The sequence below is a fragment of the Cavia porcellus genome, unplaced genomic scaffold, assembly GCF_034190915.1.
Source record: "Cavia porcellus strain 051 isolate PalLab524CR breed Dunkin Hartley unplaced genomic scaffold, mCavPor4.1 scaffold_27, whole genome shotgun sequence".
Lineage (NCBI taxonomy): Eukaryota > Metazoa > Chordata > Mammalia > Rodentia > Caviidae > Cavia > Cavia porcellus.
The window spans coordinates 19,108,580-19,396,937 of NW_026947510.1; the positions used below are offsets into that span (position 1 = coordinate 19,108,580).

At 42.6% G+C, this 288,358-nt stretch overlaps 3 protein-coding genes, 1 non-coding gene and 1 pseudogene across 32 annotated transcripts in view; 2 read left to right on the forward strand and 3 right to left on the reverse strand.

Annotated features, from left to right (window-relative positions):
* Positions 1-456: 456 nt before the first annotated feature.
* On the reverse strand, positions 457-53,524 carry LOC100719747 (ATP-dependent zinc metalloprotease YME1L1). Of its 2 annotated transcripts, none has more exons than XM_063237982.1 (19): positions 53,327-53,524; positions 39,528-39,659; positions 28,621-28,783; positions 26,616-26,714; positions 22,025-22,134; positions 19,896-20,046; positions 19,310-19,393; positions 17,534-17,616; positions 13,677-13,767; positions 10,757-10,909; positions 9,945-10,077; positions 8,997-9,059; positions 7,977-8,089; positions 7,049-7,204; positions 5,183-5,334; positions 4,088-4,214; positions 3,910-3,983; positions 3,202-3,288; positions 457-843 (listed from the first exon to the last, which is right to left on the reverse strand). In XM_063237982.1, exons 1-19 carry the CDS (start codon positions 53,357-53,359, stop codon positions 700-702), a joined length of 2,148 nt encoding a protein of 715 aa, XP_063094052.1. In that variant the 5' UTR covers positions 53,360-53,524; the 3' UTR covers positions 457-699. The 2 variants fall into 2 exon arrangements, with proteins under 2 accessions (XP_063094052.1, XP_063094051.1); XM_063237981.1 differs by lacking the exon at positions 53,327-53,524 and adding an exon at positions 53,022-53,271.
* A 159-nt stretch (positions 53,525-53,683) lies between these two features.
* Positions 53,684-82,126, forward strand: LOC134473447 (serine/threonine-protein kinase greatwall-like; annotated as a pseudogene).
* LOC111753593 (small nucleolar RNA SNORA2/SNORA34 family) lies at positions 60,617-60,753 on the forward strand. The gene has a single exon (XR_002788371.1). It is a non-coding gene; the product is annotated as a small nucleolar RNA SNORA2/SNORA34 family (small nucleolar RNA).
* Positions 82,127-89,779: 7,653 nt separating the features above from the next.
* Tsen2 (tRNA splicing endonuclease subunit 2) lies at positions 89,780-176,534 on the reverse strand. Of its 17 annotated transcripts, XR_010043773.1 has the most exons (24): positions 176,138-176,374; positions 173,093-173,364; positions 171,610-171,691; positions 168,817-168,853; positions 165,544-166,015; positions 163,854-163,931; positions 161,805-161,855; positions 158,870-159,008; positions 151,384-151,420; positions 150,736-150,847; positions 149,723-149,812; positions 132,184-132,281; positions 131,758-131,816; positions 127,820-130,863; positions 126,064-126,155; positions 124,441-124,723; positions 116,342-116,476; positions 115,180-115,377; positions 114,207-114,312; positions 110,359-110,482; positions 109,390-109,657; positions 107,523-107,722; positions 101,745-101,926; positions 89,780-92,226 (listed from the first exon to the last, which is right to left on the reverse strand). XR_010043773.1 is itself a non-coding variant. In XM_003462735.5 (12 exons), exons 2-12 carry the CDS (start codon positions 173,279-173,281, stop codon positions 148,924-148,926), a joined length of 1,347 nt encoding a protein of 448 aa, XP_003462783.1. In that variant the 5' UTR covers positions 173,282-173,364; positions 176,138-176,374; the 3' UTR covers positions 133,699-148,923. The 17 variants fall into 17 exon arrangements, 1 of the variants encoding a protein (XP_003462783.1); XR_010043766.1 differs by having other exon boundaries at positions 124,441-129,171; positions 130,643-130,863; XR_010043774.1 differs by lacking the exon at positions 126,064-126,155.
* A 7,330-nt stretch (positions 176,535-183,864) lies between these two features.
* Pparg (peroxisome proliferator activated receptor gamma) overlaps positions 183,865-288,358 on the reverse strand; it is a 144,352-nt gene continuing 39,858 nt past the window's right edge. For 6 of the 12 annotated variants that reach the window (XM_063237987.1, XM_063237985.1, XM_063237983.1 and 3 more), the window contains 6 exons: positions 253,653-253,880; positions 251,939-252,108; positions 246,711-246,849; positions 235,641-235,840; positions 227,472-227,922; positions 211,378-211,827 (listed from right to left, as the gene is read on the reverse strand). In XM_063237987.1, the coding sequence (XP_063094057.1) occupies positions 211,580-211,827; positions 227,472-227,922; positions 235,641-235,840; positions 246,711-246,849; positions 251,939-252,108; positions 253,653-253,872 (1,428 nt within the window). In that variant the 5' untranslated portion in view covers positions 253,873-253,880 and the 3' untranslated portion in view covers positions 211,378-211,579. Of the gene's footprint in view, positions 184,125-184,674; positions 184,923-211,377; positions 211,828-217,765; positions 217,932-227,471; positions 227,923-235,640; positions 235,841-246,710; positions 246,850-251,938; positions 252,109-253,652; positions 253,881-271,729; positions 271,852-272,789; positions 272,934-288,358 lie in introns of those variants that run through there. The other 6 variants (XM_063237984.1, XR_010043763.1, XR_010043764.1 and 3 more) reach the window with 6 other exon arrangements.

Sequence of the window (288,358 nt, forward strand, 5' to 3'; positions counted from 1 at the left end):
TTAATTGCATCTTATTGATATTTTCATGATAGATATAGAAACAAGATTTATAGTCAATTGTGGTGGTATATGATTGTAATACCTGCTATTAGGACACTAAGGGAGAAGAATCACAGGTTCAGTGTCAGTTTGTGCAGCTAAGCAAGACTCTGTCTTAGAATAAAATTTTAAAAGGGCTGAGATGTAGCTAAGTGATACAGCACTAGCTCAGCATGCACCAGGCCTGGATTCAGTCAGTATCACCAACAGGAAGTGGGGGAGGATGGTTTACAAAAGCATCACTTCTTTATCAAAAGAAACATTACTATCACAAGATGAAAGGTCTCAAATAATCTTAAAACTGCAAATTTAAAATACTTACCAGGAGCTAAAGGCACAATTTTCATTCATAAACAGTAATCAACCACAAAGTCATTATTTACTTTCATCGTAATAACTGACCCGACATTTCTCAAATGAACTGCTTCCAATCCTGATAGTTCTTTATTTTTTAAAAATATATTTGTAGTACGTTGCTAATTTGCAAGAGATGGATCATGAGAATAAGCAAAATTAGATAAATGTGACAAAAGGTTGACAAAGTATTCACTCTTGAATTTATACCAAATCAAGAATGAGGAAGAAAGCACTGCAAAAGACTACTGCAATGATATTCATGTTCTTGCAAAAAAACCAGCAACATATCCATATCAAGAATTATCATCTCACTTCCAACTTTTTCCCCTCAAGAACAATTTGAATTTCTTTGGCATCCAAAGTCTCATAGGTCAATAAAGCTTCTGCTAGATTCTTATGCTCTTTTGCATGAGTTTTCAAGATATGTTTTGCTCTTTCATATGACTCCTGAAACAGAAAAGCAGATATGTAAATAGCAGAAAATGTAGGGGAAAAAAGAAAAAAATAGACAATGAGAAACCAAATAACTATACTGCTTTAGTGATCTATTCACCTAGTTTTTTAAAAAGCATTTAAAAGCTTGGTTCTAGAGTACAGATAATTTCAGAATAAACAGTATATGGAAAGTGTTTATAATAGGACTGAGAAAATGTTTCAGAAGAGTGTCTGCCTTTCTACAGCATTCTTTCTACTTGAGTAGCCAAAACCTGACTCTTTCCTGCCGAGATTGACTTGACTAAGCTCTCAAACACTATTATTTGCTCTTATCACAGACACTACTTGGCACTACTTTCAGAACATTATTAACATATCTTTGAGAAAGAAACCAAAGGACCTGCTGCCCTTCCAATCCCCTTCACTGTGCCACGTACCTTAATTACATTCTCATTCACTAAAGACAGGGACCCTTGGACACATTAGTTTTCCATTCCAGTCCTTCTCAAGGAATGGGCAACTTTAAAATCGAAGAGGAGTCTTCCAGTAACAAGCAGACGCACATACTTACTTTCAGGATGAAACCTTCACTAAGATGTTTCATATTCAACAGGTATTTTTTACACATTAGTGAAGGTTTATTCTCCATTGTCAAGCCAATGGCACAAACATACAGCAGAATGAGTGAGTTATTTATTAAGGAGGTTTAAATGCTCTCTTAACCATCATAAGATATCACAAAAACATCAATTCCACTGCAACAGTATCTACTGAACCCATTTATTTTTCATTTCTACGTTGCCCATCTTAAGCCAAGCATCCATAGGCCACAATACATACTAGCTGAATTCTCTGAATTTACTTGCATACATCTGTGGTGGTGAACTGATAGTCAAATGGGGGAACTCCCAGCTGAATTGAGTCAGCATGGTTCTGGACATGACTCACTTTGAGAATGGTATACAAGGAGAATGGTAGGGCAGGCTTTCAGCTGATTTTCCTTGGAAGAGCTTGCTGTTCTCTTTGGAGGGGTCTGGTCTTCACCTTCGCCTTGGGTATCAGATTTCGGCACAGCTTCTTCATCTTCCATCTCCAGCCCTCTGCCAACCACTGTGGCCTCTTTGGCTTTCAGTACCAACCCTTCAACCTCCCACTACAGACCCCTTGGTCTTCCACTGAGGATCCTTTGGCCTTCTTATGCAGACTCAGCCTCCTCACTGGACTTGTAAGGGATAGTGCCATGGACTTGAAGCCTTCGGGCCAGTACTTTGCATCTCCAAAGCAGACGATCTTTTGCACTCTTGTATATTTGACTCTAAGGATGGCTACTGGAGGCCAATCTTGTAAATTTTTATGTCCTGTATGTACAGTCTTTTGAGGAGCCTTGCCCCAGCCCTGTAAGCTCTTATAAGCACTAATACAAAATCCCTTTACCTAATCTAAATGCGGCAATGCAGTGAAAAGGTCCTTTGCCTTGTTTATTCTGCATTGTGAGCACATGCAACTGCAAGGCACAAACTGAATAAACAATACTACTAGCTACACACATATATCTCAGAACAGAAACAGACAGATTCAGTGAAAAGCAGCCCTCATTCTATCATCTCTTATAATTTTGTAGCTAACGTAGAACTGAATTCTATTCAGCCTACGATCAAACTAAAATAAGGACTCAATTCAAGAAAAGGGTTTCTTGATAATGTATTTAAATCATTCCTACAAAATACACTTATTTTTATAAGGGTGATGTTTCTACTCAACACAGAGCTTTGCCATCACATGGTTAATTTGTGGTGCTGGGGATCAAACCTAGGGCTTTAAACAAGCTAGACCTTGTCTCTGTTTTGCTTTGTTTGTTTTTGTTCTTCATCTGACACAGAGTCTCACTATGTAATAAGGTTTGCTTTGAACTTATGGCAGTCTCCTACTTTAGCCTGCTACAGGCTGGAATCACAGGCATGTGCCACCAATCCTGGTCCCTTATCATTTTGAAAGTACAGTAAGTCCCCAGCTTAACAAATATTTGAGCTGTGAATATTCACAGGTATGAATGAACCTCAAATTATGAACATTCATAGATGGTGAACAAATCAAGGAAGTAGCTTATGTGTCTTCCAGATACTGTCACAGTTGTGCTGCTGTATGCTCACTGTACAGTGTATCTGTAGCACAGTACAGTCAGAGACTTACTAAATATTTGTGTTTGGTTTTTTCATTGTATATTAGTGTAAGACTCACTTTGTCGGACACAAGCACAAATGTGACTTATAAAAGTCTTTCTGGAACAGAACATGTTCCTAAGTCAGGGACTTACTGTACCTAGTTAGGCACCTTATCTCTAAAAGAAGTTCAGACACATAATACTATTACCCTTAGAAGGATTCTTATTTCTTGTTCAATGGCTGATTGAGTTTCAGGACTCAGTTTCCCTGTGTCACTGTAAGTCATAACTCCAAGCTAAAATAAAAAAGAGTAGAGTAATTAAGCAGGAAAGAACAAAGTGCCAAAGAATTTAACAGAGAATGAACTAGCCTATATACTAAGTAACAAATACCATAGGAGATTAAGAACATAAAAATGTTTGTCAGGGCAAAGAAATTTTATCTTTCTTTTGAAACTATAAAAGACTAAAATCAAAATACTAAGGGTGCACAAGGTGGAAAAATTTTAAATCTTTTAATTCTGGACCTGATTGCATTCTTAGAAACCGTGGCTCCAAATCCAGAAATCCTTCATCTGAAGTATGGAAGTGATTGAGGGAGACACAGCAATAATGTGGAAATATGAAATATTTGTAAAAGATAAAGGGGCTCAGAAAGTAAGTTTTTAATGTGATATGAAAAGGCTAAATAATTTTGTTTTAACGTTTAGTTAACTCATGAAATAACAGTTACTATCTATATAATTCTGAAGCAGCTAAAAGAATGCTACACTTTGGCAAAATATTACAGCACTGTTTAGAACAAACAATCTCAACTGCATTTGGAACGTGACTGGAAAAAGTAAATATACCTCATAATCAGATTTCTAAAAGAGGCACTTGGTGTATCATCTGACGCAAGAAAACAAAAGTATTACCTTCTCACTCATTCCAAATTTGGTAACCATCCGCTTAGCTATTTTTGTTGCATTATCAAAATCACTGGAAGCACCTAAAATTTTTTTTAAAAAATTAAAAATACACCTCATTTTTTTTTACAAACAAAATTTAAATCAACAAACCCAATTTAAAGTAAAGCCATTATCGAATATCAACCTGTTGTAATATGGTCAGTTCCAAATATAAGCTCCTCTGCCACTCTTCCTCCCATACTAACATCCATTTGAGCAAGCAGCTGGGCTCTAGTTTCATTCCATCTGTCATTCTCAGGCAACAGTGACACCTAGACAATTGAAAAATAATCAGACAATAGCCAAAGAATTCACATAGAGTCCTGAAAGTAAAATCAGAATTACCATGTAACTCTCATCACAGATAGCATTTAGTATAATGCTGCAGAAAAGTGAAAAGATATTAACAGGTGACTAATGACAAAAGCATCAATTTTTTCTTTTTTAAGACAGGGTCTCACTATGCAGGTCAGGCCAACTTTCAACTCACTGTGTAGCCCAGGCTGGCCTCAAACTCACAGTGATCCTCTTTCCTCAGTATCCTGGGTGCTAGGATTATAAGCATGGGTCACCATGTCCAGCAAAAGCAGCAATTTAGACAGGAAAAAAAATTATGAATTTTAAAAGCAATAGGTAGATAATGCTTCAACAGGCCTATTTTGCTTTCAATTACATAAGAAATGTTTACAATGCAAAGCAGGGCACAGTGGCACACACCTGTAATCCCAGCACTTGAGAGGCCAAGGCAGGAAGATCACTTCGAGGTCATAGCCAGCCTGGGCTACAAAGTGAATTAAAGGCTAGCCGGAATTATATAGTGAAACGCTGCCTCAAAAAAAAACAAAAGTTTAAAATGTTTTAAACATTTTAATGTTTTTATATTTTAAATGTTTTAAAGATGTAAATAAAACTTCTACTAAATAAAAAAAATTAGAAAAGCTATAGACCTAGTCATTACAAAACATAATTTCTCTAACTAGTTGAACACTAAATTATTTAAGAGTTTGCACTCAGTTAAGCTTTCATAATATAAATATAAAACATCTGAAATACATTATGAAATATTCTTTATTAATAGAAAAACTTCACAAATGGCTCTGATTTCAAAAAGATTCATGAATTAAAAGAGAAGCTATCACTTTTTGAAAAGTAGCTTCACTGTAACTAATCAGCAATTTTTTCCATAAATTTCTGGAAAGCTCTATTAGAAAGCAAATAAAAGAAACCGTAACAATCTTACATGTCCAAGAGTTGGCCCTCGTGGCATGATTGTAGCTTTGTTGATAGGCATTGCATCTTTTGTGTAATATGCAATAATAGCATGACCAGATTCATGGTAAGCTGTAATGGTTTTGTTTTTGTTATCAATTTCCACACTTCTTCGTTCAGGGCCTACAAAGAAAATTTAAGTTATGTACTGCATAGAAAGTGTACTTAAAATAACATCTATTGTTTGGGGATTAATATAAAATAACAACAACAACGAAAACCCAAAACAAATCATTATCTTTAATTCTGAAAGTAATAACAGCGATAACTTCGTTGTCAAATAGTTCCAAGCTCGAACTCTGCACTACTCAAACAGCAAAGTTCAAAAAAATCTGCTTGGTGTTCATAATTTTGCTCAACAGTCAAACTGGAAATCTGACTTGAAAGAACTGGACAGGCTGAGAGTGAGTCACACATCACATCTTGCTGTACACATAAAGAGACATTGCTCCAGTCTCAGTTCTGGCATAGACAATATACAGTACTTATGTAATGTTTGGGCCTCAGAACCAACTACGTAGTTTTCTATTATTATAGGAAAAACATGTTCAGTTCTCGAACTTTGTATTGTTCAAATATGCATTTGGAACCAAATGAATTTGATAACCGATGCTGCAGAAAGGTGAAAGATGTTTACTAGGTAACTGTATTCCAAATATTTTAAACAGTGTGATATTTCAGAAATTAGTAAAATTCAATCTATGACATACAGAAATTAAAATATACTGTTAAAAGCAAATCAAACATTTTAAAACTATCAACTGGGGTGCAGATGGCCTGTGTGGTAAAACACTTGGCTAGCACATGAGAGTCTTGGGTTTAAACCCTAGCATCACAAAACAAAATAGCACACAAAGAAAAAAGAAACTATCACCTTATCCTTATAATAAGAAAAGGTAGGGGCTGGGGATTTAGCTCAGTGGCATAAGCACCTGCCTTGCAAGCAGGCAGTTGTGAGTTCGATCCTTGGTACCGATAAAAACGAAAAAAAAAAAAAAAAAAAAAAAAAGAGAGAGAAAAAAAAATAGTAAGAAAAGGTTAATTTTTCTTTCTAAAAAACAAACTTTCAGTTTATTGGAAGTCATAATCTGTTTTTTAAGCCAATCCAAGATTTAAAGTAAAGATTAAACAGCATAAAATTAACTAAATTTATCGGCAATGCTAGACAAGAGAAACTGTACAGGCAGCTTACCACAAACATCCTAAGTCATGTAAGCTATTAAAATAATTTGTTCTTTAAGGGATCAAACTGTAAAAAATACATAAATAAAATAAAATAGACCATATTGTGTTGCTGTTTTCAGGTACATATTTTCATGCTTCTGTAACCTTTCTTTTTTATTTTTGTAATGCTGGGTTATCAAATCCAGGGATTCACATACACTACTAAGTTACAACCCTCAGCCCTATCCATTTATTTGGTAGCCCTATCCTCCCTTAAGACAAAGTCTCACTATATAGTGCAGACTGGCCTTGAACTCACGGAAATTCTTGTGCCTCAGCCTACCAATTGCTGGGATTCAACATTTCTCTTTTCAATCAGGAAAAAAACAAAGCCTTTTAAGAAACAAAACAAATGTGCCACGCTGTAAAAAAGTCTATAGTGACAAGACAGGTATGATTAATGCCTGCTTTATTGTGTAATGAGAATTGTTTGACTCTCAAACTGAGAATATATGAAATGGTTTATTAACATTTCAATACTCACTGAAATTTTAGAGGAAGATTAAATTCAGTACAGTCTGAGAGATTAGCTGTCTACAAAAAATATTTACCAAAAAAAAATTAATTCCCAAACATCATGAAGAATATCGGACAAAAAAGAAAGAAAATCTACCCATTAGAATTTTATCCTTGGAAAACTCCAGTTCCTTCATGGTAACCATTTCTTTTCCATCAACAGCTGCCTTTAATGCGGCTTGGTTCACAAGATTCTCCAACTCTGCTCCAGAAAACCCAACAGTTCCTCGAGCAATGATTTCTGGATCAACAGCTATGTAAAAATAGAACACAATATTAACATCTAAAATAGCTAAATTGAAAGTACTTTACGAAGAATTTATATTTTAAAGAAAAAAGAACACAACTTTCTGTAGTATAGCAAAATATTCACCTTTAAAATCAGATTCAAGATAGGAGAAAGTGCCAAAATATACTATTAAAATTATAACTGGGAAAAAATTGTGAAAGTTCTAAATGTAACTAATTAGAAACTTCAAATACAACCTGACTGTTATCAGCCTAAGAATAAACTAAAACAACTGAGAATAAAGAAACATACAGACAACATTTGGTTCCTCAAATTTTACCTTGAAATAACAGTTTAGATATAAAAGCTCTCTTTTATTACAGGAAACACATTTAGCTTTATGGAATGTTTCACCTATCTCTGAAAACGCTGGCACCTTGATAGGTGCGTTTATATTTCAAGTGAACGCACAGTAGTTCCGTGTGTCTTGTTTTACATTTTGCTTTCTCCCTATCGGCCCCAAACTTACAACACAAATCCTTGTTTTGGAGCCTTTTAAATTATTTTGCATTGCACATTTGCATTTTAAAAAATTTATACACAAAAAATTTCCAAATGTATTTTGATATCCCAAAGAAAACTCCTCTAGAGTAAGAAATTGAAAATGACAACATTTGCTGGATACACACAAATTAAGAAATAGATTTTTTTAAATGAATAAATGAATGGGACTTTTAAGGCATTAGGTGAGGAATACAAAGAGAGATAATAACGTGTATTACAGAATCAGACTTACACTTATCAAACTTTATTTTATTCAGATACCATTTCAAAATTTCTGTTCGACCTCTGACATCTGGTCTTGGAACTGTAACTTGCATGTCAAAGCGGCCTGGACGAATTAAAGCACTAAAGGAAAAATGTAAAAACAAAATATAAATTAATAAGCTAACTATGCTTACACATAATAAACACAAGACTGAAACAACAGTCTCAATAAACAGAAGGTAGCTCGGCATGCTGGCACACGTCTATAAGGTCAGTTGCTCAGGTGACTAAGGAAGGAAAAATCATGAGGTTCAATGTGGGCTGAGCCATATAACAAGACTTCATGTTTTAAAAAAGGTAGATCAAAGGTTCATTTAGGTAGATGTGCAACCAAAAGTAGCATATAATTTCAATAACAAATATATGCGTGTAAATCATCCAAGGGCAGTACTTCTAGAGTGATACCACATGCTTGTAGTCTCAGCTGCTTGGGAGGATGAGATAGGAGGATTGCTGGAACCTGGGCATTCAAGACCAGCCAGGACAATAATGAAGAAAAAAACAATCTTTTAATAATTTTATTGAGAAGTATAATGATGAGGGGTGCACTTCAAACTAATTTTCAAATATTCTCATCCTCACAAAAAAGAAGTACCATTCCTACAGACAGTCACTCTCCTTTCCTCACAATTCTGTGGCATGCTCATCTTCTGTCTCTGTAGATCTGCTTATTTTTTTTATGGTACCATGGATTGAACTCATGACCGCATGCTTGCCAGACAGGCGCTTGTACCACTGAGCTAAATGCCCTGCCCAGATCTGCTTATTCTGAACATTTCATATAAATGCAATCATATAATGTCATCTTTTTTTTTGGCTGGGACGGGGGGTACCGGGGATCTAACTCATGACCTTGCACTTGCCTGGCAGGCGTATATGCCGCTGAGCTAAATCCCCAGCACTATAATGTCTTTTGTGATGGTTCTCTTCTCTTAGCATAAAGTAAAGCATATGATGTATTTTGCAAAAACTTTCTTTTAATACTTACTTGTCTAATGCTTCTGGAAAGTTTGTGGCTCCTATAATGATTACTCCTTCGTTGGGCTTAAAACTATTAAGGAAAAGAAAAGAGTATCCTTTTACTTACAATTGAAGCATATTACACATACAGCAATAATCTGCACAAAGCTCTTTCATCATTAATTTTATGTTAATTTTTTTTTTTTTTTTTTTTTGGTCCTGGGGATTGAACTCACGACCCTCGAGCTTGTCAGGCAAGCACTCATGCCACTGAGCTAAATCTCCAGGCCCCCCATCATTAATTTTAGTGAAAGGTCAGGAAGAGACTCATAATAAACCACACATCATCTGCGATCATGAATCTATCTGTTCTCCTTAGGCAACCATGACCTGATACAAAAAGCAGGTGCTGGGTGCCTGATTCATTTTTGAAAAAACTCCTAAACCAAGCCTATCTCTACTAATTTCAGTTACTACAGATACTGATGTAAAATAGAAGGGTCTCAAGTTCAAAATCAGTCTGGCCAAAATAAAATAAAACGCAAGAGGGTCCAATCTCCAGGATGCAGACCTCACAAAATTTTAAGACTATTTCCAAAAAGTCTCACCCACATGATTTTAAAGACATTTCTTTCAAAGCAACATCATTTCTTGCTTTTAAATGGTTAACAGTGATCTAAGTTTTAACACCAGCAGTACATCAAAGGCAGCTCAAAACTGCAAGAACAAAGGGGCAAAGCTGATACATAAAACACTCAATTGGTAATGGAAGTAATATGATACTGTGAGGAAAGCTCTCTATACCCATACCATTTTTATTATCAAATGCTTTATGAGACCAGGATGCATGAAATCACATTTACATATATCAAGTGCCGGGAGGGACCTATTATTTCAAACAATTTTAACGACAGGATGAATCCTAATTTTTAAAAAATAACAGTATATTTCACATACAAACAAAGACTCTTATTACCCATCCATTTCAGCAAGAAGTTGATTTATAGTCTGCCTTGAATACGGATGCATTGGAGACTCAATTCTCTTTCCCCCAACAGAATCTAATTCATCAATAAATATAACACAAGGAGCATTTGTTTTTGCTTCCCCTATGAAAACAGAAAGTATTCAAATAAGTTGAAAAAAATTAACTAAAAACCTTATAAATATTAAAATGCCTAAGACTGTTAAGAGTTAAAAACAGAAAAAAATCATAAGAAGAAAATTCACAAAAGATCATTTTTTACTAAGAATAGTAGTACGGGGAAAAATAAACCAAAGAGAATGATATAAAATAATAATAATTGACTATTATTGGCTATTCATTCTTCCTAATTGTACAAATCACTTTAGAGGCCAATAACTCCTAATTAAATATCATGAATAAAATGGGAAAAAAAAAACCCTAAGTTTTCAAAAGTCCCAGCCAGCCCTTTCATTGCGTTTTTTTTTTTTTTTTAAAAAGGCAGGGCAAACTGTTCTTCAGTTCACTTAAATAGCCCAGGCTGGCCTTGAACTCATGGCAACCCTCTTGTCTCAATTTTCCAAGTGCTGGGATTACAGGTGTGCACCATATCACCATATCACTTCTTAAAATGATCAGCCTATTAGAAAACTAGTAACAACTCTATATTAACTTATATATATTTAGTTATTTGAAACCAGAATCCCACAGTGCCTCTTTCTGCTGACTATCACGCACAACCAAGTAGCAAAAATAATTAAAAATCATTTTCCTCCTAAAATGAACAACATTTAACAATGCATAAAAAATACACCACAACATACTAAAAAGATTTCTGATTCGGCTGGCTCCCACACCCACAAACATTTCATCAAATTCTGATCCAGAAGCATAATAAAAAGGAACATCAGCTTCTCCTGCCACAGCTCTGGCAAGAAGTGTCTTTCCTGTTCCTGGTGGTCCCACTAAAAGAATTCCTAAAAGAAAAACAAAAGTGATTCAAATATGTTATTAAAAAATCCCCAGTAAGAACCTATAAAACAATTGACATAATTCGGAAGAAGCTCAAAGAATAGACATCATCAACATTTTCAAACCCAGGAAAACATTTGTCTCTGCTAATCATTCCCTTGAGGATCTCTATAATTAATTTCCCGCTGTCATTTAAATACTGTTTATATATCAGCAAGATACAAAAGATGTTTATATAAGACTATACAAGGAAAGTAGTATAAACACATTTATGCAGCAAAATAATATAAACCTACTCATAAATAAAATTTACATTAAAAGACAAACAACTAAATGTAATGCATGAATTTTGATACTTTTCCATAAAAAACAAATACTGGAGAGTATATTTTGAAAATCTAGTGTTTTCCTTGTGAAGGACAAATTAGGACAATGTCCTTACTCTTAAGTAGTCTTATACCCAAGCTATTATCTACAGCTTTCTTTCAAATGTTCAGGGGAGAAAGGCATACTATATGCATGTGTGCACACATGTGCACAAACATACACACACACACAGTAACATTAACAACTGCTGAATTTAGGTAAATAACCTATGCGAGAAGTTTTAAAAGTTTTCATAATAAGATGGAAAAGTACAATTCTCATTCATATCACAACTTGGTAAAAATACAGATTAAAAAATAAAGCTGTATTGATGCTGCACTGTAATATAAAAAATATTTTATAGGACAGCTTGAAAAGACTGAGGACTAAAAAACAAAAAGACTGAGGACTATCCTAGTTTTACCCATACTTAAATAGTTTGTATGATATTAATTTAAATCACATTAACTTCTTTTTTTTTTTTTTGTCTTTTCCATTTTTATCGGTACCGGGGATCGAACTCACGACCACCTGCTTGCAAGGCAGGTACTTATGCCGCTGAGCTAAATCCCCAGCTCCTAAATCACATTAACTTCTAGAGACTACATCTTAGTACCTAAGGATGTATCCACACATTTATAAAACACTCCCTGATTAGAAGAAGATAATTTGTTTTGGTTTTCTATGATGCTATAGCACAGACTTCATAAATATACCCTAATGTAGCAAAGGTTCATGCAAACATTCTTGTGTATTCCTGAATTCTCAATAGATATCAAGCAGTATAAAAGAAGAGAGTTTTGACAGCCAGACCCAAGCCTCTCTCTGTGAGTCAGAGACATCCACAGAATGCAGGGGGAAAGAACCAGGCCTCACCAAGAGGTGATCCCTGCTTGGAAACCAGTGCCATGTGCAGGCCACTACCAGAGTAGTGACAACCCAAACCTTTCTCTGTGAGTCAGCACCATTCATGGACTGTGGAGGGAGAGAACAAGACCACACTAGGAAGCAATCTCCATCTGGAAACTGTATCATTTTCACTGTTTTGTTGGGTTGGGTTTTGTTCTCTTTTGTATTGTTTGATAATGTTAAATCTGATGACATAAGCAGCTATTTAAGATAACAAGACATATTATGGTAGCAATTTTGGATTTACTATAGACTTGTTTTGAAGTCCTTTATTGCATTCATTGTTTTGTTTTTACTGTTTCTATTCCATTCAATTTTTACTAAGTCCAAAGGTATCTGCAGCTATTTTGAAGACAACAAAAGGCATTATGGTGACTATTTTTGATTTCATAAGATTCTGAAGTCCTGTCTCACTTATACTGGTTTATTTTGATTGATTTTATTGTTTTATTTTGGTTAATTTTATCCTCTTTAAAAAAGAGGGCTTCTAGAAATTCATTCTAGGAAAATAAACATGAAGGCAAAGACTATTAGGATGGTCATCACAGTGCTATTTTTAATAATAATAAATTGGAAACCATATTAAAATTCAATATAAATGATAACACATGCTATAATTTAGCAATTAATATTTCATAATTGTAAAAGTTATGAAAGACCCTCTTTTCTACCCACAAAAAGGATGAAGAGCTATCTCATATTAATAAAACTACAGGCTCTGTGCAATCCTTGACTGGATCTCAACACTGGGGGATGGAGGACAAGGATACTATTGGATAGTCCTTGAAGGATACTCTTGGAATGAATGCTGGCTATGAAATGTGAATTGGTAATTGTTTTTTATCCACAATAAATTTACTAATTTTAATAGTTATACTAGAATTATATAAAAGAATATCCTTACAGTATCTCTAATACAAGTACTATATTTAGGAGTAACGAAGTATTATGTCTACAACTGACTCTCAAATGGTTAAGTAAAGATAGGCATATAAAGAGAAAAAAACAGCACAGTACTAAGGGTGGGTTTCAGGTATGGAAAGAACAAACTTTTAGATTATTTTTGCAACTTAAAGCTCCAACACATAAAAAAATGTAAATTACTAAAAAAGGCTTATGGAAGGCTATATTAAAAAGCACTTTTTTTTTTTTATTTAAAGGAGAAAACAGACAGAATAAGGATACAAGTAATACAGAATTTCAAAAAAAACCAGTAAAAAATCACTAGTTAATAGATTACATAGTCATCTTAGAAATAGTTGTTCAAGTTACAGGATTAAAGCATACAAAGTGGACATTCAAACAGTGAGACTGCAAACAATTGTGTTCAATGAACCAACAAAAACTTAGTAATATGGTCATCTATCTTAACACAGAAAAGCACGTAGTTTTAAAAATAGTATTAACTAACTTCTAATCAGTTAGTCCCTAATAAAATTAAATTAAAAACATATTATTTAATGACATAAAATCATGTTAAGGGAAAAGTTACTCTACCTTTTGGAAGTTTTCCCCCAAGCACAGTAAATTTCTGTGGGTTTTTCAAAAATTCAACAACTTCCTGTAATTCTTGTTTAGCTTCCTCCACCTAAAGTAAGATAATTTGTCAAATATTTTAAATAATGCTTCTTGTTAGTAAATTACCAAGTTAGTAAATTAACAAAGCTTTAAACATCACAAGTTTACTTTGGTTACAGAATTAACTTGGCTTTCTCTTTATGTCAAGGAAAAAGTATACAAAAATGCTCCCGTATAAGCACTCAAAAGCTTCTTTCCTTTTCCTTGTTTCCAACTATACAATGTCTCCTAATCATGCCAACAAAAATGATTTGAAATTCTTACATTTCCTCAATAAACAAAAAGAACACGGGGCAGGGTTAAAAAGAAATTACCACAGCAAGCATGGCCAAAAGGCAAGTTGAGAACCTACAATTCTGGGTCATGATTAGTTTTTACCACTATTTGTGGGACATTTCCCACAAGAATTTACAGAAAACACTATGATTTGTTTGTTTGGTGTGGTTTGGTTTTGACAGAAGGTCTCACTCTGTAGTTCAGGCTGGCCTTGATCTCAATATGCAGCAAAGGCTGGCTTGGAAATTTGCAGTGATCTTTCTGCCTCAGCCTCCTGAGTGCTGGGACTACTTGGTGTCCACCACCATGCCTACCTAGAAAACATTACAACTGCTAGAGTCAGAAAGGTTTTTCTGGCTAGTTTTTGTTAAGCTTGGTAGGTCTTTGAAAGTTACTGATTCAATCCTTAAAATTTTTACTAAAACGTTCACAAAGTTAATCGTTAATAACAAAGCCTTGCTCACTCCAAAGCCCAAAAGAAATGCAAACATGTGTTCAACAAGATACATGTTTAAGAGTATTATTTATGCCAAACTACAAACAACCACATAAAAACCTAATACACAGTACTACAGTATTTGTACAATAGCATTACTGTGCCATGAAGATAAATTAACTACAATTCCAAATAACATGGCTGGATCTCAAAAGCATCACACTGAATGACAGAAGCCAAACCTGAAAGGGCACATTCTACAGGTATTACAACTATTTGAAAAAAAAAAAAAAAAAAAAAAAAAAAAAAAAAAAAAAAACCTCAGAAACAGGGGAAAACTAATGTAAAATATCAGGAATATGATTATACAGAGAGAGGAGGAAACAGTAAGTAGAAAAAAGCTAACAAGAGGCTCTGGAGGTCTGTTAATAATCTCCCTGTTTCTTCAGTTGGGCACTACTGACATAGGTGTGCTTTGTGTTGATTTGTGGTTTGGACACCTTTATGTGAACATGTCACATTTCAAAAAACTTATGCTTAAAATGTTCTGGCTGCATTATTAAAAGACTACATTTTTTCCCCACATAATGATCAGATGTAGTGGCACACACTTGAAATCTCAGCACTATGAAGATAAACAGGCATATGGTTTGCAAGAGTGTTAACTTTGTCTTTTTCTTCCTTAATTTCCTAACTGCATTTTTAGATTATGTAATTATTTTTCTGCTTTCCATACACAAACATACAAATTATTCTGCAATAAATTTCACCTATTGGCTGATTAAATTAAAAAGAGAGTATTTTTTTAAAAAAAGTATTCAAAGGCAGACACCTAGGAAAACAAGACTGATAAAAAAAAACTGGTCAAAAAAATCAGCCAGGTGTGCTGGTGCACTCCTGAAACCCCAGCAGAAGGCAGAAGGATTGCCTCAAGTTTGAGGTCAGCCTGCGCTCCACATTCCACATGGATATAATGCCAACATTAAAGTGAAAGAGTAAAATAAGAGAGTACTTACTTCTCAAATTCTCTTTCAATCTTTTTGGCAAAGTATTACCAGTGGAATATAAAACCTATTCAAGAAAATGGTGCTAAACACGATTAAAAAATGAATTATTTTAAGGAGCCCATATTAATTTGCACACGTGTGTGTGTGTGTGGTGATGGCACTAGGCCTTTCTAATTTCTTAAAAATTTGATTACTGTAGAAGGGATTAAACTCTACATTAAACTGAGAACATCCCAGCCCTTTTAATTTTTATTTTGAGACATGGGTTTGCTAAATTGCCCAGGGTATCTAATTTGTAACCCTTCTGACTCAGCCGCTGGGATTACATGCATGAACCACCACACCCAGCTAACAGCCCTTATTAAAATTCCACATCAGAGTTGGAAGCTGTAGATCATAAATTTCAATTTTTCTTATAGAAAGTTTCTCCCTAAACATTCCTTGAAAGGCAATTACTCAGTCTCTATCACTCATAAAATCAAATACATATCAGATTTATTAATAAAGCACAGTATAGAACTAAAGTTTCAGAATTTGCATTTGAAGAAAAAAATTAAAATCAGAAATATTTATGTTGACTGGTCTTTGATATAAATTTATGATCCAAATTTGAGTGGCTCCAAGTGTCATATTTCCTTAATCCACTCATTCTCCCATTGTCACAAAACTCCCTTTTTCAGAAATTACACATTGCTCTTCCATCCATATTCTCAGTCGATGATCCTGACTCTGGTTTCACAATCAGCTTCCACCTACTACATTACTAACACCCCACTTTATTTTCTGCTGATGAACATTCACAATTTAACACCTGTTATCACACTGAAATTGTTCATTATCAAGTACAACAATGACACACTGCTAAAAAGAAAGTCAATTATCACTGGAACCATCAACATCACCTCACACAGCTAGCTGGCCCATCTTCCCTGGTGAGGAAATATTTTTTTCTGGTTTATCCCCTCCCCTACTACTTCACAGACAGCTCCTCATTCCCTGCTCTTGATCCTTCCTCTGGCGTGTTAACCCGTGAGTACGCTAAAGTTTAGGTTTAGAACTCTTCTCTTTGCTAGGCGTACTCACTTCCTTGGTAATCTCATTTAAACACATAGAGTTCATATCTTAAATGTAAACTTCAGGATTTTTCATTTCAGTTTGAACTTTCCCCAAAATTCCTAAAAGATGTATTCAAGTGCATATTCAGTGCTCTCACCTCACATTTAACATTACTACAACTGAATTTCTTATCTTTATTCTGAATATTGCTTCCATCCACAGTCTAATTTTTTAATTTCAGAAATGGGAATTTTGTTCCTCTAACTGCTCTGCTCATACTTGTGGTCTTCTTGATCTGTATTTCTCTTATACTTTTAACTTCTAATCAGGGAATCCTACTGTACCTACCTTCAAGACCTAACTACATCTTACCAACTTCACTTTAATGTTTGTCTTAGCATCATCTCTTATCTGGATGACAGCAACAGGCTGTCATCTAACTTTGTACTTTCTAGACTTTAGAGGCTATGAACACAACAACTACACTGTTAAACCACACCATATCTTTGTTCAAAATTTTATGGAACCAATTTTCACAGACTAAAAGGCTGTGTTTATAATGGCTTCTAAGACATTATCCAAAGTGCTCCTACACAAATCCTTATCTCCTACTATCTTTTTACCTATTTAGTTCCATACTTAAACCTGAAAAACCTTATTTAAAGCTGGATGTGGTGGCACATGCCTGTCACCCCAGCACTTGGGATGCTGATGCAGGAAGATCACTGTGACCTCCAAGCTAGTTTGACCTATAAAGTGAGTTCAAGGCCAAGCTAAAATGCATAGTGAAACTATGTCTTAAAAAGACCAAGAAAAGGGGGACAACAAAAAACCTTATATAAAAACGCAGACCCTCTCCCTCTCTTCTTTAAACTGGTCCCCATAAAGATGCTAAGGTTGCTAGTTTTTTAAATTTATCTGTTTCAGAACAACTTTTAGAATCAAATGCTGTCCTTTGAGTATCAATTATATAATGTACAAAGAAGGCAAAGAAAACTTACTCCTTTAACGTGCTCAAAAGTGACATTTTTCATCTGAACAGGATCTACTGCAGAATCAAGCCCGGTAGTAGTCCGGAAGCGGACTAAATGGAAGAAAACAGATGTTAATATTTAACAGATTAACAAAATTTCAATCATCTTAATTTTTAGATGTAAGAAACCAAAGCCTCCAAAATTAAACATCGGAAAAAATCTCTGTTCACAAACACCGAAACAAAGTACAGAACAGAAAATAGGTCTTCTGATTTCTAGATCATGTTCAAATAGCAAGTGATTCACATTAAAGACATATATTTTTGTACTTTCCTTTAAAACCAAAAATTATTTTCCTGTTCTTGGACTAATAATAGAAAGCTTAAAATCAATGGTTATCAAATTTCAGTATGAATTTTTGAAAAACCACTTGAAAACTGTGTTAAAATGCAAATCTTCAAAACCGTGCTACACACTAATAGTTTGCAGATTTGAGAAAGAGCCCAGGAGGTTGCATTTTTAACAAGCACCTTCAATTATTCTGACACAACTGGTTACAGATCTACATTGTGAAATATATTGCCTTAAACACAGCATAAAAACCCGGTCCATTCATTTAATTAAAAGAAGGAAAGAAATGATTTCACTTTTTAAGTATTTTTCAATAATGACATCTTTAAGCATATGAGAGGAAGAGTTTGGTAGGATAAAATACTTCAAAGCTACCCTGAGCAACTGTTACAAAGTTTTTAAAAATTGCTCCCCGGGTCAAGTGGAACAGTTACAAATGAGTACAGTGATTTCTAATAACTTCATGAAACTAAAAGATTGCCATTAAGACATAGTGAAATTTAAAGGCAAAAGAAAGAAATGCTTGCTCGGTATGGTGGTACATGTGTGTAATTCCAACATTTTGGGAGGTTGAGGCAGGGCGATCTCAAGCTCAGGCCTACCTGGACAAATCAAGTGAGACTCTGTCTCACAGTAAAAAGGACTGTGGATACAGCTGAGTGCAGGTCTTGGGTTCAATTTCTTAGACAAAAACAAAAAAAATTTCTAACAGAAGAAATGCCTAACACAACAGGAACACACAAGTGGGAAAATACATATATAAAACAGTAATTCTAGAATGGACACTAACAGTTTGAGCCTTTTAATGAACTGTTTAAGGATCTTAAATAACTACAAAGAATGAACATATGGTAAAAACTGAATGATAGCTGAGAAAGTAATTAGAACCACCTACATGTGGTATTTATAACTGTATTTCAGAACTGCAAACTGAAAAGATACTGGATTCATCTGATTAAGAAAAAATTCAATTTATGGGCTTGTCTTTGAAGCACAAGACTGCCTTATATTGTTATTATAACATCCTACATGATGCTAAAATTTGATCATCCCACATGTATCATTTTCTAAAACCCTAGAAAACTAACCACTAGGAATGAAAGGTCTTGTAATGCAATCCACCAGCAGTTCCTTACCAGGTGCCACACCCACGAACCCCCAGAACCACAAGCTAAAATCAACCTCTTTCTTTTAGAAAAAGTACTCAATAGTCAGCCTTGGGTATTTCATCATTGAAACACAAAAAGCCTACATAATCTACAAACAGTGAAAAGGAAAAGAATACTTAAAGAAATAAAAAAGTTGCCGGGGATTTAGCTCAGGGACACACGTGCCTGCCTGGCAAGCACGGGGACATGAGTTTGATTCATTACCACAAAAAAAAAAAAAAAAAAAAAAAAGAAAGAAAGAAAGAAAAAAGTTAACATGGCAGATAAATAAAAGCATCCTTACCAGATAAAAATGGATTTTTTAAGAGTCCATAAATGCCAAACAGAAGCAGAACAAAAAGAATTAAACGAGTTCGCCTTAAAGAATCTGGAAGAGAGAGAGAAAGGCTTAAGCTGAATACCACCAATGAGATATTGCAGCTAAACAAAATGCAAGTATCAGGATACTGATAATTATACTTTTATAATGTGCAATTTTGGAAGCTAGCATTCTTGTGCACAGCCACAGCCTTTCAGCATCTTCTTCCTCAAAACTTCACGAAACCACATATGCTTTCTGTTCTTGACTTATCTCTTGAGAAAGTAAACTGCCAATATTTCTACTCAAACATAGTTTAACTTATAATGGAATACACCCATGTAAGAAGATGGATGAATTTTTGTTTTTTGAGACAGGATCCCACTATTTAATTGCAAGCTGGCCCTGAGCTCACTATGTAGCCCAGGCTGGTCTCAAACTCTTAGTTATCCTCCTGCTGCAGCCTCCTGAATGCTGGGAAACAGGATGAATGATTTCAGAAAAATCATTTGTAATAGTTTAAATGTAGGCCTATGACATCTTTTCAGTTATTTTTCTCAAATCAACTTACCATTGGTTTTTTGTGTTAATGTTTGAGCTTTCAGAAAACCCTCTGCAAAACCAGTTTTAAATGCATCTTGATGAGCTTCAGGTATGTTTTTCGTTTTCATGAGTTTGTCCAAACTCTCAACATCTGCTCCTCTGTCCCGCAAAAGAAACCCCTACATGCATGAAATAACACAACAGTATTTATTGGTCAACTGTACAGACAGGGATAATACTCATTTATGTCATCATCACCCACTAAAAATTAATTGCAAGTCTAAAATTTCATTTCTATTGCCAATGTGAAGAAATTAAGATTCAACATCAAATTAATCAACTGACCAGGATACTAATTCTAGATCCCACACGCACACAAATCAATTATTAACATAAAGAAAGTGTCATTACTCTGCACTACACTATACTGAAAACACTGCCACATAATGCTTAGGATTATAATGGTCTGATATTCACCGTACTTTATCTCTGCTGGAGGAAAAATTTCATTACCTTATTAAGATTAAAGTATTATTCTGCATGGCTAGGCGTAGTGGCATGCACCTGTAATCCCAGCACTCAGGAGACTGAGGCAGGAGGATCATTGTGAGTTCGAGGCTAGCCCGGACTACAAAGTGAGTTCAAGGCCAGCCTGAACTGCACAGCAAAACCCTGTCTCAAAAAGACAATAAAATAAGAAAATAAAATATTGCCCTGCACATACTAAGCCTAGTTCTAAAAATATAAAGATAATTAAGTCATTCTTCTTAAAGTTTCTAGCCCACTAGGAAAAAATATATAAATATTTTCTTAAAAAATGGTTTTGGCAGTGTGGAGCTTCCTTAAAAAACTAAGATTGGTGGGCCCATTCAACCCAGTTATTCCCCTTCTGGGTATCTTCCCAAAAAGAATTAAAAACATCATACCACAGAGATATATGTGCACCCATGTTTTATAGCAGCTAAGTTTATAATCGCCAGATCTTGGAAACAACCTAAATGGCCACTGACTGAGGAATGGATAAAAAACATGTGGTATTTTTATACAATAAAATATTACTCAGCCATAATTAATGATAAACTGGACATTTTTATAGGTAAATGGATATACCCTGAGAACATATTCATTAGTGTGACAAGCTGAAAGAAAAACATATATATGTGTATATGTATATAAAAATAGTTAAGACAGTTAGACTACTGATTTCGCTGAGTTCGCTGAAGAGAAAGATCTGTATTGGTATTGTTTGGACAACTGAACACAGATGTCTTGTACTCTGGGTGAATGATTTGGGGATGACAACGTACAATGTATGTACTATTACTACCTCTGACTGATGTGCTTTGAAATTTTTTTGTACTTTTATGTTTGAATAAATTGGATTTGAAAAAAATAAAGTGCAAAGAAAGAAAAAAGAAAAAAGATTTTGGTATCTAGTTATCGTAGCAAAAGAAATTCTATATACGGAAAACCACAAAGACCTTACAGAGAATGGACATAGTAACTATATAGAGGAAAAACATGACAGAGCCACGGAACAGCATTTAAGAACTGTGTGTAATTTGACACATCTTGCAGTCAAAAGCATGGGACAGGGAAAAGACTAAGTGGCATACCAGAAATGAGAACCAAAACAAATGGTCAGTAAAGGTTTGAAATGCCCTGTAAATCAGACTGAGTTGGGTCATCATTTTATTACTTAACATTTTTTTTTTTTAATCAGGGATTGAATTCATTACCTCACAGTTACCAAGCAGGCACTTGTGCCATTGAGCTATATCCCCAGCACTTGACTTTAGATTATTTTGTAAAGACTGATGGGTAGGTCTGGAGGTAAAAACAACATAGTAAGACTAGAAGGAAGAAGATTTTGACTGACCATAGTGTTACTAACTTTATTTATACAAGGTACACAAAAGCATTCATAGGTTGGTAGGAAAAATAAAAGCAGCTGTGTAATAAGCAAGTAGAGACAAGGCTCATACTTAGGGGAATTACAACAGGTATAATGATTACGTAAGTCATTCATTTCTTATTATCAGGAAATACCAAGAGAAAATTAATCAGTCAACAAAAGAAATAAAATATTATATGTCCTTGCTGTCTTAATAATTTGAAAATTATTCCTCTCTGAAATGTTAAAAAAGCTCTAATTACCTTCACAAAGGATGGTGCTACATTCTGTGTTTCTGCTACTCTTTCAGAGGTGGACTGCAGACGTCGTGTCCTCGATTTCAAAGTTTTAAAACCCCGAGACTGTATAAAAACTAAACAAAATAGTACCATTTACTTTGTAAGTTGCTAAAAGAAACTAAAATGCTTAATTAGGACTCTAAAAAGCTTATCAGTATGTCTTAGTTTATCTTGTTTTTTATATTTCTTTTGCCAAACACTTCAATAATACACTTTACATTTTTTCTATCAACCTTTTTTACAAACAAAAAAAGAACTTTAAATATTTTATTTCATGTTCATGGTAGAAGAGTAAATAGTTATTTCATAGTATAATTTAGAAAACAGGACCAAAAAACTGATAAGTTTTTTTCTGATCTTTTGTTTTCTTTCTTTTCTGGTACCAGGAATCACTCAAACTTTAATGCTTTTTCTAAAACATGTAGATCATTGAAAGGTAGCAAATCCAAAATTAATTTGGTATTTTCTTGGTAATTACAAAATATTTTAAAAACAAAAAAGTGTCAAAAATCAGTGTTTCCTAATTCTTCAAATCTTAATCCAACTTCTTTCCTTAATAGTATATACCTCAGAAGAGGACAGACAGTATATTCCATTTAAATGTCAGTTAACAGTTTTCTGTTTTATCTAACTACAACTTACTCAACCATTTTTCACTTATGGGCATTATTCTTTTATTATTATTTTCTTTTTGTTCCTTTGGTCTGAAGATTAAACCCAACATCTCACATATGCTAAGCACATGTTCTACCAACAAGCTACAGACTCATTACCTTTTTATTGCTAAAATCAACATTGTAGTGAACATTTTCATACATCCTTCAACACATGCAGAACAAATTACTAGAAGTGAAACACTAAGAAATTGCCTTTGAAGAAGCTGTTATTGTATGTGCCTAGTTATGAACAAGTGTGTTTTCTTCATACTCTCACCAATACTAGGTCATAAAACCTTTTTAATTTACATAAATTTGGCAAAAAAAAGAAAAAATTGGTATCTTAGAAACTCCAGATTAAAACTCTAAGAAAATTTTAAAAAGATCCTTTTGTATTTTTATTTACTATTTTTCTTAAGTGACCATTTATGTCCTTTGCACACTTCACATTTTTATTTCTTTGTAGACTATAGATGTTACAGGTAATAATCTTTTATAGTGCACATACATTTCATATATACAGTATGTATGGGTATATATTTAGAGAAATACACTGTAAACATGTTTTAATTATGTTTTTCAATTATATAACACAAGAATGTATATGTTAATGTAACCATACTTTTAAAATATGTAACGTTTTCTCTATTTTTGTCTTGAGTCCCCACTCTCAAACTAAGATTTTTATTTATTTATTGCATTCAAAACTTTAAAATCTGGAATTTATTTTTTGGTACAATATAAAATAAGAACTTATCTTTTTTCCCAAATGGATAGCCAGCTAACCTAACACATTTATTGATAACCTACCACTTGTTCACTGATTCAAACTCTTAATTTTTTTACATTATAGGCCAGTACCAGTTTAAATTCTGTAGTTTTACAGTTATTCATGATACTATTCTTTTGATTTCTACTGCTAAAAATTATGATTCCAAATTTCTACAAGTCTTTTAGAGATTTTACTAGACATATGCTAACTTTTTAAACTTTGACATGAATGGATACTGCTATAATGCCATGCTTTCCCATTCATTTGACATTCTCTTTTGTTTAGAGAATGTCTCTTAGTTCTTTTTGTCAGTAAAGCTTTACATGCACACATGTATATATGTATAAACATATATTTCTTGTCAGGATAAACATTGGATTTTGAACAAACTGTTACTAAAATCTGCTAAAAGAAAGCTGTTGTTTTCATGTATCTATTTGTATGAAAAAAAGTGAACTCACTATCTGAACACCCTTTGATTTTCTGGCAAATACTTGTATGTTCTACAAATTGAAACTTTGCTCCTTCCTTTAATGACTCAATTCTTTCATTAATCATAATGTTCAGAACTCCCAAATCCTGTCTAAAAACAAGGCACTAGCCATCTTGTTTCTCACACTGATGGCAACGTAAGAGATGTTAAGAAATTTTAAAAAGGGTCGGGGATTTGGCTGAGCGGAATAAGCATCTGCCTGGCAAGCACAGTCTTGAGTTCAATCCCCAGTACCGAAAAAAAAAAAAAAAAAGAAACTTTTAAAAGGTTTACCCTGTTTCTAACTTTTCTAAGAGTTTTCACAAAACACAGCAATTAAAATATATCACACAAAATCATAGCATTTTTCGTCTCCAATCAACATGAATTAACAGGTTTACTAGTGTAAAATTATATCTATATTCCTTGATCATTTTTTTTTAGCACAAGTCTAGACTTGGTTTTGTCAGATTTTACTTAGGATTTGGTATTTATTAAGAAACTGACATACTGCATTCTTTTTTCTGCTAATGATCAATTTTAGTAACAGCAGCAACTTTACAACCTAAATAGGGAAGACCGAGGTCTTGCCATGTTGCCCTAAGTAACCGTGAACTCATGGACTGAAGTGATGATCCAACCTCAGCTCCCATAGCAGCCTGGACCAAGGGCACATGCCATTGTGCCCAGCTTTTTACTGAACTTTTAGGGTTGGGACTATAGTTTAGCGGTAAAATGCTTTTCAGCATGGTGTCTCACTACGTACCCTAAGCAGGATACAATCATTCAATTTTTCTGCTTCAGACTACCTAGCAGCTAGTCATAAATACACATACTCACATATAAAGAAAATCTTTTAAACAACAGGAAATTTATCATTCTAGATAAACAATCTAATTATAAAATCATCTGAAGTACTCAGGAGGCTTAGGCAGAAGGATCACTGCGAGTTTGAGGGCAGCCTGGGGTACACAACTGAGTTTAAGGCCACCGTGCACTACATAGTGAGACCTTGTCTCAACAAACAAACAAAAATTACCTGAACTGTGGAGTAATAAAGTTTTAAAAAATTATTATTCTTCAATCAACAGTTATTATCCTACCTATTCTTGGGTCAGTTTTGTCAACTTACATCTAATTATTTCAACACATTTTTATTATTTCACATGGTTGAAGCATTGGTGGCACATGCCCAATAATCCCAGCACTCAGGAGGCTGAGACAGGAGGATCACCATGAGTTTGAGGCCAGCCTGGGCTACATAAGCAAGTTTAAGGCCAGCCTGCACAACACAGTAAGACCTTGTCTCAATCAAAACAAACAAACAAAAAAAAACATCAGCACAGCTGCATGCAGTGGTACATGCCTAGAATTCCATTTACTCAGCAGACTGGAGCAAAAAGACAAAGTGTGAAGCCAGCATGAGCCACTTAAACAAAATTCCATCTCAAGAATGGGCCAATCCTGGAGCAGATGTGGCTTAATTTTAGGCTACAATTGGCAAAAAACACATTGCAGTGAGGAGTAAATGTGAATGTGCATGTGTCTATGGGAACCTGTCTGGAAATTCCTGGACTGAGCACTGATGACAAACACAAATAGGTTGCTTCAGTCATGAATCACACACACAATTATAGTGTCATGCTCATTCACAGTAGTCTGTAATTTGTAGCTCACATACATTTACTACATAGTACTTTTGAATAAACCCATCTGCTGTGAGTACTGATCACTGCTATCTTGTTTAAAAACAGAAATGGAGATTCTTCACATTCCTATTTCGGCAATTTGGGACCGGGGAATTCAGCTCAGTGGCTCAAGCACTTGCCTGCTAAGTGTGAGGTCATGAGTTCAATCCCCCAGTACCAAAAATAAAAAAAGAAAAAAAAGAAATGGAAGAGAAGGAATAAGACTATTTTTGGCAATCTTTCAACTGTTTATAACCAAAGCTCACTCTTACTGACTCCAAGTCTAGAGGTTTTCCTGAGTTCTACTAGAATTAGAAACATACACATCTTTCATGACACATGATCCTAAATTCCATGAAGACGTCTTTTTCATTCATAACTATCACTATCACTTAACAACTATTGCTACTGCCTCGCAACCAGTTAATGAATGATGAATATTCCTCTTCTGAACACTTCCTACTCATTCAGAGTACCTGTCTGCCATCTCTCTCTTTCCCCTATCTTCAAATCATCTTTTACATTAAAAAAAATTTTGATGAATAACGAATAAAATTTGATCTTACTCTCAATTTATTTTCACATATTTTAATTTACTAAAACTCTTCTGGTGTTCCTCTAGACTTTTTATCTCCTTTTAATATTTTTTCTTTCATTTCAATGGGCTTTTGATGAGGGCTAGTAAACAAATTTTAGTCAATTATTGTGAAATAGTTGTAGATATATATCTAGGAGCTGGATTTACTATGATATTTGTCACCCACACACAAAATTTATACCTCCTATTATACATTTTCCTGATCTAAAATAACATAGAACTACCTAAACTGATAGATTTCAAACACTCTTTAAGTCCTACTGTCTATTGCAAATGAGTGGTCATAATCACTAGCATCATTAAAACAAATTTTAAAATGTTAAGTAACCTATTACATTTCTCAAAACAATTACAAGTGTTGCTTCATACCTGGCCAGCAATGAAGATCTGAACAAATTCTTTGAAGAGTTCTTGGATGTTGTCGAAACAAGCAAGTGGAACGTAAAGCACTAAACATATCTAAGTGACCTGGAGGGAAATTGTTAAAGGTAAGTTTCCAGCTTTTCCATACCAAAAACATAAAAATCACATGAAATATTAAGAATTTTTATCAACTGCTATGAAAAGTCACAATATTGGCTGGGGATTTAGCTCAGCGGCATAAGCGCCTGGCTTGCAAGCAGGCAGTCGTGAGTTCGATTCCCGGTACCGATAAAAAGGAAAAAGACAAAAAAAAAAAAAAAAAAAAAAAAAACCACAAAAAACCCCAGAAAAGTCACAATGTAAATTTCACAACTTTTGGTCTGTGATATGACCTTGCTTTCATAAAAGTATCTAAAGTATCATTAGTTTAAGAGCTCTTCATGTTACACTCAACACATTACTTTTACATCTGATATATAGCTATCATTCTAATCAATAGAGGTATGAGGTATAAATTCTAATCAACACAGGTATAAGGTATATATGTTCAAGTGAAAATTACCTTTAAAACATAAAGATAAGAAATTGCTCTTCAGTAGAGACAATTTCAAAAGCTTTAGTGATAAAAAAAGGCAAACCACAGCTATTGCTATCTTTCCCTTTTCAAGTTTTCATAACCAGTGAGTATGTAAACAGTTCCCTCCAAAGCTGTGAGCATGAATACAGTGATCCTTTCCAACTCCTCCTCTTAAGTAATGTCAACCCTTTCCTACTTTTTAGATGCTAGGGACTTGCTTTGTAGCCAATAAATAGTAGCTATTGTTGATATGTACCAATTAGAATTACATGCTGCAGATTAGAAGAGCAATAATAATATAAATACTAAAAAGTTTATCCTATTGAACACAACACAGAGCAAGCGTTTCAAGAGTTTTATATAAACAATAAAAGGGGGCTGTCAATCTGAGTCCCCAAGCTCAAAACTATTTTTCCTCTCACTCTTGTATTCTGTGTATCTTCATACTGCATGAAAGACCAAAGAAAAGAATTAGCAAATGAATTGTTTATGCAAAGTATAGCTTCGAATCAAATCATCAACTACTCAAACCTTTGAGGAAGCCCCAATATTCCTTATGTGCTATCCAAAAAGATCTTCTGGAAGCTAACCTGACAGACTGCAGTGTAAACCTACTTATTATGTCAGCGTGTTAAAAGCTTCAAAAAGATGCAGACATCTCATACAAAGAATATTTCTTTATCAATGTATTCTCACTAAGTTTAAATAAGGACAATAAAAAACACATTCTTCCCTGGTTGTGGTAGTGCACACCTGTAATCCCAGCACTTGGGAGGCTGAGGCAGAAAGATCATTGCAAATTTAAGACTAGTCTGGGCTACAAAGTGAGTTCAAGGCTAGCCTGAACTGCAGAGTGAGACCCACTCTAAAAAACAAATGAATAAATAAAACACCTTTTTCTAAATGTGATACAGTATAGTGCTTTAGATCCAGGAACAGAGTATCAACAATAAAAAAAAGTGATTTAAAGAAAATTTTGCTGAAATCCAAACAATTCACACTTAATTAAAAACACTGTTACAAGTCATGGTGGTGCACACTTTATAATCCCAGCACTATTGGGAGACAAGAGGATCCCAAGTTAGAGGCCAGTTTCACAACTAAATAAGTAAAATATATACATATAATATATAAACATATATACTACATATATATAAATGTGAATCTGTTTTAATAAATGTACCATGATTATGGAAAATGTCAAAATTAAAGGGAAGTAAGGTGCAGAGTATACAAAAACCCTTGACACTACCTTTAAAATTTTTCTGTAAATCTAACATTGTTTGAATATGAAAACTTAGCAGAAAAAGGAAAAAAAAAAAAAACCTTAAGAACCTGGTCCATAGTAAATGCTAATAAATGATTTCTAACTATTTTTTTTTAATAATACTTACATGGCTTAGTTTCATTAGAACCAAAAATATATAAACATACCATATTTATTTTCAAAGAAGGACTGTGCAGAGATATGAGATGTGTGCCAGTGCGAAGAAATACTTTTGCCTCTGTAAAATCCAGGAAGTAGATCTTCTACCAATTGGTCAATCTGTCCAACTTTTAATTCAGACAATCCAAGGTCCCTTAAATTAAGTGCAGGCTGTAAAAGATGAAGTTAACCAAACAGTAACATTATTGAGACACTTGAAGAGTATTTATGACCTGAAAAAATTTTTCAAATCGAAGACATTAATTTCTTAATATTTAAAATATAATTGATAAAAATACTAAGCTCCCCATCAACCAGAGAATGGATAAAAAAGATGTAGTCTTTCTATACAGTGGAGTGCTACTCAGCCATAAAGGACACATGAGATTTTTATAGGTAAATGGATACAACTTGAGACCACACTCATAAGTGAAATTAATCAAACATCATACTGGATCCCTTGCATAAGAAATCAAAAGAGTAAAATAAGGTCTAAAATATACAATAGATACTGTGAAATGGGAAGAAACTGTTCAAATGGAAAAAGAAAAAGGCTGGGGAAAGAGAAAGGATGAGAGGTAAAAGGGGAAAGATGCAAGTCAATTGTACTATTAAGATTCTCTTAGCTCATTTAAAAAAGGAACGTATGTGCTAATATTGGAGAAATTTTATACCCGTATCTTATACTTTGAGTAATTACTTTAAAGATAACACCATGTAATGTATTAACTATTCCTATTCTATTATTTTGCTACAAAATTAGGTTATTTTTTCTATAAAATAAAAATAACATATATCCTTAAGTTCTAGTTTCACTGAGGTCCTGTGAAGTTTGAAAAAGGCTGAAAAAGTACATCCCTAATGGTATTCTTAAATAAGAAAATGACATTTCAGTATGAATGAGGAAAAAATGTACCTTTTTATTTAAATCAGTATCATCATTGAACTAAGCATTATAATTCACAAATGAGGTTAAGTGTTTTATAGTTTCCCCTTCTTATCACTTAAGGTACTCTCACTTAGTGTTAATTCATCAACAATCAGCCAAACATTTATAATGACTGTGGATGCAGCTCAGTAATAGAGCACCTGCCTAGTGTCCTGTGATGAAAAAAAACAAGAGGAGGGTTGGGGGGTACGGATACAAAGGGAAAAGAAACTTAAAAGTTACTGTTTTTCTTTGTTATACTACTGAGAAATGAACCTAGTGCTTCCCATTGAGCTATGTTCCTAGCCCTTTTGTAATTTTTTGAGAGAGGGTCTCTACATCTTTAAACTGCCCAACTAAGCTTCAATTTGTGATTCTCCTGCCTCAGCCTCCCAGTATGCTGGTATCATTGGTGTGGCACCACCGCTGCCACGAAGTTTTACTTTGTTATGTTTTATTGTTACCATTCTAGAGTGGATGTTTGGGTAAGCAGTGCCTGATGAAAGCAAAGAAGTCATCACATAGCAAAGAAAGTAAGATCAGCTAGGGTGTTCAGCAATATGAAAGGTTTTGACATAACATGGTACTTTCCAAAGACAAATACAAGGACTAACGAGGTCCTGAAGGACATCAATCTGTGTTTCACACCATTAGTCTTATATTGCACCCAGGCTTCTAGTTACTTTTCAAGCACCAAAAATGCCCTTTAACATCAACTCACCAATTTCACTTGATAAAATAAAGATTTACCAATGAAGGATGGAAACAATGGTATTGTTTCTGGCAACAACAACAAAAAAGAAATAATACCTGTTGTAGTCAGGGGTTGTGCAGAAAACAATTAGAATCAGGACACGGAGTTTCTAATATTATTTCTGTGATGGTCACTCACAGTTAACACAAGAAAATGCAGGAAATCTATCCACGACACCAAAGACATAGAATATTTAGCCCAGGGCCCGAATTCCACAGCAATGTCTCACATGAGTCCAGATGAAAACCCAGAGCTCACGACAGTGTCTCCCAAGAGTCCAACTGGAAGAACATGGCGGATAGATAGCAGCAGCCTCGGAGGGTCTCTGAGAAACCGCACTTGAAATCTAGGAATGGTGCCGGGCAGGAAGCCCTAGGCAAGGGGGGAAATTCTTTGCCGACCCAGGAATGAACTAAATTAAGAGAAACCAACTGGAAACGTAATCCCAGTGATACAGCAGGAACAGATAAGGTCTCAGCATGGAAGCCAGGCCTCGCGTTACTGGAAACTGTGATTTGAATTACCTGCAGTAGCTGTTGCGTCCCTGGTCCCTGTCAGCACAGTGGGGAGAGAGGTGTGAAAGCTCAGAGAATGAGAAGCATCGGAAGGAGTTGGGAGCAGGACTGGCCGGGCGCCCTGCATCAACCTGCGGTGAGTGAGCAAATTGGGACCCTTCCATAGAGAAGGAGGCTTCAGCGGAGGACATACTCGGACTGGGCAGACTTCCCAGAACGAGATGCTGCACTGACTTCAGTCACATATCTCCCTCTCAAGCGGGATCGGTGGGGAGCGCCTGGCCTGCGAGATGCCGCTGGCTGAGACCCAACAGGCTAGCCCAACTCAGGTCCCAGTGCCTGGAGGTGCACGCTAGCGGTGAAGCCTTTGGTAGGTTGACCTGGAGGGGCGGGCCCGGCATAGACTGCCCAGGTCTGTGTCTCCCTGGTGCCATTGCAGTGGGCGGGAACACCTAGCCAACGCAATTCAAACAGATTGTGGCGGACAGGGAAGGAAGTTGGGCCTCCTATAAACGCTTAAATATAAGGAACAAAGAATATGGGAAGAGGGAGCAACAAGAAAGGGTCCTCGGCCCCCAATCCTGAGAAACATGCAATAGCACACACGGCACCAATAGACATAAAGCGCTATCTCCAGAGCCTCATAGACAAGTTCAGGAATGAAGTTATTAATGACCTGAAACAAGACATAAGCAGAATAGTTAGAGAAATGCTAAGCACTGCCCAAGAAAAAACAGATGGTACAATGGAAGAACAGAAAAAAAGGGGAGAATTGTCTGATGGAGAAAATAGAGAAAACATAGAATACATAAAACAGGTTCAAAGAGATTACCAGGAAACTAAAAACTATCGAAAACTGGCATAACAGCTTGAAAGAAACTAAGGATAGATTATCTGAACTGGAGGGCAGATTTGTAATATGGGAGCATGAAATGAAAAACTTCTTAAAAATAACAAAAAAACAAACAGCAACAATACAAAAACTAGAAGATGATAAGAGGATCTACAACTTAAGAATTAAGAACATAAGAGAAGAAGTGGGGATACAAACAAATGGACTACAAAAACTATTCACAGAAATAATCCAATAGAGTTTCCCTAATTTAGCAAATGGTAAAGATACTCAGATATATGAGGCATACAGGACTCCAGCCACCTACAACCCAAAAAGAGCTATACCCAAGCATATAATAGTCAAAATTCCAGAAATCCAATATAAGAGCAGAATATTAAAGGCCGTCAGAGACAAGAAACCGATCACTTACAAGGGAACACCCATCAGAATTATAGCAGACTTCTCGGCACAAACCATCAAATCAAGAAGAGTGTGGGGGGAAATAATTCAAGCTTTGAAAGATAATAACCTCCAGCCAAGATTGATATATCCTGCACAACTGTCCCTAGAAATTGATGGAAAAATAAGGTGCTTCCAGGTTAAAGAGGAACTAGAGGAATTTGCAACCACTAATTCAACTCTACAGAGAATACTGCAGGATAGTCTAAAAAAGGAAAATACCAAGATTCCAGAAATAGTGGCAGAGAGGCTACAATGAATGGAGCAGAAAACAAAATGAAGAAGACAAGCTGACAACAAACGACAGAAAAAGAGCTCAACAGAAATGAGGCAGAGAAGATAGGAAGGTAGAAACAGCTATTTTGGAGAAAACAAGACATCATAATAGCTAGTGCTGATTTAGTATCATCTTGTTTTGAAGTCCCATCAAATGTGTATTCTTCAGTCTCCATTGGTGTTAAAAGGTTGTATCTTATTGGATTTTATTATATATTATAATATAAGCAAAAACTTTTATAGACAAGGAGTTTATATAGAAATCATTGTTCATTTTCTGTTAATTGGTTCTAAATACCCTGCAATAATGTCATTCTCTTGAATGGTTTTATAGTGTCTTGATATGTTTGGTACTACAGTATAAGAAGTTATGCTCAAAGAATTCAAGAAGAGACACTATGGTAACTATTTTCATGTCAGGATATCTTGTGGTGAAACACTATTATGCCTAAATGGTTATGTTTTGACCTGTGCTGTTCTGTTGTTATGCCCTCTTTTATCTCAATCCCCTTTTTAAAAATTATTTACTTTTTTCTTTTTCTTTTTTAATTAAGGGAAAAATAAATAAAAAATAGCAGGATACAATATAGTAACCTACTTTGATTTCCTATTAACTTGATTTGAAATCCTGTATTGCCCTCACCATCTTGTTTTGACTGATTTTCCTCTATTCTGCTTTGCTTGATAGTACCAAGTTCAAAAGTATAGGCAAAACTGTGAAGACAATAAGAATCATTATGATGCCCATTCCGGTTGACTATTATTCTCTTTTAAAGTCCTGTAATGTCTCCAATGCTTTGGTTTAATTCTTTACTGTTTAGTTCAATTTTATTATAACTGCCAATTCTTCTTAAAATAGCAAGAGGCAGTATGGCAACCATTGTTGATCAACTTATATTTTGTTTTTACATTATTTATTATGTGCATCCTTTTGACTTGACTGACTCTGTTCTGATATGTCACATTTGGTTTTACTCTCTTCAAAAAAAGTAAATAAGACTTCCGGGAGAACATGGCGGACAGATAACAGCAACTATCGGAGCCTCTCTGAAAGACTCGGCTCAGAAGCCAGGAATGGTGTGGACTAAGGAGATATAAGCAGGTGGAGATATGCTCTGCTGACTCAGGAACGAAATGGGCTGAGAGAAACCAACTTGGAATGCAGTCCTGGTGCTAAAACAGGAACAGAAAAGCCTCGGTGTGGAGGCTGGACCCCACGCCATTGGAAGCCACGATTTGGGTTTCCCGCCGCGTGGCCGGCGACTGCATCTACAGCGGCTTGGCAAGGCGCGCGGAAGCTCTGAGAGCGGGAGTCTGCGAATGGAGTCGAAAACTGGACGGGCAGGGAGGCGTGCACTGACTTGTGGTGAGGTGAGTGAGAGAAACTGACACTCTACAACAGTTTGACTCCAGCGGAGGACTTTCTGGGCCCCGCAGTCCTGCGGGAGAAGGGCGCAGTGGCGACTCCAGCCACACATCCCCCTCTTGGGCGGGATTGGTGAAAAGTGCCTGGCCTGCGTGATGTTGCTGGCGGACCTGGTGGGCTGGCCCAATCCAGATCCCAGAGCCTGACGGTGGCCGGGAGGGGTGACCCCCGGGTAGGCTGCCTGATCTGCAACTTCCTGGTGTGCTGCGGTGGGTGGGAACACTTAACCAGAGCAATTTGATCAGGCTGTAGCTGACAGGGAGAGAAGCTGGGTCTCCTATATAAGCTTGAATATATAAGGAACAGAGAATATGGGAAGAGGCAGCAACAAGAAAGGCTCCTCGGCCCCCAATCCTGAGAAACAGGCAATAGCGGACACCGCACCAATAGACATAAAGCGCCATATAGAGAGCCTCATAGACCAATTCAGGAATGAAGTTATCAACGACCTGAAGCTAGAAGTATGCAGAATAGTTAGAGAAATGCTAAGCACCACCCAAGAAAAAACAGATGGTGGAATGGAAGAACAGAAAAAGAGGGGAGAATTGTTTGATGGAGAAAACAGAGAAAGCATAGAATACGTGAAGCAGGTTCAAAGGGACTACCAAGAAACTAAGAAGTCTATCGAAGACTGGCATAACAGCTTGAAAGAAACTAAGGACAGACTATCTGAACTGGAGGGCAGACTTGTAATATGGGAGAATGAAATGAAAAACTTCTTAAAAATAACAAAGAAACAAACAGCAATAATACAAAGACAGGAAGATGATAAGAGGAGCCATAACTTAAGGATTAAGAACATAAAAGAAGAAGTAGGGACACAAACAAGTGAACTACAAAAGCTACTCACAGAAATAATCCAGGAGAATTTTCCTAATTTAGCAAAAGGTAAAGATACTCAGATGTATGAGGCATACAGGACCCCAGCTACCTACAACCCAAACAGAGCAACACCCAGGCATATAATAAAAATTCCAGAAATTCAATACAAGAACAGAATATTAAAAGCTGTAAGAGACAAGAAACAGACCACTTACAAGGGAACACCCATCAGAATTACAGCAGATTTCTCTGCACAAACCATCAAATCACGAAGAGCGTGGGGGGAAATAATTCAAGCTTTGAAAGATAATAATCTCCAGCCAAGATTGAGATATCCTGCACAACTGTCCCTGGAAATTGATGGAAAAACAAGGTGCTTCCAGGATAAAGAGGAACTGGGGGAGTTTGCGGCCACCAATTCAACTCTACAGAGAGTATTGCAGGATATTCTAAAAAAAGAAAAATACAAAAACCCAGAAATAGTGGCGGGGAGGCCACAACGAATGGAGCAGAGAACAAAATGAAGAAGACAAACTGACAGCTGCTGACAGAAAAAGAGCTCAACAGAAATGAGGCAGAGAAGATTGGATGATACGAACAGCTATTTTGGAGAAAATGACATCTTAATAGGTAATACTGATTTAGTATCATCTTGTTTTGAAGTCTCATCTAGCTTTTGTTCTTCTGTTTCCAATGGTCTAAATAGGTTGTATCTTATTGGATTTTGTTATGTATGATAGTATAAGCAAAAACCTTTTAAAGACAAGGAGATTATACAGAAACCATTGTTCATTTTCTGTTAGTCGATTCTAAATACTCTGTAATGCTGTCATTCTCTTAAATGGTTTTACATTGTTTTGATATACTTAATGCTACAGTATACGAAGTTGTACTCAAGGATTTCAAGGAAAGAGACAATATGGTAACTACTTGTGGGTCGGGATTATCTGGTGGTGAAACACTCTTCTGCTTAAATGGTTATGTTTTGATCTGCGCTGTTTTGTTGTTATGCCCTCTTTTATCTCAATCTCCACTCCATTATTTACTTTTTTATCTTTATCCTTTTAATTAAAGCAAAAAAAATAGCAGGATATATTACAGTAACCCACTTTGACTTTCCATTACCTCGATTTAAAGCCCTGTATTACTCTCACCATCTGGTTTTTTACTGATGTTCCCCTATTCTGTTTTGCTGGATAGTATCAGGTTCGAAAATTTAGGTATCAGCTGTGAAGATAATGAGATTGATTATAACGCCTATTCTCGATGACTTTTATCTACTTTTGAAGACCTACAATGTCTCCAATGTTTTGGTTTTGTCGGTTTTATTCTTTACTGTTTTGTTCAATTGTATTATAACTAATGATATAGGCAATTCTATTAGAGATAGCAGGAGGCTTTATGGTAACCATTGTTGATCACCTTGTATCATGTTTTTACATTATCTATTATGTCCACCCTTTTGTCTTGACCGATTCTGTTCTGTTATGTCACACTTGGTTTTACTCTCTTCCAAAAAAGTAATAAGAACTGTGGGAGCAATGAAACCCAAAATGTGTAATAGTCATGGTACAAAAGAGAGGAAAAGAAAGTGCTCTAAACTATATAACTGCATGTATATTTAAGTGTATAAGATAGAAAATGATATCACAGAGTTTTATTGGATAATTGAACAGAACTGTTTGCAGTATCATTGATGGAATGTCCACTTTACAAGCTTTAAAAAAAAAAAGTAAATAAGAACTGTGGGAGTAATAAAACCCAAAATGTGTAATTGTCATTGTACAAAAGAAATGAAAAGAAAAGAAAGTGCTCTAAAGGTTGTAACTGCATATATGTTTAAGTGCATAAGATAGATAACCATATTACTGAGTGTTTTTTGGATCATTGAACAAAACTGTTTGCACTCTCACTGTCTGAAGGTCCACTTTATATGCTTCAGTTTTGGAACTTGAACAACTATTTCTAAGATGAGAATATGTAATCTATTAACTAGTGATTTATTACTGTTTATTTTTTAAATTTTGTATTACTTGTACCCTTTTTGTTTTTTTCCTTTTTCTCCTTAAAAAAAAAGAGTCCAACTGGAGGTCCAGAGCCCACAAGAAGGATTCACACCAGTCTCTTTTACAGATTTGTGCTGGGAAGGCCCAAAGGTCAGCGGTGGAAGCTAGAAGAAAATTCTATGCCAGCGGGGTAAAGGAGCTATGCTGGTAGGTTGAGGGTTCCACAATGGAGCCGAGAAGTCACACTCACAACAAAGACCAGGGCTGTCCTGAAAAGCACCACGGCCATCCTCAGCAACACAGAGGCCCTGAGCTCTTCTGACCATAAGCACAGTCCGGTACATGCCAGGAATCCAGCAAGACGAGTCCATCCTGGAGACCAAGTAGCACACGTCTTTCTCTCCGGAGCCAGGAAGCAATGCTCAATGTGAGGGCCAGAGGTTCTCCAGGAAAACCAATGGCTCAAACAGCAACATGTAGGAGAACCCACAATGCTTCAACACCTCAATGCCTCAACGCTTAGTTTCTCCTTTTCCACGTCTCTATTTATGCTGGCAACTTTCCTCAGATGGGACAGCTACACTCAACACCATGCTGATGTAATCCAGCTGGCGTTAAGTTGACCACCAGTTTTTAATCCATAACAATACCCAACATAAGACATCACACCAAGTTTATACTACAGTCATTAAAACTACTAAAAATGAGCTGGGTGACGGCCGGGTATGGTGGCTCACACCTATAATCACAGCACTTGGGAGGCTGAGGCAGGAGGATCATTGTGAGTTGAGATCAGCCTGGGCTACAATGTGAGCTCAGGGCCAGCCTGAACTGCATAGCAAGACCCTGTCTCAAAAAGACAAAAAAAAAAAAAAAAAAAGCTGGGTGCAGTAGCACATGCCTGTAACTCCAGGTGCTTAGGAAGTTGAGGCAGGAGACAACTGCTGGTTTGAGGCAAGCCTAGGCAACAAAGGCAAACCCCATCTCAAAAAAAAAAAAAAATCAATAAATAAAAATATAGAAAATACATAGCATAAACTATTTCATAGAGAGTTCTAAATGAACAAACAGGAATTCAAATCAACCTGTAAGGGCTAGGGGAGTAGTTTAGTGATAAAATGCTTTCCTAGCACAATCAAGGCCCTGGATTCAAACCTCGTGACACAAAAAACTTTAAAATTTTAAATATCAGCATGTACAGTCTAATTTAACTATCACCAAGTACAAAAAGATCAACAGACCTGAAAATAAATGTAAAATGTTAACAGCATTATCTCTGGAGAGTACAACCTCAGAGTAATTTTATTTCACCTACACTAATATTTTCCAAAATGTCTAGTGAGCGTAATTCTGCTGCATGTAGCATTTTTTTTTTTTTTTTTTTTTTTTGATACCAGGGATCCAACCCACGACCTTGTGCTTGCCAGGCAGCTGCTTATGCTGCCCAGCTGTACATAGCAATTTTGACATATGTAATACTCCTGATCTGCAATCTCCCTCCACTCTATTATCCCACTACACAACATGCAATATGTTATTTTGAGAGAAACACCACATTCATACAATTTTCATTTTACTACACTGATTTAACTACTCTATTTTATGAGTAGTTGTGTTTTGAGGATTTTGTTTTTTGAGATTAGGTCTCACTATGTAATCCAGGCTGGCATTCCATTGATGGCAATCTTCCTGCTTCGGCCTTCTGAGTGCTGGAATGGTAGGCATGCACCACCACACCACCCTGCACTTGGACTGTAATTTGAGTGAAGGGTGTCAGAACAGCAGAGAGACAATGGACTGCCTATAGAAAAACAATGTAAGGGGCTGGGGATTTAGCTCAGCAGCATAAGCGCCTGCCTTGCAAGCAGGCAGTCATGAGTTTGATCCCTGGTACCGATAAAAAAAAAAAAATAAAAAAGAAAAACAATGGTAAACAGGCAAATAGAAAAAAAAAGACAGTGTAAAGATGACAACCTTTTCATCTAATCACAATTTTTTTTCCAAGACAGGCCTTAAAAAGTACCTAGAATTCACTTTCTACTATTCCTCCACTGTCCTCTGCCAGAACTCCTGACTTCAGAATTAAAAGCATCAGGTTAAAGAGGCTGTTCAGAACCTCAACTATCATACTATCTTTTCTTTTCTTTTCTTTTTTTTTTTTTTTTTTGTCTTTTTCGTTTTTATTAGTACCAGGGATCTAACTCACACTTGCAAGGAAGGCACTTATGCCACTGAGCTAAATCCCCAGCCTCCATAGTATCTTTTCTTAAAAACATATTCTGGCGCCAGGGATTTGGCTCAGTGGTGCAGTGCTTGAAGCCTGAGGTCCTGAGTTCCATTCCCAGTACCCTCCTCTCCCCCTGAAATAGACCACATTCAGAGTTTGTAAGTAACTACCTTAATTGGAAACAGGAAGGTTCTTAGGTTCATAATTCCCCATATCCCAGAAATCACTGGATTTCTAATCATATGAATACTGAAAGTACAGTTTTCTACCTTGTGTATTTTACTTTCAAACACCTAGACTAAGCCAGATGTGGTGGCACACACCTGTAACCTGAACACTCAGGAGGCTGAGGCAGGAGGATTTCTGGGAGTTTGAGGCCAGCCTGGGCTACAAAGTGAATTCAAGGCCAGACTGAACTGCATAGCGAGACTGTATCTCCAAAAGAAAAGAAAAAAATTTTTAACAAAACCTAGATTAATCTACTCAAAGCTTCTGAGAGTTAGCAAATGATGTCTTACTATACTGACTTCCTTGAGACTTGGAAGGTAATAGTAGTGAGTTACTCATGAGCAATAGGTAGTGATAGCTGGCTGATATTTCAACAAACAATATTATAAATTATCGCATCAGAAAGACTTCCTCACACAACCAGGGTAAAAACTCTTACCTCACTGCCAGCAGCCTCATGCTCTGGAACTACATCTCGATGCTTGTTTGGAGAAACTGATGCACTGACTGAAACAGACACGGGTTTTGGTGAATGGAAGGCACTGATAAGATGACTGAGAGGAACTGTAACCTAGAAAAAAAGAAAAGTTTTAATTAAGTAGCATATGTTTTTAAATCTCCTTTGTGTTGTCAGAATTTAGGATATGTTGAAAGTTAAAACTATGGACCCCCAAGTGGCCTGGAGCTGCCTGCACTCTGCCTTGAGAGCCAAAAGCCCCCGGAGAGATCTCTATCCCCTTGGGCAGCCTGTGCACATCAGTTGGAGACTGGGAGGACTGTGCAGCGTCCCCCATCACTAGAGGATCCTCAGGAAGGTCCCTCTGGGTCTACTTGGGGTTCGCCCAATAACCCCAAGTGGCTGGAAGCCACCTGGTAAGGTATGTCTAAGGACCTACACTCAACTGGGGAAATTCCTACAGTAGAGATAGATGTTGTCAACCCAGGAAAACAACTGAGGGCTGGAGATTTAGCTCAGTGGCTTAAGTGCCTGCTTGGTAAACATGAGGTCATGAGTTCAATCCCCAGTACTTTAAAAAAAAAAAAGAGAGAAACAACTGAGACCTTGCCTTCAGCTTCCCTAAGGGAATATAGGAAAATCACAAAATGAAAGCGCAAAATGTAATCTCAACCTCCAGCCCATCCCAGGCAAGCCTAGGAGACATGGACATAGAAGAAAATGTAAGCCATACACCTGAAACTCGAAATAATAGCAAGTAAAGTAAAGAAATAACTCCAGAAAGCTATAAAGGAACTCAAATCAGAAATAATCTCCCAGGTAAAAGAAATGATGGCCACATCTAAAGAAGACATAGTTTAAAAATAGAGGAACCTGTACAAGGATGTAAACCTTCAATGAATATAAGAAACAAACAGAATGCATGAAACAGATTCAAAGAGATATCCAGAAAACCAAACTTCCATCAAAAGTTGGGAAAACCCCCTCAGTGAAAGTGAAGATAGACTTTCAGACTCCAAAGACAAAACTGCAGCTAGTGAACAGCAAAGGAAAGATCTTTTAAAAATAACAAGGAGTCAGGAAATAACAATTCAACAGCTACAAGATGATGCACAGAAAAACAACATAAGATTGATACATATAAACGAAAAAGGTGACAACACAAATGATATTAAAAGACTACTTATACAATAGCCGAAAATTTCCCAAATTGGAATGGAAACTGAACATACAGATAAAGTGAAGCATACAGCACTCCAAATAGTCAAAACCAAAATAAAACAATACCTAGACGTATAATAATCAACATCCGAAAAATTCCACATAAGAACAGAATATTAGAAGCTGTTAGAGGGCCCGCCCCTCCGCAGTGGGCTGGCCCAGCAGGCCTGGGTTGCCTGGAACTGCCTTCACTGGACCTGACCCTCAGCTGTGAAAATCTGAGAAGCCCTGGCAAGACCTAGGAACCTGGGACTGCCGCCACTGGGCCCATCCCTTACCTATGAACACCTGGGATGCCCCAGCACAACCTAATCACTTAGGACTACCACTGTGGGCCCACCCCTTAGGGAAACCACCCACCTCCTGGACCTAGTACTGCAGAGGATCTTTGGATCCAACCCCTTCTCCCAGAACTTTGGACTACAAGGAAGTACAGTGCTGGATGGATGGGAGACTCAGGAACCCCTTACCCAAACAGAAGACCTCAGCAGGCTCCAGTCAGTGTGGTGAGTATGCTCCTAAAATAGAGATCTGCAGAGGGTAAATAAGAGTAGAAGTGAAACTCCCTCCAACTATAAGACCTTGACAAACCTGGCAAGAGAGTGGGAATCCCCTCCTCCATACAGATAACATCAAACAGATTGAGGAGTGAGCCAATAAGACCTCCGCCAACTTGCAGAAAATTAAAAGAGCTTATGAGACCTCCAGTGACACAGTAGGGCCTCAGCTGACACAAATACTATAGGCAGGGAGAGCTGCTGACCTGCAACAACCTGAAGACATAGCAACAGCAGGAACCAAGAGTTGAACTACATCAATACTGCTAGGCTAGTTAGCCCAGAAAGAATATAGGACTCACCCAACAGGCCCTGTAGGAGGAATTCAGGTGACTGGCTCTCCTCTACATTGTCTTATCCAACAACTGGACAAACGACACCCACACTGACCCAAAGTAGGACCCAAAAACTCATACTATAGACAGTTGAAACTGTTCGGACTGAAAGACCAAATATTTATCCAAAAGGTAAAAATAACAAAACGAAAAGGCAAAGTGTAATCTCAAACATCTAGTCCATCAGGAGCAAGTCCACGCAACACTGAAATAGAGGACTATAAAAAAGTCATACACCAGGAACCTCTGAAAAGACAGCAAATGAAGCAAAGAAACAAATCTATGAGACTACAGAGGAAACCAAATTAGAAATAATGTCTTATGTAAAGACAGAAGTAACCTTAGTAAATAAATTGCTCAACATAGCTAGACAAGAAATAGACCAAAAAAAAAAAAAAAAAAAAAACAGGAGCTTGGGAAATTGATTGAAACTTTGAATGAACAATGCAGAAAACAAGCAGAATCCATGAAACAAATTCAAAGAGATAGCCAAGAAACAAAAACTATTGAAAGCGGGCAAAACCATTTAAATGAAGCTGAGGATAGAATTTCAAACCTGGAAGACAGGATCATAGATAGAGATCATAAAAAGGTAGAACTTAAAAAAACAAAGCAGCATGAAATGACAATCCAGCAGCTTCAAGATGATGCCAAGAGAAACAATATAAGCCTAATAGGCATCAGTGAAGATGCAGGATTGAATGCAAATGACGTAACTAAACTATTCACAGAATAGCAGAAAATTTCTCACAAATAGGGAAAAAATGTGATATAGAAATAAGTGAGGCATACAGAATGCCAAACAGTCACAATCAACATAAATCTACACCCAGACATATATCTCAGACATATAGCATAGAAAAAGGACACTAAAAAGCTGTTAAAGAAAGCCTATTAGAAATACGGCAGACTTTCCAGCACAAATTTTCAGGTTAAGACGAGCTTGGAGTGAGGTCCTGATGGGTTCACAGCTGAATTCTGCAAGAAATTTAGAGACGATTTGATGCCAATACTCCTTAAACTCTTCAATAAAATGGAAAAGGAAGCAATCCTCCCTAAATCATTCTTGGAGGCCAGTATTACTCTCATACCAAAACCAGAGAAAGACCCAACCAAAAAGGAGAGCTATAAGCCAATCTCACTAATGAACACTAATGCAAAGATTCTCAATAAAATACTGGCAAAGAGAATGCAGCAAGTTATCAAGATTATACAACACGACCAAGTGGGATTCATCTCAGGAATGCAGGGATGGTTTAACATACGCAAATAAATAAATGTAATACACATCAATAGAGCCAAAAACAAAAACCACATGGTCATCTCAATAGATGCAGAAAAATCTCCCAATAAAGTCCAATACATGTTCATAATAAAAACCCTTCAGAAACCCAGAATACATGGTGCCTACCAAACCTTAAAAAGGCCATCTATGACAAACCAACAGCCAACATTATACTAAATGGACAAAAACTGAAAGCTTCACACTAAAATCAGGAATAAGACATGGATGTCTACAACCACCACTCCTATTCAATATAGTTCTGGAAACACTAGCCAGAGCAATCAGACTAGAAAGAAATAAATAGAATAAAGATAGGAAAGGAAGAAGCTAAATTATCACTATTTGCAGATGACATGATACTCTATATAGAAGACCCCAAAAGTTCCATTAAAAGACTAATAAACAAATCAGCAGTGTACCTGGATACAAAGTCAATGCTCAAAAATCAACAGCATTCCTGTACACAAAAAGCCCAATTATGGAAATATCATCCTTCACAAAACATCTAAAAAAATGAAATACTTAGGAATCAACCTAACTAAGAATGTAATGCTGAAAGAATGTATATGCTGAAAATTATACCACACTAAAAAAAGAGATTGAAGAGGACATTAGAAAATGGAATGATATTCCTTGCTCTTGGCTAGAAGAATCAACATTGTGAAAATGGCCATACTCCCAAAACTCTTACACAGATTTAACGCAATTCCAATCAAAATACCAAGAGAAAACACGTCTAAAATTCATTTGGAAACAGAAGAAACCCAGAATTACAAAGGCAATTCTGGACAACAAAGGCAAGGCAGGAGGCATCTCAATTTCTGACTTGAAACTATACTACAAAGCCACAATGATAAAATCAGCATGGTACTGGCAAAGAAACAGACCTAAGGATCAATGGAACAGATTAAAAGATGTGAGCACAACCTCAAAGACACTCGGCCACCTGCTATTTGACAAAGGGGCTAAACATGTTCATTAGAAGAAGGATAGCCTCTTTAATAAATGGCGTTGGAAAAACTGGCTGTCTACATGCCCAAGACTTAAACTAGATCCATGCCTATCACCATGCACAAAACTAAAGTCTAAACGGATCAAAGACCTAAATGTTAAAATAGAAACACTAAATCTACTGGAAGACAAGGTAGGTAGAAGTCTTGGAGACATAGGGAGAATTCATGAACAACACGCAAACTGCACAGGAAACACTTCAAAAAAAATAACCAACAGAGTAAAAAGAAAAACCTACAGAATGGGAAAGAATTTTAGCCAACAACCCCTCAAAGGACTTATATCCAGAATGTATAAAGAACTGAAAAACATCAAGCCCCCAAAATTCAAAGATCCTCTCTAAAAATGGGCATTTGAGATGAACACACATTTCTCAGGTGAAGACATACAAATAGCAAATAATACACGAAGAAATGTTCACCATCACTGGTCATTTGAGAAATGCAAATTGAAACAACATTTACATTTCATATCACTCCGGAAAGAATAGCTGCCATCAAGAAATCAACTGATAACAAATGTTGGCAAGGCTGTGAGGGGAAAAGGAACACTGCTCCACTATTGGTAGGAGACTAGACTGGTGCAGCCACTATGGAAATCAGTATGGAGAATTCTCAGAAGACTAGGATTGGAAGTTCCATTCAATCAAGCTATTTCCCTCTTGGGTATTTTCCCAGAAAAACTGAAAAGGTCATATCACAGTGATATATGTGCATCCATATTCATAGCAGCACAATTTGTAATAGCTAAATCTTGGAAACAACCAAGATGCCCATCAACCACCGAGTGGATGAAAAAGATGTGGTATTTTTATGCAATGGAATATTACTCAGCTATAAAAAGGATGATGTTGAGGCCTTCATAGGCAAATGGAGACAACTTGGGGCTATCCTTATTAGTGAAATAAATAAGGATCATATTTATAAATATCACATTGTATCTCTAGTATAAAAAGTAATAAGAAATGTAGGAGTAATAAAACCCAAAATGTGTACTTGCGCTTATAAAACAGAGAGGAAAAGAAAGTGTTCCAAAGGATATAACTGCATGTATGTTTAAGTGTATAGGATTGATAACCATATTACTAAGTTTTTGTTGGATAGCTGAACAGAACTGTTTGCAGTCTCACTGTATGAATGCCCACTTTGTATGCTTTACTTTGTAACTTGAACAACTATTTCTAAGACAATATGTAATTATCAACTAGTGATTTCTGTTTATTTTTTAAAAATTATGTATTATCTACTTTTTCTGGTTTTTTTAATTAAAAAAAATAAAGTGTTGCTGATGATTCATGGGGGAAAAAAAACTGTTACAGAGAAGAGACAAATCACCTATAAAGGAAAGCCCAGCAAAAGCCCAGCAGACTTCTAAACACAAACAATGAAGTAAAGAAGAACACGGAATGAGGTATTTCAGATCCTAAAAAAAACTGACTTCTAACCCAGATTGATGTACCCTAAAAAACTGTCCTTCAAAACTGATGGAAAAATAAGATATTTCCATGACAAAGAACAGCTGAAGAACTTCATAACCACCAAACCAACTCTGCAAAGAATATTGAAAGATATTCTAGATAGACATAAAATATATAACTTCAAGTATGCCAACAAGAAAAAAAGCACTAAGCCTGGCAAACAAATAGAGGGTAAAAGTAAAGAATCAACAGCAGAACGATAACACAACAAAAATAAACCAATATATATATATATATATATATATATATATATATATATATACATACATATATATATCAGTTATAACCATTAATGCAAATGGACTCAAGTCACCAATTTAAAGAAATAGACTGGTGGAATGGATCAAGAAACAACATCCAATCATATCATGTACATCTAATCCAAATGGAAACTCATAGACTGTAAGTCAAAGGATGGAAAACAATACTTCATGCAACAGGAACTACCCACCAAAAAAAAGCAAGGGTAACTACTCTGTTTGCAGACAATGTGAACTTCAAATCAAGAATGATCAAAAGAAAAAGAAAATCACTACGTACTAGTTAGGAGAAAACTTCAAGTGGAAGAGATAACAATCTTAAACATCTATGCAACAAATTCGGGAGCACCCAGCTATATATAAACAAATATTAACAGAAATGAAAAATCAAATAAGCAATAACACAATTAGAATGGGAGACCTTAACACCCCCTGACAATAAGAAACAGATCAACTAGACAGAAAATCAACAAAGAAATAACAGAACCGAATCACATCTGTGAACAAATGCACTTAGTGGACGAGCACAGAGTATTCCATCCTGAAGATCAATGAAATAGATTGTAAGATAGAACTACAACTACACAAAACTCAGCCACCTTATCTTTGACAAAGGGGCCAAACACATTCACCAGAAGAAAGATAATGTCTTTAATAAGTGGTGCTAGAAAAACTGGCTCTCCATATGCCACAAACTAAAACTATACCCATGCCTAGCACCATGCATAAAACTAAAGTCAAAATGGATCAAAGATCTAAATATTAAAACAGAAACACTAAACATGCTGGATGACAAAGTAGTTGGAAATTTTGAAGACACAGGGACAGGCAAGAGAATTCATGAACAAAAATCAAACCACATGGGAAATACTTCCCAGAATCAATAACTGGAATTACGTCTTATTAAAAGTGTTTGCATGTCAAAATAAATCTCCAACAGAGTAAAAGGAAACTTAGAATTTTGAAAAAATCTTAATAAACTGTCTCGCAAAGGACTTCTACAACATATAAAGTATTTAAAAAATTCTTTATATGTCTAGAACATATAAAGAATTTTAAAAAATCAGACCCCTTGAAATTCAAAGACCCAATCAAAAAATGGGCATCTGAGATGAATACACACTTCGCAGATAAATAAATACAAATGGCAAATAAATACATGAAAACATGTTCAGCATCATTGGTCATTAGAGAAATGCAAATTAAAACCACACTGAGGTTCCATCTAACTCCAGAAAGAATGGCCAGGACAAAGAAAACCAACAACAAATGCTGGAGGGGCTGCAGAGAAAATGGAACACTTCTGCACTGTTGGTGGGGATGCAAACTGGTACAACCACTGTGGAAATCAATCTAGAGGTTTCTCAAAAAGCTAGGATTGGAAGTCCTATTTGACCCAGCTATTCCAATTTTGGGCATATTTCCAGAAGAAGTGAAAACATCCTATCACAATGATATATGTGCACCCATGTTTACAGCAGCACAATTTGTAATAGCCAGATCTTGGAAACAACCTAAGTGTTCATCAACAGGGGAATGGATAAAAAAGATGTGTCACTTTTATACAATGGAGTATTCCTCAGCTATAAAGAATGATCACATTAGGGCTGGGGATTTAGCTCAGTGGCATAAATGCCTGCCTTACACGCACATGGTCATGAACTTGATCCCCAGTACAAAAAAAAAAAGTGACCTCATTGAGACTTTTATAGGTAAATGGATGCAACCTGAGACCATACTCGGAAGTGAAATAAATCAAACTCACATGTGTAAATACCATATTGCCTCCCTAGTGTACAAAAGGTTAAGAATATATAAGATACAAAATCCTCAATAAATACTGTAAAAGGAGAATCCACTCAAAGGGGAAAAAACCACCCAGGGAAAAGGAGAAAAAAAAAAGGGAAAAGAAAAAACATATAAATTGTATAAATACACTTAAGATAGCTAAGATGATTGTGTTACGAATTCTATTAGTTTTGTAACAAAACAGTTAACATTCATAGGATTGGATCAACATTGCACGTTTTCGTCTGGTAATCCAAGGAACTCTTTTGAAGATTAATATGTACTGTTTTGTTTTAGGTTCTCACAACCTTGCGCTTACCAGGTAAGCACTTGAGCCATTGAGCTAAATCCTCGGCCCTTGAAGATTACTATGCAAAATAACAACCTTAGTGTCATGGTTTATGTCAGTGGCCCCAAGCCTCATGTAATTATGGATGTGACCAAGTCTAGCATTTATGACTAGTTTGTTGTCTAGCGCTTGATTCGTGGTGTTTCACCCATCCATGGGTGGAGCCAAGATACAAAGTATTGGCAGAATGAAGGTGTCTTTTTTGCTTTGGCTCTTGCTGTTTGTAGCAGCCATGAATGCCTGCCCCACCATGCTATGCTGCCTTGGAGCCAACTCCTTATGAACTGAAACTTCCAACCTTTCCTTCCCTAACTTTGGGCATCAGGTATTTTGTTTCAGCAAGGAGTAAAAGGTAACTAAGATACTTAGTTATGTTCCTACCACCTTGTTTAGAAGGTCATTGTTTTGGGCTCTTTGCTATTGTTGTCCTTTTTGTTTCCTGTTTCCTTAGTAATTTGTTTTTCCCTCTAACGCAGAAAGGACAGATGTACATGTAGAGGCTTATACATACCTAGAACTTTTTCTAAGCAGTTTACCAGCACTGATTGTATTATACGTGAAGGTCTAAACAGCTACTTTGAAGAAAAAGAGACATTATGGTAACAATGGCTGATTTCCTATTGTCATGCTGTGAAATCCAGTAATGTTTCTATTCTTTGTTTAGAGTGGTTTTAGTCTGTTTTGTATTATTTAATTTGAACATATATGAAGGTAGCGACAGTTTTTTGTTTTTTTTTTTTTTTTTTTTTTCGTTTTTATCGGTACCAGGGATTGAACTCATGACTGCCTGCTTGCAAGGCAGGCAGGCGCTTATGCCGCTGAGCTAAATCCCCAGCCCCGCGACAGTTATTTTGAAGAGAACAAGACACATTATGGAAGCCATTGCTGATTTTCCTATTGTCTGGTTTTGAAGGCCTGTAATGCTTTCATTATCCTGTTTTGATCACTTTTCTACTATTTTGTTTTGTATGAATTCACTGTGTATCAAGATAGACAACTAGCTGAATGCCAAGACTTTATGGTGGCCACTATTGTCTCCTGTTTTCTTTTTTGAAATCCTGTGTCACTTACATTGCTTTCTTCTGATCTGCTTTATTCTGTTTTGTTTTACCCTCTTAAAAAAAAAAAGTTAAAAATATGCTGAATAGTAAAACTGTATTTTGAGCTGGAGGTGGGGCACTGTGGTGGGGCACTTGCCTAGCACACTCCAGGCCCTGTGTTTGATCCCAGTACTATTCCTCCACAAGCATACAGGTTACATGTTAAAAACAACAAGCACTCATTTACTACTTTCAGGTTTATTAATTTTGATCTATGAATCAAAAGTATTATCATATACATGTAGTCCTTGAACCCTGAACTCATTATGTAGCCCAAACTGGCCTCTAACTCAAGATCCTCCTGGCCTCTACCTCCCAGGTGCTGGAATTACAGGAGTAATTCTAGCCACATCTGGCCCCTAGAAGTAATTTTTATTAATACTTTTTTTTGAGGAGGTGGTTTTGGGGACAGGGTCTCACTGTGTAGTGCAGACTGGCCTACAGTTCAGGCAGGCCTTGAACTCATAGAGATCCTCCTGCCTCACCCTCCCAAGTGCTGGGATTACAGACATGCACCACCATGCCCAACCAATATTATTCTTCAATAGCTGGGGAAATATACCATTAGAAGAATTGTAAAATATATGACACTGTCACAGAGTGAAATACTTCCCTAATATTAAAAAAAAAAGTTAACCATAAACACTCTCTGAATTCTATGCTTTTCCTTCCCAATCACCATCTTGTTCTAAATCCCCACCATCTACGTGTGAATTTCTGCAACTGTTCCAAAGTCACTGCTTCTGCCCTTATGTGGCTGCATATATTCCTAGTGCAGGATTAAAGAGACCATATTTAAACCAATCTGTTTGTATCACTCCTCTGCTCAAAACCCCACAACAGCTTCTCTTCTACTTCCAGAAAAAGCCAGTTCTAACAAATGTGACCCATCAAATCCTCTCTCTTTTCTTTGCTTCTTGCTCTTCCTGCAACACCAACAGGCTCCCCCAGGCCTCTGCACTGCCATTCAGAACACAACTTGCTCTCATTTTCCCTTCAGCTCACGTTCTAAAGTCCCCTACCCACCCTAGTATTTCAACAATCTTCTCCTAAAAGGTTATTTCCTACCCAGTTTCTCGGCTCTATTTATCTTCTTGACACTTTTCAGTAATACTTCACATATATTTACTTAATTATCTGTACACTATTATTAGCTGTCTGTCTGACATCATTAGTTATCTGACATTAACCACTGGGAGATGGCACCCAAACCACCCACAGGTTAGAGCTTAGTTCCACAACACTGCCCCGGGTTCAAATGTCTGCAATGATTCCCAGGCCAACCATGTCTGACCAACCAGTTATAAACAATCCTTTCCAGTTTGATTACTTGGCTCAAAGAACTCAGAAAAATACTACGTTTACCAGTCTACACTACAAAACAGAAATGAACAGCCAAATGAAAAGGTACATCAGGCAAACTATAAAACAATCTCTTGTACAAGGTTCCTGCTTCCAGCCACTCGCCATACCAGCTCCATCTCCTGGTGTAGGAGTTTCTAATGGAAGCTGGGCATGATGGTGCACACACCTGTAATTGCATCACTAGGAGGCTAAGGATGGAGCATCATGCTAACTTCAAGATCAGCCTGGACTACATAGTGAGTTCAAGATTAGCCTGAACTACACAGAGAGACTCTGTCTCAAAACAAAAATAGTTTCTAATACAGCTGAAACTCCAGCCTTGCCCTTCTTCCTCTCCAGGTATGAGAATGGAAGAACATTCCCTAGTTACTTAGTCTTTTTGGTTCCTAGTCCCATTCTGAGGCTATTTAAAGTTCAAGTCATCTCAATTTGCTTCAACACTGATGTGATCAACAAAAGATCATGAATTAGGAGTAATTCAAGTAACTGTAACAATTTTAGAAACTCTGTGCCAGGAAGACCACAGAGATTATGGAGAAACATTTTATTTTTATTTTACCAGTCTCCAACTAGAAAGTAAATTCCATGCAGAATAAGAATTTTTCTATATTGTAACATTTTTTCAATTTTATTCAATATTGTATCCCAGCAAAACAGAGCAATGTTTAAGAAACAATATTTGCATAACCGAGTAAGTTAAATGGGATCTAAAAACCATGTCTTGTAATGTTTTACTCATCTCATTTAATCGTCATAATAATCATAAAAATTAGTCACCATTATAATTTTCCTGTGATTTAAATATATTAAGAAGACTTTAAGACTTTTTTTTGGTCTTTTTGAGACAAGGTTTTACTATGCAGTCCAGGCTGTCCTTGAACTCACTTTGCAGCCCAGGCTGGCCTCAAGGCCAGCATGAACTGCACAGCAAGACCAGTTCTCCTAGCCTCTTGAGTGCTAGGACTACAAGCATGTGCCATCACATCCTGCTTTTAAAATCTTTAAGAAGAGTTATCACCGAAAGATTCTCCCTTCTTGCTCTGGTACTCTTCTACCATGTTGTCAGACGTTGGCACCTTAGTAACAGACTTCTTAGCTTCCAAAACTGGGAAGCAATAAATTTCTGCACATTACCTAAATTGCTTAGGCTAAGGTATTCTGCTGCTGATACAGACTAAGATACTTCTCATTTAACAGAGGAAGACTGTAGGAATGCAGGTAAAATTAGTGGCATATCTAGGGTCACACAGCTGGCATAAGAAAGAATTCTAACCCAGGGAATGCAACTGAAAATTCCAGTTAAAAGGCACCTCATCACACAGGCCTTCTTCAACCCCTGATATACTGCTATATAAACAAAACAAACTATCAGATGATCTTTTTAAAATTATAAATACCTATGTTACTATAGAAGAGAAAAAGTATAAAATTTATGGTAAAATATGTGTCTTTGGGTAATGAAAGCCCAGTCAAGATTGCCAAGAGGACACAAACTCACTTTGCCATCGCTATCAATACCACAAAGCACTAACTCTCCACGCAGCTGAGAGAGAAAACTGGGCACTCTTGATGTGAACAGGCCATGTCACACTTTTTCTCAAACAAATGCCAAGACTCCTCAAGACACTATCATCTCAGTACACAGCACCTTCTCCTCTGTATGCCAGATGATCAAACCAGAAACATCTGTCTCTCATGAAACTGTCTCTTTTCATAATCATTGCCACGAAGAGTAGGGCAAGATTCCTTTCTTGGATTCTTGCAATACCATCCTTAATTAACAGTTCCACTCTTGCCCTCTCATATTCCACATGGGAAGAAGTCGGAGTGATCTAGTAAAAATTGAAAATCTTGCCTGTGATCCTAACTACTAGGGAGGCTGAGGCAGGAGGATCATTCAAGTCTGAGACTATTTGGGCTACACTGTAAGCTCAAGGCCAGCATGAACTGCACAGCAAGACCAGTTCTCCGTAACTAATGGGCTTAAAATGAAGCAGAAACGCAAACTCTCTTAAGGCTTCTTGCAAATCTAATGCCTGACACTGCTACCTTTAATCACTAATGTTCCAGCGAAATTAGTCTTTTTTGTTCCTCCAATCTATAAAACTCTTTGCTCCCCGAGAATTTTCTGACACCCTGCTCTAAGTCTAAGATAACTGCTCATTGTCACTTAGTTCTTACTCCTCTTTACTTCATTGAACTAACTAATAAAAGATTCTACATTTGCTTTGTTCACCCACTACCCAACAAACACAACGTTTGCTATTATCCAGTCATTACTCTACTAGCATCACAGAGTTCTAAACAAAGAAACACAACCATACTCTTAAAGTTAAGGGTGTCAATTTAAACAACAAAATTTAAAGGGTTTCAAAAAATACCTGTCTGCTAATTGTGAGCACTTTCAAGAAAAAATGAAATCTATCAAAATGGTACCACCCAAAAAAGACTTTTGAAGTGAATTAAGAACAAAGCATTGTCACAAGTGATTATTCTTGGAAAAGGGTAATAGAGCGCTCCCAAAAATCATTTTTCCCTGCTTTTTTTTTTTTTGCTTTACAAAAAGATGGAGATGAAGCTGAATCAAAATTCAAAATGCGGGAAGTTTACTAATCTTTATGTTATTTCAAACCAAAAAGAGAAAAACTTAAGGTAGTTATTCAAATTACAGAATATTCGGTTTAAAATTCTACTGAAAAGGAAAAGAGTCGGAAACAAAGAACATTACCTGCTCCCTCTGTAAACAAGGCACAGCCATAGCCCCAACCCCCACTCCGGAAATCGTGATTGGGACAATGCTCGACGGATTCTCGGGCAGAAATCTCACGCGATCAACCCGGTAGGCCACGGTCCCCATCACGCTTATATCACGCCTCCGCCCCCAAATGCTTCGTTGGCAGCTTTCAGGCCCCACTCTCAGCTCTATCCACTTTCACCCGCAGAACTCGCGTGGGATTATCACTTCCCTCTTCGGTTCGCTTCAGAAACATATTCTACGAAAGCAACTGGAAACCGGCCACGGGCCGGGCTCACCTGAGGCTGCACCGTGCTCGACAGGGAAAACATGTCCTCCGGGCTTCAGCAACCCCTCTCGCCAGCCAAAACTGTCCTTCCGTCCTCGGCCCGGTAGGGAGGCGCTGCGCCCGTCCCTAAATCCTTTTTCTTCTTACCCAGCCCCTCTCCCTACCCAGCAACAAAAATGGCCGCCTCCCGCTACGGCTGCTACCACTGCAGGCTGCCCCGGAAGCCAACGCGCGGACGCAACATCACTTCCGGGGCACGGGCGCGCCGTGCGTCTGCAGGCGGCCCCGAGCTTTAGTGTTGGCAAGCAATGGGATCCCCAAGCCCCTCGGCTGTGTGTTTTCACTTTAAGGAAAGGGCTTCACCCTACTTCTCCTTTCTCAGACGTCCTCCAGCTTCCTTATCACATTCTCACCGTATTTCCTCGTCACAGCTGAGCCGCGAGCTAACAGCGTTTGGTTGCTACAATGTAGTGTACTCTTTTCCTCACGATAAATCGGAGGTTTCCCTGTAGGCCTTTGTCCGTTCACGTCAGGCGAATTCTATCCTGGAATATCACACTAGACTGGGTCAACGCGTCCTGCACGTCTAGCGTCTCCCTCTCCCGAGACTCGCACAGGGCGGCCAAGCTTTGGGGGACAGCCCAGCTGACGCGGGCGTCTCGCGGGGCGGGGCTGGCAGCCGCCGGGGAGGGGGAACTTCCGGCCCGGACGGATCCCGCAGTCGCGCAGCAATCGCATCATACAACCCGTGATTCGGGTCTCGGGGTCCCAGCTGCCCCACTCTTCTCCAACAACTGTCTGTGCCTCGTCCCTCATGACAAATGATGTCAGTGGGCGGTGGCGACCGCCCTCGAGAGGTCAGCGGCTTAGCCCGCACCTCGGCGCTCGCGGAATCGGCTCGCGCGGCTCTGGGGCGGCACGGGCGGGGCTGCCTTAGGTCGCGCGCGGCACCGCGGTGACGTCACTCTTGCGCGCGCAGTAGGCGTGGCCTTAATTTGAACGCAGTTGGCGGGAGCCGAGGCTGAGGGAGAGTCCAGGGCCTGTCCTGCGATGGAGCCCTCCGCCGGGAGCAAGGAGTATACAGAAGGCACGGCGACCGGGGAGTGGATGAATACAATCCCGGTTCCAAGACCACCCTCCATTGAAGAATTCACCATAGTGAAGCCCATTAGTCGTGGTGCCTTCGGGAAAGTGTATCTGGGGCAGAAAGGCGACAAGTTGTACGCAGTCAAGGTAGGAAGTGTGGGAAGAGGCGAGAAAGGGAGTTAGGTCCTTCCGTCTTCTTTTCTGCCCCCTGATTTGGGGGCCGCAGGGCTTGCTGAAGCCTGCAGAGCCGACTGTTTGTTTTGGGCTGGCCGCAGCAGTCGGTGAGGTGTCTGGCCTCTGCCCTGCCTTTCTCTCCGTATCTTAGGAATCATCCACTGCCCAGGGAAAATAGCAACACCTGACCATATTCGCCCGGTCCAGTGTTAACGAAGGAGGAAACTGCGGGCAAAGGAACTTTTGAAGCCGCTGCTCTTATTCATGTCTAACCCACAGCAGAGTGATATTTCTGAATCCAAAAAGTTTTAAGTAGTTGGTGGTTGTCGCTTGCTTCGGAATACAGATTGCTGAAATTTTTCTATCACAGCAAAATGATTAGTTTGTCGCACTGATTTGAAGTTTGACCTAACCAGGCGGGAGCTTCATTATTTTCTGATAACTTTATTCTAAAAATTTTAAACGTTAGTATTATCTATTCATTTCATGTATCTTCTGGACGCTTTTCACTAATTTGACCCTTACCAGGCTTAAGTTTAGGGTTTTCATTTAAGTTTGCAACACACGCTTGCTGGTTACATTTAATTCTATCCATTTGCAAATAAATCAGTATTTAAGCTGCTGTACAACCAAAGATCTCATTAAACAAGCTTCCTTTTTCTCTTCACATTTTCTATTGTGAAATCTGGAATGTGCTTTTATTTAAAGAGCAGGCTGAAATATGTCCTATGTCAATCTTTTCATCTTTGCAGCAGTGTATTTGAAGCTGTCTGTCCACTCTTTGTGTTTTATAGCCAGGAGTGATGGCACATGCCTATAATTGAAGCACTTGGGAGGCTGAGGCAGAAGGATCCTTGTGAGTTCAAGACCAGCCTCAATTACAAAAGTGATCTCAAGGCCAACCTGAACTGCACACAGCAACACTGACTCAAGAAAAGACCCCCCCCCCCAATGTGCTTTGTTACACAACTATACTGTAATGCCCAAATACTCTATAAGCATATATATATATATATATATATATATATGTATGTATTTATTTATTTATTGGTACCAGGGATCAAATTCATGACCCTCCTTGCACTTGCCAGGCAGGCACTTGTGCTGCTGAGCTAAATCCCTGGCCCAGTAAGCATATTTTTATTTCATGCTATTAAATTCTTTTTAATAGGTAATGGAATATCTTTTTGGTGGAGATGTCAAGTCTCTTCTTCATATATATGCTTATTTTGATGAAGAGATGGCTGTGAAGTATATTTCTGAAGTAGGGCTGGCTCTCAACTAACTTCATAGACATGAAATCATCCAGAGGTAAATCAAATTATGTGTTAAATGTTTGGATATCAAATATTTACTGTAACCATTTGCCCATATTTCCAGATTAAGGTTTAATAGTAACTCGTGTGAGTTTAGAAATTCTCTTACCTACTGTTTTGTCTCCCTGTGTTTGAAATTATGTTATTTTGAATATGAACATAATATTTCAGTGGAAAGATTTCAGTTCTTTTCCACTCTTTTGCCCTCATACAAAAGTTCCATACTGTGTAGTCCTAGCTGATTTACACTACTTTGTTCTGTGCAAAGAAAGGTTAAGTTACTCTGCTCTGTTAAAGCTTAATCTTACATTAACAGAAAAGAAGATACACAATTTTGAACTGGCTTGTGGATTATTTTATGTAATGTGATTTATTTTTCATGGAAAATATAACAATGTCACAGATAATCTAAAATTAAATCATTTAACATTTTGTGGATTCAGATGTACCAAAGAGCTTCTTTTGAAAGTTCTCCCATTGTTTGCAAAGCCACTAATAAATACATTTATTTTAGAGGAAATAAATAGAATTTGCCTCCTCTATAACTCTTTTTTTTTTCTCAGCTATTTTAATATTAAAACTAGATTTTCAGCTGGGCGTGGTGGTGCATGCCTGAAATCCCAGCACTTGGGAGGCTGAGGCAGGAGGATTGTTGCAAGTTCGAGACCAGCCTGCGCCACAAAGTGAGTTCAAGGCCCGACTGAACTGCACTGTGAAACCCTGTCTCCAAAACAAAACACCTAGATTTTCACTAGGCACAGTGGTGCATGCCTGTAATCTGAGCACTCAGGAGGTGCAGGCAGGAGGTTTGCTGTGAGTTCAAAACCAGCCTGAACTACATAGCAAGAACTTGTTACAAAAAAAAACAAAAAAAATTTTAAAAAATAAAACTAGTCTTTTCTTTAGTTATCTATTTGCCTTTTGTTTTATGTACAGGGATTTGACATCAGGCAATATACTGATTTTTAATGAGGGTCATATTAAATTGACAAATTTTGGTCTTTCCAAAGTGACTTTGAATAGAGGTAAGAAAAATACCAAATATGTACCTTTTTAATGGTCCTGCAACAATGAACAGCAGCAAGAAAAAAAAATTTTAGAGAATACATTTCACTAACTTACATTGTTATTTTTTTGTTTATACTAAATGAAATTCAATATTTATTTGTAGACTATATGTAAGTGCGTCATTTTTCCACTAAAAGTGTAAAATACTGTTTTACATGCTCAGTATTACATGTTTAGCATCCATGAGGCCTTGAGCTCGATCCCTAGCACAGATACTTAGGTAGATAATCAAAAATGGGAATGGCCACTATTAAATTTTCAGACTGTTGAAAATCCTTGGCTTTCAAGCAAGCACTTCCCCTTCCTGGTAAGCGGCGGCAGTGTGGCCCACTGCAGCACTTCCAGGGGGAGAACCAGCAGTGTCCCCTGAGATCCACGCCATGTTGGAACTTAGGACTCTGGGAAGCCAAACCAGCACCTCCCCTCCCTGGTAAGCGGAGGCAGGGTGGCAGACTGCAGCCCTTCCAGGGGGAGAACCAGCAGTGTCTTGTGAGATCCACGCCATGTTGGAACTTAGGACTCTGGGAAGCCAAGCCAGCACCTCCCCTCCCTGGTAAGCGGAGGCAGGGTGGCAGACTGCAGCCCTTCCAGGGGGAGGACCAGCAGTGTCTCCTGAGATCCACACCATGCTGGAACTGAGGATGCTGTGAAAACAAATGACATCCTGCCTCCCTGCTTAGCAATAGTGACCTACTGCTACATGGCCTAGAGTCAAATATCCCACTTCCCCTATCCTCCTCCTTCTCCCCCCCCCCCCATTAGCAAATGGAAACCAGAAATCTGAGCGTCTCCTGGGAGGTTGACCATAGCAAATAAGGGGGACTTCCGTCTACCATTTCTTTGAAGGCAAATATTTTTATTACTGTTTTGCTCTTTTCTGATTAATGGTACTGCTCTATTCAGTATTTTGTTTTGATAAGTTCTATAGTGTTCTATATTTCATCTCATTTTGATATACGTGATTGAAAGAACAACTATTATAAAGATAACAAAATATACTATGATACGTATTACTGTTATCCCGGTAACCTGCTGTGAAGTTCTGTACCAATTTCACTGTACGATTCTTAGTTGGCTTTATTCTGACTTGTTCTGTTGTATACTTTCAAAATAAAATAAAATAAAATAAAATCCTTGGCTTTTTAAAAAGAAACTTGTAATTTCTGTTCTTCTGAAGCAAAGCAACAGTAAAATTACTAAAATAAATATAATATGAAGATTCAATATCTAACAATTTATTCAAATATAAATGACTACCACTAAGACCTTAATAAAAGGGCAAAGATAAACAATTGATATATATGAATATATGGAAATATGGTCATTTTACTAGTAATAGTTAAAACAATGCAAATATAAAAATGAACCATTTTATAATAGTAAGCACTATCAAAAAGGAGTAATGATGATCCAATTAATGAAGCTACTTTTAAAAAAGCCAAATTGCTGTGCTCAAGTACACTGTAAATTAGTATAGTACTTCCTAAAGCAGATTTGCTAATATATTTTTTAAAAAAGTTTTAGGACCAGGGGTATAGCTCAGTGCCAAAGCATCTGCTTGGCAAGTGCAAAGTCATGAGTTCAATCCCTGGTACTATTAAAAAAAAAAAAAAAAGGTTTTAATTCTCTTGGCTCTTACATTTTGGAATTTAAGAAAGCAGTTCAAGGAACTGGGGATGTGGCCCAGTGAAGGAGTGCTTGCCTAACCTGTAATCCCTAGCACTGGGGGAAAAAAAGGGTTTCAAGAGCACACAATATATAGGAATATAGTGATTTCTTAGGAGAATTATATTTAATAGGTGGGAACTCTAAATTACCTAAGTTCATCATAGAAACATGGATTAATGATGGATTTTCAACTTGGAAACAAACTACGATATTCTCTACTAAGAAGCATGTAAGAGTGCGCTGGAGTATAGCTCACTGGTAGAGCACTGGTCTAGCATGCATGACACCCTGGGTTTGATCCTCAGCACAGAAAAAAAGAAAACATGGTAGAAAGAAAGAAAAGTGGGGTTTTAAAATTTTTTTTTGGTACCGGGGATTGAACTCATAACCTCACGCTTTCCAGGCAGGTGCTTGTGCCACTGAGCTGTATCTCCGACACTGTTTTTTTAAATAAATAAAATTAATCATATAAATTACAAACTCTGGAATTACAGCTATTTAAAAATTTATGTAGATCGATGATTCTTTATTTGGAAGTACAAGATTCAAACAGTTGTGAATACTTAAAGGTTTTCAAATCTGACCTGAGCTGATACAGGGATATCTGTAGTCTGTCTTCATCTCACTTCATGTGGCTATTTATTCATTTTGTCGCAGAAACAGTATTTGATTGCCAGTACTGTAAGAGACATCATTAGGGGAGCGCTATAACATACCATATATTTGCCACATTTGTTTTCTTAAGTTACTGAAAAATACCACAAATTGGGAAAAATCTGTATTAAAGTGATAATGATGAATTTAAAAATGTGTAACATAAAGACCTAAATTTTAGTTTTATTTATAAAATGTCCTTTTATTTTATTCTTATTCCTTCATCAAAATGAGATATAAATGAAGTTTGTTACATTCAAACTTTATCCTTTTTAAAGTCCATACAGACCATCAGACTGTTCTTGCCATTTTTGGTATCTAAGTAAAACATTATAGTATTAGGTGTTAGTGTTGAATTATTTGAAAGTATTATACACTGAAACATGCTAATTATATGAGTCAATTTCTATGTTAATCCACCCTTAAACATGTTAACATGAAGGGTCAGAATTTATATTATTCCTTACCAACTGCTTTTTAATAATTGATTTACCAAAAGTTATTTTCTTGCTAGTTACAAAGAATTTACTTTTAGTGACTGAGTAGTCTCTACAAATCTAATAAGATTCTGTGTTGGGAGCCGTGGCACTGTCAAGTCATCAGACGCGGTGATTGCGAGGCCTGTGGGAAAGTACAAAAGCCTGGGCTAGATTACCCCTCTCATCGAGCCCGCCTGTGTGGCACCTGTTTCTTATCACCCCACTAAGTTCCCGCCTCACAGGGTAGTCTGCCTAGCTATTAATCCTATATATAGCCAGTGCCTCCACCCCCGAGAGAGACTGAAGCACAAAAGGAGCCGCGGGGAGCGGACCGGTAGAGGCTTCGGGGGAGACTGAAGCACGGAAGGAGCCGCGGAGAGCGGACCGGTAGAGGCTTCGGGGCAGACTGTATAAGGAGAGAATAAAGAAAAGCCTGACCACCGCCAGACCTTGTCGTGTGTCTTTCCTGCCGGCCGGGAGCGGACATCGACAATTCTGTGTCATTTCACTTAATGATTTCAAATAGTGAATGTTTCTCCTTTGGTACGGTGGATTTGCTGCATATATTTATCCTATATGAGCCAGTTTTACAGATAAGGTTAGTAATGCAGAGAGACAGTCAAAGTTTAGAACAAATGATTTTTGACCAGGTGACAATTGAAAGCTTTTTAAACAGTCATATACTTTCCTTTGCACACATAGATATCAATATGATGGATATCCTTACAACACCATCTATGGCCAAACCTAAGCAAGATTATTTGAGAGCCCAGGACAAATATTATCGCTCATCAGTTCCTCCTTTTCACAACTATCCCTTTAAATTTAGAGTCTCCTTTAAAAAAATACAAGTTATTGGCCCTGAATCAAGGCCAGCAGCTTCCTGACGCTGTTGGTTTTAAGCAGGAGCCTAAAGAGATGTCTTTATACGATCTGTTGGCCATTTCAGAACTTGGGCAGTGAAATGGTCAATTCATTAGAAAGAAACAGCTTGAAGCACATCCCACCCCCAGCCCTGTGAGGAGCTGTGAGCATGGCAGGCTGTGGCGTCCCAGGAGCCATCAGCGTTTACTGGGACCCGTGCCATGCTGGGCCGAGACCCACCTGGAGGGCTGGGAAACCAAGCAACCTCTCACTCACGGCCTGTTTTGTTTTGTTGAACTTCCGTATACATGAAAGTATGGACAGCTATTTTGAAGAGAACGAGAGACACTAAGACAGCCATTAGTGACTTCCCTATTGTCTAGTTTGATCCAGACTTAAAACACCTTTCTCATTCTGTTCAGATCAGTTTTATGCTATGTTGTTTTATATGAATTCTCTGAATGTGAAGACATGGACAACTATTTGGAAGAAAACGAAATGTGTCCTATTTTGTTCTGTTTTGTTGTGTTTAATTTTACCCCCTTTAAAATAAAAACAATTAAAAAAAAATACAAGTCAATGTAAATGACACCGTGAGGTTGTGTTTTATTCTTCAGTCTAAGTGGTATGACAGCTTGTATATACTTAGCTGGTATTTTTGTGACATTAAATCTTCTAGCATTTGGTTTTTTTTCCCCCTCTCATTAATAGTTCACACCACTTGCAGAAAAAAACCACGACTCTGCAGACGTCCTTTCAATCCTATCACAAACACCACAGCTTTCTCAAGGATTAATTTGTCTCATGTCTATAGATCAAAAGAAGACTACACCTTATTCTAGCAAACTTCTAAAATCATGGGAGTATTGTGTCCCTTAGGAAAAAATTTTTTTTCAAATGTTAAAATATCTAATATCAACTCAATATTTTCTTTTTTATTTTAAAAAAATTTCAAAACACGATAATTAGGAAGTAACAATGGTTAATACATTGCAGATTGTTATACTTAAATTAGTTACTCACAGTACAAGATATTTGCATTTAATTGTCCAAACAATATTAGCACAAACTATTCCCAACTTAATATTTTAAAAATGCAAATATTGGGCCAGGGATATAGCTCAAAGGCACAGCACCTGCCTGGCAAGCGTGAGGTAATGAGTTTGATCCCTGGTACAAAAAAAAAAAACAAGTATTTCAATCATTTGTAGCATTGCTATGTTTCATTATGTAAATGCCATTTCTGACCAGGTTGGTGGCAGATTTGTAAATCAATAAAATGTCTAGCTAATATGATAACCTATAAAATTAGAATGATCATTGGTTAATTTCCCTATGTTGAGCCTATGGAAATCTTACACAGTATAATCAAGTTCCCACAGTGTTATGGGTCTCTATAAGCCTGCTTCCAAAAGATTTTATGGTAGCTTAAATTTAAAGACTCAGATATTTTTCCATTCAATAAAAGACATAGCAAGGCATAGAGGAGATTAAAACAGACAGTGAATCTGACAAGAGAGAATAGGGACAGATGCTAACTAGAATGTTTCTATGATGGCCAAACCGTATCCAGAAAGAGAAGCAAGAACTTTACTGCTTCCATTTAGCAAAAGGGGGCATCTCACACATAGACACGAGCATATCTACTAGCATGGACATATTCTGTGATATGTGAGAATGAGAAGTATGTGCAGTAGGAAAGGAAGTTTGGCTAAATATATTGGGAAGGCTCAAGTGTCATTACAGAGATACATAGCTCATAGAAAATGAGCTATCAGAAGTTCCAAAGTAGAAATGGTCTGATCACAAACAATCATTAAGGATGGGCTGGGGATTTAGCTCAGTGGCATAAACACTTGCTTGCAAGCGCAAGGCCATGAGTTCAATTCCTGGTACAAAAAAAAATCATTAAGGAATAGCTCATTAGCAAATATTCAATATGCACATGGCATTTGGTTAAGCATAAGTTCTCATGTTACTGGCAGAAGGCAGCTAAGCAGCTTGTTCATGACATCAAAGTCAGTATCCAGGGAGTTTCCAGAATTCCACTGAGAGAATTTGTGCAGTGAAAAGAAAATTGGATTATGTGGACTTTGAAACGCTCCTTTCAGCTTTAAAGTTCTAAGACTTCTTAGGTCAGAAATCTGTAAAACTAAGAATTTCCTTGAGATTGCCCCTCTGGTCTCAGATTTTGCCAGAGAGATATCAAGTATACCAAGAATAATTTGGAGCTGTCGAGGACTTGTTAAAAAATGTTTTCAAGGCTGACTGACAACTCTGATATTTAGAAATAGATAAGAATATATGAACACTTAAGTTTCCTTTTCAAAAAAAAAAGAATTTCCTTGAGATTGAGATCATGTTCAGTCTTTGGGGAAAAGAAAACAAGACATAGGTATCTGTTCATATATGTATAAAATCTTTACATACATTACATACATTACTGTAACTTGAGCAACAGCACAATTGTCAGCCCAGTGTGATAGCATGTGCCTCTGCTCTCGGCTACTTGGGAGGTTGAGGCAGGAGGACAGTAATTTCAAAGTCCATTTGGGCAATTTAAGAGACTTTATCTGAGAATTTGAAAAATTAAAAGGGTGCACGAGGTCGTGAGTTTGATCCCTGGCACAAAAAAGAAAAAAGGGACTAGGGCTGTAGCTCAGTACTTCCTAAGTTCAATTCCTGATACCACTACAAACAAAGGACACAGTTGTCGAGCAACAATTTTTAGCAATTTTTATATGTGATAAAGGAGCAAGTAATATGTAGATGGTGCTCCTTGTTAGCAATTGTATGACCACTTATTTGCTTTATCTAGTTCTGTTAAGAAAATTCTTTGTGTGGGGAATAGAATGTGTGTCGATGGTAGAGCACTTGCCTAGCACACTGAAGGCTCCAGGTTTGATCCTTGGCACTGCAAAACAAAACAAAACAAAACAAAAAAAGGATGCAGGGGAAGTTAAGTCACTGTAGATGTCTATAATCCATTCTTGTGAGCACATAAATTGTGCATTACAATAAAACTATGGTTTTATTTAGAAACAAGTTGAAATGAATAAATTTAGTTACATTCTAACCTTACTTTACATATGGGTAGAGCATATCAGTAATTCTTTATCTAGAATAGTTTCATGTTGGATTAGAAATAACTCAAAATTCATCCCTTCTAATCATTGTATAAATAAATTCTCTTTCCTGGTTTTTAACTAAATATATTAAGAAAATTTTCTTTTTTTTTTGAGAATTTCTTTTTGCTCTAAACTCTAGAGCAGTATTTGTATTTTTAACAATTTGTAAATCTATATATGAGAATCACAGCAAAAATTCTTGCCGCCATATTGTGGAGGACAGTATTTCACAGAAGTAGTTTTGAAATGTGATAAATAATCTGTAAATATTCAGGTTCACTAAAGAACTACAAAAGATGTGGCAGAGCTTTGATACTTTCTCCCCTCCCCAGGTCTTGAAACACTTGCTTCCAACCCGGGAATGCCCGTGAAATGTCTGACTTCTAATCTACTCCAGTCTAGGAAACGGCTGGCTACTTCTAGCACCAGCAGTCAGTCCCACACCTTCGTGTCCAGTGTGGAGTCAGAATGCCACAGCAGCCCCAGATGGGAAAAGCACTGCCAGGTTAGCTAGAGAGTTATTTTAACCAAACCAACTCTGTGTGCCAAATTCATGGCAAAAACACCATTCCTTTTAATATAAATCCCATAAGAAAATCAAATTGTGACATGAATAGCAGCCAAAGTATTACCAGAAATGCTTTTCTTCCCAGAGATGCTGTCAAGATTCTTTTGAAATACTTCATTTCTCATACAATTGTGAAATTTCCCTTGCTTGATATATGATGATTAAGTTACTATAGTAAATTGATAATAAAATTTGACTTAATTTGCTACTGTAACAGTCATTAGCTTGTTTAGTTTTTATCCCTACATCCTCCTATGATGTTTCTCACCTAATAGACTAGTAACTTTTCAGGAACAGTTTTTAAGTCACAAAGGTGATATAGTATGGGTGTTCTCTCAAAAGTGTCTATTTTAATGGAAACAAAGGCTCTGTGCCAGATGTGGTGGTACATGCCTGTAATCCTAGCTCTGACAGGCTGAGGCAAGAGGATCATCCTGGATTTGAAGCCAACCTGGGCTACATAGCAAGACTTTGTCTCAAAGAACAAAAAACAAAAACAAAGGTTTTATAAATAAGGAGGGGAAGGAGGATTGAAAGGAACCTCAGGAGGGGAATGGGGAAGAAAAAGAAGGAAGATATATCATGTACAGTTACGAATTTCCTATGATGAATGTTATCATATGTGTATCTGAAAGGTATCAATAAAATTAAAAAACACCAAAAAAAAAACCTGTTCAAAAAGAATGTTTATTCTGTAGCAATTGCTTACCAAATTAATTGATTTACTTATAATTGTACTTTTTTTGTTTTTGTTTTTGAGGCAAAATCTCATAGTGTCATTCGGGTTGGCCTTGAACTCAGTGATCCTACTGCCTCAGCCTCCAAAGTGCTTTACTTTTTGTATTGTGTTTGCCTCTTTTAAAAGTTAAATGAAGACTAACAAATACTAATGCAGATAGGAAGTAAAATGTAAAATAAGGTTTTCATAAAATGCTGATTAAATGTTGAATTAGAATAAACCTATTTGATAAAATTATTTGGATTATATTTACTACTTATTCTCAGTAATTGATTTTCTTCATTGTTGAATATGTATATTTTATGAACAGGGTCAAGTTAATTTAGATAAAGCAGAATGTCTTTTTTTTTCCTTTTCTATAGTCTGTGCTATAAATAGTATGCTACAGAATAAAGAGACTTTCTGTTGCCAATATTATTATTTTACCTCTTGTATTCTATAGGTATCCTGAACTACACAAGCCTTACCTTCTTCCATTTCTGAAGCTCTAAGGAATGCAATACTTTGAATATAATATAGCTTCTGAAATTATGATCAGAAAAGTGATAGTGTACCTTGAGGGACCCTCAGCTAACCTTGTTCTGGTTCTCAAATTCATTGTTTTTGGTACTTGCAAATCAGGGAGATATAATTTAGCACTTTTTTTGATTTTTGTTTTGTTCTCATAACCAAGTGCTCTTTCTTATTACTAAATAAGATTTTAAAGTTTGATTCTTATACATTAAAAATAAGTACTTTTAGTTATTGAAGATTCACTTTAATTGTGTAATTTTCAACAAATTCTGGTCACGCCACACCATTTTGCGATGTATAAGTACACAGGAGCTTCTTTAAGTACATATGAGCACCCAGAGAAAGTTGGCATTCAGTTTTCAAGGAAAGTATTTCATTATGATTTCTGCTAATTTTGGCTTTATTGTATGAGGTGGTGCACATTTACCATAACAATGTTTTTGCTGTACAATTTTTTACTAGATTTCATATCCTCTGCATTCTGCAATTCAAAACAGATACATTCATACTCACATTGAAGAACAAATGTGTGCGTGATGTAGCTTTAACCTCAATCATATTGCTTGCTAATTTTTCCTGTTTAATATCATGTATAAAAATATTAGTGGATAATTAGTTTAAATTTAGACCAGTAAGCTGGGTTTGGTGGCACACACCTGTAATCCCAGCACTTGGGAGGCTGAGGTGGAGGAACATTGCAAGTTTGAGATCAGCCTGGGCTACAAAGTAAACTCCAGGCCAGCCTGAACTCTGTATAGCAAAACTCTGTCTCAAAAAGACAATTAATTAATTAATTTTAGACCAATGTTTCATACAGAAGAATGTAAGCTTATATTGTAACTGTTTATATTGTTTTTTAGGGGCAACAAAGTGAGCTCTAGGCCAGACTGAACTCTGCATAGCAAGACCCTGTCTCAAAAAGACAATTAATTAATTAATTAATTAATTTTAGACTGGTGTTTCATACAGAAGAATGTAAGTTTATATTGTAATTGTTTATATTGTTTTTTTAATTCTCTATTGTCATCATTTTGTTCCATTTGGAAGTGGGAATAGGGAGAATAGTAATTTATGGGATTAGTTATCCTACCTAGGTGGGCAAAGCTTAGAAGATCTTTATATGAGATAAGCAGTATTTTTTTCTCCTTCTAGGAAAGGGATGAAGCTTTGGGCTGTACAACGATGAGCTGGAATGCAGTGGAAAAGCTATGTCCAAAATCTGCAAATGATGTCAGTATAAAAAGTTTCCATAGAAAGGATCTTGAGTTGTCCTTTTCTCTGATTCATAACAGCAGTGCCATTCTTGCCACTGGAGGATTTGTGTAAACCTTGCTTAAAAAATGCTTCTCTGAGGTGATGCAGGGCCCGGAGGAAGGGAAGCCTCAGCTGCCGAGAGGGAGCTTTTTAAGGATGGAGAAAAAATGGTAGATAGATAACAGCAGGCTACAGAGGTTCCTTGAGATAGTCAACTTAGATTCCAAAAATAATACAGTGTGGGGAGTCCCAAACAGAGGGAGATAGATCCTCCCAACCCAGGAACAAGCTGAGCTGAGAGAAACCAATTAAATATACAGTCCCAGAGCTACTATTGGAACAGCTAAAGTTTCATTGCAGTGCTGACACTCGCACAGCCGAGACTTACCGAGATACCTGAAAGCCCACTGCTGCTTCAACCCATAGGAGACACAATTGCACTGAGGATGGGAGTAGGCAAACAGAACAGAGCTGAGCTGGCAGGGAATCCTGCATCGACCTGCGGTGAGTGAAGAGAATAAAACCCTTCCATAGAAAAAGGGGCTCCAACAGATGACATTCTGGGACCCGGCCGACTGGTGAGAACAAAGAGCTACAGTGACTTCAGTCAGCTGCTCCCATCTCAAGCAGGATTGGTGGGGAGTGCTTGACCTGGGGCATGCCTCAACTGAGACCCAATAAGCTAGCCCAAACCAAGTCTCTATGCCTGGAGTGCACCTTAATGCAGTGAAGCCCTCAGCAGGTTCACTGACCTGGAGGGGAGGGCCCAGCATAGGCTGCCCCAGTCTGTACCTCCATAGTACACTGCAGTGGGTGGGAGCACCTAGTCAGCGCACTTCAGATGAACTGTAACCAACAAAGAACCTGGGGACTCCTATATACACCTGTATAGAAGGAACAAAAATATGAGAAGAGGAAGCAACAAGAAAGAATCTCTAGCCGCCACCCCTAAGAACATTGATTCAGGAAAGGTAAATTGAAGGAGATTGAGGATGGCAAACATGCAATATCAGACACAGCAGCAGTAAACATAAAGCTATATCTTCAGAACCTCATAAACGAGTTCAAAAGTGAAGTATTTAACAAAGTAAAGCAAGATATAAATAGAATAATAAAACAAATGCTAAGCACCTCTCAAGAAAAAAACAGATGGGGGGCTGGGGATTTAGCTCAGCGGCATAAGCATGTGCCTTGCAAGCAGGCAGTCGTGAGTTCAATCCCCGGTACCGATAAAAATGAAAAAGACAAAAAAAAAAAAAAAAAAAAAAAACAGATGGAAGAATGGAGGAACATAAAGGTGATAATTGTTTGATGAATAGAGAAAACATAGAATACGTGAAGGAGGTTCAAAGAGATTACCAGGAAATTAAAAACTCCATGGAAAGCTGGCAAAATTGCTTGAAAGAAACTAAGGATAGATTATCCAATCCAGAGGACAGGTTTGCAATGTGGGATCATGAAAGGAAAAATTTCTTAAAAATATCAAGGAAACAAGCAGTAATAATACAAAGGCTAGAAGACAATAAGATGATCTATAACTTAAGAATGAAGAATGTGAATGAAAAAGCAGGATACAAACAAAGGAACTGCAAAGGCTATTCACAGAAATAATTAAGGAAAACTTCCCAAACATAGGAAAAGGAAAAGATATTCAGATGTATGAGGCATACAGAACAGCCACCTACAACCAAAATAGAACTACACCCAGGCATATAATAATCAAGATCTCAGAAATCCAATATAAAAACAGAATATTAAAAGCTGTCAGAGACAAGAAACAGATTACTTACAAGGGAAGGTCCATCAGAATTACGGCAGCCTTCTTGGCACAAACCATCAAATTGAGAAGAGCGTGGAGCAAAGTGTTCCAAGCTCTGAAAGAAAATAACCTCCAGCCCAAATTGATGTACCCTGAAAAACTGTCCCTAGAAATTAATGGAGAAACAAGATGCTTCCAAGATAAAGAGGAACTGGGGGAACTCACAACCACCAATCCAACTCTACAGAGAATACTAGAGGACATTCTAAAGAGAGAGAAAAGTACCAGGATTTCAGGAACAGTGGCAGAGAGGCCCCAATGAACGGAGCAAAAAGCTAAACAAAGAAGACAAATAGATAACTAATGATGGAAAAAGAGCACAACAGAAATGAGGCAGAGAAGGTTGGATATAATTTCTAATATAGATGGCCTAGATACACTAAGGAAAAAAAGAATCGCAGGCAGAGTGGATCAAGAGGTAGGATCCACCAAGATGCTATTTATAGGACATATAATTAACCTGAAGAAGGGTATATGGTCCAAAAATCAAGTATGAGAAAACAGAACTCTATGTGATAGAGAACCAGAGAGTAATAGGGGCAACTGGACCAGTATTTATGGATAGGTTGGAAAGACAGACTTTAATAGGTAAAGAAATACACCTAGAGATCAAGCCCAGGAGTGGGAAAGTTCAGAAACACTTAGGTAAATAGCAGGTTGTCCCCCCAAAATAAAACCGAGAGTGTTGGGGAGACCAAAATATGCACAGTACACACTGGAGGAGTGAAAGGGGAGGTATAGTCTTAGAAAAGACAGCAGAAGATATTTCTAATAGTGTATCAGGAATTAAAACCCGTATTACTCGCACCATTCTGCTTAGATAGAACTTATTCCTTCCCAGTTTGTATACAAGCACTGGATCTGAGGACACAGACAACTATCTCAAAAATATCAGGATATAGCACAGTAATCATCTTTAATATCCTATTAACTTAATCTAGGTCCCTGTATAACTAATACTGTTATGATTGATCTTAATTAAATCTGATTTGTCTGATTGCTGTTTGTTATTGACAGATCCTATTCAAAACCTAAGGTTGATAGTATCAAGTCAGAGTATAGACAACTATACTGAAAATGACAGTGATTCACTATGCTACTCATTCTGGTTTGATTACTACCTGTTTTTGTAGTTCTACACTATTACAAAGTTGTATTTCTATTAATACTGTTATATACTGATATATTCAATTATACTTTATCCGATGATATAGCCAGTTCTACTGATGATAACAGTAACAGATGACAATATAGTAACCATGGTAGAACTCCTTGTACAGCAGTTTTATATGTCTTTTTAGTTTTAGGTGTCTATGGGAATATGTTTTGTTCTGTCCTGCTTTGTTCTGTTTCTCCCTCTAATACAGAAAGGATAGAAATACATGTTAAGACTCATGCTTGTGTAAAACCTATAAACAGTTTACGAGAACTGATCTTATGACATGTGATGAAATGAACAAATACTTTGAAGGAAAAAAAGGCACTACAGTACTCAGTGCTGATTCTGGAGTGTCATGATGTGAAATCCAGCAATATAATTATTCTTTGTTCAGAGTGATTTTAGTCTGCTTTGGTTTGTTTAATCTCAACATAAATGAAGATATGAATAAATGCATGTATGTTTAAGTGTATAGGATTGATAACTATATTATTAAGTTTTTATTAGATAGATGAACAGAACTATTTGCAGTCTCCCTGTTTGAATTCCCATTTATATGTTCCACTTTTGTATCTTGAACAATTATTTGTAAGAGAATAATATGTAAACATCAACTAGAGAATTTGTACTGTTTATTTTGTCCTTTGAAAGTATGTACTATTTCTACCCATTTTGTTTTGTTTTGTCTTTCTTTAAATAAAATTTTAAAAACAATTTTTAAAAATGCTTCCCTGAGGAGAAGTTTATAGGAAGCAAGAGACCTTGATGTAAATAATGGGAATACGGCCCGTGACACAGGACAGTCTGGTTCCCGGCAGTCAAATCAGTGGACCGTGAATTCTACTATTGCATCTGAAGAGCCTCTTGGGAAAAGAAGTTTAAAAAGAAATTTTGAATTTGTGGACTCTAGTCCTTGTCAGGAAATTATACAAAATTAAAAAATTGTGTAGATAATAACCAAAAAGATGATAGATTGTCATACAAATCAAAGTACAGGCTTAACAGCTAAAGTCCATGATCTTAAGTAATCAGTATATAGATGTCAGCAAAACGACTGTGCTAATAAGGAGAATGTTGCCCATTATTTTACTGATAAACACCAAAAAACTCATTTGTACCAGTAATAGCAAAAACCTCATGTGCGAACCAGATGAAGATTGTGAGAAGACTTAAAGGGTACTTAGATTCTAATTTTTATATTGTCATGATTCTAGAGTTCCTAGAAGTATCTGTAAGTTGAGAAATCCAGAGATGCCAGCAGACCACCAGGAGATAGGAGGACAGAGGGAAGCACACCTTGACTCAAGTCCCGACAAGACATGTACACCTAGCTTAGTGAAATAATTATTTAAAAACTAAACATATATATATATATATATATAAGAATTTTTTGATAATTACAGCATTGAGTCCATTTTCAAATCCTTGATCAAGGGTTTAAGTAGTGTATCTTTTATGCCTAGCTGCCTATGATCTAGCAGTTTTGTTTCAATAATTTATTTTCCCTGTAAAAGGAATGCAGATCTTCTGTCCTTAAACTCTTTTTGAATTAGCAGACCCCAAACCAGATCAGGTCTGGAACTTCATACCGAACTCCAAAGAGTGTGAGAAGAGGGGCAGCGCCAGCAGATGACGGGCGCATCCTAGGAACCCCAGACTACCTCGCACCTGAGCTGTTACTGAGCACAGCCCATGGTAAGCGGTGCCCGTCTTGGACTTTGAACAGCTACTGTCAGTGCACTGTCCTTTAAAGTAAAATTGTTTTGAGTTTCTTTAGTACTTAGATTATCTGAAGTATAAGAAAGTGGACATACAAAAGACTCTTTTCTCAGTTATACTGTAGGAAAAGAAAAAAGAGCTAGCTTTCATTCTCTGCATTTGGGTGAGACCAAACACTGAAGGCTGTGCAGCTGTTTATCTTTCGCCTCCAGTAGTTTTGTTTTCTCTGGTTTGGTCACAGTGATCTGCCTCCCACCCACTGTATCATTCATTCTAAACATTCTTCACGACTGGCCTACAGTGCTCGTGACTACATGGTAGACCTCACTTTTGTTCATTCTGCAAATCCTATTCCAGTTTATAATGCACCGAACAGCCAAACCAGGAATGAATCATCCTTCAGGATGGTACATCCACCTTCTTTTCCTTTCTCTCTCATAAGGATTTTCCTATGTTAAGCAAACTTCACCCATTCTCATACTGCTTTAGCAAAGTACCACAGCTGAGTGGGTCAATGCAATAAAAATGTCTTGTCGGGACTGGAGGCCAGCAGTGTGGAGTCAAGGTATGCTTCCCTCTGTCCTCCTGTCTCCTGGTGGTCTGCTGGCATCTCTGGATTTCTCGACTTACAGATGCATCATTTCAACTCTGCCTCTTTATATGGTTTTTCCTTGTGTGTCTGTCATCATTTGGCTTTTTATAAAGATAGAAGTTGTGTTGAGTAGCACCCTGCCCTAATCCAATTTAACTTCATATTAACCTAATTAATCTGCAAGCACTCTGTTTCCGAGTAAGGTCATTCTGAGGTAGTGAGTGTTATGCTTAAACAGGCTTTTTTCAGGGGCACAAATCAATCCGCGACATCAATTCCTTCTACATTTTTGTTTTTGCAGTACTGAGGACTGAACCCAGGAGCAGCTGAGATACAGCCCAATAGTTTTTTATTTTTTGAGACTGAGTCTCACGCAGGAGCCCTGGCAGGCCTCAAACTTGTAATCCTCTTGCTTCAGCCTCCTGAGTAGGTGCGATCATAGGCATGTGCCCCTGTGCCCACCTCCTACATCTTGATGCTTACTTTCTTTTTTTCCATTAGGTTCTTTGTTGATCATCTGTTTCATCCCTCCCATTACAACCCTCACATCCCTTCTATTTTTCTTTGTGGATTTTATCTCCATCCTGAAAGCAAATTTCCACTTCTGTCTTCCCTTTATTCCCTAACAACTCAAAGGTTGCCTCTTTTCTTCCCCTGATTATTTTTGTTCTGGCAATATGATTTTATCTTGACTAGTTGACTAAAACTTTCTAGTCACCAGAGTTACTATTGTCAGATCTCAGTTTCTTCTCAGTCTCACTCCTCTGACCTCTATTGATATTCTTCAGGTACTTCATTCTGTCTTCCAAGTATAGTCCTCCCTTTTTATCAGTGGGAGTTTGATGCCCTAAGACAGAAAAATCCCAGGGTGCTCAGGTTTCATATAAAAATGGCACAGTATTTCCATATAATCTATACATAGCCTCCCACATGCTTTAAAGCACCTCTATATTACTTATAGCATCTAATGCAAAGTAAATAAGTAGTTGTTATATATTTAGGGAACAATAATAAGAAAGGAGGCTGTTAAACCAATGAAATTTTTTCAAATATTTTCTGTTTGGTTGAATTTGTGGATGTGCAGCCTGATGAATACAGAGGGGTAAAAAGAAGTTCTTCACAATTCTGCCCTGTGCGTTTTTTCACTACACATATTATTCCCTCTTAATCACACATCATTCCCATCAAGATTCCAAATCCATCTCTACCCTGACTTTCCAGGCAACAGACACACAGCTAAACTGCTTCCTGTTATTCTGCCAATCTTTCAAATGTTCCAAGAAAAAACTGGACTTGTTATCTAGCTTGCTTTGTTTTGTTCCATATCTGTTCCATCATCTTCATAGTGACAGGCATCAGCCCTACATTCAGACATTTAAATCCAGTTAATTAGATCCCTGACGTATTTTTCACATCTGCTACTGTTCTCTATAACAAGTTTGTCTTTCTCTTTCATTATGTAATGGCCTTCTATCTGGTCTCCTCAGTGTCATTCTGTTGTGTGTCATTGCCACCAGATTTTCTTTCTGAAACAAAATAATAATTTTTTTCTATTTCTGTCCTTGGAAACTATGGTTCCTCCCTTCTAGCTGCTAAATAAAATCCTAATTATTGGACATGACATTTGATGTTCTGAGTTCTCATATTAGCCTCAGCTTTCAACAAATCTAAATTGTTACATGTCCTGTGTTCACCTATCTTTTTCTTTTTTTCTTTCTTTTTTCTCTTTAATGATGCTAAGTATTGAAATCTAGGCCTTCCCATTGATCTAAATCCCTACCCTTTTTTAAAATTTTTGTTTTGAGGCAGGGTCTTGCCAAGTTTCCCAGGCTGAGCTTGAACCTGTGACCCTCCAGCTTCAGCCTCCTAGTGAAGGGATTACTTACAAAGGTGTGCCACCATGTTCAGTTCCCATACTACTTCTTAATAAAATACACTTAATTACCGTCTTTGTTTATACATGTATTTTATGAGGTTAAGTAAAGCCAGTCTTTAGTCATCTTTCAATCAAATTTCTTCTCATAGTATCAAATCTTCAATAAAGTTTCTTTAATCAACTTCTTCTATACCACCTTATTAAAAGCCTTTCGAAATTAACATTATCCTGGGGCTGGGATATGATTCAGAGGTACAGCACATGCTTAGTATGTACAAGGCTCTGCGTCTGATCCTGGAACCATAAAAGCAAAGCCAATAAGTAGTTATTGTCTGTGTGTTGCAATTAGTTGTGATATACTTCTCCACTACAAAAGCATAAGAAAAAGAGAGTGTGAGTTTTCTGCCCTCAATATAACATTTCAGGATTTCTTGAAAGACTTATTGCTAATCATCCTGGGAGCACTGGAAATAGGCACATGCAGTATTCCCCATTCTTTATTAGCCAAGCAAGTAAATGTGATGTGCTCTCACAGGTTTTGGTACAGTGTCCCTTTGGCCAAGTCAAAGACTTGCCAGCCTGTTTCCTCTCTGTAATTAGCATTTCCTTAACCTTGGGTGCAGTATGAAAACGGGCTTCATACTTAAAGATTTCTTTTATAGAAGCTTAATGCTGTTTTAGTGGGACATAGCTACTGCAGCTAGACAACATGCTGTAGTCTCAATGGCAGCCTCCCAGGTGGCCTCTGTAGTCTTGCCCTTCAGCCATGCTGAGATTCTTTTAGTTTCTTGTTCATATTTTTGTTTCAGCTCTTTTAATATCATATTACAATTATCTGTTTGGTCTTTCCCAGAGTAGACTGTTTTCTCCTTGGGGAAAAAAGCCTTTAATCATCTTTGTATCCTTTGTGTCTAGTACTCTACCTAGTAATGGTGTGGGAATGAATTCATAATTTTATATATTATATCTAACTATTGTTTTCTTTTTTTTTATTTAAGGAGAAAAGAAAAGAAAAAAAACAGTGAAGGGGTACAAGTTATACAGATTTACAGAAGAAAAAAATGTGCAGTAGGAGGTCACTAGTTAATGGATTACATATTGCCATCTTAGAAATAATTGTTCAAGTCACAAAATTAAAGCTTGTAGAGTGGACATTCCAACAATGATACTGCAAACAGTTCTGTTCACTGATCCAATAAAACTCTGTGATATCATTTTCTATCTCATACATTTAAATATACATGCAGTTATATAGTTTAGAGCACTTTCTTTTCCTCTCTTTTGTACTGTGACTATTACACATTTTGGGTTTCATTGCTCCCACAGTTCTTATTGCTTTTTTGGAAGAGAGTAAAACCAAATGTGACATAACAAAACCGAATCGGTCAAGTCAAAAGGGTGGATATAATAGATAACATAAAAACATAATACAAGGTGATCAACAATGGTTACCATAATGGCTCCCGCTATTTCTAATAGAATTGCCTATATCATTAGTTGTAATACAATTGAACAAAACAGTATAGAATAAACCCGACAAAACCAAAACATTGGAGATATTGTAGGTCTTCAAAAGTAGATAAACGTCAACGAGAATGGGCGTTATAATGAATCTCATTATCTTCTCAGCTGATGCCTAAACTTTCGAACCTGATACTATCCAGCAAAACAGAATAGAGGAACCTGAGTCAAAAACAAGATGGTGAGAGTAATACAGGGCTTCAAATCGAGATAATAGAAAGTCATAGTGGGTTACTATATTATATCCTGCTATTTTTTCCCTTTAATTAAACGGATAAAAATAAAAAAGTAAATAATGGAGTGGAGATTGAGAAAAAAAAAGAGGGCATAACAGCGAAACAGGGCAGATCAAAACATAACCATTTAAGCAGAATAGTGTTTCACCACCAGATATTTCCGACCCAAAAGTAGTTACCATATTGACTCTTTCCTTGAAGTCCTTGAGTACAACTTCGTATACTGTAGCATTAAGTATATCAAAACAATGTAAAACCATTTAAGAGAATGACAGCATTATAGAGTATTTAGAATCGACTAACAGAAAATGAACAATGGTTTCTGTATAGTCTCCTTGTCTTTACAAGGTTTTTGCTTATACTATCGTACATAATAAAATCCAATAAGATACAACCTGTTTAGACCATTGGAGACAGAAGAACAAAAGCTAGATGAGACTTCAAAACAAGATGGTACTAAATCAGTATTACCTATTAAGATGTCATTTTCTCCAAAATAGCTGTTCCTATCATCCAATCATCTCTGTCTCATTTCTGTTGAGCTCTTTTTCTGTCAGCAGCTGTCAGTTTGTCTTCTTCATTTTGTTCTCTGCTCCATTCGTTGTAGCCTCCCCGCCACTATTTCTGGGTTCTTTGTATTTTTCTTTTTTTAGAATATCCTGCAATACTTTCTGTAGGGTTGAATTGGTGGTTGCAAATTCCCCCAGTTCCTCTTTATCCTGGAAGCACCTTGTTTTTCCATCAATTTCCAGGGACAGTTGTGCAGGATATCTCAATCTTGGCTGGAGATTATTATCTTTCAAAGCTTGAATTATTTCCCCCCACGCTCTTCGTGATTTGATGGTTTGTGCAGAGAAATCTGCTGTAATTTTGATGGGTGTTCCCTTGTAAGTAGTCTGTTTCTTGTCTCTTACAGCTTTTAATATTCTGTTCTTGTATTGAATTTCTGGAATTTTTATTATTATATGCCTGGGTGTTTCTCTGTTAGGGTTGTAGGTAGCTGGGGTCCTGTATGCCTCATACATCTGAGTATCTTTACCTTTTGCTAAATTAGGAAAATTCTCCTGGATTATTTCTGTGAGTAGCTTTTGTAGTTCACTTGTTTGTGTCCCTACTTCTTCTTTTATGTTCTTAATCCTTAAGTTATGGCTCCTCTTATCATCTTCTTGTCTTTGTATTATTGCTGTTTGTTTCTTTGTCATTTTTAAGAAGTTTTTCATTTCATTCTCCCATATTACAAGTCTGCCCTCCAGTTCAGATAGTCTGTCCTTAGTTTCTTTCAAGCTGTTATGCCAGTCTTCGATAGACTTCTTAATTTCTTGATAGTCCCTTTGAACCTGCTTCACATACTCAATGCTTTCTCTGTTTTCTCCATCAAGCAATTCTCCCCTCTTTTTCTGTTCTTCCATTCCACCATCTGTTTTTTCCTGGGTGGTGCTTAGCATTTCTCTAACTATTCTGCATACTTCTAGCTTCAGGTCGTTGATAACTTCATTCCTGAATTGGTCTATGAGGCTCTCTATATGGCGCTTAATGTATATTGGTGCGGTGTCCACTATTGCCTGTTTCTCAGGATTGGGGGCTGAGGAGCCTTTTTTGTTGCTTCCCTTCCCCATATTTTCTCTTCCTTGTAAAATGCAAACTTACAAAGGAAGCCCGGCTTCCCTGCCTGTCAGCCACAGCCTGGTCAAATTGCGCTGGCTAGTTGTTCCAGCCCACCGCTGCGCACCAGGGAGTCGCGGAGGAGGCAGCCTACGCGGGAGTCAGTCGCTCCTCCGGGCCACCGTCAGGCTCTGGGATCTGGGTTAGGCCACCCTAGGGAGTCCGCCAGCAGCGTCACTCAGGCCAGGCACTTTTCACCAATCCCGTCCGAGAGGGGAATGTGTGGCTGGAGTTGCCATGGCGCCCTGCTCCTACAGGACTGCCCGAGCCCAAAAAGACCTCCGCTGGAGTCAAACTGTGGTAGGGGCTCAGTTTTCTCGCTCACCTTGCCACCAGTCAGTTTTCGTGTACGCCTTCTTGTCCGTCCTGTTTTCGACTCCGTTCGCAGACTCCCGTTCCCAGAGCTTCTGTGCGTCTCTCCTTGCCGAGCCGCTTGTGGAGGCAGCCAGCCGCCGGGCGGCGGGAAACCCAAATCGCGGCGGGATACCCAAATCACGGTTTCCAATGGCGTGTAGTCGAGCCTCCACACCAAGCCTTTTCTGTTCCTATTTTAGCGCCAGGACTATATTTTAAGTTGGTTTCTCTCAGCCCAGTTCGTTCCTGAGTCAGCAGAGCATATCTCTACTGGTTCGTGACTCCTTAGTCCGCATCATTCCTGGCCTCTGAGCCGAGTCTTCCAGAGAGCCTTCGGTAGTTGCTGTTGTCTGTCCGCCATGTTCTCCTCCTCTAACTATTGTTTTCTTATATGCAGGATTTCTAACGTCAGGTCAGTAAACTCTGTAAGTCAAATGGCAAAGCACAGTAAGCCAAATAGTCAAAGTATCACTAGATCACATGGGATGTTTTTTCCTTTCAGCTCATTTATGAACTACAGAAATGAACTATACTCTGAGCAACAAAACTCAGAGACTGTTTTCTCTGTGAAAAGACATGTAGGCAGGTAGCACTTTTTAATGCTTAAAAGATATCATGAAAATAGTTTTTTTTAATGACAAGAAATACTTGACAAAAATACTAAAATTAGAAGTTGCAGAAAGGTTTGAATTTTCTAAATCTCTGAATTTCATTATCATTAGAAAATAGTTAGCAGCGTACGGTGGCACATGTCTATAACCCTGTCACTCTAAATCCAGTAAAATATGAGTTGGAGATGTAGCTCAGTGTGAAGGTTGAGTTCCATCCCTCATACCACATGAAAAGGAAGGAAAGAAGAAAAGAATATAATAATATCAGTATTTCCCTACCAATTTCAAGAAAGGATTTTAAATTTGAAACCTAGTAGTATAGAACAAGTTTGTTCTTTTTCTCTAGCCAATGATATATTATAAATGCTAAGACATACCACAATATGTGATCTTATTAGACTTTGACTTAATGGATATGTGTGACATATCTGTGGAAGAATCATGTATGTTTTAACATGAGTTGATATGGGCTGAGCTGGGGAAAGGGCTCTAATTTCTAGTCCAAGTAAAACAAAAATATATTTTTTCCTGATTTCTTCCTACTTTCCTGTTATTTGTCTACCTTATCTAATCCACTGGAATAATTCTTTCTCATTGCTGCTTAAGCGACCTACTAACTGAGTGGTCTGTATGTTTTTATAGTGATTACTCTTAAAGCCTACCAACTCTCAGCCTCTTATGGTCCTTAAATGGAAAGTGAGATTATCTGGCTTGCAGGCAAAAGGCACCCTAGATGCATGAGATCTTTTTTCCTAATGACAGACTCCACAGTGCTCTGCTACTTCTTTTAAAATGGTATGGTGACAGTGGCTTAACCATTATGAATTTTGTGCAGTAGTCTTCAAAAGAAAATGTATAGGCAAATTTAATACTACACTACAATCCTTATTTATTTATTTACTTATTTTTGATACCGGGGATCAAACTCACAATTGCACACTTGCAAGGTAGGTACTTACGCTGCTGAGCTAAATCCCTGGCCCTGCACTAGAATTCTTAATCTAAATTTATATTCAAGTTAACTGTTTTTGGACTAAAATTAATCTTTTCTTAGGAAATACTTTATAAAGAATTAAATAAAAATCTAAACCAGCTTATAGTTGTTATAAAGCTGGATATGGTAGTGCCTATAACCCCAGCACTTTGGGAAGCTGAGGCAGAAGGATCACAAATTTGATCCTATCTCAAAATTACAAAGGCTGGGGATGTAGCTTGGTGCAAAAGCCCTGGATTCAATCTATAATACCCACTCCCTCCCAAATATTATTAAAAGATTTTTTATAGCTAGGTGTAAGGCACACACCTGTGGTTCCAGCTACTCATGAGGCCGAGATGGGAGATGCCTTGACCCCCGGAGTTTGAAGCCAACACTGTAAGATCTCATCTTTAAAAAACAGAAATAAAAGAATACTTGTTATATAGCTGTTGCTCCAATAAAGATTTTTTTTTAGAAATCAGCCTTACCTATTTATGAAAACTTCTCTCCTAATTACCTCCTTTAGCCACAGTTTAAATCAGTGTTTTTTGCTTAACTCATTTTCCCTCTGTGTTCCTATGAAAGTCAATTCCAATGCTCTGTAATAGGGCATCCCCTAGTTATCAGGCTACCTTCTAATTAATACGAATGTTACCACTTCATCTCACACCTTGTGTGAAACAAGTGGAATGTGGAATAATCATCTAAATTAATAATTTCAAATAAAGGAGTAGTTTATTTTAGAAAAATGTCCTTTATGTTAGGTGCATTCTTTGGCCAGGGATGTAGTTCAGTGGCAGAATGCCTGCCTGGCAAGCACAAGGTCCTGAGTTCGATTTTCAGAATCAAAAAAAATGCATGCCTTCATTGTGGTGTAGGGTTTAGAACACATAAATTATCCAGAATACCAGAGGTTTTAATAATTGGAAATAAATGGTTGTAACATTTCTTTCTAGCTATGGTAACTGCTACTCTGAACTTCTTGGAAGATAAATAGGAAAATAATGAATATGTTGTATAAATGAAGGTAATTTAACATTTCTGTAACTTATAAAAACAGCCAGAAAAGCTTTAGGTAATGAGTGCCTTGATTATGTTCAAATGTCCATGTACTAATGATTCAGTTGATTGGATATTTGTAGAAAATGCATGCACACTTAGCAATCTAAGATTCCTCTGCAATCTAAGTCCTGCAGTAGACTGGTGGGCATGTGGAGTTTGTTTGAATTTCTAACAGGAAACATCACAGCAAGTAACCCAGAATATTCTGAAAAGAGGTGATCCTTTTTCTCCTACTAGAGCAGATTCAGTATTTCTGTGTAGTTAAACAGTGATTAACAGACTTATTTGTGCATTAGTATTTGTAGACATACCCTGGCCAGAAGGTGAAGAAAAGTTATCTGATAATGCTCGAGGTGCAGTAGAAATACTTTTAGCCATTGATGATACAAAGAGAGCTGGAATGAAAGGTAAGGTTTTGTGCTTAAACGCTTACCCTTGATTTGTTCCAGGTGGTGACTAGTAATAACAACATCAAGTTCTGGTACAATGGTACAGATAATATGACTGCTAAATGGTAAAAAAGGATAACTCAATTTATTTCTGCCCTCTAGATATACATGAATATATCTGTCTTTATTCCCTATTAAAATTAAGTGCAGGCAAGTTATAATATTCATATTCTAAATTAATTTTTTCATTTTGAAGGAGATACCAGAAACTGTCTTAGTCAGTGTCTTTGATTTGTCAGTGTCCTAACAAAATTAACGATCAAGGAATATAGGAAATCTGTTTTATGAAAGTCTTCTATAATTTCTTCTTTTTTGTGTGATACTACAGATTAAAAAATAAAAAATAAAACATTATCAGCTGGCACACACCTGTAATCCCAGCTGATGGGTAGAAGCAGGGCAGGAGGATCACAGGCTCAGGGCCAGCCTGAGCAGATTAGCAAAACCCTGCCTCAAAAGTGGGAAATAAAGTGGCTAAGGATACAACTCAGTGGTACAGCACCCCTGAGTTCAATCCCCAGCATAGATAGATAGATAGATAGATAGATAGATAGATAGATAGATAGATATAGAAGCATTGTCAGGATGTAGTACATATGTGGAAATTATAAAGTAAAGCATGATCAATATATGTGTAGACATCACTACAAAGGAGGGTGGAGCATAGGGAAGAAATCAAAAGCATCAAGGATGAGCTCCCTGCTAAAGTTACCTAGGACAACAGACAGAGCTAAAACTGTAGTGCTATAAACAGGTGATGAGGTGCGAAATGAGGACTACAGCATCAACTGGGTGAGACGAGTGGTAGGGAAGTTCTATCAGTGAGCAGGAAGTAAGACAAGTTCTCCCGAGTAGGGTGTGTGAGAAGATGCAGCTGCAGAGACAGACTTCCGGTAAGGCCAATCATTTATTCATTCATTTGAAAAATATGAACTGAGCACTTGGCTTGCCAGCTGAGACGCAGAATGACACAATGTGCAAGGTCTAATGGGGAGACAGACCTCAAACAAAGGTCAGCGGACCTGGGCAGCACATATGTGTGCCTGAAAGCAGTACCTAGCTAGTGTTGTCATAACACGCTTTTTTGTTTTATATTTTTCCTAAGAACTGAAATGTCATCCTCTCTTCAGTGATGTGGACTGGGAAAATCTGCAGCATCAGATTATGCCTTTCATACCCCAACCAGATAATGAAACAGACACATCATACTTTGAAGCCAGAAATAATACCCAGCACCTGACCGTCTCTGGATTTAGTCTATAGCATATAAATGTCCCTTCGGTTGAACCCTGTGTTATAGAATAAGCTCCATTAATTATTTACTCCTGTAGATGTAAGGGGGGATATTTTACCTGGATCAATGAGATTTTAATATAACAGCTTTCACAGAGGCAAAAGGTTATAAGGAATATAATCAGTAATTTCTCTTCCTCTCTGAACTGTATGTAAATCTTTAAAGCTCTTTTGACCATATTTATTTTGTTAAGTGCACTTTATGAAAAGTAAAGCATCAATAAAACTAGAATGACACTACTGCTATATAGACAGAGAGTCACAAGCTGGAGTTTCTGTTTCTCTGTTGATTTCAGTCCATCCTTCAGTTTGGTATTAAAACAACGAATGTACAATTCCATTTCAATTTAATTTACTTGCATAATATGCCTGCAAAAAAATGTCTCAAGGGTAAACACTTAAGGTAACGTCGTGTAACCCTGGAAATGTAGCTAGAAGGAATTCTCCGCTCCTTAGGGTAACTCCTTGGGGAATGAAGATTAAACAAAAGTACTAAAGTTTTAGCTTGCCTTACTAAACACAGTTTTACTGCCTTGACTGCTTTTGGTGTTTGCCCCTTCAATATCTATTTGTTTAAAGTAATACTGGAAAGGTGAAGTGTGAATACTGTAAGTAATTTTAATAGCTTTTTCACTTTTAATAGATGGGATGTTTTACATCTTATAATCATTTTCAACATTATCAAAACAGACATCCTTAAAAATAATGTACTTTTGCCTAGTAAATATAATTTACCAAATAAATTACCTGTCAACATCATTCTTTAAAAAAAAAACTAAAATTCAGCTCACACATCTTATCTTAAATTTATTAAGACTTCCAGTTTTAAACCTATAAAAAGGCAAAGTCCAAAGTTAAACATACCATAAAGTGAGTGTTCTGCTGCTACAATAACCTGTCAACTATGATTATTCCTTTTGCACATTGGTTTTAGTGGATTTACTCTCCATTACCATCCCAGAGCCCCATTACAGTGTGCTTCACAAAGACAATAAAGTGTCAAAGCATTTCAGTGAAGCCAGGTGTAGTGACACACCCTGCAATCTCAGCACTGAGGAGAGTGGGGCGGGAAGATTGCTTCATGTTCCAGGCCAGCCTGGGATATGTACTCAGTTCAAAGCTATGGTCAACTATATGAGACCTTACTTAAAATATAAATAAAACAGTGTTACAGTGAAAGATGTATCACTATAATCAGTGCTTTATAATTGAATTCATGGGTTAATGATTTTACTGAGCCTGTTTTAGTGATGCCTAGTTAGATTTAATAACCCCAGTCAGCTCCCATGTTTGTTATTGTTGTTGTTGTTGTTGTTTGAGACAGTGTCTCACCATGTAGTTCAGGCTGGCCTTAAGTTCCCTATGTTGCCCGGGCTGGCCTGAGACTCACAATGATCCTCTTGACTCAGCCTCTTGAGTGCTGGAATTATAGGCATATACCACCAGGCCCAGCTCCAGAATGTTGATAACAAGAATTTCACCTTCTCAATAAGACTTTGGTAGAATGTTCTATGGGAAATTTAATCACCCCAAGAGATCATGTAAGACATCTAAAGATTTAAAATATAATTTAAAATATATAAATATAAACATATATATGTAGTATATAAATATATATATCTGCGAAGAAGTAACATGACGTTCCTAACTTTAAATGGCTTTTCCAGAAAGCCCATTAGTCATTTCTAAGCCTTGCTCAGTCTTCAATCAGCTTTGTTCCCAAACTATTAAGAGGAAATCAAGTATTACTTGATACCTAAGGAAAATCTTAAAAAGAGCCAAAGCTGGGGGTGTTGCTCAGTGATACAGCATTTCCTTGGCATGTATCAGAGCCTGGGTTCAAGCCCTAGTGCCAGAAAGGGACAGAGTGGAAGAAAGGGAAGAAAAAGAGAGACCAAAACAGGAAAGTATACAAAAGCTTGTAATCCCAGCACTTGGGAGGCTGAGGCAAGGGGTCATTTTCAGTCTGAGACCAGCCTGGGCTATAAAGTGAGTTCAAGGCCAGCCTGAACTACATAGTGAAACCCTGTCTCAAAAAGTCAAATAATAATAATTATGATAATAATGCCAGACACTTTAAAAGGAAAAGCTCTTTTAAAAAAATTATGGCAACAAAGAAAAGATAAACAGAAGGGTTGAAAGTTGAAGAAAGTAGAATAAAAAGAGATGGAAACTAGGAGAGCAAAGATAAATGTGAGGTGCAGGTTTAGATCCAGTATCCAGGCAGAGTGAAGATGATTAAAAAGGAAATCAAGTCCATGTTCATCCTGCAGGACAAAAGTCTGCAGAGTGAAAGGACAAATGCCCAGCGTGGAAAAGGAGCCACAGTGAGGTGGACTGGTTACTGCTCCCAATCCACTCCTACCTGTTACGTCAATGCGCGATGTTCTCAAAGAGCAGTGGGGTCATCCCACGGCACATGGACCTGGTCATCTGATTTGTCCTGATCAATGGACGATTAGCTGACACGCATGCTGGTTCACGAACAAAGAGGAGAACCACGGAGACCTGAAGGCAGGTGGAGATCTAACCGCCAAGCGGGCTGAGTGCAGCACAGGTGCAGTTCACTCACACATTCACGAGCAGGGGAACCCTGCTTATACAGAAATGAGCTTCGCCGTCCCTTGTTACATAGCACTATTATTGCAGCAAATATCTTTCCTGTACACACCAAGGTACAAGTGAAATTTCAGACACTAGAATAGAGAAGATCCTGCAACGGTCAAAGGGAAAGGAAAAACTCTTTTTACAGCATTTGACATGTCTTCAAACTTCTCAACAGGTACAGCTGGAAATAAAAAGGCAGCAGCAAGTGAGGCGTGGTGGTTCCCACCTATAAACCCCACTCTCGAGGGAAGCTGAGGCAGGACGCTGAAGCCTGCCTGAGCTACACAGCAAGTTCCAGGACAGCCTGTCTCAAAGAGGGGGAGAAAACAGCAATATCTTCAAGCTTCTGAAAGGGAAGAATAAGATACTTGAGCACATGCAAAATCCCCAAAACTTGCCCCATGCCCTTTCTCAGAGACCAGTGATGGTGATCCTTTTAGAGACAAGTGCCCAAACTACAAACCAAAACCCACTGTTTATCATGAAGTACCAGCATCTTTTGTGTTAAAAACAAAAACAAACTGTCATAGACTCAGGAAATCATGTCCCTTCGAAAGAACTCCTGCAGATGGCGGTGAAGTGTGAGCCAGGCACGGGAGACAGCAAGTTCACAGCAGTCAACATCTCAAGCAGGCTGCAGACAAATGAAGTTGACCAACTGTGATACATCTGACGGTTTCATAGGATTTGTGTTTGGTTTTTGTGTTTTGGTTTGGTTTGGTTTGGTTTTTTTAGACAACCTCTCACTATGCCATACAGGCCGGCCTTGAACTCACTTCATAGCCTCAAACTCCCAGTAATCCTCCTGCCTCAGCTTCCTGAGTGCCAACATGCCTGGCAGGTTTGATGGATTTTCGAATAAATGGAAGTACTAGGAATTGAATTATTGATAAATATAAAGAAAACTATGCAAATGAAAAATAAGACAACTAATTTTAGCAATAATAAAAACATGTTCAGCAAAGGAAAAGTGACCATAGTTTAATACCTTATTCAGGTCAGAATAGTAGTGTGAAATGTGAACAGTGACCCAACCATAATTCAAAAGAAGTATGCTGGAGGCAATTGTCCACAGCTCTCTCGCATTTTCTGCATATGAGGCACTGACTGGCCTTTTTAAGCAGCTGTAATGTTTGTTACATAATGTGTCAACTTCAGGTCAAAGTTTAAGGGACAGAGCAAAGAACCAGGGTCCTTTGCAAACACCCTCATCCTGTGCCAGGGCGCCCGGGGAGGAGATGTGAGTGCTACACCTGCCCAAGGGCCATAGCCTGATTACAGTGTAAGGGAGGGAAAGGGGCTTGCTCTCCCCACCTTTTTGCTCTTGTTCCTTTGCTGTCTTCTGCCACCTGAAGTGTTGCCCCAGTTTGAAGCCTTGGAGCCAGCTGATTATGGACTGAAACCTCCTTCATTTTGTCTCAGCAGTGAGGAAAAGTAACCAAGACAGCAACCTTGCATGGTGCACAGCTTTAAAAGACACACACTGCCCTTGGGAGTGCATGGCAGGGCACTGATATCCTGTATAATGAAAATAATGTCTTTCAGGAGCACAGCCTTGCTACCTACTCGTCTGGGTTCATCTCCCATAGCATACCCCACAGCATGTGCAGTTGTCATCTAGCTACCCTTTGTCACACTGTGGGAACTGTCACAGGAGCTGGTACACTGGCTGCTGCCACTGTTAGGTGTAATGAACACTTCTTGCTTTCTGACCTGAGTCTTAGGCTTCTACTAGCAGCCCTGAAACTGGTATGCTAACTTGGTTTTGACAAACTGCATTTGAAAAGGTGAAGAAATGAAAAAGATAGATGTGAGCAGTGAATGTAACAACAAAAAAGTAACTGCATCTTTTGTTTTGGAAATGGGAAATAAACATAATTCCTGAAACAGAAAAAGCAAGAAAAAAATTCAAACATAGGTAAAACCTCAAAGGTTTTAAAAAGAACCCAAAATAATGAAAGTAGTGGCCTCGTGTGAAGTAAACCAATGCAAAATATTTTACAAAAGGGATATTATACAGCTGTATTATACTTACCTGTAGAAGGATCTGGCTTCTGTGTATAAAAAGAAATTTGTATGTACTTCTATACAAAGAGTGTCTGTCTCTTCACAGCATTTCCTAATCTCACAAAAGGGAGTTAGATGTCCTGTCCTACTTCTGTACAATATCGACAGTAAAATGACCAAAGTTTATCACTATTATCATGAGTTATTCACTAGGACAGGGAGCACCATTGAACCTATTTTAGACAAACAGCCTTATAAGGTATTATCTCAGTTTTATAAGGGGGGGAATAATTTAAATTACTTCTCATTCTGCAATTAGAAAGTGTCAAAACCTGCCAGCAAGCGTGAAGTCCTGAGTTCAATTCCCCATACCAAAACAAAAACAAAAATAAAGTATCAAATCCAGAATTGAAGCCCAATCAGACTGGCTCCAGAATTGCAAACAGGCACAACAATCAAGAACTTCCTCTGCTAGTCAGGGCTATCGCGGGTGGTGTCAGCTGCTTTCAGACAACAAACTTGTAACCCATGGAAAGGAGTTAAATGGATCAAGGGACTGACATTCCTCCCGGCTCCTTACTCACTCTTCAAGTTGTCTGCTACATTTCTAAGCATTGGCCTTTTTAAATGATACTCCAAGATAGCAAGAGACTTGGCCCTCAGAACCTCTAGGACAATATAACCTCATCCTGCTAAAGAAAATGCAAACACAATGTAATACAACATGCCCATCACACTGATAGCACCAACTGCTGACAAGATATGGAGCAACAGAAACTCCACTGACTGCTAGGGGGAATGCAAAAAGGTAGATGCTTTGGAAGACAGTTGGGCAATTTCTTTCAAAACAAAGCATACTCAGAATAAATTCAGCAATTTTATTCCTTGGTTTACCCAGATGAGTTGAAAACATGCCCACACAATAATGTGCACACAGTTATTTACTACAGCTTTATCCATAACTCCAAAACAAATCAAGATGTCCTTCAAGAGAAAAGGGGATTAACTATAATGCATCCTTACAATGAAATTGTATCTAGTACCAAAAAAAAAAAAAAAAAAAAGGGAGCCAGGCATGGTAGTACATATCTGTAATCTCAGCACTCAGGAGGCTGAGGCAGGAGGATTGCCATGAGTCTGAAGTCAGCCTGGGCTGCCCAGTGAGTTCAGGATCAGCCTCAACTACCTAGCAAGATCCTATTTTTTTAAAAAAGGTCAGACATGGTGATGCACACCTGCAATCCTAGCACTCAGGAGGCTGAGCCAGGAGGACTGCCAAGATAGACTACACAGTGAGACTTTGTCTCAAAAGACAAACCAATTGAGCAACTACTTTAAAGATAGAAATATGTAATTATTAACCATTGACATTCTCCTATTAGCTTGTTTTTGAAATTCTTTTCATCTTTAAAATAAAAAAAACAGAAACAAAGAGACTCTTGTGCCATGAAAAACATGAAGAAGCTTACATACCTGAGTGAAAGCTGCCAGCCTGAAAAGGCTACCTAGTGTATGACTGCAAACAGTAGAGGTGACATTCTAGAACTCGTGAGAAGGAAAGTCATGGCTGCCAGGTGTTTAGCAGAGAAGGACACTCAGGGCTTTGATAAAAGATGTTTGGGGCAATGAAACTGCTGTGTAATGTTGCATGGAGAAATGGTATGGTGTTACTACTTGTTACTGTTAGTGTGTTGATTATGTACCAATGATGAAATAATAGGGATTCATATAAACTGATCTTGACTCTAAAAGCCATGCTATTGCATATAATTTAATAAAAGTCAGAAGTAGGGTGAAATTTAACTCTGTTATTTAGTTGAGAATATTAGTTATCCAGTCAGAGTCTTAGCTTTAACTCTTATGCCAAATAAATAGGTTACCACAGCCTCTGAGTGATCCTTCAAACATTCAGTTTGAATACGTAACATTGGTCTTAGGTGCACTTGGTGAGTTTTCTGTTTTAATGCATAGGTAATTCGGAGAGTCTACAGATACTGGTAAAAGTGATATTAGGTATTCGTAACATGTGAGATGCCATATGTATTGGAAATCCAAGTGCAGTGGCTTGAGTGAACAAATGTTTTTCTCATGTGCAAGAAGTCTGGGGTTGGTGCGGTCCTTCACAGTGTAAGCCTTAGGAACTTAGGCTCCTCTTGTTTTCTGTCTGACCACACTTAGTGTTGTGCAGCTTTCCTCCTCCTGCCTGCAGGGTGGCTGCTGTACATCTGTGTCCGCTGTACAGGAATGTGGAGAGTGAATGGCAGAAAGTAATTCCAGAGGTGTTTTTCTGTCTGATGAGATCAAGAAGCCTTCAGCTTTCTTGAGAATCTCACTTAGGAGACTCCTCCTCAATCTCAGAGTAGAAATGGGCTCATCTTTGTCTGTAAAAACAGTTAAAAGGCTGGGCACGGTGGCATCCACAGTCTCGGCACTCGGGGAAACCAGTGCAGGAGAATCACAGGTTCAAGCCCGGTCTGGAGAATTTAGTGACTTAGTGAGACCCTGCCTCAAAACGGACAATAAAAAATCATTTCACCTTATATTTTTGCTTGTTCGTTTTGTGTTTTGAGACAGGGTCTCACTGTGTGTTCTACACTGATCTCGAAGCTGCCCTGATCTTTCTGCCTCAGCCTGAGTGCTGCTGGGTGACAGGTGTGCACCACCACACGCGACTCTACAGGAAGAATTTTGTAACGCAGTCTTGCCCATCTCTGGTTGGGAAAGCTGTGTCTCTTGGCCATGAATGCTCCAGAGCTTTTCTCTGTTCATTTTTTCCCTTCTGCTTTTCCTAATCGTACCAGATTTTATTAACTGGAAAAGGGTGGCTCCTTTGCCTATTTAAAAACAGAGTAGGCGTGCTCGCTAGTAGACCACTTGCCTGCAGGTAAGGCCCTGGATTTGGCTGCTAGCAGCACCACACACACACACACACACACACACACACACACTCCTAATTGAAAAAACCTTTCTACTTCTATGAGCCCAATATATGTAAAAATGTAAAATAGCTACTTTTTAAAAAAAATTTTATTTAAAAGGAAAAAGAGAAAAAACAAAACAAAGTGGTGTAAGGGTACAAGTAAAACAGAACTACAAAAAAAAAAAGTAACAAAATCACCAGTTAATAGATTACACATTATCATTTTAGAGATAGTTGCTCAAGTCACAGTATCAAAGCATACAAAGTGAACATTCAAACAGAGAGACTGCAAACAGTTGTGTTCAATGATCCAACCAAAAACATTAATATGGTCAGCTATTTAACACCCCTAAACACACTTGCAGTTGTATCCTTTAGAGAACTTTTTTTCCCTCTCCCTTATTCATTACAATAAAATTTACACATTTTGGGTTTTATTACTCCTTAGTTCTTATTTTTTTTTTGGAAGAGAATAAAGTAAAATATGGCAAAACAAAGCTGTCAGTCAAAACCAAGGATAGACATAGCACATGATGTAAAAACAGAGTACAAGGTTATCAACAATGGTTACCATAATGTCTCTTGTTTGCTTAAAAAGAATTGTCTATCTCATTAGGTATTATAAAGTTGAACAAAACAGTAGAGAACAAGACCAATAAAACTTAAACATTGTAAACATTACAAGACTTCTAAAGGAGATAATAGTCAAACCAGAGTGGGCATCTTAGTGAATCTTTTTGCCTTCAAAGTAGTTGCCTATACTCTCAAACTTGATACTATCATACAGAATGGAACAGAGTCTAATCAGTCAAAACAAGATAGTGGGAGTATTACAGGACTTCAAAACAAGTTAATAGGAAATCAAAAAAAGTTACTATAATATATCCTACTAATTTTTTTTATTTTTCCCCTTAATTAAAAAAAACCATAAAAAATAACTAAATAATTTTTTAATGAATAAGGGAGAGATTGAGATAAAAGAGGACATAACAACATAACAATACAGGTCAAAGCATGACTGTTTCAGCAATCTAGTGCTTCACCACCAAATAACCCGACTTAATAGTAGTCACCATAGTGTCTGAAATATTTTTTCCTTGAAATATTTGAATATAACTTTATTTACTATAGCTTCAAATATTTCCATATCAAGAAGCCCAGAATAAAGCCTTTCTAATTAATAAGTGAAAACTTTATAAGGCTTCAAGGCCACATAATGGGGAATCATGATTACCACATACTTTTATATATTTGAATCATTACTTACATTAGGGAAACTATTCGGTATTCACACATGCGAGATTGATTTATTTCACTTATGAGTATGGTCTCAAGCTGCGTAAAATAGCTAGTTTTGTAGGTCAAATCAGATCGGAGTGGTCACTGTTACTTTTAAATTCTGCTCAGCACCCTTCCTTGGTTCTGCCACCAGTGCCCTCCCCAGTTCCTTCCCGTTTTCCTTCGGGGAACTTTTCCTTCTCCAGAGGTGATTCTGGAACTCCCAGCTGTGTCCATTCCCACTGAGGCCACACAGCGAGCATGTGACTCGATGCAGCCAGGCTTGCTTCTCCTGAGCACAGTGATGACGCCGCGGGTGGGCACAGGTCCATGGGTGAGGCAGGCAGAGTTAGCCCGAGTTTATTTAGGGAGGCAGGGGACCGCAGATTTTCGGGCGCCGCTTTTCTCTTTTCGGTGTACTACTCAGTATAGCCTACTTTTTAGGGCTCTTCTCGGGTCACAGCTAAATTGGATAGAACACACGTAGAGTTCCCAGTGCCCCACCCTCCCTCCATACAACCTGTCCAACTCTCTCCCAGGTGACTTCAGAGTTGGACTCTACGTGTCCTACAAAACTAGCTATTTTACGCAGCTTGAGACCATACTCATAAGTGAAATAAATCAATCTCGCATGTGTGAATACCGAATAGTTTTAATGTTGTCTAAAAAGCTAAAAAAAAAAAAAAAAAAAAAAGATAATTGACTGGTAATAAACAGAAACAAAAAAACAGAAAAACAAATGTGTTCAGAATTTGACAGTATTAGATCAGTAAACCTTTACTGCAAAATGTTTCCATTAAAATGACATTATATTCTAAAAAGGGGAGGACAAACTGGAGCCCTTTGTCATCCCAAGTTTATATAATGGTAAAAAGTCAGTGTTGACCATATATAAAATATATTTGCCTATAAAAATAAAAATTAAAAAGGGCTGTAATTCTCAGTCCCATCTGGACTAGAAGCCATCAGCGTTCAGAATTGCTGGACTCCTCTTCCTCACCCACCTTTTTTCTAAGGACTCTCAGGGCCTTATTAGTTGAGATTGATTATTCAAGTATCAGAAATATTAGTCCTCAAAATGTTACCCCTGTGTAATGCAAAAATTATACATGTATATATGTACACAAACCGAACTACTGGACAACAGAAAAGAAATGTAATTAAGATTTTCTTGTGCGCTCCAAATCCATTTCATTCTGAGATCATCCAGGCCCAGCAGTCTTCTTGAGCAAAACATCATTTTCTTCAGTTCAGTTTTCTTAAAAAAAGTAAAACCCAATTCTGAGTATAAATACAATTTGAATATGCAACACATTCATACCAGAGAATTCTCTGGATGATTCATAATACCATTCAAATTGTTCCTTGTGGAATTATTTTACCTGCCCAGTAGGAAACAGGTAATTACAGGTGCTGAAATTATTGAACAGTGTTTAATTTAATGTTGGGGATTGAACCCAGAGTCTTACAGTTCTACTGATGAGGTAAAACCTCCAGCGCTCCAGCAGTAGGGTTTATTATTTTGTTTTGTTTGTTGTATTTGTAGTACTAGGGATACTGAACCCAAGGCTTCTATACTAACCTATGGCCCCCAGCCCTTTTTTAATTTTTTATTCTGAGACACAGTCTTACTAAATTTCCTAGATCAGGCTCAAACTTGTGATTTCTCCTGCCTCAGTCTCCTAAGGTACTGGATTACAGATATGCACCATCACATACAGATTGTTTTTAATAAATAATTTAAATCTGTATTCCTCTTTTGTATCTTCTAAACTCTCATCAATTTCTAACTGGTTACTATAGAACTAAGATTTGGAGGGGATTAACATACAGTGTTATCAAAACAAAAAAGTTGTGAAATAAAAAAATCTTAATTTACTTATTTGTTTAATCAACACATATCATATAGCTAATATTTTCCAGACATTGTGCAAGGCACCAAGGATTCAAAGATAAATAAAGCAGCCTCTTAACCCTCAAAAGACTTGGTTTAATTACAGGGAAGGTGGTGATAAATAACCAAAAAGCTGAGTATACATATTATGAAGGTTTTAATGACAGCACAGTGAATGAGCTACCAGAAAAGGGAGGCTCATTAGCATAAACACAGCAATCACAAAGGATCTGACTTCTGTGAACTCTTTGTTCCTCTGCTGTAAAATCTCTAAACCTTACCCAGCACCAAGATGCCAAAATTGAAATGCGCTCATTAAAGATTCATCCCTCTGTGCAAAATATTCTTATGCAACCCCTTTTGGAGGAGTGGTATTTTAAGTAATCTGATCGTTCTTTATGCAAGGCAGAAATCCACTTATGTACACCTGCTTGGCATGAATGCCCCTTGAAATAATGAGATCACTTTTCACCTAACAGGAGGAGATAGATCCCCACAGCAGAAAAAACACAGGCCCTGGAGGTTGGGGGAGGGGGGTACTAGGATTGAACTCAGAACCTCATGCTTGCCAGGCAGGCCCAGGGCTGCTGAGTTATATCCCTGCCCACAGGCCCTGGAGGCCTGAAATGGTTAACGAAGATGAAGACACATGGCAATGGTTCTAAAGACAGAGCACCTGAGTGAGGTCCTAGCAGAAATCCCAGCTGCTGAACAGAGTGCTGAGAGGCTGATAAGGGAGTGTAGTTTGTTTATACAAGGCTCTTGCAGATTTCATTACAATCTTTTAATGTAACAAAATAACTATGAATCATTACCTTCAGAATTTTAGGATTTTTTTCAGGCTCTGAATGAGACCTTTCTCTAGGGGTGGGGTGTGTGTGTGTGTGTGTGTGTGTGTGTGTGTGTGTGTGTGTGTAAACACGTAGTTAACTTGCAAAATGGAGAGTAGAGTGTCATCTGGGAAGAAAAGTGACAGAAAACAACAGAAAAAGGAATAGGAACTAATTCTACCGCTGCCCCCAGCCAGAGCTCTCTATGCTGGCTGTGGGCTGAGATTCTTTTCTTTCCTCAGGACCTTTGACCAGTTTTTTGTATCAGAATTTCCTGCCCTACAGGCAAAAGAAAATTTCCTCCACCCCCGACCCCCACTCCTCACTCCCGTCAGTTTTTATTTATTATCCCTGGGCTGTGATAGGTTTTTTGGCCCAGTTAGCGAGACAGAAAAATATAAAGTAAAAGTGGCTTTTATTTTAAGGATGCGGAGAGAAACTCTGTCTGCCGGGATATGGCTTTCTCTGTCAGACACATGGTGTGGGGCATACATATAGCTTTGGTCTGGGGTGGTACCTCCAGGGGCATTGCTGATGCCGGCAGCTGATTGGAACTCTTTTCAAGCCACATATAAATTGCCTAGGGGTGGGGAAAATGACCTCATTCATTGGTCATTGGTCCCCCCTCTCACTGATGTAGTGTCCTGCCTAGGGCAAAATCCTTTCAGGCTGGAAGCTCAGGGTCCCCAAGAGAGTTACATTATAGTGAAGTATGAATCTGAGCAGGCTCAGAAAGAAACAGCGTTAGAAACATTGTCCTCAAAGTAATAATTTAAAAGAGCAAAGCAAGGAGGCCCACACCTGGGCCCTCAGCACTGTGGGGGGTTAAGGCAGGAGTGTCGCTGCGTGAGACCTGTGCCCGTGGGAAGTGGCACGGAGTCACAACGTAAATAAATCACACCGTAGACCAGGTTGATGGCACTTACCCAACTTTAAATATGTCTCCTACCCTCTTATATAGGTAGGGCTGAGACCCGGATAGGGGCAGAGCCTAGATGACCCAGGAAGTTTGAGGGCAGCTCTTGGCGATGGGGCCTGATCAGGGCAGCATCTGGCAGGGCGATTCACTCGGTCTGCCGAGGACATTCCAGGGTCCGAGTCAGCTCAGATCCTCTCCTCTGCCAGAGCCCTTAACCAAACCTCCAGACCTTTCCTCACCATACAGGAGGATCACAAGGTCCTGCCCAGCCTGTTGTTTTGTTTGAGGAGCAGACCTAGCATGCTATAAGTAGCTACACTACACCCTAAAGTCTAGTTTTGACTTTTTTGGGGGGACAGGGTCCCCACAATCAAACTCAGGACCTTGTGCTTGCCAGGAAGGCCTTGTGGTGCTGAGCTACACCCACAGCAGAGCCTGTTTTGAGTACAAATTCTACAAATGACTGTATCACATACAATGTTTTTATGACCCTACTTGCAGGATTGAGCAGTGTAAGAAACCTTTATATTTATTGTTCTATGCTAGAAAAAAAATCAAACAGCAAATCCCAATCAGAGTTTCTCTTAATTCCCTTCCACTAGTTTCCTTTCTCTTAATTCCAAACTGCTCTCTAGGCTTCATTTCCTTACTTTCACATTAAAGATTGTGCCAGATTAAAATACACCCTCCAGGCTAACATTTAGTTTCTTACCAAACAAGGCCCCACCCCCAAATCAGTTCATCTGCCACATACATAATCAAACAGTGTGTTACAACACTATTCCTCATTAACACCTCGCTGGACAGTATTAAATAAACTGCCATGTAGAACACACAAACATTTAACATACAGTGAAAGTTCAATAGGTTTAGTAACACTGTAGAAATTAAAGTCTGTGAACTGCAAGGGACACTTAGAGGGCAAACAACTTTGTTTAACAAGAAATGTTAAAAGTAATAATTTTATTTTTTAATTTTTTTATTTTAAAGAGAATAAAACAAAGGAGAACAGAACTAAGCAAATCAGAACAGAACAATGTAAGCAACACAGAGCACTTCACAAGAAGACAACCGGACATCAGCTGTAGCTATCATAATGTCTCTTTTCTTTAAAATAGTTGAACATACCTTCATACACAACAATATCAAACATAACAATACAGTATAAAACTATTCAAAAGAATGAAAGCATTACAGGACTTCAAGACTAAATAACAGGAAATGAACAATGGCTACTATAATATCTCATTTTCCTCAAAAAATTTGTACCAGCACACATAATAAAAATCAAATATATCACAATAGGATAGAATCAATCAAAAGAGAAGAACAAAAGCATGATAGGACTTCAAAACAAGATGATAGCAAATCAGCAATGGCTACCACAATGTCTTGTTTTCTTCAAAATATCTATTCATACTGTCACACATAAGAAAATCAAACAAAACAGAATAAAACCAATCAAATGAATGAAAGCATTATAAGACTTTAAAGCAATATAATAGGAAATCGAGACTTCTGGGAGAACATGGCGGATAGATAGCAGCAGCTATGGAGGCTCTCTGAGATACCCCGCGTAAAATCCAGGAATGGTGCAGTCCCAGGAGTCCTAAGCAAGGGGAGATACACCTTGCTGACCCAGGAATGAACTAAGCTAAGAGAAACCAACTGGAAATCCAATCCTGGTGCTACAACAGGAACAGATAAAATCTCAGCACGGGAAGCTAGAACCTGTGCCACTGGAAGCTGCGATTTGAATTTCCTGCTGCCGCTGCTGCGTCCAAATCTGCAGGGCAGGGAGAGAGACGTGCGAAAACTCTGAGAGCGGGAATCTGTGAACAGAGTTGAGAGCAGGACTAGCAGGGAGCCCTATATTGACTTGCGGTGAGTGAGCAGAATGGGGACTCTTTCACAGAGTAGGAGGCTCCAGCAAAGGACATACTGGGACTGGGCAGACTTGCTGGAACAGGACGCTGCAGTGACATTAGGCGCGTATTTCCCTCTCAAGCGGGATTGGTAGGCAGTGCCTGTCCTGCGTGATGCCGCTGACTAAGACCCAGTAGGCTAGCCCAAACCAGGTCCCAAGGTCTGTGTCTCCCCAGTACACTGCAGTGGGGGGGAACAGAGGCTGCCGAGGTCTGTGTCTCCCCAGTACACTGCAGTGGGGGGGAACACCTAGTGGGCACAATTCAAACAAACTCTAACCGACAAAGAGAAAAAAATTGGGCCTCCTACATTCGCTTGTATGAAAGGAACAAAAAATATGGGAAGAGGAAGCAACAAGAAAGGGTCCTCGGTCCCCAATCCTGAGGACACTGATCCAGGAAAGGGAAATGCAAAGGAAGACAGAAAACATGCAATATCAGACACAGCACCAATAGACATAAAGTGATATCTCCAGAGCCTCATAGACGAGTTTAAAAATGAAGTATTTAATGAAATAAAGCAAGATATAAGTAGAATAGTTAGAGAAATGCTAAGCACCACCCAAGAAAAAACAGATGGTGGAATGGAAGAACAGAAAAAAATGGGGAGAATTATTTGATGGAGAAAATAGAGAAAACATAGAATATGTGAAGCAGGTTCAAAGAGATTACCAGGAAACTAAAAACTCTATTGAAAGCTGGCATAACAGCTTGAAAGAAACTAAGGACAGATTATCTGAATTGGAGGGCAGATTTATAATATGGGAGCATGAAATGAAAAACTTCTTAAAAATAACAAAAAAACAAACAGCAATAATACAAAGGCTAGAAGATGATAAGAGGATCTATAATTTAAGAATTAAGAACATAAAAGAAGAAGTAGGGACACAAACAAATGTACTACAAAAGCTATTCACAGAAATAATCCAAGAGAATTTCCCTAATTTAGCCAAAGGTAAAAATACTCAGATGTATGAGGCATACAGGACCCCAGCCACCTACAACCCAAACAGAGCTACACCCAGGCATATAAGAGTCAAAATTCCAGAAATCCAATATAAAAACAGAATACTAAAAGCCGTCAGAGACAAGAAACAGATCACTTACAAGGGAACGCATCAGAATTACAGCAGACTTCTCGGCACAAACCATCAAATCATGAAGAGCATGAGGGGAAATAATTCAAGCTTTGAAAGATAATAACCTCCAGCCAAGATTGATATATCCTGCACAACTGTCCCTAGAAATTGATGGAAAAACAGGGTGCTTCCAGGATAAAGAGGAACTAGGGGAATTTGCAACCACCAATTCAACTCTACAGAGAATACTGCAGGATATTGTTTGTTTGTTTGTTTGTTTGTTTCCTTTTTATTGGTACCAGGGATTGAACTCATGACTGCCTGCTTGCAAGGCAGGCGCTTATGCCACTGAGCTAAATCCCCAGCCCCTAGGATATTCTAAAAAAGGAAAATACCAAGACTTCAGAAACAGTGGCAGAGAGGCCACAATGAATGGAGCAGAAAGTGAAATGAAGAAGACAAACTGACAACAAACAACAGAAAAAGAGCTCAACAGAAATGAGGCAGAGAAGGTTGGATGGTAGGAACAGCCATTTTGGAGAAAACAAGATATCATAATAGCTAGTGCTGATTTAGTATCATCTTGCTTTGAAGTCCCATCAAGCTTTTATTCTTCTGTCTCCATCGGTCTTAACAGGTTGTATCTTATTGGATTTTATTATATGTGATAATATAAACAAAAACTTTTATAGACAAGGAAATAATACAGAAACCATTGTTCATTTTCTGTTAGTTGGTTCTAAATACCCTGTAATACTGTCATTCTCTTGAATGGTTTTACATTGTCTTGATATGTTTGGTGCTACAGTATACGAAGTTATACTCAAAGATTTCAAAGAGACACTATGGTACCTACTTTTATGTCAGGATATCTTGTGGTAAAACACTATTTTGCTTAAATGGTTATGCTTTGGTTTATTGTTATGCCCTCTTTTATCTCAATCTCCTTTTTAGAAAATTATTTACTTTTTATTTTTATCTTTTTAATTAAGGGAAAAATAAAAAAGCAGGATACATTATAGTAACCCATTTTGATTTCCTATTAACTTGATTTGAAACCCTGTATAGCCCTCACCATCTTGCTTTGACTGATTTTCCTCTATTCTGCTTTGCTTGATAGTATCAAGTTTGAAAGTATAGGCAAAACTGTGAAGACAATAAGATTCATTATGACGCCCATTCCGGTTGACTATTATCTTCTTTTAAAGTCCTGTAATGTCTCCAATGTTTTGGTTTTATTCTTTACTGTTTTGTTCAATTTTATTATAACTGATGATATAAGCAATTCTTTTTAAGATAGCAAGAGGCAGTATAGTAACCACTGTTGATCACCTAGTATTTTGTTTTTACATTATCTATTATGTCCATCCTTTTGATTTGACTGACTCTGTTCTGTTATGGCACATTTGGTTTTACTGTCTTCAAAAAAAAGTAATAAGAACTGTGGGAGTAATAAAACCCAAAATGTGTAATTGTCATTGTACAAAAGAAAGGAAAAGGAAGTGCTCTAAAGAATATAATTGCAGGGGCTGGGGATTTAGCTCAGCGGCATAAGTACCTGCCTTGCAAGCAGGCAGTCGTGAGTTCGATCCCTGGTACCAATAAAAACGAAAAAGACAAAAAAAAAAAAAAAAAAAAAGAATATAATTGCATATATATTTAAGTGTATAAGATAGATAACCATATTACTGAGTTGGATCATTGAACAAAACTGTTTCCAGTCTCACTGTTTGAAAGTCCACTTTATATGCTTTAATTTTGTAACTTGAGCAACTATTTCTAAGATAACAATATGTAATCTATTAAATAGTGATTTTCTACTGTTTATGTTTTCTGAAATTCTGTATAACTTGTACCCTTTTTCTATTTTTCTTTCTCCTTAAATAAAAAAAATTAAAAAAAAATAATAGGAAACCATGATTACCATAATACATCCCATTATATTCAAAATAGCTGCCCCTACCATCCAAAGGGTAATATCTAACAAAACAAGACAGAACAAAGGGGCTGGGAGTTTACCTCAGTGGCCTAAGTGTCTCCCTGGAAAACTCAAGGTTGTGAGTTCAATCCTCAGCACAAAAAACAAAAAAAACAAACAAACAAAAAAAAAAAACCACAGAATGAAGCTAAACCTAAAAAAATTGTGTAAACAATACAAAAATTTAAGACAAGACAAAGTTGAGAGTAGTTTCCACCTTTCCCTCCAAGATATTTCCTCCCCTTTGCACTTACATAAACTATTTTGCTTTTGGATCCCATGAACTCCTTGTTTCTTGTGCTAGTGTTCACACATATGAGTTCCAACTGTTTCAGCCATGAATATGATCTCCAGTTGTGTCCATTTACTTACAGGAGCCTTGAGATTATTCTACTTTATAGCTGGGTAGCTTTCCACTGCATGAAAATATCATATATTTCTTGTCCATTCTGCAGTTGATAGGCAAGTTACTCTTGTTTTTTTTTTTGGTCTCCTGTCACATGGAACAATCTTTCATTTTCAGTCTATGAATTTCCTTCCCAGTTAGATGAGTTTCTTGTACACAGTATATCGATGGATCTTGTTTCTTGATCCACTCTCCCTGTATTTCTTTTTATTGCTGACCTAAGGCCATCTACATTAATGGTTACAACCAGCATACATTGGTTTGTCTCTGCCCTGCTATCCTCCTGTTGTTGGTCCTCCACTTTTCCCCTTCATTCAATTTCCTGTCTTGTTTGGCGATCCTCCTCTGCTGCTGTTCCTGGAACCATGACCATCTTTATCTCTCTCTAAATATCCTTTAGCACTCTCTGTAGGGTTGGTTTGGTAGTCATGAATTCCTTCAGTTGTTCTTTATCATGGAAGTATCTTATTTTTCCATCAATTTTGAAAGATAGTTTTGTGGATACATCAATCTGGGTTGGAAGTTGTTTTCTTTCAGAGTTTGAAACACTCCATTCCAAATTCTTCTTGACTTGACAGTTTGTGTTGATAAGTCTGCTATGATTCTGATTTTCCTTTATAGGTGATCTGTCTCTTTTCTCTAATAGCTTTTAATATTCTTTTATTGTGCTGAATTTCTGGGAATAGAAATTTCTGGGTAATTTGATTATTTGTCTGGGTATAGATTTACTTTGGTTATGGCTAGTTGGAGCCCTATATGCCTCAGTTATCTGCATACCAAATCCATTTCCCATGTTTTGGAAGTTTTCTTCTATTATGTCTGTGAATATCCTTTATTTGTGTTGACCCCTGCGTCTTCATCTACACCTATCACTCTTAAGTTGTGCTTCTTTGTATCATCTTGCAGCCATTGAGTTGTTATTTCCTGATTCCATGTTATTTTTAATAGATCTTTCTTTTCATGATCACTAGCTGCAATACTATCTTCAAGGTTTGAAAGTCTATCCTCAGTCTCTTTCAAGCAGTTTTGTCAGCTTTCAATTGAATTTTTAATTTCCTAGATCTCTCTTTGAATCTGTTTCATGCATTGTAATTCCTTTCTCCATTCATTCAAGGTTTCCATCATTTTCCTATGCTCCTTTTTTGTCTATGTCTTTTTTTTAGACCTGTTGAACAATTCTTTTGGTATGTTTCTGATTTCTTCTTTTACCTGAGACTTTATTTCTGATTTGACTGCTTTTACCATCTCATGAAGTTGTTTCCTTACTTTAGTTGCTATGCTCTCAGAGATTTCAGGTGTGTGACTTCCAGTTTCTTCCATGACTGTATCTGCCAGGCTTATTGTGTGTGGACTAGAGGTCTCAGTTTGCCTTTTGCTCCTCCATCTCGACATTCTCCTGGATTCCTCCCAACAAGCTGGTTGTGGGGCCCCAGGCACTTCCTGCATTGGCTCCCTAGGCAGTGTAGGGGGATGGGACAGGCACCTGGGATCCTCTAATTACAGATTTACAGGGAGACAGAAGAGGTAGAGTGGGCTTCTCCAGACATATGCAGCTACACGGGGGCTTCACTGATGATCAGGGGTGCATGTAGTTGGGGCTGCTTCTCTCAGCCTGTGTGTCTACACTGGGACTCCCACAATGATGGCAGACACACAAGAGTGTGTTTGTCTGATTCTGCCAGTGTGATGGCTACTTGAGGGAAAAAAAGGCCTCCAAAGGTGGTCTACAGATGCACAGGGCTTACCTGGCTGTGGGTTCCTGCTCCCACTGGCTACCTGCAGGAAGAAGCCTTCTGGTGTCAGCTTCCTGAAGGGGAAGGTGGATCTGCTGGTTCTCTCTGCCCACGCTGGCTGTCTGCAGGATGTGGCCTTTTGGTGACAGTGCACAGCAGCGAGAGGTGGATCTGTCTGTCTCCCTCAACCTGCACTGGGTACATAGAAGAAAGGGCCTTCTGGTGGTGGCATTCAGCAGGCAGAGCCAATCTCCTGGTTCTCTCAGCCTGTGCTGGGCACACAGAGGAAAGGTCCTTCCATTGGCAGCACCCTGCAGGCAGAGGCAGATCTCCTGGTTCTCTTGACCTGCATTGGGCATGCAGAGGAAAGGGCCTTCCATTGGTGGCATCTGACAGGCAGAGGCAGATCTCTTGGTTCTCTCAGCCTGTGCTGGGTGTACAGAGTGAAAGGTTTTTGCTTGAGTATAAATTATTGTACATTCATGGTGGTGGTCTAACATGGCAGAAGGCCAAAATAGGAACTTTCTGCTTCTTCTTCAGCCCTAACTGCAACTCCCCTTCCTGTTTGCACGCACAGAGAATTCTAATTGGTTCCTCTCACGTCATCAATATCTGCCCCATGTGCCACTTCAATCAGAGGTCATATAACCCTCTGCCTCTCTCTATCTGGTTGAAGGAGACAGCCCAGCTGCCATGGGTCATGTGCTCCTTTCCATATCCTCAGCTCAATAAACCTGTTCATTTTGTACTTTTACTTCTCTATTGTGCTAGAATACTCTTAACACACAGGAAAGGGCCTTCAAAAATAATGCTTTTAGAAACACTGCAACTTTCTGTGACCTCTGAGACAGAGATTCATGCACTCACTCACTCACTCACGTGGGACAGCATCTTGCTCCTGCCCCAGGCTGCCCTTCAGCTCACGCCGGCCTCAAACTCGTCATCCTCCTGCTTCCATGCTCAGATGACGGGCAGGCATCATCACACCCAGCTTGTCTGTCTTTTTCATCTTTAGTGAAACGATAAACTGCTTCTGCCCTCAGCATAAGATAAACCATTAATCTAATTGTAGAGGTTTTTGTCTTATGGTGAACTTCTCTACCCCCTACCTCCTACTTTTCTATAAAGGAAAACACAAAAAGGAGTTTTGAGGGCTTGTGGGTACAGCTCAGTGGTAAAGCTCTTGCCTAGTATGTGGGCTCCAGTTTTAATCCCGAGCACTGCAAAAAAGGAAGAAGGGCTTTCAGATACACTGCAAAACATGTAAGCCCCTGCCTCTAATGTACTGTGCCTACGACTGAAGCCCAGCACTCATACATATTGAGGAAAGGTATTTGCTTTTTTCTTTCAATTACCAGGAATATTAGAATTTAAAACACAGAACAGCACTACACTCAACTATCCCAAGAAAAATTTAAAATATGTGAAAGAAAAGAAGGAATTTATACTATAGTCTGTATCTCAACTAATATTATCCATATACAAATAGATTAAAACACGGTAAATATTACTAAGAAAGTAACTTATGCTTCCAAAATGCTAATTTTTTTCAATTTGGCAGATGCAGCCCAAGAAAATGTACAGAAAACTTAAGTAGTAATTTATAAACATAAGCTTCTTTAACATAACCAATGAACACTTGTAACGATTCACCTAAGATTATGTGCACTTCAGTGTATCTATGTAAAACATCTACTGTAATTCCAACTTTTAAAAAATTTTTCTTTGGGGGCTGGGGATTTAGCTCAGCGGCATGAGCGCCTGCTTTGTAAGCAGGCAGTCGTGAGTTCGATCCCTGGTACCGATAAAAATGAAAAAGACAAAAAAAAATTTCTTTGGTAAAGGAAAAAGGTACCTGTAAATATTTAAACTTGTAGATGTTTCTTAATGTGTTCACTGAAGAAAATTTATCATTAACCTATTAAATATTGCATGTATAAACTTAAAATCACAAACAGTAACTTTAAAATATAAAACCAGTAATAAATCTAACTCCTGTTATGCTACATCTCAGAGCACAATTCAAGAAGAAGACTTGAAAGAAAAAGTACTTCAAACAAATAAATATAAAACAAGTATTTAGTAAAATTTACAATTCATTTGTAATGTTATAAAATGCTAGATCTCATAAAATCTTAATGTATTTTAAAAGAAAATTTTTTACTTGCAAGGACTGATTACTGGATGCAATGTTGATAATTTTGCCTATAAATAGAAATGAAAGTAACTGGCCCTTCCAGGGCGAGAACCACCAGTGTCTCCTGAGATCCATGCCATGTTGGAACTTAGGATGCTGGGAAACCAAGCAACCAGCCTGCCTCCCTGCTAAGCAATAGTGAACCTACAGGTGCACGGCTTAGAGTCAAACATCCCACTTCTCCATCCCTCCTTCCCCTGTCCCCCTGTTAGCAAATAGGAATCAGAAATCTGAGCATCTCCTGGGAGGTTGACCATAGCAAATAAGGGGGACTTCCTTCTACCACCTCTTTGAAGGCAAATATTTTTATTACTGTTTTGCTTTATTCTGATTAATGGTACTGCTCTATTCAATATTTTGTTTTGAGAAGTTCTATAATGTTCTATATTTCATTTTATTTTGATATACATGATTGAAAGAACAACTATTATAAAGATAATGAAATATACTATGATACTTATTACTGTTATCCCGCTAACCTGCTGAGAAGTTCTGTACCAATTTCACTACATGGTCTCAGTTGGCTTTATTCTGTCTTGTTCTGTTGTATTTTACTACTTTCAAAATAAAAAAAAATTTTTTTGATAAAAAAAGAAATGAAAGTAACTTAGCCTTAACAAGATGAAAACAGAATAATTTCCTATTTCCTACCTGTAAACAGGTAAAACTCTTGGGTGCATGAGAGTTACTCTTGGCTTATTCTGTTTTTCTGCTAAGCTTGTCTTATCTTGAGCCCATAATGATCAATGGACAAAGTCTCTAAAACTGTGAGCCAAATAATTACTTTTGGCACTTCATATTTTAAAAATATTATACCAAAATATCAACATTAAATCTCAAATCCATTTAAGCTTTGACTTCTTGTATAGTTATTAAATTACCTACTCAATCTTTAACTCTTTAGCCTCCATATAAACCATCAACGTAAAAACACAGTTGAGAACTGCAGCCTTGATAATTAAAATAAAAACTGTACAACAATATTCAAAGATTGGCTTTTGCAATTCATGACAATGTATAGCAAAAAACATATATGATAGATAGGAGAAATGAACTGCTGGTATTATGGGTTATTAAAGAAGTTCTGTATGGTGGCACATGCCTGTAACACCAGCACTCAGTAGGCAGAGGCAGGAGGATACCCACAAGTTCAAGGCCAGCCTGGGCTACACAGTAAGTTCAAGGGTAGCATAGTGAGACTACACAGTGAGACCCTGTCTCTAAAAGTAAAAAAAAAAAAAAAAAAAAAAAAAAAATTACATTTTAGAATCAGTATCCACTAAGCAGAAAAATTTAGGACATTATGATTCCAATTTGGCTGATTTCAAAGATGAATTCCCTTAGAGAAAAGACACATCAGAGGAAGGAAGGCTTGCCAACAATTCTAAACTGAGTGGCCAAGGAAGGCTCAATATTGTGACTTGGGAAACAGCCTTCGGTACAGAAGTAATATCGAGTTCGAAGCATGTTACAGGGGCACAGTGGTGACACAGAGAAGGAGGGGAGGCAAGCTGAAGAGGCGGGCTTTTAAATTTCTTTGTTACAAGTAATGTGCCGTCCAGGAGCTCCACCGAGTGCAGCTTAGAGTGAAACTAAGTGAGATGCTTCTTGGGCTGGGGATTTAGCTCAGTGGCATAAGCGCCTGCCTTGCAAGCAGGCAGTCATGAGTTCGATCCCCGGTACCAATTAAAAAAAAAAAAAAAAAAAAGAGATGCTTCTGAGGGCTGCATTAGCCCTTACAGATCACTGAGGTGTAGAACAGTACGTTACAGTTCCTGTGCACTCGAGCTGAAATGCTCCAAGGGCCAAAAGAATGGAGACAAGGTAATGAATAGGTTGCTAGTTGTAATTCTGCTTTGCAGAAGTAATATTCAGTCAGAAATTTATTTACTGCACTCGTCCAGAATAAATGTAGTAAAGGGTAGATTCACAAAATTTGGGCTGTCCAATGACACCTCAGTTGGTATGGTTTTGAATGGAACTCAAGGTGGCCAAACTTCAATGTGACAGAGGTAACTACCCCTTCTGCATTAAAGCAACAACTAGCAAATGCTGGGGATAAATGAAAACTACTGAATGGAATTGTATGTGCATCTTTTTCTAAGGAATAAATGATCTGGGATAGCAAGGGAAGATTTCTTGTTAGTAACCAGCACTCCAGCACAATTTTTAAATTTTGTTTATTTTTCAACTATTTAAAATGTTTTTGCCAGACATGGTGGCACATGTCTGTAATCACAGGACTAGGAAGGCTGAGGCAGGAGGACTGCTGTGTGTTCAAGGCCAGCCTAGGATATACAGTGAGTTCATGGCCAGCCTGAACAAACAGCAAGACCCTGTCTCACAAAAAATACATAAAGTGATTTTGCGATGCTGGAGATTGAACCTGGGACCTTCTCAATGAGCCACATACATCTTCAGCCCTTTTTATTTTGGGCTAATGCTTCATGAAGTGGTTAAATGGCCCAGGCTGAGCTGAAACTTGTAAGCCTGCCTCAGCCTGCCAGAGTCCTGGACAGGCATACACCACAACACCTGGTTTTAACTTAAGTTTGTTTTGGCTTTAAAGATACGTACCCATAAAAACAAGTAGCTTGTATATCGCTTCTACTTATATAGAAATCTTTTCATCATTTCATCCCACTGTTAGTACTACAGATTACTGGGTTTGTTTGTTTGTTTGTTTTGCTACAGTTTACACATGCTAGGCAAGCACTGCACCATTTAGCGACACTCCCAGCCTCTTCCCAACTTTGTTTTTCCTTCTGAAAGGAAAAATTCCATGTAATACAGATTGAGCACCCTAACCTGAACACCCAATATCCAAAGCACTCCAAAGCTCTGCAGAAACATTGAGTGCCAGTATGACACTCCACAGTTTAACAGGTTTTACAATTCTGGAGTATTTCTGATTTCAAATTTCTAGTTGGTCAACTGGAAAAGTCTGTGGAAATATTCCAAAATCTAAAATACTTCTGGTCCCAAACATTTTGAACAGAAATGCTCAGTCTGTAGTAACCACTGCCAATCAAATAAGCTGACCTATCTCTTCCTGGGAGCCTTGTTTCCTTTTCTGAGTCCCTTCCGCTGGCGACAGCTCCCTGGCTTTATTCCAATGGAATGGCAATCCATCACAGCCCAGAGATCACTAGCCTAGGATACAGGACCACTGGGCTCTGCATAAGGGTATGCAACTAACTAAATTGCCTTTTCTTTTTTCTTGTTTTGTTTTGAAAGACTTGGGATTGAACCTAGGATCTTGTTCTGAGCTGCATCTCCAACTCTTTTTAGTTTTTATTTTGGGGCAGGGTTTCCCTAAAGTACCCAAGCTGGACTCAAACTTGCAATCTTGCTGCCACAGCTTCACAGCGTGCTAGGATTCCAAGCCTGTGCCACCATGCCAAGCTCTTGATTGGTCTTTTCTAAAACAGTATTTTAAAAGAAGTCCTTTTGAAGTTTTTAAAACAAGCACTAGAATTTGTGAAAGCTTTGTGGAAATTTGTGCCCTGTGTAAATCTGATCAATAGAGATTACATACTACCTTACAGGGTTCGCAAATGGTCAAAGAGGGTGAGGCAAAGGTGGCTGCTGACCTGCGAAGCAGTGAGTGTTTCCAGCTTATGAAGCCTCTGCAGGACGTTCTGCATGTCCTCTTGCAGTCGCATGAGCACAAGAGCAATCTGCTCACTGAGGCTGCCTCGGGAGCCCCTGTCTGAGCCCCAGCGCTCACCATCACCTCCACTGCCCACCTGTTGGCCCTTCGTCTCCTCACTCAGATGTGGCATCCTGTGCCCTGTTGGAAGAGAGTAAAAAAGTCAATTTGATTCATGTGTTCTAATTATTTTCCTGTTATCTCTTTGAGGTCTAACCTCAATGTAGAATAGAAGCTACTAGGAAATATATAAAATAAGTTTTTAGCTGGGCACATGCCTATAATCCCAGCATTTGGGAGGCTGAGGCAGGAGGACTGCCACAAGTCTGAGGCCAGTTGTGGCTACACAGTGAGTTCAAGGCCGGCCCAAACTACATTGTGAGACCCTGTCTCAAAAAACTTTTAGGATTAAAGGATTATTATATAAACTATGTATATGGATGCATTCATAAAATTTTTTTCTAAGATTTCATACAGAGCATGCTAGTACATGTTTGTATATACATAATTCACAAATAATATGGATATTCACTGATGTGCTAAAAATTTCTTTATAAGAAGGTAACAATGCCAGCTGTGGTAGGGCTCACCTATAATCCCAGTGCTGGGGAGGTTGAGGCCAGAGGCTCACCATGAGTTTGAGGTCAACCTGGGCATATAATGAGTTCAAGGCCAGCCTGTGCTACATAGAGAGACTCTCTTTCTAAATAATAATAATAATTTTAAAAGGTAACAAGACTAAAAAGAAAATTACAGAAGGCGTGGCTTGGCATTCAGTGCTTAGCATCCCAGTGTTCTGGGAGGCTGAAGGAGGAGGACCACAGATTTAATCCCAGCATGGGCAAGTCAGCAATTCAGTAAGATCCAGACTCAGAAGGTAAAAACTGAAAAGAGAAAATAAAAAGGACTGGAATGTAGCACTGTATAAAAGTGCTGGGACCCTAATATTATAAAAATTTTTTTCTTTTTCTTTTTTTTTTTTATTTTTCAGTGCTGAAGATTAAATCCAGGGTCTCATGTATGCTAAGCATACCAGACCATGGACAGTAACTTGTTTAATAGCCTTAACTATTTTTTCCTCTTAATTCTTTTTTTTACAGTATCTATTAAATTCTCACCAGAAATAATAAAAATGAATATATTAATTTTGTCTCTCACTCTATTACTTGATCATATTGAGCTTTTTTCCTTTCCCACTGTTGAGACTGAACAGAAGGCATCTGCAGTGAGCCGCATCCCCCAACCCCTTCTTTAAACTTTATTTTTTATTTTGAGACAGCACCTTGCTAAGTTGCCCAGCAGGGCCTTGAACTTCTGGACCTACTGCCTCAGCCTGAGCGCTGTAATAGGGATTATAGGTGTGAGTCATCATGTCTGGTGATTACTATTACATTTATCCTTATATTGTTAAATGTTCTTTCATTCTTATTTTTGACTTATTAGCTTTAAATAATCTCTTTGGACCTACGCAAGGAAATGTGTAAAAGATTCATTCAAATTTTACCTATAAAGGGAAAAGGGAATAAAAGTCACAGTTGGAGGGAGCAAGAGAACAGAAATATGATCACCTCCGCAACTTCCATGAAAGATTAAGAAACAGGAATCTTTTCCCTTCAGAGAACACGCTACTACATGCGTGGAGTCAAAGCAGAGAACTAGACACAGAGAAACTTGTCATGTAAGGATGACGTAACTTTACAGACAGCCTGCACACACTGACAGTTCTGGGGACTCTGCCATGGAGAACTCAGCCACTGTGCTACTTCCCGAAATCAGCCCTCATGGTAACGACTACTGGTAACACTGACCTCTCGCTCTTCTGACATGAGAGAACCCCTCGCTTTCTCCACCTCGCTTCCCATGCTGTGGGGCACCACTGTCACTTCTGCCGTCTTCTCCTCCGTGCTTTACTTCACCTCTTCCTTCGACTGCCACCACCTGCAGAGTGCCAGTGTTGCCGTTCCCAGGTGGTCCTTGAACATCTTCAGGAAAACAGGAATTTTCCAAGGGCTTGTTAGGATCACCACTCAGGAAATATTGAAATGGTCCGGTATTTGATATAAAACTGTCTGGAGACTACAAATTTAAAATAATATTTGGTCAAAAACTGTAAGTTACATACCACAAAGTTCTCATGGTAATAGAAATACTGTGCCTTCATGATATTATTAGCAATACTCAAGCCAAGCGTGGTGGCACATGTCCTTAATCCCAGCACTTGGGAGGCTGAGGCAGCAGTATCATTGCAAGTTCAAGACTATCCTGGGCTACAAAGTGAGCTAAGGGTTATCCTGAACTGCATAGCAAGACCCTGTCCAAAAAGACAAAAAAAAAAAAAAGAAAGAAAGAAAGAAAGAAAGAATGAAATATTCTTTTTCTAAAAAAATGTCTTGAGTTCATATTCAGCTTCCTATATGCAAGAAAGAAATGATATACAAGATTATTTTGTCCATGCATGAAGAATTGAGACATTTTGGCAGTGAACTGTTCTCAAAAGTCAATCATTTATCAAAGAAACAGGTACATCCCTATAAGATATGATCAAATAAATACATTGAATGTTTAAAGAATTTTTAAAACTTTATTACAGGGGCTGGGGATTTAGCTCAGCGGCATAAGCGCCTGCCTTGCAAGCAGGCAGTCGTGAGTTTGATCCCTGGTACCGATAAAAATGAAAAAGACAAAAACAAAAACAAAACAAAACAAAAAAAAACCTTTATTACAGTAAAAGTCACTTTGTCATTTTTCCACAATATTCCCCATCGCTAGAAACACACCTCCCATCACGCTTGGACTTCCTGCGTCAGTCCCTGGAGAACATTTTTGTGTCTTTGGTGGCTCCGTCATGGCTGCCTCAGTTCCTCAATCAGTTCAAAGCACTGATCTTCCATGTCATTCTGACTTTAGGGAACAGCCATCAGTTGCATGGTGCCAGACCCAATGAACAAGGCAGAGGAAAACACTGTAATGTTTTTATTTGAAACAAATTGCTGTAAACATTACATCAACAATGATCATTAAATTTGGTAAATATTTTTTAAATTCAGTACAGTAAAAGACAAAGTTTCATTAATTCCCCTAAAAAACATTCCCTTCACTTTGAACTTGGCAAAGTTTTTTTATTTTTACTTTTTAAATTACTTACTGTATTTTTTATCACTATTTATGATGTTCATTTTATTTTATTTTATTTTAGTTGCTACAGAAAATTCTAGGAATACTATGATGAAAGAGGTATGACTCTTGCTTGCAAGAAGCCAGTGAAGATTACTACAATATCACGTGATAAATTTGATGAGAAAGATAAACTACAGGACCTCAAAGGAGGGGTACCTAACCCATACTGGGGTGGGAAGAAGACTGGCCAGGAAGTCTTTGAAGAAATGACAGAAACTATCACTTGAAGAACAAAGGAGAATAATCCAAGTCAAAGGCATCATAGTAATGATGGCATGAATGAAATACTTGAGACACTGTGTGATTTGAGAACTTTTAAGAGGAAGGAATCAACGTGACTTAGACACTGAATGTGAGGAATACAAGTGTCTTGGGACAAGGTTTGTGACACTCATCAAGCTGAGAAATTCTGATGGAAAGGAGGTTTCAGAGAAACAGAAAGAGACAGTAGTAGTTACAGGTAGGTTAAACATGAGATTCCTAGGAATGTCTAGATGAACACCTGGCATTCTGAAGAGAAATATTGGATTTATCGCTTTTGGAGTCCTCAGCCTGTGATGGTTAAAGCCAAGGAAGCAGTAACTAGGGTTCTTTTCCTAAAGAGCATTAAATTGAATGAGTCGGGGCTGGGGATTTAGCTCAGTGGCATAAGCACCTGCCTTGCAAGCAGGAGGTCATGAGTTCCCTGGTACCGATAAAAAATAAATAAATAAATAAATTGAATGAGTCAACAGAAAAAGAGTAACTCAAGAAGAGGCCTACAGGAAACCTAAGAGGTTGGGGGAAAAAAACTATCACAAAAGAAAGCGTTGAAAGATTGGTACAATGGCATGTTTTCAAGAAAATGTGTTGGCATGTACGGCAGAACTCTGACTACAGTAAATGGATACAATAAATACAGACAACAGAAGGCCTGCTCATACAGTGAAGGACAGAAGTAAAATAATAGAGGGTATCACCAAGTTAAGTGAATATTTTCTTTCAAAGATGGAAGGGCTGTGAATATGTGCATAGCTTGAGAAGAAGTGGAAGAGAAACAATGGTTGGGGATGGTACAGAGAGGGTAGAAAAAGAGAAAGCCCAAAGGAGCAGGAGGATATGGGCAATGCAGAGAAACTGGCCTTAAATGAGAAGACCCTGTTACCCTATAAGGTGGGAAAGAATGAATAGAGAGCTTGTAGTAAATTAAAGACTAAGGATTAGGCCAGGTGTGGTGGTGCACACCTGTAATCCCAGCACTCTGGAGGCTAAAGCAGGAGGATTGCTTTAAGTTGGAGGCCAGCCTGGGCTATACAGTAAATTCAAGGCCAGCCTGGACTACACAGTGAAACTGTCTCAAAACAAAATAAAAATAAACAGTAATTTACTGAGGTGAGGCCCTAGTATGTGGTCCTATGTAGGCATAGTGGTGCACACCTGTAATCCCAGCACTAAGAGACTAAAACAGGAGGATCACAACTTTGAGTTCAGTCAGGACAATTTAGTGAAACCCTGTCTCAAAAACTAAAAAGAGGGGAAGGCTGGGTACAGAGCTCAATGTGAAGGTTCCGGGTTCAATCCCCAGTAACATTTAAAAAATTAAAATAAGAAAAGAAAGAAAGCACATAGCCCTCTGTCACCTCAGGGCTTCAGTGAGACCCGTGGTGTAACACAGTGCCGCTAGACCAGGAAGCCTACAGGAAGGACAGAAACCAGAGCAGTATGAATGGCAACAAGGGGGGAAAGATCACTGTGCTCAACAGCGCCCGAATATCCTGAAAATAGTTTCAGTATTTACTTTTTTAAAATAGTGACTTATTACAGATCATCTGTCTTGAGTAAAAAAACTGACAGTAATATGATAAAATAATAATAAAGATTTTAAGTATCTTCGTAGAGGGCTAAATATCTCAGTGAATAAGATCATGACATGAAGTCTGAGGACACAATAATAGCTGTTTAGAATGAGATTTCCTTCTGGAAGAGACACCCATCTGGTGTGAAGGCTGTGTCAGCATTAATGCACTGCACGGGAAGACAGTGTCTTCTGGGCCACCTGGACAGACAGACAAGGGTGCTAGAGACACAGAGGGCACTGCTTAACACACACGAGGGACAGCGAAAGTCAGGCGAGCAAAGACCTAACAGGAGAAAGGTGATCACCAACGTCAGCTGGGCAGTGAAAGCCCAGCTGGACAAAGCCCCCGAAGGCTCTCAGCCAGCCACAGATTTATGCAGAACACAGGAGCAAACCCACAACTAAGGGCCCAGACAATTATCGAGATGAACAGCTCTTTTCACCAACATTTGGTTTTTGAGACAGAGTCTCACTGTGCAGTCCAGACTGGGCTTGAGTTTGTAATCCTCCTGCTGCTGCTTTCTGAGTATTGGAATTAGAGGCATGTGCCACCATGCCTGGCCAAAAACTATTTTGAAAGAGAAAATAAGGGATTTGAATTTTTATCATTTTCTGTTTTTGCTTCCACTAATTTTGTTCATTCTCTGTTTGGCCTCCTTGTCACCATTTTTACCATGTCAGCCAGGCATGGTGGCACACATCTGTAATCCTAGCACTCGGGACATTGAGAGAGAAGGCTCACTGCCAAGTAGATGCCAGCCTGGGCTACAAAGTGACTTCAAGGCCAATTTGAACTGCAGAGTGAAACCCTATCTCAAAAAGCAAAAAAAAGAATTTTTAAAGTGGCATAGTGGCGGGCACACACCTGTAATCCCAGCAGTTGGGAGGCTGAGGCTGAGTTTGAGGTTGGCCTGAGCTACATCATGAGTTCAAGACCAGCTTGGACTTTGTAGGGAAACCCCATGTCAAAAAAAAAAAAAAAAAAAAAGGGAAAAAGATAAAACATTAAATGATTGTTGTAGAGGCAAGAGCTACAAGATTTTCTGTAAGACACACTGAATCTGCATTAGAACAGAGTGAAGGGAAGAGTGGGGGAAACATGTGTAAAAATGCTGAAAATACAGTTTTCAGAACCATCTTCACTGTTATCAGAAAAAGCAAGTAAAAAAAAAAAAACCTCATGGGCCTTTTATAGTTTTTTTTTTCAAATTTCTCTTCCAGTATTAAATCTTAATTAATTTAAATCTGAAGATTATTTTCATAAAAATTTTAGTCTGATGGATTAGTCAGTGTGAAGAAAAGACTGCTTCAAAATTGTTCAATTTTCTTCATTAACCAGTGTTAAACACATTGATTCTCATCTCATCTCTTCAGGTTTCTAATAAATTAATTTTTAAAATTAACTATAATAGAGTACTTTAAATGATTATTCTTTGAAAATTCTAGTATATATATTTTAATTCACTAAAATAAAAATATGCACATTTGACTGTTTTAGAGGTATGTTTTCAAAGTGATGAACAGTGTGTACATCTGCTATTAACAGAAGCTATGTGCTGAATTTTGGTATACCACTTTGAAAACTTGCCAATCAAAAAATGTCGTTTTTACCTCTTTTTGTCCAAAGTGCTCCATACAATCACAGTAAACTTCACTGTTGAATCACTTGTCAAATGCAGAATCCCTGAAACATCTTCAACATGATCATCATTTATATCTAAATATGAACAAATATCCAGGTAATGTAAGCATATTCTATTAGAAAATACACTTATTTATTCTATTTTCAAAATGTATCAGCTCTATATTATGTTCATACTGAAATGCAAATTTGATTCATGAAGTCATACTTTAACTTACCAAAACTTTCAATTTAGTTGATAGTTTTTATTTGAAAGGATAAAAACATATTTTGTCAGCCTGGGGATATAGCTCAGCAGCTAGCAGCTGCCTGGCAAGCGCGAGGTCATGAGTTTGATCCCCAGTATCAAAAACAAAACAAAACAAAAACATTTTGTCATTTAAGTCTATGAAGACACCGTCCTGGCAAAAATCCCAGGAAACCTAGTAACCTAGTAAGAGAAAACACACTACGAGTTAGGACCACCCTAGACATGAGGTGTACCCTGCGAGTTTGGGTGTCACACTAAGAGATGATGCTTCTGCACTTGCTCGCAGCTACATTAATAATTTCACACACGTGTAGGCTCACTCCAAGAGTCAGAGGCCATGAAAAAGCTCTAACGTACCTAGACGATTAGAAAACAAAGGCCACATAAAATCAGGAGTCAAGAGAAACAATCAAGAATAAATCAAGAATAATCAAGAATAAATAATCAAAGATTTTATTTAAAACATCATGTGGTAACACAAAAAGTCTCATGAAAAACATAAAAGTTTTATGTCATAACTTTTGTCCTAACTTACTGTCTTTCAATAATACACACCCTTACTTTTAAGCTCTAAAATACTATTTTAAAATATTTTAAAATTCTAAACTATTCCTGAATATCCTAAAATTATTAAACAGTATTATAGGAAAAAGATAGGAAAAAGGCCAGGCAAAGAAGTATGCGGCCCGTACCTTGGGGAAGGTGGACAGCAATGTTTCCAGTTCCCTCCAAGCCCTGATCTCCAGGTTTTCCTTCTTCAGCACTTCTACCATTCAGGGAAGAAGTGGCCTGAATGTCACCTTGTATATCCTGAATAAAGCTGTCTTTATCATAACCATTAGTGATGATTTCCAAGTTCTTATGCTCTCCTAATTTCATCATTTTCTTATCTGTTAAGAAACATCGAAGTCATAAAAATTCATAGTAGGTCAAATTCTGCACACTATGTGCTAATATCCTCTAGTCATTCCTCAAGCTACCATAATTTCTTGGTAGGTTTTCTGTTTGGGTCAGAGAGAAGGGGTGATCCTTGAAAAGATATTTATTATATACTGAGTTCACCCAAAATCTGTGTTGGCTTTTAGAACTGCTTCCGTAGATCTCTTGAGATCTTTACTCTCTCAGATCCTGGACAGGCAAACTGTTACAGAGAAGGGATCTAGCACGGCAAAAGGTTGTACAAAGTTGATAACAAGACAGCTCCTTATAGACTGGAAAGTGAAGGCGCACCAAGGTGCACGGTTTGCTTTAGAGTCTAACTCCCTTCTCTAAGTCCCTGAGTCACTGGCAGTCCCACTAACAGGACTCCCAGCCCACAGAACCCCATGATTCCAGGGTTCCCTCTTCATGAAAATGCACTACAGGCGGCAGCACAGTGCTTGCCTACCATGTGTGAGACCTTGGGTTGGATCCTCAGTACCACAAGACGAAGCAATGAGACGCATTTATGCCTGTATTCTTATTCTTTGGACTCCATTTTATTTTTCATAATTGAAAGTCTAACTTGTTTCCAGTCCTTGCTTACATATGCATATTCAGATTGCAAATAATACCTTAAAATGCCACATGTCCAAAAAAACAGTACTGCCTGTCCTGGGCAGCATTTCATGCACTACATTTGGGGGGTGGGCTAGTCTCGTCAGCCCTCAGTCAATAGTTTTCATTTACACATATGATCAGTCATCCCTCCTCTCTGTGGCCAAGGCATTCTGGTCCACACCAACCCCGCGTATAGAGACAAGAGCCCACATCCCCCCACATGCACTCATCTGACACACAACCAACCAGCCCAAACCCTTCACATCTTCTTACCTAACTTAGTGTGAAATCGCTAACTCACTGCCTAAAACTCACCATCATCGCTTGGCTCTGCTCCCTTCTCTCCCTCCTGAGCCTCTTCCTCCTCCGACTCGGCTCCACTGTCACTGCTTTCTGCTTTCCCATTAACGGCTTTGGCATTCAGAGTAGGAGTAAGAACATCACCCAGATCTAAAACATGAAATGACCATGCAATCACTAATGTGCTCACAGAAAATAATGCTGCAGTTTACAAATAGCTAGCAAAATACCTTTGAGTTAAACTATTAGAATGTTATATATAATTAATAGTACTGTCTCTTTACATACATAAAAACAAACTTTCAATTATCAATTTATAATACAAAGGGGTATTATAACTACCCTTTTATAATACCACTTTATAAATATTATAAATACCCCTTTATAATAAATATTAATTATAAAATAAAGTTATTTTAAATCTTTCTAAATAAGAAAATGGATAAATTCCTTTTAAATTAACATTAATCAGAGCCATGTTGGAACTTAGGGTGCTGAGCAAGAAAGCAACATGCCTCACTTCCAGGCAAGCAGCCATGGCACAAGTGAGTGGTGGGCAACTGGGGGCCAGAGTTCTGAGTATCTCTTGGGAGGATGACCATAGGCAACATAGCAAATAGGGGGGATTTCTTTCTGTCTTCTCTTTGAAGGCCAATATGTTTTCACTGGCTTTGCTCTGATTGTTTTGCTCTATTCAATATTCTGTTTTGATAGGTTTTATAAAGTTCTGTTTTTGGTTTGATTTTGCTATACCTCATTGAATGGACAACTATTGTGAAGAAAACCAGATATACTATGATAGCTATTATTGTTATCCCAGTATCCTGTTCTGTACCAATTTCACTGCATTGTCTTGATAGGCTTTATTCTGCCTTGGTCAGTTGTATTTTACTACCTTTTAAAAAAATTCTGTACTAGATTAATTAATTAACTAACATTAATTAAAATAGTAAAGATATGAGCCAGGCATGGTGGTACATGCATGAATCCCAGTAATAAAGAGACTAGGCACAAGGATCAGAAGTTTGAGGCCAGTCTGAACTGCATAGCAGGAACCGTGACTCAAAAATGAAATTTAGGGCTCGGGATAAAAGAAATTTAAAAATACAGGAAAAAATATAAAGACCTTCATACATAGTAAATGAAGATATGCCTGCTAACCTGCTGAAAACATAAAATATTTAGTCTTACTAACAATCTCATCAATATCATACTTGAACTCCATTTTTAAAAAAATTTAACCCTGTATTATCACAAAGATTTCAGATACACAATTTAACATTTTTCCTTTTTGTTTTCATACTGTTGTAACACCGCCCCCCAAACAAGACCCCCTGAGATGAAAAACAGGGCAAGACAACGACGTCTTTTTAAAAGTAGCGCTTTTATTTTAGCTGGCCCAGTGACATAGTGCAGATGGAATTTGCAAAGCTGTGCAACTGAGTTAGAATTCTGACTGATTTTTATAGTTCATTTATGATTAGCTCATTGATCATTAAGTACATAGTGATAAAAAACAGAAACAAGGTGGGCCTTTGTTCCCCTTTGCTTGAGGTCAGAGGCATTTCACAGTGGGTGGTTAGCCAATGTGTAGTCCTTGGTCTGCCAATTCCAGGAACATTTGTCTTTCATAAAGGGAACAATGGTTGACACAGCATCATTTGTCTCTTAAGGGGAACAAAAGTTGACGCAGCAAACAGGTTAACTGGGGAGGGGGGAAATGACGCATACAGAACAGCATGATGATGTATGTGGTCAGTTAATTTATAACTAATTTAAAACAATGTGGTCGGTGCTCTAGGTACATGGTCACTAGGGCATAAGCAAAGAGCATAACAGTACCATGACTCAAACTCAGGACCCTGCACTTTCCAGGCAGGCCCTTGTGCCACTGAGGTATAACTCCAGCTCTTTTTGGGTCTTTTTGAGACAGGGTTTTGCTTTGCAGTTCAGGCTGACCTTGATCTCACTTTGTATCAAGACTGGCCTCAAACTCATAGAAATTCTCCTGAGTGCTGGGATTATAGGTGTGTACTACCATGCCCAGCTAACAATTTAGCATTTTATTTGTTTACTTAATTACTTATTCATTTATTAGAGACAGAATCTCACTATGTAGTTCAGGCTAGCTTTGATCTCACTATGTAGTCAAAACTGGTTTTGCACTGTTGAAAATCCTCCTACTTCAGCCTCTAGTGCTGGGATTACAGGTGTATACCGTCACACCTGGCATGTCTTTATGATGTTTGATTTTTCTTTTCTGAGACAAGGTCTCACTATGTAGTTCAGGATAGTTTCAAATTCAAGGCAATCCTCTTGCCTCAGCCTCCCAAATGCTGAGATTATAGGTGTGTGCCACTATGGCCTGCAATACTAAATTTTAAAGTATCAGCTAATGTGATTTATACATAAAGAAGCAACTGTTGAAATGGTAGTTATACCTTAAATGTAAATACACCAGAGCTTCTCAATCTATACTATCCCTATCAATCACTTCAGAGCTCATCAGGAGATCTAAAGTCATCTAAGATTCTATACTTCCAGGAAGCTCTTTCTAAAATACTAAAGACCTCCTTGTCCAGGTGTGGGGGTGCACTCCTATAATCCCAGCAATCAAGAGGGTAAGGCAGGAGGATCATCATAATTTCAAGGCCAGTCTGGGTTATGTATTGAGACTATATCTCAAATCCCCCTCCTCTCCAAACAACAAAACAAAACAAAATAAAACCAATACCAAAGATCTCCTAAAAACACCAAAAGGAGTAGTTTCCCTTCATACTGTATAAGGCTTTATTTTCATTTGTCAAATACATTTCACATGCTTTTCTGCATCTAAAACATGTTAAGTTCTAGAATACCCATAGATATTGAGCATGAAGGCCTACATTCTTATTTACATCTGTTTAGCTAATGGAACAGAATACTAGTTCCATTCTTTTCTATTAGAGAATCATGGCAGTATTGTAGTTTGTTTCTGATATGCTGGGAATCAAACCTGTGACCTTGTACATGCTAAGCAAATGCTCTGCCTTTGCGTCCTCCCAGCCCCTGAGTACTGTATTATGTACTGATTTTGTGTGTGCATGTGTTGAGCTCAGGCTTAAACCTTAGGCCTTGTGCATGCTATGTGCACAGTAGCAGTTTTTTGTTTTGCTTTATTTTTAGTTTACTAGTACTTGTGTTACATTCCTTGTGGGGATGACAACCAGAAAAGGCATGAATAACATCAATTAAAACAAAAAGCAAGCTAGGCATGGTGGCACATGCCTGCAGTCCTGGCACTTGGGAACTTGGAATGCTGAGGCAGGACAACAGAAATGGTTGGAGACTGGGCTGGGCTACATTGTGAGTTCAAGAGTAGCTACAAAGTGAGACCCTGCCTCAAAAATACATAAATAAGTAAATCTCATCAGCAATGAACATCTTCAACAAAATGTACCAGGAATTCCCTCCCCTCTAGCCCTCAGCAAATTAAGGTTTCTAAAACAACCAGTTGATAGAAAAAAGCATTACAAGCACCTGGGAGGCTGAGGCAGAAGTAATGTTGCATGTTCAAGAACAGCCTGGGCTACAAAGTGAGCCCAAGGCCAGCCTGAATTGCATAATAAGACTCTGTCTCAAAAAGACAAAAAAAGGGGCTGGGGATTTAGCTCAGTGGCATAAGCATCTGCCTTGAAAGCAGGCGATGGTTGTGAGTTCGATCTCGGGTTAAAAAAAAAAAAAAAAGACGAAGAAGACAGACGAACAAGACAGACGAAGAAAAACTGGAAAAGCTAAGAATACAAGAGAATGTACCTCTACTAGCATCTGTATGTAAAAGACTCCTAAGAGGGTGAGCACAGAGCTGGAAGCCGGCAGTCCCAGCCATTCAGGAGGGATGAGAACTGCGCCCAGCAAGGGATCTGGCCCAGGATCTGAGGCCAGACTGGGCAACATAGTAAGATCATCTTCAGACACACAAATGAACAACCCATCTAAATTACGGCCCAACAATGTAAGAACCATTATCTTCTCTTGATTGTTGTGGTTTGAATTTTTTTCTCTCTGAAATAAAATGGATTTGGGAAAAAAATAAAATAAGGCCAAGGACAAGGTTGTCTGCTCTTGCCATCTGTCATGGTTTAGATCTAAAATGTTCCCCAGAGCCTCACGTGTTTGGAAGGGTCCTGGGTAGCAGGGTTCAGTATTCATCCGAGGGTTAATGCACTGTGGACCCAAAGCCCACTGTGCTCTAGAAAGTCGGTCCTGGGCGGAGGAGGTGGGCGTGACCTGGAGGCACTTTTCTCCTGGCTCCTGCTTCTGTCTCTGCTTCCCCGCTGTCCTGAGTTGAGCAGTTTTCCCCTCCCACCCCTGCTGCCACTTTGCCAGATCTGCCTTGGAGTTAACCAAGCATGAAACCATGACTCAAAATAAACCTCTTCTCCTTCAAGTTCTGAGCGCAGTGCACTCTGTCCCAGAGATGGGAAAGTGGCTGATATGCCATGCTAATGCTACATTCCAAGTTCTAGCCAGGGACGCTGGGCAATGGGAAAATAAGAGGCATTCAGACAACAAAGGACAAAATAAAATGATCTGTTTAAAGATGGCACACAGAAAACCCTACAGAAGCTACAGAAAAACTATTAGAATAGACAGCTCAATGTCCTAGAAGGCAGGAGAAAATACACACCGCAGTTTTACAAACTAATAGTGAAATGAAAATGAAATTGGACAACAATTCAATTTACAGTAGTATCAAAAGGATAAAATATTTTGGAATACACTTAAAAGACATCAAACATATTGCAAATGACAAAACACTATGCAAAAAAACTGAAGATCTGAAAAATGGAAAGACATCAGGTTCACAGTTGTTGAGATGGTAATACTCCCCAAAATGACCTACAAATTCCTTGCAATTCCCATGAAAATCCCAGCTAACGTTTACATAAAATGGACATTCTAAAAATTGTAAAAACAAAATGATTCCACTATCAAGAACAACCAAAACATAAAGGAATGGAGAACATGAAGCAGCTCTTTCTGGACATCCTAGAGGTAGATGGTCTGTCCAGTTTCTTTGCTGCTCAGGCTTCTTCTTACATGTAGAAGAAAGGGAAGCCACCTACACTCTGTTTCTAACGGAGAGCCTCTCATGTGGCCTGACCTCAGGACCATATATGTGCACTCTCCTTTTATCCAATCAAACTGACTAGCAGACATGGGATGGCGCTTCTGCCTCACACTAGCATGGTAATAAAGGAGTTTATGGGGAAAAAATAAAGAATGACCAAAACAATCTGGAAAAGAACAAAATTATAGTACTTGAACTTTTAACTTCTTTTTTTCTGTCTTTTTGAGACAGGGTTTCAAAATGTAGTTCAGGCTTACCTTGAGCTAACTTTGTAGCCCAGGCTGGTCTCAAACTCACAATGATGCTCCTACCTCAGCCTTCCAAGTGCTGGGATTACAGATGTGAGCCACCATACCTCGCTCATATGTCTAGTTTCAATTTACTGTATTATATTGTGAAAGACTAAATGAAACTAATACATCTGTTCTGCTGGGCCTAAACACTACCTTTAATAAGGTGTTTTGTTTGTTTAAAAAAAAGTCAAGATTGCAAACTGGTTTGACATTAGGCAGTTCTTGTAAGATTATAAATATCTGTAATTCTACTTCTAGTATTGTTTTCTATGGATATACTTCCATGAATATAAAATGGCACTATACATGTAGTTACTCTCAGCAGCAGTTTTTTGAAGACCAACAACAGAAAATGATCTACATGTCCAAAGAATGGCTCAGGTTAAATAAACCATTCTTAACTTACAACTCTTAGACCCAGACATTTTGAAATCCCAAATCTTCTAATTCTGCAAAAGTGATATGGTATATAATAACTCCAACAGAGACATAGGAAGCTCTCATTAAAAAGTTAGTAATAAGATTTTTGCAGAAAAAGGTGAATAGTTTTATATTACTCATTTATTTATTTAGTTTTTGAGACAGGGTCTTGCTATGCCATTCAGGCTGGCCTTAAACTCACTCTGTAGCCCAGGCTGGCCTCACACTTGTGGCAACCCTCTTGCCTCAGCCTCCCAAGTGCTGGGATTACAGGATGCACCACACTTGGCTTTGAAAAATATTAAATGACAAAAAAAAATCAACCTACCCTCACATTACTTCAGATTATGCTTTGTCCACAGGATTAGTTCATGTCAGTTTTGGGGACTATTAAATCACAGATAAGTAGCTGGGTACCTGCTAAGTTCTTATTACTGTTACTTACTCTTCCTTGTTTTATACTTGTTCAAGTACCTGCCTTTGGCCAGCGCACTAGACTAAAGCAGGTGCATATTTGTTCCCCTCTGCATTCTAATATGCCTAACACAGGAAACATTTCACTTCTGTTTTCTTAAGTGAAAAAGCACATAGCACAAAGAGGATTATTTGGGTTTTTTTAACGGATTATTTGTTAATATTTGACTCCTCTAAGAAAATGAGATATAAAAAGTTGTGGTACTTAGCCAGTATTTGTTGCACATGGTTTATTACCATGACCGACATAAACTACAAGCCTTTTATTATAGTACAGGAAAATTAGAGCTCTAAAATACTGAAAAATTTCTGTTAGTTATTAAAAGGTACCTTAATGCCAGGCTAACTTTTAATTAATGTATGTATGATTTTCATTTACATTTACCTCTGTGGTCTTAGATGATTATCTAAAAAATTTTTTTGTTTGGAGATAAAGTCTCACTTTGTAGTACAGGCTGGCCTTGAACTCATGGCAATCCTCCTGCTTCAGCCTAATAAATGTTGGGATTACTTAAAAAATGAAAGGAGCAAAAATTTTCCATTTTATTTAACTCCTGTTAGTAAGCAAAACATAACTCTTTTAGATTGTTTACTGAGGAAAATGACAAAAAAAGTTGTGAATTCACTGATTCTTTATCTTTCTATATTAAGAGGTAAACTATATTGTCAATATCCATTTTAAAATTTGGTACAAAATCATTCAATCCATTGCTAATATATAAAGTGCAACAGAAAATAATTCATTGAAACAAAATTATGGTGTAGATATGGTGCCTGCGTACAATTCCAGCGCTCCAAACACTCAGCTAGGAAGAGGATAATGAGGGCAGGGGACATAGGTCAGTGGCACAGCACCTCCCTGGCAAGTGCAAGGTCCTGAGTTCAATTCCAGGAACCAAAAAAAAAGGAAGAAGAAGAAGCAGACAAACAGTTCAAAAGTGGCATAGGTTACATAGCAAGATTTTGCCTCAAAATAATTTTAAAAACAGGATAAAAATCAAAACAAAAAGTTATAATTTTGTATAAGCTAAATGAAGTACCTGATATGTTTTAGCAATAATATTTAAAGGTTGAAAAGTTTAAGGGTTTATTGTATTTTGGAATTTCAATGCATTTGCTTGGAATGAAAATTCTTAGAATGGATTTCATTATTCCTATCTTCTATTTTTATTTTTTTATTTTGAAGAGAGTAAAAGGTAAAACCAAAGAAAATAAAACAGAATAAAACCAATCAAAACAAACCACGTAAGTGACACAGGAATTCAAAACATTACAAAATCAAGAATAGTTACCATAATGCCTCGTCTTCAAAATAGCTGTAGATACCTTCAGATATAGGAAAAATCAAACAGAACAGAATAGAATAGAAACAATAAAAACAAAATAATGAATGCAATAAAGGACTTCCAAAGAAGACAACAGTAAACCCAAAATAGCTACCATAATATATCTTGCTATCTTTGAAATAGCTACTTATGCCATGAGATGTAACAAAATCAAACAAAAAAAGAGAGAATAAAATCCAATGTAACCAAATAATAAAAGACTTCAAAGCAAATTGCCACCACCCTCAGAAGGAGATTCCCCCCTAGATGCCTCTGAACAGATGATCGGACCCACTGGCCCTAGACCGGCAAGGTTTGTTGAAACACCAAAACACCATAAGCATTAAATTGCATTTCACTTCAATAGCTATCACCACAGCCTGTTTCTCCAGATCTGCTGATCGGTGGCTTATAGGGGTGGGAGTTGACAGGGAGGGGAGGGGAGCGGGGGTGGGGATAGGGACTGGTTCTTCTTGCTTGCCAGCCCACCTGCCAGAAGCAGTTGGGATCTGGCTATCCCCCTGCCAGAATGGTCACTGCATGGTGCCAGTTCGCAGCGGGTGGCTTCTTGGTGAATCCTTGTTCTCTGCCCGTACTGTCCATGAATGGCTCTGACTCATGGGGAGAAGCTTGGGTCTAGCTGTCCCCACTCCAGCAGCTGCCTGCACATGGCTCTGGTTCACAGGGGGCTTGCTTCTCCGTGAGCCTTGTTGTCTCCCCTGTAGTCCATGAATCCCTATTTTCTAATATTTAGAGATTTTCTCCAGTCAAACTGGCGTGTGAAAGTAAAAATAAAAATTAGATATATAAATATTAATGCATGCATAATAAATTGCTAGCTAAATTTAAAATAGGTGAAAGAATCTAACCTGAGGTTAAGTTACAACTCCTTCCACTCTTTTTGTTTTCTACAGTTTCATAAATTGGACCCATTGATAGGATTTTCGGTGTGGTAAGAGAGAGAATACAAAGTTAAAATGGCCTTTATTCTAAGAACACAGAAACTCCATGACTGCTGGGGCTCTGGCTTTGTCTGCCAGAAACATGGTGTCGGGGGGCATACACATAGCTTTTGACTGGGGTGGTGCTTAAAGGTGGCATTGCTGATGTGCGAGTAGCTGACTGGGCCTTTTTTGGCACCATAGGTAAGCTGTATAGGGGTGGGGAAAGTGACCTCAAGGTAAATGTCCCTTGCTCCCACCTCTCACTGCCATAATGTCCTATCTAGGGCAAAATCCTTTCATTCCCATCTTTTTATTGTTAGGAAAAGAGCGAAGTTTTTTTTCTCTCTTTTTACTTCCTGATGATAGGGGGCATTGTATTCAGATTTAGGAAGGTTGATGGGATGACAATTGATACCCATGCAGAAGCTGGTGCCAGGTGTTTTAGCCAGGACAACTTTATCATTGGTGAATGCCCACACCTTAGACTGGAAAAACAATGAGACAAGTTGCTATGAGGATGCAGGTCACTATCATATTTAAGGACCCAGGTGAGGTAGAAGGAAAGGTGCCTTTGATTTAAATATGCCATTCCATCAGGGCCATGGTGGTAGAATTCTGAAAAATAAGTGTAGGGTTAGGAGGAGTGAAGTTATGAGAGTTGATTATTCCCTCATCTGAAAGGGTAACAGTTAAGAGTGTAGGTAGGTAGGGCTTGTCTCTGGTCCAGGAGTTGAGCTGGAAAGAATAAGAGGGGTGGAGATGGCCATGGCTGTGTCACTATAAGGAAGGAAAGAGCCTAGGCTTTCAGAGATCTCACGTTTGACTAAACAGCTGAGGGCAGAGAGAACTAAGACAGTTGTCATGTAGAACAACATGAAGATCTTACACATAATGTGGGAGTCTTTAGGAAACAATGTTAAAAGTCCTGCTGTAAAAAAGATAATTAATTAATAGAATATAAGGAAATAGGAACCAAATTGGATAACAAACATGGCTTAGCCTGACAGTTGTGGCTGTGAGGCCTTGGTGAGGCAGAGATGAGTGGGCCATAGGATGGTTAGATTTAGGGCTGGGAGCACACCACTTGAGTGATGTGGAACCAGGATGGCAGTCTAGCAACTGTGACCACTGTTGGGGTTGCCAAAAAGACAGGTAGGGGCCGTTCCACCTTGGTTGTAGTCCTTGCGATGATTTCCTGTAACAGGACTTCAGTTACTATATCAGCAGTCTCCCTGGTTGTAGGAAAGGCTTTTATCTATCCTGAAAAAGTACAAACAAAAGATGGGAAGATATTTGAGAGTTTTGTGGCCAGGCATGTGTGTAAAATCTACCTGCCAGTCCTGACCAGGGTTGTGCCTGAGAAATTGATGAATAGGAAAGGAAGGGGGACTACTTTGAAGGCAATAAGATTCACTAAGATGCCCATTCTGGTTTGACTATTGTCTCCTTTGGAAGTCCTGTAATGTTTACAATGTCTAAGTTTTATTGGTCTTGTTCTCTACTGTTCTGTCCAACTTTATACTTTGACAAATCTTTTTAAGGAAACAAGAGACAACGTTGATAACCATTGTTAATAACCGTGTACTCTGTTCTACATCATGTGCTATGTCTATCCTTGGTTTTGACTGACAGCTTTGTTCTGCCATATTTGACTTTATTCTCCCCCACCCCAAAAGTAATAAGAACTAAGGAGTAATAAAATCCAAAATGTGTAAATTTTGTTGTAAAAAGAGAGGAAGGGGAAAAAAAAAAAGAGCTCTAACGGATATAACAGCAAGTGTGTATAGGGGTGTTGAATAGCTGACTATATTAATGTTTTTGGATCATTGAACACAGCTGTTTGCAGTCTCTCTGTTTGAATGTCTACTTTGTATTCTTTGATACTGTGATTTGAGCAACTATTTCCAAGACGATAATATGTAATCTATTAACAGGTGATTTCTTACTGTTATGTTTTGTTTTTTTTTGTAGTTCTGTATTATATGTAACCTTACACTGCTTTGTTTTGTTTTGTGTTTTTCTCTTTTTCCTCTTAAATAAAAAAATAAAAAAAAAAGGAAAGGAAGGGGGTGGTATGTGTCCCTGAGGAGAGGTTTTACTATAGAGATGACAGGTGTAAGTTGTAGAGACCTCAGAGTGCCTGGGTCAGTATGCATAAACACAAAGGATTAAAAAAGGCATTTTTAAGATCTATGACTATAGGGCTGGGAATTTAGCTCAGCGGTATAAGCGCCTGCCTTGCAAGCAGGTGGTCGTGAGTTCAATCCCCGGTACCGATAAAAAGGAAAAAAAAAAAAAAAAAAGATCTATGACTATAAAGTGAGGGGTTGAGGGAGGAATATGAGAGAGCATGGTATAAGGGTTTGGTACCACTGGGTGGATTGGAGTAACAGCACTATTGATTACCCTAAGGTCCTGTACTAGAGGGTAAGACCTATCAGGCTTGAGTATGGGAAGAATGAGAGTCTTATAGCGTGAATGGGCAGGTTTAAGAAAGCCACGTAGCGGGGCTGGGGATTTAGCTCAGCAGCATAAGCACCTGCCTTGCAAGCAGGCGGTCGTGAGTTCGATCCCCGGTACCGATAAAAACGAAAAAGACAAAAAAAAAAAAAAAAAAAAAAAAAAAAAAAGCCACGTAGCTATGGGATATTGAGGAACACAAGGAAAAATTGAAGGATCCCTGAGATGAATTAAAATAGGCATGGCATGGGTAGTGAGGTGGGATTGGAGGTATCTCAAATTATAAGATCAACCATAGAAGAAGCGAGTCTGGAATCTGCATGGAATAGGCCCTGTCTGCAAATGCCATGTAGGTTGGCCCTCAACACCTCCTATAGAGACTAAGGACTTGATATAGTGGCCTGAAAACTCAGGAAGAATACTATATATGGCCTCTATGTCCACAAGTATAGAGAATGTCTTACCTGAGCCTTCCAGTGGGACTTGGGGCTCTGTGAAGGACACCTTAAAGGGGGCTGTGGATCCTGAGCCCTGTCAGTCTTCAGTAGCAAGTCTGAGCAGATCAGTCAGTGATCAATCTGGCAGTGATGGAGTCTCCCGTGAGAGCAAGGATTTAGACGATGGCTTACCCATTCTTTGGTGGCTAGCATAGTCACTCTTCCAGTGGCCCTTGAGATTGCAATAGGGGTAAGGCCCCAAAGGAATGCTATGATTGGGACACTCTCTTGCCCAATGTCCTTCTTTGCTGCACTTGAAGCATGCAGGAGAGGCTCAGGCAGCTCCACCTGTGTCAGTTTACCTGTCTCAGAGCTCCAAGTGTCACTGCTAAAAGATGAGATTGTTATTTTTTCTTTTGATTTTTATCTCTGTTGTTGAAAACATGAAAAGCCATTATTAAGAAGGTCGCCCTGTGGGGTTTGAGGGCCAAGTTTAGCCTTTTGTCTTGGAATCTGGTCCACAGTGGAAGGTATCTGTCTCCTCCACAGTCACAAGACATCTGGTTTTTATCTTGGGTAGGTATACAGCTTTAAGTCTAAAGAAGACAGGGGCAAAGGATCAATTACATATGCAGGAGCCAAATAATATAATTAACAGGGTATTTATGATTATAGTTTTAGTAATGGCTTTTCGTAAGGAGGATAAAGTCCAGGGAATTTTAAAAACTGATATGTCATTTATTTGTCATATGCACATTTAGGTTTTACAATTGTATAAGTACCTCTTATGCTGTTAGAATGTCTAATGCCATCTAATTTTTGGAGGATGGCCTGTTTTATTAATTTTACATTTTTATTTAGGAGAGAGATCAGCTACAGTGTCATTTAATGCCAGTTGAGTATAGCTAATTATGGACCCAATATGCCTCGCACCTGCTGGTTGAGGAGGTCTGATCCAGGGCTGGTGAGTGGACTGGGAAAGGCTCAGACCTGGCCCCTGCCCCAGCCTCAGTCCCAGTGCTGGTCTCATTGCTCTGTAGGCCCCTGTATTATATAACTTTTTTCCTGGAAAAGATCTGGTGGACCCAGCAAAAGGAATCTAAAAGGAATTTATAACTATCTCTTAGTTTTAGTTGTTGAACATCCAGAAGATTGATAACAGTACAGTACAGTAGTACAGGCAGTAAGCTTAACATAGAACATTAAATGGCTATTAAGCATGGGTGTTTTAACATTTGAGCACTGAAGAAATTTGTGACATTGTTTGAACAGCTCACTATTTAAGCATCTCTAAGCATTACATAAATTTTTGTTTAAAAATTATTATTTGACTGGTAAGCTCATGTTGATGCGATCTGAATCTCCTGGCTGGTCTGGATCTGAAAGAAAACAGTAGTCATCATAAACAATCCCAATTTTATATTTGAAGGCATGAATATACCATCAGATCAGCACAATGAATTGTCTTAGTCATATGAATGTTAGTTGAAGTGTCTCCCATAAGGCTATGGAGGTTATTGGGGTCTCCAATTAATGAACAAGAGCTAGTTAAAGTTACCAGGTGGCCACTTTCTTATTTGTCAATTGGAGTCCTATCCAATGTCTCCTCACCCCAAGGGATTTTGTTTAACCAATTTTAGCACCATTTTGACCAGCTGGCAACCCAGGTGGAAGCATATTCTTTAAATCTATAACCCAAATAAACCTTGATTAAATGATCTGAAAATATAAAAGGGGAGGAAAAATTGTTGGCTCAAATAAAAAGAAACAGCTGTTTACAGAGCAGGCAAGTGGACAGATAACAAATAAATGGACTGACAAATGTTATAAATTTAGAGTGTACTCAAATATATTTGGCCAATTTGAACTATAATAAACAGACTAGTGTGAACCTTCTTGTAGATCAATTAATAGAGATCTCTTGAAATAAGAATAGCAGAAAAGGAACCTAATTTATGGCTAATCTGAGATAGCTCAGAAAGTTAAAAAGGAACATAATATTTTGGGACCAGCCTGTTCCCAAAGCAGTAGAGATCCGTCCGGCAGGTATGTGTGGGCAATCAACATGGATGCTGGCAACCATCTGGCCTGCCAGAAGGCTGGAGTGCCGAGTATAGTGAGCTGGCAGAGAAAATGGCGACGCAGCAGAAGGAGACAAAGAACCCTCAGATGGGACAGAGGGCTCGGGCGGGAGGGATTGAGAAATTGGAGACTGGGGAAAGAAGCAAGGGGAAGGATTAGAGATCCTAGTGGGTGAAGGGGGAGGAGAGGACAACGCAGGGGTTTCAGTCTTTGGCTGAAAAAGCTGTGGGGTTTGGTATGAGAGATACAGGGAGAAGCTGTAAAGACAGGAACCACACCCTAAATGTGGGGAGGGGGACAGATCTTGGTAGAGCAGAGTGAGCCAGAAGTATTTGGGCCATCACAGAAGACAGAGTGAGAGAAAGATGCATTCTTAAAAGTGAAAAAGGCCTAACGATGAAGGGTTTCTGCCAACTTGTTGCCACTGTGACAAAAGCATAAAAGATCAGCTTTTTGGTTTTTGGTAGCCTTTTAGAGGCCAAGAGCACCAAGGTTATGAACCCGGCACCCCAGAGGTGTGGTTTATGGGGTACAGGAAGCGGTCCCCATGACTGAATTATAAGTGAGCTGAGAGAACAACTTCACCTCTGGAAGTAAGAGCTGTAGCTCCCCCCAAGGAAGGTGGAAGCTGTGTTGGATCAACACATAACAAAAAGATCGTCACCTATTTTGAAAGTGTGACATGGAATGTCCCAACACTCATTCTCTTCAGCCTGGTCACTGAGGAGCCCGGGGCGGGGCCCCAGTGAGCAAAAATGTCAGTCTCACCTGAGCCGTGCAGCCTGAGGAGCGTGAAAACTGCTATCCCTGTCCGGGATGGCAGGGTGGGTTTTCTGTCGCAAGCTTGCTAAGAAATGGAAACAAGAGTGCTGGTAGCCTGGAGCTGAGCGCACCTCTCATTTCTGTGACTTCTTACTGAGGACTGCAAAGGATTCTTCCACATCCTCAAGCATCGCAATGGAGACAGTGGCTCACGTTGGGTAGAACCTCTATGGGTACAGACAGTATGGCAAAGCATTCAGTATGCATTTCAGTATGCTGAAAATAAATCCTATCTATCTATGTAAGCAATTTGCTATGTTTTCAGCTATAGTAGTAGCTTTTGTGTATATAAACGAATTTGCTCTGTAGAAAAACTCTATATGAGAAATGAGTAAGTGGATTTGTTGATAAATTCTCACTTTCTAAACATAAAATATCCACACTGGGGAAAAAACTATGAACACGAGGAATGTAGAAAAATTTCCACAACCAGAGAGATTGTGAATGAACTACTATGTGAATGAACTCCCTGTGTGTAGTAATTCTACGCATTTGAACAATGGTGGATAGCATTTCGTGCACAAAAATCCATTCAAATAGAGGAATCATGTACTGTGTGTTCAGGCTATATGGAAAATATTTGCTGTAGTGTTTCCCTTTTGCAAGCAAATGATTCCCCTCACAGTGGAGAGTAACTGCACATAAGAAGTATTTGGCAAATTTGTGCTGACAGAGGTGCTAACCTTATGTGAGGAATGTCATACTAAGCCTATGTATGCAATGTGGGAATACATTTGGTATTCATGGTTGTTATCCAATATGTGAAAATAATCATAATTAAGTAAAATTATACATATATAAGTGACTTTGGTAATACTTTGAAAATTACTCATGTAGAAGGGACATGTAAAAATAATATAAAATTATTGCTCTAAATATATGTTCACAGATACTTTTTGAAAACTCCCTCAAACAGTTATCCTAAAATGTTGTTTCTTTTTTTATAAATCACACATAAATGTTTGATCTCTTTTTGTAGTCTTAATAGAAAATACAGTCTTTAAAGAAAAAAAAAGAAATGGAAACAAACAAACAAACAAAACCCTCGGATGGCAGCTCACCTATGTGGAGTGAGGAAGGTGGCTGTTGCATGTGGATTAGCGGTGGCAAGCAAACACTCCTGGAGGAAGAAGAGGTGGCTCTCAGGCAGGGGGACTCAAACTGGGAGGGATTCCCAGAAGCCCCTCACTCTGCCTTCCTGGTTGGGAAACCAAATGATAGGATTTTCAGTGTGGTGAAAGAGAGAATATAAAGTAAAAATGGCTATTATTCTAAGAACACAGAGAGAAACTCCATGACCACTGGGGGTCAGGCTTTCTCTGCCAGAAACATGGTGTGGGGGGGTATACATATAGCTTTTGACTGTGGTGGTGATTAAAGGTGGCATTGCTGATGTGTGAGTAGCTGACTGAGACTCTATTCGAGCCACAGGTAAGTTGTATAGGGGCGGGGAAAGTGACCTCAAGGTAAATGTCCCTTGGTCCCACCTCTCACTGCCATAATGTCCTATCTAGTGCAAAATCTTTTCATCCATGACATGTAGCAATTCTTCACTCTTCTCTGTTGTCTGCATTGTTTCAATAATCTGTAATCAAAAGAAACAAATACTGTGAAATCAAACTATCAAACTATTAATTTGATCTATATTATACAAAATCTGTTTCAAATTTATCAATAATTGAAGTTCACCAATCGACTTCTTAGAATATTTACATTAATTACATATTTATTGTTTGTATGTTCCTAAAAAAGTTTCAAGTACATTCCAGATTGAGTATTTGCATTTTGAAGACTTTTTTTCCATCGTTTTTGAGACAAGGTTTCACTGTGCAGTTCAGGCTTGGCTTGAACTCACTGGGGCCCAGGACGGCCTCAAACTCACACCAATTCTCCTCCCTTCACCTCTGGAGTGCTGGGATTACAGGCGTGTGCCACCGCACCGGTTCAGTTTAAAGAGTGTTAAATGGCTAGTTTGAATCTTTAAAACTCACAGCAGCCCTGGGCTCCCTCCTCGTTCTCTCTGCTTCACTCTTGTAACTGCCTCTCGTACATAAAATACACGAACTCAGTGAAGAAGGGAGGCCCTTACCTCACTTTGTTCTTGCTGTTTTTGCAGTGTCCAGAACATAGAAGGCACTTAGTAAACCACTTATTTTATTTTTTTTTTCAAATCCATTTTATTTCAAGGAGAAAAACAAACAAAAAAACTAAAACTAAATTTCAAAATATGTCAATCAGGGGCAACAATGGTACACACATTATACACTATCATCTCCAAACCATTCACCTGGAGCACAAGACATCTGCATTCAATTTTCCGAACAGTACTAGCACAAATCTTTCTCTTTAGTGAACTCAGAGAAATCAGTAAACTATCTTAGTTTTTTAATATACATACACACACACACACACACACACATACCTATGTTGTGTCATTCAGCTTCTCACACTAGTGAGACAATAGGATATTTACACGTGTGTATTTATTTCACTTATGAATATGGTCTCAAATTGTATTTATTTACCTATAAAAAGCCTATAGTTTATCATTCTTTATGGCTGAGTAGTACTCCTTTGTATAAAAATACATTTAGGTTGTTTTCCATTATCTAGCTATTACAAATTGTGCTACTATAAAGATGGGTGCACATATATCACTGTGGTATAATATTTTTAATTTTTTGGGAAGATACTCAGAAGAGGAATAGCTGGGTCAAATGAGACCTCTAGTTCTAGTTTTCTGAGGAATCTCCACACTGATTTCCCCAGTGGTTGCACCAGTCTGCATTCCCATGAACAGGAAAAGGGTTCCTTTTTCCCCACAGCCTCTCCAGCATTTGATATTGTTTGATTTCTTGATAATAGTCATTCTTTCCACTGAGGTGGAATCTCAGTGTTGTTTTAATTTGCATCTCTCATATGACCAAATGATGGTGAACACTTTTTTACATATTTATTTCTTCATCTGAGAAGTGAACCACCTAGTTTAAAACCCTCAAACATTCTTGTTCAAACATGGTTTTATTTCTAAAATGAATACAAATTACATCATCAGTCATCTACAATGATTAGCAACTCTGACATGATTCTCAGCTGAGATCACGTCCATCAACACCACCACAGTGTCTCATGTCCTTGGAGGAAAGTCAAGAGAGAGACTATATAGAATGCATTATGCTAACAATTGGTTTGAGTGATTATACTTTACAGCTAACAGTAAGTTATCTAAGTGCTGCTCTTATCAATGGACAGGAGTGAACAAAGGGTTTAGCTCACACAATTTCTTTTTGCTGAAGGAAATACCTGTTACAAGGCTGAGATCATAAAGGGACAATTTTATAACTTTATGCTACATATATTTAATTGGTAATATATTTGGATTCTAGTTATAATTCTGAGAATTAGAGTCAAGACAACAACTGAAATCATGGGCTAATATTTATTTTAATCCTCATTTCATACCTCCTTTGGGCTTCCTCTATTTTAGTTATCTTTCATTTAAACCACAGCCCCCTCAAAAAACACTTTCTCAAATTTGTCCTGACTAGAGCTGGAGAATTCAGTCTTTTGGTTTCTCATGCATTGTAAGGTAAGAGAATGAACTATGAATTGGTAGAACTTAGTAAGTAAAGTACTATCCTGCACTAACCACAGAATAAACCACAATTTTCATAAACTAGAATTTCAGTAAGTGGTACAGAAAGAAAAAAAACCAGCCATCACAAGACACAGAAAACTTTGGAAACTCTGTTTGAAGAAGAAACTTCAAAAATCAGCAATTAAAAAAATGATTTTTAGCCCTTGCAAAAATTCTCCTGTTGACAGCAATTCTTAAATGTAAGAAATGACACACATATGTATAGGCACACAAGACACAGAGACACACAGACAACTAAATATAGGTGAGCCTTAGTCTAGTAATTTCTGCTTATCCTTGGAGATTTTTTTTTTCTTTTTGGTAGGACTGTGAACTGAACCCAGGGCCTCAAACATGGTAGGCAAGCACTCTACCACTGAGCTACAACCCCCTCCCCAACCCTCCTCATACCTCCTCAGGTTTTATTTTTAATTTTTTTTTTTTTTTTTGTCTTTTTCCTTTTTATCGGTACAGGGGATCGAACTCACGACTGCCTGCTTTCAATGCAGGCGCTTATGCCGCTGAGCTAAATCCCCAGCCCCTCTCAGGTTTTATTTCTGAAAAAACATTTTTGGTGGTATTGGGCATTCAGGATGGCCTATCACTAAACTACATCAATACCTTTTTTATTTTTAGAGTCTTGCAAAGTTGTCCAAGCTGGCCTTGAACTTGTTACGCTGTCTCAGTTCCCAGAATAACTGGGATTTCAAGTCTATGCCAAAACACCCAGTTTAAAATTTTAAGGCAATTAAATTAATTCAACACATCATAACTCATTCAAATGAAGAATGTTTTAACCCAAATATTTACCAATACATAAACTCTAGAACTGTATTCAAAGCACAGTAATTTTCTGTATTTATTCAATGCTTTCCTTGAGACATCGTTTTGAAATAATAAGAATATACTGGAACTGTACATGTGTCTTATTAAAGCAAAGACTAAGTGCTTCAGGTTTGTGGGGTTTGTCTAAGAAGAACACAGCTTCTAAAGCCATCCAACTTCCAGTGCTCTACTGTTCGTTCAATAATCTTAGCAATCACTAATTCAGGGTCCAAGGTGTTTCTGACCTTTTGAGGAATATCCAAGCATTAATCCTGAGTATACTGTGCTCACTATTCTACTCTAGAAGCTGGCTCCTGACTTCTCCCTCAACCTCCTACAGATGGCTGTAAAGAGTCAACCCTCAAAACACAAGTCAGCCCTTGGCACTCAGAGAAACACAATGTGCTGGCCGAGGCTCGCTCTCACTTTCAGTTCTGTCCTTCATGAGCCCCTATTACAGTCAGTATCCCGCCCTTTCAGAAATCCTGACACAATCAGTCTGGGCCGTCCTGGGCCATCTGTGCTGGTGCTTCCACGTGCAGCATGCTGAGCACAGTACACAATCCCTAAATTCCAGAGATACACGCACGTGTGTTAGTCAAGTGTCGGCTTGATACTCCAGAAATCGCCACAAGATAATGTGCAAAGTTTATATAAAACATTAAGATTTACACTCCACTATGATTATGAATCCAAACAAACTTTATTTGAAGAAATGTGGGTATTTCCTTCAAAGCCTAATAACAACTTTAAGAAGAAAAGAATGGGGAAGGTGGATCCCTAGGAGCCAGGAAAGATCAGAAAAAGTTAAGAGACAAAACATAACACATTTTAAAAAGAGAGAGAGAGAGGGCAAACTGAACTTTCTGCCCAGCTGCTGACCTGAGAGGGGAATCAACTCTACACACACAGTGAAAGCAGCTGACTCCGAGGCCTCCAGGGAGAAACACACCCACGGAACACCGCCGTGGATAAACCCATGTACCACCACAGCTGGTGTGTGACTCTGTCCGAGACCAAGGTGCCCTGGAGAGGGTGCTTGGCCTACTGCCATTTTAGGGAGAGGCCAACTGAACCTGAGACCTAAGAGCAGCTGAGGGCTGGCTTCCTCTCAGGTCTCCCAGTATCAAAATCCCAGTGACCCTATGGGAGAAAGGACAATCACATCTTCAGAGTCAGAGAGCTGCGGGCAAACAGGTAAGAGGCACCCAGAGTGCTGTAGGCTGAATAACTCAGGTCTCAACCCAACAACATCAGCCTGATCTTCTGTGGAGTTGAGAGCACCAAAACTGGTATCCACCCTAGTCCTGCTGCAGGCTTGCTGGGATTAGCCAGAATGGATCAGGGCTCTGTCTGACTCTTGATCCATTGTCTACCAGTGACAGCAAAGACATACCCTGAATTGGACCCTTCCCTAGAAGAAAAATCTCAGGCTTGAAATCACAGAAAAATATGCTTGTCATTATAGTTTTCATTTTATTTTCTCTTTTATTTTTTGTTTTTGGACACAAGGTCTATGTAGTTCAGAACTATGTAGTTAACCTTGAACTCACTACATAACCCAGGCTGACCTCAAACTCTTGGCATGGCAGTCCTCCTGCATCAGCCTCTGGAGTGCTGGGCTTACAGGTGTATATCACCACACCCAGCAAAAAAGTCATTTTTTTCCTTTGCTTCCCCCCTTGATTTCATTTTTTCATGAGTAAATATTATTTTTAGTTTGTTTTGTTCTTGTTTTTGTAGTCCTTCTTTCTTTATCTTTTTTACCAGTTTTCCAAAGCTTTGGTAATCTTCTATTGACCTTCTTCTAATCTATTTCTGTATTTTTTTCTCTTATCCCTTTTTAAACTTTTTCCTCAGAGTAAACTTACTCTATTGAGCAGATATTTCCTATATACAATTTTCTGATTTTAGATTTTCTTAGTTATAAAATCTTGTACTGATAAAGATGGCAAATTAATAGTTATCACAGCTTGTCATTTTCTAGACTGTAACCAAGTAGTACATGTAGTACTTCTGATCAATTGTTCTTAGTACACCTACCCTGGGATTGACTGGGGGTTGCAGACAATACCATAGTCCACCATCAAAGAAATGGGTGCTAGGCCAAATGGGCAGCATCTTCTCATCCCTAATAAACTGAAGAGGTAAGACCTTCAAACAATTTAAAAGTAAGCTATTCATTTCCTAAGAAGGTCTTGATACTAATGATAAACCTACTTATCATAAACAATTTACAAGCATCAATGCAGAAAACATTTTTAAAAGAAACAAAATGAGAAAATGCCAAAGCAAAATATAATCCCAGATCTCCAGCTCCCATAGGGCAAATCCAGGAGGTATTGAAGTAAAAGAAATCAAAAGGGTCCTAGCTGACCTTTCTGAAATGCAGCAGCAGAAGTAACAAAGTAAATGAATGAGTGTCTAGAAAAAAATCAGAAATAATTCCACAGATAACCAAAGAGATGACAACCATAAGGATGGCTAGTGAATCTAGAGCAGGTAGATACAAAAAGTACAAGAGCTTAGGAAATCTAGAAGACAGGACTGCAGTTAGTAATTTACATTTACTCCGTTCAGGGCCAAATCCCACACTGGGAGAGTATTTTCTGCATACAGTTTTCTGGATTGTTTTAGATTTTGTTATCTGACTACAAGTTATATAACATGGTTAAAGGTGGTAAGTTAATAGTTACCAGTTTATCATTTTCTAGGCTGCACTGGATGCTATTGCTATTACTGATTTTCCTATTTCATCTAAGGTGACAGTTATTCTTTGTATGCTAAGACCTAAATTGCCTGAGGGTCATAAGCAATAGCATAGGACAGAGTCAAAGAACCAGAGGCTAGGCTAAATAGGCAGCAACATCTCGCCTCTAATAAATTAAAGAGGCAGAACTCTGCAGTACTCAAAACCCAGAACTCAGCTACACCTGGAAGACATCCCTGAGAAGTAGTCATTTCCTAAGGGTTCTCAATACTAATAACAAAACTACCTACCATAAACCATTTATAAACATCAATACAGAACTTAAACTAAAAAAAAAAGAGAGAGGACTTGGAAACAAGATAAAACCCCCAACTGCCAGCTTGCCAAAGGCAAATCCAAGGGGCAATGAGATTGAACCACTCAAAAGCCACCCATCTACACTCTCTGCAGTGGAAACGGTCGAAGTAACAAAGCACATGAGTGAAGCTCTAGAAAAAAATATCAAATCAATTTCTCAGATAACCAGAGATGATGACCATAATGAAAGACATAATTAACACGCTATAGCAAACAGAAACACTGAAACAATAGCCAGGCTCTGGAGGCAGATTTAATGTCAGATGGGCACTGACAAGGAATCAATCCTTATAAAAATGTCAGGCTACACAGGCCCAGGAAGGGAGGTTTTAATGGAGCTGGTTGCAAAGGGAAAGTACGGAGGCAGAATATTTGGCTGTCTTTGATTGTTCTTATAATATGCATCACAGTGACCAGCTACACATCACAGTGACCAGATGTTTCTAGAAGACACTAGTAACAGGAACTGAAGTAAACTAGAGGCTGCCCGGACAACTAACAGACTGGCTGGGGGACATTTTCTGCTACCAGCAAATTTAGAGTAGATACAGATTTTTTAAAATAGAAGATCTTAGAAAAATGATGGAAATTATGAATGCTCAGCATTGGAAAGAAATAAAATCCATGAAATGGATACTTAAAAGATTAAAATCTATTCAAAGTATACACAGCAGACTTAACCAATGTGAGGACAGAATACCATATATAGGACAGAGGTTTGTAGTTAGTGTTCCTGAAAAGAAAAATTTCTTAAAAATAGCAAGGGGCCATGAAAAATCAATCCAAAAGCTGTTAGATAATGCAAAGAATGTAAGATTGATCAGAGTGAATGAAAAATCGCAAGAGATAGCACAAAGGACATAAGAAACCTGCTCACAGAATATGAAATTTTCAAAGCATGGACAAAGAACTTGATATACAGATGAGTAAAATATATAGAACTCCAATTGGCCATGATCAAAGAAATCTATACCCAAAGCACATAATAGTGAAGATTTCAGAAATTCAACACAAAAAATATTAAAAGCTGTTAGAAAAAAGAATACAAATCACATATAAAGGAAAGCCCATCAGAATCACAGCAAACTTCTCAACACAAATTCTTAAGTCAGAGAGAGCTTGGAGTGAAGTATTTTAAGCCCCAAAAGAAAGCAACCACCAACCCAAATTGATGTACAAAACTATGTTTCAAAACTGATGAAGAAATGAGATACTTCCATGAAAAAGAACGCCTAAAGAAATTCATGAACACCAAAGCAGCACTCCAAAATTTCTAAAGGATATTAGAGGAAAAGGTAACGAAGACTATAATTTCACAAACCCCAACAGAATAAATCTACCAAGTAAGACAAACAATTAAATAGAGGGGAAAGAAAGAGAATGAACAACAGAAAAATATGGCTGGGGGTTTACTTCAGTGGCATAAGCGCCTGCCTAGCAAGTATGATCCCCAGTACCAAAAAAAAAAAAAAAAAAAAAAAAAAAAAAAGGGAAAATAAGGATAAGTCAGTATCAGTCATAACCACCAATGTAAATGGTCTCAATTCACAAATCAAAAGAAACAGACTGCCAGAATGGATCAACAAACAAGATCTAACAATGTGCTGCATAGAAAAAAACATGTTTAACAAGAAAAAATTTCAGACTAAAGTAAAAGGATGGAAAACAATACTCCATGTGACAAAAATTCAGAAAAAAGCAGGGATAGCTATTCTATTCACAGAGAAAGTTGATTTCAAGAAAAAAGTGATCAGAAGAGACCAAAAATGTTACTACATATTATTAAGAAAGCAAATCAAAAGAAAGGGATAACAGTCATAAATATATATGCACCAAATACCAGTGTAACCAGCTATAAAAAACAAACATTAATGGATATGAAAAATCAGATATGCACTAGTATAATTGTGATGGGGACCTCAATGCCCTTTTGTTACAAAAAGATCCACTAGACAAAACAAACAAACAAACAAATAAAGACATATCAGCTGGACAAAATCTTTGAAAACATGGACCTAGTAGAGAACTATAGTGTTCTACCCTGGCAAACAACAGAATACACAGTCTTCTCAGCTCCCCATGGGATGATCTCCAAAATAGACCACATACCAGCTCACAGAACATGCTTAAATAAATACAAATGAATTTAAATTATCCCATGCATATTATCAGGTCACAGTGCAGTGAAGTTGGAAATCAATCATAAAAGAAACTAGAAAAACTATATAAACATTTGGAAATCAAATAAGACCTTTCTGAATAACTAATGGATCACAGATGAAATTAAAGAAGAAATTAGACAGTTTCTAAAATTAAATGACAAAAACATACAGGGTAAAAGAATAAAATTAAATGATAATGCCAATATGACACAATGTAACATAGGATGCAACAGCCTTACAAGAGAACCTTATGTTTAAAAAAGGAAAGAAAAGATTTAAATCCATGCAATTTGGAATGAAAAGTAAAAAAATCACAACAATCTTAGAGAAATTCAGATCATCAATACCTACTTCAAGAACTTGTACTTTAAAGTTTTTTTTTTTTTTTTTTTTTTTTTTTTTTTTTTTTTTTTTTGCTACTGGGGCTTGAACTCACGATCTTGCACTTGCCAGGCAGGCCCTGTGCTGCTGAGAGATGTCCCTGGCCCAAGAACCCATACTTTAATATGATGGCAAACCCAGAAGAAAAGAATAGTTTTCTGGATACATATGAATTTCTGAAGTTGAGTTGAGAAGATATAAAAATTCTAAATAACCCATTATCAGTCAATGAAATTAAAGAATTAAAAGCCTACCAACAAGGAAAAGCCCAGGTTTTCATAAATTCACTGCTGAATTCTACAAGAAAGTTAGAGAAGATCTAAGGCCACTATGCCTCAAACTCTTTAATGAAATAAAAAGGGAAACAATATTCACAAACTCTTTCAGGGAAATAATTACTCTGATACCAAAACTAGAGAATGATCCAACCAAAAAACAGAACTACAGGTCAATCTCCTTAATGAACACAGATGCAAAAATCCTTAACAAGATATTGCCAAACAGAATGCAGCAAATCATCAAGAATTTTATACAATATGATCAAGTAATATTCGTAACAGCAATGCAGAGATGGTTCAACATACATTAACAGAACCAAGGACAAAACCACATTATCAACTCAATAGATGCAGAAAAAGCATTTGACAAAGTCAAATTCATGATAGAAAAACACTACAGAAAAATAGGTGTCTTTATCTCAATGATAAAAGATGTGTATGACAAACCAACAACCAACATCATACTAAAATGGTTGAAAATTGAAGGTTTTCATTCTAAAATTAGGAACAAGATAAGGACGTCCATTATCACCACTCGTATTCAATATAGTTCTGGAAACATTAGCTAGAGCAATTAGACAGAAAAAAAGGAATAAGGATCGCAGAGGAAAAAGTTACCATTATTTGTGGATGACATGATACTCTACATAGAAGGCCCCCAAAACGCTACCAAGATTTCTAAATTTAATAACCAAATTCAGTAGCATAGCTGGATACAAAGCCAACACTCAAAAATTAACTGCATTCCCGTACATAAATAACAAACTGAGAAATTAAAGAAACCGTATCTTTCACAATAGTATCAAAAAAAGGGGGAAAGAAACAAGAAAAAACAACAGACAGATTTAGGAATCAATCTGGTGAAGGAAATAAAAGAGCTTTCCATTGAAAACTGCAGTACTGCCAGTCGTGGAGGTACACGCCTGTAAGAGCTTAGGAAGTTGAGGCAGGAGGATCCCAGGAGCTGAGGCCAGTTCAAGTTACAAAGTCAGTTTAAGGCAGCCTGAACGGTATAGCGAGTCCTATTTCAAGAAGAAATGAAAAAAGCTGCAGTCTGAAAAAGGAGGCCAAAGAGGTTATCATAAGACGGAAAACTCTTGTTCTTGATGCACCAATATAGTGAAAATGATCACACTTCTATGTCTCTCACCATGCACCAAACTAAAATAGAAATGGATCAAAGTTCTAAAAATTAAAACAGAAACAATCTTCTGGAAGATAATAGGAAAACTTACAAATAGGTGTAGGCAAAGATTTTATGAACAAAAACCCATACTACAAAGAATCAACAACTGGAGTGTCATCTTGCTAAAAAGCTTTTTACACAACAAAAGAAATCACCAATAGTGTGAAAAGAACCTACAGAATGGGAAAATTTTCTTAGCAGCTGTTCCTTAAAGAACTAATATGTGTAATATGTTAAACTCAAAAATAAGATCCTCCTAATTCAAGACTCAACCCAAAAATGGGTATCTGAAATGAATAGGCACTTCACAAATGAAAAAGTACAAACAGCAAATAAGTAAGTGAAAAATGTTCAGTATCACTGGCCATTTGAGAAATGCAAATTAAAACCTCTCACTGAAAAAGGAGGCCATCAATGGCTGCTATCAAAAAACTCAGTAACAAATGATGATGAGGCTGTAGGGAAAGATGAACACTTATCCAATGCAGATGGAACATGTTGGTAAAACCAGTATGAAAATCAGTAAGGAGATTCCTCAAAACACTAAAACAAGAGGTTCTATTGACCCAGGTGTTTCCTTTCCAGTATTTTCCTGAGTTAAAAGCATCATACCACTATAGGCACATCATACCAATATATGCACACCCATGTTTCTAGCACCAGAATTTGTAATAGCTAAATCTTGGAAACAGCCCAGATGCCCATCAATCAATGAATGGATACAGAAGATACAGTTCTTATATGCAACGGAATACTATACTGTCATTAAGGATAGACTTGAGACCTTTTTAGGTAAATGGGTGTACCTTGAGAATATAATTTTAAATGAAATAAATCAGAGCCACAAGTTTAAACATTGCATTGCTTTTGTTGTGTGAAAAACTCAAAGGGTAAATAATGACCAAAATGGATAGTAGACACTGGGAAGTAAAAATGTTCAAATGGGAAGTGGAACAAGAGACTGGGTGAGGGGAGGAAGGGAATAAACCATTAAAAAAGATATAAAATGGAAAATAATAGAAACAAAGTTTTCTAAAGGAGAAAGGGAAGAAAGGAGGGAAGAGGAATGAAAAAAATTGTTAAATTATGTACAGGTACAAGTTCCTTCTGAGGCATGGGATCAGTATGTATGTCAAACATGTATCAATAAAATTCATCTTTGGGACTTAAGAATATGGCAGCTTGATACGTAGCTGGGAGGAGAGCCTCTCTGGGAAAAACAGCTCAGACGCTGGAATTTGACAACATGGAGAGGGCCAGATGAGGGGAGGGGATTCAGGAGGAAACTGAAGGAAAAAGAAAAACAGGAAGAGGAAGGAACACTGTGAGTGGAGGGCTGGAGCCGGACACGCTCACTGGTTCCGTGCTGTGCTGGGTGCACCGTGGAGTTGGACGATTCAAGGTCATGCTGAAGCCGCAGCCGCCATTAACAGGAGTTGGTGAGCACGGGCCCTGGGTGGGAGGACGCGGCACAGCATGGAGTGGAGCCAAGGTAAAGAACTGCATTAATTCTCAGTGGAAATTGGCTCCCGTGGCAGGTGTGGCCTGCTGGAAGACATACTGGAATTGGGCAGAACAAAGCCTGAGCCCGGAGCTGCAGTTGCATCAGTCAGCTGCCCCTGGCCCAGAGAGGACTAATGGGACCTACTTAGGCTGGGTCATGCCCCTGGCTGGGACCCAATAGCTAGGGGGGAAACTGTCCTGACCCAGTGACGTCCACAAAGCACAGGCTAAGTTGCTGAAGGCACTTGCCAGTTGACTGGCTCAGAGAAGAGGGCTTAGCCCACAGTCCCTGTGTGCACCTCAGATAACAGCAAACTGGAGAGGGCAGCAAGCCCCCAGTCAGCACGCTTCAGAAAAACTGTAAGCAATACAGAGAGGGCCTGAGATCTCTACCACACACCTGCCTAAAAGAAACCAGAAACACGATGATAGAAATAAGAAAAAACCTCCAGTGGCTGACCCTGGGAAAGTAAGCCCAGGAGAGGTAAATACAGAAGAGAACCAGTGCAGTAATCATGCAATGTTGGCCACAACATCCGCAGACATGAAGAAATACCTTCATGACCTCATAGACCAAATTAAAACTGAAATTTTAACCCAAGTGAGGCAAGATATTAAAAGATTAATAAAAGAAATGCTAAGCCCCTCTTAAGAAGATACAGACAGAAGAAGGGAGGAACCCAGAAAAGGAAAAAGAAACCTTTGGTGAAGAATATAAATAAAAGTCTAGAATACATGAAACGGATCCAAAGAGATTACCAGGAAATTGAAAAAATCCATTGAAAGCTGGCAAAATGCCCTGACAGAAAATAAAGTTAGCTTTTCAAAATTTGAAGATAGATTTGCAATGTGTGATTGTGAAAGAAAAGACCTCTTAAAAATAAAAAGGAACCAGGAAGTAACAAATCAAAGGTTAGAAGACAAGAAGATCTCTAACTTAAGAATAAAAAATGTGAGTGAAGAAGCAGGAGTAACCACAAATGAATTACCAAGGCTATTCACAGAAATAATTAAGGAAAACTTCCCAAGCATAGGAAAAAGAAATGATATCCAAATAAATGAGGCACACAGAACTCCAACCAACCACAACCAAAACAGATCTACACCCAGTCATATAATAATTAAGATCCCAGAAATCTGCAAGAACAGAATATTAAAAGTGGTCAGAGAAAAGCAGATCACCTATAAAGGAAAATTCATCAAAATAACAGACTTCTCAACACAAACTACCAAATCAAGAAGAACCTGGGAGGAAGTAGTTCAAGCCCTAAAAGAAAATAACCTCTAACCCAGATTGATGTACCCTGAAAAACTCTCTCTCAAAATTAATGGAGAAACAAGATGTTTCCAAGACAAGGAGGAACTGTGGGAGTTCATGGCCACCAATCCAACTCTATAAAAAATACTGAAGGACATTCTAGACAGAGAGAGAAAAAAATACCAGGATGCCACCAACAGTGGCAGAGAGGCCTCAATGAACGGGGCAGACAGTGGAATGAAGGAGTAAAGTAGACAAATAATAGCAGAAAAATAGAATAGCAGAGATGAGGCAGAGAAGGTGGGTTATAATCTCTAATATAGGTAGCCTTGTACGTTAACAAAAAGAAACACAGGCAAAGTAGATCAGGAGATAGGATCCATTGAGATGCTCTGAATAGGAAATATATTCAACCTGAAAGAGGGTTAATAAACTGAGAGTCAAAGATGAGAAAACGATGCTCTATGTGACAGGGAACCAGAGAGAAACAGGGACAGCTCGTCCAGCAGCTGCAGATAGGCTGGAAAGTCATGACACTTTTGTGCAGTGGAGAACTACTCAGCTAGGAGGAAGGAAAATCTTGTGGCTTTAGTAAATAAAGGAATACAGCTCAAGATCAAGCTCAGGGGTAAAAAGGTTCAGCGCCAGATAAATAATGGGTTGCCCCCCTAATCTAAAAACTAAAGGAACTAGTGGGACCCAAAATATACAAAGCACCGAGAAAGCGAAAGTTGAGGAACTGCCTAAAAAAGGAAGGCAGAGGACATTGTTAATAGTGTATCAGGCTTTAAAAGCCACATTGGTCTTATCACTGTTTAGTTTGATTTTATTCTGTTTCAGTCCGTCTACTCATACTAGATTTGAGGGCACAGACAGCTATCCCAAAAATAGTACGCTATATTATAACTATCCTTAATTGCCTATTAACTTAAACGAAGGCCCTGTGTTACTTACATTGTTTTTACTATGACTGATCTTATCAGAAGCTGGTTTGTTAGACTGCTGTTTTGTCTTGACTGATTTTATTTGAATTTGATATGCTTGACAATATCAAGTCTAAGAGTAGAGGTAACTACTCTGAAGATGTAATAAGATACCCATTCTGGTTTGATTATTAACTGGTTTTGAAGTCCTATAATGTCTCCAATGTTGTGTTTTTATTAAAATTGCTATGTAAGGCTATGTTCAATTGTATTGTCTGACAATGTAGATAATTCTATTAAAAATAACAAGAGAAAGCATAGTAACTACTGTAGATCACCTAATATTGGTCTTTTTCATTTCATGTTTTTCTAGGAATTTGTTTTGTTGGCTTGTTTTGATCTGTTTTTCCTTATAATATAGAAAGGATAGATATCCATGTAGAGATTCACACATGTGGATAATTTCTAAACAGTTTACAGGAACAGATTATATAGTACATGATGTAATGAAGAGATACTCTGAAGAGACACTAAGATACCCCATGCTATTTCTGTAGCATTATAATATAAAAGCTAGCAATACTATTATTCACTGTTCAGAGCAATTGTCTAGTCTCTTATGTTCAATTTCAGCCTACATAAAGATATGGACAGCTACTTGGAAGAGAATGAGACCTTATGGCGGTCATTATTGACTTCCCCAACGTCAGGTCTTGCAGACCTAAAAGCCTTCATCATCCTGTTATGACTAGATTAGTTCTATAATGTTCAGTATATATTCACTGTGTGTGAAGATGGGGACAACTATGAGGAAGAAAACGAGAGACAATATGACAGACAGTGAAGATCTCCAGTGGACTTGCTTTGAAATCCATGTTTCTTGAAGTTGTTTCCTTATGATCTGTTGTTCTGTTTAATCTTACTCACTTTAAAACAAAAAAAAGAAAATTCATTTTTGAAAAAAACTTTAACATTTCTGATGGTGCCACAGAAACTTTCATTGAGGGGAATGGGGAAAAAATTAAGTTATATTACGTGTAAGGACAAATTTCTTACGAGGCATGTGATCATTATGTACGTCAAATGTGTACCAAAAAAATTCACTGTTAAAAAAAGGCTTAACATTATTGATGGTGGCTTAGAATCTTCCATTTAGCTAACCCACATTGTCCCATACTTTGACCAAGTATCTACCATGACTGAATTTTTAAGTAGTCATCACCTGGCCATGGATCTTTAATGTTGCTGCTTTTCTTTCATGATTTACATTAGGGAACTACATGGTCTAAAGAGTCAAGTAGTAATTCATCTCATCTTTAACTTTCATTTGTATAATTCTTTGCATACTGACTAGAAATATTTTACAATGTACTCATAAAGTTTGAATTAATGAATGTGTGCATTTTACATAAAAAAATTCAAGAAATTTGTAGTACAATTTTTATGATTAGACCTCATAAGTCTGGAGAGATATTTCTGCATTGTAAGACCAATTAAAACTGGAAACCTGAGGTCTTTAAATAAAACCTTAAACAAAAACCTTAAAATGAAGTGATTTGACACTATTTTAACAATTGTTCTGTACAGTACCCTCAACTTCCTGAGACTGGGGTGGTAGGATGAGACAGCCAGGAGGAAGGTGAATTTCGGGGTTTGGTTTCCTGCCTGCTCTCTGTCACTCTGAGTTCTTAACTTCTCCCAGCTCAGCTTCTCAAATTCTAAAATGGGGACACAGCTAGATGCAGTGGCTGAGGTGGAAGGATCACAAATTCAAGCCCAGCTTGGGCAACCTGGTGAGACTTTGTCTCTAAAGGAGAAAGAAAAAGGGCTGGGGGTATAGATCACTGTGAAGGTCTTGGGTTCAAGCCCCACTCCTGCTAAATAAACAAACAGGAAGTTCAGAGCCTATGTCTTTGCTAATCGATAACTACTAGTGCTTAGATGAGTGGGTTACCCTGACGAGACTGTACTAAGACACAGTGAGATACATTGCTGTCTTGGGGTGTCAGAGAAGAGATCCAACACCCTGTGTGAGTTCTTTCCTCACAGCCTACAAATACATGCCATACTGTGGTAATTTTTATTTCTTCTCTCCTTGGGTAGGGACACTGTTGATGAATTTTTAAAAGAACTGCAGTAGGTGTCCCAAGTCACACATATAAGGAAATGCAATGAAAATTACAGACAACATTTCTTTAGAAATATTATGTCCCAAAGATGCTTCCAATGCTTGGTATGTATCGATTTACCATTTTCCTCACAGGATGTCTCTAGCACTCAGTGTGACCACGTGGGGTTGACAGATGAGATGATGAGATCAGTGTCACATGCTTCCCAGGCCCGGCACCCCGACTATAGGGTCCACTCTTGTCAAACTTGCTATTAGGATATCAAGGATACGTGATCTCACGGTAAAGCAGTCACAGAATAAAGAGACCTCTGAGGTACCGTAACTCTGTGAAGTCCTTGGAAAAGCTGAGACACATGGTATGTTTTTCACTTGAAGTAATGGGAACATGGGCTCTGGTGATCCTGAAATCTGTTCTCTGATGCCCTCTATGGAACAGATGAGATGTGGAGAGCAAGAGACACCAGTGTACAAAGGTGCTTTCTGAACTGTAAAGTGCTGTCCCGTCTCCAGATAAACAATGAGAGCAGACCTCCCTGTTACAGGGGAGTCCTATGAGCAGCTGGGTGATCACCTCCAGCGTCTGGATGAGGACAGGGTCAGAAAGCTTGGGCTCAGTTGCAGGCTTGGACCCGCTTGAGGACAGAATCTGTAGTCCAGCACAGGCCTCTGCAGGGATGGAGCCCAGGGCCTTGTGCATGCCAGGCACATACTCTGAGTTCCACCGCTGACTACTACAATTATCTTTTACAACAGGACTGGTTTCCTGGTGCTGAGAGCATCATGCCCTTTCAAATGATGAATGACTGATCCCAGTGGAAGGACTTTTCATCCCACCCTGAACCTTGATGGTGGATTGACAGGCCCGAGGCTAGATCACTATAGCTCGTCTTGGTTGCTTCTTTCCCGTGAAGACACCCACCGACTGAGAATCACCTCCTGCAACCCAGCAAAACACAGAGGTGACTGCATGCCCAACAAGGAAGCGAAGAAATATGCAAAGCACTGGTACCACAGCTCTGCTTTACAAACAGCTGCTGGCCGCTGAGCTGGTGGTCTTGCCATTCCTGGGACAGGAGGTCCCGTAACAGTGGAACCCTACTGTGTGAACAATACCCACCACCAGTGCTGCACAGATGCTTGTTATAGAGGCCACTGAGGACTGAACCCAGCGCCTTGCACTGAACCTTTTATTGCATCCCAGACCTTTTAATCCTTCAGGGCCTAGGGATCCATTTCTGAGGTGCCCTTAACAATGGAACACAATGAAATGTGTTCATTTCAAATTGTTGTTCCTTGAATATTTCTAGATAACATGTACAAATTTCATGCAAAATTCAGAAAATTTCAATCCTTGGCATAAATGGGTTAATTCTGAGACTGAGTCTCATTTAGCTGCCCAGGCCAGCTCAAATTTGTGACCCTCCTGTCTCAACCTCCCAGTAGCAGGGATTACAGGCATGCAAAGATTTTTAAGACTGAACTGGCCTCAGTCCTGTGCTGGCTCAGCCTGGGGAAGGTCGTGGTTTCCATTCTCAGCACAGGAAAAAAACAGTGTTCAAGGGGGAGGAGCCAAGAGAACAGCTCTCCACTTCTTGGCACCACAGGCTCCATTCCAGAGGACACCGTGCAGTGCTTGGGCCATCAAGACACGTTAGTATGATCAGGAGGGACCCACCTGAACCTTAATTCTCCTCAGACATTCTGGGGACTCCATGTCTTCATCTGTCATGGTAGATGGTTTAATCAAGTAGCACAGCATAAGTTCCTGTTGGGGAGGAAAAAGCATTTCCATATCCCACAGTGACAGCACAAACACAGGTGGTGAGCCAGGACACATCTGTCCCCATTGTCTCCTGCTATGACCTGGAGAGCTGGTGCAGAGGTCACTGGAGCATGTCGGGTTTCCCCTGGGAACCTGAAGCCCGTGCCTGGCTTTTCCACTAAGGAGCTGCCACTCAGCAGTCACTGCCAGGGCCAGAGGTACAGTCAGGCAGACACTGAATATGAACAGTGCAGATCTCTACTGCCCTGCAGCCTCAGCCTCCCATTCACCTGCCAACACTGCCAGCAGTGGGGCAGGTGGTCACAGACTGTCAGTTTGCAAACATGGGCGGTAGAAGTCACTGGGGATGGACCTTGTGCAGGCCAAGCAGGTGCTCTGGTCCAGAGTGACATTCCCAGCCCAAAGCTGGAGTTAGTGATCGTCTTAGTATAAGACGAAACTTCTTTCCTGTTTTTGCTAGAAGAGAACAGGAGGCCAGAGGGGCCATGGTCTGGTGTTAGCCACCTGGTGTCTCTCAGGATGAGACAACAGGGTGGCCAAGTGCTGAGCAGTGCATTCCAGTCCCTCTCTCTCTCTTTCAAAGATCTGCAAACTCAGAAAAAACTGCCGCCAACGTTTCAGTTCTTTTGTGAATGTGTAAGTGATGACACACTGTAAGACGAAGCAGCCCATGGAACAGTGACAGCCCAAGGAAGGTGACACCTGTCAGATGCCACAGGACCTGGTGCCGTGCTCCTTAAGAAGAGAGTGAGCAAAGACCAAAATAGAATGATACAGTCCAGTAAATGAGGGGTGCATAAGAGCCCAAGTCTTTCAGCACTTCATGGGCAAAAACATCATTCTATTACAATTTAAAAAAAAGTGCTGCTTCTGTGGCACTCGGAAACCAGGTTTCTGTGGGTTACCTTGGAGACGTTGCCTGAAACTCTGCTAAGCGTTGCCAGCGACTTCCAAGTGAACGGTCTACGGAGGGGGCCCGTGAAGCGCTCATCCACGAGCTCCACAATGACAGAATAGCTGCAAAACACAGGCTGGCTTTGAGCACAAGGCTGAGAGTGAACTCACATCAGATCTTAAATGTACTACATTGGAGCTGAGAAAACACTAATCAAAATCCACAGCAAGGTATAGAACTGCAGGCTGATTTTACACTCGCTTTTACACACACACACACACACACACACACACACACACACAGTTTTTCCTCAATCTGTGAGACTAAAATACCCAGTGATGTCAAAATAAACAATTACCACACAGCGTGACCCCATATTTTAACACAAAAACACACACTGCCATCACCTAATCTGTCTAGACTGTAACAATGTCAGTTTGAGACATGCACTTTCCTTTTTCTGCAGGGCAGGGGATGGTATGCAGGGCCTCACAGTTATGTACTCCGCCATAAGCTGAGCACCAACATTTAACATTCATTCCTATCACAGCCAAGAGGAACATAGCTTTTAACTGTTTCCACAGTGCTGAAAACTGAATTGGAGGCCAGAAATTTCCTTGTATCCTTTAATTCCCTAGGTTTCATAATTAGGCCAAACCTTGCATGGTAGAATGGAGGGCCTTTCCGATACAGCACTGCAAAGAAGAAAAGAAAATGTGTAACTTTTAACTCTAGCATGCAAACCCAACTCCCCACCTCAAGCTCCCCCTGAGCATCACCCCACCGCAGGTGACTCCTGTCTTGCCTCTTATCTTACCCCACACAGGGTAAGAGCATGAGATTCCAAGAGTGTGGTGTCCACACACTGTCTACCAATACTGGCTGCTCACTTCAAACCAAGTGACTTTAAAGTGCCCAAGTGGCCACCCTGGCCGGGTGTCAGGGCCAGAGATAAGACGAAAGCCTATTTCTAAGAAGTTCAGTGTCATGCATAGATTTAAGGAATTCAAAGTCAAGTGGCATTAAAAAAACAAAAGGCCACCAGACATGGTAATGCACATCTGTAATCCCAGCACTCAAGAGGCTGAAGCAGGAGGATTATTGTGAATTCCAGGCCAGTCTGGGCTATATATTTGTGTTCAAGGCCAACTAGAATACATAGCAAGACCTTGTCTCAAAAACTTTTCTAAAAAGTCATTATAACTACTCCCTCTAGCCAGGAATATGTGTGTCCTGCTCTTAAGGCCCAGGCAGAGGTGTGGTCAATTATCTTTGGGGGCAAGAGGGGCTCAGCAAGGGTTTTGGGGCTGGGGCCTCTGCCACTGCCATATGGCAGAGTCTTCTGATAGTTAACTGCCCATTCAATCTGAGTGAGAAAGCCTAGTTGACTGGATTGGCACAGTTCTGGGAGTGACAGGAGATCCACACTGGACGTGAGTGGCACCAGCCAACAGGTAGGTAGAAGGGAAAGAAAGGCTTGCTGTTCTTCAGTCTCTACTGTGCCTACGAGTCATTTCCTGGCTTCTAGCACAGTCCCTTGGGCCTCCCGATACGAATTTGCATGGGCTCTGCAGTGAGCTCTAGGCCTTCCACCTTGGATCCTTGGGTTCTAGAGCATGCAGACACCCTTTTGCGCCCTTCGACATCTGACTCTGGGTGGCCACTGTAAGTCCACCCTGTAAACCCTGATACATTTATATATCTTCCTTCACATGTTAGTCCTCCAGTGAGCACTAATTATACACAGACCAGCTATTCACCAAATCCACTACTGTTTCCTCCTGGGCCCGGGGCCAGAGCACAACTCTACTCCCAAGCAGTCAGACAGGGTGGCCGATGGGTACTACTTCTGGGTTGGGTCCTGAATCCCTTCTAGATGAAGCCTGTGCTGGCCCTTTGTGAAGTGACCTTGGACTCTGCTGGAGACCAGGAGCCACGGGGAAGAGATCTGTGGTCCTGAAGTACCATTTGGTGCTGATGCTTGCCATTGCTAATCCCCCTGCCCTGGAATTGACGAGTGATTCTGGCCATGGGAATCACTATCAGGGCTGCACAGGTCCACCTGCCAGCTCTCAGCTGTTCCCTCATGCTAAAACCAAGCAGGCAGGTTCATGGAAGTTACTTTTTTTTTTTCAAGGAAGTTTCATTTGTCTCAAGAAACTGACAGACTTTCCCTTTTTGGTCAGATGAGTCATGTAGATGATTAGCTGTCCTTCAGGGTCAGGCAAACAACATGAAGCTCAAAGCACGGTGGGGGTACCCCACAGCAAGCACAGCACTCCTTTTGTATTAGCACACCCACCTCCTGTTGTGCCGCTAGTGTGTTTCCCATGGTTATATTTCCTTTCATTCCTGTTTCCCATCTAAGCTGTATTTAAAGTATCCAGAAAATTAGCTCAAAATCACTGTGGCCAGCAAATACTGTACATGCAAACAATTCTCAGCTTCCTGAGATTGGGGTGGTGGAGGCAGATGGTAAGGAAGAAGGTGGATTTCAGGTTTTGGTTCCTGCCTAATTGCTGCCACTCCAAGTTCTTAACTTCTCCCATCTCAGCTTCAAAATTCTAAAATGAAGACAGTCATGTACAGTGGTTGAGGAAAGAGAATCGAAAATTGAAACCCTTCCTGGGCAACTTGGTGAGACCTTGTCTCCAAAAAAAAAGGGCTGGGGATGTAGCTCAGGGCAAAGGTCCTGGGTTCAATTCCCAGGGCTGCTAAGTAAATAAACATTATAGGAAGTTCTGAGCATAATCTTGGCCTCAGAGAGAGATTAAGGCCCCTTTCAGCAGTACCAAGACCATCTGACCATGTCCATTTCCTACAAAACACAAGAGCATGAAGGTCAAAGTATTTGAATGCTGTCTGGAAAATGGTAAGTACTCAATATGACAAGAACTCAGAGGCAAAGATGAACTTGCTTCGCAAAAATCCCTCCTATGTAACAGATGAACGCTTCAGAAGATGGACAATTACTGGGTATTCCACAGTAAGGTCTGAGAGCTCAGAGAGTGGCCAGGAGTGCTGAGCAGGCAAGCACTTTGGTTCTATTCCCCATTGCCACGCCCTCTGCAAAATTTAAATTTAAATTTAAAAAATAAAATAAAAATAAAGACTCAAAGAATGGGGCTGGGGAAGAGTGGGACTAGGAGTGTAATGTGCTTGTTGAGCCATTGCCCAGCACACACGATGCCCAGGCTCCACTCCATGGCCATGTTAAAGAAACAAAAATGAGGGGAGAAAAATCTCACACTTGTTTTCAGATGAAAGCTCACACAGGAGTGAAGGGACCAGGAGTAATGATGCCACAGTTCACTCAAACGCCCATGGGGTGCCCGGGAGCTAGATATTCACAGCACCATGCTACAGATAATGTGTTAACTGCAAAAGAGAAAATGTAACTTTACAGCAGATATCTGACAGTGGTCATCTTACGTCAGGGTCTTGAGCAGGACTATCTCTTGCCATAGCTCTCCTGACGTTAAGTATTACGGGTTATGCCTTCATGTCCCTGCAAAGTCTCTTGTAGTTTTAGGTAGTACTTTTTGGAGGTGACTGAATGTAGGGTATGTGAAAGTTGACTGAGTGTGATACTGGGTTAGCTCAGTAATTGGTTTTGCATTGTTCTAGATGTGGGTAAAAAGCTCACCCTGCGTGTGTGTGGCCACCACTGAAAAGGTGGGTAGCCTAGATGAGATGAAAGGGAAACGAAGGCTGCCGCTGCTTGCTGCCTCCTGCCTGCCAGGCTATGAACTGTTTCTCCTTTGTGAGGCCCCTCTGCCATGCCACCCTGTCTTGGAGTCAGCCAACCATGGGCTGAAAATTCTACAAACGAAGCCAAAATAAACCTTTCCTCCTTTAACTTTGGATGTCAGATATTCTGTCTTAGCAATGAGAAAAATAATTAGGACATATAATAAGTAAATGTCACCTACATGTGCAGAAGGGTTGATGTGGAGGGGGACATTCAGCCTTATGTAGAATGCAGTCCTTCCCATACAGTGATTCCAAAAGTCTCAATGTGATGAAAAATAAACCAGCAGGTACAGGAACCATTTTAAAAAAGAAACTTTCAGAGACTACAGAGCATTAACTGGTGGCCCCCAAAAGATATGACCATGTCTTAATCTCTGGGACTTACAAATGTGACACTACTTGGGAAACGATCTTGGGTTAGGGTTAGGGTTAGGGTTAGTATGAGGGTGGGCCCAGATACAATGGCAATCAGACCACTGTGGCCAGTGCTGTTCCAGCAACACAGTTTGACAAGCTTTACCCAACAGAAGAGACTTGGGATAAAGTACAACTTTCATAATGGCCTTTTATCACGAGTCCTTACTGCAGTGAGAAAAGGACTGTTTGGCAGGCCTGATTTGGGCTGGGAGATTTAGCTCAGCGGCTCTAGTGCTTGCCTGGTTAGCATGAAGTCCTGAGTTTGATCCCTGGCACCCCCCTCCCCCCCAAAAAAAAAGAAAGAAAAAAGAAAAGAGGGCTTGATTTGGGCTTAATTTAGCTTGGCCTAACCCTAACCCACTACTGCCCTGAATACTGAATATAAATACGAAGTAGTTCTGGGGAGCAGCCTCTGCCCAGGGCCCTGTGTGCTCACCTGTCTTTCTCCTACGACCTCACACTTGCCAGGCAGGCACTTAAGTAGCTGAGCTAAATCTCCAGCCCAACGTTTTTTTGAGCCGGGTCTGTTGTGTATCCCAGGCTGGCCAGACTCAAACCTACTATCTTTCTGCCTTGGCCTCTAAATGCTAGGATTACAGGCATGCACCATGGTGCCCAACTCTTCCTTACCTGTCTTGGGCTGTGCAGTCCCTTAAGTTCCTCTTTGCATTTGTTGGTTTGGCACCCTGCAAGCATGAGCCCTAACCCAGGGTCCAGCCTCCTGCAGTCCCCGGAAATGATCCAGGGCTGGTAACCCTTCCCCCTCAGAAGCGTGAGGAGCAGAGTACCCAGCACACAGTACCACACCCCAGCACTGGGAGGACTGAGATCAGGACTGTGCAGCAGGATGGTACCCACACATAGTGAGGACAGTCACGGGTGACAGCTGTGACTGGGGTACCACTGCACATACTTTTGCCTGGCAGATAAAGCATCTGAGGCCCATAGTGTGGGGCTGACCAAAATCACAGGGCTCAGGACTGCCAGGAGGAGGGCTGCAGGGGGCTTTCCAGGGCAGCTGGCTCTTTGTATCATGGAAGTTCCAAAAGTCTACTGTCACTTTTCTACGGTCAGGGAGCAAACAAGAGGAAAAGCCTGGGCTGGAGCTACAGCTTCTCCACACATTTCCCCGCCTGACTGCACGAGTGCGGATCCACCTCCACCCTCCCTCCCACTCCAGACACCCCTTCCTTTTCTTTCTTTTCCTTTCCTTCCTTCCTTTCTTGTTTTAAGCACTAGGATTGAACCCAGGGCTTTTACAGAGTTACGATGCCAGCACTTTAAAGAATTTTTAAATGACTTTTTCTTGTTTATTTTAGTGCTTGCTACAGGACTCTGGGTTATGTACCCAGAGAACTGAAAGGTCTCCTCCAAAAACCGCCTTCTTTCTCCCTTACATTGGTACATCCTGCTGTTTTGCTGAGTCCTGGATTCAGTGTCTGGCTGTCCTGCTTGTTTCCCAGTTCCACAGCTTCAGTTAATCCTGGTATTAACCATCATTCTCTGAGCTGCACGCCAGCACAGAGTTTCCCAGAAAGCCTGCCTCTGTTCTTATTTCATAAATGTTAATCTTGGGTTGCTGACTCTCAACTGTCTACACTACACTAAACATGTTTCCTTTAGAGATAATATGGATTAGTGTTCTAGGAATGTATAAAAATTCACGTTAGAATTAATTTCAAATTAAAGTTCAAAGCACAAGTCGTTTAAACTGTACACTATCAACTTCTTTTACAAGCTACTCCCTCTTATCAGCTCGTTACTAACGAAACTGGGGAAACTAAGGAAGATTTTTTTTTCTATAACAGAAACAGGGAGGAATGTTGGGGCACAATTATACTTCAATCTCTGTGTCTTTTTTTTTTTGGTACCAGAAACTGAACTCCAACCTCATGCTTGTCAGGCGCTGTGCCACTGAGCTATATCTCTGGCTGGGGCATAATTTTAATGTAAGAACACATTTATTTATTTAGGTACCAGGAATCAAACTCATGATCTTGCGTTTGCCAAGGAGGCACTTAGGCCACTGAGCTATGTACCTGGCCCAAGAACAAATTTATAAAAGAGTAAGCTTCAAGGTATTTCACGATCAATTAGAGGTCTCTGATCAAGTTTCTACTCTACTTTGTCAAATTCAATTGACCCTGACAGTGTCTAAAGCCCAGCTGCGTATCTCTGACGTACCTTAAGGTACCCAGGGCTACTCAAGGAAACCCTGTAAAGGGCTCCTCCCTGGAATGTTATGTATTATGATAATGCATTTAACTATGCTCACTCTATAAGGGCTTTCGCCCTTTGTTTCCTGGAGGTTTTTTTTTTTTTTGTGGTTTCTAGATTCTTTTTCTTTTATTTAAAGAGAAAAAAGAAAGGACATCAAAAAAAAAAAAGGCAGTAAAAGGGTACAAATAATACAGTATTTCAAGGGGCTGGGGATTTAGCTCAGCGGCGTAAGCGCCTGCCTTGCAAGCAGGCAGTCGTGAGTTCGATCCCTGGTACCGATAAAAAGGAAAAAGACAAAAAAAAAAAAAAATACAGTATTTCAAGAAAACAAAAATATACAGTAAGAAATCACCAGTTAATAGGTTACACATTATTTTCCCAGGAAGTTGTCCAAATTACAAAATTAAGGCATATAAAGTAGACATTCATACAGTGAAATTGGAGACAGTTCCGTTCAATGATCCAACAAAAGCTCAGTAATATGGTTTTCCATCCTACACACTTGAAGTACCCGTGGTTATATCCTTTAGTCCACCTTCTTTTCCTCTCTTTTTTACAGTAACAATTAGACTTTTTGGATTTTATTACTCCCACGGTTCTTATTACTTTTTTTGAAGCAAATAAAACCAAATGTGACTAAGCAAAACAGAGTCAGAACAGAAGGGAGGGCATAGCACATGATGCAAAAATAGAATACCAGGTGATCAAAAGTGGTTATCATTGTGCTTCTTGCTATTTTTAAATTGAGTTGTCTATATCATCAGGTATAATAGAACTGATCAAAACAGTACAGAACAAGACCAATAAAACCTACACTGAAGACCTTGCAGGACTTCAAAAAAAGGGTAATAGTCAAACCATAATGGGCATCATAGTACATCTTATTGCCTTCAAAGTGATTGCCTATGCCCTCAAACTTGATACTATCAAACAAAATAGAATACAGAATAATCAGACAGAACAAGAGGGGGAGAGCAATACTGGGGTTCAAATCAGGTTAACAGGAAAACCAAGAAAGTTACTATAATATGTCCCGCTATTTTTAATTTAGTTTTCCCTTAATTAAAAAAATGAGAGAAAATAGATTAATTTAAAAAGGGGGGGGGAGATTGAGATTAAGAGAGGACACTGTAACAGAACAACGCAGGGCAGAACCGAACCATTCAAGCATCATTGTGTTTCACCACCAGGTAATCTAACATAATAGTAGTCGCCATAGTGCTTGATGTTACAGCATACGAAGTTACACTCAAATAATTCAAGGAAAGAGGCACTATTCCTGGAGTATTTTTACATTACAATAAATGTCTCCCTTGTTTCAACAAATTTGTTCAAGACTAGCATCCTGTCAAAATATGGCTCAATGCATATAGCCAATTATGTAACATTTTGTCACTTGCTTTGTACTTTCCACTTCTAAATTCTATATAAACTAAACTCTTTGTCAACTCAGGGGTGTTGCCTTTGAGGAATTAATCTCCCAACAATCTGCTGGTGTGAAGATCCAGCAGTCCACCAGCATAAAGATTAAAAAAATCTGTCATCTTAAAAAAAATTTTTTTTTTTAGATTTTCAGACAGGGTCTCTAAGTTACCCAGGATATGCTCAAACTTACAATCCTCCTGCCTCAGTCTCCCAGAGTGCTCAAGTGCCTTAGATCCTTACGTAAGCCAGGGCAAATCAGCACAAGCACATCCACTGCTTTCCCTGGTAACACGCATGGTCCTGCACCCACCCCACGAAGGGATACTCACGCAGATCTGTCCCATACTTGAGCCCTGCCTTGGGCACCCAGCCCTTGCTCCGGAAGTAGTGGTAAGCCCCGTAGGTTGTCCTGAATGTAGGTCGAATTGCGGTGAATACCTGCCAGAGCTTTCGGATCGTCAGGGGTTCCTAAAGTTATTTAAAAGAAAGAGGTGCTGTTTATGCATAATCTGTTTCCCTCTGCTAGGGACCAGTATCTGTTGGTGTGGCTCCTCAGCAGCAGCAGTGGCAGTGGGGCAAATGCAGGGCCCTCCTGGGACACCCAGACTGGGCCGTCCAGTGTGGCAGGCACTACCCTCACATGGCTCATCAAACAAGTGCTGTGAGTGTAACACACACAGGAGTCCAACCGGAGGGAGAGTAGAGAAAGAATGCAAACTGTGGATATGTTGGGTTACATGAGCTATGTATTATTGTTACTAAAAGTAATGTCACTTGCTTTTAAAATATTAACCAAGTAGGTTTTTTTCCTTTTTTTTTTTTTTTTGAGGCAGTCTCACTATATCTTGATCTTGAGGCAATCTTCCTGTCTCAGCCTGTTAGTGCTATATTATAAAACTGTATACACTACACCGCTCACCTGTGTTTTTCTTTTTAAATGTAATGTGGTTACCAGGAAAACAGAAAATGACTCATTGGCCTCCACCTGAGGCATCCACTGGGGATCTGGGGCACGCAGAAAGACAGATATAGAAGCTGGGGTGCAGCTCAGTGGTGAATCACATGCTTAAGCATGCCCAGGCTCTGGTTCCACCCCAGCACTAGAGAAGGAAAAAAAGAGAGTAACGTCCTTCATGAGTAGGACCAGGAGGAGAGCCAGAAAGTACACCCGAGGCCAGAAAGTAGCTTGGGCAGCATGCTCAAGTATAACTGACACAGCTGACAGAACAGGGCAGCTGGGGACAGTGTACTCCAAGGAGCCAGGACCCAGTGCAACGCGAAACTGGGTGAGATGAGCTTTGCCCCCATTCAGCAAAGAACTGACTTCAGCTGGGCTCTGGCTCTGCTGCTAACTGCGATGTGCTTGGTTTGGCTGGGCTCAAGGTTTTTTTTTTTTTAATTTTTTTTGTCTTTTTTTCATTTTTATCGGTACCGGGGACCGAACTCCCGACTGGCTGCTTGCAAGGCAGGTACTTATGCCACTGAGCTAAATCCCCAGCCCCTGGGCTCAAGGTTTTAACCCCATGGGTGCAGCTCAGAGACAGAGCAGTGCTCAGCACATGTGCGTAGCTGGGCTCCAGCCCCAGCACCACAGCAACAAAACCCACCAGTATAAGTGCAAGCTTGCTGCCATGTTTCCTTTTCCTTTCTTTTGTGTTTCTTATATGAAAGCCCCACATGTGAGCATTGACTCCTCTAACAAGGACAAGGCAGGATTCCAGCCTGGAGAGCCTGGTGTCTCCAGATGGTGAGGACTCTTCAGCTACAGCACCTGGAAGAGCCCAGCGGCAGCCCATAAAAGGGGGTTGTGCAACTAAGAGCAACCAACACAGAGGAAAAGAAGTCAATCAATGTGCTTCCAAACCACTAAATATGCACGCAAATAAAACATGAGATGAAACATTGGCTGGAAAGGTAGCCCATACCTGTATTCTTAGCTATGTAGGAGGCTGAGTCAGGACGATTGCAAGTTTAAGGCCATCATGGGCCACACAGTGAGACCCTGCCTCAAAATAAAATACACAGTGCTGGGGACATAGCTGAGTGATAGAACACTTGCTTAGCATGTGGAAGGCCCCAGGAAAGAGAGAGACACAGACAGAGACAGACAGACAGACAGAGATAGAGAGACCAAGACAGAGAGAGTAAGACAGAGAAAGAAAACAATCACAATTAGACAAATGATAAATTTATGTTAAGACCAGACAAAAATACTTTCTCTGTCTTATTAAGCATTCTGCTTATCATTCTATTTTACCAATTTATTCTGAAGCGGTATTATGGTTTGAAATTGCAAAAGCACAGCGAGTGTCCAGCGTAGACTCCCCTCTGCCCAGTCCCTAGCCTTGGGTGCTGTCTATGTGGTTGTCTTTCTTCTGTGCATGGTGGCCACAGTATGAAAGCACACCAGATGCAGGAGATTCTAACCAGAGTAGTGAGTGGCTTTGGATGACTCATCTTCTCTAAGCCGGTTACTTTGGTGTAAAATTCTTACCAAGTGGAGGCAGGACAGGAAACAGTGTGTGAAAGGGAACTGACACATCTGGTAAACACCTGTAGCTTTTGTTTTTTGCAGGGCTGGGAAAGGAACCCAGGGCCTCACACATTTGGGCAAATGTTGTGCCACTGAGCTATGTCCCTAGCACTTTTGTATTTTATTTTGAGGCAAGGTGTCACTGTGTAGCCTCTGATGGCTTTAAACTTTTAATCCTCCTGTCTCAGCATACCCCCTCTTTGTTTTGAGACTAAGTCTCAGTAAGTTGTGCGGAATTGCTGAATTTGGAATCCTCCTGTCTCAGCCTCCTAAGGTGTTGAGATTACAGGAATTGCCGCCACGCCCAGCTCCGTTAATTCAGTGTTGTTTGGACACAGATTTCCTGGTCTGTGTATAAGACACTGTGCTTTTCTTGGTCTACAAGAGTGAAACTCAGTCTAAAATGGTTAAAGCTGGCTTTTGCCTGCATATTCCCAGTTCAGAACCTGAAGTTAAAACTTAAAGAGAAAAAAACTTCAACTCCTATTTAATTTAGCAGAAACAAGCACATCTGAATTACAGCAATATGGACTAGCCAGGTGTGCTGGCTGTAACCCCTGTGCTCAGCAGTCAGGAAGGAGGTCAAGACCACCCTGGGCTACAGTGAGTTCAACATCAGCCTGAACTACATGAGACCCTGTCTCACAACACAAAACAAACGTACTATGGAAATCAGTGAACCTACTGTGAACATCAGAGAAGGGGAGCTACCCTTACATAAAACATCTTACCTTCTTGTAGTAGATACTCAGACACCCCAACGCATAGACCAGGAAGAAGGCCTAAAAATGGAGCCAGTAGAAAACAACCATTAGCAATTGGCAGCATTCTCAAGAGACCACTGCAGATCCCATTCTCTTCCTGTCAGATACAAACTGATATCCTTAAGTCACTATCCAATCGGTCATACGGCCTGCTTTTGTCATGGAAACTGTTGCTTCGAACTGCATCATGCACACACTCCCCTGGGGGCAGCATGTGAGATGGTGGCCTTACGTGGATAAAGCTGCTCTTAAGTGCAACTAAAAAGAGCTTTCTCATCAACTCTGGAAAGGCGCCAGACTTGGGTCACAGTGGAATCCTGATCTGTCCAGGTCACAGGCTCCAAAGACTGCACTGCAGGAGGTAGTAACTGAATGGGAACACCTAGTAAAAAGTCACTTATTTAACTTTATTTTTGGTGAGGGGATGAGCCTAGGGTCTCATACATGTGAAGTCCATGTGCTACTGCTAAGCTGCACCCCTAGCTCTGATATTTCTCTTTCAACCTAAGTATTTTAGAAGACATGGGATTAAATTCATAATTGACACAGATTCTGTTTCTCGATTTTGCTACAGCCACCTTACACCGGACAGGAAGGACCTCCCGTGCACAGTGCTGTCCCCTATCCAGGTGTCCTATGGCTCTGCTCTGCAGGAAGAGGCTGCACACAAAGAGCCCAGGACCCACAGGCCACCTTGGCGTGTGCTCAGGATGTGGCAGGCTGCATGTGTGTGGCATCCCTCGTGGTAAACACAGGGCCACATGCAACTGCCCAGGACTTGTAATGTGGCTGGTATGAATGAGAAACAGAATTCTGAATTACATTCAAATTTAATTACTTTAAATTGGAATAGCCCACCCATGACTAGCAGCTGCCGTGTTTCATGGTCAACAGCGATGCAGTAAATGTGGCCAAACATGCCTTTCCACGCTAAGTCTACGCAGTGTTGCCGGCCTCTGCAAGGAAGGGAGTACAAGCTGGGAGGTGGGGCACGAAGATACCACACTGCCTGTGCACCCGGCCTTGAGGCCCACCTGGGACCTGTGAGTGTCCAGACCTTCAAAAGCAGAAGGGGCTTTCTGGGTGCAGCACAGACTTAAGCAGGAAAGGCAGGGCTGAGTGCACCAATACCTGATCGAGAGGCCTTGCCGGTCTGAGTAGTGGTACTTACAACCAGGCATCTTAGGGAAGGAGGCTCAGCTAAAGTGCAACTACCACACTGTGGTGAAAAATGTGCCACCTAAGTGATGTGATAGCAGGAGACACAGACCTGCTTGCTCAGTGAGAGTCAGACCCATTAGAGCTTGTCAAGCTCCATCAGGAGACTAAACAACACCAAGGTACATGTTTTACTTACCATTTTGGAGACAGTGTCAGTAAGCTGACCAGGCTGAGCTGCTTGGATTATAGCACTGCGGCACTATACGTGGTGAGTTATACACCTTACTTTTTTGCAGAGCTGGGGTAGAACCCAGGACCTTGTGCATATCAGGCACGTGCTACACCACTAAGCTGTATCTCCAGCCTTGGTTTGTCTACGTTAACCAGGTGAACTGATGGTGTGTGAACTGTATCTCTGAAGAGCTGTCTGGTTTTTAAAGGCTAGTGCGAATGAGCGCGATCCTATTCAGCCAATCTGAAAACTTAGCGAAAAGGGAAGTACTAAGATGAGTCCCTCTAAATGCTCTGTGGAATGGCCCAGTGCCACTCCCCAGAACATACGCTTTCTTGTAGTGTTCCAATGTGGAATCAGGGTCTCTCATGTGCTGGGCAAGCGCTCACCAATGAGCATCCCAGCCCTAACGCAGAGCTGAGGACTGAGGGGAAATGGTGGAGGAATGAAATTTAGGCAGCTTCCATACACAACGCCTGCAGGGCTTTCAGTGCTTAACTGCGACATCCAGTGACTCCAAAATAAGACACAGGGTGAGGTGGGTTCGTGTCCGATGAGGACAGTGCTGCACCTCCTGGAACTGAAGTAACACAATGGAGATGAATTCCTAAATGAAAATGTACCTCTTCCAGGCTGAGCTGCAGATACTCAAAGATCCTGTAGGGGTTTCTTCTGCATATTAATCTCTTTCTTTGCACCAACTGAAGAGATAGAAATAAAATCAAACACAACAGAATACACAGATGCACTACAAGCCACGTGGAAGAGACTGCCTCTGAAAACAAATACTTTCATGTTGAGTGTGGCAGTGCAGGTCTGTACTCCCAGCACTTGGGAAGCTGCAGCAGGAGGATCACAAGTTGAAGGTCTGCCTGAACTACAAAGTGAGGCCCTGTCTCAAAAACAAACACTCTCTCCCCCACAAAAAATAAAAACAAACTAAAACCCAAAACTACTTTCTTATAAATTCCTAAGTTTCACTAGCCATTGGATAAATAAAAAAATCTCATTTTTTATAACTTATGTGCAGAAAGCTTTGATTTTTTCCTCACTTTTAACATTTTTTCCCCATGCATTTTTCGTGCAGTTGCACGCATGGGGGTGAATCTGTTTTTACCCTTAAGCATGTCTACTCTTAACAAGCCTTCGTAAGTGTCATTCTTTCTCGCTGTGCTCAGGGTTATGTGCAATGCCACTGCCATTCTGCAGTTTTCTGTCTTGCTTTAGTTTGAGTCTGAGAAAGTTAATGTTATCTACTCCCCACCCCCGCTGTAGTGGAAAGGGTGCCCACACTGCTGTGTTCCTGAGTCTCACCGGACCTGCTGTGGAAAGGGGACCGGGGTTCCCTACCGCCACCTATAGGCCATAGAGGGCTCTACAGGCAGGGTTTCAGAGCTGCACCTTGTCCTGAGGACACTGCTGTTCCTGCCCAGCACATCTATGATATATGAGGTATGATCCAAACAGTGAGTGTGTACCTTTTAGAAATTTATCACAATAAAAGGCTCACTGCCATGAATTCTGCTGAAAACACCCCCTTGTTTCGGGCACTCTTTCCCCACCATTTCTGCCACTCTGCCGTAGCTCTGGAAGTCCTTCCATGTCTATGAAAATAAGATGGATGTTACGGCTGAGCGCCACCCAATGGAAAGGTGGGCTCACAAAACCATTCTGGTGTGTCCTGTCTGCCTCACTCACCAGACCTGGCACTGTGGACTTCTGGCTGTTCCCCAAGGCTAAAGTGATCAAGAAAGATGAATGTTTTGAATCATTTAAAGACACTGAAGCAGCCACAACAGGACAACTGAAGACATTTGAGAAAGAGGACTTTGAGAACTGCTCCACAAAGTGGTGAGGGTGACGCGCTCAGTGTGTTCAATGCAATGTTTGGAGGGAGAGTAGAGGCAAGGACCTCATTGTGTAGTTTCAGCTGGCCTTTACTACGTAGCCCAGGCTGCTCTGGAACTTGCAGCAACCATCTTGCCTCAGTCTCCTACATGCTGGGACTATAGGTATGTGCCACCACATCCAGCACAATGTGTGTCTTCTAGTAATAAATTTTTTAAAAAATTTAAATATTCCCTGTGTTTGTTAATCACATTTCAGGTTTAACTTATAAATGAAGCTCAGTGAGAGATTAAAAATAGGTAATAGTAATAAAGGAGAACAATTCTAACAATACATTGTGATAAAAGTGACACTCTTGAAAAAGCGTGTTATCTTCGAAGCAGTCGGGGCAGAGGACACTTCCGGGCCGTGGGCACTGAAGCCACGGAAACAGAGTAGTGAGGGGGCCAGACCCTTCCTCTTTACCTCCTCCTCCAGGGTGTCCTCCCTCTCGCTCCTGGTTGCCTCCTCCTCCACCAGCACGAACTCCGGGCCGGACTCCCTCTCTCCAGCATGGAGGACACTGGGTAGCAGGCTGCTGGCTGCAGGTTGAAGGCCACACTGCGGGCTGAGTGCATCCTGTGCACAGCTGGGAACCCAGGGAGTAGGTGTGAGGTCCTCTCCCACGTGATCCCTGAAGACGGCTGCAGCCACTGGGTCAGGCCCGGAGCCCATGTCGGCCTCTCCTGTCTCCTGTGCAGTGCCAGAGGCTCCATCCATCCCAGGAAGCCCCGCTGTTCCTGCCAAGAGTCCAGCCTGAAGCTGCCCCTCTGTACTGCTCCCTTCGCTGGGACACTGGACTGGCTTCGTGTACTCCTCCAGGATGCTGCGTGCAGTGCTCTCATCCTGACCCTGTCTGCGCAGGAAATCTGTGGCCCATGCCAGACGACGCTGATACCTGCAGATGGAAACACTGCCAGCCACCAGGGCCAAAGAGAGCAGAGCACAGAGACTAGCAGGGGCTGAGCAGCTGCTTACAGCAGTCAGAGCCGCCAGCAGCTGACAGGACTGTGTTTGTGTCTTCTGGCTCTAGGAGGAAGCCCCAGCCCTTCACACTGAACTATATCCCCAGCCTTTTTGAGTCAGGGTCTCACTCAGTTGCTGAGTTACCCAGGTTAGGGTGGGACTTGCAATCTTGCCTCAGCCTCCCAGAGTGCTGGGATTACAGGCACACACCATCACACTTGGCAAAACTTACAGAATTTAAAACCAAGAGAGGCAGGTAAATACAGAGAGAAAATGACCATCTTCTATCAGGATTCATTTGGTTTTATTTTCAAGTTTGGAGATTACAATGTTTCTGATGTTTAATCCATAATATCAAGACCCGTTGCACAGCAATGCAGAGCAAAATGAGAATTTTGGTAAGTATTTTTCACAGCACCTAATAACTTCTTCACTGGATACAGAAAGAAATAATAGCCTTTTCCCCAGAACAACTTTCAGAGTGTATTTTCATGAGAAAACATACAGGAACTTTTTCAGTCTTGAAGGCAACACCTAAATACTTCCCAAGTTACAAAAAAAACAGCCCTTTCTCCCTTCACCCTCCCATGCATTCCTGCCGCTACTGTCCCAGGATCTTCATAGCTACTTACTACTTATCAAAAACAAAAACGAAAGAAACAAAAGAAAACAAAGGGATAGACGCCCAAGGCTCTGCTGGTTCCTGGTCTGAGGCTACTGTGTGGGGCTTGGGGACCTGTAAGTGGCTGCTGACAGTGCATCCACAGAGCACCCATGACATCTGCAGTGTCACTTGCTCATGAGACAGATGCCTGACTCCTTATCTGTGTGCAGGTCACTGTTGTGATGCATAGTGCACATGATCTCCCGGGGAAATCGGCTCTGTATGCTTAGGAGACTGGCAGGCTCTTCACCTGAGCCATTGGAATCCCCGAGTCCACACCCTATCATCTCACACAGACACGAGTGTGTCCACACATACGGGGAACTGAATCTCAAAGGTCTTTTTTTTTTTTTTCCCCCCGATACTGGGGACTGAATCCAAGGCTCTCACACTGAGCAACAACTCTGAACTTTTTAACAATTTTAATTCTTTGAGACATGGTCTAAGTCATTAAGTTGATCAGGCTGGTGCTAAACTTCTGACCGGTCTCAGCCTCCCTGAGTGCTGGGATTACAGCATGTGCTTGAATCTGAAAGACTGAAATGTAGATAGGAACGTGGTATCTGTCTGTAATCTCAGCTGCTTGGGAGGCTGAGGCAAGAGGATCCTAAGTTTGAGGCCAGCCTGGGCAAATTAGTTAGACCTTGTCTCAAAATAATAAAGGAGTGGGGGCAAAGCTCAGTGGTGGAGCACCTGGCAAGCCTGTGCAAGACCTTGGTTCCACCCCCAGGAGCCTCTCCACAATGCACAGAAGACTGATCCCTTACAAGGTTACTCCCATAGCTGAGCTGCAGTGACTCTGGGACCACACATGCTCTGCATCCAGCCCTGATTTAAGTCACCTACTACTGTGTGACAAGCAAATGACTTCACTTCCCTGTGTTTTGATTGCCCCATCCAAGAAATGGGTCACCTCCCACTAGCCCCCCACAGGAACCTGGTGCGGGCCTCTCGGTGTCAGTGGGGAAAGCGAGGCTGTCCACAAACTGGAGGTGGTTCCTAGCTGCGCCAGGTCACAGGTGTGTAGGGATGAGAACCTCAACGGGAGGAAGGCAAAGACCTAGAGTGAACCTGTTTATCAGAACCACAGCCTTGATTCTGGCGCCTTCCTGGGTCTACAAAGCTCTGCTACGTGAACCCCAGGTCTTTATTAACGTGGTTCCTTTTAGTGGGAAGGGGCCCACAACCTTCAACAAGTCTCTGTTTCCCTTTCATGTGGGGGATGGAGCCAGGGGCCTCGTGTGTGCCAAGTGAGTGGTCACCCAGAGCTGCAGCTGCAGCTCCATCCACTGCCCAGACTGGAAAGACCTGAAAGAACCCTGCACCCACAGCTGGTCAGCAGTCCAGCACTTGTCTAGCATATCTGAGACCCTAGATTCTAAGCCAGCACTACACCTACCCCACAGAAAGAACAAGAAACAAAAAGGTGTGGTACAAGATACTCACACTGGGGCCCCACTGGTGCATCTCCAGACCAGAGTCCACTCTACTTCCCAGGCTGGGCTGTAGCCACTAGCTGGCCGCTGGCCACTGGCACCCGGCTGCCAGACTCTGCTGGTGTGTGCCGGAAGCAGGATGAACACTGAACAAGGGGCCACGAATGGAGACCCATTGTGGGGACACTGAGGTTGGGGTGATGGTAGGGACCACCACATGTGGCTGCAGAGGAAGAAGGTCTGGTCCTTGTGTCCCCAGAATGGACCATTGCACTAAGCTCGTAAGGGACAGGGAGCACAAGGCCAGAGCAGCGGCCAGGGATAGGGTTTGGGAAACCCTCACTGACCCCCGTGGAGCACGGAAGGAGGGTAAACTGGCCTCCTGATGCCCATTACTCCATGCTGATGCCTACTTCCAAAGCAGCCTGGCTGGCAAAGGGTTCAGCTTAGGGCGACCTAAAACCTGAATGTATTCAAATAGAATTTGATCCACATTCAACTCAGAAGCATCCTGAACAATGTGTCTAATGCCAGAAAGAAAGAGAAGGTGGGCTGTAGACAGGAAAGACCGCCCAAAGATGCATCCACCAGAAGTGCGATTTTCAGCCACAGCTGAAATCGGCTGTGACCTACCTCTCTGACATGATGATGGGCATGTTGGTCTCCACATCTGTAATGGCAAAGGAGCTCCATTAGTTCCAGATGTGTTTCCCCTAAGAGGGAAAGTTACCCACTAACAATCAAGGAAGGGGAGAACTCAGGTCCCAAAGTCACAGCCTGGGAGGTGAGGCTTGGGTTAATGTTCAAAGCAGATGGATTCTGGGGTATTTTATTAGGCACCATTTTTCTGTCAGAGAAAATGGAAAAAAAGTCTATCCCACTAAGTCTGAGGAAGTATTGGTTTCAGTTACTCAAAGAGTTTCTCCCTAAGAGATTATGCAACCCAACCTGACATGCTTGTTTGGGTATCTTATTTCTATTTAAAAAAAAACAAAAAAAAAAACACTACTTTTTAAAATCTAATTTTATTTTGTAATTATTACTATATTGTACCTTTACAAAGTTCCAGACTTAAATCTGTATGGTCTCACTTCTTCCCATCCTATTTCATTCCTCCCTAGAGACATTTTAAAATGATGGTTTAGCTGAGCATGGTGGTAAATGCCTGTAACCCCTGCATTTTAGGAGGCTGAGGCAGGAGGATAGAAAATTTCAGTGCAGGCTGTCTCACAAAATATTAAAAAAATAAACAAAAATAAAAAGCGAGGGGGGTGGGGGATTATAGCTCAGTGCAAAAGCACCATGGGTTTAATCTCAAGTACTGAAAAAAATTATGTTTTCTTGTTCCATTTTTATTTTTGATTAAATTTATTTTTAATCTCATATATGAAAGTACATAGTAATGGAGTAACATGATATTTCCATACCTGTATACATAGTGTAAATCAGGTTATACACACTTAACTCCTTAAATCATTTTTTGTGGCAGTATTGGTACTGATCTAGGCCCTGGCTAAGTTCCCAGCTGGCCTTGAACTTACAAATCTCCTGCAGATTTGTAAGTGGCACTACAGATATGTGCCACTGTATGAGGCAAATTCTTTCACTTTAAAAACCACAATAAGCACATATTTACACACCCTTCTTCCTAGATACAGCACGGCACGCAGAGCCCGTCGCCTTCCTGCCTGTGCCCTGCGCGGCGCCCTTCTGCTGGCGTCAGGTCGCACCCAGCCTCTGAACTTCACAAACAGTGCTGTCAGGAGCAGCCTTCCACTACTTCCTGTCCTGTTTTGGCCAGTACATCTTGAAGACCCATTCCAGGAAGTTAGGGTGCCAGTTAAAAACAAAGCATGTGACGGGCAACTGCACAGCCCCAGGCACTATGAAGCTGGACCTTCACCCCTGCAAAAACCTCTCAAAGGGAAAGAAGACCAAATGCAAGGAGCTGAACCCGTAACACTCAGAAGAAACAGGGGAAAGCCTGGGTTTGACACTGGTTTATTAAAAACAGTACCAAAAGCACAAGCAACAACAGACAAAACAGATAAACCAGACTTAATTAAAATTTAAGTCTTAGCTGGGTACGGTGGTACACACTTGTCATCCAGCTATTCAGAATGCTAAGGCCAAAGCAAGAGGATGGCAAGTCTGGGGCCAAGCTGAACAACTTAGCAAGACCCTATCTCAATAAAAACAAAAACGAACTACAACAGAAACTTAACCACTTAAGACCTGTTTTAGGGGGCACAGGGCAACACACAGAATCAGACCCAGGGCTCATACTTGGTAGCTGAATGCTCTGCACTGAGCTCCCAGCCCAAGATGATTAGTATTTAGAAAGTAAGCAAGCAGAGGTTGGCAAGGATGTAGAGAAACCGGAAGCCTTGCGGCACAGCTGATGGCGGGGTACAACGATGCAGACCTTGTGGTAAACAAGTTGTTCCTTAAGAAGTGAAACACAGCCATGTGCGATGGTGCACAGCTGTGATCCCAGCACTTGGGAGGCTGAGAAAGCAGATCATGAGTTTGAGGCCTGCTCGTCTCAAAAATAAAACAAAACAAAAAAAGCAAAAATAGTTAAAAGTTAAATGTGGGGGGCTGGGGCAGAGTGATAGAGTGCTTGCCTAGTATTCAAGAGTTCCTGGGTTTACAAAATAAGTTAAACAGCACAACCATATGACTTAATAATTCCACTTCTGGGTACACACGAAAAAGAAATGAAAAGAGAGACTCACAACAGGTATCTGGAGGCCAATGACCACAACATTATTTACAACAGCCAAGATGTATAAACAACCTCAGTGTCTAGTAGCAGGTGCATGGATAAACAAAATGTGGCTGTCTGACCACACGCTGGAATATTATTGAGTCATGAAAAGGAATGAAGTTCTGATATTGCCATGGCACAGATGAACCTTAAAAACACTATGCTAAGCAAAAGACGCCAGACACAAAAGGACAAATATTGCATGAGTCCTCTTATATAGAAAATATCGAGAAAAAGAAACTCATAAAAGTTACCAGGGACTGAGGGGATAGGAATGGGGGAAAAGGAAACAGGGAATGATACATGGTTTTGTGGACACTGCCAGATTCCCTTCTGGAGGGGAACACCACTGACTCCCACCGGCAACACATGAAAGTGCATTTCCCAGGGCCCCAGCATGGGACCTGTTACACTTCTGCACTTCCCTGCAGAACTGGGAACTCCTCTTGACAATGAATACTTTCTTATAATAAAATCTCTTAAAAACCTTATCTAATTATATCTTAACCAGATGAAACTGATGCTTTTAATTTTCCCTGTTTTCAATGGTGCCAGAAATGGAAATTTCCAACGTACCCATTACCACTCTGCACCTTACTGAGGTGAGATCCCAAAGTCTACTGGGCCAGAAAGCACTGAGGAGAGCATGCATTTACCTTTCCATTTTGCAACCAGCTGCGAGTCCGAGATGGAAAAGTTTGGACGGCTTCTTGAGAGAGTGCCTTTTCCAAAATAACCCTTCCGGGAAGAGAGGAAGGAATTAGTTTGTAGTTAGACACACCTCCCAGAAACAGCGGAATGCAACTGCTGGGGTCACAAGTGGCTCATCTCGCTCTTCTTGGCTGTCCATGATTATTCATGATTTCTGTTTTCTGTGACTCTGCCCTCTAGAGGAGCAAAGGAAGTTTGCAGTGTGCCTCACTGACCTGACTCTGGTCTGGGTCTGACACACAGAGGACACAGGTGGCGGGGACAGAGACTGCTGTTTGCCTGTGGATCGGGAACACTGTGTGCCTGAGAGACACGCTGCCCAGGCCCTCTGCACCCCAGAACTGAAGTGCTCTCCCTTGGGGCTGATCCCAAAAGCAACATGTAGTTACCCATGCTATTTTTGTTTGTCACCAGGTGTTCAGCCTTGCACTAAATTCCAGCCCCAACCCTTTAAAAATTCTTTAGAGACAGTATCTCACAGACTGGTCTCAATCTTGTGATCCTCCTGTCTGGGCCTCAGAAAACTAAAATTAAAATAAAAACCCTTCACCCTCCATGTAGATCTAACAGCCAGAATATACAAAGTGCATGGCATTTATAAAGACTGTTGCTTGACAGGGAGTACAAATGAAGACCTCGATGTTGAGCCATGGAGAGTCAAGGTCTGTGCTCACCCTCAGAGGCAGGGTGCCTCTACCTACTCCTGTAGTCTCTGGAGAGGGCACAAGGAAGGTGACCCGAGGCCGCTCGCTGTGTGCCTCAGGCTGTGAGCGGAAGCTGGGACCCAGTTCGATAGGCACGCTGTGGCAAAGGGACCGTCCTAACACTGGCTCATGGAGTCAGGGGCGTAACTTGGTGTCACAGTGCCAGATCCTTGGTTTACTTCCCCAAAACCCAATATTAAAACTGCACAGTTGTGGTGCTTGCACCCTCTCTAAATTTAAGGTAACCACTGCATTGTGCATGGACAGAGGACAAGCTTTATCGTTGTAAATCAGATCTCAATCAAGCTGTTTTTTAAATACCCCTAGTGCTAAATGAGCTTCAAGGCAAAGGAATGAGCGAGCTACCAACCTCAACCCAGGCCGTCATTACTAGAAAACAGTAAAAAACAGACCTTGCCCCCATCTAAGATGCCCTTCGCCGGAGAGAACAGTAAGAAGTGGGCGCTCAGAAGTCTCAGCTGACCTGTCCGGGAGCACGAACGAACCTGGAGGAATGTGATGGTGGACAGGGGATGCTCTGGTTCCAAAGCACATTTCTGTAAGTGGCACCTTTGCACTGCTTTTAATCACTGCAGTGCAGGCTGGGGTACAGTGGCTCCCACACAGCCCACTACTCCCACAACATGCAGCTTCAGGCACCTGATGCCAAGTGCGCAGGACCAAGCTGGCAGGGCTGGGGGAGTGGGGTGCTGCTGACACTTACTTTCCCATATAGCTGCTCCATGTCCGCTGGGCTCCTCACAATCACATGATTGTTGATCATCTCAGCACGGAATATTCTGAATTCCTTCTGAGGACCCAGGTCCCGGCCAAACAGGATCGGCAGAGGAGACTCATAGCTCTCATACACTCTTCTTTTCCTCTTTGGTGCATGGAACACAGCTTCTGCCATCCCTCAAGGGCAAGCGCTCTTCAAAGAAACAGCTACCCATACACTGATCGTTTACATGCAGTCTTGGAAAGGGCTGCTGCAGTCTGTGGGGAAAACAGGATCTTTACAAAATCGTTACCCAGAAGAAGGGGAGTCACAACAACATGCTGTACAAGCACATCACTGAGAGCATCTCAGGCCCACAGCCCCCAGCGAGGTGGGCGCCGTATTTCCCTGGAAAAAGGACACTGATGCCAAGGGACGAGTCCCAACCTGCAGCAAGAGGTCTCCAGGGAGCAAGTGGCCCTGGATCCCTGCCTGCCGGGACTTTGTCCCTGGATTCACTCAGCCAACCATGTTTCTTGAGGACTTTTAGGGCTCCTTGTAGTCATAGGATGTAAGATGAAGCCAAGTTAGCAAATTAAATCTAGCAAACGCTCTGCACTCCAAAAAGGCCTTGAATACATCCAAAACATTGGATCCATCACTCCCAGGATCAAATTCAATGGGTAGGGTCAGCGTTGGCCTTATGGGGAAATTTGATTTGGTTCTCATCCAATTGGTTTACACCCAGAATCATGGAAGAATTAAGTTTGTAACCTGAGGGACTAGTGTACTCATAACTAGGTATCTATGATCGAAACCTTTCTTAATATGTTAATCATTTCTTTATAAAACTTGTTTATTTGTTAGAGTTCTTCAGAAAAGAGAACCAACAGAATGTGTACAGTTGGTCCCTTACATGTAGGCTCTATATCCGGAGGTTCAACAATGGGGAGACGATATGCAGAAAAACTGCTTCCATGATAGTTATATACAGACATTTTCCCCTTTTCCTTATTCCCAAAACTTTACTGTGTAACAATATTCGCAGAGCACTTGCATCACCTTAGGTAGAGGACTCTGAAATGATAACACATGTACATGGAGAAGAGGCTGTGTGCAAGTACTGTGCCATTTTACACAGGGGCATGAACACCCTTACACCTGGGTATCAGTGGTTAAGTCTTAGAACCAATTCATCTGCGGATCAAGGGACAACTGTTCTCCAGCTCAAGTGTATGAGAGGAAATCATCCTTGTCGGGGCTGGGGATTTAGCTCAGTGGCATAAGCACCTGCCTTGCAAGCAGGCAGTCGTGAGTTCGATCCCTGGTACCCATAAAAAGGAAAAAGACAAAAAAAAAAAAAAATCATCCTTGTCACCCCATTAGAGGTGGCATTAGAGATGGCATTAGAGAACAGCGTAGCAAGTTCTTGAAATGCCAAACACTGAGCTACGGCAGGACCCTGCAATTTCGCTCCTTGGCACAGTTCATGGAAAAGTTTGTACCTGACTGCTCACAGCTGGTGATATTCAGCCACAAATGGATTCCACTCAACTATCCACCACAAGTGGATAGTTGATCAACAAAACCACACAACGGAACCTTACTCAGCCACCAAAAAGGCGTAAGCTCTGATACACTTTACAACAGAGACTTGAAAGCACTATGCTGAGTGAACATTCCAGATACAAAGACCACTGATGGGCTGGGGATTTAGCTCAGCGGCATAAGCACCTGCCTTGCAAGCAGGCGGTCGTGAGTTCGATTCCCGGTACCGATAAAAATGAAAAAGACAAAAAAAAAAAAAAAAAAAAAAAGACCACTGATGAGATCGCCAACATGAAACATTCAGAACAGGCAAATGTGCAGAGCTGGGCGTTGCCGGAACGGGAGAAAATGGGAGTGACTGTTAACAGACACAGGGTTTATTTTGGGGCTGAAGAAAATGTTCTAAAATTAGATTGCAGCGAAGGTGACAGCCATGTAATTCTGTGAATCCTACTGAATTGTACGTTTTAAAAATGATATTTTACGGAAAGATACATCTTGAGATGATATAAAGCTATTATTTTAAACAATTCGTAAAGAGGAAAAGCATCTTCCAGGCTCTATACTGCAAGAAAGGCATTATACTGTCTCAAAAAGTAAAAAAGGCCAGGGAATGTAGCTCAGTGTGATGGCCCTGGGTTCAACCCTCAGTACTGTAAGTAATCAATTATATTAATTATATTTATTTTTAATATTATATTTATATTAATTTTATTTATTACTATAATTTTCTTTTTTTTAAAGAATGACTTCATAAATACCAACATCAGCTTTCTGGAGACGATCGAAAGGAACTGTCTCACAAAGCAGTTCCCTTTCCAGGAGAGTAAAACTCAACAGAGAAAGCTTCATAAGTCTTTCATGCTGAGCCTGGTGTGGTGTGCACACCTGTAATCCCAGCATGAGGCAGAGGCAGGAGGATCTCAGCGAGGCCTCAACCAGCTGGTGCTACATAGTGAATTCAAGGCCACCTTGACTACACAGCGACATCCTGTCTCAAGGAAAAGGAAACAAAAGGAAAAAGACTGACTTCTTGCTGAAGCTGGAAGGCAAAGCAGAAAAGAAAGGCTGCCCCTAAGGCCCTTCGCATCTGCGCTCAGTGCCTTGACAGCAGAAGAGGGGACCGCGAACCAAATGAAATCTCATCACAGGCAGGTAAGAACTCCAGACCCCGAGTGCCACCTGAGCTCGGGTGCCCGATGACAATGACTATCTGTACCTCACAGAGGCCAAAAGTGAGACAGTGCGGGATGGCAAGGCCTAAGGAAGCCGGGAAATCGATGCTCAGGAGAGGCTCTGTGGGTAGTCAGGGATCTGGACGCGGGCTGGGTGTGTGGCTCTCAATGCTGGAGATCACACGCGGGGCTCCGCCCACGAGCTGCATCCCAGCCCACACACCGAAGACTATGGCGCCCCGGGGCGCACGCGCCTGCAGGTCGGCATTTTCCCCGTCCCCAAAGTGGGCCCGCCTAGCTCTGAAACGCGTGCCGTCCGCATATTTACCTAGCCGCTCTTGGATGCTCTCCGTGCGGGCTCGTGGCAGACACTCGGGCCAGGAGGCCACACGCCTCCCCCAGCCAAGCCAGCCACCTGTCCCCGGAGCCTCCTCCGCAGCCCCAGCTCCGGGAGACGCGAGCCCTTCCCCGCCAACCCTGTGGCAAGGGGGTCGTCTGGAGACCCGCGCCTACCGTGCAAGCCCCAGTCCTATCCGACCCCGGCCTGGCCCCTCCGCGCTCTAGACCTCACCTGACTGAGCCCACGCGCTTGCTGTTACCCGGCAACGCCACACCGGCTGCCGTCAAGCAGCGAGGCCGCAAAACTAGCTCAGTGCGCAGCCGCAAGCGCGAGGGACGCCCGGCCGGGTCTTCTGGAGTGCGCCTGCGCAAGGCTCCCTGGCGGGCTTGGCGTGTGTGCTGGTTCTCCTCCGGCTGGGAGGCAGAGCAGGTTTGTCCTGGCTTCACTACGGGGACGGTTCTCGGTTACTCCTCGTAAGACTCCTTTTGCAAGATGAGAAGCGAAACTACCTGTCCTGTGTCGCATAGTCACGTGGGTGGTGGAGTAAGTGGGGATGCCACCGGCCTGCATTCAAAGACATCTGGGGACCTTGACCTCAGCCTGTGCCGTGTGACCCGGACCTGGGAACCTGCGGTGCAAAAGGCTGTGCTGCAAGGAGCATACAAGGGCGCCTCCTCCCGAGACCCTGCCCAAACCCGGGTGTGGAATCTCAGCTCAGTCCCCACCACCACTCCCACTGGCTGTGTGAGTCATTCGGGAACCCAGAGGACTCCAGAATATTGTGCCTTCCACCTAGAAGAGGATGGCTGAGACTTGAGTGACAGGAAGTGTGACAGCCCCCTAGGCCCTGGTGGACTAGAGCAGCCCTGACAGGGAGGCTACAGGAGCCTTTCCAAGTGGGCAGGAGGCAAAAGGTCACAAGGAGGGCGATAGGGACTGCTGGGTGGGGCCTTCTCCAACCTTCCTTGCCCCTGGGCCTTTGCACGCCCTGTGCCTGTGCTGCTGTCCTTTCTGGTTGTCTTTCAGGTGCCGCCTCAGAGTTCACCCGTGCTGGGCCACCTGCTTGAGTGACTGGCTTCTGCGTTCTGCATTATCTGGCACAGTCTGTGTTGACCCAGTTTCCTGCTGTTTCTCAAGGGTCTGTGAGCTCTTGGGAGAACAAGATCACAGTGTGGCGCTCACGGAGTGCTTAACCCGTGTGGGCCTTCACTGCTGGTCCGGGAAGCACAAGCTTCAGAAAAGCAAAATCCAAGAGTTCTTCCCCCTCTCCCTCTTCTGTCTGTCTGTCTGTCTGTCTGTGTCTCTCACTCTCTCTGACTTCCCTTGTGGGACTGAAGCCAGGGCCTTCACAGTGAGCTAAATCCCCAGCCCCTTTTTTACTTTATTTTGAGATGGTCTTTCTAAATTGCCCAGGCAGGACTCGAATATAGGATCCTCCTGCCTCAGCTTCCAGACTACTGGGGTTACCTGTGTGCTCCCCACATTCAAACAGCCCGTTTCTCATTGCTCCAACGAAGTATGCAGAGCTGGGAAACGTGATAGCGGCTTGTTTAGGTCACCGTGCTGAAGATTCAAGGGCAAAACGTTCACATGGCCTGATCTTCTACATGGTGCATGGGAGGCCCCTTGAGAGACAGAGTGAGCAGTTAAGGGGTTGTACTCTCCTGCTACTGCTCTTGAGAGCCCAGAGGACGCTAGGGTTCCCTTCCGCAGGCAGCGCCCCCTGCTGGCCACCCTCAAAGCACACCCAACCCAGTTGGTGAGAGTGGATGGGCCAGCTGCAGGCAGTGCTGTGCCCAGGCAAGCCAACGTCAGAAGTAAGGGCTGGCTGGGCACCTCTGTTCTGAAATGCTTGGGGCCAGAAATATTTTAGATTTTGGAATCTTTGCAAATACAAGATGAAGTATTTTGGGAATGCCAACCTGGTCTATGCTTGGAATTCATTTCTTTTGCCCACATCTCCTCCATACACACAGCCAGAAATAGTATTTTCAGGCCCTGCATTTTGAGTGTGACCCATCACAGGAGTGCAAGTGTAGAATTTATCTCTGATTTTGGAGCAGTTGTGGCTTTCAGGTTAGACAAGCAGCCCACACTGGGTTTTGCGCTAAAGGGCTTTAACAACACAAGGGTCTCAGAGGTAGTCCATTTGGCTTCCTCATTTATCTGAACTCAGACACTAGCAAGGTAACTGTAAGTCTGAATGGGCTGAGATAGAGCCCGGCTTCCTACTGACTGTCAAGGCATCACCCTGAGCCCTCTCCCCACAGACAGGCCAGAGGAAATGTCAGCAAACGGAAAGTTCTTCCCAAGACTTTCTCTTGTGTCTGCATTGCAAACCTTTGGTTACGATCATTTTTGAATACACAGGAAAACAAGGAAAGTACTCTTATAAATAACCATTTGCACAACCTTTGGTCTTTGGTATCTTGTTTCTTTGACACTCTCCAAGTACACATTTTTATTTCCAAACTGGAGTAGTTACAGTTTTGAGACAGGGACTCACTGTGTTGCCCAAGATGGTCTCAAATTCTTGGACTTTGGGTGAACTCCTGCCTCAGCCTCCTGAGTAGCTGGAGCTATAGGCACAAGCCACACTAAAGTATTTTCAAATACTTTAGTCCCAGGTGTGGTGGCACATGCCTGTAATCCCAGTTTTTGAGAGACTGAGGCAAGAGGATTAACAATTCAAAGAACAGCCTGGGCTACATAATGAATTCAAGGCCAGCCTGCACTAAGACCCTGTCTCAAAACAAGCAAAGCCCGAATAAAGCACTCCAGAAACAAGTGTCACAGAAAATTCCCCGTAGTTCTTTGAGTGTATTTCCAGTAGACGGGCTTAGCTAGTACATATGTGTACAGCGATGTGTGTGGCAGAATCGAATAGTTGATTCTCATTGTTTGAGACAGTCCTCCCCTAAAGTTGCTGAATCAAAAACAAGCAAACACAGCTCTGCTGCTCCCAGAGACAACAGGGGCTGGGTTCCTGGGTATCTCTGATGGAAGCATTTCCATCACCTGATCAATGCAGGGCCTTGTTCTCCAGGTTTCTATTTAAAGCTGTCTTATATAACATCAATTGTTGATTCATTAACGTGGAACTCCTGGCCAACAGCTCAGCAACTGTCACCCGAGGGCAGCTTATTTAACCCCCAACCTTCCTCCAGAGAGGCATAGCCCCTGGGCAGCCCTTATCGCCCAGCGTGGATCCTCAAAAAACAGCTCAGTCACTAGCAAAAGCACCGAGTGGGTGGCCAGGATGGCAGTCCATAAAGTGCACTTGTTTATGTTTGGAATGAGACAAGAAGGGGGCGTGCACTGGGTGACTAGGGTTCTTGGCCAAGCTGGCCTGTGTATGCGAAGGTCTACAACTGTCAGGCACTGGCTCTGAGGTCACATGTAATTTTTTGTGAGGGGATGAATTGCAAATAAAGAATCTGAGAAGAGAAAGTATGGAACCTATTTATCCAGTTACAATACTGAGATCTCTAAAGGGGACACTTGTCCTTCACGCTGTTTGTCTGTGACACGAGACACAGAACCACTGCGTAATATGCAGGATGCTTTAAGAAAAAGTTGTTTGGGTTGGGGATGCGGCTCAGTGGTGGAACTCTTGCCTTGCATGCACAAGGTTCTGAGCTCAATCCCCAGCACCACAAAAAGAAAGGTTTAGCTCAGCAGCATACGCGCCTACCTTGCAAGCAGGCAGTTGTGAGTTCGATCCCCGGTACTGATAAAAAGGAAAAAGACAAAAAAAAAAAAAAAAAAAAAAAAAAAGAAAGAAAGAAAGAAAAGAAAAAGTTGTTTTCCAGGCATGCTGGTGCACTTGTGGAATCCCAGCACGTGGGAGGCTGAGACAGGAGGATCTCAGAGTTCAAGGTTACAGTAAGACCCTATCCAATAAAAAAAAGTTCATTTGAAATCCAGGTTTTCCTGGGTATCCTTTTCCTTTCCTGTTCTTTGCAGTGCTGAGATGAGTGCAGTGCTTCGTCTGTGTCTCTGTATTGGTATGTGTCACCCTACTGTCAGTTTACTGAGTGTTTACCAAGTGTTTACCGGGTGCCAGCGACCGTGCATCCACTGTCCCCTCCCCATAACAGGCTTGTGAGACTGTGTCCTTGCTTCTCCCTGGATGAGCCACCTTGCTTGCCCATAATTTCTTGGGCAATAGTGGAGGCCAGGGAGGGCCTCAATCTGAGGACTCCTAGGCTTGGGTTCCCTGTAATCCATCATGCTGGACTCAGGAGAGGACCTTGCATTCCATGTGGAAATAGAAAAATGACCGACAGCATCAGGAGGGGTGCAGGGCCTGAGGGCTTCCCATCAGCTGAGCCTGGAAGGTGGAGACAGGAAAGGTGGCATGGGCCACTTGTCACCCATTGGCAAAGCTGGGCTCTGAGGTTCTGCAGCGGGGAGGAGCAGGCCAGCCAGGCAGGGCAGGCGGTCAAGCCTGATAAGGCTCCTTAGATGGGCCCAATCTGCAGGAGTTCATTCAGGCTTGGCTTCTGGACTTTACCCCTCAGACAATGGGGAGCCACAGGCTTTTCTGAGCAGGGCTGGGCTGTTGCCCCACTGATTTCCCAAGACAGGCTGAGCCGTGCAGTACCTGAGAGAGGCCACCAGAAGGAGACATTTCAGCAGATTGGACCCAGGCTCCTGGACACTGCTTTTTGGATTGAAAAGGAGGACAGGGTCCCCAGGAAGCACTTAAAGCCAGCATTTTCGAACACAAATAAAGCACAAAGCCTGCGGGACAAAGAGATCAGGGACATCGTCCTGCTCAGCCACTGCAGAGACTTAGGTACTGCCCCAGCTCAGAGGGCGTGCAGGAGAAGGCAGAGTGGGGTCACACTGTCCCATGCACACCAGAGCAGAAGCCCCATCAGCTCCTGGGTCACTGGCATGGAAACTGTGGATCTGAGGAGACATGGACCAGGCTGTGGGGCAAGGAGACACCACATGCTGAGAGGTGGGTCTCCTGAGTCCCCGCGCTGTTCGGGCTCAGAACCCTGTGCAAGGGCTGGGCGCCGTCTCTGGACCCAGCTGTGCTGGGGAGACAGCCCACTCCCTACCGGGGTGCCCACCAAGGGGCCTGGTTCCAAGGATGCTGGCTCCATACAGTCTTCTGGAGAAACTTGGGCAAGTATTCCGAAACAGACACTTAGCAAAGGATTTTTATTTAATCAAATCCTATTTTAAAAAAAAAGGAAAACGACCTGAATGTCCCTGCCTGAAGGATAGACATATAGAACGTGAGGTAGGACAGCCCCACGGGGGAATACTATACGGCAGCTGAAAGGAATGCATTTGGCCATATGGTGGCACATGCCGGGGATCCCAGGTACATAGGAGGCTAAGGCAGGATGATTCCCAAATTGGAGGTCATTCTTGGCAATTACTGAGACCCTGACTCAAAATAAAATAAAAAGATTTGGGGGAGGACCCAGGGAGGTAGCTCAGAGCTCCCTAGATTCAATTCCTCATATGAAAAAAAAGGGATAAAATTTAAAAACTAATGAAGTCAAGGTGCACATGTTGTATGAATCATACAACACCATGTGTGTAGTTTAAAATATGTAAGCGCCTGCCTGGCAAGCATGAGGTCATGAGTTCGATCCCTGGTACATCCCCAAAATAAGAATCAAATAAAATACAAAATACCAGGTATTCGATGTACATATAGCTATGTTAAATTATTTTAAAGACCTCAGAAGTCGGAGCACGTAAACTGTCAGTTCTCTCTGGGACTTTGGTAGTAGATAAGGAGGCCTCAGCATTATATCTCTCCTGCTTTATTTCTTAAATAAACCGGAAGCTGTGTGAATATAGGTGACACTTACATTCTTTTCTCTTGGTGCTGGGGCTGGAATGCAGGGCCTTTGCACGGAGCTGCACTCTGGCCCTCTTTTTGGTTGACATAGGGGCTCACGAAGTCATTAAGTTGCCAGTTGGGTCTCGAACCTGAGATCCTTCTGCCTCAGCCTCCCACAGTGTTAGCATGGCAGCTGTGTGGCACCCACTGGCCTTGGACACCTTTCCATGAGTATTCTTGGTGGCTTTGCCTACTCTCCAAGTGGAAATCAAGGGTGATTCTCACCGAGGTCTTTTCTGTCCCCCGGGCAGGGGTGACCGGCATGTGAAATTGAGCCAACACTCTTCTCTCCTAAACTCCTGTCGCCTACAGGATCGGGAGGCTGCCAGGCATGTCACGCACTGCACAGTGATGCGTGCTCAGTGACAGCTGTGTGTGCCAGCAGCTGCCGGCTGTGCTGTGCTGGGTGTGCATGCGACAGGTACAGGTGCCCCTCGCTGGCACCTGGAAGGCCTCCTTCCCAGCACAGCCACCGTCGCTGAGCCTTATGTCGCTCTGCCTCCCTCGTCCCTCCTCCTTCCTATCTGTCCCTTTATACAAATTGCATGAGGTGCATGTGTCTTTTTGCTTTCTTTTTCTCTTGTTTCTGTTTTTGTCTTTCCACTTGCTGTGCAGTGCAGGCCGGCCTTGGACTCACTGTGTAGCCCAGGCTGACTTGAACTCACAGCAGCCCTCTTGCCTCTGCCTTCAAGTGCTGGGATTGCAGGCATGTACCACCACTCCTGGCAGAGCACCTTACTTTTCTGGACTGATTTTCCCACTCTTCTATCCCTGATTACATCTCTTATAGTAAATGCTTTTATTCTTCCCATTTAAAAGATGAGGAAAGTGACAGAGAAGTTAAGTAGTTTACCCGGGTAACGCAGGCCTAAAATGGCAGAGGTAGATTTAAACCGGTCCTGCAGCCACCAGGCCCTTTGTCAGGACTGACGCTGTGTTGCTGTGCTGTGTTTTAGTGTCTCCTCTCTTATCCTAAAAAGTAGACCAACGGGCTCCCGAGATCCGGCCATGATGGAACTTAGGCAGCTTATTCGCTTGCCTTCTTTGTAAACGCCCATGGCGCGGACCAGGAAGAGAACCAGCGGCTCCAGTGAGCCTACCGGGCTAAGAATTAAGCACCACCCCCATAGCAATTGGGAATAGACGTCTCAGCATCTCTTGCAAGGATGGCTATATGCAATATAGCAAATATGGGGGATTTCCTTCTGTCTTCTGTTTGAAGGCAAAGGTTGTTTTCACTGTTTTGATTTGTTGTTTGTTTTGCTCTATTCAACACTCTGTTTCAATTGGTTTTATACGTTCTGTTTTTGGTTTGATTTCGCTATACCTAATTCACTGGAAATCTATTGTGAAGATAACGAGCTATTCCATAGTACCTATTAGTACCATCCCAGGATCCTACTGTGAAGTTCTGTACCAGTGTCACTGCATTGTCTCGATTGGCTTTGTTCTGTTGTAGTTTTACTACCTTCAAAATAAAATTTTTTTTAAAAAGTAGACCAACGGAACCTTTTGTGTTTTATTTTTCTCTCATCTCTTTGTGGCAGAACCACATGAAGTCTCCTTGGTTCCGAGTTGCTTTTGTCTTGTATGATCCGGTTTCCTGGGAGCTGAAGAAGCTCCATTGGGTCCCAGAAGGAGAGACCTGGCCAGCCTGAAACCAGCTTTCCCTCATCAAATGTCAAAAGGCTTGAATTCCAGGCAAACCAGGAATAATGTCCCAGTCATCAAATTTGAAATCAAACTTCAGTAAGACATGTATTTGCTGCCAGAAAGCAAATAGCTTTTTCTTTTCTTTCTCATTTTTTTTTAGCCCAAACAAAACATCCTCTTATGAAATATGTCTAATTTGCAATATTTACTTTCCCTTTATTTAATAACAGGAAAGGCTTTGCCGGACTTTTGTTGATTTTTGCATTTCTTATTAAAATCCTTAAGGGGGTTTTGGGGGAACTTAATCAGCAAAAAGGAGGAGGAAAAAATCTCATCTGCATTCCACAGGACTCATTAACGGAGGAAGCGGCTGTTTGTCTAGAAGCATTGTCTGGTGGGCAGGCACTCTGTCCCCGGCTCCTTGTGCAACGTCCCTTTCCACACAGCATCCTGAAAGGAAAAGGTCTTCATAACAACTCACTGAGCAATGTAGACAACCTCCCATTTTCGAGGCCCAGAGAGGTAAAGTGACTCGCTAAAGGTCACACAGCTGGATAAGAGCCCAAGGTGACAATGCTGTGAATTTCACTTGTGGTTCCACCAGTGTGACAATTCCTGGCATGAACTCCCTTAAAGTTCTCCCTCTCAGGAGTGTGGTCCCAGAGTGAGACCTCTGTTAGCTTTGGGGCCCTTGCATTTCTGTTTCTGTTCTAATGTAAATACTTATCCGTGTGGGCGTCACGTTGCTACCCAGGCCTGGGCACCCGGGCTTGGGCTAGGGCCCAGGTCACTGCTGCAGCGTGGCATTGCGATGCCACCCTTCCCCGGACACAGAGGTTGCGGGAGCTGGGATCTGTGTGCCAGGCCTGGGAGGCCAGGGAGCCCCTGCCCACTGGGCTTCTGGCCAGCATGAGGCTGTGCGTCAGGGAGAGCTGAGGTCGTCCAGGCCACAAAGGCTCTGCTGGCCTAGCAGGGGGGATGCTGTGGAAGAGACACTCACATGGAAGGCTGTTCTGAGGCTCTGAAAAGCCCACTTAGCAGATGTCGGAGCCAGTGCAGAGGTGTTGGCCAAGTCGGGGGCCCTTCTAGAATGAGGGGACTGGGGACACACAGTCAGTTCAGGGTCACCAGGCAGGAGCCAGGAGTGGTGGTCTGTACCTTGAGTCCCAGCACTTGGGAGGCTGAGGCGGGAGGTTAGCTTGAGTCCAAGAGTTCAAGGCCAGCTTGCATAACACAGGAAGACCCTGTCTGGAGAGAGATGGACATGGAGAGGCGAGGATGGAGGAAAACAAAACCAGCCAAGAACAGTAGGAGCTAAGTGGTGTTCTTGGGAATTCAGGTCCTATCCTGAGGGTGAGGGGACACCAGGTAGGGCTGAAGGGGGTCCAGAAGACCCTGCTGGAGGCCTAGGACAGAAGCAGGAGGAGTCAAGTGTGCTAACCTGCCACCCTGACTCTTCTGCCCCTGCTCCTGGACCCACCTCGGAGCCCCCCCCCAACCCCCAGATGCCCCAACCCCCACTCTGCTCCTGGAACTCGGCTCCGAGGTTGTGATCCGCCTTTGCAGACTGTCTCCAGGACTGCCAGCCTTGAGGCAGTCAGAGCACCGAGAGCTGAGGTGGGGCCGAGCCCTCAGGAGCCTGGAGCCATCGTCCTGACAGGGCCTTCCTGGTGTGGCAGGCCCCCCTCCACAGCCACCTTGTCCCAAGCGGACTCCTAGCTGTGCAGCAGGAGGTGGCACTGGGGCTCAAGCAGAGGAGCCAGGAAGAAGCACAAGGCCAAGGGCAGGGATGCAGATGACAGTGTGGCCGGGTCCCCAAGGGGGAAATGCATGCTAGGGAAAGGAGGGGCAGATACAGAGGCAGGGGAAGCCGGGGACCAGGAGCCCCAGCCCGGATATGCCCCGCCACGCCCTGCCTCGCCCTGATTCCAATCTGACGTTGGGTGGCAGCAGCGCAGCCCAAGGGAGCCATGTGTGCGCGGGGACACAGCGCCGGTCCCCTTGGCAGCCACACGTGCCCTTGTGAATTAGTAGATTAGGAACAGACAACTCACAGAGAAGTAGCAGGATGACTAAGAATCCACCCACGAAAGAGTAAGTGTAAGAGTCCCGTTCATCTTCAGCAGTACTCGGAGAAAGCTACCTTCCAACCAAACCCAGATGGAGTGCAGCCAGCAGCCAAAGAGAAAGCGTTCTCTTTTTAAACGGACCCATGCTGCTAGGAGGTCTCTGAGCAGGGGCGGGGCTCCCGGGCTGCTCTTGGGTAGGAGGTCAGGGCCAGCTGCGGTGGGCCTGTCGGTGTCAGCCTGCAGGTTCTCCACATCCCTCCTTTCTGCGGTGCTGACTTGGAACCCGGGTCCTTGCGCGTGTCAGGCAAGCACCCTCCCCTAAGCTACACCCCAACCCTGCTGCTGCTGGAGTTTCTCCAGCTTCTAGAGAAGGCAAAGGGGGCTCCCCCGGAGGAGCACTGTTCCCCACAGGTGACCCTGCAAGGTGGGGGCAGAGACCCCTCCTCCCTGAACCAGGGGTGGAGAAGAACCAGCTCCTGTCACCTCTTCCTCTAGCCCTGCGACTCTTCCTGACAGCTGCCCACTTGTCCGACTGTGGAGACCAGGTTAGGAGCTCTTGGGAGGCCCAGGAACAGCCTGGGACCCTGCCACCTTGTCTGACTGATGGGGCGTGCACTCCACAGGGTAGTTTTAAAAAGTCTCACTGTGCTGGGGCAGTGGTGCACACCTGCAATGCCAGGACTTAGCAAGACTATCTCAAAAGATAAAAAAGGGCTGGGGACATAGCTTAGTGTACAGCCCTGGTTCAAATCCCATTACTCGCACCCCCCACACACACATCCCACGGATTTAGTTCAACAGTGCTGCCAAGATTGAGAACCAGAAAACTATTAGAAAAATGGAAAATAAGCAACACAGGACAAGGTGGTGCCTTAAGAGCACCATAGGAGGCTCTCAAAAGGCAGCTTCCAGGGCAAGAGCGATCGCCTATCTCTCCCTTTCCCTGGTTCTTCTAAAAAATTGAGATGAAACTTATACATACTGCCAGGATCCTCTGTACACATGTTGTGAAATGGTCAACTCAGGTTAGGAAGGTCACCTGGCATCCCAAACTTCTATCACCCCTAGGTGCCTATCTGTTGGCTGTGATTCATTTACTCGGTGTCAGGGGTCAAACCCTGGACTCACAGGTGCTAGGCAAGTGTTCTACCACCGAGCTGCTCCCAGGCCCTCTGCTAGCAGTTTTATAGTGGATGGCCTTGTCCTTTAGTTCTCCCTATAAAATAAAGACTGTCATGGGATGTGTGTCAAACTCCTATCATCCCAGCATCTGGGAGGCTGAGACAGGAGAACTTAGCAAAAACCTCAAAATTAAAAAGAAAAAAGTAAGAAGGTGCCCAAAGATTAAAACCAAACATCCTCCATGCTGCCACGGTGGAAGGGCTCCCCACCGCAGTAAGGGTCCCCACCGCAGTGACAGCCGTCAGCCAGGCTCAGTCCCCATGGTACTGGCTCCCGAGGCCCTGGACCACCACAGCACGAGACCCAGCTGAAACCGGCAGAGCCGCCACCTGACTTTTCTGGGACCGGGACGCGGGAAGCCTTGTCCTGTGTAAGCAGCAGTTGTGGACCCATGAGTGACCCAGCCCAGGAACCACAGCCCTGCACCCCCACCCAGAACCCATCTCTTCCCTTCTTCAATGTTTACTTTTTATTAGTGCATGTTTGCAGCACGCAGTGATCACATCCCTTGTGCGCCGTGCCTGACACATCTCCACTCCTTTCCTATCCCTCCCCTTCCCTGCGTCTCTCGATCCCTTTCTCATTGGAGGGACTCTATCTCCCTACTTCCCATTATCTTTTGTTTGGCTCTTTATTTGTTCTTTGGGTTTCCCACACACGAGAAGCCATGTGATGGTGAAGCTTGTGCGTCTGATTTATTTCATTCACCACTATAGTCTCAAGCTGCTTCCATTTTCCTACAGAAGACTCAAGATGCCCTTCTTTATGGCTGACTAGCACTCCACCGTGTACGAAGACCACATTTTCTTCGCTCATTCATCTGTGGATGGACAGACAGGCTGCTATAAACACAGGTGTGGCGCATCACTGTATATGCCGTCGTTAACTGTTTTGGGAAGACACCTGGAAGGGCAATCACTGGATTAAATGGAATTTCTAGTTTCAGTTTCTGAGGACTCTCCACACTGATCCCCACAGTGGTTGCACCAGGTTACACTCCCACCAACAGTGTGGATGGAGTCCTTTTCCCTGCAGCCTCGCCAGCATTTGTTATTGGATTTCTTGATGGGGGCCATTCTTTCTGGAGTGAGGTGGAATTTCAGCATTGTTTTAATTTCTCCAGTGGTGAGAGATTCTGGACATTTTCTCATGTATTTATTGGCTGTTTGTACTTCTTCTGGGAAGCGTCCATTCATTTCATTTGCCCACTTTTCCTCAGGTCTTTTATTCTGAGGCATCTAATCTTTGAGTTCTTCACATAGTCTAGATAGCAGTCCCCTGCTGGGGACAGCCTCGGTGTCTTTTCCCACGCTGCAGGTAGTCTCTTCACTTTGTTGGTGATTCGCTTTGCTGTCAGAAGCTTTTTAATTTGGTATGATCCCATTTGTTCATCCTTGGGGCTTCTCGGGCTGAGGACTGACCAGCTCCTTGTACGTTCAGAGTGGGCCCTTCCTCTAACAGCCCCAGGCCCTGCACCTCCTCCCTGAGAGGCTGGGACTATGGCTGCTCACTCCTGGGAGCAGATCGCCGGCTTCCTAAGCACTTGGGCACTGTTACATTTGGCCACTGTGTGGGGGACACAGGTAATGCTGAGCTGACCCCTGCCCTTCCATAGGCAGGGACGCCTCGGTGGGGGGGGGGGCGGAATCTGGCAGGGATCTGCTCCTTCCCTTCAGTCCAAGAGGCCGGCTCCTCCTCTGCCCTCCAGGGGCCAGCCAGGTGCCATGCTGTGTGAACAGGGCTGGGTCTTACCTATCACAGTCTGAGGAAGGACCACAGGGGTGCTGGGTGGGGACTTTCTTAGTCTGGCTCGCCAGGAAGGAGTCCAGTTCAGGCCCAGTGGAGTTCGGAGGAGAAAGGAATTTGTAAATCTGATTTACCAATCCCCACTCAATCCTTGTAATTCCCACTTTAAATGAATGACACCATCCTGTGACCTGGATGATAGGGCCACCCAGGATGTATTCGAGGATCAGGGTGGCAGAGTGCTGGGGACAGTCCTATTGGTGACACCCACTGATGACGAGCGATGCTCACGAATGTCAGGGCTCCAGTGCCCCACACTTAGAGCCGTGGGGACATGACCTCCTGGCACACAGCCTGCTCATCTATGATGCAGGTGACACAAAGTGTCCCCGGAACCCTGGCTGCAATGGGTATGCCCTAAGGCCAGCAACCATGACCCTGGTCCTTGGCAAGGACAAGCTTTTTTTTGGGACCAATGACAAGAAGTTTAACAATGAGTTTACCTAACAAGGTGACTGACACCTCACTTGTTCGCTTGAGGGCAGCCCAACAGGAAGTGGAGGAAGAATGCATAGGGGAGTCCGGGGTCCCCATGCCCAGCAACTGTGGGATTTCTTGTTTTCTGTTTTGTTTTGTTTTGTTTTGTACTGGGGATCGAACTCACCATTCAGTTTTTGATGGTGCTGGGGATCAAATCTGGGGCCTCACAGTGCCAGGCCAGCGCTCACCCTTGTCCACACCTCATGTACTGTTGGTCCCCACTAAAACCAAGCCCTTGCCAAGACGTCAGCCCACTTGTCAGGAGGATGTCAGTCCTCCGAGTTCAATGGGCAGAAGCCCCATCTTCCCACCACCCTCACTCCCATCAGTGTTCATCTCTCCAGAATCCCCACTCTGCCGGAGGGGAGGCCTTGTCTGCCTCCGCCCCTTCCCACTGGGCGTGGTCCATACCTGCTGCACCCCATCCAGCTGGAGCCCAGGGGCACAGCCCCACCCCCACCCTTGTGGGGTGGTGTTGACCTCACCTCGTGGCAGGAGCAGATGGCACTTTAGCCACCCTTGTCAAGTAGGTCTGGGCCCCTGGGTGACAAGAGGGCGCTTGGGGCAGAGGGATTGTGTTAGACTCCATATCCTGAGGGCTAGCTGAGGGAAACAGCGCTCACCTTTGTCACCAGTGTCCCCACCTGCATGCAAGTGTGACACAGCAGGCTGGGCGGGTGTAGAGCAGCAGACCCATAGGGCCCCCACAGCCTGAGACACTTGGTCACGTACTCCTCATGGCGCTGCCAGGGTCTCTGCCCTGCAGGCTTCAGCAACTGGTGACCATGGGAACCAGGCTCACTCTGGAGCATTACTGGTGATCTCCTTTTCTCTCTTAAAAATTTTTCTTCAGGCATGTACTACCATGCCTGATTTATGTTTTGTTTCGAGACAGGATCTCAGCTGTGTAATTTCCTGCCTCGGCCTTCCAAGTACTGGAAGTACGGCAGGTGGCACCACACTTGGGCCCGTCACTATTTCTTTATTCATTTATTACCCGCACTGACCTGTACTTCACAGACCAATGGCGGCTTTCAGTACTTTCAGGATTTTCTCTTGTTTTTGAGACAGAGTCTCACATTACACAGTTTGGGATGGCTTTGAACACAGCCCAAACTTGCCTTGAACTTGCAGGCTCCCTCCTGTTCATCCTGCTGAGCCCTGAATTTACAGGCACACACCACCGTGCCTGACTAGGGCGTCGCCAGAGCTTTCAGCCCTCACTGCCATCAACCACAGAGCATTTTCAGCAGCCGCAGAGCCCACCCCGATGGACTCTTTCCTCTGGCCTCAGGTAACCTTGATCTGCCCTCTGCCTCTGGATTTGCCCGTTTCAGACATTTCCTATCACTGGGTGCTGCAGCATATGACCTTGTGACCACGGCTCTGCCTCAGCACGCTTGGGGGCTTCCCCCACGTGGCACGTGGCACGTGGCACGTGGCACGTGGCATGGCGTCACCTCTTCCATGGCTGATGAATACTGCAGTGCGTGGCCAGATCCCACTCCTCTTTGCGCTCACTTGTCAGGGGCTGGACTGGTGATCTGCACTTTCTAGGCGACAGCAGATAATGGGACTTGGACGCTCATGCACCAGCCTCTGCGTGGATGGACGTGCATTTCCCCTTCCTCTTTACAGTTTCTCGGAGGGCAGGCCACACTGGCATGGGTCTCATGTCACTGTGCTCACGGACATCACTGGGGTCTGACGGCTCCGCTGGCTGGTCCTTGTCCCTCGTCCACCTGTTGCCCTCTGAGCTGCTGAATCTCCAGTGACCTCTGCATCCCACACAGACGAAGAGCAGCCAGGGCCAACCTGATGGTCTGTGTCTGCCGAGCCAGGAGCAGAGGAGGACAGAGGTGACAGTGACTCTGGGACCAGAAAGGTGAGACCTCTGTGTCCTGAGCCACTGGTCTTCAACTCCCTCTCATTGGCCTCCCCTGGCTCCTAGGGACCGGGCAGTCTTCCCAGCAGACTGCCCAGCAGAGCCTGGGTCCGGCAGCCTGGGGTCCATGTCCTCCTCTGCGACCTGCTCGCTGCCCAGCTGTGCCTGATCCAGGCTGTGGGGTGGCTCTGCTGCCGCCCCACAGCTCCCCCTGCTCCCCTCCTATGCTAAATAGAGAGATCATTTAGGAGGTAGCTCCTTGGCTTACAAAACAGCTTCCTGGAAGGAATTCAACCCTTATGCATTAAAACCTCTTAAAATGAGTCCAGGGATATAGCTCAGTGGCACAGTGCCTGCCTGCAAGAGCAAGATCTTGAGTTCGATTTCTGATATAAGAAAATAAAAAACCGTCTTAAGACCTTAAAATGCTGGAATGCTTGGACTGTCAGGCAGACAAATGAGTTACTGAAACCACAGGAAAGGCTGGCGCACTGAGGACACCTGGAAAATATGACACTGTCACAAAGTCTCACACAGAGATGCTGCAAACAGCTAGCACTTGGGGAGGGAATGTTCTAAAGGCAGTGAGGATATTCTGTGTTTGTTTGTTTGAGACAGGGTCTCACTACGTAGCCCACGCCGGCCTCTATTATGTGGCAATCCTCCTGCCTCAGCCTCCTGAGTGTTGGCATTGTAGTCTTGTGCCACTTCGTCTGGCTAAAGATATTTTATTTATTTATTTATTTATTTATTTATTTATTTATTTTATGGTACTGGGAATCAAACTCAGGACCTTGTGTTTTCCAGGAAGGCACTGTGCCCACTGATTTATATCTGTGGACCTAAAGGTATTTATAAAATGGCATAGTGCTTGCCTAGAATATGAAAAGCTCAGACTTCTATCCCCAGCAACGAACAAAAAGATGTGTGGAAAAACGGTCTGAAACTGCCTGAAGACAAAGCTCCAGACAGAAGTCCTTGGCCCTAGGACACCATGGTCTCCTCGGGTCCTCCAAGACCAGTGCCTGTTGTGCCACACAAACCTGGGGCAGACATCTGGAGAGTGCCAGTCAGAAAGGTAAGCAGGAGGCACCAAGCCGTGACACCACAGCAGCTGCAGGAAATGCAAGGTTGACAGAAATGGTGACAAGAGGCCTGTGGGCACAGCTGAGGAGCTGGGCTGAGCCGAAAGCAAGGCATGGAGGGCAGGGCTGGGTGCCACAGTGGGAGGTTGGAGACAGGCACCTAGGAATGGGTGCTAGCTGGCGGCACTTCCTGGGGACACTGGAGTCTGCTTCGAAGAGTGGTTCTTGCCTGACCCTACAACCAGTGATCCGCGCCCCGCCTGTGACCATGAGTGCCGGGCTCTGTATGGATGCCCTGTCCTTGCCCTGAGTCCCCATAGCTACAGGTGACCTGGAGGTGGGTCCCCGATGATGCAGGGATGCAGACCCACCTCTGAGGAGGCCTGGGGCCCCAGGAGCTCCAGGACAGAGCTGCTGAGACCAGATGTGGACCTCCGCACTCAGGCCAGGACTTGCTCTTCTTTCTTTAAAGAAATCATTTTTCTCTTTTTGACAAATGGTGCAACCTGGCAGCTGAGGAAGTCACCCCTCCTCTCTGTGGCACCCACTTCCTCTTGGTGGGATGGGAAGCCTGCTGTCTCCTACAGCCAGGTCCCCAAGTCTGTGTAGCAGAGGAGTCCACGTGAGTCAGGCCATCCCAGTTTCCTGTGAGAACTTGATTTCCCTGTACTGTCTGGACCTATGTCTGAGCTCATACACCTATTGCCCCACCACGCCCACCACACAGACACCCAGGTGAGGTACGGGGCTCCAGGTGGCAGGCCAGGGTTGTCCCTAACCCTGTGGTTGCGGAGAGGATGGGGACCACCTTCTTAGCCTGGTCTCCAGCCTGTGGAGTGCTGGCTCTCTACACAGTTCAGGCTAGCCTTGAACTCTCAGTGATTCTCCAGCCTCAACCTCCCAAGGGCTGGGACCACAGGCTTGTGTACCATGCCTGGAAAAGCAAGATCTTTGGAGATAGCTGGTCCTGAGTTCAAATCCTGATGCTGCCTCTAGTGAGCCAGGCTTGAGCATGGCCAGAGGCAGGTGGATAGTGGCCGCCATAGCCCCCAAGTTCTCATTAATACAACTTGGAGTCAGGTTTTGCAAAGGAAATGCTTTGTGGCAATGCGTCTCTCGGTTGGCCTGCACCACCATCAGAGTCCCTCGTCCTCCGATTGTCCCTCAGGGGCCTTTCAGTCAGCCCCCTGGGCTGCTCGACAGAGAGGACATTGCCCTGGTGCTGAGAGATGACCGACTACTCTAAGAGCTCAGCCAGAAGTTTTCAAAGAGGAAGAAAGAAGTTAGAGCTGGGTGTGGTAGCGCACACCTGTCATCCCAGTGCTCAGGAGGCTGAGGCAGGAGAATGACCAGGAGCTAGAGGCCAGCCTGGTCTACACAGCAAGTCCCTGTCTCAAAACCCAAAAAAGGAAGAATAAACATGCCCACCCCAGTCTTCCTGGCTTCCCAACGGCAGCTTCTCCCGCACTCCCAGCCTGCATCCTGTGGACTCAGGCTGGGCCCACGCATACCCTACATCATCCCCACATCCTTTCAAACGCCAGCTTGTCTTCTGCTGCTGTGGAACATTCTGGTGGCAGAGAACATTGGCTCTTCATCCTGTCAGCTCAGACTTGGCCTTTGTTTTTACCAGCCTGAAGGTTGGTCACTGTGCGTGCAGTGTGACTGACAGGGGTTCCTCAGCAAGAGCACAGTGCCCACCTCTGGCAGCCAAGTCTAGGGTGGGTCCTTCCTACACTCACTTACTCAACAAATGCTGGGAGTGTAGAGGAGAGACTCCACCCGCAGGCATCCTTCTAGATGTGCAGGGGCAGAGGTGAAATGAGTGGAGCTCCCACTCCAGGAGGTCAGAGAACAACGCAGAGGGTGGCCCGGGTGGGCCCTGCTCCATAAAGCATTGTTCCCAGCTCCACAAGGGGTAATGTATGGACCCTGAAACCTGCCCACTGGACTGGCTACTTCATGGAAACATTGGAGCTCTAGCGGTGCCACCTCTCCAGGTTTTAGGGTTCCTTCTCCACTGAGCCTCCCTGCTTAGGACTGAGAAAAGCAAAAATGAGCCAGGTGCTGCAACAAATGCCCTTCATGCCAGTTACTCAGGAGGCTGAGACAGGAAAACCACATGTTCAAGCCTAACCTGGACAACTTAGTGACTTAGCAAAATTCTACCTCAAAATACAAAATAAAAAGGACTAGGGATATACCTCTGTGCAAAGGCCCTGAGTTTCATCCCCAGACCCACAAAAGAAGAAGGAGAAAGAGAAAAGTAAAACCACAGAGCTGAGGTGTGGGTTGACTGGCATGTGCAAGGCCCTGGGTTCAATCCCAGGACCCCTCAGTACAAAAACCAAGCAGCAGAGACACAGTCTCAATCAGTGATCCTGCAGATAAAGAAACCGAGTCCTACAAGGATGAGGGGAACTGCCAGACGTGGTGGTGATTCCTGACTTGGCAGCGTGAGTTCACATCGTGGCTCCTCTGTGGCCAGGGCCTGTGGCTTAACCTCACAGGCCTCAGTTTCCCTGTGGCCTGATGTGAGGATCCCCGAGGACCACAGGTTGGGGCCCAAGTCAGGGCGCAATGTGTGAAGCAGCACATGGGCTCTTTGCCACATCTCCGTCCCCCCACTCTCTGCTCCGTGTGCCCTCAGAAACTTGGAAGTGGGAAGCAGTGACTCAACAGCCACCAGCAGGCAATAGGGACAGTCAGCTCTGGAAGAGGGCGGCGATGGAGCAACTGGCCTTGCTCAAGAAGGCTGTGCCGCGTCCCTCCTGCCACTGGGTTGCCAACTGGCCTGCCGCACAGGGTTTCCTCAGTGTCCCTGGGGGTCGCCTGGCTCCACAGGACCGGGCAGGGTGGGGACGCCTGTGATGAAGCCACCTGCTGTGCCCTGACCACCGAGAACGTAAGCACCTACTGTGTGCCGGCCCTGCAGAGCTCAGCAGTGACTGAGACCAAGACCCTGCTGTGGAGGGGCCATTGCGAGTCTCCAGGCAGCGGGTGGTGACTTGGGGCACGGATTGAACCCCCAGACAGCAACTTAGAGAGGACGCAGAACCTGGGGCTCAGGGCTTAGAGCGATGTCCTAACCCCTCGCCAGGCCCCAGGGCAGGGCAGCACCTCCTGCCCCTGGGACCAGAGCCAGCTTCCTCCCTGTCCTTCCACAGCGAGGCCATGAGTAGGTGGGGACAATGAAGAGGCCACTCTCACTTCAGTCAGCCAAAACTCCCACCTGTGGGACACCCTGCCTCCTGCCACCTGTCACATGCAGCCTCAGATGCAGAGATGCTGCCAGCCTGGCCTCCCAGCTATCCCCAGAGCCATTGGTGCAGAGTTTCAGCGATGCTTGGGCTGAGGTGCGCTGGGGGTCCAGTGCTGTAGGGGTGAATGGTCTGGGTTGTGATTCCTTCCCAGGGCAAAACCCTCAGCTCAGGGCCAGTGCCATGGCTGCCTGGCCTGGCCACCTCCAGGCTCACACAGCCCTGGCTCATGCCCACCCAAGGATTTGTGTGGCCATCTCGAAACGCCTGAGGCTGAGTCACCTGTGAGGAACAGGAGTCCAAGTGACTCATGGCTCTGCAGCCTGCGAAGCCCGAGATTTCGAGGTTGATCTGGTGAGGGCCTGCCGCAGGGTCATGTCATGGCAGAAGATGACACTCAAGGAGAGACATGGAGAGGGAGGAGGGGAGGAGAGGGAGAAGGGAGGAGAAGGAAAGAAGGAGGAAGATGAAGATGGAGAAGGAGGAGGAGGGAGTAGGAGAGGAGGAAGAAGAGGAGGAGGGAAACAAAGAAAGAGGAAGAGGCAGATGTGGAAGGAAAAGTGGAGGAGGAGGAAGTGAAGGAGGAAGAGGAAGAAAAGCAGAGGATGCGGGGACAAGGCGGCAGAGTCCTCCTAGCCTGGTCAGCTCTTGAAGCTGCCACCTCGCTGCCTTGGGCACAGGGTCCCAGAGGACTCAGGGATACCCTCACCGTGGCACCACCACTGCACCCCTCTGGGGAGCTGAGCTCCTAGACCCTGAGGCTGGGGAGCCCCAGAGAGGAGCTGGGGGCCACGAGGAGGACGGTGTGGAGGGTGGGGAGCGCAGGTGGACCTGCTCAGCACACGGCCTGTGGGCTTGGTGATGTTGGACTTGTGCTCATGAGCAGGAGCGGGGAGAGAGGCAGGAAGAGGCACAGAGCGGGTCTCCGCTCCCCACATGGGTTTCCCCCAGCAGCCCCCCAGCACCCAACCCCAAGCCTGTGCTCAGAGTCCACAGGGCTGGGCTGGGCAGAGCAGGAACAGAGAGCAGGCTGTCAAGGGCCTGTGAAGGGCATAGAAGCCCACGGGTCTGGGGACCACGGTGAGGACTCTGTCCCCTCTGTCCCACCCTCAGGGGCAGAGCCGCCACCGGTTAGAGCCCCAGCAGGTGCAGCTGCAGAAGGGGCGCTAGAGAGCGTCATTATTTTGAGGCAGTGGGGCCTGCACCTGGGGCCTTTGTCCGTGAGCTACATCCCTAGTCCTCTTCCTCCTTCATTTACGATTTTTTAAACTTTGACACAGGGTCTCACTCAGTGACTAAGTTGCCCATGCTGCCTGGAGTTGTGATCCTCCCACCTCAGCCTCCCAGAGTGCTGGATGGCAGGCCTGTGCCACCACCCAGGAATGATTTCCCATCATCAACGTTTTTAAGAGGATGAATCAGGTTTTCCAATATCATCTGGAGTTTTAAAAAGTATAGAAACGTCTGTGGGCTGGGGGTTAACTCAGTGGCATAAGCGCCTGCCTGGCAAGTATGAGGTTGTGAGTTCAATCCCTGGTAACCACCCTCCCCCCGCAAAAATAGAAACATCTGTATCTGCTTGGACAAAAAGGTGGGTGAGTTCTAACAGCGCCTAGCTCTCTACGGCCAGATAGGAGCGGATTCTTTATCTCGTTTCTAGTTTCTCACTTCACATTCCGAAATGAATCCACTTGGAACCAACAGTTTTTTCTACAATCAAATAAAAAAACAAACGAAGTGTTTTTAGAAGGTGACAAGGCAGCTTCCCTGCCAGCCAGAGCCCCAGGCTGAGCAGCAGGAGCAGGAGGGGTTGGGGCCAGAGTGAGGTGAACCAGGTGCCCAGTGCAGAGCTGGAGGGCACAGGAGGGTGCCCAGGAGACTCATGAAAGCTGGGCCTGGATCCTTCCTGGCCTCCTGAATGTGACAAAGGCCCAGGGCTTTGGGTGACACAACATGAGGACATGGTGGCAGGGACTAGTGGAATCAAGGACGGCTTCTCGGAGTTGGTGACACTTGTGTTGGGCTTGCTGGAGTTTGCCAGGCTCTGTGTGAGGCACAGACATAGATTTGTAGGACAGTGACTGAAAACTCAGTTTGGATCCTGAATGTCACCAAATGTCACCTGTAGGGAGGACGAATGGGAAGACAGGAAGCCACTGGGGCACGGCCTTGGGGGGATATTGGAACTCTGCCCCTTCCTGGCTTTCTCCTCAGTGCCGGCTACATATGCTGAGCAGGCCCAGCGCTCCACTGTGATTGCTGCTCCCCACAGGCCCAAAGCAAGGAGATGGAGTGACCATAGATCGAGGTCCTGAATCTCAGAGCCAGCGTAACCCTTTCCTGCTCAAAAGTGGATGGTTTCAGGGACTTCGTTACAACAACAGCTGGCTGACACAGTGACTACCGGGGGCCTAGACTCATGTGGGACTCAGGTCTCAGACATAGTGCCCCAGATGCTTGAATTTCAGGACCACCGTATGACCTGACTAAACCCCTGCGAGGTGTTCATGCTCTCAATTTAGCTGCTCTACACCGTGCACGCCTGTACTTCATGATGGTGTGGCATGCTGGTAGATACACACAATTTTACCTGTGGGCCAAAACATAAAATGCTACAAAAGGCCATCAGAGCGGGTGGGATATGATCCCAGCACTTAGGAAGCCGTGACAGGAGGAGCACGTTGCATCTAGGACCAGCCTGGGCTGCACTGTGATTTCAAGTTCAGCCTGAACTACCGATCAAGACCTGGTCTCAGAAAATAAAACAAAACATCCCAGCAGGTGGGCAGGTATCAGCCAAGGCTTCCCATGCACCCTCAGAGGTGGCCTTGTGGGACAGTCCTGGCGATTGTCCTCAGATTGACCCTTACCTTAGCCTAGGCCACTCAGGCGCCAAGTAACAGGCCAGGACTCGAGGAACTGACCACACCGTTTAACCCTGGGCTGGTCTACAGAGGGCGGCTGAGGCGACCACAAAGAAATGCCAGCCAGTGGGGCTCCAAGCCCCTGGGGCCAGTGGGAGCTGCTGTGGAGAAGGCACTCAGTGACTCTGAGACTTGGGTGAGTCCTGCCCCACTCTGGCCTCAGTTTCCCTGTCTGTAAAGTGAGTGGTGATCTTCTTGTCCATCTCAGGCGAGCTGGGAGCACAGGACTTGGAGTACGCCTAGTGCCCTGCTCTGTAGCTGCCACACCACTGTGTTCTGCTTGTACCCTGGGACCTGGTACTGTTTACCAGGCCTCTGATGGCAGACCCTTAACCCATCTCATTGCACAACGTGGATCCCGGTCAAAGGAGCCTTTGCACCAGAGCTAGGTCCCCTGGGTCCCCGTGGCCTTATCCTGAGATGCTGAGCTCCCAGCATGTGGTAATACTGCCTCCCATGTGGGGCCACCTCCCTGTGCCTGTGTAGGGATTACTAAACAGGACCAGGGAGCTCATGCCAGGGCCAGGACAGCCAGGTCCCATGCCCCAGCCACCAGTCCTGCCACCCCTGCCACCTGTTCCCTTCACCCAGAGAGACCTGTGGGGATCTGGGCCCCACAATCTAGTATCACCACAGCGGGGATAGCTCATCCCCTCTCTGAGCCACAGGGCTGTCCTCTGTACCCAGGCCACTCGAGGATATTGTGGGGTGCAGGCTCTAGCCAAAGGGGTACTGGGTACTGCCAATGTCCCAGCGGTCTGGGGGAGCCCTTTTCTGCCTGGACTTCGGGTTTCACACCAGGCATAAGACCGATGGTCTCTGGTGATCTTTGTAGCTCTCGGTATACTCTGCCTGTGCAGAGCTGAGGTGCACGTTGGGTGGTGTTGGCCACCCAGCAGGGTCAGCTCAGTGTCCCTGGCCATGGGGCTGGAGGCCCTGGGCCACAGCAGCGAGGCCCAAAACTGCCTAACACAGCCAGGGCAGGAGGAGCACCCCCTTGAAGTCCCACTGGGACGCAGCTCTTCCCTGGCTGCCACGGACACATCAGCCTTCCCTGGGCCACTTTTAGCTAGCTGGGCCTCTTTGGCTGGCACTGACCTCTCCTTATTTGATCTCTGTATTAACTCAAAAACTAGAACATGCTCTGTGGGGAAGGACTGGGTCTGTGTGCCTACCGTTGGGTTTCAGCTGACTGCCACCCTGAAGCGCTAATGCCCACACATGCCAGGTGTTGATGACACTGGGGTAGTGGCCCACCTCCAACATGGCCTGCTGGATGTCCCCATGCATACATTTGTGTGCATAGCTGTCCACTGCAATCTTGTAGAAATGACAAACAGGACTTCTGGCCTAGGTCAGAGGAGGCTTTGCAGCCTCTGCCCCGCTCTTCCAGGTTTTTGCTTTGGGACTCAAGCCCCTCACACTGGCAGAAGCCACCCTTGGAGCTGCACCACAGCCACCTGGTCCCTTGATACCACTCTAGGGGAGGGAGCTGCCCTTGGCGGGGACCCATGCAGGGAGGTCTGCACTGCCATGTCACACAGTCCCCTGGGCAGACACTGGGACGGCAGCAGAGGAGACAGATTCTCTCCCAGATCCAGAGGCCATGTCCGAGATGTAGACAGCAGGCTGCCTCCGGAGAGGCCGCTCCATGAATGGCAGATGGCCTGGACACATGCTGGTGACCAGCATTTCATCCTCCTGGGGTAAGGACGCTTGGCCTTTGGGCTCATGATCATCTCCACGGCCTCACTGCACCTAACTGCCTCCTTGAAGATCCTGCCTCTAATCTGCTCATGCTGGGAATTCGAGCAGATGCCAGCACACAGCTGCACACGTGAGCTGTCTTGGTGGAGACCCTGCAGCCCAGTACAACCTTCAGATGATGCAGATGGTACAGATGGTGCAGATGGTGCAGATGGTGCAGATGGTGCAGATGGTGCAAATAGTGCAATCTTGTTTTCTCTTTTTCCCTTCCTCCCTCCTTCCTTCCTTCTTTCTTTGAGACAAGGTCTTACTATGTTGCCAGGTTGGTTTTGAACTCTTGGACCAAAATGATCCTCCTGTCTCAGCCTCCCAGGCAGCCCAGACCATCAGAACAGGTTGCCACCATGCCCAGTGCCAGCTCAGTTTTTGCTACAGCCTCATGAGACATTCGGAGACAAATCTGCCTGGGCAGACTCTGTGTGAGGTGGAGTGTCTGTGGCAGCCCCCTCGGCCCAAGTTAACCCTGTGAGGGCACTAGAGTCAAGTCCTGGCCTACGGCATGGGAAATGACTCTTAAACAATCTGGGGTGTTTTTACTGAGACAGCACCATTTTCTCCTCCTTCCCTGTCTCCCTCTCGACTGCCTCCTCCCATCTCCCACCCACTGCGTCAAATCCCTGTCTCAGGCTCTGCCCCAGATGTTCCTATCCTAAGACTGATGGGATCAGATTCCGGGGCCACCCTAGGCTGTCACTTTTCTGGAAGTTCCCTCTGATTCTTGGGCCACCTCACAGCTTTCATGGCTTCCCTGCTTGCTTTGCATCCACAGTGTCCTGTTGTCTGGTTTCTGGCTTTGGTGAGAGGAACGTGCCCAGGAGCAAGAGGGGAGGGCAGAGGGGCTGGGCTTCGCTGGCTCCTTCCTGGGGCTCCTGATCCACTGTCCTCTCCTCACAGCTGCGACCCTGTCCATGTCCTGGTGACTCTGTCACTGTGAGTGGCTTCAGGTTCTGCTCTACCCTGTGACCTCCCCACTTCCTGCCCATCCTTGGGCAATAGTTCCTTTAGTAACCGCTCTTCAAATTCCCCAACTCGAGTGTGCTGCCGTTCCCTAGAGGTGTCCTGACACAACGCCATACGCACACCACGCCCTACTGTGGAGGGAACAGACTCATTTCTCTTGGGGGGCTGTCGGGGTTGTCAGTGACTGCTCCTCCAGAAACCATGTCCTTCCTCAGGTGGCAGCCCAGGCAGTGCTTGGAGCAGCTTCTCATCCCCAGTGTGGGAAGCAGGGCCTCTGGGATAGCAAGTGACTCACGGATAAGCCCATTGGCTCTTTGCATTCCCTAGGTACAGTGATTGGCAGATAGTATACTAGGTGACCCTGACTGGCCCAATCAGTTTGAAGTTTGGAGATTGACAGGTGCTGCCTGCAGAGCCCAGCAGTATCTGATCTGGGACAGCATAACCCTGCTGGTCTTTTGGGGCTGAGGTATAGTGTGGGAAAGACGCTTCCTTTCTGCTCTGAGAATTTAAAAAACTCTGGTCTCTGGGAAAATCACCCAGGAATGCTGTGGTCCCATAGCCCCCTTTTCAAAAGGGGCACAGTAACTGGTGACTCAGGAGGAGACCTTGGATTGGAAGTTTATCAAAGCTGCAGAGATGCCCAGCACCTCTGCCAGCAGCCACATGGCCACAATCTGGCTTTTGCCGCTTACGAGAAGTGGCCTGGAATGAAGGTGTCCCTGACCATGTGCCCATGTGGACACCAGAGCTGTGCGTCTGGCCATCACACTGCTCTGTGCGGAGGCCAATGCCCCAGAGGCCCTTCCTTGCCCCTACACACGCCATAGCTGCTGCTGGCCGAGCGGGCCTCTCCTCTGCACCCCTCAGGATCTCATCTGAGTGTGTCAGCACCACCTGGCTCTGGCTGGTGACTGCTGCTCTCAGGTGACTACCCTGCACCAGGATCTGATATGCAGCAGGTGTTCAGCAAATTCTCAGTGGCTGCAGAGGGGGAAATGTGGGCGAGTGAGGGAGGTGGCAATTGGGCAGGGTCCGAAGCCCTGGAGCCCAGATGAGACAGCGGGCTACTTGGTACCTGGGGAGACCAGGGACAAAGATGGCTGCCAGGAAGGGGCCGCTGCCACACAAGGCCACACTGGGCAGGAGGCTGGTCCCCACCCTGGGCCCGTGGGATTGCGTGACTCCTGGGACTCCAGGGCCCAGGGTGGGGACCGAGCAAACGCCATTAGTCCTATCAGTGATCAGGAGGTGCAGATAGGGAAGTTTGAGGAGGCCTAGGCGGCTCTGCCCAACTGTAAAGAGGCGTGATTGAGGCGGGTCACAGGGAGGTGGCGGTGATTAAGGGGAGCTGAGTCCCGCTCACTTCCTGCCTGGCAGGTTGCGGTGACAGAGGAAGCCGAAGATGGGGATTAGTCATAGTATACATGCTTCTTGCTGAGCCCATAAAACCTGGCAGTTGTCTGGGGACCCTCGGGCAGGGCCTGTTTCCCTGGGGAAGGAAAGGGCCCCCAAATGGGGCCAACTCAGGTCAGACAGGTGGTAGAATGCAGCCCTGGGCAGTGACGGTAACCAGGGCCCCTGGTTACTACTTAGAGCTCTGCAAGTGCTTCCCCTCCAGCACCTCACCTGGCTCCCCACAAACACACCCTCTGTTACCTGCATCCTAGATCTGGGGCCTCAGACCTGCAACAGGGATAAGGGGAAGGGGCAAGTGGAGTTTTGGAGCAGGGGCCTGAGGGTGCCCAGAAAATCTGGGTTTTGGCTCTGGTTCAGCCAGGATGGGCGGGGAAAGGTTGGGATTTTGTTGGTTGGGAATGGAAAGGTCCTTGGGGACAAGAGATTTAGGAGGGAAAAGACTGTGCCCTTAGCCACAAGCTGCCTGAGCCCTGCTTCCCTGTAATAAAACTCTCAAAAGGAGAGGTTGGAAGCTCTGTGACTTTTCCTTGAGTGGCCAGAGTAGCTGCATGGAAGTATGGGGACTCCTCTCTTGGGGCCCTATTCCAGGTGATCCTTGACTCTGCCACATAGAAGAACAGTCACTGTCCTTGAATTCAGAAGACCTGAGTCTATATCCCAGCCCTGGTACACACTATCCGCCATGACATGATACTTTTATCTCTGAGGGCCTCTGTCTATAAGAAACAAGATGACAATGTGCTCACCCAGGGAAGGCTGGGAGAACTAGGGTCCAATTTATTCTATTTCTCCAGCAGTTGTGGCATGGGGATGGCAGCTGGTAAATATTCAGGGAGCCCACACCAGGTCAGAGAGGAGTGGAGACAGTCACAGCTCCTGTGGCCTCCACGGCGCAATGGTGCTAGAGGGAGATTTGGTTTTCTGCAGCACCCCTGGGAAGGCAGGTGACTTGCAGGTCCCCTTTTCTATCCCCACACTGTGGCAGTCATCGCCTCCTCCCACGGCTCCCACAGCTCTCCTCCAGCCCACCTGTCCTCTTTGGGCTCTGACACAGTGCTGCCCTTCAAGGGCCTCAAAACTGGAACTCACTTCTGTTCCAGCAGAACAAGCCCGCCCCAGCAAAGGGCCAGCGCTTGGCCCACAACGCTTGCCACCCACGTCATGCTTGTTCCTTCTGTCCCCACCATCCAGGTCTCTTTCCACACCACCACTGCCTCTGGTCTACAGGGCTTCATGGTCACCCAGCTTCCCGTCAGGCTGTTTCCTGGAGAGGTCGCAGAGTGACTATGTCATGTGCCACTTCCTGCCACTTCCGTTTAGACTTCAGGTGTCCCACAAAGGTACAAGGATCGTCCCACTCAGCACATATGATGATGAAAAGACAAGTAGACGACACCAACCAAATGGGAGCATAAGCGCTTTCCTACTTCTCTTGTCCTCTCCTCGGTGACTGCAGAGGAGGCTGTGATTGCCCAGTCGTGAGAGCAGAAGCCAGGCCAGCGTTCTGGTTGCTCAGGCCCTGCAGCCAAGATGGTGGAGCTGGGAGCTGGATGCCCATGTGCCCCAAGTCTTTCCACTCCTGCACCAGTCAGGCAGTGCAGCGGCTGCCAGCTATGTGTTTATCTGGGTTCCTTGGTGGCATGAGTCATGCCAGCCTTATCTGTGTGTCCCTAGAGCATGAAGTGAGTGGGAACAGACAGTGCCAGTGAGCAGTGCTCACAGGAGCCCGTCTTCCCTCCTCTCCTCTCCGGGTGACCAGGGGTGACCTCTTTCCTGTTTCTGGCTCTCCCCTGGGCCCCACTGCAGCCAGATTTGCTTTATCTCGGCTGGGTAGGGAACAAGGTCATGGGACTCAGAGTTGGACCATAGCTGTGTGACGTTGGGCAGGTGACTTCTTTCCTCTGGAGTCTCAAGGTGGGGTGCACAGCCCGTTTCTTAGGGGTGACTAAAGGACAAATGTAACCTTCTGTCTTTGAAGTCTTGGGGTGAGTAGAATTTCATGAAGTGATTTAACTTTAAAGTGATATTTTAAGCACTGATATAAAAGATCTCTCTCTATCTGGATTCTATATAGATAGAGTCAACCAACCTTGCATCAAGTATTGAGGGGGTACTGTGTCACACTGGGGGCACTGGAACCCATCTCATGGCCAACACGGTGACAGTGCCATCTGCACTGTCATCAAGACCTCCCCTGGCGGGGGTGAGTGCCACACTCTGCACCCATTGGCCCATGTGTGTTCTGGCCGGGAAGGGTTGGACCAATGGGCCACATGATGGACAGGACAGGGAGTCAGGTCCCCATCCCAGGCTCCTGCAGCACCCCAGGCTGTCTCTTCAAGAACTTCCTCTTCTATGTATACCTGGATATGTTAGGTGAGCCTTGGAGTGGCCCGTGGTCCCTGGTCCCTTAAGACGATGGCCATGCCTTGCCTTGGTCCCCATGCTCAGCCATCTCCTTTTTTGTACTTCTGTCACCTGCTGGGCTTGAGACTCAAGGTCACCCAGAAGGCCATGTATGGAAAAAACTCTCATGCAGTCCTGGAAGTGCAGGGACAAGAGACAGCAGGAAAGCCCTGGTGAGCACACTGAGGGAGGAGGCAGTTCCTGAAATGTCTCCACCAAGTACGTGTCCCGCCAACAGCCCTGGAGGCCTCACCAGGGGACAGGGCATGCTGCCCACTGCCATGTACAGGGGAGAACCGTTGATAACATGCAGGCTCCTCCGAGGCCCCTGGCTCCATCTCTTCTGGCAGCTCTGGGCAGCCAAGGACCCCGGGCCAGCACGGATAGCCGCTGATTCAGCAGCTGGCTGGGATGCAGACAGACAGGCCATAGGGCCGGTGGGGAGCCTTGGAGCCCCAAGCCCATGTTGGCCTGGTCTCAGGCCCATAATGAGCATTGGCTGCTCCTTGGCCTGGCCTGGCCTCTGGTAGGCAGCCAAGGAGCATTTCTGCTTTCCAGCCTCTCCAGGAGGGCTCGAGGTCATGCCCTGTCAGCACTATATGGCCAGGAGGAGAAACTGAGGCTCAGACAAAGCAGTTTCCTGGGGCCCTCTGCAAAGCACTGTTGGATCCCAGGCCAACACCAGACAGCTGTTCCCAGGGGAGCAGTCTTGCACTTCCTTTTCTGGTCCAGGGTGCTGATCATGTGTCCTCAGGGCAGGATAAGAGGCAGGAGGATTTGTCATTAGAAGAGTTCCAAGCCAGGAGAGGTGGTATCCACCAGTCATCCCACTACTTAGGAGGCTGAGGCAGGAGAATCACAAACAAACCGAACACAGAGTTTCATTTTGATGGGACTCTGGGCACTTCTCTAGATGTGGCCTCTGGTTCCCAGGGCAGCCCTTCGTGACAGGAACTAGGGGCTTCTCTAATGAGATGTACAAACTGAGGCCCAGACACCAGACAGCCGGGCGAGGTAGTGGGCCTGGAACATGACTGAGCTGAAAGGCAGATTTCAATCTTTCTTGTCCCAAAGCTCATGGTCTGCCAGCTCAGCAAGACTAAGGTCTCTGCTTCCCCCTGAGACAGCATGGCATCCAGGGAGAGCTCTCGATGGGGACTCAGGGAGCTGTGTGAAGCCTGGGCCTGTTTGCCTCTGTGCGACCTTGGGACAGGTGCCTGGACTGCCTGCTCTGAGAGGAGCCACTATGGGGCATCCCTGTGCTCCTGGTGAATGAACGAATCCCACCTAACTGGGGGGCCAGGTACTGTGCCCCCAGAGGAAGGTGGCCTGCCAAGGCCTTGCCCCATGTAAGGTCAGTGTCGAGCCTCAGTCACCGTGAGGATTCAGTGCACGCATCATTGCTTCCGAGGTTGTGGCAACATGGCCCAGAACCACAGGTTCTCGCCCTTACTCAAGACCCCTGGGACGCTGTGGGGGACCAGCCCAGGGCACTGAAGGGAGCCTGGAGATGACACCCTCCTGGGAACCCCAAGGTGGAGCTATTTACATAGCTTTACACAGCCCCAGTGGGACCAGAAAGAGCCCAGCCCGCACTCCACAGACTTGAGTTAGCGATTTTCCTCTTCTTTCTAACTCTTCTGGAAATGTGAGCTATGTAATATCTGTCTAAAAATAAGTCACAAGCCACAGCATATGTCACAAGAGGAAAGACTCACAGTTTTTGGAGAAAATGTTTTCGTGGCTTTATCCTGACCATTTGTTCTGAATCAGAGCACAGCAGCACCCCTTCCAATGTTTTTCTCCTAACGCGTGTGTGGAATGGGCCAAAATCTTTTGAAAGAGACTCTCCTGCTCTCTCTTCTTTCTCTTCCTCTCCCTTTCCTATCCCTGTGGTCTCTCTCTCTCTCTCTCCCTTCCCCATATCTAAGCCCTAAAAAATTTTTTTTTTAAAAGACAGGGTCCCACTAACTTCCGTAGACTGGTCTCCAACTGTGACGCTCTTGTCTCAGCCTCCTGAGTGGCTGGGATTACAGGTGCACAGCATGCCTGGCTTTTTTTTTTTTTTTTTTTTGGTGCTATAGAAGGAATTCAAGGCCCTTCCTATGCTAAGCAAGTGCTTTGCCACAGAGCTGCACCCCCGCTGGTGAAGGGCACTTTAACAACAGCAGAGTGGCCTGTGGTCATAAGTGGCCTGTGGTCATCACCAGCTGACCCTGAGATGAGCCAGGAAACTGCACAGAGTGTTTTATAGCCATTATTGCATTTAATCCCAGCAACCCTATGACTCGGCATGGCTGTCCTGGTTCATATAAGCGGGCAATTCAGGTCTACAGAGGCTCAGAGGTTGGCTGGAGCCAGGGCCTATGGAGCCAGCGAGTCTTAGCCCAAGTCAGCGTGACTGCAGTCCAGCCACATCAAATGCACAACAAGATGGACACAGCCACACACTTCCCCACGCCAGGACGCGACTCCCTTCTAGGCCCTTGGTCCCCACTGCAGGCATCCACACTGCTTGTGGGTTCACAGGTGTGGAGGCCTTGGGTGGTGTCAGTGTGTGATAAATGCCTTTGAGTACATCAATCTGTGACTTCCTAGGACCTTATAGGATTTCTCTGACACTCAAGGTGCTCACTTGTCTCCTCAAATAAGTTCAGCTGGCTTCTTTGTTTCTTTTTGTTGTTGTCATTTCCTTGAGGCTCTTGATATGAGGTTCAGGGTAGACTTGAACTCACTGTGTAGCCCAGATGGCCTCAAATTTGGAGTGATTCTCCTGCCTCAGCCTTCTGAGTTCTGGGACTACAGGCGTGCGCCACCATACCTGGTGCTTCACGCTGACTTCTGTGAATTCTTAGTTTTGTACTTTCTTCTTCCTCCAACCCCATTTTCACTGCTAGAACCCAGGGCCTCAGCCACACTAGGCAAGTGCCCCAGGGAGAAAGGCTGGGACTTTCTAGAGCAGGAGGTAGGACAGCAGGTTTTGAGATGGGACTGGAAATGATCTTGAGGTGTGTGGAAGAGGAGGCTGAGGGAGGTGGGACATCTGCCTGGAACCTAGGTCTGGGCTCCTGGGGTCCTGGGCACTGGGGAGCACACGGAGGGCAGTGCCAGGCCCAGGTCAAAGCCCAGAAGTGGATTAGAGGGACCAGAGTGAGTCACCAGCCTCAGGGTGCAGGAATGAGTTGTGGCAGGTGTGAGCCCACAGTAGAGCCTCCCAAGCTGCTGGTCACCTGGAGTGGCAGAGAGAGGTGGTGAGGCCTTGGTTGGAGCCTGGCTTGGGAAGTGCTATTTCTAGCATGATTCTAATGCTCTTCTCTTGGCCATGTTACCTGGTCCCAAGCATCTCTGCGAGCCATCCAAGATGGAGCCTGCCACACTGATGCCCACATGCCAGCCCTCGCTTCCTCTCCAGGAGTACCCATGGCCTCCGTGAGTGGTCCTGGGGTCTCCAGCCACTATCACCTCCACTGAGTAACTGTAGTACCCATCTGCAGCCTGGGTCTCCTCAGGAGGGCAGGTCCCCTCCCTGGCCCCACAGGCAGATGCAACTGAGGTTGGACAGTGTTTTAAACTCTAGCATCCTACTGTTTTAATTTCTGAGACAGAATCTATGTTGCCCAGGCTGGCTTCAGATTTCTGGGATCAAGTGATCCTCCTGCCTCAGCCTCCTAAGTAGTGGGATCACAGGTGTGTGCCACCATGCCAGGCTTCCGCACTCAGAGTCACTCCAGGTTTTGACGGTGGCTGGAGAAATCAGGTGTGCAGATGCAGCCTTTTCCTTGGGTCCCCTGTTGTCTCTGTGCCTGAGCAAGGAGCCACGGGAGGCTGCGGCGAGGGCTTACACGGATGCCTCAAAATTCTTTTTTGCCTTCTGACCGAGGTTTCTTTCTGTCCCCTTGTGGTGACCACAGCCCCTGAGCATGCTGAGTGCGAGAGGTACTATGAATAACTCGGTACACATTTGCTGGTTGACTTGCGAGTCACCCTGGGGGAGCGGGAGCCAGAGGCTGAATATAATGTGTTGTAAAATATTTAGTGAATGCTTTTCCAAGCCACAGGGAAAAAGTCTGAGAGATGGGAATTTGAGAGTTGCCAGGATTTAAAAGCTAATTTAACACTAAGCTTTGGTGCCAAAGAGCTGAGCAACGCCCCCCACTCCCGCCTGTGTAATGTGGAAAGGGCTAAACCCGCCAGGAGCCCTGTTGGGAACTGAAGGGCTTTTTGTTTGAGGATCTTGTAAACAAGGAATCCCCTGGTCCCCTGCCTTGCCACTGCCTGCATGTTCTCTTTCCCAACCAGGGCTTGCCGAGGAGCCTGAAGATGTCTCCAGATACCCCAGCACAGAGAAAAACCCCCCACGATGGGCTGCATTTGTCACTTTCCTTCCAGATGTTTGCATGTCACTTAGACAAAGGCTCAGGTCTCTGGCCCCAGTGTGGCTTGGCTGTTATCTGCCTTCTGAGGACTTGAGCTCCTGGGCACGCTGAAGAGGGTTACAGACTCTGTAGTCTCAGGGCTGGGCTGGAATGTGAGTCTGTACCCCAACCACAGCCAGTGGACTCTTAAGTAAAAGGGTGAAAGGATCTTTCTCGATGTTTGGGCTTGAAAGCCCCAGCTTCAGAGCCGTGTTCTCGCAGATATAGAAACCTACGGAGAAGTGAGCTGAGGGAGATAACTTAGGTTGAGGGAACCATTATCCTGGAGAAGAGCTATGGCCAGGGCAGGTGACAGAGACCACCCAGCAGGGTGCCGGCCTGGGCTGTGGCTCTGTGGTGAACATGTGGGCCTCACACGCCAGGCCTGGGTCACCCCCAGCACCAAACACAAACAGACACATGGTAGCTTCCTGGGTCATCAGTGCTCTGTGGCTTTAATCAGTGAATCTGCTAACTGTGCCAACAAGTCCCCTGCCTGGTAGGCTCCAGACGTAATGGGTCCCTACAAGTCTCAGGTGTGCAGAGGAGGGACTTCCAGGAGGTGACTGGGTCACAGAGCTCCATGTCAGCAGGGGATTAACGTGCCGATGGAAGCATGACGTGAGGGCATTACTGCGGTGAGGCAGGGGAACTTGGGCAGTTGGTGGCACTGAGCTGGGGCAGTGGGTCTGTGAGCTGTGAGCTTGAGGCTTCATCTGGTCCTCAGCCTCTTAACTCTGGCTTCCTTGAGGTGAGTGGCCCTCCTCTGCCACAGCCTTCCTTCATGACATCTCCCCGGCACAGCTCTAAAAGCCATGATGCCACCTTACCACAGACTGGGCCCTCTGAAACCGTGAGCCACAGCAAACCTCCTCCTCTGAGTTGCTCTTTGCAGGCATTGGGCCACAGTGACAGAAAGCTGCTGAACACACCACTGTCAGGGACTGCAGGATCTATTTGCTGGGGAGGCACGCACACATATGCCATGAGTGTGAGCCTTTTGATGCTGAAAGCAAGAGACCTCTGCACAAACTGTCCCAAGGGACTGACAGAAATAACAGCAACTCACCAGGAACCAGGAGGTAGCTGGTCTCCCTTTCGCTCTTTGGTTTTTGTTCCTAATTTGCTTTTATAGAATGTCTTCACCACTCTCCACCTATTTCCAGCCTGACCCAATCCCTGCTTCATGGAGTCTTAGGCATACACGCCACTATTCAATCTGCATTGCTCTTTATCTCTGCGGAGCAATCACCACGCCCAAGAGCCTGAGTCCCTCAGTGGACTTGTGGTCACTACGGTGTTAACATTTGTCTCAAGAAAGCTTACACTCTCTCCTCCATTCAGCTATAAGGTGTTTTTGGCAGCTGCCAGATCGTAAGACACCTCTTGCCCCCTAGAATTTCTAGCTGCATCAGTGTCCGGCGAATGCTTGCCCTGCAAACAGGTGGTTTTGCAACTGTGGATTCAACCAGCTGACCAGGGCCAGGCATCTGAAAAGATGACGTCTCCATACTGAACACATGCAGGCTTTGCTTCTGCTTGTCCTCACTCTCTCACCGACACAGCCCAACAACGGTGGGCTCTGCATTCAAAGCGTTAGCTGTTCTAAGTAACGGAGAGCAGGGTTCACAGTGTATGGCAGGTGGGACTAGGTCACGTAAGACAGCATTTTCTATAAGGGCTGCAGCTCATGGTTTTGGCACTTCTGGAAGTCCCTGTGTGTCTAGAAGGCGCTGGTGCAGGTGGGCAAACTTAGTCAGGACTGCGGAGAAGGAAGACCCAGTCCTTGGCAGGCTAGGGGCTTGCCTCCATCCGGGACAAGAACCAAACCTGTGCTTTGGGCAGCCCTGGGGCGGAAGCCCCTCTCCCCTGCTGGCCACAGCTATGAAGGCAGATGGGGACCTGAGGCTGTAAAATGAGAAAGTGTTTGGCAGAGAAAATGGTTTATCAGCCATTTCATTCACATTTTAAACAGAAGGAAGAAAAGAAGGAAGAAAGTGCTGGGGGAGGAGGGGAGGCCAGGAAAATCCACAGAGGACACGAACTAGTCTTCAAATACTGTTAGCAATTTTATAACACGATAATTTTTAATATTAAAAGTAAATTGTAAATGTATCTTTATAAACAATATGCATAAAATAGATCATATTCTAAAACATTTTTTAAAATGCTTTTTTGTTCACAGTAAATGTCGCCGGCATCCATGTCCCTGGGATCTAGTGCAATGGGCAGCAGGGCGTGGCCCCACTAGTACAGGTCCTTGTAGATCTCTTGCAGCAGTGGGGGCAGGCTCATGTCCGTCTCCGTCTTCCTGATCACCTGCAGCAGCTGCACATGCTCTGTGACGATCTGCCTGAGGTCCGTCATCTTCTGCAGCACCTTGGCAAACAGCTGTGAGGACTCGGGGTGGTTGAGCTTGAGCTGGAGCTCCAGGGCTTGCAGCAGGTTGTCCTGAATGTCCTCGATGGGCTTCACGTTCAGCAGGCCCGGGCGGTCTGCGGGGTGGAGAGACAGGGCAGGGTCGGTGTGGGCAGCGCTGTGTGGGAACTGAACTCAGCCCTCTCGAGGTGGGGCCCTGTGGGCTCCCTGCGTACAGCCTGGAGGGAGGGCAAGTGCACAGGGGCAGGGACTGAGGACGGCATGGCAGCTATAGCCACGGGAGCTCCTTCTGGGGCCATGCTGGTCCCCACCAGGACTAATCTGTATGTCCCTTGAGATGGCTCACAGGATCCTGTCCCCAAACTTAGGCCAATCCCTTCTCTCCAGAAAGCCCCTCTCCAGCATCTCCTTCTGGATCTGACCGATGGCTTCTACCTACTTCCTGCCATCACTTCAGATACACCTGTTTGTGTGTTTTGTTTTGTTTTGAATACAGACTGGCCTTCAACTCACAGTGTTCCTCCTGCCTCAGCCTCCTGAGTGCTGGGATTACAGGCAAGTGCCACCATACCTGCTGCTAAATACACCTTTTTGGCTTACCATGTTATCTTTTTTGTCACATGATAAACACAGTTTTAAAATAATGTTACAGATGGTTTTGGTAGCACAGGCCTATAATTCCAGCACTTTAGAGGCTGAGGCATGACGGTCACTGAGAGGCTGAGGTCAGCCTGGGTCTCATAGTGAGATCAAGTCTGGAACAAACAATAAAGAGGATTTAAAAAAATAAAGTCCCATTCCACATTGGAAGGATTTCTTCTGTGTGCAGAGCTTGCAGGAAATACACATCAATTCTTCTTTACTCTTGTTGGGTTCTAGTGGGCAAAGGGGGAGTCTAAGTTACTTTGAAGCTGATTGTTTTTCTTCCTGTAGCTCTTGTTAGGTCAACCCTTAAATGCTTAGTTTCTACTGTGAGTGACTCTTCATTTTCTAATATAGCCCTGTTGTTTAAAACGTTAAACCTAGTCCAACTTTTTGAACTCTTGTAACTTTAGTTTTTAGGCTTAAAACTTTACTTTTCTGGATGGAAAATTATATCTAATAATGATTAATGGACTAATTTTTCTTTTCTTGTGTTTATGATTCTGATTTCCTTTTATAGCCATACTGTGTTGGCTGAAGCTTCTAATATGATACTAAATAAATGTGGTTAGAAGAGACTAAAAAAAAAAATCAAATACTTGAGTTTGAATTTAAGGGTGCCCTACCGCTGAGCTACACACCCAACCCTTTCTGGTTTTTTGTTTGTGACAGTCTCAGTTGCCCAGGCTGACCTTGAGCTTGTGATGCTCTTCTCTCCGCCTCCCCAATAGCTGGGAGTTGAGGCACACACCACCTCAGCCAGTCAGACATCCTTGATTTACTCCTAACTTTGAAGGAAATGCTTTTAAAGCCTTACCTCTAAGTAGGATGTTTGCTGTAGACTATGATGAATATGTTTTGCTCTTGGTTGTTCAAGAATTTTAAAGTTCTAAATTTGTTTGAGTCAAGAATGTTGGCTGAATTTTATCAGAAGCTTTAAAATCTCTCTATCTTAAGAGATAAGCTATCTAAAGGGATATCCTTTTATCTAGACCTAGCACAGTGAATGATAGGACAGACTTGCTCACACCCTTGCACAAGTTTGCTAAGGTTTTATGTGGGGATTTTATACCCGTGGGGGACTCTGGGCCCTGAGTGTTATTTTTGGTGCCACCTGCCTGCCTCAGTGCTGGGCAGATGTTTCCATGTTGTACGTATGCTCCCTCTAGCTTCTGGGAATTCTTCACAAGACCTGACCCTGGCGATAAATCTTCACTAGCTTTAATTCTCCTGCCATAGTTTTTCCTCTGTCAGACCTTCTACCATGTACAAAGATCTTAGTAATTGATACTGAGATAAAGTTGGACATGATACTCCTTCCGAATCTGGACTCGCATGTTTATGCTCCTCCAAATCCTTTCCATTGTGCATTCTCTCCTTTAAAACTCTGATCTGGCAAACGTTTATCTATTTCTTCCTTCTTTTAAAACCAGTGTTTTTTGGCTTTATTAAATTTTATTTTTAAAAAATCGTATTTTGCCTAACTTACCTAGTTTTGTTAAGCTTTTTTGCAGGTTTGCTGTGTTCTCCCTTCCAGGTCCCCCTGGTGGGGGGGCGGAAGGACGCCCTCAGTGCCCTCCTCTAGGTCCTTTGCAGCTGATCTAAGTGTGGGCTTTGGATCTTGTTCGCTGACCTGGGTTTAGAATGTAAGGTTTCTCCTAAGGCTTCTGGATGCCAGGCCCATGCACCACACCCAGCCTGCTTGTCCCAGAGTCTTCCCTGAGTTGCAAACATTTACCCTTGGAGGCTCTTCACAAGCAGTGTTTTGTTTTGTTTTTGTTTTTGTTTTCTGAGACAGAGTCTCTCTATGTAGCCACGGCTGGCTTTAAACTTATGGCAATCCTCCTGCCTCAGCCTCTGACTGCTGGGATTTCAGGGGTGCGTCACCACACCCAGGTAACTCTGTTAATCACCTCCTCCCCTTCACTGTGAGTTTCACTTTCTAGTGCCGCAGGAGCTGCTCCTAACCAGCCCATTGCCTCAGTTTCTCTTACCCCCAGCCACTGTATGGTACTTCCATTGCATCACCTGAGATGTCCTGCGTCTCTGGGGACCCCCTGCCTATGCAGACTGTGTCCCTGCTGCCAGAAACCTCTAACCATCCCCTCTCAGTGCTTCCCCTTCTCCGCATAAAATAGACTGGTTCTATCCCCTTGCTGCCTCTTTTTTCTGGGCCCTGTAGCACCCTACTGATACCCAGTCACTGCCCTGCCAGGGTGCACATGTGGGACGATGTTCTCTCCCTTCTGCACAGCTCATCACATCATCTTCAAATGAACCCCGAGTTCATCCTTATGGGGCGGGGTGAGGCTTCACCTCACCTTGGCCCCCACAAGGTCTGCCCCTAACTCTGAAGCCAGGAGATGTCCCAAGGCAGAGCCTGTCCCTGCTGGCCCAACTCAGAGGCTCACAATATTTCCTGGTGTCACAGCTAAGGGCTGAGAGGGCTGTGCTGGCCAACAAACCTGGCTCACAACGTGCCCGTCTACATGGGGTTAAGTCCAGGGCAGGGTCCCCACACTGGTGCTGTGTCGCAAGCTCCCAGTACTTTCCCATTATCCATGGAGAAGGGACCTTGAGGGAACAAAGCAGAATGCAGGGGTCTCCAGGAGGCCTTTCCAGGACTCAAAAGTCTCCTAAATCAGTTTTCTTATCTTTTCTTTCATTATTGAAGAAAACTTGTCTCTGGCTTGATTTTTTTCCCCTTAAACTTCTCTAACACATCCCAATGATCAGATAAAGCATAACTTACAGAAATTAAAGTTTCAGCATTTAATTTTGGAGTCACCAGCAAAAACCTCTCTGATTTTGAAAAGGAAACAAATGATTTGGCCCTGGCTGGAGAAGCTGGCTCCAGGAGGACTGTACCTTTCTCTTGATTGCTACCAGGTAATGAAAACCACCGGCACCGGGGAAGCAAGTTCTACAAAGCGTCTTTGGCTGTGCAGTTGCATATAGGTAAGGCCCTGTGCGTTCACGTGCTTCAGGTGCTAGGTACAGCAGAGACAGGTGCTGAGCCTGCAGCTTTGGGTGGGACCCAGCCCTCTCCCCTGTCTCCTTCCTTGGGGCCAGGAGTTTGGCTGAGGAGGTGGGGCTAACAGGGTAGGCCTCCTCTACCACACAGCCAAAGCCGCAAAGCTGCAAGGGGCTCTGCTGGGAACACTTGGCCTGCTGGAGGTGGAATGAGTCCTCCTGCAGGGGGTTCTGGCCTGCATTTTAAACCCCTCTTTACAACTGAGTAAGTGTATGCTGTCTAGTGACAAGTTAGATGGTTTACTGCCTCCCCTACTGTTCCCTGATGAGGTGACTGAGCCTCTGTCGGGGGGTAAAGAGGCCCAGAGTCCCCCGCTAGGAACTCAGAGCACAGATTCAGTCCTTTCTCTGCACACTACATGCGCGGGACTCAAATTCCTAAATCAAATCTGAAATCTCTAATTCAAAAGATCTAAGATTTGCTTGCATTTCTAATTCCCTCCAGGACCTAATTCACATAATCTAACTGGGGAAATAAACTCAAAAATCGAATTAGAAAGTATAGCAACAAGCTTGCACATGAAACTGGGAACAACTGGCTAATTTAAAAACAAAACCAAAGCCAGCCTCCTCTCTGGTCTTAAGCAAGGCCTAGCTCTGGAGTCTAGGCAAAGGTGACTGTTTGGGCCCTCGGGGGCTCCAGGGCTAAGTCACTGAAGGGGATACTCAAGAGTACCCTAGTCCTGGCCCAGGGCCTGCTGGTACCCTCCCCAGACCCTCAGGCAGGACCTCCACATCCTCTGGGCCCTGTGGAGGAGGGGAAGCAGGCCAGGCCCCAGGGGAATGGGCTGCTGACTCATGCCGTCCTGAGGGCTGGGCTTAATTACACCCGGAGCGCCTCCCCAGGCTGGCCAGACTTGGGAAAGAAGCCTTTCCGGTCTCTCTCCACGCAGTCCTGGAACTGATTAGAGCACTGTTGCTGAGGCCAGATCCACAGTGCTTCCACAGTACCAGACCTGGATCCTTGGTTTTGGAGAGACCTTCTCTGGCCCCCCACGCTTGGCCACTCGGGCAGGGTGTAAGCCCAGGCTCAGGGACGACCAGGGGACCACAGATGTCTACCTAGGGTGCCACCGTCTATGCCTCTTCCCTGATGTGCTCTGACAGACTTTTCTGCAAAGGGCTATGCTTGGAAGCTCAGGGAAAAGTGTCCATGGACAGGGCAGTTGTGCATGAATCCAGAAGGGACAGAGAACAGAAGGCTCAGGACAAAGCACTGTGGGAGGCAGAGCTTCTGGGGGCTTGGTGTAGTACTATTCAACTCTTTTTTTGTGTGTGTGGGACAGAGTCTCACTATATAGTCCAGGCTGGCTTTAAACTCACTATATGGCCAGGTTGAGGCTGGCCTTAAACTTGTGGCAACCTTCCTGCCTTAGCTTCCCAAGTATTGGGATTATAGGCATGCCCCACCACACCTGGGTCATTCAGCTTCCTTTGACACTTCTTCCTTCCTGTCCTCCATTGCTCCCCAAGTTCACAGCCAGGTCCCAGACTTGACTAAGTCTTGTCTCCACTTCCTTCCTGTGTACCTTTGGACAAATCATCTACTCCTCCTGGGACCTGGCTTTGTTTTTAAGACCACATTTCTTTAGTAAGGCCTGGTGAGAGGGCACCAGGCAAAGGGACAGGTAAGATTATTCTCTGTGCTTGTCCCAACTGAGGCAGGGCCACAGGGATAGATGGGGTGGGTGGCTTCAAAACCACCAAGTCATGGACAGGGAAAGTTTCTGAGATATTTGTGACAAGAGCGAGGATTTGGAAGCAAAAGAAAACAATTCCCCAAGCAGACCCAAGTTCCGGGGTTGGGCACATTCTCATTCCTACACCGAGTGTGTGCACTGGATGGCTGGAGGATGGATGGCTGGTGCCTAACTCTGTGACTTCCTGGGAGAGACCTGGCTTCAGGTGCTGGGGTCCTTCTGGAATGCAGCCACCAGCATGGCAGCAGACAGTGGCGAGATGGGGACTCACACAGTGATGGGCAGCACGGCCGGCACCACAGCCGTCCCTGCGGCAGGACACAGAATGAAGTGTCTGGGTGCTTGGTGGCAGGAAATGGGCACTGGCGCCGATGCCAGTGCATCCTTGATGCTGGCTACATCATGGGGAGGTTAAATGTAAATTAACGTGCAGTGTAGGCACCGTCAGTGGAGATTCTGATTTATTTGATCCAGGTGTCACTTTCAAGATTGTTTTATTTTAGGAGATGAGGTCTTGCTGTGATGCCCAACCTAGACTCAAACTCTGTGTTATCCTGCCTCAGCCTGCTAACAGCTCGGGGTGCACACCACCGTGCCAGGGACTGTAAAGATTTTGCAAAGCTCCAGTGAAAGTATTGGATTAGTGAGGAGCAGCTGGAATTTCCACTTTGCAACTTACTTGCTAGGCAGCAGTGAGCAGGTGCCTTAACCTTTCTGTGCCGTGGTTCCTCATTTTCAAAGGGAGCAAGCAGCCAGGTGAGCACACTTGTGATCCCAGCACTTAGGAGGCTGAGGCAAGAGGATCAGTGTGAGTTGGAGGCCAGCCTGGACTACATAGCAAGACCCTGTCTCAAAAAAATCAATAATCAGAAATTTAAAAATAAAAGAACAAGCCTTGGAATGTCAAGTCCTTGGAGCGGCAGGCTGGAGCAAATGGAAACGGCATTCACTAGGCTCGGCGCACGCCAGGCTGGGGCTGGAGGCTGCCCGCGCTGTCACTTCACTGCTCTAGGAGCTGATAAGGAAATCAAGGCTCAGGGAGGGAATAACTGCCACAATGGGCAGCATGGAGGAAGTGGGAGGGGGTGGGGGGTTCAACGCCTGTCCCAGGGGCTCCCGGCCTTCAATCCTCAGCCCCACCCATGTACGGGGCTGGTAGGACTCACTGGGACTTCCCAGGGCCTAAGTGGCTCTGTCCTCCCTGCAGGTGGCCGATTTCTCTCTTCCTCCCTCAGATGATTTCGAAGTCCTGTGCCAGGCTGGAGGCTGCCCAGGTCACCCTGAGTTTAAACACACACTGTGAGAGCCACAGTGATAAAGACCCAACCAGCAGCACCCGGGACCTTCTCCAAGCCTGGGATGACTCAGCAGTGTGACTCTCAGGGCCCGGCTCGCATCAGCCCTTGGCACTGAGGAGGTGGCAGCCTCCTGCGTGGGTGGAGGAGGAAGTTGTGCTCCTGAAGCCTTCACAGATAAGGGTTTTCCTACAGCAGACACAAGACAAAAGCCCATATAGACACGTTCCGTGCACCTTCTGCAGCTAGAGAGATTAATGCTTTGTCAGGGTACCTCACCTCTTCTGCCCTCTGCACCCCAGTACTCTGGGCTTAGGCAGCTGTGCCAGGTGAGAAACAGCCTCCCTGGTGCACCAAGCAAGAGGGGCTGCAAAGAGGGAGCTCTGTTTGCAGAGAACTCCGATGGAGGCATCCTCAAAGCCACCCTGCCAAAAGACACACAGGAACAGCGCTGGCGCCTGCTACACATCCACCCCGAGAGCACAGGCACTAGGACTCTGGGACACAGCTGTCACCCAGGTGGCGATGAAGCCCTGTAACGACCTTGGCTGTCCTGCCCAGGGACTGGACGCCACTGTCCATGTTCAGCATCAGAGGAATCTGGGGAACAGTGCTGGTGCAGGAAGGAGTCAAGTCTGTAGCTGCTACAGGAAAAGGAGAAGGGGCCAGAGCCAGGGGCAGTTTGTGTGGCACTGCACATGCCTGAGGGTCTGATCCCTTCCCCAGCACCAGAAACAGGGAGAAAAGGAACATAGCTGGGCTGCTGGCCATAGATTTTGTGTTTTTGGTTTTTAAGACAGGGTTTTGTTAGGTAGTCCAGGCTGGCCTTAAACTTATTAGATGTATGTAGCCATACTGGCCTTGAACTCTCATGGCAATCCTCCTGCCTCAGCCTCCTGAGTGCTGAAATTACAGGTGTGCACCTGGCTGTGGCTGTTTTTATTATCTAAGCCTTAAGATATTTTGGGTTTTGGAAGATGCTCCAGGCTAAGAGGGTATGATTCTGCTCTTGCTCTGAGCAGAATCAGAGGTTCTCTGAGCTTCCACAACAGTACAGGCCCACCAGGGCAGGCAGATTTTGCCACTTCAGAGAAAATACTGTCCTCTGTAATTGTGGGAATGAATATGTAATAAAATGGAAGGACAACGTTCCCTATGTTAGAGTCAGGAATACAGTTCACTCAAGGCAGCCGGGTATGATGGTACACACCTGTAATCCCAGCACTTGGGAGGCTGAGGCAGGAGAATCGCCACAAGTCCAAGGCCAGCCTTGGGCTATACAGTAAGTTCAAAGCCAGCTTGAAATACATAACTCTAGTTTTTATAAAAAAATATTTTGAAGGCTACAGAGACCCTGTGGGTCCTGTGAGCTGGCACGAGGTGCCCACTGCCCCACAGATCCAGGGCACATCTGCCTGTGTGTTTCTGCAGGGCAGGAAGAAAAGAAGGCACCAGACGGTATTTTAACAGTTTTTCATTTCTCTCACAAATTCTTCTGCAGTCACTTATCTATGTTAGGGCTGGTATAAGATGGTATCTGGTTAAGTAGAATGTGTTTGTTTAGCTCTTTACAGTTTCCTTCGGTCTTAGTGGGGAGTTCTGCAAACAGCACCACCGTGTCTGGTGCCTGGGGTTTGGCACAGAGCTAAGCACTCCACGCCAGCCTTCAGACGCAGCTCTGTGCCCTGCATCCACCCCGACAATTTCCAGGACAAGGGAGTAACTGTGCAGGGTTAAAACAGTGTCTTAAGGTCTTCAGACATGAATGGAGAATGTCTGAACTATCACTGGAAGCTCTCCATTCTAATATTTGGAAATAGGAATTATTTTTGCTAACTGCTAAGAACTGTAGATCACTAATTGAGATTTTTCCACATCCAGTGTGCAAAAGACCACAGAACTTAATAGTTAAGTGTCCTTTTTCCCTGTGCTGGCCTGGAACCCAGGGCCTTCTGCATGGTAGGCAGGGCTCACCACTAGCTGCTCCCCAGTTCTGGGTGTGTTATTTTTAAAGTTCAAGGGATCTGAGTCTGAACCTTGTGACCTTGAGCAACTTGCTTAATCATGCTAACCTTCTATTTCCTCCATTGGTAAAATTAGGGTGATAACAGACCACACAGAGCTTCAGAAAAGATTAAACAAGGATTATGGATGTGTATGAGATACTCAGCATGCATCTGACATACCATGAATTATTCAACAGATGGATGCTATTATGATTGTCTCAAATTATTATTCATTCAATAAACATGTAATTTATTCTTGGCCAAGTATTGTGGTTTGGTTTTATTTTTATTCTAAAAAAATATAAAGGATACCTATTCATCCATCCATCCATCCATCCATCCATCCATCCATCCATCAATCTGTCCATCTATCCATTCATCCAATCATCTATTCATCCATCCAGAATAACCCGGAATGCCTGCCCCTCCTCTGTGGACATGCCCACTCCTCCTTTGTGGACATGTGTCCTTATGGGAACAATCCCTCCTCCTTCTACCCTCTTCTTCCTGCTTCATCTAAGAACAATGCTCCAGAGCTGCTTCAGAGCTGGGTAATGGAGGAGCTTCTGGATAGGTGATTTGTACATCCACACTGGACTCCAGAGGATAACTGTGAAGGCCACTGTGATTTTTGTAGCTTTTCTGTCACTCAGACAGCAATAGCAGTTTGCCTTGAAAAGTACACTGTACAATCCAGTGAATTCCCTCCCTCATCTCCTGGAAGTTTAGGAAGAACTGAAATGGATTTCAAACTGTTTTGCATTAGCAGAAAGAGCCTTTTCCTGTCACCCTGTTCCAGCTGGAAGGAGTCCTCCTAGGCTTCTCTCCACCAAAAGGCACCAGTGAGGGGGCGATGTCCCGCCAGCACCCAGGGCTTGTCAGCCTTCCCAGGCTCTGCGCTTGGCCCAGTGGCTCACTTGCTAGCAGAGCTGGCGTGGGCTGTGGCACTGGAGGCGAACTCCCCTTTGCTGGGGGCAGCTGCATCATGCCTGACACCAGCACCCCACGTGAGCAGCGAGGAGAGAGGTGCTGAGGGAAGCTGCCATTTGCCAGAACTTCAAGGAGGCACTTGCAGGCCGGGGCTAAGTGTGCAGACCACAGTCACCTGGCCAGGATGCTGAAGGGACAGCGCAGGGGGGTGGCAGTGAGGATGCTGGTTTTAGTCCTAATCCACCACTTCCTGGTTACCAGATCTCAGACAAACGTTTAGGATTCAAGAGAGGCTGCTGCACACCAAATGCTCCAAAGCAGAAGCGAGGCTGAACTCAGGGTGTGGGTGCAACTGCTCTTTCTGTTTAGCCAAACTTGTGCCCAAATTGAGACTGAGAAGAAGACAATTTTGAAAGGTTTTGGCCCAGGCAGGACACTGTAGCCAGGAAAGCCACAACCGGAAGCAGGAAGCCCCATCTTGCTCTGCCCCTAGGAAGTTACCTGTGACGCCATCTTCCCACCCCTGGGAATTTACATATGGCGCCAAACCTAGGACCAATGGGCTACCTGTGCATCCCTAATGCCCGCCTTAGGTTGCACCCCAAACCGAGGCTACACGCCTAACCCTAACCCTAACCCTAACCCTAACCCTAACCCTAACCCTAACCCCACGCTGCGTGTCCGCCGGAGAGATCGCCGGACGCCAGCGGTGGGGTTGCTGGTCATCTCTCTCCGTGTTCTCAGAATAAAGGCCGCTTTTTATTTTATATTTCTCATCTTTTGTTAATATTTTTCATCTTTTGGAAATAACTCTATCAAATTTGAGAACTAGGTCTTAGCAAGCTGGTTCAGGGACGCAAGAGTGGCAGAAATGATGAGCACAAAGCAGATCTAAGCACCGGACCAGAGCGGAGGCATTTGTTTTTAGGGGGAAGGTGAACACCGGGATCTTACAGTAGCAGCAGCAGTTTCCCCAGCAAATACTAGGTTGAGTCAAGTTAGTTCCTTTCAACCAAAAGCCCCTCTTGGGCCAGGTGTAGTAGTTCATGCCTAAAATCCCAGCACTCAGGAAGCTGAGGCAGGAGGATCGTGAATTTGAGGCTAACCTGGGCTACACAGCAAGACTCTGGTATCAAAAGCACAAAACACCCAAAAAGCTCTCTCTGAGACCTGTAAGGGCCTCCCCGAAAACCTCCCTGGTCCCTGCCACCCTGTTCTTACACAAAGCCCTGGTTCTCCCACGGAGGCCTCAGTCCCAGTGCTGAGACCACCAGGCTGAAGATCTTCTTTGAACCTGGGGTTCTGGAAGAGGTCACTTGAGTCTCTGCCAAAGCACTTCTGATCTTACTAAATGAGTTGAAGACTTCTGGATAACTGCAGGGAAGAGCAGCACTCTGGCTAAGATGGGGCTGGATCACGCGTTGGTCTAGTACATCAAAGTCTCTTATTTCCACACATGCTTTCCTTTCTGTAATTCTAAGATGAGTGAGAATCTAACTTGAAACTACTAAACTGCAGTCTGGGCCACTGACCCCACAGCTGCGGACAGCTGCCACCTTCCCAGAAGCCAGGCTTTGGGCTGAAAACGTCTGCTGGGGGCACTTGTCTGGCCCGTGCTCAGCAGTTTCTCTGAGTAAAGAAATAACATTCCTGCGAGTTGGGCAAACATGGGGGCCAGTTCATTCATTCTTATCTACTGCCTGTATTTAGACTTCATCTATAAAAGCAAACTCTGGCTAAAGAACGATTTGACTTTTCTGATGTGGAAAACAAGTTGATGGCAATTTTTTTCCCAGGGAGTCTACATTTATATTGGGGTTTTCTTTTTATTATAGGACTTCAAAGCCAACCATGGTAATACAGACCCGTCATTTCAGGTCTTAGGAGGCTGAGGCAGGAGGATTCCAAGTTTGAGGGCAGCCTGGGCCACACAGTGAGTTCAAGGATAGCCTGGACTACGTATCAAAACCTTGTCTCAAATGTAAAAAAGGTTTTAATTAACTTTGGCAGGTTGTACCCTTCAGATTTCTTTCCTTGTGAGGATCACAAAATCTGGAGGGAGGCTGTAGTGATACCGGCTCTACACACAAGGCTAAAAAGAACTTATGTATGTGTCTCCATTCAATAGCACCTTTTAAAATTTTCATAATCTAGTCTGAGTCAGCTCCAATAAAGCAATGTTAAATCCAATCTGCTCTACACAGAATTATTTCCTGGCCAACCAAAGACTTTGCCCCAGTGCTGGGGTATGACCCCAGTGCCCTGAGCATGCCAGACCAGCACTCCACCTCTGAACTACACCCAGGCCTCCAATTGCTCCTATCTGGGCTGCTCCTGCTGAGGAACCAAGCACCTTCAAGTGGCTCATCTCAGATACTCTCCTTGGTATCAGTGCAGGGAGCGAAGCCGCTACAAACTTTATGGAACACACTTTGGCAGTGACACAACAAAATTCAGGATGTTCATAGCCAGCAGGTCCATTTATGATAATTTAGAATGAAAAAATAATCTGAATTATAGATGGAAGCTAACACATAACAATTTTCACACTAGCAACATTTAGAACACGTTTGGAATAATCTCTACAGGTTTTTTTAAGACTAAGAAATGATAAGCAACCTAAACATATATAGAGAGATAATTTACCATGCAATATAAAACATAATATTTTAGAGTTATTAAAAATGGTGCTGGCCAGGGATTCAGCTCAGTGGCTTAAGCACCTGCCTGGCAAGCATAAGGTCAATGAGTTCAATTGATGGTACCAAGAAAAAAAAGTGCCTTGCCCACCATGGTGCGTGCCTGTAATCCCAGCACTTGTATCCTGGGCTACAAAGCGAGTTCAAGGTCAGCCTGAACAGCACAGTGAGACCCTGACTCAAAAAGACCAAAAACAAACAAACAAAAAAAAGATGCCTTGGTGGGTGTGGTGATGTACACCTGTAATCCCAGTACTCATAAGGCTGAGCCAGAAGTGTTGTGAGTTTGAGGCTACCTGGGACTACACAGTGAGACACTGTCAAAAAGAAAGAAAGAAAGAAGAAAGTAAGGTATAAAGAATGGTGCCCTGGGGCCAAAAGGAAACATTTCTGGAAACGAAAACTAAAAATGTGCTTCAATGGTTTATCAGTTTGGATCATCAAAATAAGACCACAATTATATATTAATTTTATCTTGTCATTGAGATGTTTTTACATTATATAACATTTTAAGAAAATATATTAATATAAATTGTCAAGAAAGAATATAGTTTGTCTTTTGGGGTTTTTTGGAGACAAGATCTTACTCTGTAGTCTTGAACTTGAAGTGATCCTTCTATCTCAGCCTCCTGAGTATTGGGATCAGGTGTGAACAACCAAGCATAGTTTAAGAAACAGTATAGTAATAAAATAAAAATAGTACCTCAAAGAGTAATCCCGTTTTATTCTAAGGACAGAGAACTTCTTTGTATACACCTTCCTGTACTTTGAAGATGCATTTATTTATTTACTTATTGAGACAGCATCTTTCTAGATACTGAAGGCTGGCCTTGAACACACTATGTAACCCAGGCTGGCCTCAAACTCTTGGTGATCCTTTTGTTTGACCATATCTCATCCAATGCTGGGATTACAGATGTGAGCCACCACACCCAGCCAGCAGATATAATTTATATAAAAAACCAGTTATCAACAAAGAGTATGCAATGACATAAGAAAAAATAGTTAAGACAAAAGAATAAACATTGTATATATAGTATGTGTGGTAAAATACTAGCAAGAAATAGATAATGCTAATAATTAACTTCTATTTATTATTAAAAGTAAAATATGCCTTAAACTAGACATGGTGGTACATGCCTGTAAACCTACCATACTATGAGGCTGAGGCAGGAGATTAACAAGTTTGAGCTCAGTCCAATTTAGTGACTCAAAATTAAGAATACAAAACTTTTAAAAATCTGGGACTGTAGTTTAGTGTGAAGGCCTAGGTTCAATCCCCAGTTCTGCAAAATAAACACAGCAAAATGTGCCTAAAATTATAAACTAATTGGATAATATTGATTTGTTTTCTAATTTTTAAAATTTTATTTTTCTCCCAATGAACTTCAAATATACTGAAATCTCATTCTTATTTGCTAAGTGAAAGATCCCAGAGGGTCAAGGATTAATTTAAGAGGATATTTGGTGAAAATACTAAACCATGTTGGATGTTTCTGCTCTATAAAACCTCAGAAGTATCTGAGATCGAATTACATCGTGATGGCGGATCCTGGCTACCCTGCTATTTACCAGCGCCCAGGATTCCAAAGGGGTGCAAACTATAATCGCAGCCAGAAGCACAGTCCCTAGAGGCGGATGGTGGCCCTACCACCCATCCTTTGCTAGCTGTATTGTTTAGACAAGCGTCCTAGTCACGCTCTCGGCACCGGGACACAGTACCCAACATCCATAACCGCAGTTTCAGAACTTTCAGTCCATGCTCAGCAGACTGAAACAGCATTGGATGGTGGAAGGGCCCACGGAAAGCCAGCTGCTCAAGTCACAGCTACCAGGAAGCAGAGCAACAGGAAGAAAAAAGACCGGAAGACACTCTTCCAGGCCCCGCCCCTCTCTTCCAGGCCCCGCCCCGCCCCTCCTGACCCAGGTCAAGCCTTCTAATGGTGCATTCAGCTATGGCGCCCTCTTGATCTAGTTCTCCCACGAAAGCCCCGCAGTCTAAGCACACAGGCTTTGGGGTCATCCAGATATAAATCATAAGGGCAAGGGGAGGACTTGTACTTTCTGAACACCTGTCTGGAAGACACACTCGGGGCTGCACACATGCGTAGCGAGTGCTTGGAGATGGCCTTCACACAGCCTTTGCTGTCACTGGCACCACATGCTGACCCCCACTCCCAGCACCCTCCTGTGGACACCTCATCCGGAGTCCATTTCAGTAGGGTACTTCTCAGGTAAAAGCCATCTGTCGGCCAGGGTCTAGCTCAGCTAATACGGGTGAGGCCTGGGTTTGCTCCCCAACATCACAAAACAAGCAAACTCCCAAAATAAAATCGAGCTGCACAAGGTGGAGCAGTCTAGAATCCCAACTACTCAGGAAGCTGAGGCAGGAGGAGGGCAGGTAGGAGGTCAGCCTGGGCCATGAATGAGACTCTGTTTTAAACGAAATCAAAAGGTTTGGGATGTAGCTCAATGGGAGAGATCCCTTGGGCTCAATCTGAGAGGGAAATAAAAGCATTTTAAGCAATTTTTATGTTGAGAGATGAAAAGAAGACTTTCTTCTACTTTATCTGGAAACACAAGAGAGGCTAATGAAAGTCTCATTTAGTCTAAAACCTGGCTCTTAGAGTTGGTTATTAGGTCATGGATTTGCAAGGCCAGAAATTTAACAAACAACTCAACTGATTTCTCTGCTGTTCTGTGGTTCACATTACTCTTAATCACAGCCAACCACCTCACAAAGGGACCTAAGGAAAGCTGTCTGTCCGGGTCTCTGCGGGACAGAGCAGGTAGAGGTCAGCAGATGCATAGTCCTTGATTTATTTTGTTTTTTGTTTTTGCTACTTAGCACAGGCTGATCTCAAGATGCTTCCGCCTCAGCCTTCAAGTAGCTGGGATTACAGGCACGTGCCACTCTGCTGAGCGCCCAAACCCTACAGGCCATAGTAACTCTTTCTCTATGGTGTATGGGTACCGGCTAAGTTACTCACATCCTTAATGAACTGAGTTGGATTGGCCTTTATGGAGAAACAAACAAGAGAAGACAGGGGACCAGGGATTTAGCTCAGCAGCACAAGCGCCTGCCTGGCAATTGCAAGATCATGAGTTTGATCCCTGGTCTAAAATACATTAATAAGTAAATAAATAGAGAAACAGTGTCTGTCTCCCATGATTGGATGTGGCTGAAGCAAAAAGAAATACTGTGAGGGATAAAAGCAATGATCCCAGGTCCCATAGTCTCCACTCAGTGGACCTAGGGCCTTTCTTTTCTGTAGGCGACCTGTGATACAGGCAGGAACCTGCAACACAGCAGGGACCCACCATGCCTCATGTCACTGAGGGTCTCTGTATGAAAAGTGGGATGAGCACAGAGGGAAGAGGACCGCAGACCAGCCGGAAGTGGAGGGAGCCGCCTCCCCTCCTGCCGCTTCCCGTTAGGGTCAGAGTGCTCTTACCTCCACTGAGGATGATGACGGCTATAAATATGGCCAGGTCACTGTCGTCCAGTTCCAGTGCATTGAACTTCACGGCAAATTCAAATTTAGGTTCCATAAAGTCACTAAAGGGCTTCCGCAGGCTCTTGAGGAACTCGCGGGTCATGAAGCCCTGGCCCTCAGAGATGAGCATGCCGTCCTTGTTCATCAATGAGGCCAGCATGGTGTAGATGATCTCGTGCACACCATACTTGAGCAGGGTCACCTGGTCATTGAGGTCGAGGCCCACGAAGCCTGGGATGCTCTTGGCATACTCCGTGATCTCTTGCACGGCCTCCACCGAGCGGAACTGGCAGCCCTGGAAGATGCGGATGGCCACCTCCTTGCTCTGCTCCTGCAGGGGTGTCATGTGCTTGAACTTGATCTTGTCTTCACCCATCATCAGGGAATTCATATCATAGATGACAAATGGCTGCAAGTGAAAAGGGGGAAAGTGGCTGAGTTGGCAGTTTTTCACCCATGGATTACAACAACTTCGATCAGAAAACTCACTTTTGTCCATCTGCTTTGCTAGCTAAAACCCCACTGAAAAGATGCATCTTCTTATGCATCTGTATAATCTGAGGCACCAACATATTTCACAGATTTTTATTCTTTCCCTGCAATTTATGCTGTTAATACTTCACCTATGATTATGTGGTAGTTCTTATTTCTGTTGCTTAATGTATATTATGATTATTAGATTTTTTTTGTTGTTTTTTGTTTGAGACAGATCTCAATGTCCTTGACCACTTATATAGCCCAGGCTGACCTCAAACTCATGGCAATCCTCCTGCCTCAGCCTCCAGAGTCCTGGGATTACAGTGTGCACCTCCATGCCCAGCTTGTTTGACTTTTAAAATGATTTTTAAAAATCTGTTGTTTATCATGGCTTTTAAAAGAATACATTTTTCTACCTTCCTTCATTAAAACTCAAATTCAGCAACCTAGAGTTACAAAGATCCAGTTGAACAGAGTAATTTTCCAGTTTTAGATTAAATCTACTCAGATCATAAAAGAAACACGGCGCACATATAAAACAAGCTTTGCTATATAAATCACTCCAAAAGTAGATTAGAAATAGCCAAGAAAACATCTATTCCTTTTTGAATCCTCTGGAAGTCATCTGTTTCAGACAGCAGATGCAGGGGTCTGCAAAAAGTGGCAACATAAAAAATGGTTTTGATTTCTTTTTTGGCATCCTGGGGCTGGGACCTAGGGCCTTGTATGTGCTTAGGTGAGTGCTCACCACTGAGCTGTACCCCTAGCCCTGAATTTAACTTTTTTATCTATCCTTACAGATCAGCTAATCAATAACATGCATCACTTCCTCAGTCTTGCAGTTGGCTGCTCTGAATGGCAAGGTGTGTGGCCAGGAATTCTCTGCACCCTTCCTGCCCTTGTGTAGAGCTCACCAGGGGTGGGTGGCCTTGGGAGTCTCAAGACTCCTCTGACTCCAGAGGCACAGGTAGAAACTTCCTGCAGCTGCCTGCTCAGGGCTAGGCCGGGCTTCTGCGCTGTCATTTGGTTTCCTGGCACACAGCATATGCACACAATCCTTTCACCACCACAGAGCGATTATCTGGACCTGTGCCCTGCTAAGTCACCCTTGTGACTCTTCCCGACTTCCCCTGTCCCCTCATATAAAGCCTCAGGTTCCTGTTTTTGAAACACTGGGATAGTTGGACATAGGGCACCAAATCCTGCTAATTTTCTCTCCCAATTTAACAACAATGTGACTTTAACCCCTTGGCAATCAGTGTTGCTCAGGATTTCCTGGCAGTAAACACTCAAGGACAGAGAAAGGAACCAGCACCCCCACCATCATGCCAAGCCAGACCCAGGGTTTGCTTGTTTGTTTGTTTGTTTGTGTTTTTTTTTTTTTTTTTTTTTTGAGCAGGGTCTTGCTATTTGGTCCAGGCTGGCCTCTAGCTAGTGACAATCCTCCACTTCAGCCCCCAAATGCAGGGATTACAGGCCTGCGCCACCAGGCCTGGCTTCAGTCCCACTGTTTATAACAAAAGGCCTTCAGCATTTAGAAAAAGTGGGGAGGTGGCGGAGAATGCTGGGTACTGACAAGCAAATGAACACCAGCAGGAAGCTTTTGCTGTTTTCCCTGGTTCTGCCCCTGGAGGCTGTTTTTTGCGCATTTTTTAAGGTTGATCGATTCTGGATCCCGAAGACTGCAAGTGTGATCCTCAGCCTGCAGGTGGGTCGTGGGGTTTAGACTGCAGGTGGTCTGCTTCGCCATCACTTTCTCTGCTCACAGGGATCTCCTTGCCTCTAAAGTTGGAAGAGAGTGGGTTCCCTGTCTTCTCGATTGTAAACAGCTAAATCGTAAGCCTGCATCACCAGCTCAGCTGACCTCCTGTGGGACAGTGTCTCATGTAAAACATGCTCTCCTTCTGCAGACATCTTTCACAAAGATACAGAGCAAAGCGCACTCTGGCACTCCTGATCAATGAAGACAATGCCATCGGATGACCCGCCACCACAGGACGGGGAATAGTGACCTCTGAGCTGTGTGAGACAAGCTGATGTTTCTAGATTGGGACGAACAGAGGGTTCTGACACTGCACCCAGTGGCTTGTGCTTGTAACATACTGGGCAGACCTAGAAAAGGTAGCCAGGGAGGCACAAAAGCTGAACTTGAACCCAACATTCTTCCTGAAGAGCAAAATGGTTTCCATACGAGAAATCTAATTTTTTTGCAGAGATGTATCAAATATAATTTGTTTTGATGGCATGATATCCTCAGGCTCCTTGTTATTCTGCGTGGAGATTCCCATCATCCTCTTGTTGAGAACCATCCAGTTTACAGATCAAAAGGACCTTCCAGAGTCACCAGCATCTTCATTTCCTATCTCTGTATGAACAAACTGAAGCCAAGACACCACAAAGTCAAATTGTTACTCTTTTTGTTGTATTTTTTTTTGAGACAGGGCCTTGCTATGTAGTCCAGGCTGCCCAAACTCGCTTTGCAGCTGATCTCACCATCCTTCCCATCTTCTTGCTTCAGCCCCAAGTCCTGAGATTACAGCAGCTGGTCCCCTCCCACCCAACAGCTGGCCGAGTCCACCTTCAAGACTTCTCACCGGTGTGTCCACTCCTCTTCAAGAACATCCTTTCCCCGGATGCACCAGGAGTGCTTCTGAGTGTGTTTTCTGGGGTGCCGCCAACGCCCCTCTGCAACAGAAGCTAGGCGGGAGAATCTGTCAGCTGTGATTCCATCTCCGCATGTAGTTTAGAGACTTAAGACAAACAAACAAAACCTTACAACGAGGGATTATCCACAAGCAAATGAGCTAGTGTAAGTAAGCGCAGCTCTTCAGACTCATCCAGTAGCAGCCAAATGATTACTTTGGGTAACAAGGGTGCTGGCCCATAGAACCCGACCACTGGGAAAGTGCACTGCAACAGGTGATGGTTTCCTTCTCCACAGAGAAAACATTATTAACACTTCTGCTGCTTGGGGATGGAACCTCATGCATGCTAGGCAGAGCCCTAGCATTGAGCACACCCCTGGCCTTGATCATCTTTCCCTTACTCTCTGAAAAGAACACTGTTGGCCCAGATTTGTTACATCTTTAGCTATTGCTGATGGCGCTGGCAATAAAATAAAATAATGTATTTTTTAACACTGATACTTGGATGAATGATCCCATGAACCACGGAAACTACTCTGCTCTATAGGGTTCCCCAAATCTCCTCTAAGGACCCCACTTGCAAACTGCAGCTTGCTCAGATTTCTCCAAAGACCACAGGAAACTGAGCCACTCTGGCAGCAAGTGTAGGATTTAAAAGGAGAGGGATCCTTCTGGTGATGGGAGTGCCTCAGTCTGAGGGCATCTGTAAATTCAGAAGACGCACATGGCAGTGGGCACAGAAACGCTTTCTCAGACATTTACAACCGCAGGCTGCATTTCACACACGGTGTGGCAGGACCGCTTTTCCCTGTGCCAGTGTCCTTACTGGAACAGCGAGTCCACAGCGTCTACCATAAACACAGGGATGCTTTGGAACCCAAAGTCCAATGTAGCACAAATAAAAAGTTTTATTCCTTGTTTGTAGATAGAGTGCAGCCAGCACTTTGCCACCTCTCAGATACGGAGGGAATCGTTGGCAGGCACGCCAAGGGCTTTTCTATTTATGGTTTTATGACAAACCCTGGCATTGAGGATGGTTTTTGAAAACCACTCTCTGTTTATTTCCATCAACAAACATGAGATCATGTGACGACGACACACCCTACACAGCCCACCAGGGCAATAGTCAAACACTGGGAACTTCCAAAGTCCATTCAGTATCAAACTGCCTTCAAGAAAAGCAGAGCCATAGGTTTGGGGATCAGCAGGGCCCCAAGAAGGGGCTTTGGCCTCAATTGACCACCCAAAGGGGACAGAGACCTATGATCCTAAACTTTCTTTCCCAGTGACTCACTCCACTGTCAGTCTGTTCTTCGCCCTGGGTCTAAAATTCCCAGCTTTTATTCTTTTAGGCAAGAAAGTGACCAGTAGGGACAATTTATCCCCAAGGTGTGATGTGAAGGTTGATAGGAGGCCAGCAGGCACATTTAATTGATCTGTTTTGAAAGGTGCGAGTGGCCCTGGGGCATAAGATAGGGAAGGAGGAAGTTTAGATCAGGCAGTGAACACTGAGGAGCAGCTGGCCTCAAAACAGGCAGTGCTTCAGTGAGGCAAACTGAGAGACCGGCCTCTTCCTCGGGGTTTCCTTTCCAAGGGTCGTGGGTGACTGTCATCCACTAAGCCCAGCAGCCTCCCCCGGCCTGGCCCCACCATGGAGAATGACATCAGCCTGCAGCAGAGCCACCCCGAGACCCAAAGTGCTCCTCCCTGTGAACCCTACCCTCTCCAGAGGCCACACTTCAGCACAGCTTTTCCTATCAATGCGAATCTTAATTTTCACAGACCTGGCCAAAAGATAACATAACACCCCTGAGATAGATGCTATCAAATGAATAACACTACAGAACAAATCTCCAGTCTCATTGGAAATCACTTTTTTTCTTGCTCATATTCCTCTCTCAGCTATTTCTTTCCACTGTACTTAAATTAAGATTTTGCAAGATAAGGAGAAAATAGAGTATGCTGTAATCAGCAAACAGATTATTTTAATTTGGCCCAATCTCTCTTTCCTTTTCCAGACCCAAACTTGAGGTAAATCTGTCTTTATCCAGATCATTAATGATGTCCAGTTTGGTGAGCAAATATTGAACCAGCGAAAAGCCCTCTGTGGAAAGTCCAGCGTTTCAAAGGGCACAGGCAACAGCTCTTAATCCAATGAAGCAAACACAGTCTGAGTAACCACCACTGACAAGCACAGTGGAAGGGAGCTGGGGAAATGACCAGCACTGGGCTTCTGAACTTGACGGGTTCTGATCAAGCATTTTGTAGTCTTTTCCCTTAAAAATAGGCTTACTAGCTATTTATTCCCCAGAGGTCTCGAATTATCTTACCTTTAACTCAAAGATTTAGAGCCAACAAGTGGGTCAGAATGAGGTCTGAAGGTGATTTACACTGATTTGGGCTCTGTGTCCTTCAGGAGAAAGGTAAGAGTACTGAGGTAGAGATTTAAATTCTTGACTATAGGGGTTTCTCCCCTGCCCCCCAACTTTTTTTCCTCTTCTGTTCTCCTCTCTCCTTCCCCCTCTTCTTTTCTCTTTTTTTTTGTCCAAGACTATTAAAAGGAGAGGCTTCCCCACAGGGATGGCAGGTATGGAAGGGGTTAGAGAAGGTGAGAAGCCAGTGCCTGTCAGGTAAAGGGCCATCGGCAAATCAAGGCCAGACCTGCTCCCAGGCTCGGCTCTCAGAGTTGTGGTGTGCAGGGTTGGTCACCAGCCCTTCCCTGGGCTGCTCCTAGCCAGCCATCACAACCTGCCCAGGTGCTAAGGAGTGCAGCTAGGCCACCTCCGTGGCCCTCTTAGTTCTCTCCTGCAAGTGAGGACAGGTTCATTTTCTGTAGTCAGATCAGCTGCACGCAAGTCTTCCCTCCTGTCTGGTCTTCTATGGCTCACATTTTTCATTTGCTGAGGCTCCAGGGACTCAGTTTTCCTCTTGCCTGTGTCCTGTGGTTCTGTGCACAGGGGAGGCAGCCATCTGGCCACAAGGACCCAAAAGACCAACAGCACAAGTAAGAGGGCCTCACTATGGATACAATGAGGTGCAGAGCAGCCCAGAAACCTGTGCTCTTCATGACTGGATAAAAAGTCACACCCAGGAGGTTCCCAGTGAAGACTTTCTCAGAACTCCCGGTGTGCATGACTTCCAGCTCACTGCCACCCAGGAGACCCTTCCAGGAGCAGCGAGGCAAAAACGTACTACGAATGTTCTAGACGGGCAGTCAGGATGCCTGTGTGTTGGGCCCATTCCTTCCACACACTTGCTGTGGGATCCTAGGATACAAGGCTTAACTTCTCTGGACTTAAGTTTCCATGTCATTAAAAAGAGGAGCACAATAAACTGGGTGCGGTGACATAGGTTTATACTTCCAGCTACTTTGGTGACTGAAGCAGGAGGATCTGAAGTTCAAGGCTGGCCAGGGTAACTTAGCAAGGTGCTCTCAGACCAAAATAAAAATGGCTGGGGATGGGGCTCAGCGGTCAGTGCTTGCCCAGCACTGCAAAATAAAATAATAAAGTAAAATAAAATAAATCAGTAATAGTTGGATGGTCGTGCAGCTTGAATACAAGGAACATGAAATTGTAGCAAACTTGGGTGTATTATTGCTAAGACACCCTGACCTCTTTTGCAAGTGGGAAGCTCACTGTCCTGCTTGTCATTGGCTCCTCACAGTTTTTTATCAGCTGAGTCACATTTACTAAATGGTTTAACTAAAAGGAGCAAGTGACACGTTGCCATGTTATAAGTACGCATGACAGGGTAGTAAGATCTCCCTGAAGACCACTGCCTGTGCAGAAAGTACCTGCATCTGCCAGCCAGAGACGTCCCTCTCCTGCACTCAGTCCCTTTGACACAGGCAGGTGGCCAGCAGTAGCATCCCCTGTGAGTGCCCTGTGGGACTCACTGCCCTGGAACATCCTGCCAGCCTGGAATCAAAGCCAGACCCTGTCCATAAACATGAGGGGCAGACACCGTCCAGGGGGTTCTGTCTGTGGGCAGCACAATCAAGGCCAGAATACAGGTACACTTTTCTTTTGTCACTTTCTCAGCTTATACTAAGCAAGAATTATGCTTGCTGGAAAATTTAGTGATAACCACAACCACCCTATTCAGAGTTTCTGCAGATGTTTTAAGAGCCCATTTGAGTGTTGGGGTGCAGCCAGTGGTAGACCTCTTGCCGAGTAAGGGCAAGGTCCTAGGTTCCTTCCCCAATGCAGCAAAACAAACAGACAGGCAGTCAATGTCAAGGTTCCAAATATGAGTTCACTAGGTGGCTCAAATCCCTGCAGAAGATTTCATTTATGCAATGAAAGAATAGAGCTTCCAGCTCCCTGGAATGAATACTAGGGCCCACAGGTTATGTAATATATGTTAGATTATAGAAAAGGTTATATAATATCCGGAATGAATTTCCATCCCCTACATTGAGCTTTGTAAGAGGTGATTCTGCTCCTCCTCTGGAAAAGTAGCAGCGGGACCAGACACCTTGTCCTAACCTAGGTCAGGCTGTTACAAAGAAAAGCAGGGCTGCCAGAATGGCTGTGGCCTGGTGGGCTTTTTGTTTGTTTTATTTTGGTGGCAGTTGGGATTCAACTCAGGCTCTTCACACTGAGCTATGCATCCAACCGGTACTTTTTATATTTTTTGTTTTGAAACAAGGTCTCACTAAGTCTTCAAGTTGCCAAGGTGGGCTTGGAGCTTGTGATCCTCCTGTCTTGGCCTCCCAGAGTGCAGGGATTACAGCTTGAGGCATCATGCCCAATAAGTGGTCCTGAAAGAGGGTGGTAGCATGACAGGGCTCATCCATTAACATTAAATTGACCTGTACATTCTTTCGCTAGTCTCCATGATTATATTAAACTTGGAGGGCTTTTTCCTTTTTGAAATAATGTTTACCTAGCCCTATCTGAAGACATTTCCTGCAAAGTGTTACAGCCAGCAGCTGAATCGCCCAGCCAATCATCGACTCAGAGGAAACCCTCCCCCCATGGAGACAGCAGAGGAGACTAACTGATTTGTCCGTGGTCTTTCCTGTCAAAATCGCCCGGGCCTTGGCTTTGGTCAGAGGGAAGGACTTGATGTATGAGTCATACAGGTGCTTGGCCAGGGCCCGGAGGTCTGCACACTCTGGGGTCAGCTGGTCGATGTCACTGGAGATCTCAGCCAACAGTTTCTCTTTCTCAGCCTGTGGCATCCGCCCAAACCTGATGGCTGCAGAGAAAGAGGAAGGACAGGGTGAATCACCAAATTACTCTCTCTAGTGTCCCGCTGCCCACCTGGCCCTGGTTCCCACACAGGAGGACTCCTGCTGTCTCCACTCCTTTCACCTTCTGGTTTCTGTCCATTGCTTTGATGGTATTTTTATTTCCTGCCAGTAGATCATCAGTAAAAGTTAAACTGTTATTTAAATAATGCAAGTCAACATCTTGCCAGGACTGTCAAAGAGTTTGTGTAGCAAGAGGAGGGAAATGTCCACTTAACTATGAAATAACAGACAGCCAACTCCTCTTCATCCTTCATGGCCCAATTCAAATGTCACTCCCTTTGTGAGGCTTTCAAGGCCTTCTAATTATTCCTTCCCCAGAATATACTTTAAGGAGAGCCCATTTCAAAGGCCTATTTATCCCACCGCAGTACAATGTCCAAAGGCATTTGGACAGTATCTTGTTCATCTTCATAGTCCCAGCATCTGATGTACCACCAGGCTCAGAATGACCTATAGATTTCATCAATTAAAGTCAGGACCTTGTAGAAGTCAGAGGGGCACACACAGGCTGTGCTCTCAGGAAGTCGGTATGATCTACTTTGTCCTTGCTGTAAAGAACTATGGATGGTGTTTTATGTCACTTATCAGGCCACAGAGCACTTCATGTTTAGTGTATTTATTCCCTTGACTTAATGACGTCTGTCAGAAAGATAATATCCTCCCATTGTGTTTTGCTTGTGGGGTGAGGAAGTGGAAAAGCAAAGAAAAGGAAAGACAGGCAGGGAGGAACAGGCATGAGGCCTGGAGTGGGAAATTCATCTGGGGGCTGGCAAGCAGCTCACTATGGGGAACTTGCCAGGCATGTGCGAGACCCTGGGGTCTATCCCCGGGAAAACAATTCACAATAACTGTGACTTTTCAATTTAGGTCGGTTTTCCTTCCTCCTTGCCAGTGCTCTCTGTGAAATAGGACTTTGAAAACCCTCCTTGGGGACCTCTCTGGACACTGAGGCTACCATATTTGCTACTATGCATGTCCGGGGTCAGGATGATGGACGAGGGTCCCTTCTCCAGGTGAGCAGCACCTTTGGGTACAATGGTGTCTTGCTCGCTCACCTCAGTGCTCAGTGGCACTCAGTCAATGGCTGTGGAATGAAGGAATGAACAGAGGGCTGGCTCTTTGAGACACTGCATGACAGCTAGCATTTCTGTTGGAAGTGCAGAGACACAGGGTCTTCTGAGTGCTTAGGGACTGTGTTGATCTATTTATTCACTTGGTGCTGGGTATGCAACCCAGGGTCTTGTGCATGCTAAGTATGTGCTCTACCACAGCGCTGCAACCCTAGCTAAGTTTTATTTCAGTAGATCATTTGTATCCTTGACACTCAGATTTATTAATTCATTTCAAGTGACCCTGAATCATCTTCATCATCAACCAATCCAGCTATTGTTACAGAGCCTTGGACTCAGAGGGGAAGGGACTCTTGTCTCTTAGTGAGGATTCCTTTCAAGTAAATTAGCCTTTCTAAGACATTTTTGGTAGGTGGGTCCTTTATACTTGACCTTTTCAAATAGAAGTCTTTAAATATTGCCAAATTTTGGTCAAAAACATGTTCTCTCTCTTTTGCTCTTTCCTTCCTCTTTGCTTTTAGTTCCCAGGGCTGGGGGTGGATGTGCACATTCTCACAGGGTGAGGAGTCCTGGTTCTCAGCTGAGACTTGCTGGAGTGCCTCAGGGTGCAGCTATTTACCTCTCCTGTGTCTCATGGCTCTGAGCACAGCAACCATTCCTAATATTTTCTTTTTTCCTCTGTAGTGCAATCTCCACAAAGGCAGAAATCTTGTTCATTATGTATCCCTGACTCTTGGTGTACTATCTGGCGCACAGTAAATTCACACACACACACACACACACACACACACACACACACACACACACACACACACCTTTGTGTGTATGTGGTGCTGGGATTGAACCTAAGGCTTTGTATGTGCTAAGCAACCACTCTGCCCCTGAGCTATATTCCCAGCCCTTTACAAATTTAATTCAATTTTATTTTGAGACAAGGTTTTTCTAAATTGCCCAAATTGGCTTTGAACTTGCCATCATCCTGCCGCAGGGTCCTGAAAAGCTGGGGTTATAGGTGCATGCCACCATGCCTGGCCTTTGTATATTAAGAAATGAAAAACACAACTCCTTCCAACCTCCCCGGAAGCTGTTCCCGACCATCGTTCACCCAGAGAGCAGCCCCTAGCTGCTTCCTGTTTGTTGGGGTGTTCTTAGCTGCTCTCCGCTGGGGAGTGAGGGGGTAAAGCAGGCAGAGTGCTTGGGAACTGCCTAGGAACTTCCCAAGTTGCTTGTCTCTTGGGAGAATTTCGGTGAGAGTGCTAAGCCACCCTTAACACACTACAGGAGTGACTAAAACATTTGGAATTTGAAAAAGCTTCCTAAATACTGGGCTCAGTCACATGCTTACAGGAGACCATCACTGGACTTTGACGGCTTTATGCTGGTTACTAGGACAGAAGTCCTGTAAATCCTATGAGCTTTTCCTATTTTTGGCTCCTGGGTATGGCAAAATACACATAGTAGGCACACAGTAAATGTTGGGTGAATTAAACTCCAAAGTATTTCAAGTTTAAAAATGGGCAGAAAAGGAGACAGTCAACCCACCAGGAAGCACCCAGAAATGACCAGGAGAGAAGGCAGCAGGAAACAGGTAGGGCATAAGTCGGGGTGCAGCTCAGTGGTACGGCATTCACCCTAGTGTATCTCTGGCCCTGGGTTCTACCCCCAGCACCACCACACACCACAAAGCTATGAAAAGATGAGAACAGGGCGTTATCATACAACAAAGCAGAGGGGCCTCAAATCCCCAACTATCTGTTGCTGTTGGACTTATTTCAAAGATCACAAACAATTTGGTCTCTTCACCAAATAATAACTGAGTGCCTATCATGTCCAGATGTTGCTCCAAGCTCTGGTTAAACTTTTAAAGGTAAGAAACTCTAAACACACATAGAAGTTTACAAAAGTAAGAAAGCAATTTTTTTTCCTCCTGGGTAATCAAAAACATTAACTTAAACACACAAAGATAGTCAAGATATTTAACAGAAATAGCTGAATGACTGGTAATTTGTTAATGGTAATTTTTGAATTAGGAGATAAAGAAAACTCCTTTTTGCTAATATCTAAACAAGATATGAATTTTCATAAATTGAAGTGTTTCCCAAAGGTTATATCTTATGAACAAATTATCTGTATGGTTAAATGGCCATGCTACAAATTAGGTTCAACCATCAGTGCAACTGGTTATACAGGTGATTTTAACATTGTTACACACCAGAGGTCCAGAAAAGGGATTAAGAATAAATTGGTAGGACTAAATTTGCATGCAACATATAAAAATCTGAAGTTATAGAAGAAATAAAATTTTTAATTATATTGTTTTGTTTTACTTTGGTTTTTTTGATATAGGCTGTCACTATGTAGTCCAGGCTGGCCTTGAACTCATGATCCTCTGCCTCAGCCTGTCATATGCCAGCCAGGCACCATCACACCCAGCTTGAATTCTTTTTTAAAGGGGAAAAGCTGATCTTCTATTTTGTTTTCATCGCAGCTACCACCTTCTAGATCAGGACTAGCCATGGTATGCTGCTTTCAGGTAGACAACAAGCCCCACACAGCCAGTCTGTGTGGCTCTCTATCTTTAAATTGTTTAAGAAGTGTTTTTCAGCTCAGTAATTTTCTCTCTTCTGTGATTCTCGGGGTGAACCCAGAGCCTGGTGTGTGCCAAGCAAATGCTCGCCACTAAGCCGTATCCCCGACTGGTTCCCTGCCTCCAGGTGGAGAATCAGAGAACCAGAACAAGAGAGACTGCAGAGGTTAGACTGCTGTTTCCTAGAAAGACTGAAATTAGAGCTTTGAAATCCAGGACTTTCTGGATTGAGAACCAGAAATCCAGAGGCCCAGTGTGCCCACATGCAAGTGGATTTTTTTTCTGCTTGTACTGATACTCATTTTAAAAGACAGAAGGTGATTCTCCCTGCATGGCTGTGAGCCCCTGGGCAGAGATGTGAGCTTCTGCATGGCCACGATATGTAATCAAGAAGTCCACTTTCTAGTTTTCCCCTGTGACACACCAATCTCGTGGCTTTCAGAAAACCACAGAACTTCTCTGATCCTCAGAGAGAGAGAGAGAGAGACTCATTCTCTCTGTTGTACAGATTTAGCACCTGTCACATAATCTTCCAGAATGTCGGCACTCGATTTCATGTTGGGGATAACTAACCACCTCCAGAGGGCTGGGGTGTGGCTCCATGGCGAGTGCATGCCCAGCACTGCAAAGTCAGTCAATCAATCAATCAACCAATCAATCAGTCATCACCTAAAGGCAATTCGGGTATCTTGGTTAAAAACACCAACCTGTACATCTGAACAGGAAGGTTCCCTGTGGAACACTAGGCTTGGGAGAGGGCCAATATATATTGTATATATTTCACACAATTGCTTTTACTCTCATATGAACATATGACAGATTCAGCATCACATATGTCAGTACTGATTTTACTGAACAACAAATTCCAAGCTCATGGAATGGTTGCGTATCCTGTTTTCCAGATCTGGGTAGTGTGTTAAGAAACAATTAACTGACATGTTCTCAACATGCCTATTTAACTGTGGAGGCATTTTAGATAGATACTACCTAACTACAGAAATTAAAGCAGACTTTCATAAGTCAACAAAAAACAGAAGAATTAAATGAATTGTGTCATTTTTTAAAAAGTCGTGTCTTATTAAAAGAGTTTTGTCTTTCTACATGCAAGGGATGATCTCAGGCTTTTGATAATTAGGCGATATTTCATGGGCACCTTCCCCACTTTTTATGCTGGCTTCACATGAATGACACTGAACCCTGTTATGATCTGCATGGTGACAGGCGGTATCATGGTTTTTCACTGCTCTTTTCCCCCCTCTGTGTAGCACTGGGATGGAAAACAGGGCCTTGTGCCTATTTGGCAAGCACTTTCCCAATGAGCCACATCTTTAGTCTTTTACCTCTCCTGAAGGAAAACAAAACAAAACAACAAAACTGACCCAAATATGCACATCTGAAGATTTCACAGGAATTGGCAACCTAATGACTAACATTTACTAGTTCCTCTAGAGTAAAAAGCAGCAACCTTGTGCTGACATGAGGTTATTTTTCTATGGGGGACATTTTTCAGGTTATTGGTAGAGGACATTCAAATATTTGCCACAATTTCTTCCCAGTGCAGAAAGGAGTGAAGCCCCACAATCTCCCCTTCCAGTTGCTTCTCCAACCTCCTGAAGTCTAAAATGACACTGTGCCACAGCGGGCTGCAGGAGGGGTGACATGCACAGATGCATCTTCTGGTACCCCTCTCCTCTTCTGTTATTGTTTTGAGACAGGGTCTTGCTATATAGTTCAGGCTGGGCTTGAACTCACTACGTAGCACAGGCTGGTCTCCAACTCCCAGTGACCCTCCTGCCTCAGCCTCCTGAGGGCTGAGATTACAGGCATGCACTATCACACTCAGCTTGGTGACCCCTCTCTGTACCTCTTTCTGCTACCCTGAGTTCTTTGGCGGCCTCTCCCTCGGCTTGTGTTCTGTTCTCAGTTAGACCTTCTCGCCCTCACAGCAGGGACTCCTGATGCCTGTGCTCTCTGTCCTGAGAATCTTTTCTTTGTTGTGTATTTTTTTATACATGGATGCTGGATAGCACATGAGAAATTCAAACACTATGAAAACTAGATCTGAAAAGTCTCCTCTGAACCAGCCCGTCTTCCTGAGTTCCTCTCGTGGTTCACTCACTGTCACCTAGTGAGGTACTTTGAACAATCTGTCTTTTTTCAGGTGCTCTGACCCAGTGAGCACGGCTCGAGATTTCCCCCCTTTAAAAAAATATTCTTGTTCTTATTTTGTTTTTTTGAGACAGTGTTTCACCACATAATTCAGGCTGGCCTTGAACTCACTAGGTAGAGGTAGCCCAGGCTGGCTGTGAACCTGCAGCCATCCCAAGTGCTAGGATTACAGGCCACCACGCCCACTTTCTGAGATTTATCTCAACTCCTTTCTCACTCTTCTGGGTAATTTTCTTCACATCATACATAAGGTTCTGTTGTGGGCCCCAGCACTGGCAGAGGCATAGTACATCATGGGGGAGTCTGTGGCCAGGTGGTCTGTTCACCTTCTGGGATGCAAGCAAAGAGAGACAGGAAGTGCTGATCAGGGCCACGCCCAGTGACCTCACATCCTCTACCAGGCCGTGCCCTCTAAAGGTCCCATTACTCCCTAATCGCACTGGAGGATGGACATCAAGCCTTCAAGTACTGAGCCTTTCGGGGATGTTGGAGATCCAAACCATAGCAAAAGTTTATTTTTAAAGTAAGAGGTTAACATTTAAACCTATGTGACATTCAAGATTCCATTTACTAGTACACACATGCTACTGTACATGGAAACAGGCATCCTAAAGATGCCGAGCACTGCAGAAATCTGTGAAAGCGTTCCTCCAGATTTTTATGAACCCACTGACAAATTACTTTTTTTTAAAGCTGTCAGCATTTTAAAAAAGAAAAGAAAAAAGCTCACATTTATATCATAGGACATCTTAATCAGCAAAACTAAGGTTTTGCTAATTTTTAAAATTATGACAAGTACTATTTTAATCAAATGTCAATTTTATAGGAAGAACCTAACTGAATGACTCATAGATAACACAAGACAATTTTTCTCTACTTTAGATTATTTTTAAACTGCATTTCCCCTAAACTTATTATTTAGTTCATATATGGAAAACAACTTAGAAACAGTCACTCATCAGAATTCTTAATGATCAAATTACCTTATTAAAATAAAGAGGGCATGTTTTAAAAAATATGATTAATATCAAGGATCTGACAGTAGGCCCTTAAAACAAGAACAACTACAGGGCACAACTATGATAATATGTGCAAGTGGCTGTGGCCTGCACAAGTGACATGGCGTGGCGTGGGATTCTTCCCAGCAGACAGCAGCTGGTGCACAATCACTCAGTAGGTGACAGGCACTCTGGGGAAGCCTGGGCAGTGGCTCTTTCCTTCTGTTTCCTTTCATGTTAAGCTTTCTTCTGAAAGTGGTGTCTAGACCAGTACAGAGCTGGGACTGAGCAACCAGTGGGGCTGCCTTGTGTTCTAGAATGATGGATTTTTAAATGACCAAAATATTTGGTGCATGTGTCTCTCTTGACGACTTACAGGAAGAGTGCAACCAAATGATTATTTCCAATCACACTGAAATCCTTCCAACACCGACATTTTTTTTAACCCAATGCCGAAAACAGATATCTGAGAAACAACCATGTCTCCTGAAAAAGGGTATTTGAGAAACAGCCATTTCCAGTGGGAAGGATTCTGAAATCCGTTCTTCCAGCATGTTTGTGGGCAACCAGGATGGAAGCTCTTCCTGGTGAGCTGGGACTGTGCTGCAGTCTAGACTGGGAATGTGCCCATAGCCGTGTGTTGAAGGTGCCAAGCTCCTGGCTCCCTTGTGGTTTAGGACCTTTCAGAGGGGTGACAACACTAGGTCACTGGGGCACAGTCTGGGAGGGGTTCTAGGAACTTGGGCCTTTCCTTTTCTTCTACTCCCTGGCCACACAAGGAATGGCTTTCTCTATTTCCTGTCCCCACCAGATGTGCTTTGTCACCGCAGGCCCAGAGTTACAAGGGTTAGGGTTAGGGATAGACCAGGGACTAGGGACCAGGTACTAAAACCTGCACAACTGCTCACCAAGACAATCTTTCCTCTCTGTAAACTGACTTATCCCACATTTCTTGTAGTGGTGACAAACTCACCACCCAGCACCCTTTATACCACTTACACTTTCTGCAGCCAGACTGATTGGTCTGTGCCATCTGGGACTGTGTCACCCCCACAGCCACCGACTCTTTGCCTTAAATTGCTGAACAATATATACACCTGACTTGGGTGAGTAAAAGATATTTTGATGCAACCAAATCACGTAAGAAAGAAATTTTTAAATTCAGGCAAAATGTCATGCAAGGTGCCTACCCATATGGTGGAAAGACTGTAATATTGTCTACCGGATAGGGAGTAGCTGATGGAAAACTGAAAAATTCAGTGTCTAGGATGATTAATGAAAAAAGAATCAGAAACTTCAGTTGAAAGGACTCAGGGATGACTGATTTCAGTGACTTTCTAACAGTATTCCTGAGGGCCCTTTGGGCTCTCTGAAGATGATTTTAGAAACCTTCTTCAAATGCATTGAATAAACTGAACAGAGACTAAAGACTAGAAATAAAAGTCACACAGGTTGGGGTTAGTTTACTTTGGGGTGTTCATTTCCTTGTGCACAGAAAGAAAAGCTGGGTCCCGACATCAGCACACAGAGTGTCTCAGTAGTAGCTCAGAAGGGCTTTCCATAAATGGCAACCTCCAGGGCAATGAATTTGAAACAGTGACTGCAGCCACCTAACAGGCTTTAAATTTAGGTGGTTTCTCCATCAGGGTACCATGCAGAACCAGCCCAACCCAGTTGCTGAGCTTCTCTTCTTGTGTACAGAGCCCCTCAGACTGTCCTTCCTGCACAGCAAGCACAGTCCCACAATCACCCTTAGAAAGGATTTTCTTGGTCAGGTTTGCAACCCTTTAAGGGTTCAGCTGCGTACAGCTCTGCTCTTATGAATTTAATTCCTATTTTCTCTTCCTTTTGAAAGAACTGAACACTGTCAAAATTGCCCCTTCTGTAAATAGAATATATTAATTGTTACACAAAGTGAAAAGATGACATTATTAAGCTCATGAGAGCTTTTTTTTGGCTTTTCTTGAAGGAAGAAATTATGTCATCCACACTGCATAGACTGGGCTTCATTTGGGGTGCTAGGAATGGAACCCAGGGCTGCATGCATCCTCAGCAAATGCTCTACTAATGAGATGCACCCCCAGCCACTTAGAAACACTTCTTCTCTGGTGCTGGTGACGGAACCCAGAGTCTCATGGATGCTAAGTACATGCAGTGCCATAGAACTGCACTCCAGCCTCTAGGTTGGGCTTTAAATAATATTTGCTTAGTGAACAGTAAGCCACAGGGGGTATGTTTTATGTGATTGTGAGGCTTCTGCTTTTAAGCAGCAGGAAATATATTTTACGCTCATGTATGTGGAGCCTGTCAATACTAGGAATCAGAGTTTCCATGGATGTGTGAAGTGACAGATTTCCAACAAAGCATAAACAGCTTTAAAAGCAGAACTGGCATGCTTGCCTAGGCTGTCTTGGTGCTAATGACCTCAAAGTCAATGATTTCTCCATACAGATGAAATAAGCATATTGCAACTGGGTTGCATCATCTAAAATATAGCCCTTGACTTGAAAACTTGTCCTTATGTTTTATTAGGTTTGAAATAAGAAGGAAACTAATGGAATTAAACCAGCAAATTATTTTGCAATCAGTGACTGCAGTTTCCACGGCCACAAAGCAGATGCGGCCAGTTGTTGAAGAAAGTTGGACCAAATTCCCACCATCCGGTACCGTTGACAGTTTGACACATAATACATTCTTACCTTTAGAACTGACCCATATTAACAACTCGATTTTGTAAGCTAATTTAAAAGAGTAGAAGATCAACCCACAATAATTTCCAAATATCTTGATGGTTTTCACTGTGAAAGCCAAACATCTGCAAGACTGAACAAAAATGAAATTTTCTCAAATTTATTGCAGTCCATACAGATGAAGACTGACCCTAAAGATCATCCTTTTACCAGATAAGTTTTGTGAAAGATGATAGTAAAAGAAAGAAAAAAATCAGAGCTGGGTGTGGCTCAGTAGAGCACTTGTCTAGCACACATGAGGCCCTGGGTTCCATCTCCAGCATTGCAAGAAAAAAAAAAAAAAAAGAAGACAGCAAATAGATGTCAAATGAAATGAGACTTGTAATTTTATTTGATCACTTTGGTATTGTTTTCTTGAGCCTATAATGACTTCTGAAGTAAAACAACTGACTAATTCTTAATATAATACTATCAAGTTACAGCTAAAATTGTGGGCCAACCAATCAAAACCTAAGAAGAATTATTTCTTCTAACAGGCGTATCTTCCATGATTTTATTGAGGTAGCACTGCAATGTAAAAAACATAGGGGTTCTCAAGTCTTTGACATTGACACCCAAATTTACAGTTTGATGATGATGATGATGAATTTTATGGTGCTAGGGATCGAACCCAGGGCCTCATACATTCTAGGCAAGTGCTGTACCACTGAGTGACACCTCCAGCTTCATAAGCTGGACTTTAGAGACATGCTTGAGAAGTACAAAGTTGTATTCTCTTATGTTTCTGTGACAGTGAAGTTTTGTATGAATTCAGAATATTAGTTTTCTTTTTTCTATAAGTCTGCAAGTTATCTAAAGTAAAAAAAATACTGCTATACTCAGCACAGAGGACAGAAAAAAGCATAAATCTAATCCTGATATGCTATTTAAAATTCTATATCTAGATATCTTCAGAATTTTCTTATGAGTGAAGTAGACAGAAACTACTAATGCACGTAAGAATTATTCTGTTAAATGGATACAGAAATTAAGTACAATTGTCATCACATTCTTTTAAAACACTGCACTTTTTCTCATCATTCCACAGATTTTCAAGTCTCTAATCCTTGCAGATGCCCAGCTACAGAGAGGCACTTGCAACCAAAAGTTTGAAGTCACTGACCTACACGAGAAATGTCTGATCATTGTGCAGTATGCAGAAACCTGGCATTCTGTGGAAAATACCAGACGTGTTTCTGTGTGGTCCTCGAGCCCCTCGACCTGATGGCTATAATGAGAAAGACAGGGTAAGCGTCACCTACCATTATGAGACATCCCCACCGCAAGGCACTTCTGAAACCGACAGTACTGACATTTATTTCTACTCTTTTTGTGGATCCGACAGTTAAGATCACACCTATCATAAATAAGCTTCAATCGGATGGTCCTCCGGAAGAAACCCTGCAAAGAGACATGAGAATAAGAAGTAATCCTTAAGTCCATGAAGCAGTGACCTACTGGCTACAAGTGCATGGCCTAGACATCAGAAAAGGTAAGTTGTATCCTGGTGATTTGGACAAGGCAAAAAACCAGAGACTCTCCAGTGTTGTTTCTCAGTGTGACCATGTCCAACTCGTGTCGCTTGGTGTACCCTGGCTTTTTGTGTGCTTTGTCTGCCCGCACTGCAGAGACCTCTGGACTTAACATAAGCAAGGAACACACCATGTAATCAGTTCAGAATCTCTGCAAACCATCCCAACAGCTTGCCCAGCCTTCAGAACTGTGCTAGGCAATTTGGCAAACTTATAATCACTTCATTCTAAAACACGATCAGGGCCAATAAAAACCCACATGTGGATAATTTTTTGGAATTCTCACTGTTGCATAATTTCCTGCAGAATTCATTTCATTCATCTGTGCAGTTGACGGAGTGCCCATCAGCACAGCTTAAGACAAGAAGCGGCAGCAGGAAGTGACTTGAGCAGTAACATAGAAATTCTCTGAAAGCCTAGTACAAAATGGCATCACTGGGGCCTTCTGAGAGAGGTGAAAAGCGTCTTCAACTGTAGATGTCTTCTAACTCCACTCTTGGGATTCACAGTTTTCCTGTTTATCTGTACTGTGCTCAGTTCTTAATTCTGTCATGTGGACCTAGTTCTGTTTGGTACCAGAATCCCCCCCTAGGTTCCCACGGACATGTGCTGGGGCTTTCTGCAGAGCCTGCCCTTCAACACGTTTGGGGACTTGGGGCCAAAAGCATTTTGGATTCTTGCAGATTCTGTGGCATCTGCATATGTGCACTTGGCGGGGAGAACCCAAGACTACACATGAGATTCACTTGTGTTTCACAGCTTGAGCCAGAAGGCGATTTTATGCAGTATTTTTAGCGTGCCTGCTCTTGCCTGCATGACCAGTCACAAGGTCAGCTGTGGAATTTTCCATGTACATCATGTTGGTGCTCAAATATTTTGCACTTTAGGGTGCTGAAGATTTTGGGTTTTAGGACTAGGGGTGTTCAACCTGTGTAGAGCTCCCCGTCTCCCACACTCTAAGTTCTGTTGGCATCTCAGGTTCCTGAGGTCTCTATCCAACCTTGCTTTGGTTTGTGGCTGTCTCTGTCCCCACCTCCCTCCTGGGCCTCTCTGTCCCTTTACAATGTCCTAGTTTGGCTCACTGACAGTGGAGCCCTGACTTTCTCACCTGCCACAGAACCAACCTAACGCTGTGTGCTCCTTTCCTGCCTCTTTTTGACTTCTTGGGACACCCTGGCCCACAGCCCAGTTTCTACGGGTTAGATCAAAACTGAGTTTTAGTCCTGTTTCTGCATTCTAGACATGAATCTGTTCTCTGTAAGAGTTCTTGCCTGTACCTCCTTTCTTTGTCTTCAAGGTGACTGTCCTTGGAATGTACTTTTTCAGTATTTTCTTATTTTATTTTTTAACTTGTGAAGATTTTCACTTCACCCTCATCCTTGAGCAATTATGGGGTACTTAGTCATTTTCTTGTTACACTTTGAATTCTCTTTTGTTTTTCTGCTCCCAATGCTGCAGTTGAGAAATCTCCTGTCAACTGATTTTTTTTGTTTGTTTCTTGGCCTGTTTGACACACTCTCACATCTATTTCCAGTTGGCCTCAAACTTAGAGTGATCCTTCTGCCTCAGCCTCCTGAGTTCTGAGATAACAGATGCATGCCTGGTGCTGTCAATTAATTTTGAAGGCAGTTTTAGTTTTCTAAACTAAACAGTTTTACGTCTGTGTAGGCATGGCTTTCTTTTCACTTATTTTCTTGCACAAGTTTTCTAGTTCATTAGTTCATTAGCTCTGGGACTCCAGTAAGACAACTGACCTGCTCCATTTCTGACCTAGCTCAGTTCACCCCTCCATAGACAGCCTGGTGGTCCCCTGCTCCTAAGGCGTGAGTGTGTGTGTCCCATTTTGATTCCAAACTTAGTGAGGACTCAGGATCAGCATATGCACTGCAGCTCAGAACTCCTGGACTCAAGGAGTTGGATCAAAACTGATCCAATGTTTCATAGTCCTTGTTCTGCTGGTCCCAAATTGGTGGCACTCAGCTCTGGCAGAAGCATCTGCAAAATTTCCCTTGGAGAAGAGATTTCCCGTTTTAAACCCTGTAGGATTCCCTCAATTTAAGGTCCCGAAATGACCCACCTCAGCCTCCTGAGTGGCTGGGCCTGCAGGTGTGTGCCATCACACCCAGCCGATTAGACAACTGCTAGATCTTCTTTCTCTAGTCTTTGTATTTTCCACCTTCTTTTTAAAATTTTATATAGAAAAAAGTAAAAATAACATTAAAACAGGGTTTCAAAACAGGCTAGTAGGAGAGTAACAATAATCAATACATTGCATTTTCCATCTTCCTGTCACTAATTATTCACTAACGCTGACTCCAAGGGTAAAAAAGCTGTATGGCAACCAATGAAACCGCACAAAATATGTAATTAGATTGGCAAACTTAAAAACAGTATTTCACTCCACATTTCATCAGTAAGACCATATTGGTACCTCCTTTTTCTGTGGGTGAGTGAAGAAAACAGACTCATTTAATACTCAAGGGCTTGTCGGGTACAGTGGTACAAGCCTGTAATCCCAGCACTCAGGAGGCAGAGGCAGGAGAATCTCTGTGAGTTCAAGACCAGTCTTGTTACGTAGTAAGACTCTGTCTCAAAAAACAAAGTTTTTAAAAAATTCAACAATTCTTTTATCCCTTCAACAACTACAGAAACTTTGAATTCTAGTAGCTCCTGGGAAGGGTATATTCTGCAGGCCAGTGTTCGTCTCCTATCGGGTGACTTCACTGGGTCTCCTTTTCAGTCTCCTTCTTTCTACCTCCTATTCTCTTTGACCTTTCTTTCCACTGAATTTTTCTAACAGTCATTGTCCATTTCCCTCTGAGAAGTTTCACCGGCTTTGGTTTTGAGGCTGCCTGCTCAGTCCCCATCTCTGCTACCGCTGGTTTGTTGCTGGGCCCTGCTTTGTTTTTATACAAAACCCTCGCACAGCTGTCCTCTGAACCTGGCAGGCCCAACCTCCACTTTTCTTGGTGGGGTGGGGATGTTTATATTAGGCATTTGTTTGTTTGTTATGAAGGTCATTTGAGGTGATACCCTCGTTATGTGCTTGTCAATATTTTATTTTGCAATCATTTCGTGACCTTAAATTGAGGGAATCCTACAGGGTTTAAAACGGGAAATCTCTTCTCTAAGGGAAATTTTGCAGATGCTTCTGCCAGAGCTGAGTGCCACCAATTTGGGACCAGCAGAACAAGGACTATGAAACATTGAATCAGTGGGGAAGGCCCAGGCTAGACCTCTCCTGGCCAGAGCTCAGGACCCTTGCAGCTCTTGCAATTGTAGTGGAAGAAACCCTGCCCTCCGGGCCAGCCTACTGCTCAGACCAGGGTTCAGCTTCCTGAGTGCTGGGATAACAAGTGTGCACCACCACATCTGGCAAAATCTTTTTGATTTTTCAAGCACTCCAAGGACTTTTAGACATGACAAAGGTATGTTTTGTTTTGTTTTGCACTGGCCATTAGAAGGCTAATGCCCAGAGTCATTCTCACAGAGAAAGGCTGATAAGAGATTTTTTTTTTTTGCCACTATGAACATAGAGTTTATGATGATCTGTGTCTTATGTACTTGTTTTAAAACTAGTTCAAACATCACACAAGGAAAGTAAGCATTATGTACTGAAAACATGTACCAATAAAGTAAAATAAAATAAAACTTAAAAAAACAGCCAGACTCATACAAACACAGAGTAGAATGGTGGCTGCCAGGGGCTGGAGGGGAATGGAAGTTCCTATTCAGTGGTTTTAAAATTTCAGTTCCACAAGCTGAACAAATCCTAGAGATCTACTGTACAACACTGTGACTATAGGTAACAATATTATATTGCACATTTTAAAACTTGTTGAGGATACATTTTATAATACCAGTTCTTATCAGAATTTAAAATGAAAGTAACCAGGGCTGATAAAAGATGAGTGGCCTGTGGATCAAATCTACTCTGCTGCCTGCTTTTGTAAATAAAGTTTTATTGAAGCACAGCTGCAAAAAAACAAAAAACCTCAACCAACAAACCAACGAAACAAACAAACAAAAAAATGACTATGGGAGGCTTTACTGCTGCTCATGGCAAAGGGCCGGATCAGCACTCCGTTCTGTGGTCTGGCCACTGAGGACAGTTTTTGTAAATGAACAATGTTGTTTAAGGTTAACCCTCATATTGCAAATTTTGAGCTTGACTCGTAGGACCCTTTCTTACTCCCACTGCGATGAAACAGGGCCTTTCAGTGCCAGCGAGTGACCACCCGGCAATCGTGTCTGCACCATAATGACCAGAAACCTGGAGCTGGATTGCACAGACTCCACCGCGGTCACCTAGAAACTTGCATTTACTGTCTTCACCTCACAGAGTCCATTACAACCCCTGGTTTCCTTGTTGCTTGGCTTTTTAAGAAACAAGAAGATGTAAGGATTTTACTGACTGTTTTGTAGGCTTCTCCAAAGTTTCCTGATGTGACTGATAAAGAAACACTCTTCACTACTATAGACTCCATGAAACTTTCATTCTTACTTTTTTTCTTTCATCTTTTATTTAGTCATATTCATTTATTTATTTCACTTACTGGGAACTGAACTCGGGGCCTTTACATTGAGGTGCACCCTCGGCACTTACTTTGAGACAGGGGACTCAGTAAGTTATTAAACTGCCCAGTCTGGACTTGAATTTGCAGTCCTCCTGCCTCAGCCTCCCAGAGTGTCCCAAGAAGGGCAGCTGTGAATCAGCATGCCTGATCTCTATTATCTACTCTTTCTTCCTTCTAAAATGACCAACCTAAGGAAGGCAAGTGGGTAAAGCAACCCAGCTTTTATCAGTTTTTCAAATATCATCTCACTAGAACGAATTCTTCCAAAGCGGGGGAAAAAGAAGAAGAAGAAAAGAAAAAGAAAGTGTGATCATTTTATTCCAGCCCCTGGGACAAGTATGCTGCAGGAAATGCAGCAGCTGAGTATTCAGGGTTGTGTACCTTGCACCCTTCACAGGCGTGGACTCCGTAGTGGAAGCCAGAGGCCTTGTCCCCACACACGCGGCACTCGATGGCCATGAGCGAGTTGGAGGGCTCCTCGTGAGGCCTATTGTACAGCTGAGTCTTTTCAGAATAGTATGGGGGCGATGCAGGCTCTACCTTGATGGCATCTGTAGGTGACAAACGGACAAGGTCATAGCACAGGAAAGCCATGCTGCAGAGGCCAGCAGCTACTGCAATTCAGCTACCTCAGGCGGGGACAGTATATGAAGGGTATGAAGGCAGGGGCGTCAGGTTTTGTCACAACCCCCGTGAGCCTCACCTGAGAAGTGACCGAGGGACAGGAATTAAGCCCCCAGTGCCTGAGACACCCAGGCGCCAATAGACTGCACAGCCCAGCTTGGTGGCTGGTAATGAGCTGCGTCTGGTGTTTCACCTGCCCCCATTAAACCACGGCTTTTATTTCGGGGCTACATTTTAGAATTATCTGTTCTATTTTACAGTCTAATATCCCCCTTCTGTCCAGCAGAATACCCTATGATGTTAAATACACAAAACAAAACCAGGAAAACATGAGCAGGTGATGTGAAACATTCTTCCGTAGACTGGAAGTTAGATCAGTCTTGCAAAAGAAAGGCAGAAGCAGCAGTACTGTGAGATGTGAGCCGTGTGCCCAGCTCGAAGGGAATCACAAACACGAAGTGGGGGCGGCCGTGTGGCCGGGGAGCCGATCTTCAATAGAGAGAGATGTTTTCCACTGCTTGGGGCCGGCCCTGCTAAATTTCCATATTAGGCTCAAACTGAAAGCCACACTGATAAATATAACCAACTATACCAGTTATCTAAGAAAAAACCCAGAAATACAGGAAGTTCTTACTTATTGTCAAATGATGGTTGCCAATGACATAGTGGTGGCTTTGGGAAACCAGCACATCAGCCCACGGCAAGATAAAAATCAAGGAAGCAGCAGCACAGAAGTTACACTGTATCTTGAAAAATACGGTTCTGGTTTTTCTTGCATCTGATGTTTTGATGTTAATTTCCTTAATGGCATGAAGATTTATCAGCAGGGTATCGTGTTAAAAGGTAAATTTGTATGCCCCCAAAATAGATGTCAGGGTAAATTTCAAAAACTAAAGATTAGGGAAAAAAAAATGAATGCAAAAAAAAAAAAAAGATGAAGGTAAAAAAAGATTAGAAAATAAAAAGTTACAGTAATAGTAACACTAAGTTGTATAAGGTAACTTGCAAGGGCTTCCATTAACTTAAAATGACCAGAAGAACTAAAGTTTGGAAGACAGACTCTTAGCCTGAGCTACAACTGGTAATGAACATGCTAGAAAATGCTTCTCACTGGGTATGGTGGCACACGCATGTAATCCCAGTACTCAGGAGGCTGAGGTAGGAAGATCATCATGAACTTGAGGCTAGTCTGGGTTAATAGAGAGTTCAAGGCCAGTCGGACTATGTAAGATTATCTCAAAACAACAAACAAAGGAAAAAAGCAAAAAACAAGAAATAAAGGAGGAGGACAAGCAGAGAGTCATTTACACATCACCTTCCTTTTTTGCGTATCACAAGTAGCTATTATTTCGTGACCAGGTGGTGAATCATGCGTGGTAACTGCTGTCTCGCTATAGCACTCATTGCAAGGTTATGGAGCGGCCCCCCCATCCAGGGTCAGTGATATGAAAAGTGAACAGAAGCATCGTACTTTGGTACTCCTGCAGCTTCAGGTCATATTTATAATCGGCAACCATCGGGTCCACCCTGGGGAACGGTATGTCTTCATAGTGTGGTGTTGAGATGCTGGAGAAGTCCACCGTGGTGAAGGGCTTGATGTCAAAGGAGTGCGAGTGATCGTCCATCACCGACAGGTCCATGGAGCTGAGCCCAAAGTTGGTGGGCCAGAATGGCATCTCTGTATCGACCATGGTGACTTCTGCAAGGGGAGAGAGAGGCTTAGGAATCTCGGTCCTAGAGGCACATGGAGAGGAGTGCAATGTGACTGAGTGAGCTCAGCTGGGCCATCACTGAGGCCACGAGGACACCACTCATGGTGTGAAGTCACCCCTGCTGGGCATCCAAAAAAAACCCAGGAACAGCCTAGGTACCCAAAGACACCCATCCATACCTGCCTATGTTTAGAAAGTTTCTGGACAGAATCATAGTTGCTAAACCAAATTTAGACAAATGAGCTTATTCTTTAACTACATTCAAAAGTAATGTTGTTCTTAAGATAATAAATTAAAATGAATCTTTGAAAAAAAGGAAGGGCACTTCTGTACTATGAACAAATACTTCAAGTATTTATCTTTTCTGGGTAGACAACTTTTCTTCAGTGAAAGCGGTCTCACTCATGTGGGGAACAGTCAGGTGAGGGCCAGCCATGTGGGCCACGAGACTGTTGTTGGCAAGAATGTCAACACTGTACCTAGGCTGGCACTAATTTGAAAGCCATTCCCAAGATGAAACCAAAACAAAAGCCAATATAAACAGCTGGAAACAGGAATCAATACAAAGACAGGTGGGGGTGTTCACACGGATGCTGGGGCTGCAGAATAACCAGTCTTGGCGCAGCCTGCCCAGAGTACCACACGCCACTCGAATTCTTCTAACTGCCAATCATTTAAATGTTAGCTCTGTGGCTAGAAAGTACCGGCGCAGAGCTGAGGAGATGCAGGATGCTAACCCTCGGGATAAAGCAATTCTGGGGATGCTGGAACCAGAGATGTCTCTGTCTTATCTGCAGCCACAGCCGTGCCATCAAATAAAAAGCTTGGCCATCACAGCTGCTCACTGGATATTCAGTAGACACAAGATGAACTTGATGACTGGATGAGGGGCTGGGAAATTTAGCAGAAGGGGCAGGGCTGCAAAGCAATTCGCTGAGTACCTCCAAAGCTCTGGACACAATCTGCCTTTCACACTTTCACTAATGTGAGATCTTATGTCTGCTGTATAGACAAATAAGCCCAGGCTAGAAATGTCAGGTGACTTCCCAGAGCCCGAGGAGCCGGAGGCCTTCTTGGGCAGCTGTTCTGTCCTCTGCCATGGGTAGAGAAAGGGCTGTGCTCATGAGGGTGTCTGGGAAGGACCTTTTGCTCTTCCCAGCAAGCAGGGAGCTGAGGAATCTGCTCTCAGAGGCCAACTCACACACAAGACTAAAGATCTCAGCTGTGGTCTTCATAAGAGCAACAAAGTGCCTTGAAAGGCCCAACAGGGAGGCTGGTTCTGCAAGAGCTCCTTGGGACCCTGTGGGCTCCTGCGTCTGGCTATCTACACGGCAAGTACCCAAACAGCTCTCAGTTATCTGGGTTACAGTGCAAACACTGCACACTATGAAGAGGAATGCACACTGCGATAGTGTAAAGGTCACTCGGGTCTCAATGACATCCAGCTTCAAAGGACACGGCACCTATCCAGCTGCAGCCTTTGTTTCCAAACTCATTCAAAGCAGCCCGGACCAGACCTCTGTGTACACTGCCCATCTCCTGGGCACACTTAATTTTCACTTCTCGGTCAGTTTTTCTTAGCAATGGTTGCTTTTGTACCACAGGCTACCTCGAGGGTCTATAGTGTAGTATCCTCAAGGCAGGGGCGTCTGTCCTGTTGTTTCTCATGGTGTCTGCTGGAGTGTCCTGGGTATAGAATCAAATTACAGGTAGTATGCACCTCTGCATGAACATGAGCTGCAGGAAAAACTGGTCTTTCATCATTTTATTGGTTACTTTTGTTTCATTTTTAATATACAATTTCAGTGAGTCACTGTCAAGCTAAGCCATGCTTCCTTTTGTGTGGGAGACAAGTTGAGACAGGGTCTCACTGTGCAGTTCAGGCTGGCCTTGGACTCACAGTGATTCTCCCGCCTCAGCCTCCTGGGATATTGACGCATGCTACCTCACCTGGCAAAGCCTCCAATTTAAAGCTCTCCACTCTATCTTCCCATAGTGCTGTGTGTCCATCTTTTAATACCACTGATTTGGACAAACATCTCTGCCATTCAATTTCTAGATGAGAACAAATGCCCAGACCCAGAAGCACCCTTTATCCCGTTTCCCTTTTTGGGCCCTTATTCTCAGTAGTTCTGCAGTGCTGATTGAACGTTATGACTTTATAGGGAAGAGAACAAATTCCCACTTTGCTGTGACAGATGGAGCAAATAAAGACACTTTCTCACTGATTTAATTTTGCTAAAACTTAAACTCCTCTCAAGGCGCTGACCTTCAATATTATAAGCAGAACAGAAGCCACAGTCCTTCCCTTCACCAGGTATCATCTCTCTCTGGTTGGTACAGGGGGAAGACGAGGGCCCTTACTGTAAGCTTTTCTTCTTTTGAAATGCTGGGGATGAATCCCAGGACCCATGCATGCCAGGCAAGCGCTCACCAGCAAGTGCCACCAGGCTTCCTTATTTTCCTAAATAGAAAGGACACAAGCAAGAGTCCCCTCATTGCTATGAAAACCCACGCTCAAGCCCAAGCTTCCTCTTTCCTGCTCTTTCCCACTCTTTTACTCTGGGGCACCCTGACCAGAATATTTGCTCTCTATGGACCACAGTCGCTGTGCAGTTGGGGAGTCTATGTTTTTGTGTGTGTCGGGGGCGGGGGACTGACTTAGAGATGGGTCCAGGGAACTGGCTTCTCATTTTGTCTCTAGAAAACACAAACTTCTGAGGTTGCTCAGCTGTAAGCCAAGGAGGTGTTTTTGGTTACTCTGTGCAATTAGCCATGAAGGAACAAATGGACAGAATATCTGCATGAACAGCAGCCCATCTCAGGAATTGACAACTGGGTGACAGGGGCCGTGCCACTTCAGGGTGCATCCACAACTTCCCCAGCCTCCATCGTGTCCAGAGGAGGCCGTGGTCCTGCGCAGACCCTGTGTGCAGTGACAGGAAGTGGGGTCATTTCTCCTGGACCTCCAAACTTGGCTTTAAGCTCAAACAGACTTTTGCAATAGTCCACAGTATAATGTGTTTCAAACAAAAATATAACTGATTTCACCCAGGAATCAACTGCTCTAATCTGATAGGCAGCATTAGTTGGGAGATGGAAGCGGGTCAGGAAAATTTGAAATTAGAAAATGGAGCACCAGAATGCAACGATTTGCCTTTGGGGTGTACGCCGTCCCTAATACAAAGAAAAGTGTCAGGACAACGAGGGTCAGGGCTGAGGTGCAGCTCAGTGGTGAGCTCTTACCTGGTGCCACATGCAAGGCCCCGGGTTCCACCCCAGAATCACAATCAAAGACAGAAACAAAGGTACAGACACAGAGCAGCAGTTACTGTGTGGAGAGCTGAGAGTGGTCGTGGGGCCCAAAGGCCTGTGGTCACACTTAACCTTCTCCACCAATGGTCCTCCCGATCTTTTAGGCTCTGTGGTCACAGATTCCGACAGTCCTCATTCAGTGCCTATGCTGGGTCCAGCCTGGCAGAGGGGCTGGCACAGCACTTGTAGAGGCCTCTGGGGAGATGTCTGGACCAAGGTGTGTGACAGGCAAAGCCTTTCACAGCTTTTCTAGAGCTTGCTGAAAAGGATTTTTGAGAGACACCTCACCCCTGGGTATGGGGTGTACGCCTAGGTGGGGACGCCTGTGACCTCTCAGCACTTGGGAGGCTGAGGCAGGAGGATCTCTGTGGATTCAAGGCCAGTCTAGGCTGCATGGTGAGTCCAGGTCAGCCTGAACCACATAATGAGGACTGCCCCCAAAATAAGCTTCTAATAAATAACAGTAGTAGCTATGAGGTTTGCATATATTAGAGCCCTCAATGCTACCACCAAGGATCAGGAAGAGAAAGAAACACTCCTGAAGCCCTATTGTTCAGACAGGACTATGCCTAAAATGGATGTTCTGTCTCAGAGGACCCTGGAAAGGGGAGGCCCACATGCGGGCCTCTCATTCTCTGCATGTCTCTCTCCTGCCTGACATCACCCCATGGGCTGCACGTCTGTTCCCTGAGCACAAATGCCCATACTCCTCCCCATCAAGCAGCAGCAGAGGTAAGCCCGGAGATGCAGGAGCAGCGGCTGATGGCAGGCTGTGGACTGAAGCGCTTCCCAGAGCAAGGGGAGGTGAGGGGGAGGAAGGAGAAGGCGCTGGCCACGCGTCCGGTTCTGGAGCGAATGTGGTTTGTAAAACGACCGTGTGTCAAAGTTTGCAATGGTCTCTTTTCCCACTTTCTAAACACACAGTTGTCACCTTCTGCACTTTTCCTCACATACTTAAAAACAGTTCAGTTGCCCCTGGGCTGCACAAGGATTCATAGGGCTCTGAACAATAGAAGCCAGGAGAGAAAGGGTTTCTGAACACTTCAACCACACACAAAGGAAGGCTGCATGTTAATGTCCTTTCCAGAGAAACTGTTCTAAAAGCTTCTGGAGAGGAGAAACAAAAAACAAAAAATACGTAAAATCTCAAGAATTGTAACAGTAGAGGCTAGAAAATCAATAGAACAATGTTTTCAAAAGCAGAGAAAAAAATGCTGCTAATTTAGGATTTTGTATGCATCCAAGCAAAGACATTTCCAGAAATATAAGGTCTCCCAAAGGTGACCTACTCTTCCCCAGAGTTCTTCAGCAGAACAAAGAAAGCCAGTACACACTGGAACACACATGTAATCCCAGCACTCAAGGATCGCCACAAGTCTAAGCTCAGCCTGGACTACACTGCAAGATCGTGTCTCAAAACAAGCAAAACAAAACAAGATACACTTCATTTACTGCCTACTCAGACCATATTAAACACTGGGCCTGGAGTTTCTGATGCCCAAGCCCTGCCTATAGCACATTTCCTATAATAAGCCGGAAAATCTCACAAAGAAATCTCAAATTCAGACCAAGCAAGCCTCAGAGAAGCCCCAGCTTTATCAATAGGTGGAGAGAAGGTAATGTTCACTTTTCCTATAGCTTGAACCAGCTCCAGGAAATGGGGAAGGTACTGAATAATGCTCTTACCACACTGGACATTTCTTCTGCTTCCTTCACTGGAGATTCATGTTCTCTTCTCATCATGGTCCAACCAGCTCCAGCATGGTTCTTTTGCCAAGCCTGCCTCCTCCTCCTCCTCATCCTCCTCCTTCTCCTCTTGCTCTTCCTCCTCTTCTCTCTCTCTCTCTCTCTCTCTCTCTCTCTCTCTCTCTCCCTCCCTCCCTCCCTCCCTCCCTCCCTCTCTCCAGAGTCTTGCTAAGCTACCTTGGTTGATTTCCAACTCATGATTCTCCTGCCTCAGCCTCCTGAAAACATGGAATGCAGGTCACACAACTACACTTGGATTTCCCTCACATGTCTCTAAAGAAGATGCTACTACAATCTAATCAAAACTGCTGAGCAGTTACTCTGACGGATCTGAAACTCCTACTTTGCCTGGTCCACATCAGCATCAGGGGAAGAATGGAACTCATTTAGAAATGAATGGTGAGACATCACTAAGGTCTCACAGACATAGAGGATGCTAGGTGGGGGTGTGTCTCAGGGTAGACCATGTGCTTAGCATGCACAAGGCCCTGGCATCAATCACCACCACTACCACTGAAGGAGAAGAAAAAAGGATAATACAGGAATAATAAGAACAACTTTGTGTCCACAAATTCAATAACCTAGACAGAATGGAGACATTCCTTGAAAGTCACAATCTGCCAAAACTCAGACAAGAAGAAACAGACAATCTGAACAGGCCTGTATCTGTTAAATAAATTGCACTGCAATGAATGACCTTCCACATCAGAAAGCTCCACTACATGTGCATACATGGATCATTTCTACCAGGCATGTAAGGAAGAAATTATACCCATTATTAATAATCTCTTTCAGATGACAGAAGCAGAGGGAATAATTTCTAATTCAGTGGAGCTCAGAATTACCAAACAGGACAAAGACATTACAAAAAGTTCATATATACCAAATTTCTTAGGGATATAGATACAAAAGCCTTCAACAAAATCTTGCAAATTCAATCCAACAATGTATAAGAATTGTATATCACAACCAAGTAAGAATCATCCTGGGTGCAAGGATGGGTCAGCCTTCCAAAATCAAAAAATGTCATTCATCACCCCAATAGATTAAAGAAGAAAAATCACATGATTATATCAACAGGTGCAGCAAAAGACTGATACAACTCAATATCTATTTGTGATAAAAATTCAGCAATGTTGCCCCAATTGATGTGTTTTGAATTTTTTCTTTTTTTCTCTTTGAAATAAAATGGATTTAAAAAAAACTCAGCAAACCAGAACATCTACAAAAAACTATAGCTACATTCAGCTAATGAGGAGCTACCCAAGCTTTTCTGCTGAGACCAGGAGTGAGCAAGGATGTCCATTTCTTGAGACTGCTGTTTAACCCTGGACCAGAATCCTTGCTAATGCAAAAAGACAAGGAAACAACCAGTACTCAGTGGGAAGGCACAAAATAAATCATCTTGGTTTGCAAGTGACATAATTATCTATGTAGGGAAACTTAAAGAATCAACCGAAGCACAAAAAAACTGAACACTCGCTGAAAACTAATAAGCAATTGATAGCAAGGTTGCAGGATACAAAGTTAATATACAAAATCAAGCTGGGTGGGTGGCCTGTGCCTGAGGCTAGGCGGAAGGAGGATTGCTTGAGTCCGAGAGTTTGAGACCAGCCTAGCAACGGTCAGGGGCTTTCCTGTACACCGGCAATAAACAAGTAAAATTTAAAACATTTTACCATTTACATTAGACCCCCAAATGAAATACTTAAGATAAAAAGCCTACAAAATACATATAAAACCTGTATGAAGAAAACTGTAAAAATCTGATGAAAGACATCAAAGAACTAAATAAATGAGAGACACAAGTATTTCATGTTCATGAAGCACAGGAAGACATAGCATTAAGATGTCAGTTTTCCCTAACTAGATCTATGGATTCTTGACAATCCTAATCTTATCCCAGCAAATGACCTTATGCTATAAACTGATTCTGAAGTTTATGCAGGGAAGCAAACAATCTGGAAGAGCCAACTCAATACTGAAGGGGAAAAACAATCCGAGTACCTACGCCCCCTGCCTTCCTACTGCAACGCTGTAATGATCAAGATTGTGGTGTGCTAGCAAAAGAACAGACACATCGATCAGAGGAATGGAGAGGCAGCCAGAAACACACCCACACAAATGTCAAAGGATTCTGAGCTCAAGGCACAAGGCTAACACAATGAGTAAAGGTCAACTTTTGGCAGAAGGTGCTGGATACCCACCTGCCAAAGACTGAAGCTGGGCAGGGACCTCCTGTGAACTACTTCAAATAGACCACGGTCTAATGTAGAATTATAAAATTCACCAAAAATAACATGAGAAAAACCCTGGATGACCTTGGATTTGGGGTTGACCTTGTGGATACAAGACCATAGGCATGATCTGTGAAAGAAATAAGTGATAAGCTGACCTTCACTAAAATTAAACTCTTCACTAAAGTTAAAGGAAAGCAACGTTAAGGAAATGAGAAGCCAGGTTACAGAACGGGAGAAAACATTTGCAAAAACCTGGCATCTGATAAGAGACTGTTACCCAAAATATACAAAGAATCCTTAAATCTCAACCAGGAAATGAGCAGCTTGGCTAAAAACTGGCCAAAGAGCTAGACGACACTTCACTAAAGAAGGTAAGATCTCAACCATCGTGTGTCACAGAGAATCGCAGGTCAATTGGACAGTGAGGACCACTGCACCCCTGCCAGCATGGCAAAACCCAAACCAGAACGCTCTCCTGGGTGCAGGGCGCAAAATGCAAAGCTGCTTGGGAAGTAGTTCCGCAGCTTGTCACAAAACGAACCCTACAACCCAACAGTCTCATTCTTCAATACTTTACCAAATGAACTGAAAACTCAGCCCCTCATCTGAACACAAATATTTATAGCAGTTTTATTGGGAATTTTTAACAGACCAACTTGGAAGCGACTAAGCTACCCTTTGGAAGATGAGTGAATAAATAAACTGTAGTAATCTAGAGAGTGGGATAGTATCTCGATAAAGGAGTATTTAGAGACAAAGGGAATGCGTTATCAAGGTATGAAAAGACACGGGAGAACTTATATGCATGTTACTAAGTTAAAGAGGCCAATCTTAAAAGGATGCAAACTGTAGGATTCCAGCTACGTTGCCAATCTTGAAAAAATGGTAGACATTGTGAGATGAAGACATCATTGGTCATCAAGGAGCAAGGGGAGAGTGGGAGGGATGGACAGGAGGAGCAGGGAGGGGTTTTAGGGCAGTGAAACCACTCCATAGGATTACAGTGGTGGTTCCACACCATCACACATCTGTCCAAACCCACAGAAAGTGCAACTACTAACTGAGCCCAAACCAAAACTATGAGCTCCTGGTGACAGAGACTTGTCTGCCTCGGCTGAGCACGTCTCCTCACCTGGATTATCTAGAAGGGAAAGCTACCTGCTCACTCAGAACTGTGTAATCTGGAACCTTGACTTAACACACTCGGGTTTGTTTCTGAGTTGTGCTGCCGAGGTTAGAGAAATCCCAGTGTTAACGGAGGTGGCCAGGTCATGAGTGGCTGTGGGTAACTGGTGGATTTTCCACTGGCTATACTATTTATTATTATAAAATTCAGGATAATGTGATATAGAAGTATCTCTAGTAAGCATGTCCTCCCCCTGCACCTTTACAACATTATCAACCATGTTTTATATGACTTTGGAGGTGAGCAGAGTGCTCACAAGCTCAATGCCAGTCTGGACACTTTGCAAGATTTGAGACCCTGCTCAGAATTTTTAAAAAAGTAAAAATGGCCTGGAGATGTAGCTCAGTGGTAAAGCACCCCTGGGTTTGACACTCAGTACTGCCAAAAAAAAAGCAACTATATGAATGCAACATTGATTCATGATTTAAAAGACTTCTTAGCCAGGCATGGTGGCTCATGCCTGTAATCCTAGCTCTCAGGGGGCTGAGGCAGGAGGATCATTGCGAGTTCGAGACTGGCCTGGGCTACAAAGTGAACTACTCAAGGCCAGCCTGAACTGCATAGCGAGACCCTGTCTCAAAAAGACCAAAAAAAAAAAAAAAAAAAAAAAAAAAAAAAAAAAAAAGACCTCTTATTGAGGAAGAAAAGGGTGCTGCCTTAGTCTGATAAAGAATATCCATAAAAAAAACAAGCAAGCCCACAGTATCCTCAATAGCTGGTAAATCTTTAAGGTTTTCCTCTGGTACAGGGATGTTAGGGGTACCAGCGATTACTACCTTTGTTCAACCCTGTACTCAAAGTCTTGCTGAATACAAGAAGGAGAGAAACACACAGGATTGGAAAAAAAGAAATACAACTAATATTCCACTTAGAGAATATTAGTGTTTTTCCAAATCAGTAAAAACTCATTAAAATAGAATTTAGCCAAGTTGTTGGATACATTAGTTCTAGAACCAGTTGTATTTTTGTAAGCTGGCAACAAATAGAAAATGAAAATTATTTTTATAATAGCATTAAAAAACACCAAATGACTAAGGGAAAAGTCTAACAAAAATGTGTAAAATTATTAAACTAAAAACTCAAAAGATGTTATTATATATCTATGTAAATGAAACTATAGCCCATGTCCATGGTTGGGTGACCCAGTAACATAGGCTGTCAGTTTTCCCTCAACTTATGAGAACAATTCCAACAAATACTCCATGCTTTCATGTGGAATCTGGCATGTAACCCTGTAATTTAAATAGAAATTCAAAGGACTGAGAGTAGCCAGGGCATCCTGAGGACAGAGACTAACTCTGGAGGACTTATGTTCTCTGGTGACACTTCTGTCATTAACACAACATGCTGATTGGTGCCAAGGTAAGAAAATACATCAGTGCAAGAGAAGGGTGAATCCTCCCACAGAGGAACCTGGCTGGTGACAGAAATGTTGCTCGGCGGTAGGAAAGAATGATTTTCCAAGAAACTTAGTCAATCAACTGGATGTCTACACAACATCAGGTACAATCAGTTAATGTGAAAGACAAATCAAGAAAGCTTTGAAAATCAAAGCTTCTAATTATCAATCTTTGAACGGGCAAAGCTTTCTTCAATACTGTATTTAAAAAAACTGAGGATAAGTGAAAAATTTAGAAGACTAGACTATCAAGAGGAAAAGCACATTTTTGTTTGTTTTGGCTTCTTTTTTTAAGATAGGGTTTCACTGTGTACTTCAGGCTGGCTTTGAACTCACACTGTAGATCAGCATCAATTCTTCTGCTTCAGCCTCTCAAGTGCTGGGACTGCAGGCAATGCACCACCACATCCGACTAAAACTCATGCTTACCAGTGAATGAAAAAACAGCCCAGAGATCTTTCCAATACTTTTATCTGACAACCCATACTTTAGAACTTTTAAAGTTACCCAATTTAAGAACAAGCAAAGACCTAAACAGGAGCTTTATAAGAAAGGAGAGCCAAATGGACAGCTGATGCTTTATTTTATTTGTTTATTTATTTATTGGTACCAGGGATCAAACTCACGACTTCACACCTGCCAGACAGGCGCTTGTGCCACTGAGCTATTTTGCCTGCTAATGCTTTAAAGTGAGTTTATCATTTTAATCATCAGCAAAAGAGCAATTAAAATCATAATGTGATCCTCCCATATACCCATCAGAATAGCTAAACTATAACAGACCGAAAACGCAAGTGGCAGGAAGACGTGCAGGAAGCAGATGGACACCCGTGCGCTGCTGGTGCAAGTGTGACTGGGTGCAGCCACGCTGGGCGCTGGCTCTCCCAGACCTAAACACACTCTGAGACCCGAGCATCTACTTGCCAGCAGTGCACACATGCATTCACCAGGTGACCTGGGCATGAACGACCCAGGGCACTTGTGTCCTGCCTCGAGCCCCCAAGTGCCCATCAGCAGCAGGACAAATCACACAGTCACACGGCATATCCCCAGACAGCAAAGAAGGTGACTGGAGAGTGTGACTAATCTCGCCATCTAATGTGGACAGCAGAACTCGAGACAGGAGAACAAACAATGTATGATTCGATTTGTATGCACGATTCAAAAACAGGTCTTGAATTTAGAGGTTACAAATTAAAAGGGCCAGAGAGTCCTGGGGTGCAGGTATCACTCTGGTTCTTTATCGGGGTGCTGAAGGCTTGAATGAACCCTTCATTTGTATTCAGAGGACTGTCAGAATTCCAGAGTATTCATTTAATAACTGTTCAATTTAGAAGTTCTAAGATGGCATTAAAACCAGCCCTGAAATGCTATCTCTTTTTCTAAGTGGTTCCTTACATAATAAAGGCCAAATACATATCCAACTAGGGCCCTCCGGTAAGTTGATAGGGTACAGATAAAAATTCAAAGGGTGTATGTTTTATCTCAAGGAATGAATAAGCACTCCAATTAATGATATGAACCAGGCCTGTTGGCACAAACCTGTAATGCCAGAGGCTGAGGCAGGACGATTGCAGTGAATTTGAGGCTAGCTTGGGCTACCTGGGTGAGTTCCAGGCCAGCCTCAACTACATAGCAAGACCATGTCTCATAAAACAAACAAATGAACAAAGTATCGGTCAGATGCTACATAAATACTCTGAAAAATGCTAAGAGAAGGATTGTAAACAAATAAGCAACATGTCCAATTTAATCACAGAAATTGAAAACTTTAGATAGCCTGGACAATGAAAATCTATGATTCCAAAGCAGAAACTTCTTTTTTATGGATGAGGAAAGAGAATATCTGCTGGTGCTTTATATACTGGATTTAGTCCAGTATATAATGAAACAAACCACTTTTTTTTTTCTTAGCACTGCTAGCCAGTAAGTCTTTTGGAGGGTCAAATGAATACTGAAAGTATCAAAGGGCAAATAGATTTACAGAACTCAGGGATTTGGGTAATTCACAAATAAGTAATATTTGTGAATAATGGGGGGGGGCATAGAGCAAGTAACTCTCAACAGCAGAGCATATTTGTACTTGGTTTGTGGTGCACACAGGATCCATGGTTTGTTTGTATTAGCATTGGTTTTAGAAAAATATTTTGATTTCAGAATAATACCGACCTACTTTAAACTTGTGCTTTTATTTACTAAACGTATTCCAGCCCCTGCCCTCTGGAGCTTGCTCAGGCGCATAATACTGGCTTGGGATGAAGGTGCCTTGAGAGCTTTAGGTCCCTACCCTGAGGCAGGGACTTGGGAGTCTGTGTTAGGGCCAGAGAGAAGAACATAGCCTTTCCCCTGTCACCACAAAACGGGGCTGACCAGAAGAGCAGACTGTCTGCAGTTAGGGTTACTTGGTGTGACAGAGACCATCTGCATTGGAGGCCTTACTCCTCTTCTTCCTGGGTCAACGCTGTGGTGCCCTGTGGAATGCAGCACACCTGAGCCATGACCATCACCAGCAGGAAGCTGCAGGGGTGTGGGGCAGCAAGAAGTTTTCTCCAGTTCTCTGAGCATCAGTGTGCAGGGGCTGAACAGAGGCCAGGCAAAGAGGACCACAGACAGGAAGTTGCCAGAGGAGAGGTGCCAGGGCAGTGTGGGCCTGGTGCTGGCCACTGACAGAAGGCAGTAATGTTGGAGCATCAGGAAGAGGATGGACAGAGGAGCACAAAGACAGCGGGACAGAGGGTCAAGCGTCACAGAGGCCAGCTGGTATGCAGGTCCATTTGGGCTTTTGTGACAGGGACCAGGGAGGGGATTTGAGCAGAGTGACAGACCTGACTTCAAGATGTCCCCTGAGGACAGGCTGACAGCAGAGCTGGGAGTGAAGGACAGAATTGTGGTACCCAGGCAAGAGAGCAGTGTGGGCCAGGTTGGTGGCACCAGGGAGGTGGAGGAGAGAAGATATCTAAGTACATGCACAGATTCCGGTGAGAAGTAGTGTATTCAGACAGTGCTTCTGGCGCACAGCGACATGAGCTGACCCTGGGTCACAGGGAGGATCTGGGAAGGCAGGGGAATTAGGGGAGAGAGCTCAAGCCGAAGCAGGCTGGGGGGCCAGAGGGAGCATGGTTTCCTCTTGGGCAGGGAATTTAAATGGAGTAGACTGGACCAGGCCAAACCCTGGGATATGGTGGAAAAGAAGAAAAAACACTTAATGTGAAGCCAGGTTAAGAGTTGTGACAGCAGATATTGGATGTCACAGTGTCCACTAAGGTACCTGGCAGATAGTAGGTGCTCAGAAACAGAAGACGCACAGAGACAGGCTTCCAGGCTGGCTTATTGCCAGTCTTGCAGAAAGAGCTCAAAGGCCACCTGGGGGACCCGGCCCGAGGTGAAGAGGGAGAGGTCCCAGTAGCCTGTTTTACATCTGCTCTTTAATGCAAACCACAAGTGCTGTTCACTGCTGTGGAAACCTTGATCCTGTGCTGGCAGTCTCTTGTTCAAATAAAAATTACATGAGTCTAAAGCACTGTGTACTCAAATGGCCATGTGATCTTGATTCTGAGATTGTGAGCACTGGACTGCCACTCCCATCAGCTACACGTGCGATTTCTGTGTCTAAATTAGTCACAGGTGCAAAAACTGCATGTGGGGGGAGGGGGGAAGGAGTGGCCTGGCAGAAGTTGACAGAAACTTAGTTCCATTCAAACGAATCCAATTCACTGCCGCACATCTTTTCACAGACACACCACACTAGTTGGGGGAGGAGGACGGCCTCTAATGCCTGCTTTAAAAGTTGTTAAAACAAGGGCCACTCTGTGTTGGTGCTCTGCCTAAGACTAGTAAGATGGGCCTTGTCACATTTGTTCACGCGAAGAATACACACTTACTGAAAAGCCCTGATTTTGGGGTTTGCAGGGCTCAGAGGTATGAGAATGCTCACGAAACAGTGCTCTCTGGCAACCTCTGTGAGAGGGACAGAAGTTGTTTTTAGTTTGAAGACTCATGCTTTATGGCATTTTAATTATCACTTTAATGCTAACTTCCATCAGATAACTTTTAATACTGGTTGTAAAGGATGCAAGGAAATCTGTGTTTTCCTATAAGCATCTAATGTAAACCATGCTCCTCCTTTTAGGCTTTTCTTATCCTGGAATTCATAATTTTAAGGCAAAGTACAAGAGAAGTGACAGTATTTGGAAAAATAGTAAGATTGTAAAGTCTGGAAATACTAAATCTACAAATTCCTGGAGTTCAAGAAAAGGTTTAAACATTTCAGTCAGAAACAAGTGGTAAAACTAGAAAAAAGTGTTAAGGGTCACATAGATATACTGATTTTTTGCAATGCTAGGGCTCAAACCCAGGGCTCTATGCATGCCAGGCAAGCACCCGACCACTGAGCCGCAACCTCATGAATTGTTAACCCATGGGAGACTATGAAATTCAGAGCTAGGTGAGTAACATGCATCTTTCCTCAACTTCCGCTTCATCATATAGAGAAAATTATTATCCAAGGCAGAGTTTTGGTGTTCTGAGAAGATAATATGTAATGGCTGCTTTCATTTAAGCCCTGTGAATGATTTCAACTTTCGGCAAGCTAATGTAATTCCCCCATCTAAAAAATTACTTTAAAAACTCACACATAAAGATTCCTTCTCTCAGTTTGATTACTTCCTTATTGAAACATTCACAGGCTTTGAATGGAGAAGGTTCATGGAGAAGATCCTACAGAAGGCTCACTTTTCACAATTAATTATGCCACTTGTTTTAAGGCATATTTCCATATTCTGGAAAAGGCTTCCCATGTAGGGTGTTGTATTGGAGCCTTCTAGAGCATCCTCAAGGGACTGGGACCCCATGGGACTGAAACAACGAACCCACACATACACGACTTTTGTTCTGCTTTTGCAAACACTGTATGGCTTACCCTGCACACTCAGCAGCTCAGATAGGTGAAAACTGCGGTCTGAGACCCGACCATTTCTGAGTCCCCCGCTGCCTGGGGCTCTAGGCAGGCTCGGTAGGCACAGCGTGCAATTCACCACTCACTCCGTCCCCAGAGAGACTCCGTTCCAAAGGCTTGCCGATTGCAGCACTTACTGTGTCTCTGAGGCCTATTTCCGTTGCTCAATCAGCTCCAAGGACAAGCGTGTCATCATCTCTCAATGCTCTGGTGCAACAGCTCACAAATACAGAACCCACACAGGACTAGATCTGGCATTAAAAGCAGGACGTGCGTTCAGCATGGGCTTTGGAAGCTTTTTTTGTTCCCTGCCAATTTTTCCTAGTGGAAATGACTCCAGAGCTAGCGCAAGGTTACCTCGGGTTGCTAGAGGAGCCCTTGATGCAAAAAAGAAAGGGAGCAGCCTGACCAGGTCACAGACCAGGCCTGGGGCTCCTGGGGTGCAGTGGCCGAGCACACAAAGGTCTCTAATCCCACGAGTCTCCCCAGTGTGGGGACAGCTGGGTCATTCACACCAAAGGTGCCATGTTTTTCCTCAAAGACAGAACCTAACTCCTTGCAAGGACACCCAGTTTCTCTTTGCCCACCAGGAAGGAGGTGGAGCACCTACTGAGCTCTCTCATTAGGCCCAGTTCGTGTATCACCCATGGTGTCTCAGGGATGCCAGCCTCACATGGCACATAACCACACATCCGCCTTATTTTCAGGTTTATCTGTTTATTTTGGCAGGTAAAGAGTACTTAGTGGTCATCTACAAACACAAAAGAAGTAACATAGTGTGTGGGCAGCTAGGAACTCATGTTTTTAATAGAAAAAGTCTTTTGTTTTTGGTATTGGAGTTCAAATTCACAACCTCGTTCTTGCCAGGCACGTGCTTCTGCCGCTGAGCTAAATCCCTGGCCTACTGATAGAAAAATTCTTCCAAACACGAAGAAGAACATATAGGACAGAGCTTAAATTGTTGGTACACAATATAATGCTTTAGCTGCTCATAATCTTTTTAAAGTTCCAGGATCTTGCTGTGTTTCCCATCCTCCTGCCTCAGCCTCCTGAATTGCTGGGACTACATTTGTGCACCACAACACCTGGCAAATAATTCTATTTTGTACCACATTAATTAAGGAGGAAAGTACTTAGTTATTCTCTTGGATGAATTTGACACTCAAAGAAATTATACTCAGGGCAAATTCAAGGCATAAAAAAAGAGATTAGCACAGAACAAAAACTAACTTGGGTCACATAATCGTTTTTTGCCATAAACAGTACTTGCTTCCCAGTTAACCTAAAATATTTGTGCTGTATTCTAGACAAACTCTTCAAAGAGACACAACTATCTAATTTTGACTCAAGAGCTCTACTTGCAGTAGAGCCAGGACATTCTGCCCTGAGATGGGCTAGAATCACTGTCACAAAAGCAACAATTCTTATGGTTTGCAGAAAGATAACAGAATGTGCTAACAGTAATGACAGACATGTGCCCAGTGATTGGGCTGGGGTCCACCCAAGGATAGAACACTGTCTAGCACATGTAAGGGCCTAGATTCCATCCCTAGCACCACACACACACTTGCACACACATATACACGACTGTAATAAAATAGTATTTCAGGAAATTTTTTCTTTTCTTTTTTGGATGTCGTTCCTGCCGTCCTTGAAGTCACTACAGCCTAACAACTTGAACTCACTACAACCCCCAACTGCTGGACTTATAGGTATGTACCATCACATGCAGCCCCAGGAAAAATTTTCTTAATTTCTTAAAAGCTTGATGTTTTAATAATTGTGACTAAAACAGTCACACTTCAGGCTTCCAGGAAAATTCAAAGATCAAGGGCCAATCATTTCAACCATTCGGTGACTGAATTTTAATGCTTTCAGTATTTATTAAAAAAATACGAATCAACACAGTTAACACAATCTATTTTTATATGAAATTTATGAGAAGACAAAAATAAATATAAATCTAGATATAAACATGAAACAAAACAGAAAAGGCTGTGCTGAGAAACTCCAGCAGAAGGAGCTGTAGAAATACAGAACTTCACAGTTGGCGAAAGCCTAGGAAAAAAGGTTGAAAACTGAGATTTTCTGCTTCAATCTGACAAATCTGAACAGCAGTAATATATTTAGTTATTTATTTAATATACCTGTAACCTTTCAGGCACCTCCCTGTGTGAAATGAGATGCTTAAAACACATTTTCTTCAAGCCTCCCACAGTCTATTTTTCTGTATTTCATGTATTAGGCTAGGGGGTGTCAGAAGAAATCTGAAACAGAATGAAAATTGTTCCTATACTCTGGGAGTTCCCAATTCTTGGGGAGACATCAGATGTTCATACAAATATCTAGACTTCCCACTAGAACTGCAAAGTGTTGAGCGTACTTTTAGAGCAATAAAAACGCTGCGCATAACGGCAGTAAAAACAGCTTTGAGAGATCTCCAACATATGCGATAAAGAGGTGAGAAAGTGGCCCTTCGAGTATTTTAATAAGCCCGTAAGTATTTTTAGGAAATGTAGGCAAACTCGGAAAGTAAAAACGCATAGGATTGCTTGGGACATAAATACACCTTTCATGTTTAAAACTGAGGCAATGGGGGCTGGGGATTTAGCTCAGCGGCATTAGCGCCTGCCTTGCAAGCAGGCAGTCGTGAGTTCGATCCCTGGTACCGGTAAAAATGAAAAAGACAAAAAAAAAAAAAAAAAAAAACCAAACAAACAAAGTGAGGCAACGGCAGCCACACAGAGAGACCAGATGGGGTTAGGCAAGGTATCTATGTTTAAGGTTGCAGATCGTGAATAAAGGCCTGTTACCGCAGCAAGCGCAGGGGAGGCGCTGGTGTGCACACAGGGTGGTTCTGAAAAGAGCGTAAGCGCAGAACCAACAAGCAGAGCAGCCTCACCCTGACATGAGCGCCCAGGCCTTGCCAAAAGCGCGCCAGGAGCCGACTCTCCCTTCCGGGGCGCTGGCCAACAGCGTGTCCGCGAAGGACTCACCTGAGTCCACAGGAGGGCCTCCCACAGTCCCACCTGTGGCAACGCTTGGCAGCTCACACTGATGTGGGGTCTATTTCTTGCAAAAGAGAATCCATCAAGGAAAAGCCTTGTGGTCTTAGAACCTGTAAAGCCACCAATGGTGAAGACATCAATATCCCAAAGACTTGGCATCGATGGGAATAAGTATAGCAAGGGCCCAGCTCAAGTTGGCTGGGCATTGCCCTCCATGGCGCCAGCTGTGACAAAACGTCTCCTCATGTGGTTTGCTGCTTTGGCAAGACCTGGTACATTACAAGGAAAACATTGCCACAACAGTGTCGCGCCAGTGACCCACACCATTGGCGTCTCGGGGGGCGTGAACAGTATGGCACTGGGAAGTCCCAGAGCAGATACCACTCCATAGCTGATTCCCTTTATCGTGGCAAACACATACCTACTACTTCTCAAAGAGAAGGCCTCAAATCTCTGCGTTATAAAATACCAGATCAACTTATGTGGGCAGTTTTTCTTAGGCGTCTACTCCTGGTCGAGTCTCTAATCACACTGCCTGAAAAATTTTTATTTATTTATTTATTTATTTATTTATTTTGAGCAGGTTCTCTCTATGTAGTGCAGACTGGCCTTGAACTCACTTGTGTAGCTGAGGCTGGCCTCAAACTCATGGAGATCCTCCTGCCTCGGCCTCCCACGTGCTGGTATTATAGGCACGTGCCACTATGCATGGCTCACATATGTATTTATAGTTAAATGGTTTGCTACCAGCATGCTACCGAAATGTTCTATTCCTAAGGTATTTATCTACCTTACTGCTCTTAGATGATACTGACTGCTCTAAGATACTATACACCTGAACAGCTGAGAGCATGGGGTTCTGATATGCTTTCAATTTCATAGATCAGAGTTTGCTGCGTTCAAACTTTTATCTATCAACAGCAACTGCAGTAACATCCCAACAGTTGATGTTTAAATACTAAAGCTATGCCATAATGAGAAAACAGAGTTTCTTCCAAGAAGAATAATGCATTAGTGGAAAAAAAAAGTTGGGGCTGAGGGTACTTACCCTATTGGGTTGGCGAGGGATTGTGGTCAGTTTTGTAATCAGGAAGAACTGGCTCCTCGCTCATGGCCTATGCCCTTATTGGCATAGAGGAACATGAGCTGTGCCCAATTGCTAATGTGGAAACAGGTCCTGTCACAAAGTCGCCTAAGAGAATGACAGTGACATGTAGATTTTACAAGATGCCCCCCACACATGGCAGCACATATCAGATGGCAGTAAGTCTCTGAATATCACTTGTCCCAGTATTCTCCAGGTGGAATAACCACATATCTGCTAATCTGTGTTGAGTAATACTCATTCTTCAAGGGGACTAGTACAAGTCCCCCAGTCAACCTTGGAGCAGTGGCCCCATGGGAAAATGTTTACTGGGTCTGAACAGCCCAGAATCAAGTGCAGAGTTGGGCAATGACTTGTTATTTTTAAGCTCCCAAATACCTTCACTGAGGTAATTTAGGGTAAGGAAGTTTGTGGACAGTCCAAAGGATGGAGATAATCATTGCTGTACAGAATGTTTTATCTATAGCTGATTCTCAATAAAGAAGTGGCTCTTTACCCCTTAATGCCTGAAAATTTACTTATATTACAAAATGATATATAAGTAAGACAGGATGACAGGGATAGGCTGACACCATCATCACTGCACACAGAGCCAAGTAGAAAAGTACCCTTTTCAATCTTTCATTAGAATCTGGTGCTGTACACAGGGCCAATCAGAAGACACTCTTTTTAATCCTTTATTTGCATGTTGGCACAACTAATCAAAAGTTACTATTCTGGATCCTTCATTTACATACAGCAGGAAGCCAAGGGAACTTTTCGACAGTACAGTTTACACATGGGCGATGCCAACGGAGTGTTTGATAAGACCACTGTCCCAATGCTGTATTCGCATGAGAAGCTGATAACCCGGGAATTCTGAGTACAAAAGGCCCTTTGCTTATCACTTTGCAGAGTATGTGTCTCCTCTACCTTCAATAAATGCATGCCTTCGCTACTTTTTCTTAGTATTCTTGACCAGTTCTTTGTTTGGGACAACAAAAACCTGGCAAGAAGAACCACAGGACCCACCATCAAGCAACAGAAAGACATATTACAGTGTTTAAGGATGTGATAGAATCCAAGATTCATAGCAGAAGTGATGCCAGGCCAAATTGAAACTTACCCAGATGTGCAGGTACACACCTGCAATCCCAGCTGCCCTTGAGGTTGAGGCAGGAGGACCAAAAGTTCGAGGCCAGGCTAGGCCACTCAGGAAGATCCTGTCTAAAAAATGGAAAGAGCTGGGGCGTAGCTCAATGTTAGAGACCTGCCGAGTGTGCACAGAGGCCTGGACTCAAGCCCCAGTACTGAAAGCCACAAAATAAATAAATAAATAAGGTCAAGAACTTTTTTCTTCTCTTTAATAGAAGAGAATAAAAGCTGAGGTTCTACTCTAAGCCCTCCTTCTCAGAGTCCAAGATGAGCAAACTTCAGCAATTTCCTATAAAGTGACAGTACCTTGCCCAATTCCCTCATTCTGTCCCTGGAATCTCTTCAGCTCTTGGAAAATGGTTAGGGGCTGGGATGTGTGCATAGCACTCTGTCCTAGAACCATAATAAATGTGAAAGCATTTACCAAAACTTTGTAAACTATGCTGGGCACTGAGGACCAGAACGTTGGCAGAAGGGTTCTGCTGAGCCTGAGTGTTAAGAAGAAAAAAAGAAGCCCCCAAACCAAGCACCTTCTTCAGGTTTCACAGTGGGGAACCAGAGTCCCCACCTCAGATCTGCAGGTTTCTACCCTCAGAAGTGTCTGCATCACCTCTTAAGCTCAGCCAGGCACAAAGGGTCAGGTGAGCAGGGACAGAAGGGGACCGTGTCCAGGGCTATTGCAGCCCCCTCCTCAGGGCCAGGTAGCACAATGGGGGTCCCTGCTCTTCTCCCAACCCACATCTTCCTGTGCTTATGGTGCACCACATTGGTGCCGAGAATCTTTCCTGCCCAGTTTCCAAGGCCTGTGGCTCTCGAGCTCTGCCCTACCTCTGATTCTAGTTGAGACACACAGGTCTGTCCTCACGGCCAGCCCCGCAAGCATGAGTTTCTGGATGCCCAGCCTTGCTCTTCCTTTTTGGGACATATCCAGCATGCATTTCACCTAGGCAAGAGGCCACCTAAGCCCAGCTGCCCCACCAAAAATACAACTTTTAGCAGTGAATTCTGCCCAACGCCTGTATCTGCAAACTCCTACACAGATGGCTCTTACCACGTCCCACCATCCCCTCTTCTCCTAGGTTACTGTGGTTTTGATGTGAGAGCAAAAATTTCTCTTAAATGCTACATTTCATCTGTTTGTTCAACAAACATTTCTCTGTAACAGATGGGAGACACTGAGCTTGGTGCTAGGGACACAACTCTGAGCAAGAAGGCTGAGGCAGGAGGACTGCAAGTGTCTCAGCCACCTGAGATCACATCTCAAAATAGGGAAAAAGAAAATTAAAAGTGGCCCAAGCATGGTGGCACATGCCTGTCATCCCAGCACTCTGGGTTCCTGAGGCAGAAGGACTGCAAGTGGAAGCTCAGCCTGGGCAACTGAAACCCTGTTTCAAAATACATGACTTGTTAAAAGGAGGGGCAGGGAAGTAGCTCAGCATGGAGATTCTCCATCGAAAAAATAAGTAAATGAATACATAAAAATTAAAAATTAAAAATAGGGTAGGAATGTAGGTAAGTGCGAAGAGCCAACATCCACAATTTACAATTCTGATCACCAGGTACCACACAGGCTTAATAAATGTTACTTACATTCTTGAGAGAACACACAAGTTACTCACCAAGCAGTTAAACAGTGTGGACTGCTTGACCGTATTTTTGTTAATGGTAATCCTTTGTACTCTAACCAATATAGGTCTAGGCCACTCAAGAAATAACTTGCTAATATGCATAAAAGGGAACCAAACCAATCTCATCATTACCTAATTATACATCTTTTTTCCTTAGATATTGAAAAGATGTATGAGTTTTGCATACATCTTTGCATTTATTTAGCCATTCATCCACCCACTCATCAAATAGTCACCAAATACTTACCAAGAGTGGGTCCTATTCTACACAAAAGAAATACAAAACTCAGCCAAAGTGCTTAGCCTCATGAGCTACCACATGTCTACCACAATCATCCAAACACATTTGAAAAGGTGGTCTTTGGGTTGTTTAACTTTTAAGATCAACTAGCATGTACTGATGTTGGAACTAATATATCTGTTCCCATGAAATCATTACTATCAGCCAGCAAACTGAGATACCAGAAACTTCATGAGGGTTCTGAAATGCACGTGACAGTTCCTATCTCCAATCTTTCAGATTCCACCAGCATCCCACTTCTTATAAAACCAAGCCAGAAGGCGATGCCTGAGAGCCCAGAGCCAGCTGCATCACAGCCTCAGGTCTCTGTGCTTCTGAGCAGGGGAGGGGTGTGCTACACCTCCTAGAAAAGGTAACTACTGTCCAGCTGCCCTGGAGGGGCTGTCGTCAGTCACCTGACACCATAGGACAGGGTGGAAACCCACAGAACACAGGATCGAACCCCAGGGCCTCAAGGAGCGTAGACTTGGTCTGCTCTCCTTGGACTGTGCAAATGCTGAGTGATGTGTGTGTTTGTGAGTCTCCTTCCCCAGAAAGAGCGAGGCTGATAACAGAGTGATTATTAAAAGCACGGGATGGAAAGTTATTTAATTATTTAGGGCCACCATACTTGAAAAAAGGTGACAAAATCTGGTATTGAGAAAGCTATTCTTTAGTATTTATTTTTCAGTATTATTTATAGGACCTGCCTTTGGCCAAAAGAATCTGCATATCACTCAGTAAAAAACAAAACCTTCCCAAATCTTAGTACATTTAGGGGAAAGCAATGAGACCAGCACAAGCTGTGAATGATTCAACAACTAAAAATCACAAAAAGATCTAGAAATCTACAATTACTAAAATCAGAGTATTATATGTAACATTTCTTTAAGAATTACTCAACGTTAGAACCATTTCATAAACTCTTTGCATGATGTGGGACATTAACTGTTTTTACACCATGTTACTCTTAAAAGTGAATGAAAACCTTGCCTTTCCTGCAACTAATTTGGAAACTTAGCTCTCAGTTGAATGTGGAATTTTAAAAGTGGCTCTTTGGTTGTTTCTTTTGGGCAAAATGAGCTGTGTTTGCCCGGGACCAGGCAGCACATGTCGCCGCCCAAAAGTTCGTGGCCATGGAGCTGCTTGTGCCTCCGTTCCCCACGGCCTAGCCTGGTGCCCCCAGTTGGCATTGGATACATGTTTATTGTTGTTGATGCAGTGAATGACGAAAGAATAGTGCTTGCCACATCTGTGTCACATGTACCATTCAAGGAGGAGCCTGGAGACCTAATTGACTGATTCCATTTTCTTCTTGTTCCAACATGACTTGGATTTCCCGATGATGTTTTGAAGCAGCGGGCAGAACCAGCGCCCACCTTGCACCACTGTACCTGAGAGAGCTGTCCTCTCCCAGTGCAGCAGCCCCTGGTGGGGATCCTTATCTCTGAGCAGAGGTTGCATCAGCTCTGGGTTTCCTCACAGTCATGGGGGAGCTGGCCTGGGTGGAGTGGTGTGCTTCCAAGACACACGCCTTGAGACCAACAAATAATCCTGCGTCATGGATACAAATTCCACCACAACCCTCTACCCAACCAGACATCCCATGGAAGGGGACCCAGGAGGCCACCGCTGAATGTGTCCGCCACTGCCCTTCTGGAAAGACAGAGTCCACCCATTTTACCAGAAACTGTAATTTCCTCCAGAGTTTAACAAGAAATCTTAAAGACATGATTAATGTGTCAAAGAAATATACTTTTTATTTAAAGAAAATTAACTGGACAAAATGATATTCACTTTAAGTCAATAGCTCCAGTAGATGGCTATTTGATATTCTGCAGTGTTTTTTCTTTTTTGGTGATATTAGGGATTGAAGATATTTGATATTTTAAAAAGTCTTGACACCGAAACAGTAGACAAGAACTCCGACACAGAGCTAGGAGTTCGTTTTGGTGTTTTTGAGACAGGGTCACTATGAAGTTTATGCTGGCCTTGAAATCACAGGGACCCTCCTGGCTCAGCCCCCTGAGCACTAGGATTACAGGTGTGCACCACCATATACAGTTGTTTTCAGGTTCTTATCTGGGCTCAGCCACAGATTTTCTTTTCAGCTCTGGGTCATTTCTTAATTCTACAATGAGAAGGGTCTCTTTGCAAAACGGAATGATCCTCAAGGACCTTTCAGTTCTAACACAAAGCTAATTATTACTTTGTTCTAACACAAAGCTAATTATACTGTCAAAAGTTTATTGAAAGTTTAATGGAAATTCCATAGACAGTATCATGTTCTAACTCTGTTATTATGGCCTTTCTACACTGATACAAAGGTGATGGTAAAAAATGGGCCACTTTCTTATGGAAAAATAATGCTGTATCAGAAATTAAAAGTCTAAAAAATAAAAGTCCAACTGAAATTTTCTTTTCCCCTTTTCCTTCAAAAGTTAACTTCTGTAATACCAGAAAAAGAGCCTGACCTGTCTGACCACTTTCTAGGGATCAACAAAACACTTTTCAAATTGTTGTACCAAAGCTGAACTATTCTAACTTGTCTTTGCATGTGATATCTGAAATTCCTCAGTAATTGGGTTGCTAGCACGATAAAATATCAGCTGTATCATCATCAGATGAGTACTATGTTGTGGGAAATCCTAAACCTTCAAAGCACGTATCACCACTTTTCAGATTTTATCAATTAATTTTTCCAGGTCAGCTACATGGAGGTATCTTAGGTAACATCTTCTCCAGGGAGCCATGTACAGAGACTCAGGGTTAGCGCACATTTGTAAAAGAAGCAGTTTGTCAGCACTGCAACTGGACTGAAAGAAATGCATGGGTTGTTGAAATTACAGACACATAAAATAATACTGGGGGAAACCCATTCAAACTCTTAATTTGCCAAATAAAATGGCTTTGTGAAAGATGAAATGATTGACCAAGGCGTTACCCAGACACAGCAAAGCTCAAAGCTCCAAACTGTGCTTCACCTCATTACAATAAAATGTTTGAATATATGTTCTGATTGGTTGTTGTTAATGTCCACAATCTGGTTCACAGCCTCACAGCACAAGAACATTTTACCAGACTGTTCGCTTCATGTGGATGTCACCCAGGAAAAGGCCGCCACACCTCACAGCATGCAGACCCAGTGCTCACTACCAAGGAGCGCTCCACAGTGCCCTGGTAAGTAAGGTTGGGTGATACTTGAACAGCGATTAAGGAATTTACTTTGCTGACAACGTCCTCTTGCCCCATTCTGGATTTTGCAGGAATTGACTTAGAGCTGTGGAGTTCTGGTATCACTGTGTTCCCCCGCCCCAATAATGATACAGTTTCTTACTCTTACGGAAATAATCAGGAGACAGACGATGTGAAAATATCGGCTTCATGATAATAATACTTTCACAAAAATAATGCCCTAATAAAATAGTATTTAATTTCATTTGAAACTCATAACAAGGCTAGGAGGCTACTGAAAGTGAATCAAGAAGATCATACCAGCTGCCAAATAGGGCTTCAATATGGAGGCCAGGGCTGGGTCCAGCATGTTCACAGCTCTGGGTCCAGCCCCAGCACTGGGAGACAAGACAAAAGTGAAAACCAAGCAGGAACCTGGACTCGCATTTCGGCTGCAGCTTTCCCTCTGCACCCCCTCACCTCAGTGTGGGCTGACTACTCAGGCCTGAGGTGGAACCCTGGGCTCTGTCACTTCCAAGTGCTGTCACTCTTGCTAAGAGTGAAAGAGGGATGCAGCTTCCTCTTGCTAAGCCTGTGTTTGCTCATCTGAAGGAGAAGTCACGAGAGTTAGAGCTGACTTAAACCACTGCTTGGAACACAGTAGGTTCTTGGAATTAAAACTTTGTGACTTCTTTTTTGGGGGGAAGGGTACCGGAATCAAGGCTGCACTGGACTACATGTCTGTCCTTTTTTATTTACGTATTTTAATTTTGAGACAGGGTCTTACTAAGCTGCCCAGTGGACACTCAAGTTTACAATGCTGCTCTCCCAGCCCTCTCCATGCTAGGCTTAAAGGACTATGAATTCTTATAATAAGAAGCTTAAATCTTATACTTGACATTTGAATAATAAAATAATACGATCAGCCATCAATGAGATGCCTATTGTTCTTATGTTAAAAGGAGCTTCATGAATATGTTTCAGGAAGAAATGCTGCACATGCTGAGTTTATACAATATTAAAAGCACAAGCAGACATAGACACATGTTATTCCTGATAGCAGACAGAAACACAACGGAAAACAAGAGCTGGGGAATCTGTCTTAGTGAATGAATCTGCTGACAGTTAAAGAGTGGACAATGTGGAGTGTATTTTTTATATCTACTTGTTTTAAATTGCATCAGCTGAGAGCACGTCAGGGCAGTTACCTAAAGGCTTATCTCTAGCAGTGTTCCATAGACGCAATACTACAAATTTGGTCCCAATCCAGGATTCTACACTTGATTTACAGAATATATTTTACAATCTCCATTAATGAAAGCAACTATGCAGACTGAAAAAGTATGAACTAGCTTTAAGACTGACATGCCACTTGTACCGAACATCAAGAGCTGTGCTGTGTTCTGACATAAAATCCCGTTCAGATTTCAGAACAACTTTGAGTTTGAGAAGCAGCTCACTGAAACACACCACCACAAGCCCATCCCAATGGTGACCAAGAGAGGGGCAGATGCAGAGCTGCGCGATGAAGAATGGACAGAGAGCCCTGGGTGCCTTAGATGGAAGGGATTTGAAAGGCTCCTGCGGGGAAGAGACCCAGGTGGAGCCCGAAGGCTGGAGCAGCTGCGGCTGGCGCAGGAGAGAGGAGAGGCAGCTGCCTGCAGGGCCCCAGGGGAGGGCCGGGGTGGAAACTCCCAGGGAGACGGGCAGGGAGTTCAGATCGGTGTAGGGAACCTGATAACAGCCCACACAGTTCAGGGCTACCGTCTGCACGTCTGCACCAGTGCATCTGCGCTGAGCAGTACGAAACCGCGCAGGACGCGGGGAAAAGGGACCAGCAGGATGAGAGAGGGCAACTCGCTTCCAGCCCAGCCACGCTCCCCGTGCTGGGACCCTCCGTGGCTGTGCACTCACGTGTTCCTCGCTTCACCCCCTTTTCTTTCTTGCTTTCTTTTTCTTTCTTTCTTTCTTTTCTTTTTTTTTTTTTTTTTTTTTTTTTTTGTCTTTTTCGTTTTTATCGGTACCAGGGATCAAACTCTTGACTGCCTGCTTGCAAGGCAGGAGCTTATGCCGCTGAGCTAAATCCTCAGGCCCCCCCCCCCACTTTTTTTCAAAGCAAGGGTTTTTACTTTCTTGAAGGACAGAATACGCTGTTGCTTTTCTATTTGAAAACACAGCTAAAGTTTTGTTGTGGTTTAAAATCATCTTATCATTACAGAACCCATCCACACTTGCTGTTAATAATTAGAAAGTACAGACTGGTAAAATAAGATCTGTATTTACACTACCAAAGATCATCAGTATTTATCTACCTGAATTTTTTTCTGGCTGTAACATCATGAATATATACCTATAACCTAAGTATGCATTAAAAAATACATTTGTATTTTTTAATCAAAATGAGCTTTGGTATTTACTATTGGTAAACTATGTTTTTAAAGTTAATAATTACCATAGTTCCACTTAAATTTTCATTTCAAACAATACCCAGTCTCTGTTTAAATTTCCACAGTTGACCTAAACTGTTCTTGATATAGTTGACTTGCTCCAACCTGAATCTAGTCACAGAGGATGAAAGGCATTGGTCGTACGTTCCTTATGTCTTTTTAAAACAAATGCTACAGCCTTCCCTCCACCAGTTCCTTTCATTTTCAGGCCACTGAGCAGCTGGAGCAGTGACCTTGCAGAACGTCCCATTTTCTGGACGAGTCTGGCTGTCTTCTTGCAGTATCATTTAGCTTGTTTCTCTCCCATGATTCCTATCCATAAAATTGGATATTATATCTAAGTGTTTATGGATTCAAGTTAAATATTTCTGGCTGCTCAGCTACCCCACAGGGGTGTGCTTCCCCCTCTGACACAACAGAAGGCACACAGCATAGTACTGACCCATGGGTCACTAACTAAGAAGGATGGTGACCTGAGCTCTCTGAGGCTGTGCTGCTTTTCTCTCCTTGAAGCTAGAAACCAACCTATGAACTGCTATTGGGCATTTTTAAGAGTATTCAATTTTATTAAAGAGTTGCCTAAAGTTTTTAGTAAACTTGGTCATCTGTTCTCTGAACCAGGACTTCGAGTCTGTGAAGTCCTTTTAATTGCATCACTCCTCCACTCCTGATCTGGTACTGTTTCTACACAAAAGACTTCTGTGATTCCCTTGAAATACAGCCCCAGTGAGGGGGACTAAGTGTTTACTTTGTCCTCTTTTACTAGCAGGGTAGGTATCCTCAAGCCCAAACTTCTGCGGTTAGACATACAGGTTTACTCTGTGTACTGAGTGTTCATCATAAAACACATATATAAGTTTCCCTTTGTTCAGTTATTTTCAGACAATTTTATTTCAACTTCACTTTTCTCCTGTGACAGCTACCAGCCAGGCCCAAATCCCTGGCTCTTGGGTATTTAACTCTTCTTCTTTCTATTCTATGTAAAGTCTCTAACTCCTAAATAATATAACTAATGCTTCCATTTTACCTAAAATTTCCATTAACAGGAATTTTCAGGGTTAGCCAGTAGTTATTTCTGAATGAAGGGGGATAGCTGGAGTACAAACTTAAGTGGTTCTCCTGAAGTGATGCTATGTGTCTGTACAGCTTTAGGAAGCAGGTCCCAGATTCCTGGTGGGTTGAAACTACATTCCCACCGACTTGCTTGTTCTTCCTCTTCCAAGACGCTTCCCTGCAGGTAAGGACCCTAGAGCCTGAGATGTCACACTTTGATATTCACAACCATGAGCTTCATGTTAGCAAACTTTTTTTGAAACATTTATAATAAGCATTTTATTGAAGCATAAAGGGAAGGAGAGGAAGATGAGAACAGGAAGACAGCCAAGAAATACCTGTCTCAATTCTAAAATAAGTGCCCCCAAATAAATCCCCAAATCGAGTCTTGACTGAGTCCTCCTCCTAATGATGTTTTGATTTGTTATCTCTTGCACACTGTCAGATGAAAAGCTTAAGTGCTACAGCGACTCTGGGCAAGATGACAAGCATCCTACACACTGGCACAGAGTGGGAAGGAGGCCAGATTGCTTAATTGTTTGTTGCTTGGGAATCTGAGGAGGTGGACAAGCCAACATCTTTCTGGGGACCCAAGAGCACAGGCAGCCCAGAAAAACAATGGGCTGGTTTGAGGTTGCTCCATTGTAGGCCATTGTCTCCTTGTGTACCACCCGAGGGGGAAGTATATTGTTATCTCTGGGAAGCGGCTGGGGAGTTGCCATAGAGGAGAACACAGCCTGGGATGCTGATGAACCGAGTGCCTTTGTCTTCGCATTAGGAGGCAACTTTAAGACAAACATTTTGGGGCACTCACAGAAAACAGACATGTAAGGGTAAGATGGGAGTACATGCAAGAAATTTGAGGGGATGTTCACTCTAACCTCCTCATTACTTACAGGTAGGGAAACTGAGGCACAAAGAGGTTCTTCACCTACAGGTGTGGAAACCAAGCCCCTTATCTGCCCATGGCCTCGTCCCAGATATCACAGTGAGCAGCAGCATGTCAGCCAGAATCTACAATGTCCTGATTAACTTACCAGGTTCAGTCTCTGTTTGGACTGGAGCAGAATTTTTGTTTTCAGCTGGGTCTCTCTTACACTGAGCAGGTGTAGATGGCTACCAGATAAATATTCCTAGCAACCCCAGAGCTCTTTATAAAAAGCTCCTCAAACAGCTTGAGTTTTCTTTTATATTTCGTAAAGTTTACCATTTCACACATACATTTCAGCTCAGCGCCAGGATTTTAGGTATGTGCCACAATACCCAGCATGCTTCTGATTTTTGATCAAGTTTCTAATTCTAAATCTTTGGCTTCTTGTGTGTTTTAGTGCTGCGCATCGAAACCAGAGCCTTGGGCTTGCCAAGTATGTGCTTTCACCATGGAGTCACCCCCTCAGCCTGAGTCTATGTTTTCCACTTTGCTTTCATCTCGATGAAATAAAAATTCATATACAGACTACCTGGATGATTTTATAAGCAAACACTGACAAGCAGTTTCAGTGCTGTGGCTTATATCTGATTTGGGCTCTCCCGAGCCTAGGGGTACTGAAAAGGGCACAAGCCGACTTTTAACATAGAAATGATCCACTGGTGTTAACAGAAGGCCCACTGAGATCCAGGATTCTGTAGACAGCAAAGCTTCTCAGAAGCATCCAAAACAAGAAAAACTGGGGGAACTGTAGTCAAGGTTTGTGGCAGCCAAAAGCAAGGTGGAGTCAGGAGCATGTGCGGCAGGAGTTTTCGGACCTCTGCTTTCAGTGTGAGTGGTGAGGGCTGGTGACTTCTTACTAGCTAATTTGTTTTGGCTGTATAGATACAAAAGAGCTATAATTGTAAATAGCCCATAGCTAGTTTTATGCTTATTTTATAATATGATAAAAATCATGTGCATACTGAGAATTGTTAAGAATTTTTCCCTCTGATGTCTATACTTTACTCAAGTAAAATAAAGCTATATAAAATAATTGAAACTGGTTTGAAGGACTTTTAACCCTCATGATTTTGTAAATACATAAAAGAAGTGATTGGGGGTGGTAGCTCATGCTCGTAATCCCAGAAATCTGGACACGGAGGCAGGAGGATCACTGTGAGTTCAGGCCAGCCTGGGCCACATAGTAAGTTCAAGGCTATCTTGAACTACATAGCAAGATCCTGTCTCAAAGAAAAATGAACAAAAAAAAAAAAAAAAAGAAAGAAAGAAAGAAAGAGGGAAGAGGAAGAGGAGGAGGAGAAGTGACAGGACCACACAACCTCTTTATGACAGAGCTGAGTCTACAGCACAGCTCTCTGAGACTGTATTATTAACCTCATTGAGCCTTTCCCCATTTTACAAAGCAGCTGCTGCTAGCATGGAGACATACAGCACTGGTTTTCTAAATCCTATTTTGTGCTGAAGGTGCCATAAGGACAATCCCAGCTTTCAAGCTGAGATCTAAGGCCGAGCCCTCACAGTGGGCTTGGGAAGGAAGCCAGCCATGTTAGTGACCTTTGAGCCTGAGGAGGCAGCGTAGGCCCAGCTGGCCCACCCTTCACTCCGCCACTGACTCAGGGCAAGGATGGAAGGAGGCAAGTCCCAACAGCACCATGCTCACAGCCCCATTTCTCAAGCAGAGATAGGGAAAACAGAGTAGATTAGATAGCATCTAACATTTTCTTTTGAGCTCTTCTATTCAATGAATTTAAAGTATTAAGGTCCCATCGATTATCAACTCCTGCCCCCAAGTAGAATCGCCTAACCTCTGCATAGGTTTATTATTGTTACCACACACACACACACACACACACACACACACACACACACACAGAGTTCTCCTCCCTTACTGCCACTGTTTCCTAGTAAAAGTAACTTCAGTTCTATTAAAAAGAATCAGTGCACTCACTGTTATACACCTACAGCGTACAGATGTGTACACAGTGGTGCTCCATAAGTGCACTGAGCGCTACTAGGTGAGTGCATGCACTGCCGGTGGCCTCCAGCCTCTGGCACTGCCTTCTGGCCCCCTGCTCTAATACATAATAGTATATGGTTTCCTGGGTTAGCAAACGGAAATGCCCACTAAAAGCCAATTGAATCCTGACCCCTAATGACTCATTTAGACCTGGTGTGTTTCACGTTTATTTCTTCAGGTAGACATTGTTAATTCTTTGAAAACTGGAGAGTACACCTTTTACTTCATGTGTTATTCTTAGCACAGCACGGGATGTCCGTGCTTGAGTGACCAACTGTTAAATCCCAAACAGACAGGCCTGTTTTAAGACCTTCAAAACAGTCCTCTGCCCCTAACTTAATGTCCCTGAGGAACTCAGCCCCCTTGATTTCCTTTCACATGAGGTGCTAAGAAGCATGATTTTTATTCTTTGAAAAATACCCTCAGGCAAACTTAAAAACCATTATTTATAATATTCTTCCTTACCATCTTCTCCCATCTAAATAATCAGTTCTCACAATAGTTCTTTGGGTCTGATGCAATATCTGGTAAGTCTAGTATAATTAATTTCTTGTTTTGGAGACAGCTGTGGGTTGTGAAGGACCAAAGTTCTAACCCATGCTGTCCCAGTTCCTTCAGGCCTCAGCCTCCTCCATGTGTATAATGCACCACAATAGAGGTCTTGCTTAAAGCACTATCATTAGGAGCAAATATGCTAGTGTGTGAGAGGATCTGAGGTATCTTAGAGCTCTATGCAGCCAGATGCCCCAATTATTCAGAAGGCTGAGGCAGGCCTGCCTTGGGCCCAAGAGTTTGAGGCCAGCCTGGGAAACAGCAAGATCCTGTCTCAAAAGAAAAAAAAGAAAAGAAGGAAGGAAGGAAGGAAGGGAAAAAAAAGAAAAAAAAAAAAACCTCTTATGCAAATTTGAGAATTTTTCTTCTATTGTTGAACAATAAAAACAAAACACTAAAAACATTTTTGGGGTGTATTAGGGATTGAACTGATGGCACTGTGCTTTTCAGGCAGGCACAGTGCTACTGAGCTATATCCCTCGCCCCACTAAAAACATTTTACTTAAGGTTATAATTTAAGAATTTCATTGGATAAACTAAAGTATATATTCCTGGGCTAGGGTTGTGTCTCAGTAGTAGAACGCTTGCCTAGAATGTGCAAGACCCTGGATTTGATCCCCAGCACTACAAAAATAGACAAAAATTTAAAAAATATACACACAGGTGTATGTATGTGCATGTGTGTGTGTATACATGAATTGTGCTATAATGTTAATATTAGTTTTTTTTACAAAAAACACTTTTCTGTGTATTTTGCAATACTAGCTATTCCTCTTACAACTACAAAAACTACTTTAAATAAAATAAAGACATTGTACAACGGTTGAGTCTTAAACAAGAAGAGCCACGGATGTGGAGGACGTTGAAGAAGATACTCTCTCCCAGTCAGCCTTCTACGGTCGATAAATTTACCTTTCTGAGTTGCCTAGCAAAGTAAATGGCAGGGATATGTAGCTAAGCCTTTTCAAAGAACAGCAAGATTATCGAGAATAATGTTAATCTTTCCATTTTTCTACGGAACTATTATCTTCCATCTTTTTTTCTCCGAAGTGTCTATTAGATATTGATATCACCCAGTCCTGAGAGTATCAAGAGGTGAAAGACTGAGAATGTGGAAAACCTCAGACAGGAAGTTAACGTTAGTGTTGCATAAAGCATACCACAAGCTTCTGACCTCATTATCATCCTCCACCTCCCAGTGCCCTGGAACAACCATCACTCATCCGGTGTGTGCTCTGCGATGTTCAGAACAGGAACATAAATCAACGTCCACCTCAACTTTCATCTTATTACTGAGAACTCTTTTGAGATGGAGGTCTCACCATGTTACCCAGGCTGTCCTTGAACTCGTGGGCTCCAGAGACCCTCCTGCTTCAGCCTCCTGAGTAGCTGGGACTACAGGCACATGCCATCACACCCAGCTCCTTCATTCCTGAGAATTCTGACCAGTAGCTTTTTTAGTGCTGCCACTGTCTCAACCTGACTGTCATTGTTCTCTTCAGAACATTCTCATCATTTCCACTCCGCATTCTTGCTGATTAATATCGTGGAGATAAAGAGATTCAAGTAAGATGACCACATGCTTTATCATCTGAATCAGGACACTTTGAAGGAATGAAACAAGGTGGTGTTAAAAGTTTTGCTGGGACAAGAGGCACAAACTGGGACTGTCATGGGCAAAGCAGGTCATCACCAGGTTAGGATTAAGCACGGTCAGGAGGAAGGAGGTGTCACGCAGCCTCAGGTTCCAGCCCTGGGAAACTAGGTCAGCCTTGTTATAATCCTCAGCCCACACGGTGCTGCCCCATGTCCCTAACTTACCCTTCCAGGGGTTCCATTTGGCCACTTTGATTAAAACCTACAGTTAGCACACTGACTTTTTTTTCATTCCTTCTCTCTCTCTTTCTTTAAACACTGAAGGTTCACACAGACAACTGTTTTGCAAAGGAGGGTGGGAATTGCAAAGTCTTGCCCGGGGCTGTCTTGCATTGCAGGCTATTGCTTCTGGCCCCTTTTCAAGCGACCAGATGTGAGGCAAGTCATGCCCATCTGGATTACCAATCTCATTTTCATCTCTTTCCACACAAATAACAACAATAGTCAAATTCTGTATTCCAAGGCTTGCAAGAGGGCAGCACCATTAACCGCACAGAACCCCAGCACTCACACAGCAGTTATTCTAGTAAAAATACCAATTTGGCTCAATGAAGGGAGTGAAATACAGCTGTTTGTGGATCACAGTTGTCTCAAACACCAAAAAAGCCAAAGCTGACTAATTCAAGCCAGTCTACTCTTA

What these genes read in the sequence shown, in the direction of transcription:
- Tsen2 (XM_003462735.5), bottom strand. Translation starts at nt 173,281, where the DNA reads ATGGCAGAAGCTGTGTTCCATGCACCAAAGAGGAAAAGAAGAGTGTAT. An exon ending in GCTGGTTGCAAAATGGAAAG is followed by an intron (nt 168,854 to 171,609) that starts GTAAATGCATGC and finishes TTGCCATTACAG; the next exon opens with ATGTGGAGACCAACATGCCC. An exon ending in CCCATCATCATGTCAGAGAG is followed by an intron (nt 166,016 to 168,816) that starts GTAGGTCACAGC and finishes TTCCATCTGCAG; the next exon opens with GTATCAGCGTCGTCTGGCAT.
- LOC100719747 (XM_063237981.1), bottom strand. Translation starts at nt 53,150, where the DNA reads ATGGGGACCGTGGCCTACCGGGTTGATCGCGTGAGATTTCTGCCCGAG. An exon ending in CTTTTGAGCACGTTAAAGGA is followed by an intron (nt 13,768 to 17,533) that starts GTAAGTTTTCTT and finishes ATCTTACTTTAG; the next exon opens with GTGGAGGAAGCTAAACAAGA. An exon ending in CCGAATCAGAAATCTTTTTA is followed by an intron (nt 10,078 to 10,756) that starts GTATGTTGTGGT and finishes CTGTTTTCATAG; the next exon opens with GGGAAGCAAAAACAAATGCT.